General features: G+C 43.3%; 1 protein-coding gene across 2 annotated transcripts; it reads right to left on the reverse strand.

The window, feature by feature from the left end:
- Window positions 1-22,655: 22,655 nt before the first annotated feature.
- Window positions 22,656-156,695, reverse strand: CNNM2 (cyclin and CBS domain divalent metal cation transport mediator 2). Of its 2 annotated transcripts, XM_069753708.1 has the most exons (8): window positions 155,057-156,695; window positions 49,732-49,875; window positions 47,523-47,660; window positions 44,747-44,916; window positions 42,581-42,674; window positions 39,064-39,126; window positions 30,207-30,391; window positions 22,656-23,123 (listed from the first exon to the last, which is right to left on the reverse strand). In XM_069753708.1, the coding sequence occupies exons 1-8, from the start codon at window positions 156,528-156,530 to the stop codon at window positions 22,914-22,916; spliced, it is 2,478 nt and encodes an 825-aa protein (XP_069609809.1). In that variant the 5' UTR covers window positions 156,531-156,695; the 3' UTR covers window positions 22,656-22,913. The 2 variants fall into 2 exon arrangements, with proteins under 2 accessions (XP_069609809.1, XP_069609810.1); XM_069753709.1 differs by lacking the exon at window positions 39,064-39,126.
- Between the last annotated feature and the right edge of the window lie 99,362 nt (window positions 156,696-256,057).

Here is a 256,057-nt window from a genome sequence, read left to right on the forward strand (position 1 = left end):
GTAATTTTTTTAATCAGTTCTTGAGTGTTTTTCCAATGGTTTTGACCATCATCTTTTTTTTGGAGGGTTTTCCCGTGTTTTTTTTTTTTTTTTTCTCTAACTGTCAATTTCGAGATATTTTAAGCAAAACACTCCGGGCATCTTTTATCTTTTTGCATTGGCTTGTAAACTGTAGAGCATCTTCTGAGCGGAAAATTCCAAAAGAATGGAAATGTCACTTCTTTAAGCCACTTGGTATCTTTGAAAACCTGAAGAGGTTAAAAAGAAATTCAAAAGCCTGAACATCTGCCGAGCAAGTCGTTTTTACATAAAAATACATTTGTTCATTTTATTTAGTGTTTTTTGTTTTTTAAATACGTTTTTCAGGCGGTTTCTGTCTTTAAAAAGACATTGTGTGCACGTATCCTAAAAGAGTTTGTCATTAAAATCAATAGGGCCCAAGGCTTTTGTCTGAATGAGCCACCTAGCCTCCATTTGCAACAGTACCCTGCGCATATCGCCACCTTGTGGCAGGTTGGGAACACTTTCTATCCATGCACAATTCATCTCATATTACTGGATTTCGTCCAATTAATACAGGAATGGTTTCTAATGTATGAACAGAAGTGTTCGATTAATCTGTTAAGGCACATGCAGACGTCTGTGTAAATCGGTCCAAACACGAACCGCAAAGCACAGACTGCCCATGGCTCTCTCGGCCCGAGCGTCACAGCCTCATAGACATATACACTGCTCCAAAAAAATAAAGGGAACACTAAAATACCACATCCTAGATATCTCTGAATGAAATATTTCAGTTGCAAATTTTTATTCATTGCATAGTGAAGTGTTCATAACAAAACATAACAATTATCAATGTAAATCAAAATTAATATCCCACGGAGGTCTGGATTTGGAATGATACTCAGAATCAAAGTGGGAAATCAAATTACAGGCTGATCCAACTTCAGTGGAAATGCCCCATGACAAGTATTGTTTGTGGCCTCCACGTGCCTGTATGTCCTCCCTAGAATGCCTGGGCATGCTCCTGATGATGCGGCGGATGGTCTCCTGAGGGATATCCTCCCAGACTTGGACTAAAGCTTCCACCAACTCCTGGACACTCTGTTGCTACGTGACGTTGATGGATTTAGCGAGACATCATGTCCCAGATGTGCTCAATTGTATTCAGGTCTGGGGAACGGGCAGGCCAGTTAATAGCTTCAATGCCTTCATCTTGCAGGAACTGTAGACACACTCCAGCCACATGAGGTCTGGCATTGTCCTGCATTAGGAGGAACCCAGGGCCAACCGCACCAACATATGGTCTCACAAGGGGTCTGAAGATCTCATCTCGGTACCTAATGGCAGCCAGGCTACCTCTGGCGAGCACATGGAGGGCTCTGTGGCCCTCCAAAGAAATGCCACCCCACACCATTACTGACCCACTGCCAAACCGGTCATGCTGAAGGATGTTGCAAGCAGATCGCTCTCCACGGTGTCTCCAGACTCTGTCACATGAGTTCAGTGTGAACCTGCTTTCATCTGTGAAGAGCACAGGGCGCCAGTGGCGAACTTGCCAATCCTGGTGTTCTGTGGCAAATGCCAAGCGTCCTGCATGGTGTTGGGCTGTGAGCACCACCCCATCTGTGAAAATTGGGCCATCGGACCATCCTCATGGAGTCGGTTTCTACCTGGGCAGACACATGCACATTTGTGGCCTGCTGGAGGTAATTTTGTAGGGCTATAGTAGTGCTCCTCCTGTTCTTCCTTGCACAAAGGCAGTGGTAACGGTTCTGCTGCTTGGTTGTTGCCCTCCTACGGCCCCCTCCACATCTCGGTGTACTGGCCTATCTCCTGGTAGCGCCTCCAGCCGCTGGACACTACGCTGACAGACACAGCAAACCTTGCCACAGCTCACATTGATGTGCCATCCTGAATGAGCTGCACTACCTGAGCCACTTGTGTGGGTTGTAGAGTCCGTCTCATGCTACTACGAGTGTGAAAGCACAACCAACATTCAAAAGTGACCAAAATATCAGCCAGAAAATACTGAGATGTGGTCTGTGGTCCCCACCCGCAGAATCACTCCTTTGAGGGAGTCTTGATAATTGAAAAACAAAAGAACCACTCAAAGCAAATAGTATCAGGATCCTAGAGAACAACCGAAAAACCAAAACGCAACAAGGATCCTTAAAATATAACTTTTAATATTTAAAGCTAAAAAAGTTTGTTCCAATATATGCAACAAAGGTATTACAAGTTATAACCCATGAAAGTCAGATACAAACTACCTTACCCTGTCTGGTAGCCTATTCTCAATCACTACCTGACAGCGGAGGTTGGCACCCTAAGTTTCTGCAGTAGGCGCCCCCGCTCCTCGACGACTGGCCCTAATAGCCCTAAATAGACCCTATATTCCCTAAAAAAGACGTGTCAAATCTATCCACCCCAGAAAAAATGAAAGAAATATAAAAAATTGATCCATGTCCCCTGATGAACCCCCAGGATTTTCACGGGGGGGAAACGCGTCGGTCAGAATAGGGAGGACATCCCGGCAGAAGTCTTAACGGAGCTGGATGATCGCATCACCACCCACAACGCCTCTGGGACGCAGATGAGTAGAAGCGTTGGATACAGTATTGAACTATGGGGTGTCTTTGGGACAACTTTTTCAACCGGCTTTGATGGTCCTCTGTTTTTTCTTTTTGCTGGGATGTCTCTGGTATGAGGTGGGCCACTGTCCTCTTGTGAAATCCATTTATTTGGGAGTCATTGGACTGATTTTGGATTTATTTTTTGGATTATACTTATTATTATTTTTTTCTTGCAAAAATATACGGGATGGAGTGGCTCGCTGATATTTTATGGATAAACGAGACATTGGTATTTGTACTTATTGGGATGTGATTTTGGACTATTTCCCTTTAAGGGACTTTTTTCCTCTGGCAGACAACAATTTTGTGTTTTTTTGCTGTGTTTATTTTTTTCATTTTTTATTTTTTTTTATATTTCTTTCATTCTTTGGGGGGTATTTATACTGGATATGTCCCTTTTTGGGAAACATCATTGAATGTACAGAAGCACATGATCACCCTGAAGTATATATATGTGATGGTGTGGCCCGCTGATATCTTTCTGGATTAAAGAGACATGGGTGTTATTTCTACCCCTTTGGCAGTGACATTTCTAAATATCCCTATTTAAGGGACTCTCTGATTCGACGGATCAAGAAAAAATTTTTATTTTTTTTTTCTGTTTTTCTGCTATATATATATATTTTTTTTTATTTTTTTCTACTTTCATTTGTGTAGTGTTTTGATTTTTTATATTTCTTTCATTTTTTCTGGGGTGGATAGATTTGACACGTCTTTTTTAGGGAATATAGGGGCTATTAGGGCCAGTCGTCGAGGAGCGGGGGCGCCTACCGCAGAAACTTAGGGTGCCAACCTCCGCTGTCAGGTAGTGATTGAGAATAGGCTACCAGACAGGGTAAGGTAGTTTGTATCTGACTTTCATGGGTTATAACTTGTAATACCTTTGTTGCATATATTGGAACAAACTTTTTTAGCTTTAAATATTAAAAGTTATATTTTAAGGATCCTTGTTGCGTTTTGGTTTTTTGGTTAGTCTTGATAATTGCCAAGAAAAATATTTAGAATTGAGAGTCCTGAGGATTCTCAATTCTAAATATTTTTCTATCTACTGTCTAACACGGTACCAAGATATATCCTTCCTGTCTTGATAATTGCCAATAATTTCCACCTGTTGTCTATTCTATTTGCACAAGAGCACATGAAATTGATTGTCAAACATTGTTGTTTCCTAAGTGAACAGTTTGATTTCACAGAAGCTTGATTTACTTGGAGTTAGATTCTGTTTAAGTTCCCTTTACTTTTTTGAGCAGCGTATATGGCTGTGCTGCTTTGGCAGGATCTTGATCAATCACAGCACAGCTCCTTGCCTGAGCTGTGCTGTGAGGTCATACATAGAATACTACTGCTGATTAGGCTGAATTGCAGCCTATCGCCGTTTCCACTGCTGTCCAGGGCTTTGTGGAAGAGAGGATCCGAGAGACGCAGCACAGGAAACAGGTGACTGTGAGGGTTGGCACGCAGGCGCACACACCGCTCTCTTGGCAGAGTAATAGCAGCTGGCATCAACAGCAGGTGGATTTGAGGGCGCTGCCTCTGCACTTCCCATCACACCACCTGTGCAGCCTGCCAGCTGGTGCCGGCTATACAATAAAGTGTGTACCGCTCGGAGCAGGCTATGAGCATGCAGGGCAGGCACGAATTAAGGAGGCAGGGGCTGAGGGACATGTTCAATATTTGTTCTGCATTTTTCCCCCACTCCTGTATTTTTAAGACAAAACCAGAAAGAAGAGTGACGTGTTTGTATTCTACTTTTCCTCTACTTGTTCCACTCCTGCTTTTGGCTTACAAATATGGAGGTAAAATACTGACCAAATACTGAACGTGTGCAGGTGGCCTTATACTTACCTACGGCGCCATTCCAGCGGTGTCAGCACTAGCTCTCCCAGTGATTGCACAACATTATGTAATGCGATCCGTGGGGTCAATAAATACTGACTTTACTCTCCTCGCCTTTGGATGAATCACATACATCCGTAGGAAGTCAGAGCTGCTCTCTCCCTCTGGGTGACTTGATTTATCTGAAGGCTGGGAGTGTGAAACTAGTATAACACCCCAGGTTCCTGGTTGTTACAGTGGTATTGATTTCCTCACGGGGAGAGTGATATCACGCTTGGAAGCGACGAAGGATCTCTTTTATCAGGTAATCACAAACATGCAATATGTTCTTACTCCAGGCCAGAAGGGGGAGCTCTGATCCAGTTTGTGGATGTCTCCCCTATATATATTCTGGCTAGAGGGAAAGTAGTTTGTGCCAGACAGCAGACTGGAGCAGTCTGAGGCAGAGAGTCTGAGAGAAGTGAGGGGCCGTGCAGCTATGTGAGGTGCTACAGCTCCTGGAAAGAGAGAAGGGAAAGCAGAACAGATTGTAGAGAGAGTGAAGGAGGAAAAAGCAAAGGAGAGTAAGGAGTTGGGGGTTGGCTGCGACTGGGCTACCTCTAAGCTGAAGCGCAGATACCGGTAGCTGGAAGATGGAGGTTGTGGGGGTAACTCTATGCCTCACGGCAGGACAGTTGGATTGCAAGTCACCTGTCCACCATACAGCTGAAGACAGTAACGTATAGAGCCCGGGTTGTGATAGAGATCCTGTAAAAAGGCTCGAGTTACCTGCCATGTGGATTAGTGTCCTACTTAAAGGGGCAGAGAGAACATGAGGACCTTGTGTGAGGCCTAAGGCAACAAGGGACTACAACACAGTGCTAGAAGGAAGGCTTCCAACCCCACCTGGTTAGGGGGATTCCAGATTCGCTTTCAAGCTTGCCAGATCATACCAGTACCTGTGATACGGTACCCTGGACTGTGGATGCCTGAACCCTTCAGTAAAGAGACTGTAACCCTGTGTCCTCCGTTTCTTTCTACACCACCTACCACCTGTCCCTACTACACCGGGAGCCCTGGGGACCCAAATTCACCTGAGGGAAGTCATACTATCCTAGCTGCCATAACATCACCCCAGTGGACCCCTTTAAACTGTGTCGGTCATCCCTGACCGAATACCACAGGTGGTGTCACGAACAAACTTTATTCAAAACCCCTTTAAAGACCATCCCTTATACATGGGCGCCACGGGCCAGGTCGCCGCCGCCGTGACACATCCTTTTAAGTACCGAACTAGCGTACTCCACAGCCCTACCGGGCATTCCACGAGCGCTGATTGACCGCATGGATCATGTGACATAACACTGTCACACAATCCCCAGAATAGCCAGTACTGATATTACTGGAACAGAACCAGCACGGGAGCAGAGTTCAGGTCTCATTCTTTGACAACCCTTTCTGAATCCCTATGTTTCTCCTATGTAAGAGTAATGAAAAATAATTCACAACCTTAAAGGGAGTTATTCATTAGTGATGAGCGAGTATACTTGTTGCTCAGGTGGTCTGAGTATTTTGGGGTGCTCGGAAATTTAGTTTTTGTTGCTGCAGCTGCATGATTTGCAGAATTCACTAACAAACAGGCAACCCCCACATGTATTCAAGCTGTCTAGCAGTTGCAAATCATGCAGCTGCGGCGCCGAAAATGAAATCTCCGAGCATGCCAAAATACTCGGTGACCACCTGAGCAAGCTCCGGGAAACCCAAGTAATGAGTATACTCGCTCATCCCTATTTTTCATTTATTAAAGCACCACTGCAGCGTTTTTTTATTTTACCACTGGAGTGGTGCCACTAATCTAAGTTCCCTGTCGCTAGCATCATAGTTACCAGCCACTCCGGTCCGTCTCATGCAGACTGAGACCTGCCTGATCCTTCCAGTGTTTGCTGGGCATGTCAAGTCCATACTCAATATCCCAGGCTGATGCAGCAGGTTCGGCAGTGCTCTGTCGTGCGGGGAGCTCAGTCAGTCTCGTCCCAAGATTTCGGGAGACGAGATCTCGGCACCTGAGATATCGGGATGAGATTTCGTTGCCGAGATCTCAATCTGATCATGTGCCGCCCCTATTGGCCATTTTCCAGAAGGCCACTGCATCGCAATAATGGATGTGCGGGGGACTCCAGGCTTTCACAAAATGCCAGCAGAGCCTCAAACAAGCGCCCCCCCCCCCCCCCGCACGACAGAGCACCGCAAACCTAATGCACCAGCCTGGGAGGAGAGTGTGATCATCACCCTGCACCATCGGACTGCCGCAGAATCGCCCAACTCCTGCTGCCACACTACTTGTAAGTATATTATGACTATAAGACGCACCCCCATTTCCCCAAAAAGTTTATTTTGAAAAAAGTTTGTCTTATAGTCCGAAAAATACGGTAAAAGTTCAAATCACCCCTTCCCCCATTTGCCCCATTCAAAATAAAACAAAAAGAATCACATATTTGGTATCACCGCGTTGAGAATCACCCGATCTGTCAGTATAAGAAATTAATCTGATCGCTAAACTTCGTAACAAGAAAAAGTCAAAATTACGTTTTTTTGGTTGCCACAACATTGCAATAAAATGCAATAACGGGCGATCAAAAGATCGTATCTGCACGAAAATGGTATCAATAAAAATGTCAGCTCAGTGCGCAAAAAATAAGCCCTCACCCGACCCCAGATCAAGAAAAATGGAAATGCTACGGGTCTCTGAAAACAATGCTTTTTTTTTTTTTTTTTTTTAACTTTGGAATTTTTTTTCACCACTTAGATATAAAAGGACCTAGTCACGTTTAGTATCTATGAACTCGTAATGACCTGGAAAATCATAATGGCAGGTCAGTTTCAGTATTTAGTGAACATCTTAAAAAAGCAAAACGTAACAAAAAGTGCAATTCCAAAATTGATTTTAATTTCACCGCACTTGGAATTTATTTCCTGTTTTCTAGTACTCGATATGTTAAAACCAATGGTGTCATTCAAAAGTACAACTCGTCACACAAACAAAACAAGCCCTCACATTGCCATATTGACCAAAAAATAAAAAAGTTATGGCTCTGGGAAGAAGGGAGCAATAAACGAAAATCCCACTGGTCATGAAATTGTTAAGAGTTGAAGACAAAGAAAACCGTAAAAGAAATGGATTTCCTTGTGAAATAATTTCAAATGTTTATCCATTGCGTTTATTGGTGCTTAACCTTGACCATCTTCTCAAAAATCTAGATAAAAAATATATAGTGATGATTAAATAAAAAAAAGTTCTAAAAAAGAAAAGTAACCATAAGGTGCAAATCTGATCATGAGACGATCAAATTGAATGAACCAATAAAATCAATAAATAAAATGAGTCAGAAATTTAAATAAATAAAAAAAATATATATATATATCGCTTTTATTTCATTTTTTTGCAAAGCCATGCTGTGGTGATGGATGCAGTATGTGGTTTAGCATTGTCTTGCTGAAATATGCAAGGCCTTCCCTGAAATAGCCATTGTCTGGATGGTGCATACAGTGTTCTAAAACCCCTATATACTGCTCAGCATTGATAGTGACTTTCAATATGTGTAAGCTGCCCATGCCATAGGCACGAATACAGGCAGATACCATGAGAGATACAGACTTCTGAACTGTGTGCTGATAACAAGCTGGATGGTCCCTTTCCTCTCTGCTGTCCATGGCATCTGTGGTTAATATATTTTGACATTTTGATTCTTTTGAACACAGAACAGTTTTCCATTTTTCTTCAGTCCGTTTTACATGAGCTTTGGCCCAGAGAAGATGGCAGAGTTTCTGGATTGTCTTGCGATAAGACTTCTTCTTTCTATGATAATTTGTTATGAAGAGTTTCTCCAGAATCTCAATCCTTTGATTTTATATACTAAAAGATGCGGGATATTCACAGTCTTTGCTATTTTATGTTGAGGAACATTTTTCTTTAATTGTTCAACAGTTTTTAGACTCATTTGTTCAGATTAGTGAACCTCTGACCATCTTTGCTTTTTAGAGACTCTGCCTTCTAACATGCTCTTTTTAGAAATAGTTTTCTTTAGTACCACTTACTTTTCCAGCCTTTTGTGGTCCCTGTCCTAACTTTTTTTTTTTTTACTTACTGCTCAATTTGTAAATATTGTACTTCATTTGATAAAAATAACTCAATGTCTAACTTTCCATTTCTGATCTGTGTTCTATGGTAAATAAAATATGGCTATAAGATTTTCAAATCATTGATGTGTAAAATGTAAAGAAAACAAGAGTACAATCGCTTTTTAGGAATTGGAAGTTACTACATATAAATAAAAAATTGAAGTTTTTAGTCATCCAGCAGGTTAAAATCTGTAATGGTACATTCACACGGAGCAGAAATTTGACGTTTCTCTGTCTGATTTCCCCAGTTTTCCGATGGCAAATTCAAAGCCTGCAGCAAATTACAACTGCTGCTGATTTTTCAATAATAATGATAAAAAAAAAAAAAAAAAAAACCTCCATCTTTCCTATTGATTTTCTGTCCAAAACAAAAAAAACAATGCATAGATCAAGTAGGCGGTTTTGAAAAAATTTTGTCTTTTTAGCTTTAAAAAATATATATGAGCCACTTTTAAAACAGTAATTCTATTTTTTCCCCTGCCATAAAGGGACTTTCATTTTTTAGTTACAGGATCAGGTGTCTCCTTGTCTGAAGTAGGCATTGTATGGAAAGAAGCGCTGGTCAGTTTTTGAGGAAAGCCTCAACAAGAAAAAAGTGGATAACGCCTTTTAAGTACTTGATAGCGTCGTGTGGCAAAATTCGGCAGCCTGCTAAAGCACCACTTAACTGACTTATTTCAGGAGTCCTGGCTGGATAATTGTAAGCATGAAGGAGGTAAGACAGCAAGAGGCCAAAAAAGCACCAAGGTCCTGGCACAATTTACATACAGGCAAGTTTGCACGTGTCAACTGCTGCAGAAATATTCGATATGTAAAGTCATATCTGTAAAAGAGGATGATGTCAAGGATAGGAAGATTTAATGGCAGCTTACAATCCTCCTGAAAACATAGGTAACTGTCACAGGACACCTGGCTCAGCAGGTGGACTAGCCTTCTCAGCTTCAAAGAAGAAAACTCCTGCAGGAAGACCTTCTGCGGAGCCCATGTGGTGTAACTGCTTTGTTCAGACAGTTAGGATTTCATAAGGAGAATATAGACTTATCGTACATCCTAGCCACACACCAGTTACATTTTTGAGATCTCTGGAATGAGCAGAACACCTTCCAGGGTCTCGGTCCGTACTAGCACCCCAGGGTGGGGGAGATATGTAGAATATGCTGAGAAAAAATGGACAGCACCTCCAAAAATCATACATTGTTCTAATGCCGCTATGCAAAAATATATATAATTGAACATGAGATTCTTAGTTTAACATTATGATCAGACTGTATGAAGCCCACTGCCACCCCACGGTCACCACTAGCGTGGTTAGGTGCTGGCCACCGGCGACCGCCAGGTGCCATTCCCGGGGGTTGGTATGAGTCTTGTCGCAAACCTTTGCAGCATGTATAACCAGACAATACAAATCCAGGCTAACTCCAGCCTAGCTCCTCACACACACAGATTTCCCCACTAACTGGCTTATGCAGGCGATTGCTGTAGCCGAGTATGTCAGGCGCTGACCATGTGCTGAGTTCTGCTGCTGCACTTTAATGTCTTGCTCACACTGGCTTTGATTCTCCTGTAAGTGACTTGGGACGATTATACTAGTAATCGCAGATCTGCCTTCCCCCATGGTATAACATTGGGCTGTGTGCTATCCAATAAAACATCGGATAGCATTCGGCTGTGACTATTATATTTAAAAAAAAAAAGAAAAAAAAAGAATACCAAACAGCACCCAAGGACAAAGTAACTGAAAGGCAACAACCTTTTTAAAGGTAACAGATTCAATATTTATAGTTTTAGGGATTTTATGTAGATTAGCCTGCCCTACAAGAAAATGGGAAACATAACAAAAACACAAAAGGATACCAATCATTGTTTATCTAAAAAGAATAAAAGAATACCAAAACAAAAAAAAATACATTAAAAATGAAAATCACAACATACACAAATGATACAAAATAAATAGGATAGATTGCAAATCTACAACACAATTTGATAAATTACTATCTCAATTTGGATAACAATTAGCCCACGAAAATGTATACACTTCATTTGTAATTTTTTTTGTGCTTAAATTAAAATGTATGTACAACACAGTTTTTGGATACCACAGTGAGAATATATGAAACTGCTTGATAGGAAATATTATACATATACTACATGATACTGTAACACATAACACTTGGATAATACAGAACGTTGGTAAATCACAGTTTCTGATTGGAGAGCACGTTCCAGGGCCAAATATTCGGAAACAAAATTTGCAGATGATTTGAGCCTTTTTTTTTTTAAATATATGCTGTATATTTTTACAAAACACATCTGCTTAACCCAAAAAGCATTTTAAATAGAGGAAAAATTAGTGAATTTTACATAAACGTTATTGTTATTCTAGGATCCATCCTTACAACTAAAATTTTGCAACGCATCAATGAAAAAAAAAATCACTGTTTAAGGAAGTATTCGGATTATACCTTTATATTGCATAATTTTTCTTTTATATACATATATATTACATGGTAAAAAAAAGAAAACCTCCCTCATCTACCTCAGTGGTCTTTAAAGACGCACAAAATTGCATATTAAATTGCTACGAAGCTAGAAAAGCTCTTAAAGGCACATACATTCACAGTAGCTCTAATTAAAAGAGGAACACCTGGAGAAAAAAATAAAAATATTCCAGTGGAGAACAGAATTATCATTAATGCCAGGAGCATTAATGATGAGGAAACTTTCAGGGTTTTATTGAATTCAAAATAATATTTTAAAGGGAAAAAAATAAATACAATTTACCTCTGCCTTTTCGGATGGTGGCACTAAGGCCTGTCCCAGAAGTCCAGATAATTCCGGCACTGGAATTATCCGTGTCCGTGTGCTCACGTGGCACATCAGTGTGGCACACGTGCGGCATCCGTGTGCCGACTGGGTACCACACGCACCGTGCAGGAGACAGAGCTACAGTTAAGCGCTGTCCCCTGCATCTGGTGCTGAAGCCGCCATTCATTTCTTCTCTCCAGCAGCGTTCGCTGGAGAGAAGATATGAAAATTTTTTTATTTTTTTTTTGGTGTTTAAAAAAAGACCCCTATGGGAGGTGGAGCCGCATATTCATCACTGTAATGGGCGGCACCACGTGACCGCTCATACAGGAGAAGCTGCGGCGAGGAGAGGAAGCAGCGAGGGAGCCGGGTAAGTATTTTATTAACAGCGGGGGGCGCACAGGGGGTGGGAGGGGGTTGGGGACAGGGATCTTTTTTTAAACACCAAAAAAAAAAAACATAAAACTAAAAAAAAAAATTTTTCATATCTTCTCTCCAGCGAACGCTGCTGGAGAGAAGAAATGATTGGCGGCTTCAGCACCACGCTGGGGGGACAGCGCTTACTGTAGCGCTGTCTCCTGCACGGCACACGGACAGCATCCGTGTGCGGTACGTGTTTTACACGGACCCATTGACTTTAATGGGTCCCTGTGATATGTGCGCTCCCACGAACACTGACATGTCTCCGTGTTTTTCAAACGGACACACGGTCCGTGAAAACACGCTGACATGTGCAGAGACACATTGATTTTAATGTGTCTACGTGAGTCAGTGTCTCCGGTACGTGAGGAAACAGTCACCAAACGTACTGGAGCCACTGACGTGTGAAACCGGCCTAACAGGGAGGTGAACTAAACTTCAATCATACCATGAATTCTCAAAGGAATTAAATCAACAAGCAAGGCCCACCCCACCTTAAAATATATTTTTTGAAATATTTGAATTTTTGAGATGACCAATTTCTGGTTTTTATGTCTGAAATGTGATTTTTAGGAGTTTGAAAACAAATATATACATATCCTATGAATATTTACATAAGGCAATTAGTAACATCTCTCACATGAAATCTATTTTTCATTATTTTAAAGAGGACCTGTCACCAGGTTGAGAATGTTAAACTGGCCTCATCATGGGACAGATAAAACTTCTTCGTTTTTAATTCCTCTTCTCCATTGCGGAGCTTTGGAATTTCAGGTTATTGTTTATGATAGGTCCAAGTGGGTGTTACCAGAGATTCTTCTCTGGAGGGCCATGTAATTCATCCCTGATATCAGCGCCCGTCTTGGCAGTTCCACTTCATGCTTGCGTTGAAAACAGGAGAGAGTTGGAAGATCACTCATAGTGCGAGAAGGAGAATGTCTAGTTGGCTCATTTTAATAGCTAAGCCAGCCCCCTTCTCAGTCTATACATAGGAGGTGAAAGAAACAGGACTGGATATCTGGCTTATTTCAATAGCTAACCTAGCCCCCATCAGGTCACTTAAGTATAGAATGAGGAGGATGGCTTAGCTATTGAAAGGAGTCATATCTAACCCCCTTTCCTATTACCTATGCATAGACTGAGAATGGGGCTGGCTTAGCAATTGAAATGAGCCAGTCTATACATAGGAGATTAAAAGGAAAGTGGTCTGGATATCTGGCTCTTTTCAAAAGCTAAGCCAGACCCCTTTCCGGTCACTTTATACACTGAAAAGGGTGATGGCATAGCAATTAATAGTAGTCTAAACATAGGAGGTTACAAGAAAGGGGTCTGGATATCTGGCTAATTTTCAGTTTAAACATAGCCAGATATCCTGACCCCTTTCCTGTCACCTCCTATACTTAGACTGGAAAGGGGGCTGGCTTAGCTACTGAAATGAGCCAGATATCCAGAGCCCTTTCTTGTCACCTCTTATGTATAGACTGACTCATTTTAAGTGCTACGCCACTCCTCTTCTTAGTCTATACATAGGCAGTAACAGGAAACCGGGCTGGCTTAGCTACTGAAATGCGCCAGCTAAATACAAAGATGTGATGACTTGCTGACACAAGAAATGCTCTCCTGTGTCCAATACAGGGCCGGAAGTAGAGCTTCATAACTGGGGACAGACGCAGATAGCCAAGTAAGGTGGACAACTCTATTAACCTTATTTTTCTTATTTTACATAGTCACAAAGGCTTCTACTCTTATATGCTGTACTACAGCAGATTTATTGCTTTGGTTGGTTTACAATATTTTACACGATTGTTCAAAACTCTCTCATTCAACGCAACAGCAGAACCAGACAAGAAAAAAAAAAGCTAACAGAAGCATCAGACGTGAGAAAGTCAACTTTATCATAATGGATATAATACAAAGGTAACTTTATTAAAATAATACTCCTTCATTGTTACGTATATTACAATGCTTGAATCAGAAGCAAAAAAAAACAAACAAGAAAATAGAAACCTTTGCATAATAAAATGAGCTCCTGCTACATACTGCGTATTATACACCGTTTGCCCAACAAACAAGGATTTGATCGTTAGAGTGAGATTAGACAAGGAGTCTGGGGTAAATACCGGGGTCCCATTAAGATTTTTCATTTCAGGTTATGACAAACCTTCGGAGGGGCTTTCCAGCAAGTCCTTCTTGTCCACCTCGCGTTATCCTAGACACAAAGAGCATTAAAGCTCCATAAACTACACTTACTTACAGAAATGCTGCTTGTGTACAGTCGATAAATACTTTGGCAATGCCCAAGTTCTCAGTAACTAGCAATAATTGAGGCCCTCCCGAAATGGAGAGCGAGGAGCAGGCGTAGGTGGTCTTCACAGTGGTCACTAAGACATAGCGTCTAGAAATGTATTGTGCAAATAACATAAGGAAAAAACATTATAAATACAAAGCAGTTCTAAGGGGTAACGGCAGCAAGTCAGTACCATATTAAATAATGGGTATATCACGGTTTCGTGCTCATGGCTTCATATACAGAATTCCAAGAAGACAATGAAGAGTACCAAGTCTGACAAGACCCCAGTACAGACTACTCATGAATCTGTTGTGTGAAAAAACATTATTGACCTGCATGTTAATAGCGCTCTAAAGGCGTGGGACTGCCGCATTGAAAGGCCAGCTACTGGGAAAAAAATGAACTTCATTCTTTCCGGCTTTCAGTCATAGAGGTGGGATTTCAGTCACCGCTCAGTACAGCTGAGCTTTCAGTGCGTGCACCGGGCAGCTTCAGCAATTAATAGCATTGTTTTTTACATGATAGGTTCCCTTTAAAGGTGGTGTCATTAAATAACATTCATTGTGCAGATCATAAAAAAAAAAAAAAATAGCGTTTGTCACTTACATGCGTTTAAAAAATTAGGACAGATCCTTACATAGTCGTCATCTGGTGAGCAACGTGTGTAGCTACATGCATGTCCACCTGATGAGCGGAGTGCTGCTGGATGCTCAGTCACTATCCCCATAGGTCTGTGCAGAGCAGCCAACAGAAAACACTTTCTGTCCTGTTAGTCGTGGAAGAAGCAGAACCTCCGTAGCAGAATGGCAACGTAGGTGAGAAGATGCCTTCTACAGGAGAAACCACCATCAATCATGTTTGGGAGCCTCCCGAGTCTCTCCGAAAGAAGAGGTTGGGTTATCAGATTAGCATCAGGCATGTTGAATTGTAATGCCTTATCTTCTTGTTCCCACAGGTGATACACAAGACCGAAAACGCATTAATGCTCAGCCGAGTGTGCATGCTTATGGGTGGGGTGGTCAAGAGAGGTGGCTATTGGCGGAACAAGCATTCAGCCCACCATTATCTAAGCATTAGATAAGAAAGGGTCATCGAGGGCCATAAACAGCCCGGGGCCTGAGGTTCACCACCGATGATCTGGGGGTTTAAGCTATCAGCTGCCAGGAGAGAAGGGGGGGGGGGGGGGGACAACAAGTCCAGTATATATAAAAAGGTATATTTAGGCTAGAAATACTGCAAATTACTCAAAAGCCGTTATTAAAGAGCTTTAGATTTGAAAATGAATCATGCTAACTTTTTGAAAACATATAAAAGTAAAGCAGATTCCAAAGACATGTCTAAAATTCATCTTTTAAAGTAGATTTCCACCCTCATACTTCAATTTTAACCTGTTTTTTACGGCATAGGTGTCTCGATGAACTTTGGTTGGGAAGGTAAAATTCTATCAAAACCGGTGAAGATAACATCAGCTGTCAATCTTGGGGTAGGGATAGGCCAGTTCTACAGGTTGTCCAGTAGGAGAACATTCAATCAAGGGTTCTTCTAAGGTCGGAATTTACTACTCAACTCAACACTGTTAACACTCCGCACAACCTGGACCACAATGATTAATCCTGAAGACACTGCCCTGCATCATCCTACCTTTTGACATACAAGGAGGAAGAACGGTGAAAGTTTTTTTTTTGTTTGTTTTTTTGTTTTGTTTTTTCAATTCGTTCTGCAAAGGTTGTAAGATTCCACCAACACCTCTATTTTTGGTAAAGGACCCAGCTTAAGTACAAATGTGGTAAAGATATTAAATAATTTCCTTCAGTTCTATGTAGTTTTGCCGCTGTACACAGAAAGGAGCTTCCATCTTGCCTGTGCAGTTTATAATGGAACATATGAAGCTTTGGTTCAGATTCTGAACTCTTAGCACCGGTGACGATACAGAAACATTCATTTCATTAGAAAACATTTGATCAAGAATAGGTAAGCGTTAAACATGTAAGAAAATGATGTAATTTAAGTAGCAATGAAACATCTTGGATTTTAGCTGCCTTTCTACTTTCAAACTAATTAGTAATAATCCACACCAACTCTACAATTATCAAACCGTAGAATCTCAATGTCCTTTTTACTTATTTTTCAGTTTGCCTTTATCATATATAGAAACAAATACTTCTTTGGAAACTGAACAAGTGGCTGTTGACAGTTATATTACTTTTAGGGTATGTGCACACGTTGAGGATTTACTGCGGATCCGCAGCGTTTTTTTACCGTGCAGAAACGCTGCAGATCCGCAAGTGATTTACAGTACAATGTAAATCAATGGATAAAAAAATGCTGTGCCAATGGTGCGGAAAACTCTGCACGGAAAAGCTGCGGATTAAAAGAAGGAGCATGTCACTTCTTTTGTGCGGATCTGCAGCGTTTTTGTACCCATTCCATTATAGAAATCCGCAGGGGTAAAAACGCAAGAAATCCGCACAAAATCCGCATTAAAAAACGCATCAAATCCGCACCTGCGTTTTCTGACAAAAGAAGCAGAATCCGCACAAAAAATTCTAGAAAAATGGGATTTGTCAGCAGGTACTGACCTGCATGATGACAGTTTCCAGGGAGAAACATTGTTTTATAGACGGCAAAGAGCAAAAATGAACGAATACTAATCCTTCACAACAACAAATGTCAATGTGTTAAAAGGGAGCAAAACCGAAATGCCACAGACAAGCCACATAAAGAGTGGAATTTAGGTTTCGGGACAAATTACTAAGATTTCTAAATCTATAAAAGCACCCCCGATGATCATGATATAATAGGATACCCCATCTATATGCCTTAACACTTTAGGATGGGAATTCCACATTAAATTTAATAGAGAAGACCATTTTAAGGAAGAAATGAAAGGCATCGTCGTCATAAATGATTTTTACTGCTGGCTAAAATGCAAGAGCTTTTCCTGATGGCAACATGAAATGACTTCAGAAAATAGACCCAAAAACAAACGACGTATAGACGTTAGGATGCGGTTGTAGAAGCATTCATATATTTTTTTTTCTCTACATTTTATAGCTAAGGCCATGGGAAAAAAAAACATTTGAAAAAAAAAAATCCATGCCAAAGAATGCTGATAAAAGAGAACCTGTCACCAGGTGAAAAGTCACCTTTTTTTTGTTTGTTTTATTTCTGATGGTTTTTTTGGATGTCCACCATACATTTCCAGAGATACAGTGGTATAAAAAAAAAAATAAAAAAAGTCTACACAACCCTGCCAATACGCCAGGTTTTTGTCATTGAACAAAAAAAGAAAAAACAAAAACATACCAGGAAGAATCATTTCAGAATCGTTTCCACCTTTAATGCAGGGTTGTAGAGTCAGAGACCATTTTGGTTGAGTCGGTATAAAATGGCCTGACTCCTAAAATATATAATACATTGGGTACAGTAGTATAAAAAAATGCAGGATGTGCTTTAACTTTTTTCATAATTTGGGAGAGTTATAAAATGTCCTATAAATGTCTGTTCTGTTCCTGATCTAAGACTCTCGGCTTTTAGTGGAGATGAATCTGTGCTGCACTTTATGTACATGCTCAGTAGTGATTGTGGAGTCGGTGTCGGGAAAATTGAGGAATCGTAGTAGGAGTCGGAGGCTTGGCTTACAGACTCCACAACCCTTCTTTAATGTCACCCAAAATCTGGACAAATCCATTAAGAATAAAACTGAAATCATTTTGAGGGGAGGGAAATAAGAACAAAACTAAAACAATGTGTTTGCATAATTGTGAACACCCTTTTATCTTTGGGATGTAGTTGTATTCAGAATAGGTCACATTACATAGTAGTCAGTACACAGCTGCCATCATTTACAGTGATTCTGATTACCCCATATAAAGTTTAGCTGTTCTTGAAGAATGTTCCTGACATTTCCTTAGTTGCATTTTACAGCATAAGCCATTCTCATAAATAGCTTACAACACAGCAAAGGGATCTCATTGTTGAAAGTTATACTATTAAAAAAAAGGGTACAAAAAATTCCAAAGCATTATATATGCCATTAGTCACTGAAGACTATCATTAAGAAATGTCTTACGTTTGGCACAAGAGTGACATTACCTGGGACTGGACGTTACTAAAAATTTGATGTAAAGACAAGAAGAAAATTGTCCCGGGAGGCTGACAAGAGGCCTACAGCAATATTAAAGGAGTTGCAGGAATTTCTGGCAAGTACTGGTTGCCTACTGCAGGTGACAACAATCTTCCATATTCTTTATATGGCTGGCATGTGTAGTAGGGTAGCAAGTCAAAAGCCTTTTTTTACTAAGAAAAACATTCAAGCCCGGATATGTTATAAAATCTGCCAAAACGTGTTATTGTCTGATGATACCAAGTTTGAACTTTTAGGTCAAAATTACAAAAGGCATGTTTGGGGCAAAAACCAACATTACACATCACCAAAAACATCATACCCACAGTGAAGCACTTTGGAGGCAGCATTATGCTTCGGAGCGGTTTTTAAGCAGCTGGAACTGGGGCTTTAATCAAGGCGGAGAGAATTAACAGTTCCAAATATCAGTCAATTCTCCAACAAAACTTTCAAGCCTCTGCTGAAAAGCTGAAGATGAATTTCACCTTAAAGTTCAACAACAAACCTAAGTGACCTCAAAAATCACCAAAATAATGGCTTCTCCAGTAGAAAAATCAAAGTTTTGGAGCGGCCCAGCCAGAGCTCTGACCTGAATCCCATTGAAAATCTGTGGGTTGACGTGAGAGGGCGCTGTACACAGGAGATGCCCTCGCAATGTGACAGACCTGGAGCGCTACAGATGAATTCTAGATGTGACATGCTGGTAGACTGCTACTCAAAATGACTCAATGCTGTCACAAATTCAAAAGGTACTTCAACAAAGTACTAGTTTAAGGGCGTGCATATTTATGCAACCACATTAATTTTCGTTCATTATTTTTATCCACCCCAGTTAGTTATTTTTCAATTGAATTGTACACATTATGTGTAAACATTAAAGGGGTTTTTTTGACGTGAGGTTCTCTTTACTCCCTTGGGGATTTTAAAGTAGTATCTAGCTGCAGCATCACTGACTGACCATACCAACGAGCTCCACCACCAAGACCCAAATCCCTGCTAATAGGAACAGAGGTCTTGTGTCCCCCATTTGAACGCCGAGCTAGTCACACAGGCTCACTACCGCACCATATAAAGTCTATGGGTCTGACCAAGAGACTGATCGGCCATTTCAGTCATTCCCAATGATAGGAGCAGCAGCATGTACGTGTGACCACTGTGCCATTCAAAAGGGGGATGCAGGACCCTAGCCTCATGATTGGAGAGGGTCCCAATAGTGTTACCCCAGATATCATACGTTTATTACCTATCCTGTAGGTAATTAACAGTCTTAAGTAGAGCTATGCACCAAAAGTACATAAAAAAAAAATGTTGAAAATACACTAAAATAATCAATGACCATGTGAAATAATCCCATCATCAGGCACGGTCTAATAGATACATAGCTTAGAAGGGAGGGTGGTCCATTCAATTACAAGCTCAATATAGTACAGAAAAGTAGCGATCTAGGCACACATTAGCTTTACCTCTTATATAGCAGCATTACTTCTCCGGTATAACATATTTCAATGGCACCCAAGAGGAAAATATGGAGCAGAGCAACAAGGATTAGCGTTTTCTCATCATTGTACACAGTAAGCAGTTTAAAAAAGGCAAAAACGAACACGTTATCAGTCCTAAAAATCAATGGGACTTGCTTATAGCCATGATCTAAAAATCTTGCATTGGTTTTGCTGTACAATTTGGTAATTTCTAAAAATATAATTCTAAGGGTTTTTTTTTTTATATTTTTTTTCCTTTAAAAACAGATTCATGCAGTTTACAAGCACGGAGTTGTGTAATAAATAAATATAAATATATATATATATATATATATATATATATATATATATATATATTTATTTTTATTATTATTATTATTATTATATTAACAGCCAATACCATAAGGTCAAGGTGCAGAAAGCGTCAATATCTAATGGAATTGAGTAAATCCGTAAACCAGCAGCCGGACTCCTCACCGGTGAGCACTGGTCCCTTGTGAACCGTCAGGCAAAGAAGAATTGGCAACTTCAGAGGTGGGATTGGCCAAATCAAATTGTGGCCAACCATTATCCCAAGTGTATGAAAGGCTAACCGCCTACAACTGGTGACGTTGGAGATTTAGCCAATGGAAAATTGTTGTTTGATTGGTAAAATATTCAGTGACTCTTAACACTGTGATGTAATGGCATTGTGATAGGGTTCTTGCAATTGCTTATTACCATGACTCAAAATTAGAGTTAAGCGAATAGGTTCGGAAATGATCACCGAATCCGAATTTGCCATATTCGTGCCATGTTGGTACCCTACTCATGCCAAATTTAAGTTTGACAATAGCTTCCGAACTTATTCGCTCAACTCTACTCCCAACACAATATTTGCCGGTGATTGTAACCCGAACAGAATATTGAAAAATTTGCTCAATTCTATTCAAAATTTTAAGATAGTGAAGGCCAACATTTTGATATTGCCAACATTGATGTGCTCACACATCAATCACAGAAATCTGGGCCTGAGATCACTAAAGAGCTATCACAATCCTATGATATTCCTCCCGAAGGTAAAAAACATGGAAATTCAACATGCTCAACATCACTCATTGGGTTGGTAGAGCCTAATACACATAAGAGCTTAGGCTGATGCTCCCAAAATTAGTGAGCTAAATCCACTTTTATCTCACACGTATGGCCAACCGAGGAGCAGGGCAAGGGCACTGATTGACATGACAAAAAAGAATGGGGAAGATGGGCAACAAAGTCATTTTGTTCTTTTAGAACACATCAGAAGGCTCCCTCCATTTCTTTCGGATACTCAAAACCGATATTTAAGAGAAAGCGGATCACCGATTATGCTACAGAGTTGTCACGGGTTCTTACAGAAGTCAATATCTTCATTGAAATCGATGGATTGTCAGCAAACATTGGAGAGACCAATTTTGACAGCTGGCCCAGTATGTACCGTATTCATGTTCTTGGAACCACAGTAGATGGTTATGATCTGTGAGGTGAAGCTGGTTTCACACATCTGGATTTCACAGTGAGTATGGACCGCAATGTCTGGTCCAGCCATTGATCACATATACAAGACTGTGTGGTTCAGGTCAGGAGACCCACAGACCGACATGACATTGTTGTCCGTACTCTGACCGTCAAAATCAGATGTGCAGAACCAACCTTAGTAATGAGAACCTATGAATTTCAGAAGATGCACTTGATCTTACTGAACAGCCTATGTTCTCACGAACATTAATTTGGCCAACAACATGTATAAGTATTTTAACACATCCACCATAATATATGAATCACCAGTCATCAATGTACAGGACAGAGAGAAAGAAAAAAAATGTCCAAAAACAATTATTCATATACGTGGCAACATGGGCCAATTGCCAGTAGCTAATGTAGATAGTTTAGATGTGGCTCAGACCCCTATAATCATGAATAATTCCCTTAGAGTAGTCTTTAGGGATTTTTTTTTGCCCTAAATAGCGCCACTCTTGTCCAATGGCTCTGCGTGGCATAGCACCCAAGCATTAGTCACAAGATTAGACCGGAGTTGCAATACTAGCAGAGGCCAATGAAAAGAGTAGTACTATTTCAGGAAAAGTATATCTGCTTTTCCAATCAATGAAATACATATTACTAGACATAGCCTACTATAGTTTAAGAATGTAGAAAAAAATATTACAATTTGTAGAATTGGGGGGGTAGTGAGGTTCTCATTTTGGAGCACCGTTTGGCAAGCTAGCGTGACAGCTTATGGGCTTTATATCTGGCCACTTTGTGGCAGGTCGGACAAAATGGCTCAGTTGAATGAAATAAGTTTACAATTTATTTTTACAAAGGGTCATCCACACTTATTCTGCTTCTATAATCAGCACCATTCTCAGGGTTGTGACCCAAAGCTCATCATGGGCTGGACTCCATTAGGTTGCGCCTGGAACCCCAGCAGTTTTCCTTTGAGTGGCAAATGCTGCCTTATTTAATAGAAAAAAATAATAATTACATATTATCTAAAAATATATATATTAACTTTTGAGCACTTTAATGTTTGTATTGTTCGCTTTGCTTTTGTACATTTTTTACGTTTCATTTCTGAAATGTCTGTATCTTGGTAATAGCTTTTCAGTTATTTGCTTCCAAAACTATTAGACCCCGAATTGTCAATGTACCCAGATGTCAGCAGGGAATTCCCACGCATGACCCCTACTAGGCATTCAGACTACATGTTTATAACAGTTTTTTTTTTTTAAGTAATACATTTATGGAACAAAAAACTGCAATAAAACTGAATTGAAATTCCAACAATGAGACAAGAAAAAAATAAAAAAATATATATATATATATATATATATATATATATATATATATATATATATATATATATATATATATATATATATAATTCTTTCCAAATTTCTCTCTTTTTTTTGGTCTCAATCATCAATCCTTATCTGATTATGTGTTTGCTCCTAAGAAGCGTGTCTCCCCACGCCTACGTTGCTGCAAGCTCATCAGATCCTGCCGCTACCGGGCTCGAAATCTTTGGTCTCAGGATGCTGGATGATACGTGGCAGGTGCACGTGTTCAGAGACAGGAATCCAGGAATGGAGCTGGAGTATGGAGTGGAGATAGTCCTGAAGTTTAGCAAGCTGCGTGACACTGGCTCAGATGGGCCCTTCATTGTGCATACTGTGATTGGACTTGTTGTGTGAAACACAGTTCTGTTCATTTAGCAGGTTCGCCGTTTCATCGGCTAACCCGTCATGCAGCTCTGTTAGAGTCATTTCAATTTTAGTGGTTTCACTGTCTGAGGATTGTGGGGTTTTGTCCATTCGTGATGCCATTAGGGCATTTTGGTACTGCTGTCTTGTAATCTAGTGTGCATGTGGAAAAAAAAAAAAACACAAGAGAAAAAAAATGAGTAAAAGCAAAGACAAAGGAAAATCACACAATCATAAAAAGCTTTACTTGCAACTTTAAGAAAGCAAATATTATATGGCAATATACTGATATTGAGACTATTGTATATACAGTACAGACCAAAAGTTTGGACACCTCATTTAAAAATTTTTCTGTATTTTTAGGACTATGAAATTTGTACATTCACACTGAAGGCATCAAAAATATGAATTAACACGTGTGGAATTATATACTTAACAAAAGTGTGAAACAACTGAAAATATGTCTTATATTCTAGGTTCTTCAAAGTAGCCACCTTTTGCTTTGATGACTGCTTTGCACACTCTTGGCATTCTCTTAAAGGGACTCTGTCACCTGAATTTGGCGGGACTGGTTTTGGGTCATATGGGCGGAGTTTTTGGGTGTTTGATTCACCCTTTCCTTACCCGCTGGCTGCATGCTGGCTGCAATATTGGATTGAAGTTCATTCTCTGTCCTCCATAGTACACGCCTGCGCAAGGCAATCTTGCCTTGTGCAGGCGTGTACTATGGAGGACAGAGAATGAACTTCAATCCAATATTGCAGCCAGCGGGTAAGGAAAGGGTGAATCAAACACCCGAAAACTCCGCCCATATGACCCAAAACCAGTCCCGCCAAATTCAGGTGACAGGTTCCCTTTAATGAGCTTCAAGAGGCAGTCACCGGGAATGGTTTTCACTTCACAGGTGTGCCCTGTCAGGTTTAATAAGTGGGATTTCTTGCCTTATAAATGGGGTGTGGACCATCAGTTGGGTTGTGCAGAAGTCTGGTGGATACACAGCTGATAGTCCTACTGAATAGACAGTTAGAATTTGTATTATGGCAAGAAAAAAGCAGCTTAGTAAAGAAAAACAAGTGGCCATCATTACTTTAAGAAATGAGGGTCAGTCAGTCCGAAAAATTGAAACTTTGAAAGTGTCCCCAAGTCCAGTGGCAAAAACCATCAAGCGCTACAAAGAAACTGGCTCACATGAGGACCACCCCAGGAAAGGAAGACCAAGAGTCACCTCTGCTTCTGAGGATAAGTTTATCCGAGTCACCAGCCTCAGAAATCGCATGTTAACAGCAGCTCAGATTAGAGACCAGGTCAATGCCACACAGAGTTCTAGCAGCAGACACATCTCTACAACAACTGTTAAGAGGAGACTTTGTGCAGCAGGCCTTCATGGTAAAATAGCTGCTGGGAAACCACTGCTAAGGACAGGCAACAAGCAGAAGAGACTTGTTTGGGCTAAAGAACACAAGGAATGGACATTAGACCAGTGGAAATCTGTGCTTTGGTCTGAGGAGTCCAAATTTGAGATCTTTGGTTCCAACCACTGTGTCTTTGTGCGACGCAGAAAAGGTGAACGGATGGGCTCTATATGCCTGGTTCCCACTGTGAAGCATGGAGGAGGAGGTGTGATGTGTGGGGGTCTTTGCTGGTGACACGGTTGGGGATTTATTCAAAACTGAAGGCCTACTGAACCAGCATGGCTACCACAGCATCTTGCAGCGGCATGCTATTCTATCCTGTTTGCGTTTAGTTGGACCATCATTTATTTTTCAACAGGAGAATGACCCCAAACACACCTCCAGGCTGTGTAAGGCCTATTTGACCAAGAAGGAGAGTGATGGGGTGCTACGCCAGATGACCTGGCCTCCACAGTCACCAGACCAGAACCCAATCGAGATGGTTTGCGTTGAGCTGGACCGCAGAGTGAAGGCAAAAGGGCCAAAAAGTGCTAAGCATCTCTGGGAACTCCTTCAAGATTATTGGAAGACCATTCCCGGTGACTACCTCTTGAAGCTCATCAAGAGAATGCCAAGAATGTGCAAAGCAGTCATCAAAGCAAAAGGTGGCTACTTTGAAGAACCTAGAATATAAGACATAATTTCAGATGTTTCACACTTTTTTGTTATGTATATAATTCCACGGGTGTTAATTCATATTTTTGATGCCTTCAGTGTGAATGTACAATTTTCATAGTCATGAAAATACAGGAAAATCTAAAAATGAGAAGAGGTGTCCAAACTTTTGGTCTGTACTGTACACATTAAATAGGAGGCACAGACTGTGTGTAGATACATCACATAGTATACACAGACTGCTGTATACATCACAGACAGAGACTGCAGTATATACATCATACAGAAGACACCGACTGCTGTGTATACATCATGCAGAAGACACTGACTGCTGTGTATACATCAAATATTATACGCTGATGCTACCGTATACATCACATAGTATGGATATCCTTAAGGACAGAAATTTAGAAAAATGAGATTCTCAAAGCACAATCGTTAACAATCCCTAAAAGAAGGAATAATAGGAAGCATTTAAAAAAACCAGGATGGATGAACACAGAACACATGCTAAAAAGGAAGAAATACATGTTTATCAAATGGAAAGAGGGAGGCAAATCTAAAGAAGAATATGATAATGTCTTTAGAACCTGCAGGGTACTCATCAGATTAGCTAAAGCTGATAATGAATTAAGGCTTGCAAGAGACGTTGAAAGCAATAAAAGAGGATGTTGGGGATATGTCAAATGTAAAAGAAAAGTCAAAGATGCTATAGGATTTTTACAGGATGAAAATGGTGAAGTGGTAAAAAATGATGTTGAGAAGGCCGAACTTTTAAATTCCTATCTTGCATCTATTTTCTCTCAGAAAGAAAATGTAATATCGACTGATTGTCACTGTACTATTGATGGAATAGAAGAATCCACACTATCTATACACAGAGATGGTGAGGGAACACTTAGCCAACATACATGAATTCAAGTTTCCAGGTCCAGATGAATTAAGATATTTAGCAGTGTGATTTTTGCCATACAATTCTTTAGATTGATGCAATTTTCACTTTACTTAAATGTAATTCTATCTGAATAGATAATCTTCACAATCCTTAAATGTATACAGAACCTTTAATCTATTCTTATGACTGACGCAGGGCTGAATCTTGTTTGATACAGTTATCTTACCATTGCCTGAATCTACCCTGCATCACCTGATATTTTATATAATATTTTGGGTATTCATTATTTCTGGCTTGCATTATTACCTTGTTGTTTGAATCCTTTTTGCTGCTAGCACTTTGCACTTTTATTGGGTCTTATTTATCTTTATGAATTTTTGGTAGATGCATGCTTTTTTTTTTTTTTTTTAAATCATCACATGATATGTTATTTATAACAACTGAATTTTTGTGGGCACCCTCTGTACCACCATATGCCCTATGTTTTTGCAATAAAGACATTTTTATTAAATTAATGGTTCTTCGATCCAAAGATTTTTTTTTTACCTCCTTCCTGGCATATTTTCTTTGGTTTGTTCTGTTTAATCTAAGTGGTTTACACTTTTGTCTACAGGCACAATCAGATACAGAATATATGAGTATTGATTTAGCTTGTACCATAACCATTTATAGATATTTGTTTATATCTGCATGTGTCATTTCTTGCAGGCATTGCAGGACCTTAGGTATCCATGGTTACGACCACTGAGAGTGACAGTTAGCTAGTTGCTAGTGGTCATAACCATGGACACCTAAGGTCCTGCAATGCCTGCACATGGGAAACGAGACAGAGCAAATAAAAAAACAAAACACTATACTACATTTCTAATTGGAGGTATTTGCTAATATTAGTACACCTACTGCATATTGGGATAGGATCTCTGAGATGGTAATACCCCTTTAATAGCGGTCTACAAGTATCTCAAGGGCTGTCACAGTGTAGAGGGATCAGCTTTATTCTCATTTACACATGGAACAACTAGAAGCAATGGAATGAAACTGAAAGGGAGGAGACACAGATTAAATATTAGAAAAAAACTTTTTCACAGTGAGGGTGATCAATGAGTGGAACAGGCTGCCACGAGAGGTAGTGAGTTCTCCTTCAAAGGAAGTCTTCAAACAGAGGCTGGACAGACATCTGAATGAGATGGTTTAGTGAATCCTGGATTGAGCAGGGGGTTGGACACAGTGATTTTGGAGGTCCCTTCCAACTCCAACATTCCAGGATTCTATTATCACATGGGGGACACAGACTGCTCTATACATTGTATAGGATACATTGAGACAGCTGTACACGACACAAACACGGAGACTGCTGTGTATAGATCACACAAAATACAGACTGCTGTATGTATATCACATAGGATACAAAAACTGCTGTATGCATTGCATAACATATACAGACTGCAGTATATATCACAATATACACTGACTGCTGTAAACACCTCATAGGACACACAACTAAATACATTGCATAGCAGACACAAACTCTACTGTATATTTTAGGATATAGTAGGTGTGTGTGACTGATCTTTCATTGGCTGCCATTAGATAGGAGCAAGGGCAAAGCGATGAAACTCTGGCACTAGGTGTAATGTAGTCTGCATGAGATGAACAATATTAAAGAGGAAGAAAGAATCAAAACCGCAGACAACCCAGGCATGGCCCAACAACTAAAACTAGTACAAAATACATGCAGAGAAGCTTCTACATTATATTTTAATAATATCCTACAAGCTATAGTATGTAGGCAAAAAGAAATGGTGCCTTGACTTGTAAAGATGCCTCTATCCTTTACCCATTCTCCTACCCAGCCTTCATCCCATTCTAGTAGTCCCTATGCCCATTCCCTCACCTAAAATGTCTTTACCTATGCCCACAACTAGAAGCTGCTACTCGTTACCTTACTAGTAGTGATCCTACCCATTCTCACCATCTACAAGTCACTCTATACCCATTTCCTTCCCAAAAAGTTCCTCTAATCATACTCCACTCAGTAACGGCACTATCCATTCCTCCACCCAGACACTCTACCCATTCCCCCAACTAGTAGTCGCTCTATTACCCAAACTCACATCTATAATATAACGCTGGGAGCGTCACTCTGTCCGAAGCCTTAATAGACTGCGCAAGCGCCGGCGCAGTCTGGGCTTCACAGAGTGACGCTCCCAGGAGATCGCGGAATGTGTTAACACTGAACGCACACCGCGATCTCCAACAGAGAAGCAGGGACCGTGGACGCGCCAGGAGGGTATCGGCTATATTCACCTGTCCTCCGTTCCACCGCTGCGCGCCGCCATCTTCCCGGTCCTCGGCCTGTGACCTTCAGTTCAGAGGGTGCGATGAAGCGCTTAATGCGCGCCGGCACCGCCCTCTGACCAGTCACAGCCAGAGGACCGGGAAGATGGCGGCGCGCAGCGGTGGAACGGAGGACAGGTGAATATAGTAAGTGCTGGGGGGCCTGAGCTGGCGGCGATACCGGCACCTGACCCCCACAGCGCGCCGGTGTCCCCGCCTGCTCAGGCCCCCCAGCACTCGGCGCCCAGCGACGATAGGCGAGTATGTTTTTTTTTTTTTTTTTGTTTTTTTTTGTTTTTATATATTGCAGCAGCATACGGGGGCATATAGAATGGAGCATGTTAAGGGGGCCATCAACCATAATGGAGCAGTGTACGGGGGCATAGAGTATGGAGCATCTTATGGGGGCCATAAACCTTTATGGAGCAGTGTACGGGGCATATACTATGGAGCATTTTATGGGGGCCATCAACCTTTATGGAGCAGTGTACGGGGGCATAGAGTATGGAGCATCTTATGGGGGCCATAAACCTTTATGGAGCAGTGTACGGGGCATATACTATGGAGCATTTTATGGGGGCCATCAACCATAATGGAGCAGTGTACGGGGGCATAGAGTATGGAGCATCTTATGGGGGTCATAAACCTTTATGGAGCAGTGTACGGGGCATATACTATGGAGCATTTTATGGGGGCCATCAACCTTTATGGAGCAGCGTATGGGGCATATGGATGGGAGCAGCAAATTAAAGAACGGGGGCGCAGGATGGGAGCAGCACATGACAGAACGGGGGCGCAGGATGGGAGCAGCACATGACAGAACGGGGGCGCAGGATGGAAGCAGCACATGACAGAACGGGGGCGCAGGATGGGAGCAGCAAATGACAGGATGGGGACGCAGGATGGGAGCAGCAAATGACAGGATGGGGACGCAGGATGGGTGCAGCACATGACAGGATGGGGATGCAGGATGGGTGCAGCACATGACAGGATGGGGACGCAGGATGGGTGCAGCACATGACAGGATGGGGACGCAGGATGGAGCAGCACATACCAGGATGGAGACCATATACCAATATAAAAGCTCGCCACCCGGGCGTAGAACGGGGTCAATAGCTAGTACATTTATACTTTTCTCTAACCACGTAGTTATCTACATGCCTCACCTAGTATACCCTTTACATATTACCACACCCAGTAGTCGTTGTAGCCAAACCCCTAAGTAGTCTCCATATTCTTCCCCCTACCAAGTGGCCAAATCACCACACTATCAGTTTATGATTCCTCATCTAACTATCCTTCAACCTTCAGACCACATCCTTTTCTACACCCAACTATACCTCTATCCATTCCTCCAATACCCTTCTTCTTCTGTCCATTAATGTTCCAATTAATTATTAACCATATGTTGAAAAATATTTAGAATTGAGAGTCCTCAGTGGTTGATACCTTTTAATGGCTAGCTGAAAAGATGGTAACAAATTGCATGCTTTCGAGACTACACAGGTCTCTTCATCAGGCAAAGACTAAAACAAATTCTGAAGAATCACATTTATGCACAACATCGCACAGTAAAAAAAAAGGGAAAAACCATGGATTCCCTTTTTTTTTTCTTTCTATGTCATGTTGTGCATAAATATGTGATTCTTCAGAATTTGTTTTAGTCTTTGCCTGATAAAGAGACCTGTGTAGTCTCGAAAGCTTGCAATTTGTTACCATCTTTTCAGTTAGCCATTAAAAAGTATCAACCACTGAGGACTCTCAATTCTAAATATTTTTCCATCTACTGGCTAACACGGTACAAAGATATATTTCTTTCCTGCAATCATATGTTGATAATTTAGTGTAACAATGACTTGTGCGTGATCATCCAATGCATGCAACAATATATATCAAAGATCAATTTGTGAATGTAAAGAACAGGAAAAGATATCATACCTTGACAAACTGCATGTCGGTTATGGCTCTCACAGAATAATCGGGAATATATACTTGCAAAAACGAAGCATTTAGCTGGTTGTTACTATTCCCCAATGTTGGTGTGACAGCATCGATTCGATCACTTCTATTTAGAGAGTCTGAATGATTTAGTCCACAGGGGCGAGGGGGCGACTTATTCTCCGCTATCAGAGAGTAAAGAAAATGATCATTTAAATATTGCAGTTAAAAAAAACAAGTTTTGACTTTGCAGTAAGTAATAAAAATTTCCTAAACATTCTCCCTCTCATTATTCTGGCATTTAGTAAATATTAATAATTATGGTAATCCTAACTGAAAGGTTTATTCTGATTTCATGTCAGATATTAAGAAAAACCATGCATGTGTCTTTTTATATAGTGTCTGTAAACTTCTGGTTTCAACTGTAGATCTTGTGCACTTACTTTTGAGAATCCACATTAGATTAGCCATATAATCCGTTGGAAAAGTTTAACCTCGATCTCTGCTCACCTAGCCAGATTTACAGCTCCTCACTGCACTTCCTCCCTGCTGAGATCTCACACTGCTCTGTACAAGATGCCGTTGTCAAGTCAGGATGGGTGGGTAGAGATTTAATAGACTTGGACTCATGAACTCACTATTTAGCTCGAGTCATAAAATGCTCAATTTAAAATCTGGACTATGTAGTAATGGAGAAAAAATACACCAGTCTCACCAGGTTTAAGATCTCTATTTAGTAATGTATGCAGAATACATTTGGGAAATCTGGTAACAGATCCGCTTTAAGAAATGTCACCCAACACAAATATATTTAAAAAAAATACAACAACTTATATTCTACTACAAACAACATTGAGCTTTACATTTTCTAACAAACATCCAAATATTTATAAGGCTTTTATAAGGTTTTTTTTTGACAGTTTTATAAACGTTTTATTAGGAAAACTATGAAAAACAATTAAATAAAAGTTCATAAAAAAAGGTGATTGATCCAAAGGTTTTTACAGCGCTACTGCCTAGTTGTTGCAGGTCATAGTCGGCCAAGATGTGCAAATAGTTCAGACTTTATTAGTCCCACAGTAACAGAATGAGTAAAGAGGTTAGGACAAGGGTGGAGGACACCGCATAGTGACCATTGCAATACATCCGCAACAACCAAATTAGAGGGTGAAGGCTGAATATAAGGCGATGCTCATACTAATTTTTTTTTTTTTTTTTTTTTTTCAGTGGATCCTCTCAAAAATCTTCCTAAAAAAACAATTCATAACTCCTTGAACTCTTCCAATTCATTTTAGTGGTAATCCACTATATAAGGCGGTTTTTCTCCTTTATTTGTTTTAGGGAGATCTGAAATGAAACCTCTCCAAACCAGGCATCAACCAATCAAAAAGGTTGTAAAAAAAAAAAACTCAAGGAAAAAAAAGATTCTGCAAAAGTGCTTCAGGAAACACTACGGAAAACTCTTCCAAAACTGTACAATTTACTGATGTAAGTTCAGTTTGCAAAAGTCACTCAAGAGTACTTGGTTCCTCTAAAAATGTAGGTGCCAAAACATATTACTTTTGCTGCATTGTGACTGAAATCCATACAACTCATCAAGTCAAATGTAAACAGTTAAATGTCCCAATGGCTTTATAGATGGGTATGTCCAAGGTTGTGCCCTTGCCTTTGATACGGGCTCCAGCATGGAGTCTGCATCCTTCCATGCACATGACAGCTGATCTGATCATCTGTCATGTGCCTCTAACAGCCGCGGGTGGATTTGCAATCCACCCGCGACTGTTAACCAGTTAAACCCCCCCGTCGTTCACAGACCACAGCAATTAACATGAGTCTGCTGGAAGCACGTCATAAGACGGGCCCGTCAAGTGATTGCGGGTCACGGATGGGTTGTCATGACAGCCAGGGGTCTGCAGAAGACCACCGTGCCCATCACTGTAAATCTCCTATGAATGCTGGCTCATGTTCATAGCAGATCGAGATTTCTGCTACACGTGATCGGATGATCACAGCTTCAAGTTTTCTTAGGCGACTACTGAAGTCAGTAAAAATTAAAAAAAAAAAAAAAAAAAAAGTTTTAAAAATATATAAAAAAAAAACAAACAAAACAAGTTCAAATCACCCCGTTTTGCCCATTCAAAATAAAACTATTAAAACAAAAATGCACATATCAAAATATAAATTAAATTCGGCCAATCAGTAAACGAAATTAACAATAGAAAAAAAAATCAAAATGTCAAATGTTACGTTTTTCCGGCCGTCGCAACATTGCAATAACAGGCGATCAAAAATACAAAAATATTGTATTTACCCCCAAAATGGTATGAATAAAAACATCAGCCTGGGAAGCAAAAAATAAGCCCAATATCCTGAAAAATTGAGACACTACTGGTCTCAGAAAATGAAGACATAAGCAATTTTTTTTCCTTACAAATTTCAGATTTTTTTCACCACTTAAATAAAAAAAAATATATATATATATACACATGTTTGATATCTGCAAACTCATAAAGACCTGAATATTCATATTGCCAGGTCAGTTTTAGCATAGTGGACACAGTAAATAAAAAAACAATTGTGGAACTACCCTTTTTTTTTTTTGCAATTTCACCGTACTTGGAATTTTTTTCTAGTTTTCCAGAACACTATATGGTAAACATCAATGGTGTAATTCAAATGTTCAACCCGCCCTGCAAAAAACAAGCCTTTACACAGCCATATTGACAGACACAAACGTTACGGATTTCGGAAGAAGGGGAGGAAAAAACGAAAGCAAAAATTTAAAATCGCAAGGTGTTGCAGGGGTTTAATCCATGTAGGGACTATGTCAGATGAGCAAAAGTTGCCACATTTAGAAGATCTGTAGCTTTAGTTGAACCCAATTACATCACCATAGAGTTACATACTGATCCAAATATGCAGTGGACACCTTGTTTAGGATCTGCCATATGAATAACAGCAAAATTAGCAGATCACCGGTAGATTTAAAATGAACCTGTCAGCGGGATTGTGCACAGTAACCTATACACAGTGTCAGGTCGGCACAGTTATACTGATTATCATGATACCTGGTGATGAAATCCGTCTTGTGGTTGTTGTTTAATCTTTATTTTCAGTTTTCAGTTAATGATCTGCTCATGCTCCGGGGCGGCCTGTGGGGGTCTTCATGTGGTGCTCTCATTAGGTGTAATATATATATATACACACATACATACATATACACATATATATATATATATATATATATATATATATATATATATATATGTATACACATATACACATATACACACATACACACACTAGATGGAGGCCCAATTCCACATAGTATATTGCCCAGCCACGTAATATAATGCCCAGCCACGTAATATATTGCCCAGCCACGTAATATATTGCCCAGCCACGTAATATATTGCCCAGCCACGTAATATTTTGCCCAGCCACGTAATATATTGCCCAGCCACGTAATATATTGCCCAGCCACGTAATATTTTGCCCAGCCACGTAATATATTGCCCAGCCACGTAATATATTGCCCAGCCACGTAGTATATTGCCCAGCCACGTAGTATATTGCCCAGCCACGTAGTATATTGCCCAGCCACGTAGTATATTGCCCAGCCACGTAGTATATTGCCCAGCCACGTAGTATATTGCCCAGCCACGCAGTGTATTGCACAGTGACGTAGTATATTGCCCACCAACGTAGTATACAGCACAGACACGTAGTATACTGCCCAGTCACGTTGCCCAGTCACGTAGTATATTGACCAGCTACGTAGTATATTGCCCAGCCACGTATGTAACAGGTTAAAAAATAAAAAATAAACATATACTCGCTTTCCGAGGGAGGCCTTGTAGTTCTGTCGCCTGTGTGCGGTGCACACGGCAGCTTCCGGTCCCAGGGTTGGTATGAGCGCAGGACTTGTGATGATGTCGCGGTCACATGACCATGACGTCATGGAAGGTCCTTCTCGCATACCATCCTTGGCCCCGAAACCTGCAGCTTGCACTGCCGATGACAGGACAAACGTCGGAGGGTGAGAATAACCTTTTTTTATTATTATTATTTTTAACATTAGATCGTTTTACTATTGATGCTGCATACGCAGCATCAATAGTAAAAAGTTGGTCACACAGGGTTAATAGCTGCGTAACTGGAGTTACACCGCGCTCCGGTAACGCTGGCATTAACCCTGTGTGAGGGCTGACTGGAGGGGAGTATGGAGCGGGCACTAACTGCGGGGAGGAGAGAGCGGCCATATTGCCGCCGGACTGTGGCCGTCGCTGATTGGTCGCGGCAAAACAGCCACGACCAATCAGCGACTTGGATTTCCATGACAGACAGAGGCCGCGACCAATGAATATCTGTGACAGACAGACAGAAAGACGGAAGTGACCCTTAGACAATTACCGTATATAGTAGATATATATACAGTACAGACCAAAAGTTTGGACACACCTTCTCATTTAAAGAAATTTCAGCATTTTCATGACTATGAAAATTGTAAATTCACACAGAAGGCATCAAAACTATGAATTAACAAGTGTGAAACAACTGAAATCATGTCTTATATTCTAGGTTCTTCAAAGTAGCCACCTTTTGCTTTGATGACTGCTTTGAACACTTTTGGCATTCTCTTGATGAGCTTCAAGAGGTAGTCACCGGAAATGGTCTTGCAACAATCTTGAAGGAGTTCCCAGAGATGTTTAACACTTGTTGGCCCTTTTGCCTTCACTCTGCGGTCCAGCTCACCCCAAACCATCTCGATTGGGTTCAGGTCTGGTGACTGTGGAGGTCAGGTCATCTTGCGTAGCACCCCATCACTCTCCTTCTTGGTCAAATAGCCCTTATACAGCCTGGAGGTGTGTTTGGGGTCATTGTCCTGTTGAAAAATAAATGATGGTCCAACTAAACGCAAAGTGGATGGAATAGCATGCCGCTGCAAGATGCTGTGATAGCCATGCTGGTTAAGTATGCCTTCAATTTTGAATAAATCCCCAACAGTGTCACCAGCAAAGCACGACCACACCATCACACCTCTTCCTCCATGCTTCATGGTGGGAACCAGGCATATAGAGTCCATCCGTTCACCTTTTCTGCGTCGCACAAAGACACGGTGGTTGGAATCAAAGATCTCAAATATGGACTCATCAGACCAAAGCACAGATTTCCACTAGTCTAATGTCCATTCCTTGTGTTCTTTAGCCCAAACAAGTCTCTTCTGCTTGTTGCCTGTCCTTAGCAGTGGTTTCCTAGCAGCTATTTTACCATGAAGACCTGCTGCACAAAGTCTCCTCTTAACAGTTGTTGTAGAGATGTGTCTGCTGCTAGAACTCTGTGTGGCATTGACCTGGTCTCTAATCTGAGCTGCTGTTAACATGCGATTTCTGAGGCTGGTGACTCGGATAAACTTATCCTCAGAAGCAGAGGTGACTCTTTGTCTTCCTTTCCTGGGGCGGTCCTCATGTGAGCCAGTTTCTTTGTAGCGCTTGATGGTTTTTGCAACTGCACTTGGGGACACTTTCAAAGTTTTCCCAATTTTTCGGACTGACTGACCTTCATTTCTTAAAGTAATGATGGCCACTCGTTTTTCTTTACTTAGCTGCTTTTTTCTTGCCATAATACAAATTCTAACAGTCTATTCAGTAAGACTATCAGATGTGTATCCACCAGACTTCTGCACAACACAACTGATGGTCCCAACCCCATTTATAAGGCAAGAAATCCCACTTATTAAACCTGACAGGGCACACCTGTGAAGTGAAAACCATTCCCAGTGACTACCTCTTGAAGCTCATCAAGAGAATTACAAGAGTGTGCAAAGCAGTCATCAAAGCAAAAGGTGGCTACTTTGAAGAACCTAGAATATAAGACTTATTTTCAGTTGTTTCACACTTTTTTGTTAAGTATATAATTCCACATGTGTTAATTCATAGTTTTGATGCCTTCAGTGTGAATTTACAATTTTCATAGTCCTGAAAATACAGAAAAATCTTTAAATGAGAAGGTGTGTCCAAACTTTTGGTCTGTACTACCATTATGACATCTACGTCGATACTGTGCCCGTCGCTGATTGGTCGAGGCGAATTTGCGGCAGACTGTGCCCGTCGCTGATTGGTCGAGGCAACCTTTAGGACATCATCGTCGCCATGCTGTGCCCGTCGTTGATTGGTCGAGGCCTGGCATATTCTAGAATATGCATGTCCCCGTAGTATATGGACAATGATGATTCCAGAATTCGCGGCAGATTGTGCCCGTCGCTGATTGGTCGAGGCAACCTATATGACAATCGTCGCCATGGCAACCATTATGACATCTACGTCGATACTGTGCCCGTCGCTGAATCAGAAACGTGGGATGTCTACGTCCTTTATGACATCATCGTCGCTGTGCCCGTCGCTGATTGATTGGTCGAGGCCGCCAGGCCTCGACCAATCAGAGACGTGGGATTTCCAGGACAGACAGATAGACAGACAGACAGAAAAACCCTTAGGCAATTATAGATAGACTAGATTGTGGCCCGATTCTAACGCATCGGGTATTCTAGAATATGCATGTCCTCGTAGTATATGGACAATGATGATTCCAGAATTCGCGGCAGACTGTGTCCGTCGCTGATTGATCGAGGCAACCTTTATGACATCATCGTCGCCATGGCAACCATTATGACATCTACGTCGATACTGTGCCCGTCGCTGAATCAGAAACGTGGGATTTCTACGTCCTTTATGACATCATCGTCGCTGATTGATTGGTCGAGGCCGCCAGGCCTCGACCAGAGACGCGGGATTTCTACGTCGATGCTGTGCCCGTCGCTGATTGGTAGAGGCCTGGCGGCCTCGACCAATCAGAGAGGCGGGATTTCCAGGACAGACAGACAGACAGAAAGACAGACAGACGGAAAAACCATTAGACAATTATATATATAGATAGATATAGAGATAGAGATATATATATAGATAGATAGATAGATAGATAGATAGATATATACACACACACACACACACACATATATGCATACATCCATACTTGATACGATCTATAATATCCATATTTTCCATTTGATTTTGTGATATAAATTTCTTGAGGGGAAAAAAAAATCATCTTAAAGTGGCGCCGGCAGATATGCCGTAGCATAATTCAGAATGCGAAAGATGCTACTGCGCTATTTTGCTAGAGAAAAAATTGACTCCATCAAAATGGCGCCGTCAGTGGCACCTGTGAAGTAGCATCTATCTGCAATCTGATAGATTCTACTGCACAGGCACCGCCATCTTGATGGAGCTTATTTTTTTTCTCTAGCAAAAATGGCACCAGCGGCGCCCTGCGCAGTAGCATCTATCGCGTTCCAAATGCACGGCCGCCTGCATGATGAACGTAAATTTTTTTCCCCCAAACAAGAAGTTATACAGTATGTAAAATAGAGGGCAGGTCATGGAGGGATCAGTGACCAGTCATAAGCCCATACTGATGAATATGTAAGGAGAGAATCACAAAGATCCCGCCAACAGGCCGCCCAAAAGTATGAGAATCTGTAACTGAAAGCTATAAGTAAAAGATTAAACAACAACCACAAGACGGATTTCATCACCAGGTATCATAGTAATCAGTATAACGGCGCCGACCTGACTGTCTGTAGGTTACTGTGCACAATCCTGCTGACAGGTTCCCTTTAAAGTGTCTATGTGTTCTTACAAGATCAGCTGTTCATGTAATTCTACATTTTCCCAGCAGAAGTCACTGTAGAGGAAATATATGGCCAAATGTGTTCGGGAGGAGTGATCGCTTCAGTGATCACCAGCTTCGGTTTAGAAAATAGGTTGTCTTTTTGGGAGAGCCCAGTCTTAATCGACCTGTATCCCAAGTAATAATATATCTACATATCTGAATATACTTTGAAGGTCAGATCTTGAAAGGCATTTTGCAATTATAGTAATTTAAAGTTAACGTTTGATCACTTTTACGTAAACTGAAAGAAACCAGCTGCAGATTATTCCTCCATTTTTAATTAAAGAGAGATTATTGCACGGTTAGGAAAAAAAAATTTGGAAAATTGTCAAAATCCCTGGGGGGCAATAACTTTCAGTGCCAGGAATGTGACAATTTTGTGTCGTCCAGGAGAAAGAGACCAGAAATGTCACCTGTGTGTTCACAGGGTCACTATACCCAAAACTTGGAATTGCTTTTGTAGGCAACATTTGTAAATTAATTTTTAACAAAGGAAACTAGAGGCATTTTCTATTAAAGGAGCAAACAAATCTAACGTATCTTGAGTTAGATACCTTGTAAAAGAAGAATAAAAAATAAAAAAACAAACAAAAAAAAACACAAGTTCCCTTGATTCTGCCGCTATTTTCAATTTCTGGGGGAGTGCATTTTCACCCTTCCCTCCTAGATACCGTAAGTTGTCGAGCTGCGATAGGCAGAGTCTGGGAGGGAGGGGTGAAAGCACACAACCCCAGAGATAACTGCAAAGAAATGCCTTGTTGGTCTACAAAGCAGAGATTTCACATATTGCGCTCCAAGAGCAACAAATGTGAATATCTCTGCAAAGGAGTGGCACAATGAAAAATGGAAAAGAGCGACAGAATCAGGGGAGCTCAGGGGGTTTGTCAAGATATTTAACTCAGTTTTTTGAGCAAGCGACAGGTGCTTAATTAAGTTGTGATCATACATTGTTGGGTCCCAATAAACATTCCATTACCAGCTCCTATACCTTAGAAAATGATAAAATACCATTTCAGAAGAGCCGTCATTTTTAGAAAAAAGGGAAGGGGATGGAAAGTCCACGGAAAATGCGCAAGCAAAGAGTGTACAGACAAAGAATAAGTGAAGAGAAGCATGCATGATTTACCTGGAGAACCAGCTAACGATTCTGTCCTGCTGACAACAAAGGTACGAGACAGGGACAAGGGAACTGTAATCAAGGAAAGAAGAGATAAGGAACCATAAGGAGAGAACAAGAGGGAAACGGTCTACACCAGGACCTCAAATGAAAAGCAACCTTCACAAGGAAGCCAAAATATAGAGGCAATGAGGAAGGTCTGTGTTACAGGAGCCCGATCTGCCACTATACACAAGGGGCCATCGTCTTGTGAGTGATGGTGCAACTGGTGTAGAAGGCTCCACACAGGAGGAGGAAAATTGCCAAATTACCAAACATGCAATCATTTATCCGACATCACATTTACGGTCTCATCATCCCTATTACTACATTTATTTAGTTTGAACAATATGCCAGTTTTGTGCAGATATAGCAATGAGCGAACGTGCTGGGATAAGGTATTATCTGAGCATGCTCAGGTGCTAACAGAGTGACTTCAGCGTGCTCGAATAATATGTTCGAGTCCCCGCGACTGCATGTCTCATGGCTGTTCGACAGACCCAACACACGCAGGGATTGCCTGTTTGTTGAACCCATTAATTAATTTGGAAATGTATATAAAAAAAAATACTTTAAAATTAAATGACAATAACAGAACAGTCTGATAAGTCAACATTTTCCTAAACTTGTATTATAATATGTACAAATGAACAAATCATGAAGTTAGGAAGGTGCTGCTTCTAATAAGTGAGATATAGTTAGACACACAATAGAGAAGGGACAACGGTCCATATCCAGGACTAGCGGGTGAGAGGGAAAAGGCCGAGCTCGGAGAAGCCTATTCATTTAGGGTCCACGTTTTGTGATCTCCATCCTTCTGTAGAATGTCTATCTTTTAGAGAAGACCTGTTAGCACCGCTGACTTTCCTGTTGTAGGAAGGCCACGTGTAATAACTATATCGATCTTTTCTTTCATACATTGTCTTGTGCAATCTCTCTTATTCCTCCTGGAAAGACAATTAAACTGACAACAGAGCATCAGGATTCCCTCGCCAAGGAGATGGGGTCATAGAAGGAAGAGTGTCTCCTCAATGAGACCATCATGTTGGAGTAAGGAAATATATAGGCCATGCAATGCTTCCTGGGAAATAATATGCAAATAACCTTTTTACAGAGGAAGAGAACAGGAGCGTTCATGCCATTTATTGGATATAGAAATCCAATAATGCACGTCAACCCTTTAAAGGGAACCGGTCACTTGATGCCCAAACTACAGGAGCATGAATAAGGGCAATGATGCACAATGGCAGCAAGGTATAGATTTCACAAAAACACATCAGCTAGAAGTGACTGACTGGTCTCTTCCATCCCGAAAGACCTGTCAATCACCGGCGAGCCACCAACTAGGACTTTAACTATATTTTCCCTGATATGCCCTCCTGTTTCAAGAAAAAAATAAATCTTGCTGCAATTGTGCAGCCCCGGCTCTGATTCACGTTGCCAGTCATTTGGACAGCATGAATCTAATCACAGGTTACCTTTAAAGTGTGTAACCACATGACATCTAATATAAAGCCAAACCACGGCCTCGATTTGCATTCAGCTGTTTCAGGGTTTTGCCCCTCATCAGTGCACTATGACTAGCACTGGCTGTCTGAACATGGCAGGAGCTGTAGATTTTCAACAGCTGGTTGAGAGCCATAGATTGGCGATCAACTGATTCCTTATCTATAAATGGAAGATGTTCTTACATCTTGTAAAACCCACTTAGTTGTAGTCTAATAGATTGATTATTTTTTCTGGTGGGCTTTCATATATATTATATACTATATTTCATATATATATACACACACACACACCGTATTTTCCGGCGTAGAAGACGACCCCCAACTTTTCCAGTTAAAACATAAAATCTTCTCAAAAGTCGGGGGTTGTCTTATATGCCGGGTGTCGTCTTATAGGGTGGGTGCGGAGCAATTTGCGGTCGACGTATATAGTGGGGGGGAGTGGTCCCGATGACGAGGTGAGGGAGCGCCTCACCAGGAAGGTGTAAGTGAAGCAAACTGTCAGCGTCTGGGATGCCAGGGGTATGCAAATAAGAGAGCGCGGTGCTGTGCCTAGAAAAACACTCCTCTTTCACTCATCTGGCTCGCCCTTGTATCCTATTATCTCCTTCTCTGCCTCTGCTTCACTTACACCTTCCCGGTGAGGCGCCCCCTCATCTCGTCATTGGGGCCGCTCCCCCCACAATATGCGGCGACCGCAGATTACTCCGCATTTGCCCTACAAGACGACACCTGGCGTATAAGACGATACCCGACTTTTGAGAAGATCTTCAGGGGTTAAAAAGTAGTCTTATACGCCAGAAAATACAGTGTGTGTATATATATATATATATATATATATATATATATATATATATATATATATATATATATATATATATATATATATATAAATTTCTTTTTTTTTTACACGCATACAAACACTTGCTTTATACAAGGCAGTCTCCATTCACAAAAGCCTCTAACAATAAAAAGGAAATTAAAAAATAAATACCCGGCTAATCAACTAGACTACAGAGTACTTTGTTAGCCATTCATTTGCTTGTCCACCTTCTCAAGCTTTTGTAATCAAGATCATCATGGCAGGCAGTATTATTAGACCGTTTGATGTTACGAATTCATTTATATGACTGGAATGAATGTGTGTGCAATGTTCACCACAAGATGGCGCTACGTCCCTCTCCGAAAGAGCCCTACCAACTTTACCTCTAGGCACAGAAAATAACACGGTAATTGTCGCATTGTTCATGGTAAACGAGGTGTGCATGATCTGCCTGAAATGATGTTTAGCTTGCTTTTTATGCCTTAAGAATTTCATGATTTCAAGAAGAAGTACCATATGTCCCCAGGCTTTTCCACTACTTCGGTAAAGACAAGGACTTTCTGGGAAGTTCTGCGCTGTACATACCTTATTGTCAAGCTTCAGGAAACTTACTTAATATATATATATTTTTTTTTTACTTTTTTATTAGTTCCCCTGTGAACCCTGAATCTGTGAAGGCTTTTACAATGCATTGTAATACTACATACAACATGGCAGACATGAAGTCCTTCATCAGGTTCCCGGCCGATGGACGCCAGAAAGAACATCTACCCTCAACTTCCAACCTCTTCCAATGCCGCTGTTATGATTAACAGTTGCATTTAAGGGGTTAACCAACTACAGCTAGGGTTGATCAGAAGACTCCGTGCCGGCTATACAATATACCTGGTACCCGTGGTGCATAGAGCGGATTCACCTCCTGAGCACTTATTCCATCACTTACTAAGAAAGCATAGGTACATTTCAGAATAAAGTGACATTTTAGCACGCCGCTTTCTTGCAGAGTAATCACCGCCTGGATTTTGCAGAGAACTTGACGCGTTTTTGCAGCAGGATAACAAATAGTGATGCAGTCAGCACTTCCCCAATAAGTACAATTCATCTGGAAATGGCAGAAAAGCGAACACTTATAGTATTAACTGTAGTGAAAAGAAGATACCTGGTGATGCAGTGAGAGACATCACTCCGTAGTAAGAAAAGGCACCGGCTTCGAATTTCATCCCTTCCTTCCCGGCTTCCACTTCCACCTTCCCCTGTAGATAAACATTCGTTACATGTCTTATGACACTCCATATTGATTCGCACAACATCATGGAGACACTGACATAGAGGGGTTATCCAGCTAACACCACCCACAGGATAGGTGATAGATACATAATGGTTGGGGTCCAACAGCTGGGACCCCCACAGCCCCCATGTCAGTAAGTGGAGAGATAGTCACACTTGTGTACTAACCCTCCGTTCACATGGGGGATACGGGACCTCGGTCCCCAAGAGCAGTGGGGAGGTCACAGCTGTTAGATCCTAATTCATAAATGTGGATGGCGAAACAAACACTTCTATTTTGCTTATTGTAAGTGTAAGCAAGTGTATTAATCACAACCTCATAAATTAGCTCCATTACAGTAGTGGTTGTCTGGGCACAGGATATTAATGTGATCAATGTGTAGCAGCCGCAGCCAGGTCCAGCAGATCAGTTCCTAAGCAGAATTACACTGCCGGCAGAACCCGCTGCATAATGAATGGAGTTGTCCTGTCCCATGCCATCAGAGACTGGAGCAGGTAACAGCGAATATGTGGGAGTGTCACATGTCGGATCCCCACAATGCGATTTCGATGACCAATCCTAAGTATCAAAATCATAAGCCCATAGGTCCTGCCTGACACCCCACTGCCAGACGCTACAGGACAGTTCATAATAAAACAAAGAGCAGGACCAGTTCTGTAGCACTCAGCAGCAGGTAGTACACATTTATCCCCGTCACGACCTATGACGTATTAGGTACGTCGTAGGTCATGTGTTCCCGTTTGATGCGGGCTGCGGCACTGAGCCAGCATCTTTTCCAGCACATGACAACTGTGACCGGCGTTCATAGCAGATGATGATTTTTGCAGACGCCGGCTGAAGTTCTGCTACATGTATCACAAGCAATCAGAAGCTCGCAGCTTCAAGTTTCCCTAGGGGACTATTAAAACCAGTAAAAAGCAGAATAAAAAGGTTTTTAAAAATAGTAAAAAAAAAATAAATAAATAAAAAAAATACACATATTTGGTATCACTGCGATTTATCGAAATACAAAAAAGAATGAATTAGATTGGTAAACAGCGTAACAAGAAAAAAAATCAATACGCCAGAATAACGTTTTTTGCTTTTTTTTGTTGTTGTTGCCGCAACAATGAAATAAGATGCAACAACAGGTGATGAAAACATCGAATCTATCCCAAAATGGTATAAAAAAAATGTCAGCTCAGCACGCAAAAAATAAGCCTCATTCAGCCCCAGATCCTGAAAAATCAAGACACTATGGATCTCAGAAAATTGCCCCTTTTTTATTATTTTTTTAATTTATTTATTATTATATTATTATTATTTTTTTTTTTACAAACTTTGGATTTTTTTTCACCGCATAAATCAAGGAGAACCTATACATTTTTTTTTTATATTTGAACTTGTAATGTCCTGCAGAATCTTAATAATCAGTCAGTTTTACCATATAGTGAACACGTTAAAAAAACAAAAAAAAAAAAACAAGCTATTGTGAAATTGCACTTTCTTTTTGCAATTTCCTCACACTTGGATTTTTTTCCCCGTTTTCCAGTACACTATATGGTAAAATCAGTGGTGTCTATCAAAAGTACGACTCGTCCCGCAATAAACAAGCCCTCACATGGCCATATTGATTGGAAAAAATAAAAAATAAAAAAAATAAAGTTACGGCTCTGGGAAGAAGGGGAGCGAAAAAACTGAAATGCAAAAACAGAAAATCCGAAGGTGGTGAAGGGGGGTAAAGGAAATGGAATTTGCAACTCTGACCCGGCAGCCATTGGATCGGAATACAATCTTTATATAGCAACATCTTGCCGTTGTCTTCGGTGCGGAGATCTTTGCTACAGTGGTGCTGCCAGATGTCAGACCCCCATTAATTTGTCTGATATGTCGTCCTCCCTGGACAATAACACAAACCATCCCGGGGGGCCTCCAGCTACTTGACCGACCAATGGATGTTTAGGCTTCGTACAACGGTAATAAATCACAGAATGGCTAGAAGGTGCGGAGCTTCTGCAATACTTCACATAATATGCGGATCGTAGCAACAAGTCTGACCTGTAAAACCAGCACAAAGTAATCCACCGGCTTATTCCGCTGGTAGAGGTAGTACTCAGGAGATCTCTTGTTCCGGTCATCGAACTTTAGCTCCTGGATGACATTGGGATGTTTGAGCAGCCTCAGAAGAATCTTCTCTGACATCTGAGAGGGGCTGAACGCGTCCACTTCTACAGGGGAAACAATGCATGATTAATTCCTGCCCACCGGAGAACAGACAGAGGACATCACAGTCACAGGGACCGGCTGATCACCGCCATCAGCTTTCCTGACCGCTCTGTCTTATTAAACGACCACAGAAAACAAGCATTCCGGAGCAGCTCATTTATATTTCGTTTTTTAAACCGTTCTTCACTTACCCCTCCTGGCAATTTATTAGTAAAAAGCTTGGGGTTAATGTCGCCCTTGCCCATAAAGTGTAGTCCCACACTGTCAGCGGTGATTGCGGAGTATCAGTGCGCCTGGATGCTTTCCAGGGAAATGGTAACACCCAATTGGCAATATAGCAAGGCATTTCCAGGAGGAATAACAGGGGAAAAACACAGCACAACATTCTAGAGCTACAAGCATCAGAATTACCAAGAGGAAAGCAAACACAGGTAGATCATACACACAGGCCTGTTCTGGATGCCATAAAGGGGCACCTGCTACTCATCGGGGGTCCCAGTGTGACACGTGCCGGCTGCAGCCACGGAGCGGCCGCTCGTCAGTATTGTCAGCGTGGATGTCAGTTCTGACAAAACAGTAGAGGCTGCAGCCAAACAATGGCCGCCCATCGGCTGCAGCCAAACAATGGCCGCCCATCGGCTGCAGCCAAACAATGGCCGCCCATCGGCTGCAGCCAAACAATGGCCGCCCATCGGCTGCAGCCAAACAATGGCCGCCCATCGGCTGCAGCCAAACAATGGCCGCCCATCGGCTGCAGCCAAACAATGGCCGCCCATCGGCTGCAGCCAAACAATGGCCGCCCATCGGCTGCAGCCAAACAATGGCCGCCCATCGGCTGCAGCCAAACAATGGCCGCCCATCAGCTGCAGCCAAACAATGGCCGCCCATCGGCTGCAGCCAAACAATGGCCGCCCATCGGCTGCAGCCAAACAATGGCCGCCCATCGGCTGCAGCCAAACAATGGCCGCCCATCGGCTGCAGCCAAACAATGGCCGCCCATCGGCTGCAACCTGCACATGACTAGTCACTGTCCGGGACCAGCATTGCTGGGACAGCACCGCTGTGGGAGGAGAGTTTCAATTGCTTTTTTTTTTTTTTTTATTACGGTCCTGAATTGGTTGACCAGTAGTGGACAACCCCTTTAAGATTATAGGCCCAGACAACTCCTTTAAATGAATTTGTTACGCTGTACGCGCACTTTGATCTGTGGACAGCATGATATAGAGAAGGAAAAGCTGAGCAGAATGTCAGATTAGAAAAGTTTCAGTAAAACTTGCAATTTGGTAATTGAAATCCTTGATGTTTATATGTATAAGAGTCCAGTGGGCGGTGCCATTAGTGACTGACATCTAGTTCTGCAAGTGAAGGCATACAGAGGTCACCAATCACCGAGAAGGGCCGCCCACTGGACTCATACATATAAACACCATGGATTTAAATTATTAAAATATAAGTGTCAAGTGGGCGGTCCTACTAGTGATTGATATCCATATGGAAAACTACCAATCACAGAGTAGGGTCACCCACATGACTCCTATACATACAAACACAATGCATTTAATAAAATATGCAAGAGTCCAGTGGGCGGTCCTACTAGTTATTGATAGTCTTCCCTGTATGACTGGGCATATAGAGATGGGTATTAATCACTAGTATCACCCACTGTAATAATTTTCTTTAATTCCATGGTGTTTGTATGTATAGGAGTCATGTGGGCGGCCCTACTCAGTGATTGATATCCGTATGCACAGAGAAAACTACCAATCACTGAGTAAGGCCACCCACATGACTCCTATACATACAAACACCATGAATTTAAATAAAAATGAGTCCAATGGGAGGTCCTACTTACGACGGATATCCGTATGTGCAGGGAAAACTACCAATCGTTAGAAGGAACACCCGCTAGACTGATACATACAAACACCATGGATTTAAATGACTAAAATATTAAAGAGTCCAGTGGGCGGTCCTACTAGCGATTGATATCCATCTCTATATGCAGGGAAAAGCACCAAGTTACTGAGTAGGGCCACCCACGACTCCTATACAAACACCATTGATTCAAATAAATAAAATAGGAGTCCAGTGGGCGGTCTTACTAGCGATTTACATCCATCTCTGTATGCGCAGTCACACAGTGAAGACTACCAATCACTAGTAGGACCGCCCACTGGACTCCCATACATATAAACACTAGAGATTTCAATGAACAACATGTTCCTGATTCTTTTCCCATAAAACATTTATCGGTCTGAGCAGCTCGGTAACGTCCTGCCCGCAGATCGGAGGCCAGCCTCAGCAGGACAGGTTACTTTAAAGGTATATGATGCAAACTTCCCAGTCACCAATGGTCAACACATGCTAAACAATGTGAAAGATGCCAAAAATGTCCTAGACACTAATGCTATTCATTGTTCTCATCACCCCCTGCTCTTTTGTTTTTTCTTCCTCCCTATTATGGCAAAGTGTGACCCTGCGGCCGGCCCTGCCTCGGGCAGAGTCGTGCGTGCACAGAGGTGAGGGTGGGCACGGCTCCAGCCTCGGTGGCATCGGGGGGCCGCTGTGGAGCTGGTTCGTGGTCTCACGCTGCGATAAGCCCACTCGCCTGTTGCTAGGAAACGGTGCATAGCCAGGAGAAGCTGAGGGGAGATTTTAACCTTCATCTCGTTGTCCGTTTGCTTAAAGGCCGAGAAATCTTGTTTTCTCTCTCGATGTGTGATTTTCTTTTTTGTTCTGTTGTCGGCTATTACAATAAAAAAAAAAAAAAAAATGTGTTATCCAGGAGGTGCAGCGACACATTATACATGATCATAAATGGACAGAAGACAAAAACATAAAACACGACGTGCTGTGTAATGTAGGTACAAGCGAGCAACAATCACGTCACATAGCGGGCACGGATCCAGGATACGAAAAAGTGCACCATCAAGGCCGTGTTCACATTACGGCATCCATCATACATTACTAGGGGCAGAGTTCCCAGGACCTGAGCAGAACACACGGCGAAATCAAAGAGAAAAAAAAAAAAATGGAGAAACCAGATGTTAAAGGGATCCAGTCAGCACAGAATGACTGTTCAAACAAAGCCCAGGGTGCGCCTTTGGCTGGGCTGAGCCATTCAGTGCTACCACCATGCTACTTGGTTTCTTTCACTGACCTTTTTAGGTTTACAGGATCCAAAAGAGGTCAAAGATGGTGGACAAATAAGTAAGGGGAAAAAGGAGCACTGTGCTGCTCGGCCACACCAAGGGTGCACAAGGGTTTGAAGAGTCATTTTGGGCAGACAGATTTCCTCTGACCCATCCACACCCTTAAAAACCATCACTGCAGCAAGCAAACTCCTCCACTAAACCCAAGACCCTCAGGGAAGCATACCCCATAACCCTTCCAAATCATTGACCACCAAGAAAGCAGACAAACCTTCCCACTATACTCTAGACCAGGGGTCCCCAACTCCAGTCCTCAAGGCCCACCAACATGTCATGTTTTCAGGATTTCCTTAGTCTTGCCCAGGTAATAATTGCATCACCTGTGCAATGCAAAGGAAATCCTGAAAACATGACCTGTTGGTGGGCCTTGAGGACTGGAGTTGGGGACCCCTGGTCAAGACCACTAGGGATGCGAACATTGACTTCATGTCCTTGAATCAAGTAGGAAACCGACGCTTAACCCCTCCGTAATCTCAAACCACTCTATTACCCTTCGACTACAAGTAAAGCAAGAAATAACTAGATAATAAATTCCCCTAAAAATATAGAAAGGCAATCAACCACACTAGACCACCAGGGAAGTGTAAAGCCAAGCCATGGCTTCCTTTATTACTGCCATGCTAACCTGAATCCATCATACAGTCTGGTGTGTCATAGTGTAATACAAACCGCATACATGATTAAACGGCTTTTCAAAATAAATACACCAGTCTCATCAGGTCAAATCTATCGGTCAGAAAGGCTACCTAATCTTGATACAATATTAAAATGAGCATGTTATGAGTCCCAGATATAGAGTGAGGACTCATGGGTCCTGGTGTATTTAAAGGGGTTGTCCACTACTAGGAGGAACCCCTCTCACACTCCACGCTTGGCCCAGATAAATTAATAAAGCTTTTCCCCTCCCCCGATGCCGGAACTTGCTCTTGTGCGGTGTTGGGACACGTGGCGCCCAATCAGAGCTGGTGTCACTGTCCCCGCCTACAAACGGATTGATGGGCTGCAGCTGATCTCTCATTTCCTCTTCAATTTGTCCAGTGGCGCCAGCGCTGATTGGGTGCCAGGGTCAGGTGTCATACAGCCGCACACGGGAGCCTGGGGAGAGCGAGTATCGATGCTGCGAGATCGGTGCCGGCATAGGAGGCGAGTCTAGGCTTTATTATTTTATTAAAAATCACTACTGAGAGTAGCAGAAGGGGAGTATATATTAATACACTAGCACTACATTACATGTACATATACACACAGTTAATGAATACAAAACTTTATGGGAATGCTTCTTTAATCGCCTCCCAATCCAGTCTGACCGACAGCTGCAGCTTGTACAGAGTAGTGCGAGATCTCCGCAGCAGCAGGGAGGAGGGACGCTGAAGAGTTGTCAATCAGGCTCGGTAGGGAGAGATTAAATGTAACATTTCTAAAAGCATTATACGGCCATTCTAATGCGGCTAGTCAAAGTAAGTACACCAGCCTCATCACGTCTAAAAATCTATTTAATAATGTGTGTAGTCTTTATTATGATATCTGGTGACAGATCAGCTTAATAAAAACACAAACAAACAACAAACACATAGCCAATGTGCTGAACACATTGTTTAAACTCACTGTATAAATCCGTTTCATCCAGGATTTCAGATTTGATAATTTCTTCTATAACATCTTCCAAGGTAACAATTCCAAGGACTTCATAAAATGGGTCCCCTTCTCCTTCATTGTTCACCCGCTGTACTATGGCCAGGTGGGATTTGCCTAGAGAAATACAAAGACTGATAAGGATCTCTCAGATTTTGAAGTAAGAAATAAGCAAAAGAATTCAGAAATAATAATAATAATAATAATAATAAAGATGATGATGATAAAAACAAAAAAACAAAACAAGAATAAAAGACAGCATTGCTTGTAAAAGCTTACACTCTAAAATGACAGCATATTGCATTACAAGGAAATGAGAAAAGTAAGTAATACAAAGGAAGTCTTATAAAAATAAGTAAAACAAAATCTAATTTGAGAGGCCAGAGGTCACTATGAGATCTTGTATTCTTGGGTGTGAGTGCAGCACTGGAGAAGTCGGTGGATGGCTAAGGATCAGCGATCTTCACACTCTCCCACTAATAGCAGGCAGTGTTAGCTAGGCATCCAGCATGTAAAATGTCTGATACATGCAGGTCTCACAGCTAGGACCCCTTTAAACGGTACTTCGTATTTGAGTTTGAGCTTTTCAGTTGTAAATATTTAGGGCCCCGATTCAAAGCAAGTATGCTAAAATTCTGGCTTCAAGTCGTTTTGAAAAGTCTCAATGTTAACGCATCATGGAGTTGTGCAAAAGTGTTGTGACTTTGGCTGTTTCACGTCGGTTTTGCCCTGCTCTGTCAAAATGGGCAGAGATATAATGGGATGAAGGTGTGATGCCACAAAAAAAAAAAAAAAAATCTGCCTCATCAACAACTCACTAAAAACTCATCATGGGAAAGTAAAAGTTTGAATTCTGCAGTGGGAATCTGTAATAATAAAGAGGAAAAAAAAAAGGATTGGAATTTAACGTTTGTGCTAATTTTTTTTTATAGATGGGGTCTTCAAAAGGTACCGTCACAGGCTTCGTTTTGTATAAAACATCAAAGGATTTCCCATTAATAATATGCACCAACAATTTTACTTTATTGTTTTACATACCATGTTCGAGAATTCGGAGTATATAAAGCAGATCTGGCATTCGGGCACCTCCTCTACTTATATCACGATTATTCAGAGTAGAGAAGACAACTTTTGAACTGGAGGACCCAATATGTTAATGCCTCATTTCTCCTCTAGAGGTGCTGCAGGAGAATATAAACACCTGCTATAAGCTTCCCTCACTGATTACAGCTGATTACTGGGGGTGGACAATCCGCGGTCGTGTTCTTGTTAGGAAATTTATAGGAGACTGATGTTAAATTAAAGGGGTTTTCTACTTTGGACAAAATGTCAAGTCATAATTCAGCAATAGGAAGCCTAAAGCGGCATATAGGATAGCGGTCTTACTGTTGTCAGATATTTCCTTTCCAAGTCTTATCTTTCTACGCAAGATGGACATCGGGGCTTCTACTCATCTCCATGAAACTCACTTATCTGGTCAAGAAGAACGTGGTCACCAAGTGGAAAAAAACAAAACAAAAAAAAAAAAAAAAGAAAGTTGACGAGAAATCCTTCGCCAACCTTTGTATTACTTCTATGAAAAGTTATCACAGCCTCATAAATACTGGACACAAAGGCTAAAGACGTTCCCGCGCCATGCCAAGAAAGTAAAGCCTTGCATCCCGCCTGTGAAGGCCTGCCATGTACGGCATTCCACCAAAATAGCAGGAAATTTTCCAACATGGAAGGAAAACTGAAAAAAACGCGTGCGCCCTGCGCCAAAGATATACTGTACAAGGCTAAAATAGCCCCCCCATGTAAAACCATTCCGGGACCAAAGATTTCTCTGTCCAGCCGATATAAACAATGAGGGTAACGCAATAAATACAATTTTCCCATGGTCTGTCGTAAGTGGTTAAAAATTCTTGGTGAACGCTGTTTGCTGAAATTCTTTAGCTATTCTCAGCTTGTGATCATTTAAAAGGAATTTTCCAAAGCAGGGTCTAATATTAGACTTAAAATGAAGTTTCCATTTCGCTCCAGTTATATTCTCACCAAAGTAACTGCTATGTAATCAGATTGTCTTGGAGCCACTCATTTATATGCAGATAGGCATACTTTACATACCGGCCGAACACCAAAACACCAGAAATTAGAGGGGCAAGTGTTTAATCATCGAGGCAAGAAATACAACAGCAGCACACATATATAGAAAAAAAAAATAAAAAAAAAAAAGTTTCACATATTTTAATAATTTAGCTTTCAAAAAATTAAATAAATAAAAAAATAAAATAAAAATGGTAAAACTTACTGTGGAAATTGCAGAGTCTCTACTATTGCTAAACTCGGTTATTTGGTTTTAGAAGAGTAACGATATCCTGTTACTGTGGCGGACGCTTACTACCGAAATCCTTAGTCCGTCATGCTAGAACATCCCAAAATATCGGCTGACCGATCCGGGCACGTGACATCATTATGGAGGACATGCTATTACAGGTTGTAACGCTGTTCTTTAATTAAAGGGCTTCTATGGGGGAGGGCTTACTATGTTTGAAAGACCACCTTAAAGAAAAATGTGTTTAATAATCCCAAGAACAGACTTCCTATGTGGTAAGAGCGGCGGCCTTTTAGTAATGGGGCTGGGAGGTTGAGTATACGTGGACATTGGAGTATATAGTTTTGAGAAGTAGTGGTACAGAAGGAGCTGACGGTGGCTTAGTGGTTAGCACCGCAGCCTTGCAGCGCTGGAGTCCTGGGTTCTAATCCCACCTTGGACAACATCTGCAAAGAGTTTGTATGTTCTCTCCGTGTTTGCGTGGGTTTCCTCCGGGCACTCCGGTTTCCTCCCACATTCCAAAGACATACTGATAGGGAATTTAGATTGTGAGCCCCAACGGGGACAGCGATGATAATGTGTGCAACCTGTAAAGCGCTGCGTAATATGTTAGCGCTATATAAAAAAAATAAAGATTATTCATCGAGATGGAAACGATATTGTAAGACGCCCCCCGTCAGGCCAATATACAGTATGAGGAGCACATTACCGGCTCATCGCCAGCCTAGTCGCTTGTGATCAGTGGAGGTCCTAGCGGTCAGATCTCCAGTGATCAGATACTTACTGATACTCTGGATAGGTCAAATCAGTTCTGATTATGCGAAAGCCCCTTTAAGGCTTAAGGCCGTAGTAACGCTTTTTTTTTTTCTTCAATTAACGGTAATTCTAAGCAGGCCGGCAAAATGCTTGTTCCTTGATGTAATAATTTTTAGCCGCTTGCAGACCTCCCCCCAAAAAAACATCATGGTGGTCCGCATATAAACTCTGCAACGATATTTTAGGAGAGTTAGCAGCTGAATGGAGTTTGTGCAGCTGTAGGGAACCTGTTGTCAGACAGCCAGCCTTCCCATAAAATAGGCAGAGATGGTTTACTACCACCTCTGCCTTCCTGGTCCTTGTATACACAGGGGTCAGAGACACAAAAATTATTTAAATATCCTAACGAGAAAAACATTTCTAGAGCAGTGTGAAAAAACCTGAAAAGGTGCCTGGCCATGAACAGACACAAATGACCCAGGCTTACACTGGTTAAGGAAGCTTAATTCATTGTTTGCACAGGACTGTGTGCTGCCGATAACGTGAGGTTTGAGACTACGGCTACACGTTGACTTGGTCCGCGACGCATCATGCGACCAGACTATGCCAAATAAGTCGCAGCCAAGGTCGCCGTGTAGCCCTGGCCTTAAGCGCACATACGGATCGTATAACAATCATTGTGTGTGTACAGAACGTTCATCCCATCTAAATGGCGTGCAGCACAACGGTGGTCATTTAAAGGGATTCTGTCAGCAGATTTTTGTTATTTAATAAGATAACAGCACAATGTAGGGGCAAATGGCCTACAACCAGGGATGTGTTACTTATTACGTGGTTTGCTGTAGTTTCAATACAATCAGTGTTTTAACAGCAGGAGATTATCACTGCCTGACTAGGTCTCATGTGCAGACTAGTCAGGCTAATCTGTGTGACCCCGCCCCCAGCACTTATTGGTAGCTTGCTGACAATGTACAGTGTAATCAGGAAGCTGCCAATCAGTAGTGTGGGTGGGGTTATACAGAGCTCAGCATTCATAGCTCGGCTACGTCTATAGCAGAAAACGGGATTATATCAAAACTACACCGAGCAGCCCAGTAAGTGACACATAGCTAGAATCATGCTGCTCTCAGATTATATAGCAAAAAACAGGCAGACTTATTCCCTTTAATGGCTGCGGTCACCATGTCTCAATGTGCTCCTTGCATCTATACTGTCAATCCCCTTTCACTGGTCTGTATATGCTGAATAATGAACAGCCGACTACACATGTGCCATGGAATATTACATTTTAAGTACTATATAAGCAATTTTAGCAGCACAATTGCTCAACTCTTGTGGGTTTTAAGAAAATATAGATAAATCAAATGTTCCCAACAGAGGAATAAGAATACATTAGTGTGTATTTCTTCCCACCCAACATCCCATTTAAAATAATGCTACAATGCAAATTGTGAGAGAATTGAAAAATCAACCTTCCCAAGGCAAGTATAACAAGCTGTGGAATTTTAGGGTGTGAATCACTGTATCATTTTATAGTATTACAAGTTATCTCCATAGACCCAAGTCATAATAAAATTCTTACAAGGCATTTAAATTGAAAACCTGCCATGTTACAAAATCAAATTAGGTCTCAAAGTATTAGGTTACGAAAAGACCCTGAAGAAAGGAAACTGCAGATGACATTTCTGCGCTATTAAAGCAATGAACGAAGCGTCAGATATCTGTATAAAATCCTCCGTTCCAGAACGGCAGTATACGACTACATACAGTGTGTGTGTATATGGTATATGTTTAAATAAACACACCGTATATATATTTTTATTTATTTTTTTCCTCTTCATTTAACACTCTTTCATATACAAATTATTTTAAGCAAATATCTAATAATTATTACTTACAAATTACCCATTTTAATTTCATAAATCAATAGTGCTTATGACATTTAAAAAAAAAAAAAAAAAAAAAAAAAAACACAACTTTGTAATAAATCTTAATAAAGAAAAGCTATTACCGTATTTCTCCTGGATTGATTTTTCACTCCCCAAAATGAATCATTGGCTGAAATCTGTCCTCAGTGAATACAGATTTTCCCACTTCTTGAGAAAGGAGATGACGGTTGGAGCTCATAAAGTTCTATGGAGAATTGTAAAGGTTGTTTCCGGAGAACTTGCAGCTGAATGTCTTTCTCAAGGGCCTCCCTCCTCAAATGAATTCTATTTACCGTAATCTCCTATCTCAGTAATAGGAAAATCTGTCTTCACTGAATACAGATTTTACTCATAAAGAGAGTAAAATATCAGAATACCAGGAGAAATATTGTATCAGAGAAATCTGATTCTATTACAGAGCTGCTTATTTTCCTGAACTATTGATTTAATGAAATTAAAAAAAAAATAAAATGACGCATACGCTAAGATTTATACTTATTGACGGAAACCATTATTTGGGGTAAACTGTACCGATTACTCCATGTCCATTTACAGAATTGAACGTGACTAAGACCAGTTGTTAATTCAGAGAGATAGGTGCTAAAGTGAGTACCGTAATTACAATCTGTATATGATGGTGGAAAGTTTGAGCACCACAAAAGCAACAATAAATATTTTGCCCACAGAACTTTTCTACTAACATTCCAATCATTTTTCATTCGGCCAAATTCACACATCCATCGCATGACCCAAACACGACTTTCTCATAGGCATATATTCAGCTGTAGAGTTCAGATCAGGAGACCGAAGTCTGGTCTGTATATCGCAGACTGTACTCGAAAAACAGACGTGCTTTACAATAAGTGGTCTCCCAATGAGCATTTTTTTCACGACCTGCTAGCTGATCGTCATGCGCCTGGCTTTTCTCATCCCCAGGTGAACATCTGGTATCAGCCTCATCAAGGCATTTAAAGGAACTACAGCATTACCATGACAGCTATAAATGATCGTCCATGCAACGCGTACACCTCGAGTCTGAAAGTCGAAGCGACCCCTAACAAGTGGCTCAACAATCGACGCCATTGCAGGGGGTCCTGAGTGGGGGGGCACCCATCTCGACTAAGTCCATATGTACTAACAGGGCATGTGATCAGTGGTTGTCTTCGTAAAAGGGATACATAACCTTTTCTGGTCCTGGGCCACTATTCGACAAAAGCATCAATAAAATGGGGATCTTTAGTCTACCTTTGCGGGGGCATCAAAGTAAAGACCATCTAATGAGTAATCCACTAAAAGATTAAGTGAAGGGCGAAAAGGATCTGACCTGTTTAACTTCAATGGCCAATCCTTTTATCACAAACCCCGAGATAATCGGCAACAAGAGAAGTCCAATAGTGGCTCTCTCGTAGACAACACAGGGAACGCTCAGCTCCTCAAACGTCCTTTCTATTGGGGAGATGGAAGCTGTCAGCTGAACAGATTATTGATACCAAGGTCACAGAGATTGTTAACCAGTCCTAGGTCATGTTTGCCGTGATTTTTTTTTTTTAAACCAAAGTAAGCACACAATTTTGGCTTCAATTTTTGGGAAAACTAGCACACAAAAAATAAAAATGTACTGCATCTGAACTGAAACTACAAAATGTGGACGTAAATTTAAGGTCTGATTATGGTCCCGTGGATTTGATTGATGGCACAAAAACAACCATTATGAATTTTGGTTCATCATATAAATCGAGGTGCTACATACTCTGGGCTTCTAGAACTAGGACTTACAATTCTGGGCATTTAGTAAATCACATCGTAAAATCATTATGCACTAAGTACAAAGCTTTCCAAGAGAGACTCCGGTGAATTAATATACACAGCTTAGGAGATGAAAGGGGGCTTGTGATGGAAACATTTAAGTAACGGTACATTAAGAGTTTCAAGAGTCCCGAGGAAGCATTTTTCTAAATAAAGGACGTTAAAGCGTCACATTTGGTTTTCTCACTATCAGATTGCCCATGTTATGTCTTGTTTGATGCATGAAAGGAGCGAAGCTAGAAAATTAAGTCCACTTTCGAAGCACCCACCATTGGGCATTACATTAGTTAAACCTTCAGAAAAATATCAGAACATTTGAGGAGCATTGACGGCCTATGTAATGGCATGGCTTCTCACTTTTCATCTGATGTGTCTTCATCTAATATCATGTGGTAGTGTTATCTTACAAGTTGGCGTGGTGGGCCACCATTGGATCATGCTGTTCTTACTGCCTGTAAGAAGCTAAATCATCATACGACTTATCCTCTCGATCAATACAGCTGAAGATGGACCCTAAGGTCTACCATAAAATGTACAGTACTTCTAAAAGTTACCATGACCCATATAAAAGGAGGCAATGACAAGACCGCAAGCTCAAAAGTTTCGATACTTTGTCAAAACTGAAAAAAATAAGATAAAATTGTGTTAAGACATATATTATATAATATATATATATATATATATATATATATATATATATGTGTGTATGTATGTGTGTATGTATGTATGTATGTATGTATGTATGTATGTATGTATGTATGTATGTATGTATGTATATATATATATATATATATATATATATATATACACAGTGGGGCAAAAAAGTATTTAGTCAGTGAGCAATAGTGCAAGTTCCACCACTTAAAAAGATGAGAGGCGTCTGTAATTTACATCATAGGTAGACCTCAACTATGGGAGACAAACTGAGAAAAAAAAATCCAGAAAATCACATTGTCTGTTTTTTTATCATTTTTTTTGCATATTATGGTGGAAAATAAGTATTTGGTCAGAAACAAACAATCAAGATTTCTGGCTCTCACAGACCTGTAACTTCTTCTTAAAGAGTCTCCTCTTTCCTCCACTCATTACCTGTAGTAATGGCACCTGTTTAAACTTGTTATCAGTATAAAAAGACACCTGTGCACACCCTCAAACAGTCTGACTCCAAACTCCACTATGGTGAAGACCAAAGAGCTGTCAAAGGACACCAGAAACAAAATTGTAGCCCTGCACCAGGCTGGGAAGACAATCTGCAATAGCCAACCAGCTTGGAGTGAAGAAATCAACAGTGGGAGCAATAATTAGAAAATGGAAGACATACAAGACCACTGATAATCTCCCTCAATCTGGGGCTCCACGCAAAATCCCACCCCGTGGGTTCAGAATGATCACAAGAACGGTGAGCAAAAATCCCAGAACCACGCGGGGGGACCTAGTGAATGAACTGCAGAGAGCTGGGACCAATGTAACAAGGCCTACCATAAGTAACACACTACGCCACCATGGACTCAGATCCTGCAGTGCCAGACGTGTTCCACTGCTTAAGCCAGTACATGTCCGGGCCCGTCTGAAGTTTGCTAGAGAGCATTTGGATGATCCAGAGGAGTTTTGGGAGAATGTCCTATGGTCTGATGAAACCAAACTGGAACTGTTTGGTAGAAACACAACTTGTCGTGTTTGGAGGAAAAAGAATACCGAGTTGCATCCATCAAACACCATACCTACTGTAAAGCATGGTGGTGGAAACATCATGCTTTGGGGCTGTTTCTCTGCAAAGGGGCCAGGACGACTGATCCGGGTACATGAAAGAATGAATGGGGCCATGTATCGTGAGATTTTGAGTGCAAACCTCCTTCCATCAGCAAGGGCATTGAAGATGAAACGTGGCTGGGTCTTTCAACATGACAATGATCCAAAGCACACCGCCAGGGCAACGAAGGAGTGGCTTCGTAAGAAGCATTTCAAGGTCCTGGAGTGGCCTAGCCAGTCTCCAGATCTCAACCCTATAGAAAACCTTTGGAGGGAGTTGAAAGTCCGTGTTGCCAAGCGAAAAGCCAAAAACATCACTGCTCTAGAGGAGATCTGCATGGAGGAATGGGCCAACATACCAACAACAGTGTGTGGCAACCTTGTGAAGACTTACAGAAAACGTTTGACCTCTGTCATTGCCAACAAAGGATATATTACAAAGTATTGAGATGAAATTTTGTTTCTGACCAAATACTTATTTTCCACCATAATATGCAAATAAAATGTTAAAAAAACAGACAATGTGATTTTCTGGATTTTTTTTTCTCAGTTTGTCTCCCATAGTTGAGGTCTACCTACGATGTAAATTACAGACGCCTCTCATCTTTTTAAGTGGTGGAACTTGCACTATTGCTGACTGACTAAATACTTTTTTGCCCCACTGTGTATATATATATATATATATATATATATATATATATATATATATATATATATATATATATATATATATATATATATATATATATAAATATAATTTATTTTTTTAAATGTGATAAAATGCAATAATACACAAAAAAATGTGGCCATGAATGCTATTTAAAGGGTTATTTGTGAAATAGCAAGTTATTTTCTTGTCCATGGGATGGGACATTATTCTCTGACCACTGGGACCTCCAGTGATCCTCAATACTGGGCTCTGCAACCTTGTCTTGAGTGACTCGGAGGTGCACCTGCTGAACTTCCGCTATGGTCATGATCTGTGGTACTACTGCAGATAGCGAAGCACTTTGCTGGACTTGCTGTAGCAGTCCCATAGACAATGAATGGAGCAGAAGGTGAGCAAGTGTTCCAGCTCTGCAAAATATAAATAAGGAATAAACTTCTTATTTTTTAAGAGAACATTAAAGAGCGCATCTTGTACAGTTTATCACTTTTTTTTCACCCGGTGTCCTATTAATCTGTCTTTAGGGTCATTTCCAAGAGTCTAAAAATACCGTCAACACCAAGGAGCTCATGCTGACCATAGCCTATCGTGTATGGGGTTTCTCAAAAGATGATGTCCGGGGAGATAAGGATCCAGCAGCTCACAGAACAGAGGTTTTACTATCTCCGTCATTGAATGTCACATTATATTGCAATCAGTGGTTGATACGTAAAGGATGTTGCCAAAATTAGTACTTAAATACTCACATGGATGGACAGCGTCTATGAATATTAGGGAATGGCCATTTTAAAATAAGGATCAACCTCAGACTGTACAGTATATATATAGTATCTCTTTATAGTCACTTATATAGCGCCATTAATTCCACCATGCTTCATAGGCATCATCACTGTCGCAATCTAAAATTCCTATCAATATGTCTTTGAAGTGTGGAAGAAAACCGGAGAACCGGGAGGAAACCCACACACATACGGGGAGGAAATGCAAACTCCTTGAAGATGTTGTCCTTGGTGGGATTTGAATCAAGGATCTGAGCGCTGCCATGCTACAGTGCTAACCACTGAGCCACCACTTTTAGCAGTTTTTGCAAAAAGCATTTTAAAAATGTAGAAGTGTAATTACGAGCTCCGCATTAGGTTAGTGACACTCACCCATTAGAATAAATACCAAACAAAAAACCTAAAAAGGACAGAATGGAGTGAGGACCATAACGATACTAGAAATAATCCAGTTCTGGCAATAAGAAGATACCACTCATCATAAGGATGGGAAAACATTTGAGAGATAAAAAGTAGCACACAAAAGTAGCTGCTAAAAGAAGTAGAAGCTGCATATTTTCGATGGTAATATTTGTTTGTTCTCATCCTGCACTTGGGTGGGTGGATAGTTTATTGCGCACTACAACCCGTAGTTTATGTCCAACAGAATATCTGTACGAAGTACAATTTAAAAAAAAAGGACAAGCTCTCAGTGAAAAACTGCAATCAAATTCCTGAGTGATGTAAGGGGTCTAAAGAAACACGTTAACAAAACAACATTTTTCCCGGAAACACATGAGAAAAACTTTCAAAATTAAATTGACGTAAGTGCTTAAATACGATGAGGCGGAATCCAAGGGGATGGCTCAAGAGTGCAAACCCTTCACAGTCAAAACCCTAAATAGATTGGAAGGTCTAATTTGCATTTCCTCTTAAAGTTTTCCATTAAAAACAAAAAAAACATGAAGAAATTGAAAAAAAAAAAACAGGCCTATATATTAAAATAAAATTAAAAACAAAACACCTTATTATTACACACTGGCAATCCAATCTGGTGTCTCGAATATTTTTAAAAACTTATGGTATGATTACATGCTTCCACAATACCATGAGGCCAAGTTTCCACGTTGAGCTTTTGATGAAATTATCTTACTTGATGGGTGCAGAAAAGATACAGAAAATCTGCAACTTCAAAAATTCTGCAAAAAGGTCATTGTATAGCCTAAGAGATAGCACTGGTCGTACCAATCAGAAATAACACGTTAGGGACGATTTGAGAAGTCCTAGCTCCAATTTAGGGGTTTCTAGCATTCAGTTTCAGAAATACACAGGTTTGTGATTCCCAACGATCTCCAAGGATTTCTTGAGTGTCTGTTTAATTTATACCAGTCATAAATATAGACATTATGTACATAAAAGTAGGCGGATCATACATAATCGCAAGCTGCAGAATTCATACTTGATCAATAAGAGACACACCTTTTGTTCTTCCAGCTTAATAACATCCCTTCACAGTTCTTTGTCTCAGTGTGTTCTTGTGAGAGCTTCCAAAACTTTTCAGATTTGGAAGGCATTAACTCATTCCTTACTTTAACACGGAAATTTGGCTTAGGAGTTGTAAGTGGTAAAAAGCCCTAATGGCTCTTTATAGAAAATGGATAACTTTGGGTGAAGGGGAGACATTTTTTTGGCTTAAAAATCATTCTTACAATTGAATTTCTTGAAAAATCTTAAATTATTTGTCTATTAAGCTATGTGCGCACACGCTGCGGATTGCTCTGCAGATTTTTCCGGACTGATTTTGGTAAATCCGCATTGCGGATTACCGCGGTTTTTGTGCAGATTTCACCTGCGGTTTTACACCTGCGGATTCCGATTATGGAGCAGGTGTAAACCGCTGCGGAATCCGCACAAAGAATTAACATGCTGCGGAATAAACAACGCAGCATTTCCACGTGTTTTTTTCCGCAGCATGTGCACTGCGGATTTTGTTTTCCATAGGTTTACATAGTACTGTAAACGCATGGAAAACTTCTGCGAATCTGCAGTGGCCAATCCGCTGTGGATCCGCAAAAAAATCCACAGCGTGTGCACATAGCCTTATAGCCACTGTGCTGTGGTCTACTGCTGGCTGCAGAAATAATTAGCTCTTTCTGATGGGAGAGTGTATAAACTTATCTTCCTTCTTCTGAGCTCTTCTCAGCTGATTTATGAGCACATGAAAGTGGATATTCGGGTGCAGCCAAACGTGTTTACAAAAGTTTTGTTCGGTTACCAGAACGGTACTCGAACCCCATTCAAATGAATGGGGGTACCCGAATATCCAGTGTTTCCCACGCTGTCATGTGTGTGACAGCGCAAGAAACACTGGCTCTGATCAAAGGTAAACTTTCAAGTTACCGCCGGGTAAGAGCGCTGCGGTTCCCACACTGTCATTTAGATGGCAACGTGTGAGCCAGCAGCTGTGACCGGCAACAAAAAGGTTACCGCTGGTCATAGCCGTCGACTGATGAGAGTACTACTCTCATCATTGTACCCCTACTCTCACAGCAAGAGAAGGTGCACAACGATGAGGGTATTCAGCCAGTGCCTGTGCAATAAATACAACAGAAAAAAAAAAATACTAGCGTGGGATCCCCTCTATTTTTGCCGCTTTTTAAAATTATTTACACTACTGTTAAAAAGTTTAGGGTCACTTAGAAATTTCCTTATTTTAAAAGAAAAGCAGTTTTTTTTCCAATGAAGCTAACATTAAATGATTCAGAAATACACTCTATACATTGTTAATGTGGTAAATGACTATTCTAGCTGCAAACGTCTGGTTTGTAATGCAATATCATCATAGGTGTATATAGGCCCATTTCCAACAACCATCACTCCAGTGTTCTTTTGGTACTTTCAGTTTGCTAACTGTGTAAGAAGGCTAATGGATGGTTAGAATACCCTTGAAAACGCTTGTGCAAGTATGTTAGCACAGCTAAAAACAGTTTGGCTGATTAGAGAACCTATAAACCGGACCTTCCTTTGAGTCAGTTGAAAATCTGGAGCATTACATTTGTTGGTTCCATTAAACTCTCAAAATGGCCAGAAAAAAAGAACTTTCATGTGAAACTCGACAGTCTAGTGTTGTTCTTAGAAATGAAGGCTATTCCATGTGAGTAATTGCCAAGAAACTGAAGATTTCCTACAACAGTGTGTACTACTCCCTTCAGAGGAGAGCGCAAACAGGCTCTAACCAGAGTAGAAAGAGAAGTGGGAGCCCCGCTGCACAACTGAGCAACAAGACAAGTACATTAGAGTCTGTAGTTTGAGAAATCAACGCCTCACAGGTCCTCAACTGGCAGCTTCATTAAATAGTACACGCAAAACACCACTGTCAACATCTACAGTGAAGAGGCGACTCCAGGATGCTGGCCTTCAGGGCAGAGTGGCAAAGAAAAAGCCATATCTGAGACTGGCTAATAAAAGGAATAGATTAATATGGGCAAAAGAACACAGACATTGGACAGAGGAAGATTGGAACAAGTGTTATGGACAGACGAATACAAGATTGAGGTGTTTGGATTGCACAGAAGAACATTTGAGAGTTGCAGAACAACTGAAAAGATGCTGGAAGAGTGCCTGACGCCATCTGTCAAGCATGGTGGAGGTAATGTGATGGTCTGGGGTTGCTTTGATGCTGGTAAAGTGGGAGATTTGTACTAGGTAAAAAGGATATTGAATTAGGAAGGCTATCACTCCATTTCGCAAAGCCATGCCATACCCCGAGCACAGCGCTTGATTGGTGCCAATTTCATCCTACAACAGGATAATGACCCAATGCACACCTACAAATTACGCAAGAACTATTTAGGGAAGAAGCAGGCAGCCTGTATTCTATCTATAATGGAGTGGCCAGTGCAGTCAACAGATCTCAGCCCCATGGAGCTGTTGTGGGAGCAGCTTGACCGTATGCTATGCAAAAAGTGCCCATCAAGCCAAACCAACTTGTGGGAGGGGCTTCTGGAAGCATGGGGGGAAATTTCTCCAGATTACCTCAGCAAATTAACTGCTAGAATGCCAAAGGTCTGCAATGCTGTAATTGCTGCAAAGGGAGCATTCTTTGACGAAAGCAAAGTTTGAAGGAGAAAATTATTATTTCAAATATAAAATCTTTTTTTCAAACCTTGTCAATGTCTGGACTAGATTTTCATTTAATTTGGCAACTCATTTGATTAATAAAAGTATGAGTTTTCATGGAAAACACAAAATTGCCTGGGTGACCCTAAACTTTTGAACGGTAATGTAAATAATTTAAAAAAAACAGTGCATTTTTGGCAACCAGCTGAGGGCTTATATTCTCAGATTTAGAAGGGGCCATGGATATTTTAACAAATAAAAAAAAAAAAATGAATAAATCCCGTAAGTTTCATAACTAGCTGACGGAAAAATGACATCTGGGGCTGATGTTAATATTCTGGGAGCTGGCCAATAGCCCTAAAGGTCCTCCCCCCAAAAGAATGATGTGGGGTCCCCCCTATAATTGATAACCAGCAAAGGCTAAACAGATAGCTGCGGGCTGATATTAATAGCCTAGGAAGGGGCCATGGATATTGACCCCCTCCCAAACTAACCACATCAGCTCTCAGCCATCCCAGCAATTGTGCATCTTTAAGACCAATGCACCAATTCTGATGCTTAGCATTGCTCTTCCCACTTGCCCTGATGCGGTGGCAAATGGGATACCATTTGTGGGGTTGATGTCAGCTTTGTATTATCAGCTGACATCAAGCCAGGGGTTAGTAATGGAAAGGCACCTACAAGACACTCCTATTAACACACCCGTCATAATGGAATAAAGAAAACAAATCTAGAATAAAGTCCTATATTTGTAATAAAAGGGACAATATACATGGCCCATTTACTGTTGGAGAATAACAGCCCCCAGCCATCTGCTTTATCTTGGCTGGTTGTCATAAATAAGGGGTACCCCCACGGCATTTTTTTATTATTATTTTAAATCATTTTATAAAATGGCATTGGGACCCCTCTATTTTTTATAACCAGCCAAGATGACGCTAACAGCTGTCGATTTTGCCTCCACTGGTTTGCAAAAAGAGAAGAAAAAAAAGAGGGGACCCCATGCTTTTTTTTTTTTAATTACTTATTTATTGCACATGTACTGGCTGATGAATACTCATCATCGTACGCCTGCTGTTGCTGCTATCTGTGAGACCGGCTGTACAATGATGAGAGTAGTACTTTTATTAGCCGACGCCTGTGATCAGCGGTAACCTTTTTACAGCCAGTCACAGCTGCTGGCATACACACTGTCATTTACATCACAGCACGGGAACGGCAGTGCTCTGACCAGCGCTAATGAACTTACTGCCGATCAGAGATGGCGTTTCTCTGCTGTCAGATGACAGCATGGGAAACGCCAGATGTACAGGCTGCTGAACCTGAACAGTAACACGGACTTCAGGGAGAAATCCATGTTTGGGGTCTTTGCACGGACACTAGGTGCCCAGTACGGACTTTGAATTTTACCGCTCTGGTTCCCGCATACCTAATTCACAGTTAACAATTTCTGAAGCAAGCAATGGACAGTGCAGCAGAGGCTACAAAAGCAAATATTTTTAATGAAGGGAAAAATATATCAAAAATTATTTTTAGCCAAAACTACATGTATTAAACAAAATAAAATAAAAAATGACCACCAAAATGTGTCCACATCCTTAAAGGTAATGAATAAGGACACCCAGAGAATCTATAGGTTCATAATGTAGGTCCATTTGACTTTGTGAGAATCTGCTAGAAAAAAGAAAACCCTGTGTTGTGGCTTATTGCATGCCATGTGGGTCACAGATAAGGAACCATAGGACCTGAAGCTACACAGGTTTCATGTGTACAACTTTGTGGTGCGCATGGGGCCAAAGCAAAAATTCACTGGAATTAATTCATAAAATATATATTCCTGCCAAAATAAATCAATCAATCTAGTCTGGTTTAACCCCTTTACCCCCAAGGGTGGTTTGCACGTTAATGACCGGGCCAATTTTTACAATTCTGACCACTGTCCCTTTATGAGGTTATAACTCTGGAACGCTTCAATGGATCCTGGTGATTCTGACAATGTTTTCTCGTGACATATTGTACTTCATGACAATGGTAAAAATTATTTGATAGTACCTGCGTTTATTTGTGAAAAAAACGGAAATTTGGCGAAAATTATGAAAATTTCGCAATTTTCCAACTTTGAATTTTTATGCAATTAAATCACAGAGATATGTCACACAAAATACTTAATAAGTAACATTTCCCACATGTCTACTTTACATCAGCACAATTTTGGAACCAAAATTTTTTTTTGTTAGGGAGTTATAAGGGTTAAAAGTTGACCAGCAATTTCTCATTTCTACAACACCATTTTATTTTAGGGACCACATCTCATTTGAAGTCATTTTGAGGGGTCTATATGATAGAAAATACCCAAGTGTGACACCATTCTAAAAACTACACCCCTCAAGGTGCTCAAAACCATATTCAAGAAGTTTATTAACCCTTCTGGTGCTTCACAGGAATTTTTTGAATGTTTAAATAAAAATGAACATTTAACTTTTTTTCACAAAAAATGTAATTCAGCTCCAATTTGTTTTATTTTACCAAGGGTAACAGGAGAAAATGGACCCCAAACATTGTTGTACAATTTGTCCTGAGTATGCCAATACCCCACATGTGGGGGTAAACCACTGTTTGGGCGCATGGCAGAGCTCGGAAGCGAAGGAGTGCCATTTGACTTTTCAATGCAAAATTGACTGGAATTGAGATGGGACGCCATGTTTCGTTTGGAGAGCCCCTGATGTGGCTAAACATTGAAACCCCCCACAAGTGACACCATTTTGGAAAGTAGACCCCCTAAGGAACTTATCTAGAGGTGTGGTGAGCACTTTGACCCAACAAGTGCTTCACAGAAGTTTATAATGTAGAACCGTAAAAATAAAAAATCATATTTTTTCACAAAAATTATCTTTTCGCCCCCAATTTTTTATTTTCCCAAGGGTAAGAGAAGAAATTGGACCCCAAAAGTTGTTGTACAATTTGTCCTGAGTACGCGGATACCCCATATGTGGGGGTAAACCACTGTTTGGGTGGATGGGAGAGCTCGGAAGGGAAGGAGCGCCGTTTGACTTTTCAAAGCAAAATTGACAGGAATTGAGATGGGACGCCATGTTGCGTTTGAAGAGCCACTGATGTGCCTAAACATTGAAACCCCCCACAAATGACACCATTTTGGAAAGTAGACCCCCTAAGGAACTTATCTAGAGGTGTGGTGAGCACTTTGACCCACCAAGTGCTTCACAGAAGTTTATAATGCAGAGCCGTAAAAATAAAACAAAATTTTTTTCCCACAAAAATTATTTTTTTAGCCCCCAGTTTTGTATTTTCCTGAGGGTAACAGGAGAAATTGGACCCCAAAATTTGTTGCCCAATTTGTCCTGAGTGCGATGATACACCATATGTGGGGGGAACCACTGTTTGGGCACATGGGAGGGCTCAGAAGGGAAGGAGCTCCATTTGGAATGAGGACTTAGATGGAATGGTCTGCAGGTGTCACATTGCATTTGCAGAGCCCCTAATGTACCTAAACAGTAGAAACCTCCCACAAGTGACACCATTTTGGAAACTAGACCCCCTAAGGAACTCATCTAGATGTGTTGTGATAGCTTTGAACCCCCAAGTGTTTCACTACAGTTTGTAACGCAGAGCCGTGAAAATTAAAAAAAAAAATCTTTCCCCCCAAAATTATTTTTTAGCCCCCAGTTTTGTATTTTCCCGAGGGTAAGAGGAGAAATTCGACCCCAAAAGTTGTTGTCCAATTTGTCCTGAGTACGCTGATACCCCGTATGTTGGGGGAAACCAACGTTTGAGCGCATGGCAGAGCTCGGAAGGGAAGGAGCGCCATTTGGAATGCAGACTTAGATGGAATGGTCTGCAGACGTCACATTGCGTTTGCAGAACCCCTAATGTACCTAAACAGTAGAAACCCCCCACAAGTGACCCCATATTGGAAACTAGACCCCCCAGGGAACTAATCTAGATGTGTTGTGAGAACTTTGAACCCCCAAGTGTTTCACTACAGTTTATAACGCAGAGCCGTGAAAATAAAAAATCTTTTTTTTTCCCACAAAAAATATGTTTTAGCCCCGAGTTTTGTATTTTCCCAAGGGTAACAGGAGAAATTGGACCCCAAAAGTTGTTGTCCTATTTGTCCTGAGTACGCTGATACCCCATATGTTGGGGTAAACCCCTGTTTGGGCACACGGGAGAGCTCGGAAGGGAAGAAGCACTGTTTTACTTTTTCAACGCAGAATTGGCTGGAATTGAGATCGGACGCCATGTCGCGTTTGGAGAGCCCCTGATGTGCCTAAACAGTGGAAACCCCCCAATTATAACTGAAACCCTAATCCAAACACATCCCTAACCCTAATCCCAACAGTAACCCTAACCACACCTCTAACCCTGACACACCCCTAACCCTAATCCCAACCCTATTCCCAACCGTAAATGTAATCTAAACCCTAACTGTAACTTTAGCCCCAACCCAAACTGTAGCCCTAGCCCTAACCCTAGCCCTAACCCTAACCCTAGCCCTAACCCTAGCCCTAACCCTAACCCTAACCCTAGCCCTAACCCTAGCCCTAACCCTAGCCCTAACCCTAGCCCTAACCCTAGCCCTAACTCTAATCCTAGCCCTAATGGGAAAATGGAAATAAATACATTTTTTTAATTTTTCCCTAACTAAGGGGGTGATGAAGGGGGGTTTGATTTACTTTTATAGCGGGTTTTTTAGCGGATTTTTATGATTGGCAGCCGTCACACACTGAAAGACGCTTTTTATTGCAAAAAATATTTTTTGCGTTACCACATTTTGAGAGCTATAATTTTTCTATATTCTGGTCCACAGAGTCATGTGAGGTCTTGGTTTTTGCGGGACGAGTTGATGTTTTTATTGGTAACATTTTCGGGCACGTGACATTTTTTGATCGCTTTTTATTCCGATTTTTGTGAGGCAGAATGACCAAAAACCAGCTATTCATGAATTTCTTTTGGGGGAGGCGTTTATACCGTTCCGCGTTTGGTAAAATTGATGAAGCAGTTTTATTCTTCGGGTCAGTACGATTACAGCGACACCTCATTTATATCATTTTTTTATGTTTTGGCGCTTTTATACGATAAAAACTATTTTATAGAAAAAATAATTATTTTTGCATCGCTTTATTCTCAGGACTATAACTTTTTTATTTTTTTGCTGATGATGCTGTATGGCGGCTCGTTTTTTGCGGGACAAGATGACGTTTTCAGCGGTACCATGGTTAGTTATATCTGTCTTTTTGATCGCGTGTTATTCCACTTTTTGTTCGGCGGTATGATTATCAAGCGTTGTTTTTTGCCTCGTTTTTTTTTTTTTTTTTTTTCTTACGGTGTTTACTGAAGGGGTTAACTAGTGGGCCAGTTTTATAGGTCGGGCCGTTACGGACGCGGCGATACTAAATATGTGTACTTTTATTGTTTGTTTTTTTTATTTAGATAAAGAAATGTATTTATGGGAATAATATTTTTATTTTTTTTTTCATTATTTTGGAATATTTTTTTTTATTTTTTTTTTACACATTTGAAATTTTTTTTTTTTACTTTTTTACTTTGTCCCAGGGGGGGACATCACAGATCAGTGATCTGACAGTTTGCACAGCACTCTGTCAGATCACTGATCTGATAGGAGTGCAGGCTGCTTCACAGTGCCTGCTCTGAGCAGGCTCTGTGAAGCCACCTCCCTCCCTGCAGGACCCGGATCCGCGGCCATCTTGGATCCGGGGCTGGAGGGAGCAGGGAGGGAGGTGAGACCCTCGCAGCAACGCGATCACATCGCGTTGCTGCGGGGGGCTCAGGGAAGCCCGCAGGGAGCCCCCTCCCTGCGCGGTGCTTCCCTGTACCGCCGGCACATCGCGATCATCTTTGATCGCGGTGTGCCGGGGGTTAATGTGCCGGGGGCGGTCCGTGACCGCTCCTGGCACATAGTGCCGGATGTCAGCTGCTATAAACAGCTGACACCCGGCCGCGATCGGCGGCGCTCCCCCCGTGAGCGCTGCCGATCGCATATGACGTACTATTGCGTCCTTGGGAAGTAAAGCCCACCCCACATGGACGCAATAGTACGTCTAATGGCAGAAAGGGGTTAAAGGACTTACCGTAGGTCCAAATTCTGCAGAAAACTTCCAAACTGAGTTTGCTCTAGGGCCACGTTCACACATTGAGTACTTTACCTCAGCATTTTACCTCAGTATTTGTAAGCCAAAACCAGGAGTGGAACAACCAGAGGAAATGTATAATAAACACCGAAGTGATGTGTTTCTATCACCCACTCCTGGTTTTTTGGCTTACAAATACTGAGGTAAAAAACTCACCAAATGCTAAACGTCAGCCAAAGTCTGCATCAAATCCAAGGACAAGCCACATGATATACCTGTGGATGAGGTTTTTGTAACTCTGTAGACATGCAGCTAAGAAAACAATAAAACTGCAGATTAAATCATGGGTCTGTATATCCACACAGAAAAAAATGACAAGAATAGGATTTATACTCATGACGCAGTACCACAAGCATAAATCAGTGTATCTCCCCCAGATTTCCATCACGGAAATACATGTCGGGTTCCCTGCTGACACGTGGACAGACCCTTATAGTGGAAGGGTCAATGAGAAAAACAGCCCCTTCTTTACAGTAACAGCACAAAGGATGACAAGAAACGTCCATCTATCTTTTGTAGGCCAAAAAACGAACAACGGTAATGGGATCTACCCAAACTAAAGAATGTTCTGGTGTATTTTATGACTTGTTTTAGTCATTTTTCGTTTTACAAAGTCGCTGTCTCCATGTTATAATGATGATAATAATCCGGCTTCTCAGGAGCTGAACTTTGTTTTACCTGATATTGTGAGACCGAATGGCCAACTACAGAACATCGATAGGGCAGAACGCCTCCGCCGGAGCCGGTAAGCTTGGCTCAAATTCCAGTGTCGGGTCTCACTAGGATCTCACCAAGTAATTTTATCTACTTCATCCTCTTGTTCCAAAGCATAATATCACTGACATGCAAAATTGCCGATAGACAGCTTCATTTTATATTTTTTGTGAGAATGACATGTGCCAATTTTGTAAAAACAATTAGTGAAGAAGAAAACTCATCTGTAGCTTCTTATGGCATCAGATTTTTTATGTATGCACCCAAAAAAAAAAAATGGATTGACAAATCTCATCCGATTTACGAAAGCAACTCATGCATGCTGCCTTTTCTTTTTTTTTTTTTTCAACACGTAGATTCGGTCAGTGAAAATAAAAAAAAGGCTCATCTGCAAGGCCCCATTGAATAACACTAATACGAGTGACATCAGTTTTATTCAAGGATCGCACTCTGACAAGAAAATACGGCTGTGTGAACGAGCCCTTAATGCAAGTCTATGGAGTCTCAAAGGCTTACATATACAAGCCAGTATATGCACTGCGGGCCAGTAAAATTAGCAGAACGATCACATGGGACAGTTATATCATATGCTTTGCAATTATATCAAGGGATATCTCAGCAATTGCCTGTTTCTTAGGTAATCCCAGCATGTGTTACAGCTTTCTAAAATGTTATTTACCTGCAAACTACCACTTTACTTATCCTAATGTAATCTAATCCATCATTTGAGACTTTTCAAAAACTTTGCTAATTTTTGGGTCCAAATGTACAGTCATTCTATAGTGGAGTACAAAATTAATGTAATTAATTTGTGCAGTTGAAGAGTAAGATGCAACATTTTAAGGCTTATCGAAAGGGTCGAGTGACTTACTAAAAAAAAAAAGTGCAAATAATCAAATAATGGAAAAGTTGTTTTTTTTAAAAGACAAATGATGAATCGGGGAAAAAGATTTTTGAATTCAGTTGAGAAAACGATGCAGAATGGAGACGATTCTCAAGGCGAGATAAAATAAAACCAATGGTCAACCACACGACTTAAAAACGAGGGTGATATTATGAGAAAAGTGAAATGGCAGAGGACAATGAGAAAGGCCCATTTTCCACGAGTGTAGGGTTATTTTGGGATCACATTTTTGGTATGTATGTTCCCATAATTAGCACTGAATGTTCTCTGGGCATGTCTTCATGTTTCGGGTGGTCTGTCAAGAATGGGATGTTTGCATAAGGAGTAAGCAGTGGAAACTGTCATAACCCAATACTTGAAGGACATTGAAGAGATAAAACAAATGGAAAAACTGTTCTCTCCCATGAGACAGGTACCAGGGAAAATTATTATACACTGTTCACAGACGGTCCCTCCATCCTAAATAAAGTTCAGCTCCAGACTGCACTCTCAGAAGGTCAATGTGCCCATTCTTTCCATTCATACTACATCAGTTTTCTATATTATCATTCTGTATCCTCTTAGCGGAATATGCCTTAATAAGGATATATGGAAAGAAGCCATTTGAAATAATTGGGGCTATCAAATAGCTTGGGATAAAAAAAACAAAAAGGGAAAAATATCTAGAGATAAAAGGCAAAAAAAAAAAAAAAAAACACAAAACACCTTTAAAAAGAACTACAATCAAGGCTAAAGAAATACTCAAAGAAATTGTTGATACCGCTAGAAAAGACTTGCGATATCTACTTTTTTTTAATGTAGATACAACTTTAGATAACTCCTTCACTCATTGACTTCTGAGCTACAGATTGCGCATATAAGAACAAAACTTGGCCAAAATCTGTTCATAACGAGACAGAACTCTAAAGTTCGTCTGTTCTCCCTTCGCTCCTGTAAATTTTCTTTAGGTACTCTAGTTTCCGCCCGAAAAAGACAAGTTCATTTCGAATTTTGATTATAAGCTACAATAGGATTGATGGGGTCAGGGGGAAACGTGTGTAAGTGATGGGAAATTATGGACAACACTGCAAAACACACAAACCCTAGACAGATTACCAATAATTAGAACACCTACATCCAAAAAAGGGTTGGATTCCAACAGGATCCTTCTGGAAATCTCAAGGAATTAAAAATCGAAACTAAGAATTAGGATCTAGAAAAGTTTATTTAGTGTGCCATCTGAAGTGGTTGCAAAACTACATACATAAGACAAGGACATTTCTTTCTTGGATCATTTTTCCTTAACTTTCCAGGTCCCCAAAAGCTCCGACTTAAACCTCATTCAGATGTCCAATTTTTCCACATGAGAAAAACAAATCGAATTCATCAGTGATTTTTGACCAGAGTTTCAACAGAGTTTGGTCCGAGTGTCATCAGTTTTTCTCATACATGGGAGAAGAGAGGAGAAAAAAAAATAAATTTGATATTCTTTTCCTATTTAACAGTAGAGTTGAACAAATTTTTCAAAGTTCAGTTGCGATTGTGATCGGCCCCGAATACGGTTTTCTCAATATTCATCAAACGTCAATGGAAGTAGAAAAACAAATATGTTCGGAGCCGATAATCAAACAAATTCGTAACGAACAGGGTACCAATATGGTATGGCAAATTCAAATTCGGCGACCAAGTCTGAACATATTCGCTCAAGTCTATTTAGCAGTCAGTGGAAATCAAACCAAACTCGGATGGTATCCAAGTGCTGTCCGATTTTGTCATGGACCCAGAGTCTTGCATTGCCGATTTTGATCCGATGTGCAGATCAAGACCGGACATGTCTCCAATGTTTTCTGCTGACCACTTGGTCTGAGTGGGGGGGAAGGAATAAGACATGTGAACAGCCCCATAAGATATCATAGGTATGCATGCCATCAGAGAAGAATATAGATAGATAGAACTCAGTGGAAAAACGGAGGTCTGAATGAGCCCTTAGGCCGGGTGCCAACGATACGGAATTAGCAGCGCTTTGGAGGCAGTGCATGTTCGCTGCGTCCAAAGGGCTGCCTTTTATATGTTCACTGAACCAAGCAGATTTACCAAGTTCAATACATTGTATTGATGTAATTTATCTTGTGGAGATGCTAGAAATTGACATGCTGCAGTGTGGAAAGACGCGCCGCATGTCAGTCTCCGCGGGTGACTCGTGGACAAAATCCCATCCACTATGCTGTAACATCTGGCCGCTGCGGGTTTGATGCTGCATAAATATGCAGTATCAGACCCACGGTAGTTCCTGATAATGGGCACATACCCTTAGGGTAGTATGTGGGATCATGTTCACCTATAATCAATTTTGGATTTTCACAAATGTGTAAATAAAATTCAAAAAAGGAACAATATACATATTGTCTTGTATATATATATATTTTTAATAGTTTGTGTACACAATGCAAGTGAATTAGATCACTGAATGGGTATTTGCATCACAGAGACAGATGGCAAACTGCTGGGATACGGATACATCATCATGGTCGCTGGGTCTCCAACCTCAGGATCTGAGATAGAAGGAACGCAGTGCTAGCTCTTTGTGTTGCCTCTTCATTGTTTTGATTGGTGCCAAGGCCACCCAGGGGAACAGGAGCGCGGCTCTTTTCAAGTGAATAGGACCCTATACCGTTGGGTGGTCACCTGTCTCCTGTGTGCGAAAGTGAATGGGCCGCATCACTGACTCAACCCTGCTGCCCCATCATTCCCATGTCTGATGAGGGTCTCAGAAGTCAGAAATAAGTCAAGAAGAGAGTGGTTAAATACTTGTGTATAGTCTGTGTCTAAATAGGGCCAAGCTGGAGATCCAGACAGCAAGCATGGACAAGAGTAAGCCATTTTCAGAAGAGAGCAGTCATGTTTTTTCTAAATTCAAAAATTCCCAGAGGGTAATTTGATTTTATCTGATGTAAGCGGCTCCTTGCAGTTTGTGTGGCTCGATCAGCCCATTTATGACCAGACTACAAATATTGCTCTTTTTTTCCTATTTTCTTTGTAGGAGTCAAGTATTTTATCTGAACTCTATAAATGTTATTGCAAAATAATTCCTCTACAAAGCAGGACTGATGTGTTTTTTTTGCTCGTCAGTCTAAAAACTAAATTCACGTAATGTTGGAAGAATTTCCTAATTACAGGATGCTAAACTTAATCCTCTCGGTAGCCTTGATTTAGCTAATGAGATTTACCAGTTATACTAAAGGAATGCCAACTCCTTAGCGGCCACTAAAACTAAACACGACTCCATAGAATGGTCTGTAGTGTAAATTGTAATACCGGACAAGATACAGTATCACTTGTCAAGCAGAACAGCCTAGGAAGCTGCCCACTAACGGGGACCCACAATATAGATGTATGTACAGTACATGATACAGTACAGCCTAGGAAGCTGCCCACTAACGGGGACCCACAATATAGATGTGTGTACAGTACATGATCGGTTTTGTAGATTAGCAAGTCACCATTTCCAAGGTTAATGACGTGTAGATTGGCCTGTGCAACACTGGAGTGGCCAGCGATGGCCAGTGACCCTGCACCTATGATGACGCCACGTCAGTAATTTGTTCCATGACATGTCATTGTGTTCACTTCGTAAATAGAAAAAACTTTTACTGATGGGGAGTAGAAAAAAAAAAGTATAAAAAAATAAGCAAGCAATATAAGTGTCTACTAAACATTGCAAAGTTTTATTCTTTTATGTCCAAATCACACTTTTTTATTCACCTGGACAATAACTATATAATAATGTAAGTTAATTTTACTGACCGATTCCCTTTGAATAGGTTGTCCACTACATGGACAACCCCTTCTGAATCCCTTCCTACATTTCCCCTCTTGAAATTACCGTACTAACACATGCTCACCTCTAATGCCGTTCCAGCAATGTTGGTTGTGGCTCTCCCTGGGATAGCATGACATTATGTCACACAATCACTGTAACCAATCAGAACCGACTTAATTCTCTTATTCTACTGAAAAAAACTAACATCGGAAGGAACGTAGTAGCATAATGAAGCTGCGGAGGCTCTCTCACTTCCTCCGGATGTATTGATTTATCTGAAGGATGGGAGAGTGAAGCCAGCGCTGATTAGCAGCAGGGATCAGGTGACATAAAAATGTTACGCTATTCCTGGGAGAGACAGTGATGGCAACACAGGTGTTATTTTACTGGGGAAGAGGGTGCGGTGGGGCATGGGAATTTTTAAGAAGTAGTAAACATCCGACTTTAAGGATAGAACATTCATGATTTTTTCAAAAACTCTAAAAGTTACTTTCTACTTCACCTCAATATCAAGTACGGTATTCCATTTCTTCCAAACAAAGCAGGGGAACATAATCAAAAATAAAAAAAACAAAAAAAAGGTGCTTTAATGAGCAGAAATATTGTATCAAAGGTGGCGGTCATGAGCCATACCCTAGAGCGATGTGGTGCCAGTTGCTTCTATTTAGCGGGCCAAATTAGTAGCAGATGGTAATGGCATAAAAGCTTGGAGAAGCACATTCAAAAAGACTAAGAACCCTTATACAAAATACATCATCCAAAAAAATCATAAAATAGACAGTTTAAAAAAAAACAACAAAAAAAAAACCCTCAAACCTACCTGCGGACTTTCCGCATGAAAAGCAGCACTTAAAGGGAACCTGTCCCCCCGTTTTTTCAGATTGAGATATAAATACTGTTAAATAGGGCCTGCGCTGTGCGCTACTATAGTGTATGTAGTGTACCCCGATTCCCCACCTATGCTGAGAAATACATTACCAAAGTCGCCATTTTCGCCTGTCAATCAGGCTGGTCAGGTCGAGTGGGCGTGGTGACATCGCTCTTTTCTTCCCCAGCTTTCCGTTGGTGGCGTAGTGGTGTGCGCATGTCGCAATGACGAATCCACTGCGCGCACGTGAAGAAGCAGCGCGTGATCTGCGCTATTACCCCCTGTCATCGGTGGGGGCGGCCATCTTCCTGGGGCCGCGCGTGCGCAGATGGAGTGCTCTGCTGCACGGGGCTTCAGGAAAATGGCCGCGGGATGCCGCGCGTGCGCATTAGAGATCGCGGCGGCCATTTTCCCAAAGCCGAGTTTGCATCTCGGCTTTGGGAAAATGGCCGCCGCGATCTCTTCTGCGCACGCGCGGCATCCCGTGACCATTTTCCTGAAGCCCCGTGCAGCAGAGCACTCCATCTGCGCACGCGCAGCCCCAGGAAGATGGCCGCCCCCACCGATGACAGGGGGTAATAGCGCAGATCGCGCGCTGCTTCTTCACGTGCGCGCAGTGGATTCGTCACTGCGACATGCGCACACCACTACGCCACCAACGGAAAGCTGGGGAAGAAAAGAGCGATGTCACCACGCCCACCCGACTAGCCTGATTGACAGGCGAAAACGGCGACTTTGGTAATGTATTTCTCAGCATAGGTGGGGAATCAGGGTACACTACATACACTATAGTAACGCACAGCGCAGGCCCTATTTAACAGTATTTATAGCTCAATCTCAAAAAACGGGGTGACAGGTTCCCTTTAAGCCTCAACTAAACTTAAAAGAGACCTGACGAGGATTCAGACGTCCCTTCTTCATTTTTGGGTGATTTATTTGGATTGTAAAAGTGCTTAAAATGACTTATGGTCGTACAGAGATGGGACGTCTAATGCACTCATATTACAGATCACCGAGTGCAGAAACCATGCAATGAATGACATTTATCATGACGATGAATGAGAAGCATGACTTCCCTTGGAGAAGGTAAAGGTGTGTCCTTCAGCCACGTGTTCTGGAGCCACAAGCGCAGTTACTGCAGCATTATGTGTTCCTTCCAGTTCTAGGGATTAAAACTAATCCCTTCACTATTAGAAAATGACATTAACCCTTCTCGGACTTGTACATGATGCCTAGAAGCAGCAATACCACATTTTCCCAATGAAAAGCTTTCTTTTGCCAGGTATTCTGCCATTATTATGAAGCCTACTAAAACAAATTAGCATATTATTATTATTATTTATTATTATAGCGCCATTTATTCCATGGCGCTTTACATGTGAGGAGGGGTATACAAAATAAAAACAAGTACAATAATCTTGAACAATACAAGTCACAGCTGGTACAGGAGGAGAGGGGACCCTGCCCGAGAGCTCACAATCTACATGAGGGCAGTAGGTGAGGGCAGAGCTGGTTGAGCAGCAGTTTGGTCGATTGGTGGTAATTTTGTATACGCATATCAAATATTGTGTAACTTTTCATTTAATTTCTACTTTCATGTTAATAAAAAGAAAGTGAAAATTTGCTTACAAAATACCTTAAAGGGAATCTGTCATCAGGATTCTGCCACCTAATCTGAGCCCAGCATAATGTAGAGACAGAAACCGTAATTCCAGCGATGTATCACTTACAGGGCTGCTTTCTGTACATTTGATAAACATCACTGTTTTATCAGCTGGAGATGATCACTAGAGGACTAGTAAACCCGCTGCTAGGTAGTCGTCCATATTCATGAGCTCTGTATAAACCCGCTCCTCACCACTGATTGGCAGCTTTCTTTGTAAACTGTGCATAGGCAAAAAGCTGGCAATCAGTGGTGTAGGCCGGGCGATACATGCTCGGCATTCAGAGAACTGATAGATCTACACTAGGTAAAACAAGGATTTTATCAAAACTACATCAAGCAGCCCAGTAAGTAACACATCGCTGGAATCATGGTCCCTGCTGCTACATCTTGCTGGTCTCAGTTGCGGTACCAAAAACCAGTTGACAGATTCCTTTTACAGGTTCCATTTGGTTACCATACTTGCTTGAAAATCCAAGCAGTGAGAGGCCCAGTGACTAATCGTCAATGCACCTTCCTAACCTGAAGATACGATCTAAGCCACTACCTGGACAACTTCTTCATAAAAGAAGCAGTCTCACCAAATTTTTGATTGCTTAAACCCGTCTAAACATATGTGTATTGTAGTGCAAGTGCAGTACTGTAATTTACTAATCAATCTTCGTCTTCCACAGTTTCCAGCACCGCTCCGGTTCTCTTGGTCATGTGACTGACATTCCAACTTGCTGGATCACACAGGGGTTTATTTGGGGGTGGGAAATCACAATTATAATTAAAAAGTCGCAGCATTTCAAGATCAAGCATAGCTGGCTGAAATCATGCAGCACGTGAATCGGGCAGCATGGATCAGATGTCAGGTTGTCTTTATATCAACTTAGATTTATAATCCTTACATTCTGAAGAATCCACCGATTTCTCAGCTTCCCCCAACGTTCATGTCATCATAACTTAGGTTACATACATTGGCAAACCGAAGAGCACATTATATGAAGTACACGTGAGCAGTTAACAATTGTGCTCCTGATAGTCAAACAGCCACAGAGGTGACGGCGTTGGTTGCCACCATGGCAGATTGTCAGGTGTCAACCAGGTAGGAAGAGAAGAAGACAACCAAAGGGGGACCTGACCGGAGGAACACTGAAGCAGTGGGGGATCCATAGAAAAATGAGAGGTTTTAGGTTTTTGTTTTTTTTTTTAAGTAATGACACACTGGGCCCTAGGAGAATTAAATTTAGCGTGAGGTCTTCAAAAAAAAAACAAAAAAAAAACGACAACCATTTGATAAACCATTGTCGTTTTTCATGAGGAAAATCCCCATTAACAATCATGTAGTGAAATTAATTAGTGAAATCGCCAACTTTACACAGGCGATTAGTATAAAATAAGAATAAATAATTGCTCTGGCCATAGATTCTTGAAGAGGTTGTACCATAAAGATTTCTAGACCATAGAGTCCGATAGCCATATTATGTTATCACTATTAAGGGAAAAGTAGTGAAAGCCTTCAATGGAGCCACGTGAGATGTGAAGGTATAGTCTGATAGAGGAGAAAAGGATTCTCGGAACGAGCCGCAAAAGTCACATCTGTGCAGCAGAGTGAAATCTCTGCCCACTATAAAACCTCTGGTTTAATTTTGTCATTGAACTAATTTTACATTCTTGATTGTCTCGCTGACCTATATTGTGAGTAAATCTCCTAAAATTAAAACTGTTGGCATTAATATCGAACAACTGCCTTGATTGTTTGCAGCGATTAAGGAGGCTTTAGGTTGCCTGAGGGATTGCTACTAAAACTGTCCTGCTCGTTGGAAACTAATCCTCATTCCCAGAACCCCACTGAAATGTGATCCTCGGCTGTGTCCAAAATGAAGAGGATGGACATGAGCATCCCTAGTTCTCAATCGGGACAATTCTCAAAACAAAACACCTCTAGGAATGACGACGTACATTCACAAGCATATATATAGAACAAGAACCAGTCCGGTATACCACGAAGAGTCTAAAGACTCCACTACAACCACATTCTAAGATTATCTCAGCACAGGAACATTTCTTTCCAACACATTGAGTTTTGGATCTTATTTTTATTTCAAGATCTATTGATTAAAATGGACTTTGTTCGCGGGACAATGTTTTTCAATCCTAAAACATTCTGTGTCATCCTGATAAGATTTTGCAGTCTGCTATAAGAAATCGGACATTGGTGCGTTCATACACATTGATTACTCAACTGGGAGAGGGATTGGGCATGTCCTTTTCAAAATGGATGGAATAATAGGATGGGAGTGGAGATATTAACTTCCCGTTGAAGCAGGAGACCGCAAGATGGTCTTCATCTGGGGTTTCACAAGGGGTTTTAGGCTATGTTCACACTTTGCGGATTTTGCTGCGGATCCGCAGCGGATTTGACCGCTGCGGATCGGCAGCAGTTTCCCATGAGTTTACAGTACAATGTAAACCTATGGGAAACAAAAACCGCTGTGCACATGCTGCGGAAAAAAACGCGCGGAAACGCAGCGGATTACATTCCGCAGCATGTCACTTCTTTTCTGCGGATTTTCACCTGCTCCAATAGGAAACTGCAGATGAAAATCCGCAGAAGAAACCGCAGAAGAAACCGCAGTAAAAACCGCGACGGGTTTTCACTGCGGATTTTGGAATTCTGCTGTGGAAAAATCCTCAGTGGAATCTGCAAAGTGTGAACATAGCCTTAATGTGAGGATAATCTGAGAGTGGGTAGCCTGTTTTTAAAGAGGTTGATGATCACTTGTACTCGATATCATAAAGTTTGTGTAGATCTTAAAGTGGAAGAGAAAAGGATCAAGCTCACCCGCATGCAGAGTTTCCGTGGCTCGGAGCAGTGATGGCATTTAAGCCTTGACGCAGAAAAGTAAAAAAGAAAGAGGAAAACAATCCAGCTCCATGATCATGAAGATTTCTTCATTTCAGGGTCAAGGGTATCATGTACTCACAAATGTGTAGATGTTTTTATTTGCCTCTATCATAATATTTTAACTGCACTGACTTTTTGTACTCATTCACACTGACATAAAGCATATTGTCTCTTCAGAGAGGAAGAGGACTAAAACTCTAGTGCCACCTATTGGAAGTAGCAATCCTAACAGTCAATGTCGACTCTTTAACGAGCCTTGTCACATGACTTAGGATAATAGCCAAACCAGAATCTCAATTTGCAGACACTGTGTTTCGGGGTACTGCCCCTCGTCAGTGCAAAGTGGAGCTTATCATGTCACTCTCCGCAAGGAGAAACGATACTTCTTGGATCCCGGTCAGACGCCTCTCAATCAGCCAAACCAGATCTCCACTTTGCACTGACGAGGGGCAGTACCCCGAAACACAGTGTCTGCAAATTGAGATTCTGGTTTGGCTATTATCCTAAGTCATGTGACAAGGCTCGTTAAAGAGTCAACATTGACTGTTAGGATTGCCACTTCCAATAGGTGGCACTAGAGTTCTAGTCCTCTTCCTCTCTGAAGAGACAATTTGCATATTTCCCAGAGGAGCATTGCGGCTTTAAGTCTCCTCACCTTGACATGCTTATCATGTCACTCTCCGCAAGGAGAAACGATACTTCTTGGAACACTGACAAAGAAATCTTCATGATTGTGGAGCTCAAGTGCTTTCCTCTTAAGATCTTAAAGCCTCATCATTGTGGAAATGAGACCGTGGAAATTTCTTTCCCAATACTCAATTTTGGAATGGACCATTTTCTATTCCAGGGAGGAACAATAGGGATTATCAGACGTAATTATAGGATTTAAATCTATGTATGTGTAGTTGCTTTGGGGCACTGTATGAGTGAAAAAAAAAAAAAAAGAAAAAAAAAAAAAAAAAAAGAGGACAACCAGAAGAAAAGGTATATTAAAGGGCATTGTCTGGATAAAAAAAAAAGTGATTGGCTGCAGCACTCACATGTATGTTCATGACATCATTACCGTAGAAAAGTAAAAGTACCCGAAAAAGAAAAAAAATAATAAAAAAAAACAAAACACAAACTTCTGGTCATTAAAAAGTCAAAACCAAAATGTAAAAGTAAAAAACTTTTATTAACAAACAATGGGTTATATGGTGGCACTATAGAAGACGTTGCCCACAATAATAAAAACAATAGTAAGTATACATACACTGCTCAAAAATATAAAGGGAGCACTAAAATCCCACATCCTAGATATCACTGAATTAAATATTCCAGTTGTAAATCTTTATTCATTTCATAGTGGAATGTGTTTAGAACAATAAAACCTAAAAATGATCAACGTAAATCACAACTAATATCCCACGGAGGTCTGGAGTTGAAATGATGCTCAAAATCAAAGTGGAAAATGAAGTTACAGGCTGTACTAACTTCAATGGAAATGCCTCAAGACAAGGAAATGATGCTCAGTAGTGTGTGTGGCCTCTACGTGCCTGTATGATCTCCCTACAATGTCTGGGCATGCTCCTGATGAGGCAGCAGATGGTCTCCTGAGGGATCTCCTCCCAAACCTGGACTAAAGCATCCGCCAACTCCTGGACAGTCTGTGGTGCAACGTGACGTTATTGGATGGTGCGAGACATGATGTCCCAGACGTGTTCAATCGGGTTCAGGTCTGGGGAACGGGCGGGCCAGTCCATAGCTTCAATGCCTTCATCTTGCAGGAACAGCTGACACACCCCAGCCACATGAGGTTTGGCATTGTCCTGCATTAGGAGGAACCCAGGGCCAACCACACCAGCATATGGTCTCACAAGGGGTCTGAGGATCTCATCTCGTTACCTAAGGGCAGTCAGGCTACCTCTGGCGAGCACAAGGAGGGCTCTGGGGCCTTCCAAAGAAATGCCACCCCACACCATTACTAACCCACTGACAAACCGGTCATGCTGAAGGATGTTGCAGGCAGCAGATCGCTCTCCACGGCATCTCCAGACTCTGTCACCTGTGCTCAATGTAAACCTGCTTTCATCTGTGAAGAGCACAGGGCACCAGTGGCGAATTTGCCAATCCTGGTGATCTGTAGCAAATGCGAAGCATCCTGCACGGTGTTGGGCTGTGAGCACAACCCCCATCTGTGGACGTCAGGCACTCAGACCATCCTCATGGAGTCGGTTTCTAACCGTTTGTGCAGATGTGCACAGTTGGGGCCTGCTGGAGGTCATTTTCCAGGACTCTGGCAGTGCTCCTCCTGTTCCTCTTTGCACAAAAGCCAAGGTAGTGGTCCTGCTGCTGGGTTGTTGCCCTCCTACGCCACCCTCCACATCTCCTGATAGCGCCTCCAGCCTCTGGACACTACGCTGACAGACACAGCAAACCTTCTTGCCACTGCTCGCATTGATGTGCCATCCTGGATGAGCTTCACTACTGAGCCACTTGTGTGGGTTGTAGAGTCCGTCTCATGTTACCACGAGTGTGAAAGCACAACGAACATTCAAAAGTGACCAAAACATCAGCCAGAAAGCATTGGTACCGAGATGTGGTCTGTGATCCCCACCTGCAGAACCACTCCTTTATTGAGGGTGTCTTGATAATTGCCAATAATTTCCATCTGTTGTCTATTCCATTTGCACAACAGCATGTGAAATTGATTGTCAAACAGTGTTGCTTCCTAAGTGGACAGTTTGATCTCACAGAAGTTTGATTTACTTGGAGTTATATTCTTTTGTTTAAGTGTTCACTTTATTTTTTTGAGCAGTGTATATAAATACAAGGGAACATGATAAGATTAAAAAACAACAACAACACAGGACAGGAGTATATGCCAAAGAACAGAGGGAGAAGGGGAAACCGTTATAAAATATTGGCTTGGTAAAAAAGCTACATAATCAAATCAAAACCATATACAATTAATGAACTTTAACATATGAGGATGATAGTAGAAGGCTCTTTATCCCAAGTACATGAATAGGCTAAATATTGAAAAACAGTATGATGCTCGGTCAGAATGAACCAAAAATGGAAAAAAATGGTGAAAAAATTAAAATGTATAAAAGATCGTGCTGACAAGATCTACAAAGTGGAGCTATGTGCAAAATATAGTTTGAATACAATAAAAATTAATAATAAAAAAAATTAATGAGAAGCTATTCGTATTGGAATATTGTGAAAAAAAACGTGTTCATGCTAGTAAGGATTATAGTGTCAAAAAGCTATTAAAGGGAAGGTGCCACCAGTTTTCTCGTATTTTTTTTTTTGTGAAATTAAGCTTAAAATAGCAATTAAAATGTATTAATGCAATGTTTGCACGGTTTGCAAACATTTCTATATGAAAAATATTATATATTTTTCTACAAATATACATATTTACCACTAGGGGGAGCATTTTCCGTTTTAGACCTCAAGCAGCTATAGTAAGATTTAGCAGCTCTGCCCCAGGGATATTAGACCACCCAAAAGGGGAGGGAAATGGTGATGTCAGCAGTTACTGCCCCAACAGTAAGAATGAAGAGCAGCATCACAGGGCAGCACTATTTTGTGTGTGACTGCCCTGTGATCTGCTATCACCAGCAGTTACTGCATCAGAGGCACAGCTTGTTTACAGAGGAGCAGAACACAGTGGGCTCAGCAGCATCTGGACCCAAGAAGAGTGAAGACATGTGGTGTGCATGGAGCAGCATTAGGAGCTGTGTGGGAGCTCCAGCTCTGCAGTGAATAGCCAGGCATTATGGAGGGAGGGGTGAGATGCATTGTATGGCTAAGGCCGGGGTCACACTAGACCGCAATACGGACGAGTGCAATGCGATAAAAAAAAAAAAAAAAAAAATCGCATAGCACTCGTCCCAATGTTAATCTATGGGGCAGCTCCCATCATCCGATATTCTCTCGGCCGTATTCAGGATCCGAGTGAAATCGCAGCATGCTGTGATTGTCAGCGTATCTCGGCCGAGAATCGCCAATGAAAGTCTATGGGGGTGAGGGAAAAAAAAAAAAAAAAAAAAAAAAAAAAAAAAATCGCACAGCACACGGACCATCAGTGTGACGTGCGAGAAATTCTCAGGCATTGGGCAGGTGACAGGAAAGGTTCAGCCATTATTTGCTCATTTTGCAAGTGTGAGAAAATCTCACCATACGGACGCCATACGGATGTCACACGGATGTCACACGGATCATTGGATGCGAGAAAATCGCATCCTCGCACTGCACACGGATCACTGTTTTGGTAACATTTGTGCGATTCTCGTCCATCAAAAACGGACCTTTTTTTATACGTTGTGTGTGTCCCCCGCCTAAGAGTGACTGATAGAAGAGAAAGAGACGTGAAGTATGATGAGTGAGACACATATGGAGTATGATGGGGAGATACACCTTGAGGCTGTGTGCACACGTTCAGGATTTTTCGCATTTTTTTTGCGTTTGTTCGCTATAAAAATGTGATAAAAACAATTTAAAAATGCATACATATGCATCCCATCATTTATAATGCATTCCGCAATTTTTGTGCATATGTTGCGTTTTTTCTGGGGGAAAAACGCATCGCAGTAAAAAACGCAACATGTTCTGCGCATGTCGTGTCTCCTCCTTTGATGTGGGCTCCGGCGCTGAGCCCACATCAAAGTCACGACATGTCGGCTGTTTTGTACAGCTGACATGTGCGCGCAATAGCGGCAGGTGAAATCGCAATTCACCCGCCGCTATTAACCTGTTAAATGCCGCTGTCAAATGCTGACAGCGGCATTTAACTACCGCTTCCAGCCGCGCGGCCAGAAATTAGCGCATCGTCCACCCCCGTCACATGATCAGGGGTTGGCGATGCGTCAGGATGGTAACCATAGAGGTCCTTGAGACCTCTATAGCTACTGATGCCGGCCTGCTGTGAGCGCCTCCCTGTGGTCGGCGCTCATAGCAAGCCTGTAATTCAGCTACGGAGCAGCAATCTGATGATCGCTGCTATGTAGCTGAGCCGATCGAGTTGTGCCAGCTTCTAGTTTCCCATGGAGGCTATTGAAGCATGGCAAATGTAAAAAAAAATGTTTTTAAAAATATGAAAAAAAAAATAAAAATTAAAGTTTAAATCACCCCCCTTTTGCCCCATCAAAAATAAAACAATAAAAAAATCAAACCTACACATATTTAGTATCGCCGCGTTCAGAATCGCCCAATCTGTCAATAGAAAAAAAACATGACTGACATGTGCCCGCAATAGCGGCAGGTGAGATCGCGATTCAACCGTTCCTCTGTATGTGTTATCCGTCCGGCGGAAACAGCTGTTTTGACAGATCCTGCAAAAAACGGATGAAACGTGTGGCCATCCGGCGCTAATACAACTCAATGAGAAAATAACGGATCCGGCGAAAAAAAACTGATCTGGCAGAAAAAAAGTAAATTGTGGAAAAAAACGGATCTGGCGTGAAAAAACGGATCCGGCGGAAAAAACTGATCTGGCAGAAAAAAAAGGAACTTGTGGGAAAAAAACGGATCCGGCGGAAAAAAAACGGATTAGGCGGGAAAAAAAGGATCCGATGGAAAAAAAACTGATCTGGCAGAAAAAAAAGGAAATTGTGGAAAAAAACTGATCCGGCGGGAAAAAACTGATCCGGCGGGAAAAGACGGATCAGGCGGGAAAAAAAGGATCCGATGGAAAAAAAACCTGATCTGGCAGAAAAAAAAAGGAAATTGTGGAAAAAACCGGATCCGGCGGGAAAAAACGGATCCGGCGGGAATTAACGGATCCAGCAGGAAAAAATGGATCCAGCGGAAAAAAAGGATCCGGCGGAAAAAAACGGGTCCGGCGGGAAAAAAATGGATCCGGTGGAAAAAACGGATCTGGCGGAAAAAAAACGGATTCTGCAAATGTGCTCGCAGGATGCGTTTTTTTCCCATAAACTTGTATTAGCGACAGATCGTGACGGATGGCCACACGTCGCGTGGTCGCGTCCGTCGTGCAACGGATCCGTCGTGTTTTGGCGGACCGTCGGCACGAAAAAACGTTCAAGTGAACTTTTTTTGTCCAGCGCGTCCGCCATTTTCTACCGCGCATGCGCTGCCAAAACTCCGCCCCCTCCTAGACTTCAGAATGGGCAGTGGATGTGTTGAAAAACTGCATCCGCTGCCCACGTCGGGCACAAATTTCACAACGTGCGTCGGTACATCGGCCCGACGCATAGCGACGGACTCGTACCGACGCAAGTGTGAAAGAGGCCTTTGTGAGGGTTGAATTAAAAAAAAACAAAAAAAAACGCGTGGGCGCCCGTGCAATTTTCTGCGCCAGAGGGGGAAAGTGATCGCCCGGGGGCCAATATTTGTAGCCTGCTATGAATATCAGCCCGCAGCTGTCTGCGTAGTCTTTACTGGCTATTAAAATAAGGGGACCCCAAAAAAAAAAATTGCGTGGGGCCCCCCTATATTTTATAGCCAGAAAGGCTACGCAGACAGCTGCAGGCTGATATTCATAGCCTAGAGAGGGGCCATGGATATTGCCCTTCCCCAGGCTACAAATACCAGTCCGCAGCCGCCCCAGAAATGGCGCATCTGTAAGATGCGCCAATTCCGGCACTTAGCCCCTCTCTTCCCACTCCCGTGTAGCGGTGGGATATGGGGTAATAAGGGGTTAATGTCACCTTGCTATTGTAAGATGACATTAAGCCGGGTTAATAACGGAGAGGCGTCAATAAGACGCCTATCCGTTATTAATCCAATAGTAAGAAAGGGTTAAAAAAAACACGCACACATTAGGAAAAAAGTATTTTAATATTCTTCATTTCACCATACTTACCATACTTCAGCACCTGCAAAAAACGTAAAATAATAAACCGTATACTCCCTGTCCGACGCAGTCCAATTAATAACGAGTGTCCCACGACGATCTCCCCTATAGAACAGTGACATCGGGTGATGTCACTGCTCTATAGGACCCTCAGTGACACACTGACAGGAGACAATGGCTCCTACAGTGCATCACTGAGAGGTTACCTTAGGACAAGGTCTCACTTTATGGCAATTGCTGCCTGGGAAAATTTCTCATACACCAATGGCATAAAGTGAGACTAGGGACTTTTTTTTTACAGCGGCGGAGGAATACAGTGGTGGAAGGATACCTTCCTGCTGTCATTGTGTTCCTGGAGCCCCTGGAGAGCAGTCGCATTATCTGATGCTGCTGCTCTCCACGGGAGATCGTCGTGGGACACTCGTGGATTTCTGCGGACAGGGAGTATATTGGTTGTTTGTTTTTTTAATATTTTTTTTACAGATGACACTGGCTTCGGGGAACAAAGTGACAAGTAATGGTGAGTATGAAATCTATGTTTAATGTACTGTATGTCTATATGTATGTAATGTATGAATGTATTGTATGTAGCATGTATGTAGCATGTATGTATGGAGTATTTTTTTTTTTTCATTCAACACATTAGCCGGATGATGGGACTATTAGGGTATGTGCACACGTCCGGATTTTTAGCGTTTTTTTTGCGGAATTTCGCTATAAAAACGCTATAATTCCTCATCAAAAACGCTAAAAATATGCATCCTATCATTTAGAATGCATTCCGGATTTTTTGTTCAGATGGATGCGTTTTTTTCCGCAAAAAAAACGCATTCCGCAAAAAAAATAGACATGCTCATTCTTTTTGCGGATTTCTAAGCCAAAATGACTTTCAGGAAAAAAAAAAAAAAAAACGCAAAAAATCCGCAAAAAATCCACGCAAAAACCGCGAAAAATCCGCGCGGAAAAAAACGCGAATTTCTGGCAGAATTCTCCGGGTTTTGTCAGGAAAAAAACCTGACGTGTGCACATACCCTTACTGTCCCATAATTGGCTAATGTGTCAATCACTGTCATTGTAGCAGGCATCGTCCGATGGGACTTGTAGTCCCATCGGACGATGCTTGCATACACGCATAGAGACCCCCCCACGCTGCACAGAGACCCCCCACGCGGCAGAGATCCCCCGACGCCGCCCAGAGACCCCCCCACGCCGCCCAGAAACCCCCCCACGCCGCACAGAGACCCCCCCACACCGCACAGAGACCTCCCCACGCCGAAGAGATCCCCGACGCCGCACAGAGACCCCCCCACGCCGCACAGAGAGCCCCCCACGCCGCACAGAGAGCCCCCCACGCCGCACAGAGACCCCCCACGCCGCACAGAGACCCCCCCACGCCGCACAGAGATCCCCCGACGCAGCACAGAGATCCCCCGACGCCGCAGAGATCCCCCACGCCGCACAGAGACCCCCCCACGCCGCACAGAGAGAGAGAGCGACACAGGGGGAGAGTGCAGTTTACCGGAGATCACTGGGACTCTGTGCAAGTGGGGAGGCGGAGACAGAAGATAAATGCTTGTATATCAGGTTGTGGGCAGATATGCAGCATTATGGAATGCTGTATATAAGCCCTGAAAGGCGATGGCTGTATCTTATATCGGCCAAAATTGCTGACGGCTGCACTTTAAGCTAATTCTGGACGGCCCACATTTTACTTTGCAGTGACGTTCTAACACATCAATGCAGTTGTAAGAAGCTTGCACAAGAATGTGCAGCTCTGGGAGTGAGGAGTCTAGCTGTCAGACACAGCCGGATTCCCCACAGATAAGATAAACATGATTTACTACCATGTTTACCTGCTCAATCTTTGTGTACAGGTTAGGAAGTGCACATTCCTCCAAGGTCCTGTGATCCCTTGGTGTAAAGGAGGAAACGAGCTGTTGAGTCCTGGGAGACCCAGTCAGCTCTGCTATGCAGCAAGAAGGCAAAACTTCCCCTGTAACTGAGACAAATAAACCAGCACCAGTTACAGGGGAAATCAGTAATATAATATATAAATATGTAAGGATGGATGGATGGATGCATCCATCCCATTTAACACAAAAAAAAGAAAGGAGGGAAAAATTATTGGACTATCTGAATGAAGATGTTTTTTTAGAACCATTAAAAGAGCATGCATGATAGAATGTGTCTGGTCAATAATGCAGGAAAATGGCCCAGTCAACTGTCAATCCAATTAAGTTTGCATAAATTTAAAATTACAAACCCCGTCCCCTCACTTTCTGAATTCATCAGTCACTTTGAAAAACAGAAAACAAAAGTCTCACTGAGGTATCATATTACAGCTGCCTGTTTTATTCTATGTGGATGGGAAAGAGGAAAAGAGAGAAAGAGAGGGCAAGGGAGATAAGGAAAGAACTGGAAGATGCTTTTACAATGTTAATCTATGGGCGTCAGAATTACATTATATATAACACACATTTAGGCAGGTTTGTGAAATAAACAAAGTTTCTTGGGACACCTTTGGTAAAGAGCCAAAGTCAAATAATGTCTGGAAACACTCATCACTCACATATAGGACATCTTACACAGAAAAGTCAAAAAGTCACCTGCAAATGTAAAAGGGTCTTCGTTAAATTGCGGCATTAAAAATCTCCAATGCAAAACGAAAGTCTGGCAAATCTTAGACTTTGTATTCAAACACATTTTTTTTTTACTGAATGAAATAGTCTACGGTAATTACATTTTTTTTTTTACATTAATGCAAATTTAGATGATCAGATCTTTTACACACATTTTTTCCATTTTCTGCAGCTCGTACATACGTACTCCTAGAGTACATCAAAATAGTCATGTGAGATTTCGTAATGGGATTTTATTGCAGAATTTAACCTCTGATGGTGAAAGAAAGAACTAGCACAAGAAGATGAGTAAAATAGGAGGCAACAGAAGGCACAGCCATGAGTGATTCTATCGGATCACAGGGACTAAAAGCAGATGAGCAAAAGATACAGAACATCACATGTTCTCCGTTTACTTTTACACAAGGAGAAAGGAGTATCACAAAGTCACCAGCTGCCAGCACGCACCACTGCTAATCTCCCATAGATCCTCTGGGTACTAGAAGTTTGGCAAGGAACATTCTGTGCTCATTCAGATCAACAATATTGCAACTGCTCCATTAGCAATCTTCCTTCGGTAACATTTCTGGATCTGCAAGAAATCTGCTAGTTATCACAATGAAAACTGGGACGCACATAGCTGAGGAGATCTGGAGAACCCTCGTCCTGGGTAGTTTTAGGTTATCCATTAACCCCTTCAAGACCCAGCCTATTTTGACCTTAAAGACCTTGCCGTTTTTTGCAATTCTGACCAGTGTCCCTTTATGAGGTAATAACTCAGGAACGCTTCAACGGATCCTAGCGGTTCTGAGATTGTTTTTTCGTGACATATTGGGCTTCATGTTAGTGGTAAATTTAGGTCAATAAATTCTGCATTTATTTGTGATAAACACGGAAATTTGGCGAAAATTTTGAAAATTTCGCAATTTTCACATTTTGAATTTTTATTCTGTTAAACCAGAGAGATATGTGACACAAAATAGTTAATAAATAACATTTCCCACATGTTTACTTTACATCAGCACAATTTTGGAAACAAAATTTTTTTTTGTTAGGAAGTTATAAGGGTTAAAATTCGACCAGCGATTTGTCATTTTTACAACGAAATTTACAAAACCATTTTTTTTAGGGACCACCTCACATTTGAAGTCAGTTTGAGGGGTCTATATGGCTGAAAATACCCAAAAGTGACACCATTCTAAAAACTGCACCCCTCAAGGTACTCAAAACCACATTCAAGAAGTTTATTAACCCTTCAGGTGCTTCACAGCAGCAGAAGCAACATGGAAGGAAAAAATGAACATTTAACTTTTTAGTCACAAAAATTATCTTTTAGCAACAATTTTTTTATTTTCCCAATGGTAAAAGGAGAAACTGAACCACGAAAGTTGTTGTCCAATTTGTCCTGAGTACGCTGATACCTCATATGTGGGGGTAAACCACCGTTTTGGCGCACGGCAGGGCTTGGAAGGGAAGGAGCGCCATTTGACTTTTTGAATCAAAAATTGGCTCCACTCTTTAGCGGACACCATGTCACGTTTGGAGAGCCCCCGTGTGCCTAAAAATTGGAGCTCCCCCACAAGTGACCCCATTTTGGAAACTAGACGCCCCAAGGAACTTATCTAGATGCATAGTGAGCACTTTGAACCCCCAGGTGCTTCACAAATTGATCCGTAAAAATGAAAAAGTACTTTTTTTTCACAAAAAAATTCTTTTAGCCTCAATTTTTTCATTTTCACATGGGCAACAGGATAAAATGGATCCTAAAATGTGTTGGGCAATTTCTCCTGAGTACACCAATACCTCACATGTGGAGGTAAACCACTGTTTGGGCACATGGTAAGGCTCGGAAGGGAAGGAGCGCCATTTGACTTTTTGAATGAAAAATTATTTCCATCGTTAGCGGACACCATGTCGCGTTTGGATAGCTCCTGTGTGCCTAAACATTGGCGCTCCCCCACAAGTGACCCCATTTTGGAAACTAGACCCCCCAAGGAACTAATTTAGATGCCTAGTGAGCACTTTAAACCCTCAGGTGCTTCACAAATTGATCTGTAAAAATGAAAAAGTACTTTTTTTTCACAAAAAAATTCTTTTCGCCTCAATTTTTTCATTTTCACATGGGCAGTAGGATAAAATGGATCATAAAATTTGTTGGGCAATTTCTCCCGAGTACGCCGATACCTCATATGTGGGGGTAAACCACTGTTTGGGCACTCGGCAGGGCTCGGAAGAGAAGGCGCGCCATTTGACTTTTTGAATGGAAAATTAGCTCCAATTGTTAGCGGACACCATGTCGCGTTTGGAGAGCCCCTGTGTGCCTAAACATTGGAGCTCCCGCACAAGTGACCCCATTTTGGAAACTAGACCCCCCAAGGAACTTATCTAGATGCATATTGAGCACTTTAAACCCCCAGGTGCTTCACAGAAGTTTATAACGCAGAGCCATGAAAATAAAAAATAATTTTTCTTTCCTCAAAAATGATTTTTTAGCCTGGAATTTCCTATTTTGCCAAGGATAATAGGAGAAATTGGACCCCAAATATTGTTGTCCAGTTTGTCCTGAGTACGCTGATACCCCATATGTGGGGGTAAACCACTGTTTGGGCGCACGGCAGGGCTCGGAAGGGATGGCACGCCATTTGGCTTTTTAAATGGAAAATTAGCTCCAATCATTAGCGGACACCATGTCACGTTTGGAGAGCCCCTGTGTGCCTAAACATTGGAGATCCCCCAGAAATGACACCATTTTAGAAACTAGACCCCCAAAGGAACTAATCTAGATGTGTGGTGAGGACTTTGAACCCCCAAGTGCTTCACAGAAGTTTATAACGCAGAGCCATGAAAAAAAAAAAAAAAATTATTTTCTCAAAAATGATCTTTTAGCCTGCAATTTTTTATTTTCCCAAGGGTAACAGGAGAAATTTGACCCCAAAAGTTGTTGTCCAGTTTCTCCTGAGTACGCTGATACCCCATATGTGGGGGTAAATCACTGTTTGGGCACATGCCGGGGCTCGGAAGTGAAGTAGTGACGTTTTGAAATGCAGACTTTGATGGAATGCTCTGTGGGCGTCACGTTGCGTTTGCAGAGCCCCTGATGTGGCTTAACAGTAGAAACCCCCCACAAGTGACCCCATTTTGGAAACTAGACCCCCAAAGGAACTTATCTAGATGTGTGGTGAGCACTTTGAACCCCCAAGTGCTTCATAGAAGTTTATAATGCAGAGCCGTGAAAATAATAAATACGTTTTCTTTCCTCAAAAATAATTATTTAGCCCAGAGTTTTTTATTTTTCCCAAGGGTAACAGGAGAAATTTGACCCCAATATTTGTTGTCCAGTTTCTCCTGAGTACGGTGATACCCCATATGTGGGGGTAAACTACTGTTTGGGCACATGCCGGGGCTTGGAATTGAAGTAGTGACGTTTTGAAATGCAGACTTTGATGGAATGCTCTGCGGGCGTCACGTTGCGTTTGCAGAGCCCCTGATGTGCCTAAACAGTAGAAACCCCCCACAAGTGACCCCATTTTGGAAACTAGACCCTGAAAGGAACTTATCTAGATGTGTGGTGAGCACTTTGAACCCCCAAGTGCTTCATAGAAGTTTATAATGCAGAGCCGTGAAAATAATAAATACGTTTTCTTTCCTCAAAAATAATTATTTAGCCCAGAATTTTTTATTTTCCCAAGGGTTACAGGAGAAATTGGACCCCAAAAGTTGTTGTCCAGTTTCTCCTGAGTACGCTGATACCCCATATGTGGGGGTAAACCACTGTTTGGGCACACGTCGGGGCTCAGAAGGGAAGTAGTGACTTTTGAAATGCAGACTTTGATGGAATGGTCTGCGGGTGTCACGTTGCGTTTGCAGAGCCCCTGGTGTGCCTAAACAGTAGAAACCCCCCACAAGTGACCCCATTTTAGAAACTAGACCCCCCAAGGAACTTATCTAGATATGTGGTGAGCACTTTGAACCCCCAAGTGCTTCACAGACGTTTACAACACAGATCCGTGAAAATAAAAAATCATTTTTCTTTCCTCAAAAATTATGTTTTAGCAAGCATTTTTTTAGATTCACAAGGGTAACAGGAGAAATTGGACCCCAGTAATTGTTGCGCAGTTTGTCCTGAGTATGCTGGTACCCCATATGTGGGGGTAAACCACTGTTTGGGCACACGTCAGGGCTCGGAAGTGAGGGAGCACCATTTGACTTTTTGAATACGAGATTGGCTGGAATCAATGGTGGCGCCATGTTGCGTTTGGAGACCCCTGATGTGCCTAAACAGTGGTAACCCCTCAATTCTAACTCCAACACTAACCCCAACACACCCCTAACCCTAATCCCAACTGTAGCCATAATCCTAATCACAACCCTAACCCCAACACACCCCTAACCACAACACTAATTCCAACCCTAACCCTAAGGCTATGTGCCCACGTTGCGGATTCGTGTGAGATATTTCCGCACCATTTTTGAAAAATCTGCGGGTAAAAGGCACTGTGTTTTACCTGCGGATTTTCCGCGGATTTCCAGTGTTTTTTGTGCGGATTTCACCTGCGGATTCCTATTGAGGAACAGGTGTAAAACGCTGCGGAATCCGCACAAAGAATTCACATGCTGCGGAAAATACAACGCAGCGTTCCCGCGCGGTATTTTCCGCATCACGGGCACAGCGGATTTGGTTTTTCATATGTTTACATGGTACTGTAAACCTGATGGAACACTGCTGCGAATCCGCAGCCAAATCCGCACCGTGTGCACATAGCCTAATTCTAAAGGTATGTGCACACGCTGCGGAAAACGCTGCGGATCCGCAGCAGTTTCCCATGAGTGTACAGTTCAATGTAAACCTATGGGAAACAAAAATCGCTGTACACATGCTGCGGAAAAACTGCACGGAAACGCAGCGGTTTACATTCCGCAGCATGTCACTTCTTTGTGCGGATTCCGCAGCGGTTTTACAACTGCTCCAATAGAAAATCGCAATTGTAAAACCGCAGTGAAATGCGCAGAAAAAAACGCGGTAAATCCGCCATAAATCCGCAGCGGTTTAGCACTGCAGATTTATCAAATCCGCAGCGGAAAAATCCGCAGAGGACCAGAATACGTGTGCACATTCCTAACCCTAACCCTAGCCCTAACCCTACCCCTAACCCTACCCCTACCCCTAACCCTACCCCTACCCCTAACCCTAACCCTACCCCTAACCCTACCCCTAACCCTAACCCTACCCCTAACCCTAACCCTATTCTAACATTAGTGGAAAAAAAAAAATTTCTTTATTTTTTTATTGTCCCTACCTATGGGGGTGACAAAGGGGGGGGGTCATTTATTATTTTTTTTATTTTGATCACTGAGATAGATTATATCTCAGTGATCAAAATGCACTTTGGAACGAATCTGCCGGCCGGCAGATTCGGCGGGCGCACTGCACATGCGCCCGCCATTTTGGAAGATGGCGGCGCCCGGGAGAAGACGGACGGGACCACGGCTGGATCGGTAAGTATGATAGGGTGGGGGGGACCACGGGGGGGGGGATCGGAGCACGGGGGGGGGGATCGGAGCACGGGGGGGGAATCGGAGCGCGGGAGGGGTGGAACGGAGCGCGGGGGGCGTGGAACGGAGCACGGGGGGGCTGGAATGGAGCACGGGGGGGTGGAACGGAGCACGGGGGGGGGTGGATCGGAGTGCAGGGGGGGTGATTGGAGCACGGGGGGGTGATTGGAGCACGGGGGGAGCGGACACGAGCACGGGGGGGAGCGGAGCACAGGGCGGAGGGGAGCCGGAGCAGTGTACCGGCCAGATCGGGGGGGTGGGGGGGCGATCGGAGGGGTGGGGTGGGGGCACACTAGTATTTCCAGCCATGGCCGATGATATTTCAGCATCGGCCATGGCTGGATTGTAATATTTCACCCGTTATAATGGGTGAAATATTACAAATCGCTCTGATTGGCAGTTTCACTTTCAACAGCCAATCAGAGCGATCGTAGCCACGAGGGGGTGAAGCCACCCCCCCTGGGCTAAACTACCACTCCCCCTGTCCCTGCAGATCGGGTGAAATGGGAGTTAACCCTTTCACCCGATCTGCAGGGACGCGATCTTTCCATGACGCCGCATAGGCGTCATGGGTCGGATTGGCACCGACTTTCATGACGCCTACGTGGCGTCAAAGGTCGGGAAGGGGTTAAGAACTGCAGCTGTCATGATTACTTATTCTAATTTTTAATGTAGTGATCATCATTCCTCTAGCCTGCACACATGAAATGGGGCTTTCTAAGTCTGTAGAGAATTTCTTCTTCTGTTAATAGACCATGTTTGAGATCTGAAGAACTTCTCCCAAAATCTCAGCCAAATGGGGAATCCATGCATGTGTTCTGGTCCTGGATAGTGGTTGTACTGGCCAGGATAGGTACCACAGTAGGGAACAACAGTCCCTATACAGGTAGCCTGATGGGTCATGAAAATTACTGCCTGGGAACTGAAATTATAGGGGGTCCCTAAAACTATATAGTTCATCAAACAAGGCAATTATTTACTCTCTATAGCTCAAAAGACTACTCTACAATCAGCAATTCCCCAAACTACGACTTACTTTGGACACATCACACAAAGAGAGAAATCATTGGAGAAGGACTTCATGGTCGGAAGAATAGAAGGAACAAGGTGAAGAGGAAGATCAGCAACCAGAAAGATTGATACGATCATCTGTCTGACATGGTTTAGTGAATCCAGAACTGAATTGAGCAGGAGGTTAAACACGATGACCCTTGAGGTCTCTTTCAACTCTAACACTCTTTGATAATGGCAGAGAAGAACCTGGTGGACCTATCCAGCATTGCACAATACCGATCTTCCTACAGATTGTTCATCTATTAAGTCACCATGGCTTGAGATCGAACCGAAAGCCGTTGGGAAATAAAGAATATATATTTATTAAACACACACCTGTCTCACATCGTTGGCCGGTCATGAGTTACGATCGCATCACTCATCGCTTAAACGATTTTGGCTCGTGTTATCCAACCCTTCGGGATTATCCCCCTATCAGCAGACATGCTGGGATGGATTACAGGGAGTGAGAGTCAGTCTTTATCTCTGATTCTGATCTTGTGTCTGTCAAACAGGCAGAACAGTATGAGAGGCCGTGGCGGGCCGTCGATTTGGGTTAGGCAAGCTATTGGACAATGGCAGGCAGGGTGTACATTGAAAAATTAAGGAAAAGAGCTTCCACTTCCTACAATTCTGATTGGTGAAGATGATCCACCAACTGAAGAGTATACGGTAAGTTGCAAATCAGGATAATCAGAACAGTCCCAGGTCATACTAGATGCATGCGTGCACCAGAAGCAGATTTGTCCGGTTGTCGGGAATGATGACACCAAGACCAGGATATTCTATAGGTTGTGTGCAAAAAGGTCAGTTATGCTCTAATGATTACATTTACAAAGGGCCCTTCCTGTACCATCCTATTTCAATTCCAACTACAATTTATACATAGTAACGCATGGAACAAGCGATGGATGGGTCTGGATCTACACATGCGATGGCTTCAATTCATGTCTAAGACAGAGATCCATGACATTTCTGGTCAACACTCGTAGCTAGAAGACACTGGTGTTATGTAGGGGGAAGCATCTCTCCAAACAAAAGTGCAAAATAACATGGCACTCACAAAAATATACAATTTAAAGCTTATTGATAAGTCAGCAGCTGGAAATAAGAAGTATGGAAAATGTTTTGGTCTCATGTATTGTTTGTATGGGGGTCATATTACATGTATTGATCACATTATGGTTATATTTATCACTGTGATACCTGATCTGGGACAGACCGAAACTTTTCCAGTCCTTTCCATTTCATGCTGCCCTGTCAAGCTTAATTTGCGAGTGCCGTAACTTAGGTTTTCCCATGGTTTGACGACTGACGATTTGAGAACATTCAGTGATCGCCAATGTGGAGTTTAAGTAATAATCTAGCAGCTGAATACGAGCGTCCTAGCAGCAAACGTAATTACGACTCTAATTGAGTTTTGGAAGATCTTGCAGCAATTGATTTCCCAGAATTTCAGGAATGGTCTGAAGTTCACAGTTTATTAGAAGAATTTCAAATTAATTAAACGGCTAAAAAAAAAAAAAAGCAGAAAAATCAATGTTCACGTAAAAGCAAAAGCACATGTACAGCAAGTCACCTTCTGTGCAGGACTTGCATTAAACAAATAATATTCACCAAGGAATATTGCAGGCTCCATAATGAATCCGTACCAAACATTAACATTTTCTCAGCAGCAGTTTAAATCATATGAACAATCATATGAACACCTTGGGGGCAATTTTTTTTTATCCTTGCTTGCATGCAGGGAGAGACCTGTCACTCAAGGGCAGCAGGCAGAGAGAAGCCACCGGGGACCTGCCTGTCCAACTAGTCTCTTGCAGCTCAATCCCCGGCAGTGACTAAACTACGTTTTTCTCTGAAACATTTCAGAGATAGACATATGGTTGGAATCATACAGCCACTGTCTGCTACATGCTGCCCCTGAGGATCGGAGATCATGCATCAGATGTCAGGTTCCCTCAAAAACAACGTTTTTTTTTGCATCAAATTTGGAGTGTTGTAGACTTTTTTTCTTAATGGATTTTTCTGAGGGACATGACATTGCTTTGCACACTGACATTATGTAGCTGATGAATAGGGTTGATGTCTACTGAAAACTTGGTTGTAGAATGAAATATCCAAGTATCCATCATTGAGCCAGTTCTGACCGGTGTTACTCTCTTAATGGTCTTCTTTTTGAAGCTCACCTGTGCCGATTTATGACCAAAGTTGAGCTGAACTTTGTGGTAATCAGCTGAGAGGAGCTCCAGAAACACAAGACAAAATGAGGTATAAACTCTACTGTTAGTCGCAGCTAACTGATAGATTCTCAATTAACTTGTTCAGCAGCCCACAGTGTGCAGAGAAACAAAGAGTCTCTAAATAAAACTAAAAGTGTGCAACAATTTTTTAGTGAACCCCAAAATTGCGCAAATCATTTTTAGCGCAAAATAAATGCATTTCAGAAAAAAAATTCTCCAAAGTGGGTGTAAAATATATATACACACACACAGTCATGGCTAAAAGTATTGACACCCCTGCAATTCTGTCAGATAATAATCATTTTCTTCCTGAAAATGATTGCAAACACAAATTCTTTGTTATTATTATCTTCATTTAATTCGTCTTAAATGAAAAAACACAAAAAGAATTGTTCTAAAGCCAAATTGGATATAATTCCACACCAAACATAAAAAGGGGGTGGACAAAAGTATTGGCACTGTTGGAAAAATCATGTGATGCTTCTCTAATTTGTGTAATTAACAGCACCTGTAACTTACCTGTGACACCTAACAGGTGTTGGCAATAACTAAATCACACTTGCAGCCAGTTGACATGGATTAAAGTTCACTCAACCTCTGTCCTGTGTCCTTGTGTGTACCACATTGAGCATGGAGAAAAGAAAGAAGACCAAAGAACTGTCTGAGGACTTGAGAAACCAAATTGTGAGGCAGCATGACCAATCTCAAGGCTACAAGTCCATCTCCAAAGACCTGAATGTTCCTGTGCCTACCGTGCGCAGTGTCATCAAGAAGTTTAAAGCCCATGGCACTGTGGCTAACCTCCCTAAATGTGGATGGAAAAGAAAAATTGACAAGAGATTTCAACGCAAGATTGTGCGGATGTTGGATAAAGAACCTCGACTAACATCCAAACAAGTTCAAGCTGCCCTGCAGTCCGAGGGTACAACAGTGTCAACACGTACTATCCATCGGCGTCTGAATGAAAAGGGACTGTATGGTAGGAGACCCAGGAAGACCCCACTTCTTACCCTGAGACATAAAAAAGCCAGGCTGGAGTTTGCCAAAACTTAGCTGAAAAAGCCTAAAACGTTTTGGAAGAATGTTCTCTGGTCAGATGAGACAAAAGTAGAGCTTTTTGGGCAAAGGCATCAACATAGAGTTTACAGGAGAAAAAAGAGGCATTCAAAGAAAAGAACACGGTCCCTACAGTCAAACATGGCAGAGGTACCCTGATGTTTTGGGGTTGCTTTGCTGCCTCTGGCACTGGACTGCTTGACCGTGTGCATGGCATTATGAAGTCTGAAGACTACCAACAAATTTAGCAGCATAATGTAGGGCCCAGTGTGAGAAAGATGGGTCTCCCTCAGAGGTCATGGGTCTTCCAGCAGGAAAATGACCAAAAACACACTTCAAACAGCACTAGAAAATGGTTTGAGAGAAAGCACTGGAGACTTCTAATGCGGCCAGCAATGAGTTCAGACCTGAATCCCATAGAACACCTGTGGAGAGATCTAAAAATGGCAGTTTGGAGAAGGCACCTTTCAAATATCAGGGACCTGGAGCAGTTTGCCAAAGAAGAATGGTCTAAACTTCCAGCAGAGCATTGTAAGAAACTCATTAATGGTTACCGGAAGCAGTTGGTCGCAGTTATTTTGGCTAAAGGTTGTGCAACCAATCATTAGGCTGAGGGTGCCAATACTTTTGTCTGGCCCATTTTTGGAGTTTTGTGTGAAATGATCAATGTTTTGCTTTTTGCTTCATTCTCTTTTGTGTTTTTTCATTTAAGACAAATTAAATGAAGATAATAATACCAAATAATTTGTGTTTGCAATCATCTTCAGGTAGAAAATGAGTATTATCTGACAGAATTGCAAGGGTGTCAATACTTTTGGACATGATTGTGTCACACGCATACATACATATACACGCACACGCATACATACACACACACGGTATATAAATTCATATCAATACAGTTACAAAGTCTCACTGCTGTTACAGTAAGGCTGTGTTCACACGTTGCGTTTTTTTCGCGGTTTTTTCCCGTTTTTTCCCGATAAAAACACTATAAAACCGCAAAAAAACCGCATACAATAAGCATCCCATCATTTAGAATGAATTCCGCATGTTTTGTGCACATGATGCGTTTTTTTCCCGCGAAAAAAAACGCATCGCGGCAAAAAACGCAGCATGTTCATTAATTTTCCATTTTTTTTTGCGGATTTCCCACTCAAAAATGCATGGGGAAGTGTCCGGAAAAAACTGCAGCAAAAACGCGTCAAGAACGCATGCGGTTTTCTTGCGGATTTCTTGCAGAAAATGTCCGGAATTCTCAGGAATTTTCTGCAAGAAATCCTGAACGTGTGCACATAGCCTAAGGCTATGTGCACACGTTCAGGAATTCATGCAGAAAATTCCTGTGAAAATCCAGACATTTCTGGGAGATTTCCGCATGAAATCCGCATGCGTTTTTTTGCGCGTTTTTTGCACGGTTTTGACGCGGTTTTTGCGTGTTTTTTTCCGGACATTTCCCAATGCATTAGACAGTGGGAAATCTGCGAAAAAACCGCAAAATTATAGAACAGGTTCATTATTTTTCCGCAATGCGTTTTTCATGCGGAAAAACGCACATCATGTGCACAGAAATTGCGGATTTCATTAAAAATGATAGGATGCTTAATGTAAGCAGATTATTTGCGGTTTTATAGCGCAAAATCGCTAGAAAACCGCAAATAATCTGCAACGTGTGCACATAGCCTGTAAATAATCTCCTAAATTGTTGTAGAGTCTCTTTCCTCTAAACAGAGTATTCCCCTTTATAAGGCCACGTCCACACGTATTTTATTACTAATAGGCCACGTTCACATGCTCAGTATTTTACATCAGCATATGTTAGGGTACCGTCACACTATACGATTTACCTACGATCACGACCAGCGATACGACCTGGCTGTGATCGTAGGTAAATCGTAGTGTGGTCGCTGGGGAGCTGTCACACAGACAGCTCTCCAGCGACCAACGATGCCGAGGTCCCCGGGTAACCCGGGTAAACATCGGGTTACTAAGCGCAGGGCCGCGCTTAGTAACCCGATGTTTACACTGGTTACTAGCGTAAAAAAAAACAAACAGCACATACTTACATTCCGGTGTCCGTCAGGTCCCTTGCCGTCTGCTTCCCGCACTGTGACTGCCGGCCGTAAAGTGAAAGCACAGCACAGCTTTTGCTTTGATTAACCGGCCTACCGCCACATCATCATTGCAGAACTGAAGGTGTCGTCAGGGCAAGAGGCCGTTTTTAGGCTCCCGTCTGGTGGTCATAGATTACAGACATGGCCGATTGCCCAACTACTGTGAACTGATTCCCGCCAATTCTAGTGTGTTGCAATAGAATTATTTTTGTAGGTATAATGGCTACTTGGGTTTATTCCCACATAGGAGCAAAGACATAATCCTGAGAATGAAAAGTTGTTGGGGCACCTTTGAGCACGGTCTGACAGTTCCAGTCTCTCCATTATATCACAACGTACGTTCCGGCATACAAATAGATTAGGAATTGTGATTCTTCTTTCAATAATCAAAATGCCTTTAGAATGTATTTGTACCTAGTATTAAGCTTTCTTTTGGTGAGGTTTACGGGAAGATGGACAATAACACGATAAGGTAGGCATAAACTTCCCGATTGCTGCACTCCCACACCGAACTGTCAAAGGCTTCGTTGTGCGCTATCAGCAGAATATTTCAGATACAAGTCCAGACGGCTGGTGAAATAAGGATGTTATGTCTCAGCTTTTATCAAAAACTAAAAATTCAGACTCATCCTCCCTCCGCCATCTTCACAGCTGTCTGCCACAACTATGACTGCCTCCTCAATGCCAAATCAGCTCCACAACTTCATGTTCCCTAAATACAATTATTTGTAAGTTGCATGGATCAGTTGCTGCTGAATTACATTTACCGGTCCCAGATTATAGGATTTTTGCTTATTGGACTGACATCAAAAGAATTTAGAATATTCCCCAACGTTTGAGACAAGGCCTTAAGGACAACTTGTAGAACGTAACATAAGAGCATGAAACACTGCATTAGTAAATGGGGGATGGTGAAGCATGCCCATTGTGCATGCCACGTATTCCTGCAGAAAAGAAAGCAGATTAGTACAACCTGGATTAAAAAAAAAACAGAATAAAAAAAAAAAAAAAAAAAAATGATTTCTGTTGATGATCCATCAATAAAATAAGTGTCCAATAACGAGCAATCCTCCGTAAACCTGGTGTAACATACAACCATGCTGCAGATTTGCAATTCCTTTACATTCTAAGGACCCATTCAGATGTCAGTGTTTTTCAAGTACGCAAAAAATAAGATACACAACAGTCTCTCTGAATCCTGCTCATACAGGTATTATTCATATGACCAGGTTTTTAAATACATCAGATAGGGATTACATACATTAGTTAGGACTGCTCTAATACGAGTATACCTTGACATTTGGTAGAGCGGCTTAATATAGATTTTTTGCAAAAAAACATATTAACCAAATACCCTGTGTTTTTCCATCCTTTTTTTAGCACTTGCTGTTTACTTTTATTGTTTTGCAACAGAGTATTTTTTTGTTTTACTGTGCCTTTTTTTGTGTGGTTTCAGTCTTCTGGTGGTGTGAACAATGTCCCTACAGGCTTGTTCACTTTGTGCACAGCTGATGTCTTTCAGTGGTTTTTTTTATGTACGGATCAATAAACTACAAAACTTGTGTTTTGCAATGTTAAAATGGATACCACCCTTGTGCTGTCCACTTGTTTTAAAGGGAACATGTCACCACCAAAATCGATGGTGAGGTAAGCTCACTGTCATCAGGGGCTTATCTACAGCATTCTGTAATGCTGTAGATAAGCGCCCCCCCCCCCCCCCCCCCCAATGCAGAGGGGTGAGGTGTCTTTCGGGTCCCTACCCCTGCCAGCTCCATCGACTGATCCAAGTTCTATGTGACATATTTTCTTACATAAGGGAAGATTTTTGCAAGTGGATATGAAGTGTTTATGTAGAATTTGGAGCGGAATCCAGAGACAAAAAAAAAAAAAAAAAAAATCAGTGTGAACATACTTTTATATTCACGTAAGCAGATCCATTACCTTGCCAAAATTTCAGTTTTGTTGGAAAATCATCAACATGGCTGGTAGTGGAATCTGCTGCGGATATTCTTTGCGCAAATCTGCGGCATTTCTATCCCGTGTGAATGTAGACCAATAGTTATGGGGAATACAAGCAGAGGAACTGCACAAAAGTTATAACTCTACTGCACAAGCAATTCAGAAATATCTATGAAAACTTCTGATACCCTGGATTAACTCTCCGGCACATTTGACAGCCTGTGCTAGCTCTCCGCCACATTATTTTGCCCACCCATAAACAGGGTAAAGATATCCAGGAAGAAGTGTTATTAAAAACATTTACCGAAACATTTTCTACACCCATGAAACTGACAAAATAAAAAACACCCAACCCACAAAGACTAAAAACATGTTTTTCTCCACTTTCTGTGAAATAACAATGAGGCAGTGTCCGCGCTGCCCAGAGCTGTAAGATCTGCAGACGTGCACATTCTTAGGGTCTCTTGTTTACAAGTGTGAATCATAATTTAATATCTCAATGAAAACAATTGCTTATGTCCGGAAGCCCTAAAGCTACAGCGCGCTAATTACCAACACAAGCTCCATGGTCAGCCGGGAAACTGTGGGAATGTCACCAGGCAAAATAAAAACAGTGTAGAGGAAGTGCCCGTGGCCTGCCGGGAACTACAGATTACACCGGAGAAGGTCAAAACTTCAGCAGGTGATTTTTTTTCCCCCAAATTAACGGTAAACTTAAAGTCTTCTTCCAGTACCAAATAAATAAAAGGGGATTTCAATCTCAAAGATCCTATCCAAAATATGTAGTAGGTGTAATATTAACACTTACCTCCAACTTGAAGTGTGGTAGATAGAGTTCTTTTGCGAAGCTATGTCACTTACCCCATGTGCAGGGCATTGCAGTAGCCCGCATCAAAGTTGGGAACACGACATATGACGTAAACATACGTCATATGTCGCGAAGGGGATAAAAAAAAAAAAAACAAGAAACATAAAACAAAGTAAGTAGTTAGCTATGCAGTTTCTAGTCTATAGATCCAGACGACATACCTTGACATTAGGGTGCTCATACTATATATCGAGACCCTCCAAAGTAGGCTATGGGTTGAACTAGATGGACTTAAAGTCTTCCTTCAACCTTAATAACTATGTTACTAATATTTAGGAGTAGAAGTAAAACCTGACGCGTAATGTATAGAAATTAGCATAAGTTGCAGATGTATGGCTTCCTAGCACAGAGTCGCACAGCCTTCATGCATTAAGTACTGACTCCATTGGGTGCTGTACGTCTTATCGACAGGGAAGAGTTAATGGCTTTCTAGATAAAGGCGCTTCCCATACTTCAGACCTCAACATCTTGATAAAAATGGATCTTCATCCTCTAGCGATTATAACACCACAAGCTCTTGCAGTTTACCCTGACTCCGTACACTTGTAGGGTCACACAACCGTTCAAAGAAGTCTCCAATTTTTTTCCGTGGACCACTCAGACCAAGGAAAAATATCGAAAATGTGCACTCCCCATAGAATATCATAGGAACAATGCTAGTGGTGAAGGTTCATAGTAGAAATTAAAAATCCTGTTCTTCTTCAGTCTGCTTACACCAAGATGTCATTCTTTCTGCGGTGGCCATGATCCCAGCGTGCTGTTGGAACGATTGACAGGAGTCCTGGACTAGTCTTGGTACAAGAACGCCGACTTTTTTTTTTCTTCTCTAACATACTACAGCATCATTTAGGGATGATACAGAGATCATTAAAAATTGTACTAGGAGGCTGATAAAGTGCCACCTTCACGGGGTAAACCTTTCTTTCGGTATCTTAAACACCACCTGTTGTACTGACTGTGACTTCACATGGGGCAATGGTCAGTGAGCAATCATTCACACCGACGTTCGTTTCTGATCACTGCTCGGTGTAAATGAACGGATCGCTGATAATCTGGTCGTTTGCCATTGACATCAAAGCCAGGCATTTGCTGCCGATACTCTAAACTGCTTTAGAGGACAGAGGTGACGAGAATCATCATTTGTACAAAACCCTTACAATAATTGCATCACGCAAATACTAGAAAACAAGCGCCAAGGAACTTGCCTCATTTCTGACTATGTATTTGCGGATATAAAAATTCCTAAATATATCAGTAGAAGTTTGGAACGCACAGAACACAACAAGCCAGAGATAAATGTTTACGAGGCCTCGGGGAAGAGTTTCGAAAGAACACAAATCAGATTATGGTGTTAACCAAAGTACATGGCATCGTTTTATGGCACGTTACCACCATCAAGTGCTCTCTAGTGACTCATGAAACCGTTCCCGACTGTCTCTTTACAAATGACTGAAATATACCAGTAACACTGTATTATTAATCAAACCATTAAAAATTGCTGAATCCAAATGTAGCTAGAGTCTCTATGCTATCCAATATAATATACAATCTAGAAGGAAAATTGACATTTCAAATCATCCAATAAGTACGGACTATAAAAGGCACATTCATAAAAGCCATAAAAATCGTAAATGCACAAGAAGCAAATCTATAGGCATGTGCCTCCTGGGGAATTGTCCAGCCTTTGTCTTTGTCCAAAGGAAGGTTCCAGCCCAAATATGTGCTTTCAAAATTTGCCAACAGATTCAAAAAAAAAAAACTCTCTTAAAAAAACCCTGCCATTTTAGGTAACGTTTTACAAAAAGCTGTCATGCATGTAAGTGAGGCATAACATTATTTCTGGCCATTTTTCACCAGTTTCCCAAGGAATCTAATTTTCAGTTGCCTCTGAGCTGGTGGGTTGAAACTAGCCACTATGATGTCTTCCATACACTGGGGATTTCGGATCTCATGTCTCTAACTAGCACATGTTGAAAGCTGAGGAGCATGGAGGATACTATACTGCAATACTGAGCATTGTAATTGTGAATTCTGCACCAAGGCAAGAAAGAAAACAGCAACACTATCATTGTGCCGCTCTCTTTCAGTCTGCTCCTCCCACCTCAGTATGATCTCTGAGTAAATGAGGAGAAGTAGCGACTCAGAAGTTTAAGTTTAATTCCACTATTATTTATATAAAGTTTGGTGAAATGACAGTAACCATTAACCCTTGAATCACATGTTTCTGGTACAAGCAGTTTGGCAATGGTGATCACGACAAGCAAGTGAACAGAAAGAAAAAAATTGTAGTCAAAAGTTTTGTAGGACTCTTACGTTTTGGGATGTTTCCGATTGGTGGTAGTTATTTCTAATATACAGAGGCTCATGTCTTAATCAAAAAATCGTTAATGGAATTTATCAGTAGACTGGACAGATAGATCATAGAGAGCATTTCAAACAATATTCTGTAATGCGATCATCTATTGCAATGGCGTTGATAACCACTTGGCTTTGTATCGAATGGGAAAACACAAGAGAAAAGTGAAATTTCTTGTAACACGTCTGTCTCAAATTATTCAGGTCTTTATATGAAGACTGAATTGGCAATGGACAATGGGCATGGGAAGCGTAGGGGTGCACAACTGGGGCACTCATGGGGACCATATGATGCCCACACCATTGGCGAGACATGGTATTCAGCTACATTTTGCAATTTATTGAAGAATTGTGATATTTGGGCACAGAGCAGTATTCCTATTTACAGTGCCTTGCGAAGGTATTCGGCCCCCTTGAAGTTTTCAACCTTTTCCCACATATCATGCTGCAAACATAAAGATACCAAATGCAAATTTTTGGTGAAAAATCAACAACAAGTGGAACACAATTGTGAAGTTGAACGAAATTTATCGGTTATTTTTATTTTATACATAGGAAAAGGTTGAAAAGTTCAAGGGGGCTGAATACTTTCGCATGGCACTGTATATATACTCACTATAAGGTACACCATAGGGGGGGGTCTAATAGAATTTACTGCACAGGGCACCATCCATTCTAAAGTTGGTCTTAAGAAAGGTAAAAACTTGGCACAACTCAACCTACATTTTTATCCGTCTCTTACTTTCACGTCAGTCAAAATTTATTGAAGACAAATTTTCGATGGAGAACTTCTCAACTAATATTAGGAGTTCACACACAATATGCACATTCCCTACTAACAGGATCTTGTTGTTTGCCAAAAGCAAAAATCTCTATTTCGTACACGAAACTATGTGCAGTCACTTGAGATGACCACATTTGTGAACGTTGCAGAACACAAGATTTTGTTTGCTTGGTGAGAATACTTACAGGCGAAAACCACCAAGAGGAATGTGCTCAGCTAAGGTGGAGTGAAGCATCTTCGTACCAAGGACACAACAGTGATATATTGCTACAACCACACAGGAAAACATCCTAATCTACAAAGTCTGTACTATGGAGAAATTCTGTCTTCTACTCAGCATTTTCTCTATCAAACTGTTTTACAATTACATTCTGAAGACCCTGAAAGACTAAGAGGCAGCAAACTAGATTACGATGACGGTTTACCAGGAAAACAGCAAAAACTAAAGAAGAACTCCAGCATTTTGGGGTTTTATTGCAGCGCTGGAGTGGTGCTTCTAAACCAAGTTTCCTACCCATAGTCTTAACTTACCCAACGTGGTCTTCACCTTCTATCTCCGCCACTCCACTTGGTTTCCAGCAGTTTGTAACCTGCCGGATCGCTTCAGTGTTTGCCGGAGCGAGCCGGTGGTCACTTTCCAACGTAAGTCTATGAAAGCCTCATTCTGGCTCTTGGACTTAAATTGAGAACTTGTTGTGACCGTTACTTCTGGCTTCCTGCCAGTAAGAACTGGTGGTCACAAGATGGCAGCGCAAATAAAAAGGTGAAAATGGCAGATACCATTAAAGACTACGGGCATGGAACTTAGATTAGAAGCACCACTCCAGCGCTGAAAAACAAGAAAAAAAAATGCTGAAGTGGTGCTTTAGAGAAATTCCTCCCAAAGTGCTGCATCTGTATTACTGGACTATCCGGGGCTGCAAGGGAAGAATTACATTCACAATACTCCCACGGTAATATGTAGAGGAATTCTGCTGTGTACTTGCTCATTACACATGTACCCTTAGGGTCCATACTACCACATAAAAATTTCCGAATGGTGCGGATTTCGCTGCCAATTTTACACACATTTTACAATCTGCAATGAATATCAGTTGCCTAAATTGGTGGAAAATCTGTAAGTTTTATTCTATATACACACACACACACACACACACATCGTATTTGTGTATTTTACTAATTGTCTACAATATAGTGCTACACAATATCAATACGAAGGCAAAATTACAGTCTAGTGTACCACGAACAGCCGTACATAGAAGCGGAATTTTACTTGTCATTGGCACCTTGTGAATTATAAAAAGTCCACCTCAATAAAAGTACGCTTCCTAAATACCGGTACACTGTGCAAAATAAATTATTAACACCGCTGTATCGTGTGAACATTTCCTATTGGCACCAGGATACATTTATATAGTTACAAAGCAACTGTGTCAGCCACACAATAAACTTGAGAACTTTGGAAAAGAAGGCTTTATCAGACAGTAAAGTAAAATATGCACCTGGGGACAAAGAGGTCCCAATAAGATCTTGGGGTGAGAGATCCAATTTGGGAGATTTAACTAAAATATCGGAGTTTTTCAGGCAATGCTCCATGTAAAAGGAGCATACAAATTACTTGTAGGCCAGAATTCTCCTTTAATTACTGGACACAAAGGTTACACGCCTGTACAACCAGAACAAGGTGTACAGAACACTTCTCAAAAGTGACAAACTGATGCTAGTCCCTGCTGGAAGGGAAAACTCAATCAGTGAAGGATCAGTCGGTGTGAAAAAAAATATTCCTTTTATGCGCACGAGGCCAAAATACTAGACTAGCAGAACTGCTGCACACGTGCAAGCTCCAGATTTAATAGTAATCCCCAATACTTATATAGTGATCCATACGCACTACCCTCAATATGATATTCGACTTCTGCTTTACATTTCTCTGATTGAGTATTGGAGATCATTTCAGTCATTAGATCCACTGCACATAAGAAAATAAAGTTTAGAAGAAAATAAAGTTTAGAGGAAAAAAGCAAGTAAACCCTCCTGACGTTGTGGAGGAGCGGAGCGGCCCGACCGGCAGCTTTCACTTGGCAAAACTGTTCTTGAACTCCAAACTAGAGTTTCACGTACAGCGATGCGTGACGTCAGGTTATACAGATCAGGACATGGACAAAAATACAATCCTACAATTTTTGGAAAACACATTTTTCTTATGCAACATTATGGTATACCCTGTGGTGGTCTCACCCCCAATGACCACTATGATCACTGACGTTCCATACAAGCACCTCGGCCTCATTTCTTGGCTGATCGGAGATATCACTGACGTGGGACACCAACAATTATACATCCTAATGGTAGGTCATCAGCATAGAGTCCAGGAAAACCAATTTAATTTATAGCTTGGAATGTTCTAATTAAACACGCTCTTCTCTACAGTATTTATACAAGAAAATCCTATGACAGATGACAGGATAAGGAATACGATAAATTCTCGATTAAAGGGTCTCCTGCTGAACCAAGCAGGAAGATCGGCACCACCTCAAACATTAAAGGAGACAAATCTCCAGACCCGGATGGCATATGCCCCCTTTTACTTCAGGAACTAAGGTACCATGACAGACAGACCTTTAATTTCTAATATTCAAAGACTCCATAATAACAGGGTCTGAGGCATAGTTCAAGGGGTGTCAATATTGAAAAAGGGGACAAAATCTGAGCCAGGGAACAAGCCGGTAAGGTTAACCCCTACAATGGGTTAAATCCTTGAAGTTTTTTTTTTTTTGTTTTTTTTTTTAAAGATGCTATCCGGGAGTATCTAAAAAAAAACCTCAAAACCCATCATCAACATGGGTGAAGGAGAGATTATAAAATAGTTATGCACAATGAAGTTTTCAGTTATTGTCAGATTTGCTTCAAAATATACACAAAACCAAATGTTCACAGTTGTAGGCATGTTCTTTACATGAACTGATGCAAGCCCTCAAAAAAAAAAAAAAAAAAGTGAAATTCCAGGTTGTGAATTCGCCAAACAAAAAAAAAAGCCAAAGCATTGGCAAAAATCAAAGTTCACCTCCTAATAACTAACACAAGAAGTACGTTTGCATCTGAGCAAATTAAACATTGACAAATCCCTTGGCCCAGATGGCATTCATCCACAGATACTAAGGGAATTGAGATCAGTAATTGACAGACCGCTGTATTTTATATTCTTATACGCTCTTGTAACATGGGTGGTGTCACAGGATTGGAGGATGGGATGTGATACCAATATTCAAGAAAGGTAAGAAGGTTTGATCCAGGTAACTATGTCCAGTAAGCCTGACATCAGTAGAGTGCATAAGAGATGACCTGCAGAAATATAGTGCAAATAATATAATAACTGACAACCAGCATGGATTCATGAAGAATAAGTTGAGTCTGACTAACATGTTGGGTTTCTATAAGGGGGTAAGTAGTGATGAGCGAGTATACTCGTAGCTCAGGTGGTCGAGTATTTTGGCGTGATTGGAGATTTCGTTTTTGTCGATGCAGCTGCATGATTTACGTCTGCTAGCCAGTCTGAGTACATTTGGGGGTTGCCTGGTTGCTAGGGAATCCCCACATGTATTCAGGCTGTCTAGTAGTCGAAATCATGCAGCTGCGTCAACAAAAACTAAATCTCCGAGCACGCCAAAATACTTGGAGACCACCCGAGCAACAAGTACACCCACTCATCACGAGAGGCAAGTGTAAATCTGGATGTAGCTAATGCGGCTGATATGATTTATCGGGACTTTGCAAAGGCATTTGATACTGCTCCACATAAGTGTCTTAGACTGAAGCTCCAGAAGCAGGGATTGGGGGCAAACTATATGTAGATGGGTAAGGAACTGGCTAAATGACAGAAAACTAAAAGTAGTCATAAATGGTACATTCTCTAAATGGAATATACAGTAGTCAGAGTGGGGACCGCAGGGATCTGTGCTAGGACCGATTCTTTTTAACCTCTTTATTAATGAACTTGTGGATGGGATTGAGAGTAAAGTGTCAGTCTTTGCTGACGACACCAAACTATGTGGGATATTAAAATCGGACCTTAACATTACAATATTGAAAAACGATCTGAATAAGATGTCTGAATGGACAAACACTTGGCGAATGAGGTTAATGTAGATAAGTAGGAGTATACTCGTGACTACAGAACAGGAGACCGACTTGGGTATTCTGGTTACAAGTAAGCTGAGCAGCAGTACTCCACGTCAGACAGCAGCCGTAAATGCAAACAAGGTTTTAGGGTGTATTAAAAAGATAAAATCCTGCAATCCCAACGTATTGCTACCTTTTATAAATCACTTGTGAGGTCAACATCTAGAATAAGATCCAGTTTGGGGCTCCACATTTAAAAAAAGGATATTCAGAAAAATTAGGCAGTTCAAAGACGGACAACTAGATTACTACAAGGCATGGAAGGATTGGAAAAGTTGGGCTTGTTTAGCTTAGAAAAAAAGACATCTTAGAGGAGATCTCATTTACATGTTTAAATATATGTGTGGTCAGTACACAGGACTGGAGCATGACTTATTCCTTCCTAGGACCATACTAAGGACCAGGGGGCACTCATTACGGGTGGAAGAAAAGAGATTCTGACAAATTAATAGGAAAGGGTTCTTTACAGTTAGAGCAGTTAGACTGACTGTGGGATGCGGCCCACAGCCGGTAGAAATGGCAGGCACTATAACAGATTTCAAAAAAGGGCTGAATGATTACCTCAATACACATAAAATCGTGTGTTCTAGTTAATTTAGTGACAAAATGAACAAGTGGTGGAGAAAGGTTGAACTTTATGGACCTGGGTCTTTTTTCAACCTATGGAACTATGTAAATATTGATCTAAAAAGTCACACCATGAACTGGCTTCAGTGGATATTACTGATTCTAATAGTTAGTATTGTTAATCCTTTCATTGTGAAAAAAATATGGAAAAAGCCTTTAAAAGAAAACACCCACATTAACAGTGGGGTATTCCATAAGTCAGTATTGGGCCTTCTTCTTTTCAACATATTTATTAATGACCTTGTAGAGCTGAGGTGGAGAACCTTTTTTCTTCCAGGGGCCATTTGTATATTTACACTATCACTCTTGGGCCATACAAAACTATCTTAAAAACGTAGCCAGTGCCAGCATCAGGACGTAATCCTTGGTTGTGTGTGCTGCAGCATTCAGTAGTGAACGCTGCTGGCACTTGCTCACAGTCTAGGAAGCAATTAAAGGGCCAAAAAAGACAAAAAAAAACACACGAGCCGGCAGCCCAAACACTGCGGTCCTCGGCACTCTGCATAGTTTTGCCTAAATACAAGCCACTCATGCGTCCACACTTAGAATACTGGGTACAATTTTGAGCTGCAGTGTATAAAAAGAGCATATCTAAACAATATCGGGTGCAAAGAAGAGCAACTAAAGTTATTAAAGGGAACCTGTCACCCCGAAAATCGCGGGTGAGGTAAGCCCACCGGCATCAGGGGCCTATCTACAGCATTCTGTAATGCTGTAGATAAGCCCCCGATGTTACCTGAAAAAGGAGAAAAAGACGTTATATTATACTCACCCAGGGGCGGTCCCGCTGCTGGTCAGGTCAGATGGGCGTCTCTGGTCCGCTACGGCGCCTCCTATCTTCATTACAAGACGTCCTCTTCTGATCTTCAGCCACGGCTCCGGCGCAGGCGTACTTTGCTCTGCCCTGTCGAGGGCAAAGTACTGCAGTGCGCAGGCGCCGGGCCTCTGACCTTTCCGGCGCCTGCGCACTGCAGTACTATCCTATCCTCTGTTACCGAAGTATCCGTTTGTCTGTGTTTGTCACTGTCAATAAAGTTGTTTTTTTTTTTTTCCTTTGGTCATCGTCGGGTGTGGGTGCAGACTCATTCTCCATTTTGAAAGCATTGAGTGAACTTCTGCTAGCAAGAGGTTTGTGTCTGAGCTCGTTAGATTTCGCTTGATGCGGTTGCGACTTCGGCAGAGAAAGCGTAGTTCGCAAAGGAGATATTGGATCCACGAAGTGAATTTCTTGCGGAATACATATGGTGCCTTTCACACCCTGTATGTTCAGCTTCAGGATCATCCCTTTCCTGTCACATGACCACATGTGACCACCCTCAAACGCTATTAAAACGTGTGGTTCTATTTGGAAATTTTTCATGATTTGCGCCTGACTGCGTTTGCCATAGCCTTCTATGGCAGAATGAACGCTTCCGTTAGCTTGGCCGGACCGGAAAACGCTGCAAGCCGCGTTCCAAGGTCTGTCAGAAAAAAACATAATGTGACAAACGCATACCAATTTTGGCATGCGTCACACAATGCAAGTCTATGGGCGCGTTAGTGTGTGCGTTATATTGCGTTTTCAGTACTTAAAAAAGTGTCCGTTAGACGGACTCACCTAGCGCAATGTGAACCTAGCCTTAAACTTCACTGTTGTTTCTGACAGAGCGGTCGACACACTGCAGACTCCTGTACTCATGTACAAGTCCAATAAAATGACAAGTTCAGCGACTTTACAAGACGCGGTCCCATTCCTGCCAGGAGCACGTAGAACATGTTGTAATTTTTATGCTACAACAATAAAAATACATGGAAGCTAAAGATAATATCTTACTGGCATGTTTTTATTGAAAATGATCAGTAGTAAGTAGTAAAAATATACAATGTACACCTTCAGCACATTAAAGAGAATCTGTAAGTGTCGTCTTATACTGGAGATAAATCATTTATATAAAAGAGGGAAATCAAAACATACCAAGTCCGCCATAGCACGGCCCTAGCGCACTGGACAAGCAGTGGACACTGCGTCCATTCCACCTCCTACGTCTTCTGACCTGGTATCACTGCGGCATTACCGGTCACCCCACTAGTATTGGGAATTCTAATCTATGACCCTGAGACTTATAAATAGTTATATGAGATACATTGATCAAGGTCAAAACTGACCGAAACGTCTACTGTATGTACTTTTTACCTCATTAAATTTCACCGCATCTACGTTTCGTGTGTGCCAAGTTTATCTATCTAAGAAGTACAATGCAAGACGTAATCTGGTATATTTGCCACGTGTTCATTAAAGTCTTGACATTAGCAAATGGTCCATACTCATCAGATCATGAAAGTAGCTTTCCCAGCGGGGAGTTAAAGCGGTTGTCCGGTGAAAACAAAATAGCACCTATCCGTGGGATAGATAACTTATTGATTGGTGGGCATCTGATAGCTGGGATCCCCACAAATTGGTAGAACGAAGAGCTTTCATCTCTGCTCCAATATTATGTTGTAGAGCGGATGCCCAAATGGCTCCATTAATTCTATATATATATGCACTGCGGCTCCATTCTAATGGGGTAAAAAAACAAAACAAACGTTCCACGTTCTGTTGATTGCTGGGTATCTGACAGCTGGGACCCTCAACAATCAATAAGTTATCATCTATCCATTGGATAGGTGATCGTTTTCTTCAGACAACCCTTTTACCACGGTCACATGCCAACTCTTGACACCCTTCGGGGGATCACCTCCTTTCTCGCAGGTTAAATGGTCAGTGTTGTTTCAAACTAATATAATACATGCAAATATAGGACACTTATTTAACATATCTTAGAAGAGAAACACACTTCTCCACTTTAAGCTACTCGTTTCCCTTCTCTTGGTTTTCTGAAATCATCCTAACAGATTAAATCCAAGTTGGTCTAGGCAGGTGGAGTGCCAGCACGCCGAATTATCAGGTTACACCTCTTATTAAAGTCTATTCGGACGATGGGAAGGAGGAAGGAGAGGCACAGGGACGTAAATGTAAATTGTGCTGCATCTGCTAACAAGCGATTTTATAATCTCACCAGAGCTGGATTCACAGATACACTGCTGTATATCCTCCTACATGTTCAGAAGCGTCAGCAACATGTGCTGATGGTAAACAGACAAAAGAAAGAAACCTTCTGGTCTCGGTCTTCTGTGTATAGGTGACATGATAACTAGACAAGTGACAATTACAGATACTCCCTGTACAGGGGAAACAAACAAAAATGCAGAATACAAGTTCATGTGCTGTAATGATGCATCCATATCAACATCATGATGTGACATAACTATGCATCCGGTGACACCGAGCAATTGGGATTATAGAATTTTATAAGAATCCCCCCCATGATCCCATCCCAAGTTAGTGATAGGCTTCATTGGAGGGTTATTAAATTATGGGCACGTGAAAAAAAAAAAAAAAAAATCATATATTACATAAAAGAAAAAAAAAGTCTTAAGTATAAGCGCCACCTGATTATTAATCACAGAGTCTGGGACCCACGGCTAAAGTATACGAAATATATAAACTGTACGACGGCAGACATGATAGGAAAATATATTATTTATAGCAACTGTGAAATGAATCCTGGCTCCGGCATCACCATGTTCCTCTATATATGCCAAAACTTCAGTAGCCAGCGCCCTTTGTGCCCATTACTCTTCAGTGTTCCTATAGCCTCCAGCAATGAAGGATGTGTAAAATATTCGGATGGCCAGTATGTAAAAAGCCTGAAGCCCTGCAGTTTAATAACATTCTTGCAGTACAGGTTCTTAAAACAGAAGGTGTTTGACCATATGGTAGCTGAGAACAAGCTCATCCAGACACTTACATAAACTAGAATAATCAGGCTAGTGAGACAATGAGCATATAAAGAGATTGTGGCCGGGGCTATAGTGCAACTTGTGTGTCATTACACAGTAACATCATAGCCCAGGCATTGCAATGCGGGTCATTCCATATCAAGGGATCCAAATATGACTATTTTTTTTACCTGACATCTTTAGATTTTTTTTTATTTTTTGTTTTTATGAAGTACAACTTTAGTCAATTACAAATTAAAAAGTTTAGAATTTTTTTCTTCATCAGTTAAATTTTTTACAGATTTTTAAAGTCTTGAAAAAGTGCGGATTTTGGCCTGGTATGGCTTTACATTCTTTATCATATCTCGGGTTAGAATTCAGATAAAGAGGTGGGAGAGGCATCATTTTTCGCAGAACGGGACCGGCTTTCATTTGATATGTCACAAGACTATGTTTCTTGATATTTTGTTTTGGAGAAATCAAATTCAAAATTCTGATGCGCAATTGTGAAAAAAAACGTATGTTTTAAAATTGTGAAAACATGCATGTGTGTTACTTGTGTTCTTGTTTATATTTGTACAGGGATTCAGCTTGGGACCTGTCACATTTGTATTTTTTTTTAAGCCTTGAATCGTCTGATTTTAGGTTTGTGCGAGTTTCTTCCCTTTTTCTTTTCAAATTACAACTTATTGAATTCAACATTTATATGCAACAATAAAGAAACACAAAAAACAAATCCCGAAGTGCCAGAATAAATACATCTTAATCATCATAACACAACTTGCTCAGCATTTTCAACCTGAATTCATTGAACAAGCCAAAAGAAAAAAAGGTCATCATAGCCTCAAGTGTGATTTTCCAAATACAGTCTTATCCTAAATATAATTCCCACCTGGTATGCTGCTGTCCATCTACTCTGCCTTTCCTGCAATGTGTGTTTATGTGAACTGCATATAATTCCCACCTGGTATGCTGCTGTCCATCTACTCTGCCTTTCCTGCAATGTGTGTTTATGTGAACTGCATATAATTCCCACCTGGTATGCTTTGCTTACCCATTGTTTTTCCATCCATTCGTATTTCACTTCCCTTGCTTCTTGCTTGCATACCTGAGTGGCCATCTACCCCACCCCCTCTTTATGACCTGGCTTAACTGTGAACATGTGCTCTAGACACACACGCCCACATCCTCCCTCTCAGCTGTGAGCCCTTAGGTGCCCATAAATTCATAGCCATGAGTCTGACCAGACGTGTCTGACCATCTTAGAAATTGCATTTTTAAATTGCAGTTTTTTAATTGCTATAAATTAGACTAGAATTGGACTGGAATTGACTGGAAGGTAAAGGAATAGAAAACCACTATAATGTTTCGGTTTCTTTTCACATTCACCCCCATACTACTCTATTTCTTCCTATCTCCTGTAGTCCCTCCACCCAGTAAAGAACTAGTCATTTCTCCCTCCATCCTCCCCAGTCATCTCACCTCCTCCACAGAACTATTCCTCCACATACAATCCTTTCTCGCCAGGCACACACGGCCACATCACGACCTATCCAGCTCACACCTTCTAACGCTCTGTCTGCTGCTCCTCATTGCTGGCGACATATCCCCAAATCCTGGCCCTCCTCATCACATCCCCACATTCATTTCTAATCCCCTGCCACGATCCTCTACACGTCCTCGCAACCACAGTAACCTCATACCCATTCATCCTGCCCCCACTCCCCCAATTTCCCTATCTGGAGCACTATGGAACGCACGCTCTGTCTGCAATAAACTTCCATTTATCCATGACCTCTTTATCAATAACAAACTCTCCTTCCTCGGCATCACTGAAACCTGGCTCACCCCTTCTGACACAGCCTCCCCTGCGGCACTCTCTTACGGTGGCTTCCACCTTTCTCACACACCCCGCCCCAGCAGCAAGCATGGCGGAGGAGTTGGTTTTCTCCTGTCAGATAACTGCTCCTTCACCCCAATCCCACTGCCACCCTCTGTTACCCTCCCTTCCTTTGAGGTGCACTCTGTGCGCATCTACTCCCCCTCCAACCTCCAACTGGCTGTCATCTACCGTCCCCCAGGGCCAGCCACCACCTTCTTCGACCACTTCACCACCTGGCTACTCCACTTCCTCGCCGCTGACATCCCCACTATCATCATGGGCGACTTCAACATCCCCATTGACACTTCCCTCTCAGCTGCCACTAAACTTCTATCTCTCACTTCCTCCTTTGGCCTCACTCAATGGTCTTCTACAGCCACCCACAAAGATGGTCACACACTGGACCTCATTCTCACCCGCCTCTGCTCCCTATCTAACCTCTCAAACTCACCTCTTCCTCTTTCTGACCACAACCTACTTACATTCTCTTCCCTTTCCACTCCTTGTCTACAACCCCCACCCCACAAACTCTCACACCCTCGCAGAAATCTTAAACACCTTGATCTTCACTCACTCTCTGAATCCCTCCTCCCTAAAACAGACATAAGCTCCCTACACAATGCGGATGATGCTGCCGCTCTATATAACACCACAATAGCTGCAGCTTTGGAATCTCTTGCCCCTCTCACACATACCAAAGCTCGCAAAATCAACAGACAACCCTGGCACACCAGCATGACAAAAGAACTGAGGCGAGCTTCCAGAGCTGCTGAGCGCAGATGGAAAAGATCCCACTCCATCGAGCACTTCATCGCATTCAAACAGTCCCTCACTGCTTTCAAAACCATGCTCGCCACAGCAAAACAAACCTACTTCTCATCTCTCATATCCTCCCTGTCTCACAACCCCAAACAGTTATTCAACACCTTCAACTCTCTCCTCCGTCCCCCAGCACCTCCTCCCTCCCCACTCATCTCAGCTGAAGACTTCGCCTCATTTTTCAAGCAGAAAATTGAGAACATCAGAGACAATTTTAGTAAACAACCCCCAGAACCCTTCCTCCCAACTACCCAGCCCTCCACCTCCAAAACCAACTTCTCCACCATTACAGAAGACGGACTCTCCACTCTACTCTCAAGATCGCATCTCACCACCTGTGCACTTGACCCACTCCCATCCCACTTCATCCCAAACCTCACCACAGTCTTCATCCCAACCCTAACCCATCTCTTTAACCTATCACTAACAACTGGCATTTTCCCCTCAAGCTTTAAACATGCCACAATCACACCTATCCTCAAAAAGCCCTCTCTTGACCCATCCTCTGTATCTAGCTATCGCCCTATATCACTTCTCCCCTTTGCCTCAAAACTACTGGAACAACATGTCCATATTGAACTGTCCTCCCATCTATCTTCCTGCTCCTTCTTCGACCGCTTTCAATCAGGCTTCCGGTCACACCACTCCACTGAAACTGCCCTAACTAAGGTCACCAATGACCTATTAACCGCCAAGAGCAAGCGACACTACTCTGTCCTCCTCCTCCTGGACCTGTCCTCTGCCTTTGACACAGTGGACCATTCCCTGCTGCTGCAGACCCTCTCATCCCTTGGCATCACAGAATTGGCCCTATCCTGGATCTCATCATACCTAACTGACCGTACATTCAGCGTCTCCCACTCACACACCACCTCCTCACCTCGCCCCCTATCTGTCAGAGTCCCGCAAGGTTCAGTTCTAGGGCCCCTGCTCTTCTCCATCTACACCTTTGGCCTGGGACAGCTCATAGAATCTCACGGCTTTCAGTATCATCTCTATGCTGACGACACACAGATCTACATCTCTGGACCAGATATCACCTCCCTACTAACCAGAATCCCTCAATGTCTGTCTGCTATTTCATCCTTCTTCTCCACTAGATTTCTAAAACTTAACATGGACAAAACAGAATTCATCATCTTTCCCCCATCTCACGCGATCTCCCCAACGAACCTATCCATTACAGTAAACGGCTGCCCACTCTCCCCAGTCCCACAAGCCCGCTGTCTTGGGGTAATCCTTGACACTGATCTCTCCTTTAAACCACATATCCAAACCCTTTCCACTTCCTGCCGCCTCCAACTCAAAAATATTTCACGGATCCGCACATTCCTAAACCAAGAATCTGCAAAAACCCTAGTCCATGCCCTCATCATCTCCCGCCTTGACTACTGTAACCTCCTGCTCTGTGGCCTCCCCTCTAACACTCTTGCACCCCTCCAATCTATTCTAAACTCTGCTGCCCGACTAATCCACCTGTCCCCCCGCTATTCCCCGGCCTCTCCCCTCTGTCAATCCCTGCACTGGCTCCCCATCACCCAGAGACTCCAGTACAAAAGCCTAACCATGACATATAAAGCCATCCACAACCTGTCTCCTCCATACATCTGTGACCTCGTCTCCCGGTACTTTCCTGCACGCAACCTCCGATCCTCACAAGATCTCCTTCTCTACTCCCCTATTATCTCCTCTTCCCACAATCGCATACAAGATTTCTCTCGTGCATCCCCCCTACTCTGGAATGCTCTACCACAACATATCAGACTCTCGCCTACCATCGAAACCTTCAAAAAGAACCTGAAGACCCACCTCTTCCGACAAGCCTACAACCTGCAGTAACCACCGATTGACCAAACCGCTGTACGGCCAGCTCTACCCTCACCTACTGTATCCTCACCCATCCTTTGTAGATTGTGAGCCCTCGCGGGCAGGGTCCTCTCTCCTCCTGTACCAGTTGTGACTTGTATTTTTCAAGATTATTGTACTTGTTTTATTATGTATACCCCTCCTCACATGTAAAGCGCCATGGAATAAATGGCGCTATAATAATAAATAATAATAATAAATAATAATAATAAAATATGTTAAAGGGAACCTGTCACCCTGTTTTTTCAGATTGAGATAAAAATACTGTTAAATAGGGCCTGCGCTGTGCGTTACTATAGTGTATGTAGTGTACCCTGATTCCCCACCTATGCTGGGAAATACATTACCAAAGTCGCCATTTTCGCCTGTCAATCAGGCTGGTCAGGTCAGGTGGGCGTGGTGACATCGCTCTTTTCTTCCCCAGCTTTCCGTTGGTAGCATAGTGGTGTGCGCATGTCCAAGTTCCGAATTCCCTGCGCGCACGTGAAGAAACAGCGCGCGATCTGCGCTGTTATCCCTTTCATCGGTGGGGCGGCCATCTTCCTGGGGCCGTGCGTGCGCAGATGGAGTGCTCTGCTGCACGGGGCTTCAGGAAAATGGCCGTGGGATGCCGCGCGTGCGCAGAAGAGATCGCGGCGGCCATTTTCCCAAAGCCGAGTTTGCATCTATGGTATGGTAATGGTAATGTATTTCTCAGCATAGGTGGGGAATCGGGGTACACTACATACACTATAGTAACGCACAGCGCAGGCCCTATTTAACAGTATTTATATCTCAATCTGAAAAAACGGGGCGACAGGTTCCCTTTAAAAACAAGATTAAAAGAACCAATATTTTTTACCACCTATTTATACATGTAACATTTTTTTTTCTATTATATCACTAAACATGTCATTTATGAAGTGTTTAAGAAGAATAGAACAGTAGTTAAATCCTCGTTTTATAAAATATGAACTAATCAAACAATTAATGGTAGGTTTTTACACTGGCCTGTTATCATCAATATGTCCCTTCTAGTGGGTGAAATGTCATCTTGTCCATAAGCACTTACTAGCAATGGCTATTTTCTTGTGTCACAGTATGTGGGGCCGGTCATGGTGTTCGGCTCCACCTGAGTTATATCTGATTTTTGTTCACTTTTACAATGTCTGGTTTTCTTTGATACACAAAGGACGGTGCTGGACCAGAAGCTGCAGAAAAGTCATTTCTACGTCTTCATTTTCACAATCTTTGGAGAGTCCAGTAGCCGCCACCAGCGCCGATCATATTCACAGGTCACATCACCAGTTGTGTCATCCATTGCCGATCTTGTGCCGCCTTCTACCACTTCATGGACGTCGCTCTCTTTGCTGAATGAAAAAACCCTTGTTTTTATTTCTGTGTCACTACATGTGATGACAGTGGGTATTGCAGAGTCCCCTTTCTGCTTCCTGTAACCGAGGTTTTCACAAACTCTCCTCCTCTTCATAGTCCTGGTTTGTACAATACATGAACTGGGTGTTGGGAATATTTTTCTCCCTCCATTTGAGGAGTTTCCTGGGTGATAAGATTTGGTGTGAATACGGTCTGTGGAGGCTGGAGCTGCCGGCCGGTCATCTGCTCTGCAGTCACTGTCTACCCCTGCTCATTCTCAGTCCTAACAAAGCTTTCTCCTCCGTCCTCTCCTGCTTCTAAGCTGTAACATAATAATACAGTAATATCTAAAAACTAGATGGTGGCCCGATTCTAACGCATCGGGTATTCTAGAATATGCATGTAGACGTAGTATATTGCACAGCCCACGTAGTATATTGCCCAATTACGTAGACTATTGCCCAGTTACGTAGACTATTGCCCAGTTACGTAGACTATTGTCCAGCCACGTAGACTATTGCCCAGCCACGTAGACTATTGCCCAGCCACGTAGACTATTGCCCAGCCACATAGACTATTGCCCAGCCACATAGACTATTGCCCAGCCACATAGACTATTGCCCAGCCACATAGACTATTGCCCAGCCACATAGACTATTGCCCAGCCACATAGACTATTGCCCAGCCACATAGACTATTGCCCAGCCACATAGACTATTGCCCAGCCACATAGACTATTGCCCAGCCACATAGACTATTGCCCAGCCACATAGACTATTGCCCAGCCACATAGACTATTGCCCAGCCACATAGACTATTGCCCAGCCACATAGACTATTGCCCAGCCACATAGACTATTGCCCAGCCACATAGACTATTGCCCAGCCACATAGACTATTGCCCAGCCACATAGACTATTGCCCAGCCACATAGACTATTGCCCAGCCACATAGACTATTGCCCAGCCACATAGACTATTGCCCAGCCACATAGACTATTGCCCAGCCACATAGACTATTGCCCAGCCACATAGACTATTGCCCAGCCACATAGACTATTGCCCAGCCACATAGACTATTGCCCAGCCACATAGACTATTGCCCAGCCACATAGACTATTGCCCAGCCACATAGACTATTGCCCAGCCACATAGACTATTGCCCAGCCACATAGACTATTGCCCAGCCACATAGACTATTGCCCAGCCACATAGACTATTGCCCAGCCACATAGACTATTGCCCAGCCACATAGACTATTGCCCAGCCACATAGACTATTGCCCAGCCACATAGACTATTGCCCAGCCACATAGACTATTGCCCAGCCACATAGTATATTGCCCAGCCACATAGTATATTGCCCAGCCACATAGTATATTGCCCAGCCACATAGTATATTGCCCAGCCACATAGTATATTGCCCAGCCACATAGTATATTGCCCAGCCACATAGTATATTGCCCAGCCACATAGTATATTGCCCAGCCACATAGTATATTGCCCAGCCACATAGTATATTGCCCAGCCACATAGTATATTGCCCAGCCACATAGTATATTGCCCAGCCACATAGTATATTGCCCAGCCACATAGTATATTGCCCAGCCACATAGTATATTGCCCAGCCACATAGTATATTGCCCAGCCACATAGTATATTGCCCAGCCACATAGTATATTGCCCAGCCACATAGTATATTGCCCAGCCACATAGTATATTGCCCAGCCACATAGTATATTGCCCAGCCACATAGTATATTGCCCAGCCACATAGTATATTGCCCAGCCACATAGTATATTGCCCAGCCACATAGTATATTGCCCAGCCACATAGTATATTGCCCAGCCACATAGTATATTGCCCAGCCACATAGTATATTGCCCAGCCACATAGTATATTGCCCAGCCACATAGTATATTGCCCAGCCACATAGTATATTGCCCAGCCACATAGTATATTGCCCAGCCACATAGTATATTGCCCAGCCACATAGTATATTGCCCAGCCACATAGTATATTGCCCAGCCACGTAGTATACAGCACAGAGCCACGTAGTTTATTGCCCAGTCACGTAGTATACAGCACAGACACGTAGTATATTGCCCAGCCACGTAGTATACAGCACAGAGCCACGTAGTTTATTGCCCAGTCACGTAGTATACAGCACAGACACGTAGTATATTGGCCAGTCACGTAGTATATTGCCCAGCTACGTAGTATATTGCCCAGCCACGTAGTATACAGCACAGACACGTAGTATATTGGCCAGTCACGTAGTATATTGGCCAGTCACGTAGTATATTGCCCAGCCACGTAGTATATTGCCCAGCGACGTATGTAACAGGTTAAAAAATAAAAAATAAACATATACTCACCTTCTGAAGGGCCCCTTGTAGTCCTGTCGCCTGTGTGTGGTGCACGCGGCAGCTTCCGGTCCCAGGTTTGGTATGAGCGCAGGACCTGTGAGGACGTCGCGGTCACATGACCGTGACGTCATGGCAGGTCCTTCTCGCATAGCATCCTTAGCACCGGAACCTGCCGCTTGCACTGCCGAGGAGAGGACGACACGTCAGATGGTGAGAATAACGTTTTTTTTTTAATTATCATTTGTAACAGTAGATCTTTTTACTATTGGTGCTGCATACGCATCAAAAGTAAAACGTTGGTCACACAGGGTTAATAGCTGCGTAACCGGAGTGCTTTACACTGCGCTCCGGTAACGCTGGCATTAACCCTGTGTGAGCGGTGACTGGAGGGGAGTACGGAGCGGACACTGACTGCGGGGAGGAAGGAGCGGCCATGTTGCCGCCGGACTGCGCCCGTCACTGATTGGTCGTGGGCATTTTGCCACGACCAATCAACGACTTGGATTCCATGACAGACAGAGGCCGCGACCAATGAATATCTGTGACAGAAGGACAGACAGAAGGACAGACAGAAAGACAGAAGTGACCCTTAGACAATTATATAGTAGATCATGGATTATTTGGTGAATGTAGACCCCACACTGTTAGACCACAGGCTGAACAGATCTGAATGCGAGATTTTCGAATTGACACTAATAGTTTTATTTTTTAAAATATGATCCCATCACGATCCCAGCTTGTATTTTGGTACAGATGTGGCTAGGATCATAGTAGGCACATGTGCAGTTTTTGAAATTTTTTTAATTAAACGTTTTTTTCGGAAATGCGTTTTAAAGTTTTGCGCTTGCGTTCGCATAGGTAAAATATTATCAAGGATACTATTGTGACATATCTGGTGAAAGCCTGTACAGTTCTGAGTAGTATGGTGTTTATTTTGTTTCTCTATCTTTTTTCTAGCCTGAGTTATGGGGAGAAATGTAAAGACAGGCAACACCAAAATTCACACTTTTTACGAACTTTGAAAACCAATAATAAAAAAAAAAATATCTAGAATTTTTTTTCTTCACATTTTGCATTTTCTGACACACCGTTACCAAATAACAAAATCTCAAAAGAATTAAAAATATAGAGGTAAAAATCATTGGTTCACTTGACATGGAATGACCGATGCACCACTGTCAACATGGGATGGAATCTGATCAAAGTTCCTAGAATATGAATATATAAAAAAAAAAAACACTAAGTGAAAATAGCTGCATCCATAAAAGGTGTTAATCCAGTAATGGCCAAGTCAACGTTAACACTTCAAGTAATAATGTTGGAGTGGGAACGCCCATCTACCATCATATGGTCTACATGGCGGGCGTTTTCAGAAGACGATGTCCTTACAAGATTATGACATGTGGATGTAGACAAAGATCTACGAGCTATGGAGCCGCATCTAGCACAGTCTGACGTGTAACTCAAAGATTCTCTAAAGTTTGAGGTCAGAAACAAATTTCCCTTTTTGATATATCAAATTGACTTTCGGGATACGGTCCTTTAAAGAGCACCAGTTTTATTGATCTGATAAAATTTGTAATATATATCTTATTATAGATATTTGCTTCTTTCTCTGTCAGTACTGATCATTCATTCTCAAAATTCTAAAAATCTGTCTCCAATGATCACAGATTTATAAGCTACTGAGATAGAATCTTACTAGTAGCAACTGTCGTCTATGTAGCGGGAGTGGGGAGGAGCTAGGAGCAGTGCTCCTCCCACATCCTGCCCCTCCCGTCATCACTGACTCAGTAATATAACACTTTATCTTCACTGACAGGGAATCGATAGTTTTTGAGAATTGAAAGATAAGTCCTGGCGGAGAATGAAGCAGATTTCTCCAATAAGAAATATTACAAAAGTTTCTTATTTTTACTTGTACTGTTGTTGACTTCTAAAATTAAAAGAACAGTTACTCTTTAAAACCACCATGAAAATGTAGGAAAATAAAGAGGTTCTAATTGGTGAAAAACTATTCTTGAATTGCAAGATCTTAATTTTGCTATTGAAAACCACCATAAACTATATTGCAGAAATAAAAAGGAGCAGAATCCACTTTTCTCAGTTAAAGAGTTGCAGAGGTTGTCTAGCACTTGTCACTTCTGTATCGGGAATTTCCGCCGATGCAGAGACATTGCAGGTATAGTGCATGGGCAGCGGGTATCATGCACCTTTCCTAGAAATTAGAATAGGACATGTGCATGATACTCCACCATAGCCATCAATGCAACATCAGCAAAGCCTTTCACCTACCATTTTGGAAGTGAGAAGTACCAAATACTCCCCTTAAAAAAAGGTATCCACATATCTTCAATAGATGCGAGCCCAAAACTCATTTGGACAACTCAATCCCCATTGATCCCCCCCCACCAAACATATGCATGCACAGTTCGACTTGAAAATTATTTCAATTGGGAGAGGGGAGTAAGCCGCTACCAGATACCAACGTTTCTCATCTTTCTTTCCTAGGAAAAAAGATTATTATAGCTCCATTTATTCCATGGCACTTTACTTGTAAGGAGGGGTATGCATAATAAAAACCGGTACAATAATCTTGAACAATACAAGTCACAACTGGTACAGGAGGAGAGAGGACCCTGCCCGCGAGGGCTCACAATCTACAAGTTAAATTTTAACATGCTCAATCCCTCCCCAGAACCTCTACTAAACGAAAACTGGTAAAACACCGATAGACAATGTTCATTAGTTCTTTTTAACTGCATTTTTCAGGATCCCAAAGTTCAGATTCCACCATACAAGCATGAACAATGCGAGGTGTTAGGCCACCAACGCAAGACATACGTGATACCATAACACATCTTTTGAAAAAAAAAAAAAAAAGGCAATTTGATCAAATTATTTAGCGGAAAAAGTTTTGTATCTCCGAAAAAAGTGACTATTGTGAACAACAAAGTTCAAGAAAAAATGCACAATTACAAATATAACAGCGGGCAGATTTGAATTAGTCTAGCATGGTCTACCTAAAACATTGGCAAAGAATTGAGATGGTCGGGCATTGTTCACTTTCTCACCTTGGCAGGGCATTGAGGTGGTAGGATATTGTTCAATTTTATACATTGGTGGGGCATGGAGATGCTCAGGCTTAATTTACTTTATAGTACAATTTCATTAAATTGGTGATCTAATACTAACACCGACGCTCATGTGGTGACACCAAGACATTTTGGTTCAGACTTAGGAAAATCACAAATGTAAATGTACTTCACATTTCCTCTAGTTCTTGATTAAGTTTGCACACAATGAAGAAGGGATTTTGGCCCACTTCTCCATACAAATCTTCTCCAGATCTTGCAGGTTTCTGGGCTGTCGCTGGGCAACATGGAGTTTCAGCTTCCTCCAAAGATTTTCTATTGGGGTCAGGTCTGAAGACTGGCTTGGCCACTCCAGTAGCTTTGAAATGTATCTTATGGAGTCATGCCTTAGTTGCCATTGCTGTGTTTCATTGGGTGGGTTATTATCATCCTGGAAGACCCAGCCACAACCCATCTTCAATACCCTTACTGAGGGAAGGGTGTTGTTGACCAAAATCTCATAAATACTGAACCCTATTCATCCTCTAATATAGAGCAGTCGTCCTGTCCCCTTTGCAGAAAAGCACCCCCAAAGTATAATGCTTCTCCCACCATGCTTCACGGTTGGGATGCTGTTCTTGGGATTGCACTCATCCTTCCTTCTTGAAACACGGCAAATGTAGTTGATAACAAAAAGTTCTATTTTGGTCTCATCTGACCTTCTCCTATACCTCTGCTGGATCATCCAGAAGGTCATTGGCGAGCTTTAAATGGGCCTAGAAATGTGCTGTCATGAGCAGGGGAACCTTGTGTGCTCTGTGGGATTTTAATTCATGATGGTGCAGTGTGTTACTAACTGTAATGTTTGAGACTGTGGTCCCAGCTGTCTTCTGGTCATTGACCAGGTACTCCCATGTAGTTCCTTGCCGATTCCTGACCTTTCTCAGAATCATCCTTACCCCATGAGGCAAAATCTTGCATGGAGCCCCAGACCGAGGAAGAATGATAGAAAATGGAAGAAACACAAGGTGACTAACAATTGTGCCAGCAGTAGCTGCCTTCTCACCAAGCTGCTTGTCTATTGTCCTGTAACCCATTCCACCATTCCAGCCTTGTTCAGGTCTACAATTTGTCCCTGATGTCCTTAGGCGGCTCTTTGGTTTTGGCCATTGTGGAAAGGTTGAAGTGTGATTGATTTAGTGTGTGGACAGATGTTATTTTTATACAGGTAAAGAGTTTAAACAGGTGCAATTAATACAGGTAATGAGTGCAGAATACGAGGGTTTCTGTTGTGAATTCTGCTTTTGGGCTCCCTCCGGTGGTTGTAGGTGGTAATGCTGTTGTCTCAGGGCTGCAGTCATGGTCAGGTGTTTCTGCTGATTGCAATTCTGACTGAGGTATTTAGGTTTGCAGGATTCATTAGTCCTCGCCAGTTGTTAATGTTTCTTGGGAAGTGTTGGATCTTTGTCTGGCTTCTCCTGCTTAGCTGCCAATTCAGCAAAGATAAGTGTCTGTTTCTTTTTCTGTGGCACACAAGCTGTGTGCTTATATTCTGTGCTATTCATTTGTTTTCTCTTGTCCAGCTTAGACTGTGTCAGTGTTTTCTCAGTCTTGTTGGATTCTCTGGAGTTGCAGATATACGCCCCACATCTTTAGTTAGATGGTGGAGTTTTTGTATTTTCTGCTGTGAATATTTTTGGAAGGATTTTAATACTGACCGCTTAGTATCCTGTCCTATCCTTTCCTATTTTAGCTAGAGTGACCTCTTTTGCTAAATCCTGTTTCCTGCCTGCGTGTGTCTTTTCCTCTACTACTCACAGTCAATATTTGTGGGGGGCTGCCTATCCTTTGGGGTTCTGCTCTGAGGCAAGGTAGAATTTCTATTTCCATCTATAGGGGTATTTAGTCTTCCGGCTGTGTCGAGGTGTCTAGGATTTGTTAGGTACACCCCACGGCTACTTCTAGTTGCGGTGTTAAGATCAGGATTTGCGGTCAGTATAGTTACCAACTACTCCAGTGAAAGTTTTCATGCTGCTCCAAGGTCACCTGATCATAACAGGTTTCTTAAAGAAAAACTAACAGGTATGCGAGAGCCAGAATTCTTGCTGGTTGGTAGGTGATCAAATTACTTATTTAATGCAAAAAATAAAAAATAAAATGCAATTTAATTATCATACAATGTGATTTTTCTGGTTTTTATTTTTTGGCAACAAAACTATTTAAAAGCCTAAGAAATTATTTGTAAAGATAAAAAAAAAAAAAACATAGAAAGTTAGAAAATTTGTACAACAGGAATGCTGCTAAAAGGGTTAAATAAAGAGGGACATAAGGTTTGTTTCTGGATACTCCCTAAATGAAAAGGGTCTCTGTAGGTGTCATGCTCATTACCGATCGGTACGGCTGCTAAAATGTCACACATTAAATATTGATCATGTTAATCTGAGATCTGTCACTTTTAGTCGCTAAGCTTATTAAAAATGTATAAAAGGGATAAGATATTTTATAAAGTTCACACTCTGCCTGTAATTAATGGGGTATCGTTTTGGAGCATTTTATACAACAAAATGCAGAAAAGTGGAATAAAAAAAATTATCTAATCATTTCCTGAATGCAATAACCAAGCAAGAGACACAATAGGAAGATATGCAATATTTCCGATGAGACAAGGCGAAACTTCCCCAGTGTCTCGGTACACCGTCACTGATGTCTATATACAAGACGACAAGTATCTTAGTTACGGGTTTGGAATTTTCACCTGACGTTGCACAATCCTGTAAACCTTTGCACATGTGTCTTGCCTGAAGCGAGCACGGTAGTCAGAGAATGCTTAGGCAAGCAAACTGATGCTGTCAATCACTAGTGAGGAAGGCGGGGACATGCAAAATCAGGCGGTGTAAGTGCACTGAGCCTCTTGGCCACACCCAGGTTGCACCAAACACTTCAGTTTCTGCAGAACGGACAGCCAGCTTTCATTTGTGCTTGGCAGCTCTAATTAGAAATGTAGGTCTCATAACTTTTAGAAGAGCAGACTTAAAGGGAACTTGTCAAAATCCCCTCCCCCCTAAGCATTAATATGAAACATACACCAGTCAATTCCATTATGATCCTGAAGTGCTGCTTTAAACAGCTGGCAATCGAGTCCAGTGTTGAAATGAATTGGGATGAGAAGATGCACTTACAGCTGCCCAGCCCCCAACATGTTTCTGAACTAGGTTTCTTGGTGGTGTGTGAACATGATCATACAGACTTGTTCACTGTGCAAGTAGCCCATGTGTTCCTGTTTCCATAATTGTTCTCTTGTGTCTACAAGACTGGGGAGTTCCACCACTCCTCTTGGGCTATCTGCACAAAAGCTGTTCTACCCTGTATGCACACATGGATTTTTCCTCTCTGAACCCTGTTCACACAGGTTATATACAGATGATCAGGTTTTTAAATACATCAGATAGGGATTGCATACATTAGTTAGGACTGCTCTGATAAGGGTATACCGTGAAGATTGGTAGAGCAGCTTAGTATACATTTTTTGCAAAAAACGTATCAACCAAATACCCTGTTTTTTACATCTTTTACTAGCACTTGCGGATTACTGCAACATTTTTTCAAACTGAGTGTTTTTGGTTTTACTATTCTCTTTTGTGTCTTCAGGTTTCTTGGTGGTGTGTGAACATGATCATACAGACTTGTTCACTGTGCAAGTAGCCCATGTGTTCATGTTTCTGAACTAGCAGCACCCTTCCCTGGATGACTGACAGCTCAGTGGTCAGTGTGCCAGAGCAAACGACCTGTGACTCTGCCAGGGAAGGGCGTTGCAAGTTCAGGAATACAATGAAGACTGAGAAGCTGTAAGTGACTCATCTCACCCCAATAGTGAAATTCAAAACGTGAGTTCCCACCACCATTGGGGACATAAAGGGACCGACTAACAGACTACATAGTCATTAATTGGGTGAAAAAGAGGAAAGGTAACAGTTTCAGACAGGTTCCCTTTAACAACAGCGTATAAGAGGTTTCAAAACTTGGAACTCACTTAAGTGTCTTTGCCGGTGGGGAAAAAAAAACCATCAATTGAAGTGAACAAGTGAAAGCCTGAACCACAAGCATCACTGCAGTGCTTGAGCGGAAAGAGAAACTGATCCATATTTAATCTCCATTTGTTTTCCCTTCAGTACATAGACGGCATATAAAATACTTAAAAGAAATTGCCTCACACAGAAAAAAAAAAAACGAAAAAAAAAAAACAAAACTCTCCAGTAATCTGAGGTTTTATAGAAATCTACCATACAGCTGCCATTTATGTTCGGGTATATTCAGTTCCATGCTTCCAATTTGGGTCGCTTTGGAAATAAGTGCTTGTATTGCTGCAAACCAGCTTCTGATAATTGGAAGTTGACAAATTTCTGCAACAACTCTGCTGCGTGCAAAATCACCCCCATAGAGGAGAACACCAAGCGGTAGATAGCTCTGTAGGGTTATTATCTGACCTAATATAACAACCTTTAAAATCTTACCCGACCAGCAAATAAAACCAATACCTTGTAGTAATAGAGTCACTCTTTACTGGGTTCACCTTGATGCTGGTGGGATGGCTTTTACGTGCTTTTTTTTTTTAATCCAAAATGGTGTTTATGAAGTATTGTACATTGTTTCAAATGCACTTTTTACTCATCTACTTACAGCAGGGTATATATTCATTTTGTCTCTTAGGTTTGGTTTAATGGTCAGTGTGAACATGCTCCTTTTTTGCATGCACACCATCTTATACTTCAGTTAGTTTTTTTTGGTTTAGTGATTCCTAGAAGAAGAGTTGCTGCTGTTTTCTGACTTTCTCCGCATGTCAGTTACATCTGAAGGAAGTGAGAGTGAAGTGACGGCTGGTTGGTCATAGGGCTCTCGTGTCATAACATCATGTGCGCCTCGGAGACCCGGCGTGTTGGCATCGGAGTAAGTACAAGCTATAGTAATTTTACACAGGGGAATATAGACATTGAGAAGGTGTTGACCAAGTAGTGGACAACACTTCACTCCCCTCCCTGCCGGCTTCATGTTCCTTCTTAAATATTGAGAGTTAAGATCAGCGGCATAGTTTCATCTCTGGTCCAAACCGCTCTCTCTAAGGCCGCGTTCACATGTTCAGTATTTCACATCAGTATTTGTAAGTCAACATCAGGAGAGGAACAGAGAAATATACCATATTTTGCGGATTATAAGACGCATCGGATTATAAGACGCACCCCAAACTTTGAGGAGAAAAATAGGAAAAAAAAACACCATTTTTGTAATAAAATGTTGGTGCATCTTCTAATCCATGCGTCTTATTGCTTACTGGGGGTGGTGGTTGCGGTGAAGCCTGGTCCCAGGGTCGCTGCTGGAGGAAGCAAGAGTGGAGTGTTGCTGCAGTCTGGGATGAGGGGGTGTTCAGATGTGCGCCGCTGCGGGTGTTCGGTGGTGCAGGGGCTCTGCTGACATTTTGTCAAAGCCCAAAGCACCCGCACTTGCATGGTTTACTATGCGGTGGACTCCGAGAAAATGGCTGCTGGGGGGCGGCGCATGCACAGATGGAGATCTCGGCACCAAGATCTCGGGATAAGAGATCTCCGTGCTGAGAGCAGGCTGTAAAGCATTGAGTCTACAAGTAGTGTATCTAGGTAGCTGGTCACTCTCAGACTGCAGAATGGGCTGGTAACTTGGTACACTACAAGGACATGTGCATGCGTTCAGTTTTTGTAGCAAAAAAAAAAAAAAAAAATCAGCAAATGCTGTTTTTCCAATTCATTAATATGGGTGAAATCTGCAGCAAAAAAAAGCTCTGACAGAATTGACATGCTGCAGATTTAAATCTGCAAGGAACAAAAGTACAACATGTGCCGGAGACTTCAGGAATCTCATCCACTAAGAAATCCTCCACGTTTTATGAAAAATCTGCTCATAAATAGCGCGAGAAAAATACAACATGTGCACAAACCCCAAGATTTAAAAGTCCCTCCGTTCTTGAGACTAGGGAGGACTTTTAATTGGAAATGGGAAAATTGCTTGTTTTTACAATTACCGCTACTTTGCAATTAAATACTTGAGACAAATGGGGTTGTATTCTTTTGGAAAGTGTATTGGGTGTCTGCAAAGAGCATCCCCCAGTCTGCTGGATTTGTCCTGCAGGAAATTCATTGCTTAAAGGGAACCTGTCACCCCCAAAATTGAAGGTGAGCTAAGCCCACCAGCATCAGGGGCTTATCTACAGCATTCTAGAATCCTGTAGATAAGCCCCCAATGTATCCTGCAAGATGAGAAAAAGAGGTTAGATTATGCTCACCCAGGGGCGGTCCCGCTGCGGTCCGGACCGATGGGCGTCGCAGTCCGGTCCAAGGCCTCCTATCTTCTTACAATGACGTCCTCTTCTGATCTTCACGCTGCGGCTCTGGCGCAGGCGTACTTTGTCTGCCCTGTTGAGGCAGAGCAAAGTACTGCAGTGCGCAGGTGCCGGGAAAGGTCAGAGAGGCCCAGCGCCTGCGCACTGCAGTACTTTGCTCTGTCCTCAACAGGGCAGACAAATTACGCCTGCGCCAGAGCCGCAGCGTGAATACAAGAAGAGGACGTCGTTGTAAGAAGATGGCGCCGGAGCGGATCGTGATGCCCACCAGATCGGACCGCCCGCATCAGTATAATCTAACCTCTTTTTCTCATCTTTGAGGATACATCAGGGGCTTATCTACAGCATTCCAGAATGCTGTAGATAAGCCCCTGATGCTGATGGGCTTAGCTCACCTTCCATTTTGGGGGTGACAGGTTCCCTTTAATACAAGGTTTTCACAGATAACAGAAGATTACTGCAGGTCCGAGCAGGGAGCCACTTTGTGCACAATTTACTGTTAAAGGGCCGTTCTGGGATTGCTCAGAGAGGGGTACTTCTTTTAAGCTTAACCTCTACTGTGGGTAAAATCCTGGAGGGCATTCTAAGGGATGCTATACTGGAGTATCTGAAGAGGAATAACCTCATGACCCAGTATCAGCACGGGTTTACTAGGGACCGTTCATGTCAGACTAATCTGATCAATTTCTATGAAGAGGTAAGTTCCGGACATGACCAAGGGAACTCAGTGGATGTAGTGTATATGGACTTTCAAAAGCTTTTGATATGGTGCCACACAAAAGGTTGATACATAAAATGAGAATAATGGGGATAGGGAAAAATATGTGTAAGTGGGTTAAGAGCTGGCACAGGGATAGGAAACAAAGGGTGGTTATTAATGGAGCACACTCGGACTGGGTTGTGGTTAGCAGTGGGGTACCATAGGGGTCAGTACTGGGCCCTCTTCTTTTTAGCATATTTATTAATTAATGACCTTGTAGGGGGCATACAGAGCAGAATTTCAAAATTTGCAGAGGACACTAAACTCTGCAGTGTAATCAATACAGAGGAGGACAATTTTATATTACAAGATGATTTATGTAAAGTAGAAGCTTGGGCTGATAAAAAGCAAATGAGCTTTAATGGGGATAAATGTTAAGTCATGCACTTGGGTAGAAGTAATAAGATGTATAACTATGTGCTTAATTCTAAAACTCTGGGCAAAACCGTCAATAAAAAAGACCTGGGTGTATGACAAACTCACATTTAGTGGCCAGTGTCAGGCAGCTGCTACAAAGGCAAATAAAATAATGGGATGCATTAAAAGAGGCATAGATGCTCATGAGGAGAACATAATTTTACCTCTATACAAGTCACTAGTTCGACCACACTTAGAATACTGTGCACAGTTCTGGTCTCCGGTGTATAAGAAAGACATAGCTGAACTGGAGCGGGTGCAGAGAAGAGCGACCAAGGTTATTAGAGGACTGGGGGGTCTGCAATACCAAGATAGGTTATTACACTTGGGGCTATTTAGTTTGGAAAAAGGTTAAGGGGTGATCTTATTTTAATGTATAAATATATGAGCGGACAGTACAATGACCTTTCTGATGATCTTTTTACTCATAGACCTGAGACAGGGACAAGGGGGCATCCTCTACGTCTGGAGGAAAGAAGGTTTAAGCATAATAACAGACGCGGATTCTTTACTGTAAGAGCAGTGAGACTATGGAACTCTCTGCCGTATGATGTTGTAATGAGTGATTCATTACTTAAATTTAAGAGGGGACTGGATGCCTTTCTTGAAAAGTATAATGTTAGGGGGTATATACACTAGATTCCTTGAAAGGGTGTTGATCAAGGGAACTAGTCTGATAGCCGTATGTGGAGTCGGGAAGGAATTTTTTTCCCCAATGTGGAGCTTACTCTTTGCCACATGGGTTTTTTTTTGCCTTCCTCTGGATCAACATGTTAGGGCATGTTAGGTTAGGCTATGGGTTGAACTAGATGGACTTAAAGTCTTCCTTCAACCTTAATAACTATGTTACTATGATTTGGGTACACCGTGATGCTGCTGGGATGGCCTTCATGCTGTTTTTAATTATAAATGTCATTTTTTAAGTATCCCTTGTTATTTATATGCACTTTTTTGCCTTTACTTATAGCAGGGTACATGTTCATTTTGTCTCAGTCTTAGGTTTTGTTCTTCCAGGTGTCCGTAAACATCTGAAAGGAGAGTGAAGCGACCGCTGATTTGCCGCGTGAGCACCGGGATATCAGGCGCAGACGTTGCTGGAACAGTTCTGGAACAGGGTGAGAGCACAGACTGTAAGGGTAAGAACCAGCTGCAGACATTGCTGCAAGCACTCGGTGGTAGTCACCCATGCATGAAGTCAAGGGTTGCTATATTAACCTGAAATGTGGAGATCATGAAAAGGCATTTGTGATTAATTAAACTATGGTCTCAGTTATTGCAAAAGAGGGAAAAAAAATACAAAAAAGGCTGGCTGTTGCAAAAACCTTAGAAGCGACCGGCATAAATCTACCAACTTATGTATACTTCTGGCCAAGACCGGGTGAATGGAGTCAAGGAACGGAGGAATGCTGGCCTCCTGCTTTCATGCCACTACAAGAAGATTGAGGGTAGTAGGACTTTGATCTGACAAATGCTCGGGCTTGCTGCTTTACAGATTAGAACAGCTGAGTTTGCTATGGAAAGTATTTTTTTCCATCACTTTCCTAGGAAATGAGCTCACAACTTTCGCTACTCAGCATTTAACTGGTATTAGTATCTGCAGAGCTCGCGCACTGCCCAACGTAGGAGCGGCTAGTCGAAAATGGATGGTACAGAGAAAGCCTTTGTTTCGCCATCGTTTCCTTAAGCATTTGGAAAAGCTTAGATTTAAGTATCTGTGTACGAGTACAAACGAATTAGTGTAATTGACTGAGCCAGTATTTATCCCACTGGTGCTCAGACAGGAATATCATTAAAACCTGGCACACGGCTCAAGCGTTCCCATTATATGTATGCAGCATACACTGGTATGCTAATATCACCGAACCAAGTGGTGTAAGCTGGGAAATCTGCATTCAGACAATTATTCGTACATTCCTTCTTGCATTAACATTTTAGATTTTTTTTTTTATACAATGCCATAGTATTATTGTAAATGTACGGTAATTAGAACACTAAAATGTAATGGGTCTACTGTTCTTCCCGTACAGCAGATCAATCAGGGCAGATGGCCAGTGATGATCAATAATCCAAGTATCAGCCTGCACATTCATTTCTATAAACCACACATGTAAGAAAAATCTCTATGGTTCCTCCTTGGAAAATAATAAGGCCGGGGTCACACTTGTGAGTACAATGCGAGAAACTCGTACGAGTCTCTCGCATCAATACCCGGCACTGCCGCCGGCACTTGGGACTGGAGTGTGCGGCTGCATGTATTTCTATGCAGCTGAACGCTCCGGTCCCGAGTGCTGGCGGCAGCGTCGGGTATTGAAGCAAGTTTCTCACATTGCACTCGCAAGTGTGACACCGGCATAACACCAATTCTCACCTCTGCTGCCGACTCTGCTGCTCGCTCGCTTCCTCCGGATGTATAGGATGTGTCAGTAGGACAGGAGAGTGAAGCCAGCGCTGACTGGCAGCAGGGATTGCATGGCATTATGTCAGGAGAGCCAGTGCAGACACGGCTGGAATAGCGCCGGCACCGAAAGGGAGTATAAGTGCTGTTATTTTACTGGGGGAAACAGGGATTGAGAAGGGGTTGCCAAGCAGCGAACAACCCCTCTAACCATGCATGGTCTTCATAATCGCAGTATTTGAGGTCAGAATGGAGTCACTTCCCATCAATATGTAACTTAATTTTTAGAAATATTTTGGCAAGTGTAGACTGAAAAATCAAAGAGGCAGGAGTGTTCAGCCCAGCGCTGCTATCCGGAAATTCAGAAGACGGGCTCAACAGGCCGTCTATAAACCCAACTTCTAGAGTCTGAGAGCTTCTGCGCCTTTTATTTTAGTGATCAGTAAGGGTGCTTTCACATTGCGTTCTTGGGTCCCATCGGGGCATATGTCCGAACCTCTACCCCATCCTGGCAAAACAGGGTTCTGACGTATGCGTCGACGGGACGCAAGAACGCAATGTGAAAGCACCCTTACCGATCACTAAAATAAAAGGTGAAGCTCTCAGCAATGAAGTCAGGCTTGGGCAGATGGAGGTTTATTTATTTTTTTTAAATAGAAAAGGTTCATTTGTTTTTGTTCAAGTTTCTCTTTGTGAAGCATTTTGGAAGAGTTTGATTTGCTAGTGCCTAACCTAAAGCAAGTTCCATCAGAAGCCACTGCAAAGATGTAAAAAAAAAAAAAAAAAAAAAAAGATATATATATATATATATATATATATATATATATATATATAAATATAAAAATCTTTTTTTTTTTTTTTTTTTTTTTTTTAAACCTGGCATTTTTCAATGCCTGCAGTGGGAAATAGTAAAAAAAATCTATGCAAATGCACAGAATTAAAATGAACAGAAGAAGCCTTAGGCGATTTGTTTGGCCTTTTTTAGTGGATACACTACAAAAAAACAAAAACACTCCGCCAGAACACATCTCAAGGATCTCAAACTGCATTAGTAAGTTTGAAATGCCACCGATTTGTGGGGTAGATAAAACTTTTCAGAAATGCAATTAGCACTCGAAATACTAAAAATGACAACAATACAACAAGTTAAACAATTAACTAATAGTGTGATAAGATCTAGTAATCTAAGTTAACAAAATCTGAAAATATCTACAAGGGCAAATCATTTTAAGCAATGCTTTAATTTCTCCTACCTACCATATTACACAGCACATTCCCATTTATTTATTTTTATTAACTAACTAGATGGAGGTCCGATGCTATTGCATCAGGGTGGTATTGTCACGATGGGGGCAGGTATGTGGCGCGGTTGTTGCCTAATGGCATCCTGTGACAATCTAATGACTTTTGCATCAGGGGACTCATGTGCTTGACGCCTACTCTTATATGCATTATTTTTGTGCCAGCGATGCTGTTGCTCTTCAAGAGTCATTTGTCCGTTGTTGTCTTCGACATTGTGCCTTTGCTGCTTTCCTTTCATTGTCATTGGCGTACTTTTTAGGAGGATCCATGTTGGCGTTGATATTTGCTTTTTAAAGGGGTTTTCCCACGAACGAAAGTTCATTTTAAAAATTGTCTGTGTCTGACCGTGTACAGAACATTCCACAGCTCCTGGGCAGGGGAGGGAGCAAAAGACAATACTGACATTACAGTGGAAGATCGCAGAGGATACATTTTGTGAGGTAAAATATTTTTTTAAAAACAGTCAGTGAAATATTGTACCTCACAAAATGAATCCTCTGTGATCCCCTGCTGTAATGTCCGTATTATCTTTTGCTTCCTCCCCTGCCCAGGAGATGCTCCGTATATAGTCAGACACAATTTTTAAAATGAACTTTCGTTTGTGGGAAAACCTCATTAATGTGACCAGCTTCCTCTGCCTGTAGACACGTCGAACATCTGCCGCCGGGATCAGCTGAATTTTTCACTGCACCTGTGCGTCATTCACGCAGGCGCAGTAAATCAGACCGCCGCCATCTTTGTGCAGTCAGATAGTGGCGGTCACATTAAAACTGTGCATGCGCTCCTCCTGTACAAAGATGGCAGCAGTCAATGAATCATTCGGCTGATCCCGGCGTCGTGTTCGCGACAGTGTTTCGCTGGGGGGGTGTTTGTGTGTGTGTGTGTGTGTGTGTGTGTGTGTGTGTGTGTGTGTGTGTGTGTGTGTTATGTCCCAATATGGCAGTCAGTGAATTTCCTCCGCTTGGAATTCTGGGATACGGTGACATCTGGACAGAACAGGAAATGAAAACATTACGAGGCAATTATATAAATAGATGCAAACCCTTACATTTTTTTCCTTTACCCTGTGATTCATCCATTCCAATCTCATTTTCTACTTTGACAGCACGCAGGCCATGCTACAAGTGTATCCTTCCTTACGTCCCCTCTCGCCTCAAAATATTCCGAGATGAGCAAACGTGCTCGGATAAGGTGTTATTCGAGCATGCTCATTGTCCTAACTGAGTGACTTCAGCGTGCTTGAAACATATGTTCGAGTCCCCGAGGCTGCATGTTTCACAGCTGTTAGGCAATCCCTAAATGTGTTGTGGATGTCGAACAGTCACGGGGACTCGAGAATATTTTTCGTGCACGACGAAGACACTCGGTTAGGACACGAGCATGCTCAAATAACACCTTATCTGAGCACCTTCGCTCATCACTAGAGATGACCAATTTAAAATGAGAGAAGTTAAAAAAATAAAATCCAAGAACCCTTTGTATGACTCCTATGGCCATTTTCTTCCGCCAATTATCGTGCAGCATCATCTCAGGATATCTGGGGCCAAGATGAAATGTAATGGACTCTTCTACAAGCTTTGATGCCATTTGGCGACTTTTTTTTCTTTTTGTTGCCTCATTAAAAACATTTTGAGAAAGCAAGAATAAAAGTAAGGCTTCTTTCACACTAGCGTCGGAATCTCCCCGTCGCAATGCGTCGGGGAGAGATTCCGACGCTAGCGTTTGCTGCATTGCACAATGGAGGCAGCGGATGCATTTTTCCGGCGCATCCGCTGCCCCATTGTAAGGTGCGGGGAGGTGGGGGCGGAGTTCCAGCTGCACATGCGCGGTCGGAAAAAGCGGTCCGTCAGAAGAAAACGTTACATGTAGCGTTTTTTTTCTCCCGACGGTCCGCCAAAGCATGACGCATCCGTCGCAAAACGGATGCGAAGTGTGGCAATCCGTCGCAAATGCGTCGTCAATAGAAGTCTATGGGGAAAAAACGCATCCTGTAAGCACTTTTGCAGGATGCGTTTTTTCTGCAAAACGACGCATTGTGACGGATTTAAAAAAACGCTAGTGTGAAAGTACCCTAAGACACCGCTCTCCAATCTAAAAGAAGCCGACACACCCGGTTCCAGGAATCCATATTCGATATGATACACAGATGGAAACTCATGGACCAACAAGTGTAGAGGACACAAATCTTTTTCTGAATGTAAGACTCAGCATCAAAAGGTTAAAAAAAAAAAAAAAAATACATTTTATTCAGTATATTTAAAAAAAAAAAAAAAAACAATACACATGTGCCAAAATGACACGAACGCATTTCGGGTGTGTGTGCCCTGTGTTATGGCTCAAGACTGGCACAGATTTATTGGTGTTTTTAAAAGGAACTAAATACAATTTTGGAACTGTTTAACAGTATGGTGCTGAATTTTAGGAATATTATTCTAAATATCTTGATGCAAAGCCAGTCTTTCACATTCTTCAGAGAATATCTTGACCAAGTTTTGAGGTACAACTGGGTTTGGGTCGGACAAATGTTGCAGTCGAGCCGGACTGTGCAGTTCCTCGGACAAAATACCATTGGGAGATGAAGTCATCCGTCCCATAGTGGGTATTGGCATGAAGCCCTTAGGCTGGCCTTACACATTATAGGGCAGTCAGCCCAACTATGCTTTGGCCGATCATTCTGCCGATATCCATACACAAGAGTGTCCTCATGGGCGAGCGTTAATGAGCAAACTTCCGGTGGACATGTCAGCCGGCAGCTTATCTTAGGGAGAACATTGCAATCAGCAATCGAAAGTACGCGTTCGACAACTCTCGTAACCATCAGTCGGCTGGCATACGCAAGACCATCAACCGAATCAGTCGATATTGGTGGGTTCCGCTGTCATTAGTGTAATGTGTATAGGGGGCTTAACGCCAACATGGCACAGAGAAATTCTAGTCTACGGTGGTCTTGTTTACAATGGGAGCAATCAAAATAAAAAGTTTGGGCGATTCCTCATACTTGGTGCTGTCAGCAGAATGTAGTTATTTCTACAAAGAGTATCAGCAGAGTACAGACTGCCGTAAACAGCAGTAACATCAGTTCAATTATTTATACAATTTCCAAAATTGGCAACAAAGTACAGTACAACTAAACATTGACCTCCAAAGTACAGGCATTAAAATATATGTTGTAATTTATGTCACATTGAGTTTTTATTTTCTTGATACTGTATGTAAAGGCTATGTGAAGACCATGGCACACCCTTTACCAACGCTGGAATAAGTCTAGCATCAGACCGTAAAACTATTTGCCCCACATTTGCAACCGTGCGTGCTACAACCCAACAGGCCAGTAAGCCTCTTAATTACATAACCAGCAAAAACCATGCAGGCTTTGTTTGTGCCTTTCTTACAAAAATCCTCCCGTTAGTGCCAGCTCTATTACAGGTAAACAGTCTTACCCCCGAGTTCAGAGATATTCAGAGGAATATTCCTTATCAGCAACTGATATAGACTGGATCAAAGGGAAGTATGCAGCAGGTCTACAACAGCGCCACATTGATAAAGATCCAAGATGAGCCCAGGTATAAACTTTGAACAAACCAGAGTCCTTGAAAAAGTTGTAAGTTCTGACACAGAATAGGTAAGGAATGATCAGCGAGCGCCAAGCGTGAAAAATACAGCTGGAACTGGTAACGGTTATGTGAGAACCTTAAAAAAAAGTGCAGAAAGAAAGAAGGTTACTAATACCAACTGTACCATAGGTTTCTACGCACCATCTCCCTAAGGATCTATTAATACGGGCCAATTTGGACCCATTAAGGACTGCTTGCCTATATACGAATCCCCTGGCAGATGCTCACTTGCCTATTTATGTGGCCTGCAAATGATGACTACAGAACCACCTTCAACACATTCGCTCCATCATACAGTATTTCATTGTCGGCAGCACATTCCCTGTTTACAAAGAGCGGTGTGCTGCCGAGATCTAGAATAAATAATGGCCGCATAAAAGATCTGAATAGTTTTGCTTGGTTCATCGAGTGATTGCCAGCATGCTTAAAGGAGACTGATAGTCAGCAATGAGCACTCGTTTGCCGATTCTCACCCCCTTTAAATGCACCTTAAAAAGAGGTTGCCCGCTATTCTTTCTTTGATGACCTATGCTTAGGATTCGATCAGTCGTGGTTCGAAACCCGGCAACCCCACCATCAGCAGCTCTCGGTGATTGTTTCTTCACGCAGGGTCCAGAGATAAATTAAGCAGCAGCGACAATGCGCAACCAATGCTCCATTCAAGCACATCCAGTATCTTGTAAATCGGTAAATGTCCCAGCTCGACGAACCCCAGAAATCAGAAAATGGTCACCTATCCCATGGATAAGTAATAAAGAGAACTTCCTACAATTGCAACTTAACTACAACGCCTAGCAGTTACTGTACTGGAACAAGGGTTTAAAAAGGACTAAAAAGATGCCAAATGTGACACTTGTAATTTGTTAGCCTGGCACTGTGGTCTAAAAGGTGCATTTACAAAAGGACGATTCTGCATTTCACATGCAGTGTAAAAAGGCTGACTATAGCAACAAACAATCAAAATGATTCATTGTTTGGGTAAAATGATCTTTTAAGCTTGAAAAAAAAAAAAAGGGAGAATTTCAATCTACTCAGAAGCATATGATTTCAAATGCAAATGCCACACCTGGAATGTGCTCCAGACCTTTTACCTGCTTGATGATGGATTAATGAGGGATTAGCTCAGGCAGCCCATTAAAGAGCTTGAGAGTTGTCCAATTACTTTTGGATCCTTTAAAAATAGCTGCAATTCCTGAACACTTTCTCCAGTTATGATGTGAATACCCTCAAATTAAGGCCACATTAACACATTCAGTATTTGGTCAGTATTTTACATCAATATTTGTAAGCCAAAATCAGGAGTGGAACAATCAAAGGAAAAGTATAATAGAAACATGTCACCACTTCTGGATTTATCACCCACTCCTGGTGTTGGTGGCCAACAATGGGCTTACTTTGTATTGAGAAATCATATAACAGATCCTAGTTAAAGGGAAGATGTCACTTTGTAGTGATGCAATCTAATCTGTGGATAGCACGATATATAGAAGACAGAAGACAAGCAGAGCAGAATAAACCAAAAGGTATGTTGGAAAAAATAAAAAAATAAAAGTTACCGGTATATTGAATAACTATTTTATACATTGAAATCCCTGGTGTTTGTAGGTAGATGAATCCAGCGGGGTGGTCCTATTCAGTGATTGACAACCACGTCTGCATCAATTGTCCCACAGGGCAGTCTGTCAATCACCGTATAGGCCGCCCACGGGACTCCTATTGCATACAAACACCAGGAATTTCATTGAATAAAATGCAAATTTTACTAAAACTTTTCCCATAAAAATGAACATTAGACTGATCGGCTCCTCCGACTCTAGAACATCCTGCCTGCAGATCAAATTGCATATCCAATAGGACATGTTCCCTTTCATTACTTAAGATGAGGAAGGACTCATCTCATCTGTGCGGCTACGATTTTGAGATATAATGGAGTGTTGCAAGATGTAGCATTGATAGGAAAAAGAAAGGAAAAAAGAAAAGTAAAAAAAATTTGATGGCTAAAGACAATTCAAGCTAGTTTCATGCAGAGGCAAATGTGGCTAGTCATACCGAGGACACCAATTACCACTGGAGGATAGGAGAATTCCAAGTATTGAACATCACTTAAAAACTTTCGAAAAGAAGATGCTAAAAGAGAAGTCTGTTCTTCAAACTTCTAGGAAGTATTCCAACTTCTAAAGACGAGATCCTAACAGGCCTGAGCAGAAGGTCTTCAGAGGCCCATTGGGTAGAACAACATTAAGACTTATAGAAGGACATTCGCACACACCTGACTTGCTTTCTAGGTCTGCCAGAAAAGCTAACCTCTCTGCTTTTCACTGAAGACAAGCTAGTCTTATGGCCGTCTTACTACCAGCAGACATGCTCCTTCATCGGGCGTCACTGATCAGACTGGTATTTCGTGATTTGTTACAGCTGTTACAGGAGAACGAGTCGGACAGTGGTAAGAGTTCTTTCCCTTTTAAAAATAAATCTAATGTGACACCTCCGTTCTCCCTTGTTCCTGCCATTAGGGTCTTTTTTGAACTTACCAAGAGGGACATCATGGCCCTGCGTCCACGTCCTTCCATCATGGGCAATCTTAATAGTGAGGAGAAACGGGCCCTTTATGGGCTCAGATCCAACACTGCCTTCCTTGTGAAGGAGGCGGATAAGGGTGGCAATGTTGTGCTGTGGCCCCATGCACTCTATCTGGAAGAGGCCCAACGCCAACTTGGTAACAACTGTTTCTATAAGAGGCTCCCTTCAGATCCTACAGGGGTTTTTGCTGTTAAGTTTAGGCGTCTTCTGGAGAGAGCGAGGGACTTGAATATTATTGGTCATCAGGAGTTCAAGTTTCTCTGGGTGGAGGTTCCTATCACGGCAACATTTTATATGTTGCCGAAAATCCACAAGTGCCTGCATAAGCCACCAGGACGTCCTATTGTGGCAAGTATAGGAAGCTTGTGTGAGAAAGCTGGTGTTTATGTTGATCATTTTCTCCAACCAATGGTTAAGGGCTTACCTTCATTCGTTCAAGACTCGTCGCATTTTATCCGTATTTGTCGTGAGGTTTCGCTGCCATCTCAGTTTTTGTTGGTGACATGCGATGTTGAGTCTCTGTACTCGAACATAAGTCATGAAGATGGTGTTACGGCTGCCTTATACTTTTTTGATCAACTTGGACAATCAGATCGCATGCACGATTCCTGGGTGATAGATCTCATGGAATTCATTATGAGGCACAATCATTTTTTGTTTGACCGCACCTACTATCTTCAAACCTCGGGGGTGGCCATGGGCGCGAGATGTGCCCCGGCCATTGCTAATCTTTTTTTAGGCTGGTGGGAGGCTACCATGGTCTACCCCCTTGAGGACTTTAAGGAACACGTCTGTTGTTGGAGTCGTTATATCGACGACGTGTTCTTTATTTGGAAAGGAGATGAACAGGGGTGCAGCAAATTTATTGATGCTTTAAATGATAATGCACACAATATCATTCTAACGTATTCTTTCTCCTCTACGACAGTCTCCTTTTTGGATTTACAGGTCTTGGTCAGTGGCAATGAATTATCGACAAGGCTGTTTCGCAAGTCCACCGCGACCAACAGTCTATTAGACTATAGAAGTTTTCATCCTAAGCACACTAAAGATGGCGTTCCTATGGGGCAGTTTCTGAGGATTCGAAGGAACTGTACCTCTGATGAAGATTTCCGGATGGAGGCCCGTGGGCTGACGGACCGATTTAAACAGCGACACTATCCTAAGAAGAGTATCTCTAAGGCTTTCCAACGTGCGGCAACCTATACACAAGAATCGTTATTGGAGCCACGGAACAAGGTACGAGATGGCAAATCAAGGTTTATTACCAATTATAACGATAATTGGCCACAGATTCGATGTATCCTCCAAAAGCATTGGGATATTCTGGCCACTGATTTGCATACGTCTTTGGTGGTGGGAGATCGACCCCTTCTTACAGCCAGGAGGGCCCCAAATTTTCGGGACCTTCTGACTAACAGTCATTATAGGAGACAGACGACTCGACTACATCGGGGTGTGGTGCTGCATGGGTCCTTTGCCTGTGGTGATTGTAACATCTGCCCACATATGGCTCCGACCAGGGATTTTTTCATCAGCCCTAAAGATGGTAGTAAGCATAGACTACGCTCTTATATCAACTGTAAAACGGCGTATGTCATTTATGCCTTGATCTGCCCTTGTCAATACATCTATGTGGGCCAGACTTCCCAGGAGTTACGCCGCAGGACCCAAAAACATTTCTCTACCATAAATTTGGCGGCTATGGATTCCGCTAAAGGGAAGGTGCTAATTCCGGTGGCTGCACATTATCTAGTCCATCATGGTGGCCGGGTGTTGAACACCAAGGTTATAGGTCTGGAAAGGCTCCAACCATTCAATAGTGGGGGAGCATATAAACGGTCCCTCTTGCAAAAGGAGGCTCGCTGGATTTTTAATTTGGGTTCTGTTGCTCCCGCAGGGTTAAACGAAGAATTGCTTTTCACTGGATTCCTGGGCTAAATGTGTTGCCGGACGTCTACCTTTGGTTATCGGGAATTGGATACGGAGGATGTCTGCCTTGTATCGCCTTGACATCTGGATTGGTACCCTTGAGCACTCATGGATTATGGACTGCCCTGTGAGATTGTTCCTTCAGCGGCCTGTGTATATTTACTATATTGTTCTGGTTGATTCTTTCCTTGTTGTTAGGTTATTCTTGGTTTAGGTATGCTTCGTATACTGTTTTATGTAGGCTTATTATGGCCTCTTTTATAGGTTATTACAGATATTTAGATGCTTGGGTCCTATTATTATATAGGTTCTTAGGACTGGCTCATTAGGTAGGTGGATAGGCCGCTTCGGCTTTTGGATATTGTTAGCCTTTAGTACTGGCTCATTAGGCAGGTCAATGGTTTTCTATTCCATGCTGTCGTTATTTTTATTATTCCTTTATACTACATTTATACGTCCTGGGCCTGCTCCACCTCCTTTTCGTCTTGGGTTTATATCGTCTTTATAGGGACTATTTATTGCTGTGGGTTATTATGCCTTACTGTACATGTTTTATTTATTCATGGAAATTGTAATAGCACTTTATATTAACATATAGGCTTTGATATTATGGGATGTCGTAAGATATAATAAAGTTGGTTTGAATCATTCTAGACTCATGCTCAATATATTTATATTTGTGTGTTTTGTGTATGTGGTTGTTTGTGGTGAACTCTCCGGAGAGTGCTCGATGTATGATTGGATATACATGGTGTATGATCTATTAACCCCCTCCCCCTCCTTTCCCCCGTGTCTATCGGGGTTATGCCTGCTCGCCCTTGCCTTTTGGCTCACATCTTATACACGCTATATGAGGTCTTAACCTATGTGTGCTATCTGAAGACCATTAGGCAATCCGCCTGTGCGTCCGTCATGGTCCTTATGGCGGCCTATCTGTATTCAGATTTAGGCCGTTTGCTGTGGATCTTTTACATAGGCTATTGTTTGGCTATATACACCTATGGTGGTTTGAGCCGTGCATCCCCTATATGTTTTCTTTGGGGGCTGGGCGATTTTTGCGGTGTTATTGTTATTTTTGTCACCGCTTCATCCATGTCTCTTTATATTTCTACATGGGCGCATTTTTCCTCCGTGTCCCGATTGGGGGCGGAGTTTGGCTGGTACGCCGGCTCCATGGATACGCCCAGCTTTGGTTTCCATGGCGCCGGCTTCAGCGTCTGTGCGGCTTGCTATTAGATGTCCGCGCAAGCGCCTGCTCTCCTGTTCTCTGGCTGGGAGGTGGAGCTTTATTTATGTGCGCTGTTTCAACCCCATGTTTCACTAGCGCTCTCTGTGTCATGCGGCTGCGCGAGTCTCCTGCTCCTTCCGGTTGGCCGTGCTCTGCACACCGGTACGCTGTTTTTTATTATTATGTCATATGTATATAAGCTCTACATCTGTGCCTCTCTACACACTCCCTGAGGAAGCCCGGTTCGCCGGGCGATACGCGTGGGACATCTGTTTACACCAGGTTGTATGCACATTTGGATCTCACTATGAGTCTTTATTTGTGCTGCTCATATGGCTGATTGTTTCTCCTTTGTCCTGCTTACTTTAGGACTTTGGTTACCAATCTAGCCAAGGCCATGTATTTGTGGGGGTATATTTATTTTCCCCTGCTGGATCCATATTAGTGGCTTCTACTCTGTTATAGCCGCATGGGATATCATCATATGAGCCAGTTAGGTTAGGTTTTGGTGGTTGCCTTATTTTGTATACTATTCAACCTGTGATGTTTTGCTTTTGGTTTTTAAGTATGTTTTATTTATTCTTTGGTGTGTTTTAGGTGCATTAATAAATTGTATTTTTCTTCATACATTTGTCATTATTTGGATGGTGTGCATGTTATGCAGTGATGCTTTTTCTACATGTTTTTTCTGATCAGACTGGGCATTCTTCAGGGTTCTAGCAGTACATAAATCTTTATACTCTGCAAATTTAGGGAAGCGTAACACTACTAGGCAAATATTGGCATCCAAACACAACAAAAATAACCTATCCCAACAACCCAGACTGCGCAAACGGAACAAGATCGGGCAGAAGAACCAGATCATCATGTCATGGCCGGCTGCAAGGAACAAGACATTTAACTAGGGATAAGTTACAATGACTTATTAACCTGTTGGCATCCTAATCGGGATAATGCCAACACCAACTACCCTTACCCAGCATGAGCATACACCGACACATGCCTGGAGTTGGAAAGTCTGGTTCCATCTTAAAATTACTGTAAAAACCACAAAGTGAAGAAACCCGCACAGAACAAGCACTTCCACATTGTCTTCCAAACTGCTGAAGTTGGATCTAAGTAATTAATATTCCAAGCTCGTAAAGATTTATAGCGTCCTTATGTCTTTACTTGTCAAGCACCAGATAGAAGATTAAATTGGCAGCAAAAGTGTGCACCCCGCTTAACGTATGCATCTCAATGCTACAGCGATACTGGTTCTTCCGATCCGGTGGATTTTGACAATCTACGTTTATTTTAAAAGGGACATTTTACATATGATGGAAACAAAAGAACCCGTTTGGCGCTGTAACTAACCGCCAGCATGAACTTGTTCCCGTGGTTCTCTCTTAGGTTGGGATCAGACGCTGGCATTTCACAGTCCATTTATGAACCGCAAGGACCAGACTGACCACGGGTCTTATGTCCTTATGCCTATGAGGCTGCAAGATTGGGTCAGGCCTGTATATGGACCGCTAATTATGGCCGTCTGAACCCAGCCTTTTCAGAAATGGCACACCAGTCAGTAGTTTCGACCAGTCATATTTGGGCTTAACACGTAGCGTTTTTTTTAATGCATTTTTCCGGGCAGAAAAACAAAGCAGGGAAAAATGAATGAGATGTCTAAAATCTCATTCACACAGTGTGTTTTTCCTGTTTTTTTTTTGTTTGTTTGTTTTATTTGTGATGTCTTTTTTTTTTTTTTTTAAATAATAATGTCAACTCTTTCAGAATTTTTACTGCAGACCTTCCCTATTGAGATCAAAATGGTTTAGCAAAAAAAGAAAAAAAAAAACCAACATGGAATACTCAGGGGTGCAGAGGGAATGACATAAGGGCAAAACCTGACCACTTGTCTTGATGACAGGTTTTCTTTAAAAGGCTACTCGAAACTCTGGTATGGCAAGTGCTAGGTACCTTTCTAGAGGTCGGAGATCTCCAGCACGGTCAATGTTCGGTCACTGTAAAAACGGCTCAAATAAATGTTGATACTGATCTCCATAATCCAGAGCGACAGAACAACAGAATTTATGAAGAACACAAGGATTGGAAATGTAGAAATGTAACATTAGACCAATTTGTGATTTAGGCACCCAACTTTCCCAGAGAGTTTTCATAAAAAGTTATGGAAGACTCCAGGACTGATCTATGAAGAAAAATTCATGAACGTAATTGGAAATGGTCTTTGGTTTTTAACTACAAACCTTTTGTGAAGTGAAGAGTAAGAAGTTCTGAAATTTCATCCGCCCTCCACTTACTGGCCTATTCTAAGTAGTGTTTCATGTGTGCAGACGGCGCTGTGTGAGGACGGCTTGTCTGTGGTTCACAGACCATAGAGATGCCAGCGCCACGTTAGCCGGTCTCACCACTATCAGCGGATCACGTTACCCATGTCATGCCCACACTCAGATGCTTCACCTTTTAGATTTACGGCAAATTCGTCCATTTGGCCATGATCAGTGGACCTGGATATATGCACAGTCGTTTTCTACAATTTGGAAATGTTTATCATGAACAAGTCATTATAAAAAGGAACCAAAAAAAAAAAAAAAAAAAATATTTACAAAATAACTCCCGACATCTACAGTGTAAAGAGACATATCAGTAACTTTTGCTGTAGAAGTAAATGTTAATTGCTCCTCATCAGCAACTGCAGCTCAGGGAGACGATCGTATCAGAAACTTTGAGGCCGTATTTTCGGAGTGCAATCCAAAAAAAAATATCGGATCAGACTAGGACCAGTTATTTTATGGGGCTGTGCACATTCCTTATTTTTTCCCCCCTTGGACTGAGCCATTCCAAGGAAAGGGGTAGAAAAGGAAAAAAATAAATAAATAAATCGCTACATGCCCGAGTTTGATCCGATATTCAGATAACATTCAACCATGCAACTGCGCAAGAAACATTGGACTGCATTCGCATGACATCTGAGTGCAGTCCGATTTCCACTGCTTCACAGAATGGAGACTTTTTTTAATCCATCTTCCGATTCGTCACGAAAAAGATCAAACTCTGAGTGTGATTTGCCCGATTCTCTCAGATGAGAAAATATACACTTGTGTGACCCTAGCCTTAGATGGATAAAAAAAAAAAAAAAAACTCATCCCTATGACCTCTAGTTTACCTTGCATTGGTTGCTAATAGTGATAAGTCCAAAACATTAAAGTTTGTGATCCACATAGCAACCAAGTATAAATGACGACTGCTTATGTGTAAGAATTTCTTCCATAAAATAGAATCATTCTTGCAACGAAAAATACATGATAAGAGGGGAAACGACTGCTGGGACCCCCATAGCTTATGATAACAGGGTACCCAAAATTCGCTGGGCGAATGAGTGAGCATGTGCGGCCACGGTTACATTTATTTTTTGGCCGCACATGCTCACTACATTCACGTAAGAGACCAATTAGTAGCGGTCTTCCCAGCATTTATAATGTATAAGATGGACTGGCAACTACTAGAATCAGACAATTTGCAGGACCCTGGACCACGGACCGCACCTTGGCCACCTTTTCTGATTAGTTAGCCACCAGTGACAGTCTTGGCTACGCAGGCGCCTATCAAAAGAGTCAACCAGAATGCTAAAGAGTAGACACTTCACAGTTTCTGGTCCAGCTGCATGGACCGCGGACATGGTCACTGGACCAGGGGGTCCTGGGAATATTTTTGATGCACGCGAGCGTCTACTGTTTATGGCACAACCCCTTTAGTTTCAGAATTTGGTGCCATTATTTGCAAGAAACATAAGACGGGTATAGAATAAGTAATGAAAAATTATTAAGGGTTAAATTAGCGACAAGAAAGTTAAGCATCTATGCAGTGAAATACTAGAGGAAACCATACTGCTCAGCTATAATGGCTCCCATCAATCCTAGGAGATCCAGTAGTGATGCCACATAGGCCGGGAGCAGATCTTCCCTCTGGCCGGGGTCACACTAGACCGTAATACGGACGAGTGCAATGCGATAAAAAAAAAAAAAAAAAAAAAAAAAAAATCGCATAGCACTCGTCCCAATGTTAATCTATGGGGCAGCTCCCATCATCCGATATTTTCTCGGCCGTATTCAGGATCCGAGTGAAATCGCAGCATGCTGCGATTGTCAGCGTTTCTCGGCCGAGAATCGCCAATGAAAGTCTATGGGGGTGAGAAAAAAATAGCACAGCACACGGACCATCAGTGTGACTTGCGAGAAATTCTCAGGCATTGGGCAGGTGACAGGAATAGCTCAGCCATTATTTGCTCATTTTGCAAGTGTGTGAGAAAATCTCACCATACGGATGCCATACGGATGTCACACGGATGTCACACGGATCATTTGATGCGAGAAAATCGCATCCTCGCACTGCACACGGATCACTGTTTTGGGAACATTTGTGCGACTCTCGTCCGTCAAAAACGGACCGTATTTTTATACGTTGTGTGTGTCCCCGGCCTTACAGCTCAGCTTTACCTTCACATGTGAAAACGAACAGCAGCTTATTTCAGAAAATGCACTTTTTTCTTGCGGATTTTCATTTTAGTGTCCCTTTAAGAATGTCTACCAACAATACAGAAGGTGCTGGAGGTCAAATAGCAGAAAATCAATCAACTGACTGACTGCAGTTTTGCAACTTGATACATTAAAACCTTCCGAGACGCTACAATGTGAAACACAAACTTCCTAGATTTCCCAACCAAGTAGCAAAAAAGTGAAAATGCACCTTTTATATAATACTAAGATCTTCAGGATCTCAATGAAGGAAGAGGGTCAGCGGTGTCTACGGAGCTACCTACAGATCAGCCTAATGCTGGGGAAGCATCCTGACTACTGAGCCGTGCTGGACAGCGCTCAACAGTTTCTGCAGAAGACAACTTCACAGACAAGCCAATGACAGTCTATTCATTCCCTGTAAGAAGCGTTTGGAAACTTACTAACTAGTGATGAGCGAACGTGGCCGGATGAGGTGTTATCTGAGCATGCTCGGGTGCTAACTGAGTCTTCGGCGTGCTCGAAAAATATGTTCGGGGATCCCGCAGCTGCATGTCTCGCAGCTGTTAGACAATCCCTGCGTGTGTGGGGGCTGTCAAACAGCTGCGGGGACTCAGATTTTTTTCTGCACGCTGAGGACACTTTGTTAGCATCAGAGCATGCCCAGATAACACCTTATCCGAGCACATTCTCTCATCACTATTACTAACCCCAAATAGCAACAGTTTCACGTCTAAAGATGGAGTAGACCGAACTACCTATACTGAGTCCAGCTAGTTAATAGGTGTCTGATGAAAACAACATATTGGTGATCAATAGGATAAGTAGTGACATATTGACTGGTGGGGGTCTGACTGCTAAGCACCGCACAGATCAGCAGAATGGGGCACTTGTATCCACATGAGGGTAACGGTCCTATTATTCTGAAAACCGCATATAGCACTCTTATGAGAAAATTAGTCGTGTGCATGAGCCCTTAGCAAAGAGTAGCAGTGCACTCGCTCCATTCATCCCTATAGGACTGCCGATTGCTGCGCTTGGCTTTTTCCAGCAGCCTCGTAGGGAATGAATGGAGCGGTGTTCGGGCAACCAACCAATCAGTAGAGCCATTTTGCATCAGAGCCAAAAGTTCCCCATTAGGGATAATTATTTTCTATTTTAACCAGACCCCCTAACCATCAGCGCGTGATCACCTACCCTAGAATAGGTCACAACTTGTTTTCACCAGACAACCACTTTTATTTAGTTATAGATCGCTCAATTACCTATAGAACTTCAGACCTTCTACTGAAAATCCATGGCCAGTAGGAACAATCTGACAGCGATTTATCACGAAGGCTTCTAATTTCAGCCCAAAATTACTTTTGGTGTCATTTGAGTTGATCATTATAGGACCATAGAAGTTCTGGAGAACATTATATGGGGTCATCATAGGTCAGAAGATCAGTTGTTGGCCTTTATAGTCACCTGGCTCGGACCCCTGCTGAAGGAGAGGATGGGGGAGGGGAGGGGGGTTCTTTACGTCCTAATGAGTCTACAGTCCTGCTGACCATATTTCTACCTTAAAACTAGTAGGAAAACAAACATTTATGGGAATTCGTATTGATCAGACAAAGGCGAGTATTTCAGGCTGAAAAATATGGGACGGGTGTCCGCTCTAATCTTCCCCCTACCACCGCCCCACGAGCCGCAAATGGCAAGGTGCCCACCTTTTTTGAATTCTTCCAGCATGGCATCCAGCTTGGTGTCATTGAAGACAAAGTGTAGAGGGTGATTGTAGAACTTGGTGATCGTCTTTAAAGGCGTGCAGTCATCGGGGTCCACGAAGGCCAAGTCTTTTACAAAGAGGAGGTCCACAATGTTCGATCTTTCCCCTTCATAGACCGGGATGCGGGTATACCCGCTTTCCATGATCTCTGACATGGTGTTGAAGTCTAGGATGGCATCTCCGGCCATCATAAAACAATCTCTTAAAGGGGTCATGACATCTTCCACCGTTTTGGTCCTGAGCTCCAAAGCCCCCTGGATAATATTGAGCTCTTCTTTGACCAGATCATTATATGGGTCGGTGACCCTCAACATCTCCAGCAACTTCTCCCTGTTATAGACCGTCCCTATTTCCTGTCCCAGGACGCAGTCCAACAACTTACTGACCGGGTAAGAAGCCGGGAAGGTCATCATCATGAAAAACTTGGTCAAGAAGATGGTGTTAGCTCCCACAGCCAAGCCATGCCTAGAACAGATGGCCTGGGGCACGATCTCCCCGAAGATGACTATGCCGATGGTGGAGACCACTACGGCCACCAACCCAGACCCTGCGATGTCGTCCAGCAGGATGGTGAGGGTGGTGTTGACCAAGACGTTGCCCAACAGTAAGGAGCACAGTAAGTAGTTGCCCTGGCGACGCACCGGCTCGATCCTCTTGGCGTAGTTCTTCTCTTTGTCGGTGCCGCAGTTCTGGACGATCCGCAGCTCCATGGGGTCCAGGGCCATGAGCCCCAGATTGAGGCCGCTGAACATACCGGACAGGCACAAGAGGAGGGCGATGAAGATCACTTGAAGCCAGAAGGGCAGCAGAAACTTTTTCTCCTCCACCACGATGACCCTGGTGTCATCCCCAGCATGGTAGACCCAGGTGGTCTCAGTCCAGGGCTGGTGGGCACCGGGGCTGGGAGGGGGGCTGGACACGGAGGTGCACAGGAAATAAGCCTTGCTCTTCTCCGTCTTCCTCAGGGGCTTGATCTCGATCTCCACGATGCCGGAGCTGCTGCGGCTCAGCTCGATGTGCGGCCGGATCAGGATGTCGGAGGTGCGGATCCCGCAGGGGTAGAAGCCCTCCTGGCCGCCGCCGCCGCCGGGCTCCGGCCCCCCTCCGGTCAGCCAGGGCGGCAGGTGCTCGGTGAAGGCGATCTTGGACCACGTCTCGTTGTTGATGTTCTGCCCGTACACCCGCAGCTTCACCCGGGTCCTCTCGCTCACCCGCAGCGCCCCGCCGTCCATGAACGACACGTCGTCAGTATCCTCCAGCCGCAGCCCGATGATAACAGTCTCCGCGGCGTCCTCCTCTCCGGCAGCCAGGCAACTGCTCAGCGCCAGCAACATCATCATCACCAGACATAGGACCCGGCCGTGACTGCGCGCCGCCATGTTGACAGTGGGCAGAGTGATGGAGCCGCCCGCCATCTTTGGTTCGGGAGGGAGGAGGAGGGGGGGAGAAAGAGCGGGGAAGAGGGGCTTACATCCAGCCTACTAGCGCCTTCATTCCCGGACCGGCGGCAAAGCACCCCCTGCCTAGTCCGACACCCATCCGGGTTCTGACAGGAGGCAGCAAGCGCGTCCCGAGGTGAACTAGCCGATTTTGAGCGACATATTAGGAGACCAATCAGGGGGCGAGTTTATGTGTGAGAGGCGGAGATTATTGACAGGTAAGGGGGCGGGGAGCTGTTGCTGAATTCCATTGGACAGTGAGGGCGTGGTTATAGTTTGGGGGTGTGGCCAGCGTGCGGTAGTGTGACTGTTCCTCCGCAGATGAGTGCAGTCTTGCTCCGCGCTGCTCTGCGGCTCTGTGCGGACCGTCACCCGTAGGCTCTGTGCGGACCGTCACCCGTAGGCGCTGCGCTGACCGTCACCCGTAGGCTCTGAGCAGACCGTCACCCGTAGGCTCTGAGCAGACCGTCACCCGTAGGCTCTGAGCAGACCGTCACCCGTAGGCTCTGAGCAGACCGTCACCCGTAGGCTCTGAGCAGACCGTCACCCGTAGGCTCTGCGCGGACCGTCACCCGTAGGCTCTGAGCGGACCGTCACCCATAGGCTCTGCGCGGACCGTCACCCGTAGGCTCTGTGCGGACCGTCACCCGTAGGCTCTGAGCAGACCGTCACCCGTAGGCTCTGCGCGGACCGTCACCCGTAGGCTCTGTGCGGACCGTCACCCGTAGGCTCTGAGCAGACCGTCACCCGTAGGCTCTGCGCGGACCGTCACCCGTAGGCTCTGAGCAGACCGTCACCCGTAGGCTCTGTGCGGACCGTCACCCGTAGGCTCTGAGCAGACCGTCACCCGTAGGCTCTGCGCGGACCGTCACCCGTAGGCTCTGTGCAGACCGTCACCCGTAGGCTCTGCTCTTTCCTTTCTTTTCTCCTATTCCTTTCGTCAGAAATCCATTAGCAATCACTCAACAAGACAGATTTTTAAAGGGCAAATGAAGAGATGGACAGCACCACAGCAAATGTGAAAAAACAGCTCACGTGTTTATTCTGCCTCCTGCAACGTTTCGGTCCGAGGACCTTTATCCAGCATATAAAGCATATAAAGCTTGATAAAGGTCCTCGGACCGAAACGTTGCAGGAGGCAGAATAAAGACGTGAGCTGTTTTTTCACATTTGCTGTGGTGCTATCCTCTTCATTTGCATATGGATTCGTACACTGGGATGGATCCCCTGGTGAGGACGTGCGCCCTGATGTCCATAGAGACGTTGTTACTTTAGGGTGCGGCTTTACTACTATTTTTTGATACTTAGATTTTTAAAGGGGTCGTCCAGGACTACGACATTGATGCCACTGGGATGAGTTATGGATATTAGGTTGGCGCAGAACAGCTCTTACTCTATTAAGGGTCAGGTGCTGGACCCACACCGATCTTATGAGGCTAAGTCATCACTAGCTGGTGACCAGACAACCCCTTTAAGGCTCAGTTCACATTTCCACTTTTTTAAAACCACCTTTCTGGTTAATGGGTCACGTTATCAGATTGCACCAATCACAAGAGCCATTATAAAACTTAAAGGTTTTTTGTTTTTGTTTTTGGAAGACCTCTGTCTCAGGCTGCAGTTTGTTTTCAGACTAAGCTTTTCTCACCCTCCCCAGTTTCAGCGATGAGACACATTAACGGCACTGCCGCCAATCGCTGAGCTCAGAGGCTACGGGCAGCTTATGCTGCCAGCTGGGGCAGAGCTGCTGTGCACAGTGATTGGCTGTAGTGCTGTCAACATGACGTCAGTATAGCAGAGACTCAGCTCTGGACCCGATGAGGGTGAGTAAAGCGCAGATTGGTTTGTAGAAAACAAACTGCAGCTGGGGGATAGAGGTTTTTCTGAAACTGGAAAATCCCTTTAAGCTTATTAAATGTATATGTGTGTCTAGTAATGTGCCTGCTACATTTCCAGCCGTCAGGATAACGGGGGTCCCCATTCTTCTCCGTCAGAGAAAGGCAAAGACTGTGCATCCTGCTCCCTCCATTGTCTTGTACGTAAGTTATCAAACAGATGAGTGATTCACTATTCCCACAGTATTACAGTGAAGATGACCACACACAGGCATGGCCAACCCATCTGCCCCTCTTAGGAGACCCCCAGTCTGCTAATAAGTGGGGTTCCAGAGAGCACCGCCATCAGTACATACTCATCCTCACTATGTGCCCTTCCTCTTATCGCTGACATGGAAACTCCACGTCTATGACCAGTTGGCTGAGACTGCAAAGAATGGTGTCACACAAGGGCGCACGGATCATTGGTGCAGCCTGTGCAGGAACACATGAGCCCGAAAGGTACCGTAAAGGGGGCCACGTCTACCCCCAAACAAGATAGAATCATGCATTATGAGGAGCATTTGGACTGCAAAGGACACATGTACTGTTCTTCCACAGGCTCCACCTTCTGTCTGTGTCCGCCATTAGTATGGCAGTTTTTGCACCCATGCTTTATAGGAAAAAGATAACAGAATTCTTTGCAAAACTGATCCGTGGCATTACTGACGCAAAGAAACCTCATTGATTATTGTGTCCATCTAGGTTCAATTTTGTGTCAGTTTTTAGAACAGAAGAAAAAGTTCTGCATGTACTAATGCAGCAGATCTGTTTGCTTATCAATTCCGTGTGTATTTTCCTTTAAATGGAAATGTGAATCTAGTCCTAGAGAGCATTCATCACTATTATCTTTTGTTTGTAAAATGGAAAAATGATCCAAAACTGAAGAACTTTGTAGTAAAATTATTATCATAGGTGAAGATATTGCTGGTTTTACAGACTCCTGCCAGCAGAGAGCCCCAGGACTCTGCGCACAATGGAAGATGGTTCATTTTCCCTGTGGGAGCAAGAAAAGTTAAGTAGTGGATGATCTGGACATTGTGCACTATTTGTCACCGAGTGCCCAGGGAGTGATACACTTGGTTTAGCTTTAGCAGATATTGGTCTGCTTTGCCAGGCTTGACCCTCTCTGGGCACTGTTTGATAATGCAATACGTGGTCACAATCGGACGGCATATGGAGCACGAATTTTTACCCACACATCTCAAATGAAACACAATATTTCATCAGCCAAGTACAGTAAATTCACAGCCCGAACGGTCAGAATAGAATAGATATTAATATGTCCGTATAATTAGTGCTTTGCGTGTGCAGTTATTTGGACTTGAATTTAGCTAATAGGTACATAAATGAAAAAAATGCTGTGGGGGTCTCCCCCTACTTTTAATAACCAGCTGAGGGAAAGCAGACAGCTGAGGACTGGTGTTATTATTCTAGGAAGGGGCCAATATCCATGGATCTTCCCAGCCTATTAATATCAGCTCACAGCTATCTGCATAGCATTTGCTGGTTATTAAAAAGGGGGAATAAAAAAAATGTTGTTGGGTCCCCCCTATTTTTAATAGCCAGCAAAGGCTAAACAAACAGGCTGATTATAATAGGCTGGAAAGGGACCATGGATATTGGCCCCTTTCCAGAATAATAGCACCAGCCCTCAGCTGCCCAGAAACGGCGCATCCATTAGATGCACTTAACTCACATTGTACTTGCATGACACTCATCCTGCTTTTTTTTTTTAATCAACATCGGAATGATTTTTTATATTCTAGTGTGACTCCAGCCTTATATAAGATACTGGAAGTGGTTGCTTCCAGCAACAATCCAAAGTTGTGCCCATTCACCTTCTGAAGTCCCATATTCTATATTCCAGACACAAAAATTCTGATTGGTTACTATGTGCAAGAGAGACAGTTTTAACTCTCTAAAGACCTGCATGTCCTTTGTTTTTGCACTTTCATTTTTCTCCTCCCCTAGTTCCAAGAGCCATATCTTTTTTATTTTTCCACTTACATAGTCATATAGGGGAGTGATTTTTGCTTTGCAAGTTCTGGTTATGAATTACATCATTCATTTTACAATATAATATTTAAAAAAAAAACAGGAAAAAATTCCAAGTAAGGTGAAATGTAAAAAAAAAACACTAATTCCAATATTGCTTTTGGTGTGTGTTCCTACAGCTTTCATTGTGTGGTAAAAATTACCTGGCAGCATTTGTTCTGGTGATTCTCCAGGTCAGTTCAATTAATGCAATACTATTTTCTTTTCATATATTTTAGTGGTTAATCAAATTTTAGAACTTTGTATAAAAAAGTTTTGTCATCATTTTTTTAGACCTTTAATTTATATGTTTTTTTTCGGCCATGGAACTGGATAAGAGCTTGTTTTTTTTCTTGCCCATTCAGCAAATGTTTTTATAAATACCATCTATTTTAGGAAACATGAAATTTTGTACGACATTGAGGCTCCTGGAAACAGCAATATAGGTGTTTGTTTTTTTTTCAGTTTAACGTACAGTTTAACTGCTTTTATAATTTGATAAATCAGAATTTTTGAGATACAACTAATCAAAATATGTTTGTTTATTTTTGAATAGAAAAAAATATGAGATTTAAATGTTTCTATATTTTTAATTTTTTTAATTTTGTAAAACTTTTTTTTATTGTTTAGATATCGGTCGGATGCCTCGCACACAGCCAATCCAGATCTCACACTTTACAGTGACAAAGGGGAAGTACCCTGAAACACAGTGTCTGCAAATTGAGATTCTGGTTTGGCTATTATCCTAAGTCATGTGACAAGGCTCGTTAAAGGGTCGACATTGACTTGTAGGTTTGCTACTTCCAATAGGTGGCACTAGAGTTCTGGTCCTCTTCCTCTCTGAAGAGACAATTTGCATAATTAGTTTATTTTTAGTACAAAAATTTAATAACTTTTAATATATACCTCAATACCATAATGCTGCAGTTTATAGTGTAATTGCAGTTCTCCCATGAAGCCCAGCCTGTGGCTGAGCTTCGCAGGAGTACTAATATATGGGAACCATGGGGGCAGCCTCCCGGTTGGATCTGAGCAGGTAAACCAGATTGTTTCAGAGCATTTCCAAAATGACAGGTCTTGTGGACTGTTCCTGAGATAGATAGTACTTTCCAAAAGTGGTCCAGGAAGGCATGGGCTACAAAGATTTATTGAGGCAAGTGAGGAGCGATAAAAAAAGGTGTCAGAACACACGGAGCATGGCAGCATGTGGCACACAAGCCTGTGTGCCCTCAGACTGACTCAAGAACCCATTCTGATCAATATCCACTTCTGGAAGAGCCTACAATAAGCTTCAAAACTGGACAATGAAAAATGGTGACCTGGTCTGATGAATTATGTTTTCTTTTTCATCATGGGGAAAGCAGAGTGGCCAGGCTTAACTCTTCTGGGGATAAGATGGCACCAGGATGCACTATTGGAAGAAATCAAGGTGGTGGAGGCAGTGACATGGTCTTGGAAATGTTCTGCAGGGTAACCTTGGGTCCGAATTCATTAAGAGACGCCCACCGCTTAATTCCGCGCATCTTATCAGTGGCATGCACTGGAACTGGAGTAGCCTTTCTAATTTAAGGAATTCCGCCACATTTGATGACTTTGGTGGAGCTGTTTAAAACTGGCATGAACACTTCAAAATGCCGGCATTTCTTAAAGCATCTTCACTAGCTTTTTTTTCTTTGTCACTTCCTGAGTGCTTTAATGTTTTTGTCCACTGGTTTCTTTAAGCGTTTTTGTTGCGCCTTTTTTTACTGATGCGTTCTGGATCCATTTTAACTCTGTTCAATGATGAAGAAACCTCAATTTTTTTAAAGAAAAAACACTGACAAATCGATCAATTGGATGCCCAAGCATCTTCCAGTTGTGTTTTGAGCTCCCTCATTGACTTGTAATGTAAGGGTGAAGTAGAAAGCAGAAAACGCCTGAAAAATGGTCAGCTCCCTTCTTTTAAGGCATTTTTGGAAAGATATGAATGCAAGTTGTTTTTACATATAGCAATGCATATGTTCATTCTTTTAAAGCAGTTGTCCTATACTTTTATATCCATGGGAAAGGTCATCAATGTCTGATCGTCCGGGTCCGACGCTTGGCACCCCCGCCGATGATCAGCTGATTTTGGTGGCAGCGGCTAGAAGTACTCTCTTGCCGACCTGCTCTATCTACATGTAGTGGACACCGCAGAGTAATATACATCGGCCTCCTAGTACCAAGCCCTGGACACTACAAATGGACAGAGCAGCTCGGAAAGTGAGTACTTCCGGCTGGCCGTCTCCACCGAAATCAGCTGATTAGTGGGGGTGCCGGGTGTTGGACACCAGCCAGTCAGGCTCTGATGACCTTTCCCATGGATAGGTTGTCAATGTAAAAGTAGTCGACTACCTCTTTAAGATTTTTCTTGGCACATTTGGTTTTTGGAGGGGACCCACTTCAAATCTGCCGGGGAAAAAAAAAACATTGTGTGAGCATACCCTAAGTATATGCCTTCATGGCAGCATTATTTCCTAATGGTATTAAATAGGACTGGATTTCTTCTGAGGCAAGTGTCCCCACCATCCCATGATAAGTTCTGATCCTGTTTACACTCCTTTCATATAATCTTCTGAATCAGTGTTTGTTGTCTGTTTTTTTATGTAGAGCATAGGACACATTATACTCTATGGGGCATATCACTGATGGTTCGCATAAAACATATGTCGTACTCTGCTCCGCTTTATGGACAGAATATGCCCATTCAATTAATGGGTCAGAGAAAAGAATGGGCAGCACACAAATAGCATCCATGTTTGTCTTCACAGATGGACCTTAGGAGAATCCTTGAAATCTTGGAATACTTCCATCCCCCATTTTTTGCATACAAGTTCAATTCATGTCCCACAAATGGTCAAAATGGCCACTCGGACCAAATTAGGATGAAACACTATCATTATTTTTATATATCTACTATATAAAGCTGAATGTGTGTGTGTGTGTGTGTATATATGTATGTATGTATGTCCGGGATTGGCATCTGCACCGTCGCAGCTACAGCCACAAAATTTTGCACAGTCACACGTCTGGACCCCGAGAGCATCATAGGCTATGTTGTGAGGCGAAATTTTAACCCCGCGCGTTCCAATTCACCAAACAATTTTGCCCCTATCTACATAATGGGGAAAAAAGTGAAAGGAAAAGTGTTGGAGGCGTCGTAGCTACAGCCACAAAATTTTGCACAGTCACACGTCTGGACCCTGAGAGCGTCATAGGCTATGTTGTGAGGCAAAATTTTAACCCCGCGCTTTCCAATTCACCAAACAATTTTGCCCCTATCTACATAATGGGGAAAAAGTGAAAGGAAAAGTGTTGGAGGCAAATTGACAGCTGCCAGATGTGAACAAGGGGGACTTAAAGAATGAGAGCGATGGCGCCAAAGAGTATATACCGTACAGTTGCTAAGGTGGGGCCCCGACATGGGATACTCACCACACACGGGGATATGGACACACACAAAATGCGCCACACACTACCACGTGCTTGAACACATATACCACCCTCAGCACACATTTCACCACACATACACCAACCTCGCCACATAAAAGTCGAAACACAAAAGTCGCCGCTCAAAACTCGCCACGCGCAAAACTCGCCACATGCAAAAACTAGGCTCACGCAAAACTCGCCACAAGTACAAAACTCACCTCATGGAAAACTTGCCACACGCAAAACTTGCACACGCGGAAAAATTGCCACATGTACAAAAGTTGCAGCACATGCAAAAGTTGCCTCACACACAACTTGCACATACTCAAAAGGCACCACACATAAAACTCGCCATACGCAAAACTCGCCATGCGCAAAACTTGCTGCACACAACTTGCTACACTAACCTGTCACATGTAACTCGACACACAAAAAGTTGCTACACGCATGTTGCTACACAAAACTCATCTCACAAAAGTCGCTACATGCATGTCGCCACACGCAACTCAACACACAACTTGACAAACGAAACTCGCCCTAAAACACACACAATTCTGGTATTATCCTTCAAAAATAAAAATCTGATTAATAAGCAGACAAACTACAACAATTGCACCATATAGGAAATACGGCAGCTGTCAGTCACATGACCTGTCTATTATGTGTATGTGTGAGCTAATATATACTGCCAGGGGGAGGGCTTCCTGTTGGCTGGGGATTTATCAGGCTGCCAATTTAGCTTACAAATACTGAGGTAAAAATACTGACCAAATAATGTGTGAACGAGGTCTAATACAGGAGGAGATGACACACAGGTATATACTATATACAGGGGAGATGACACACAGATATATACTATATACAGGAGAGATGACACACAGGTATATACTATATAGAGGAGGAGATGACATAGGTACATATATATACAGGAGGAGATGACACACAGGTATATACTATATACAGGAGCAGATGACCTACAGGTATATACTATATACAGGAGGAGATGACATACAGGTATATGCTATATATAGAAGATGACATACAGGTATATACTATATACAGGAGGAGATGACACACAGATATATACTATATACAGGGGAGATGACACACAGGTATATACTATATACAGGAGGAGATGACATACAGGTATATGCTATATATAGAAGGAGATGACATACAGGTATATACTATATATAGGAGGAGATGACATACAGGTATATACTATATACAGGGAAGATGACACACAGCAGGTATATTATATATACAGGGGAGATGACATACAGGTATATGCTATATATAGAAGATGACATGCAGGTATATACTATATGCAGGAGGAGATGACACTCAGATATATACTATATACAGGAGGAGATGACATACAGGTATATACTATATATAGAAGGAGATGACATTCAGGTATATACTATATATAGGGGAGATGACACACAGCAGGTATATACTATATACAGGGGAGATGACATACAGGTATATACTATATACAGGAGATGACATACAGATGTATACTATATATAAGGGAGATGACAAACATGTATATACTGAGGTGATGAGGTGAAAATGAGAGGTGTGAGGTGAAAATGAAAAGGTGTGAGTGCAAAATGAGAGAAGTGAGGAAAAATAGTGGAGTGATCGGAAAATCACAGATGTGAGGTTGAAATGACAAGTGTTAGGGGGGAATGAGAGGAGTGAGGGAGAAAATGAGAGGTGTGAGGGAGAAAATGAGAGATGTGAGGGGGAAAATGAAAGATGTGATTGGGAAAATGAGAGGCGTGATGGGAAAATAAGAGAAGTGAGGTGCTATAACTAACCACAGATATTTACTATGCCCAGGCAACGCCGGGCTCTTCAGCTAGTATATATATATATATATATATATATATATATATATAAATCTTAAGCCTAAGGGTGTTTTCACATTGTGTTTCTGCACCCATTCAGTCGAAGGTTACGTCCCAACCCCCTCACAAAATAAGGGTATGTGCCAACGGGGCCTGAGACTGTAATGGTGATGGCAGAGCGAAGGTGCACTACGACATGCACCATTTTTTAGAAGTACACCTACAGGACGCAGGTACTTAGACTCAGTCTACTATTTCTGAGTGTCCGCCTCCTATAGATGTACACTCCCAAAAATGGTGCACGTCAGAGCGCACATTCTATTACCGTCACCATTATAGTCTATGGCAGGGGTGTCAAACTGCATTCCTCAAGGGCTGCAAACAGGTCATGTTTTCAGGATTTCCTTGTACTGCACAGGTGATAATTTAACCACCAACTCATTATTTGTGTAGGTGATTAAATTATCACCTGTGCAGTACAAGGAAATCCTGAAACATGACCTGTTTGCAGCCCTTGAGGAATGCAGTTTGACACCCCTGGTCTATGGCCTTGTCGAAGCATACGTCCAGATCCCATTTTCATGGGGGTTCAGACGTCTGCCAGGTTATCCTGCCCTGACATGCTCTTTGATACCGTGGATAAGCCCAGTACAGATGAATTGTGGCTGATCTAAATTCTATACATGCTATACCACTGGTGGACACAGAGAGAAATGGGCCCTTGTGCAGGAACAATACATGGGCCCTTGGCAGTCCTGTGGCTTATTATAATGCACAGTTACACCTCTTTTGGAGGTGGTAGTGGCCCCCTTTACCTCTTGGGTCCCTGTGCGGCCGCACTGGTTAGACCCTTGTTTTATACATTTAGATACTGTATGAAAACTACAGATTAAACCCATGAACTCGGAGACTTCAGACTGCGGAGGGAATGTGCTCTGCTTTACGCTTTTTTGACCTTTGTTTGCACTTAGGAATTTTATAGCTAGCCGGTAGCACAGTGCCGGGTTACCTCCCCGCAATAAGGCTTTGACTAGTTTTCCACTGGAATAAGAGTGAGGGTAAATGCTCCTGGGTTTTATTTAACTAATTGTCAGTATGCAGCCAAAATGATGACCTCTAGAAGATAAAACCAATAGGGAGAAGATGCAGCCACACACCTAGAATAACATCTTAAGGCCGGCTTCACACTTGCGAGTTTTACGGACGTAAGAGCGCAGAAACTACGTCCGTAAAACTCACAAAAAAATACGGCACAATTATTCTCTATGCCTCTGCTCCTATCTGCCGTATTTTACTGATCAGTATTATACGGCTTTCTACGGCCATACAAAATCGCAGCATGCTGCGTTTGTCACCGTACTGCGCAAGAAATACGCCAATGAAAGTCTATGGAAGCGTGAAAAATACGGATTACACACGGACAAGCAGTGTGACTTGCGAGAAATACGCAGCGCTGTTAGAGAGAAAAGCCGGCAATTCAGTGCGGTGTACAGTAAAATCACACTGACAGCTTACAGTAGAATAGGTAGAATAAATGTGTACACATAGAATAGGTATATATATATATATATATATGTCAGTGAGACACATATATGTATATATATTAATATTTTTTCCAGCGCTATACAGCTTGAAAGCCGGTAATTCAATTACCGGCTTTTTCTTTCTCCTTCCTAAAACCCGACATGATTTGAGACATGGTTTACATACAGTAAACCATGTCTTCTCTCCATTTTTTTTGCAGATTCCACACTACTAATGTCAGTAGTGTGTATCTGCAAAATTTGGCCGTTCTAGCTCTTAAAATAAAGGGTTAAATGGCGGAAAAAACTGGCGTGGGCTCCCGCGCAATTTTCTCCGCCAGAGTAGTAAAGCCAGTGACTGAGGGCAGATATTAATAGCCTGGAGAGGGTCCATGGTTATTGGCCCCCCCCTGGCTAAAAACACCTGCCCCCAGCCACACCAGAACAGGCACATCTGGAAGATGCGCCTATTCTGGCACTTGGCCACTCTTTAGTGGCACTTGGCCACTAAATAGCTATTTAGACTCATTCCCCGGGGTTTTGCAGCGAGGAGTAGCATTGCATTAGCAAAGCTCCTTGCTGCAAAATGTTTTAACCCCTTCAGAAGGATTTACATCGTTGGACGTTACAGATCTGCGGAGGGTAAGTATATTGTTGGTTTATTATGTTTTTTCGTTCACAGAACGAGGGTCTTCAGTGACTGGATTGGGCGTAGAATAAAATACTCCAACAACCATTGTTTTTATTTCATTAAAATAATTTTAAATAATGTGTTTGTCTTTTATTTAACCCTTTACTACAATTGGATTAATAATGGATAGGTGTCAAAATTGACGCCTCTCCATTATTAATTAGGCTTAATGTCACCTTACAATAGCAAGGTGACATTAACCCTTCATTACCCCATATCCCACCGCTACACGGGAATGGGAAGAGAGTGGCCAAGTGCCAGAATAGGCGCATCTTCCAGATGTGCCTTTTCTGGGGTGGCTGGGGGCAGATATTTGTAGCCAGGGGGGGGCCAATAACCATGGACCCTCTCCAGGCTATTAATATCTGCCCTCAGTCACTGGCTTTACTACTCTGGCGGAGAAAATTGCGCGGGAGCCCACGCCAATTTTTTCTGCCATTTAACCCTTTATTTTAAGAGCTAGAACGGCCAAATTTTGCAGATACACACTACTGACATTAGTAGTGTGGAATCTGCAAAAAAAATGGAGAGAAGACATGGTTTACTGTATGTAAACCATGTCTCAAATCATGTCGGGTTTTAGGAAGGAGAAAGAAAAAGCCGGTAATTGAATTACCGGCTTTCAAGCTGTATAGCGCTGGAATAAATATTAATATATATACATATATGTGTCTACTGACATATATATATATATATATATATATATATATATATATATATATATATATATAGTATATATTTTTTTTTTTTTTTTTTTTTCGGGACACATGGATCATTTCTATAGCGGTATGTTGGTTTTGCAAGCCTGCGAGAAAACCACGCAGTACGGATGCCATACGGATTACATACGGAGGATGCCATGCGCAAAAAACGCTGACACACCCTGCCTACGGAGGAGCTACGGACCACTATTTTCGGGACATTTCAGCGTATTACGGCCGTAATATACGGACCGTATTTTCATACGCTGAGTGTGAAGCCGGCCTAACACTTATCAGTAATTATATCAATTACTTGTCCATTTCTCACAGGTTTATCAGTCTCCAGAAAGACTCTATTAAGGCAGGTGCAGGCGACCGTACTATCGGTCCGAGTGCGACCCAACAAAACACTGGATCACTCACAGCCCAATGTTAGTGTATTGGGCACATATCTGATTTTTACTTTGGATAGAGACTATCCAAGGAGAAAAATCACTGCATGACCAAGTTTGATCTGATATTCAGATCGGCCATACAAGTCAGTGAGTCTGTGGAAACCATGGGACTGCACTTTGATGACATCTGAGTGCAGCCCGATTTCAACCACAATGGAGAAGATGGAGAATTGTTTTTCTCCATCTTCTCCTCATCCGAGAGACTTGGTCTCAGGTGTATACTGCTCCATTGCCTCCCCTACTTAGTGGCTGGTGAGGGCAGTGAGCTCCTGAAGATATGGTTGCATTGCTGGTCTGAACTGACCACATGTAGACTAAAGCTGGCCAGATTGTGTGCTCCAGTGATCTGGCCAGCTGTAGATCAGTGCTTACAAGCTCTATTAGGCCTGATTCACATATCAGTGTTGCATGCATGTGTTGTATCTGTTTTTTCACGGATAGAACACGTACCTATTATAAGCTATGGTGCTGTTCTCCATGCAAAATACACAGAGACATGTCCGTATTTTTACAGCAGCATGGATGACAAGGGCCAATACAAATTAATGGATCTGTGAAAAACACGTACAGCCCACGGATGGCATTCATGTGCCATCTTTGTTTAACATTGCAAAGTATGGGAGAAGTTTTGTCATTTAGTTATTTTTTTAGGCACTGATCACATACTGAGAGTAGCAAACAGACACCCTGATGACACACTCATGCACAATATTGATGACACACGGTCTCCAATCTGCAAGCTTGCAGCTGTTGCAAAGTTCCAATTCTTGGCATGTCAGCCCCTGATGCAGAGCATGCTTGGAATTGTAGTTTTGCGAAGGCTAAAGACCCAAAGGTTGGAAGCCACTGCAACAGACCTTTATTCCATTGACATAAAGAAGCACTCCTGAGATTTTTTTCTTATTAGCTAGACATGTGTAAATGTGTATGTAATGTAGTGTAGGTACAATAATACACTTGCAGATGGCCGTCTTCCCCGGTTTTCAGCACCACTCTGATCTCACGCAGCTGAAATGCCAACTCACCAGATCACACTGGAGTTTATGTCTGAAAATGCTCTCAGATAGGACAGCAGAAATCTGGTGACGGGTTCTCTGTAAGGCCACTTTCACATGGCAGCAGTTTTCTTAAAATTTGTAAGACAAAACTAAGAGTGGAACATAAAGAAAGAAAAAGTATAATGGAAAGATTTGCATCTCTTTATTTTTTTGGATCTATACCTGGTTTTAGTTTACAAATAGAGTGGCCTAATTGCATTGACACTTCCCCTTGACAAAACTGCAGCTGAAACGCGCGCCGGGGCTGTGTTGTCCGGGCCCCACTGAGTATTTTCTCCTCCCCTCACTATGGGTAAGCTTTACAAACTGTAAAGTTATTTTTTGCTTCATTCTGATTTCCTTAAGTTTTCTACATGGTGACTGGGTGCAGAGGCCTTGTATATATTATATATTTCTTATTATGCTGGACTGACTAGGTGGATCTCTGTATAATATTGTAGTATTACTTTTTATTATCTTTTAATGATTTTTTTTTCACATAAACATTCTTGTTTTAAAAACTATTGGTGGTTTATGGCTACTACATTTCTCCTCTCTTATATACATGCATTGTGTGCAGCAAAATCTCCATTACAAATTCTTATATGTTTGTTAATTACTCAGCATTATTGCTTGGCGATGGCTTTTGCAGCAATAAGTCAATTACCAACTGTGCGGCCTATAACAGTCATTTTTGCAATGTCACAATCAATGAAGAACGACTGTAAACATCAGTTAATTATATTTACACTGGCTCTAAATGAGAGCAGTGTGACCGGTGTAAATGGGTCATGTACACAATCAAAGCCAATACATTTTGTTTTTCAGTCAATAAAAAAAATGAATAACCATTGTAAACAGTCTTAACTTGAAACTTTCCTTTTTTTTGCCTACATCTTGTATACAGACCTATGGGTTTTAGTGATTTCAATACACAACAGAAGATCCTGCAATTGCACTCTTCCATCTGTAATCTACCTAACAAAGTCTAGTAATAATTACGGGACTCATGGAAAGTAATATGACTGCTTATTCCGACTACATTGGGTTTATTGTTACTATGTCTGTGTAAACACAAAACAATAGAACATTTTTTAATTTGAAAGTTTATTTTTTGTGATAGTACACTGTGAGCAGTGGCTCTACTCTCACCCCAGCATTTTGATTGACAGCCAGCACTGCACATATGCACTGCAGACCTAGCTGTCAATCAAAGTGCTGGGGAAGTATTTTGCACACAATATAATTAGCAATGATTGTAATTGCTCTGTGGATGCACCGATGACAGAAAGCGTTCACGTTCTCCTGGTACTTGCATTCTCAGTAAGGCAGCTAGGCAGCCTTTTAATGCTATTTACCTGCAGATTATCCCTATATTTACAGCAAAAGGGTGTTTTTGCACATGCGAGGTTCACCTTAAGTAAAATGTGTTGCTATGACAGATATAGTCATTTAAGAGTGATGATGATAAGTGTATGATCAGGGTGGTCCAGCTGATGAGACCTCCATTGATTCAGAGAATAGGCTGTGTGCACACGTTGCGTTTTTTTTGCGTTTTTTTTGCGGTTTTTTCCCGATAAAAACGCTATAAAACCGCAAAAAAACGCATACAATAAGCATCCCATCATTTAGAATGAATTCCGCATGTTTTGTGCGGAAAAAAACGCATCGCGGCAAAAAACGCAGCATGTTCATTAATTTTCCGTTTTTTTGCGGATTTCCCACTCCAAAATGCATTGGGAAGTGTCCAGAAAAAAACGCGGCAAAAACGCATGCGGTTTTCTTGCGGATTTCTTGCAGAAAATGTCCGGAATTCTCAGGAATTTTCTGCGAGAAATCCTGAACGTGTGCACATAGCCTAAGGATCCCAAAGTCCCCCCGGTTGAATGGAGTGATTATGTGCATGTGCATTCCTATACACAGTGAATGAATCAGTGGTCGCTCTCACTACTGTGGTTGGATCTCCAGCGATCATATATTTATTAACTATCCTGGATAGGTGATACTTGTTGTTTATGAAAAAAGTTCTTTAGCCCGAATTTAAAGGAGTTGTAAAATCAAGGTATCACATATCCAAAATCCAAAATAAAAGTGATAACTTATTGATCAGTGGGGTCCGACTACTGGGACACAAGCTGATCTGCAGAACGTGGAATTTTTATCCCTCACAATGCAGTTTTATTCCAATTACAAAATGGAGCCGCAGGTCTGACGTCCAACTGTCATTAATTTTCTATTGGGTTGCCTGAAAACATCGAGATTCCCATAGTGAATACATGGCGCACAGGTCACCCGGCATGGATGGAGACCAGCATAACAATGTGGTTAGTGAGGGGTGAATGAGGGGATATATAATGCAGGAAGGGGAGGGGTTTGTCATTATCCCACTCTCAGGGACTGTTGACAGTAGCCCTGTGATCTCCTAGATCCTACCTCAAGATGTCTTCCATTTACCTACTGCTGGAACACTTGAGGTCTGCAGCCGACTCCTATCCACCCTGCTGGCTGGAGGCCCAAGTGTCCGGCATTGTCATCATTGGTGCCTGAAGTCAAAGTAATCACTGCACTCGTATAGTTTCAAGTTGCATATATCAAAAGTTTATTTGGCTTGGGTCAGTAGATAAATGCTTGGCGAATTTAACGTTTCGGCCAGCCCGTGGCCTTGCTCACAAAATCGCCTAATGGAAATCTGTTGTTTAAAGTAAGGATACCGTATGGCTGATGAGTCAGATAGGAGGACCCAAATGTGTAACCAAACTGATGTGGTATAAACGCTTGCCCGTGCACTACAGCTGTAATTCCAGCCGGAGGGTAAACAATTGCTGTCGTATATATACACTCAGGAGTACAGATCAGGCTGTGTAGATCATGTGCCTTCTGGACTATCCCAGGAAAAGCCGGGGAAGATAGTGCTGTCTCACATATGGAATCAGGGGCACAGATCAGGTGGTATAATCCCTGTATGGTTTGGTATGTCCCAGATGAAGTCAATGGTAATATCAATCTGTTCTCCTCGTTCCTGTGTGCAGAGCAAGCGTTGGTGGCCAGGTGGAGGGTGCCGACACAGACCTGTGTCAAGGCAGTGGGTAGGCTCCCTCCACCTGGCCACCAACGCTTGCTCTGCACACAGGAACGAGGAGAACAGATTGATATTACCATTGACTTCATCTGGGACATACCAAACCATACAGGGATTATACCACCTGATCTGTGCCCCTGATTCCATATGTGAGACAGCACTATCTTCCCCGGCTTTTCCTGGGATAGTCCAGAAGGCACATGATCTACACAGCCTGATCTGTACTCCTGAGTGTATATATACGACAGCAATTGTTTACCCTCCGGCTGGAATTACAGCTGTAGTGCACGGGCAAGCGTTTATACCACATCAGTTTGGTTACACATTTGGGTCCTCCTATCTGACTCATCAGCCATACGGTATCCTTACTTTAAACAACAGATTTCCATTAGGCGATTTTGTGAGCAAGGCCACGGGCTGGCCGAAACGTTAAATTCGCCAAGCATTTATCTACTGACCCAAGCCAAATAAACTTTTGATATATGCAACTTGAAACTATACGAGTGCAGTGATTACTTTGACTTTATGACTTGTGGGATTTAGTGTCCCGTTCACTGGCACCGTGAACTATATTGATTGAGTGCTAGCTTTCCAGATTCTCTACAAATCATTGGTGCCTGAGCGGTATCGTAGCCTCCAACCAGACTGTCTCCTGAAATGGCTCCCCAGACTCAGCGTCGGTACAGGAGTCCCTCCGTGCACCCTCTAAGCTGGGTGCAGCACAGCAAACGTGCTACCAATAATACCAATGGGAGTGACGCAGGTGAAGCTAACCACAATACTCCCTTATCTAGGTAGGTTCTCCTGATAAGGCTGATTTGATGACCACAGGTTTTGAGGAAAGTTTAAGGGTACCGTCACACAGTGGCACTTTGATCGCTAGGACGGCACGATCCGTGACGTTCCAGCGATATCGTTACGATCTCGCTGTGTCTGACACGCTACTGCGATCAGGGACCCCGCTGAGAATCGTACGTCGTAGCAGATCGTCTGAAACTTTATTTCGTTGCTGGATCTCCTGCTGACATCGCTGAATCCGCCTGTGTGACGCCGATTCAGCGATGTCTTCACTGGTAACCAGGGTAAACATCGGGTTACTAAGCGCAGGGCCGCGCTTAGTAACCCGATGTTTACCCTGGTTACCAGCGTAAACGTAAAAAAAACAAACACTACATACTTACCTTCAGCTGTCTGTCCCTGGCGCTGTACTTCTCTGCACTCCTCCTGCATCCTGTGTCAGCGCCGGCCAGCCGGAAAGCACAGCGGTGACGTCACCGCTCTGCTTTCCGGCTGACCGGCGCTGACAGTGCAGAGGAAAGCAGAACGCCGGAGGACAGACAGCTGAAGGTAAGTATGTAGTGTTTGTTTTTTTAACGTTTACGCTGGTAACCAGGGTAAACATCGGGTTACTAAGCGCGGCCCTGCACTTAGTAACCTGATGTTTACCCTGGTTACCAGGGAACCAGCATCGTTGGTCGCTGGAGAGCTGTCTGTGTGACAGCTCTCCAGCGACCAAACATCATAGTTGTCGTATCGCTGCAGCGTCGTTTCAGTGTGACGGTACCCTTAGGGTTCCCACTCCTTCATTTAAAATTCCATGTGTTCTTAAGAACCTTAAATCTTCGGCATTCAGCATTGATGGCCGAAACTGATGTTGAATCTGCCTTTAGGCTGTTGCCTGTTCACCTGAGTAGTGTCTGGTTGTTGGGTTGTTGTTGTTTTTTCTTGGGGGGGGGGATTTTTTGTTGATAGATGTTTGCCCATGTTCTGTTCCTTTTCATTCGCACTACTTCAGACATTTAGTTCTTTTTGTTTGTGATCTTTCAAGCTTGGACTCACACATCCACTACTTATGTGTGTTTTTTATATAACAGCCCTAGCAATTCTGTTTGTTGAGAGACCATCCTTAGGGCTATTGAAAGCAGAGCTGGAGCCGTGGGTCATTAGCATATCGCATCGGATGCTATACGCTAGTGTGACTCTTGCCTAATGCTAAGAATGGTATACAACACTGCCCATGAATTGATACTGTGAATGGAATGCAGTTATCTGTTGGTTTATTGGGTTAATGAATGGCGTAGATCTACTTGATTAAGGATAATAGAACTAGGGATGAATGAATAGCTTTGGATTACTGCTTATCCGAATAGCTATAGCGCTTCCCAAATAGCTTCCTCGAGAACCCGGATACCTGACGATAATTAGCTGTTCGGCGCCGCAGCAGCATATGTCGCGGCTGTTTCACTGTCATAACTCATGTATAGAGAGCTTGTGTGTTGTGACAGTGAAACAGCCGCGACATACATATGCAGCTGCCGCGCCGAAGAGCTGATTATCGGGAGCGCTGCAGGTATCCAGGTTCCCAGTACAGCTATTTGGATAAGGACTTATCCAAAGCTATTCTATCAACCCTAAACACAACCCATTATTAATATGAGTTATGCCAGACCATCTCCACAATAGGAGGGTGCTCTCTGGATATTGATCTATTGAGGAGCTCTGGTTATACTGGTATTCCATATCTTTAACTTGTGGGTCCATTTATGCACATTGCACTTTGATTTCTATTTGTTCTATTGATGTTTAGATTTTCGCTAGCCATATCATGAGTGTATCCAAACTGCCTGACCTTTTTTGTTACCTGTTTTTAATATGAAGAAATAAATAGATGTTTTAAGAAACGTTAGATTTCCTGGGATCATTCATCCAAAGAGGCGCTGGATGTTAACTATTTAATGCATATCAACCTTCACCCAGTGGATCCGTGCAGCCTGGAGGACATAATAACCAGAGGAAGAGGTGAGCTGACAATCTCACTTTATATATATAATCTGTGTTTTTTTACTGGTACATTGCGGTAGCGGTCGGTGTTTAGGGTGGGGAATAACAGGCACTGATGAGGCAGACAACTCCCCGGAGGATCGACAATACTGGAGTCATGGAAATAAGGACCAATGAACTTTCATAGAGATGAATCCACTGCTGAAAATTGCTGATATAAACAAAGTGTAGTAAACTTTACAACTTAGAAGTAAACTACCATGAAATCATTCTGGGCACCTCTCTACTACTGGGTACCCCAGCTCTAATTACACGATATTTGTTAAACATTAAAGAGATGACATGCTGATGGGAAAGATAAGACTATACTATCAAAGCCAATATCTGTGTTTATCTGTGATCATTCCGGAATGAACCAGAGATGAATAACCGGGAACACTCAGGTTAAAGACCTCGGGATCCATTTATCTGTTTTATATGCCATAAAAAGTTAATGATGTTCTCTACTGCAAAATCTCTTTGTAAATTGGATCCACTAAACCTTCACCTTTACTTTGCATAAACTTGGGTCAATGATATTAAAAACACACCTAACCTTTACAGAAGATACAGTTATTAATATTTTGGCTTTATAGCGCCTCCTTCTGGTTCTAAGCTCATTTGAGTGCTATAAAAGTTTTTTGCTTCTAGTTCCTGACTGTTTATAGGCAGCTATTAAACTTTACTACAGCGAATCATCAAAGTAACTTCTCAGTAATTTATCCAAATCTAAGTTACTTTTCACTTTTTTGTCTTGTAGTATCCATTGATGTTTTTCAAAATGATGCACACGGTTTTTAGTGTAGAAAGTTGCATGTTCCACTAAAATATCGCAAACTTTGCAAAAACAGTTATACAGCCATACATGCATTTTTTTTTGCAGTGGGGACTGGTGTAGCCTTGCACCAAGATTTAGCAACTTTTTAAAAAGTTGCAATTGATGACCAGCAGAATCTAGAAACCCCAAACCCCGTCGATCAGTGGTTAGCACCGTTGCCTTGCAGCATTGGGTCTTAGCAGAGACATAGCTAGGGTTTTGGCTCAGGGGGGGGCGAAGCTTCTGAGTGGGCCCCTAACCAGGTAACCTTGATTACAACTGGGTGATGCACCCTAATAGTGGAGGAGAACCTCAGCAGATAACCACGCTATTACTGAAGATAATCTCTATACAAAGACCAACATGGATATTACTGCAATATGGTCAGTGGTAGATACCAGCCCTACAGAGCATATAAGAGATCACAGCACAGTTATAGATGGTGACTTACCGCTGACGTTCTTTCTGATGGAATCGTTCACTTTTCCCTTCTTTTCCATCTGGCCCAGACCAACATGACAACTTCTTCCACCCAGGACTCGGCTGCAGAGATTAGAACAAAGACACGTTTCACTTCTCACATTTTCAGCTCCATCAGCATCTATTCCCAACCTGCACAAACTCCTCATCCTACTGGTACCCTAATATTGAGCCGCTGCTGCCGTATGTGTCCCTATTACTGCCCGATACCCCAATACTGAGCCACTGCTGCCGTATGTGTCCCTATTTCTGCCCCTGATACCCCAATACTGAGCCACTGCTGCCATATGTGTCCCTATTTCTGCCTCTGATACCCCAATACTGAGCCGCTGCTGCCGTATGTGTCCCTATTACTGCACCTGATACCCCTATACTGAGCCGCTGCTGCCGTATGTGTCCCTATTACTGCCCCTGATACCCCAATACTGAGCCACTGCTGCCGTATGTGTCCCTATTACTGCACCTGATACCCCTATACTGAGCCGCTGCTGCCGTATGTGTCCCTATTACTGCACCTGATACCCCAATACTGAGCCACTGCTGCCGTATGTGTCCCTATTACTGCCCCTGATACCCCAATACTGAGCCACTGCTGCCGTATGTGTCCCTATTACTGCCCCTGATACCCCAATACTGAGCCACTGCTGCCGTATGTGTCCCTATTACTGCCCCTGATACCCCAATACTGAGCCACTGCTGCCGTATGTGTCCCTATTACTGCCCCTGATACCCCAATACTGAGCCACTGCTGCCGTATGTGTCCCTATTACTGCACCTGATACCCCAATACTGAGCCACTGCTGCCGTATGTGTCCCTATTACTGCCCCTGATACCCCAATACTGAGCCACTGCTGCCGTATGTGTCCCTATTACTGCACCTGATACCCCAATACTGAGCCACTGCTGCCGTATGTGTCCCTATTACTGCACCTGATACCCCAATACTGAGCCGCTGCTGCCGTATGTGTCCCTATTATTGCACCTGATACCCCTATACTGAGCCGCTGCTGCCGTATGTGTCCCTATTACTGCCCCTGATACCCCAATACTGAGCCGCTGCTGCCATATGTGTCCCTATTACTGCACCTGATACCCTAATACTGAGCCGCTACTGCCGTATGTGTCCTTAAACTGTAAAGCGCTGCGGAATATGTTGGCACTATATAAATAAAGATTATTATTATACAAATAAAGATTATTATTATTATTATTACTGCCCCTGATACCCCAATACTGAGCCACTGCTGCCGTGTGTGACCCTATTACTGCACCTGATACCCCAATACTGAGCCGCTGCTGCCGTATGTGTCCCTATTACTGCACCTGATACCCCAATACTGAGCCACTGCTGCCATATGTGTTCTTATTACTGCACCTAATACCCCAATACTGAGCCACTGCTGCCGTATGTGTCCCTATTACTGCACCTGATACCCCAATACTGAGCCGCTGCTGCCATATGTGTCCCTATTACTGCCCCTGATACCCCAATACTGAGCCGCTGCTGCCGTATGTGTCCCTATTACTGCCCCTGATACCCCAATACTGAGCCGCTGCTGCCGTATGTGTCCCTATTACTGCACCTGCTGTGTGGTTCTCTTTGCCCTTTAAATTCTAAAGCACCCCTCTATAATATAGTAATGCCGGGTACAAGTGCCCTAGAAAACAGTGCCCACATTTTGCTCCCTAGAAAGTAATAATTTCCTGTGTGCCCCTTTGATAGTCACAGTAAACTGAACTCCCCTATAACAATAAGTGCCCATTTTACACTGAATAATGTCCTGAGTCTCCCCCTGTACAGCTCCCCTATACATAGTATGATGCTCTCTTATACATAACATGATGCCTCCTCACTGTAATGCACCCCCACACAGTATACTGACCCCTTAGTAGCCTCCAAACTGCTTGATGGCCCCAACACTGTGTGATGGCCCCTTCACTGTAATCCCCACACTGTATGATGGCCCCTAGATAGCCTCCATATAGTATAATGTGCCAGATAGTCCTCAATATAGTATAATACATTCCCCATAGGTCTGTATAGTATAATGCACTCCCCATAGGCCTGTATAGTATAATGCATTCCCATAGGCCTGTATAGTATAATGTATTCCCCATAAGCCTGTATAGTATAATGCACTCCCCATAGGCCTGTATAGTATAATGCATTCCCATAGGCCTGTATAGTATAATGCATTCCCCATAAGCCTGTATAGCATAATGCACTCCCCATTGGCCTGTATAGTATAATGCACCCCCATAGGCAGCCAGTACAGTATAATGCACCCCCATTAGGCAGCCAGTACAGTATAGTGAAACCCCATAGGCAGCCAGTACAATATAATGCACCCCCATAGGCCGCCTGCATAGTATAATGCACCCCATTAGGCAGCCAGTACAGTATAATGCACCCCCATTAGGCAGCCAGTACAATATAACGCACTCCCATTAGGCAGCCAGTAGAGTACAGTGCACCCCTATAGGCAGCCAGTACAGTATAATGCACCCCAATTAGGCAGCCAGTACAGTATAATGCACCCCCATTAGGCAGTCTGTATATCATAATGCACCCCCATTAGGCAGTCAGTACAGTATAATGCACCCGATTAAAAAAAAAAAAAAATACTCACCTTTCTTCCTCCTTGTTCACGCAGTCCTCTGAGTGCCCGCTCACCTGCAGGCAGTGGGCGCCGAGTACTGACGTCATCGTAACCCCCTGTCAGTGTCGGCATTGGTGACATCAGATGCTGACAGGGGGATGATGGGAGAGTCAGCATAACGCTCCCTCTCTCATCATTGCGGTCAGCTATATCGGCATGTAGCCGATACAGCTGACCCTGCGATGATGGCGGGGGGCCCACTGCTGGCACAGGGCCCCCCACTGCCTCCTCAGGGGCCGCACAGCGGCCGGGCGGCAGAGAAGGGAGATGGTGTCTCCTTGCTTTGCCGCAGGATGCAACTGTACATAGCGTAGCTCCGGGTGGGCCCCTCAGAGTGCGAGGCACTGGCCACCGCCCCCTCTGCCCCCCGGTAGGTTAAAGTCCCACAAAGCACAAAATCTAAAAAGGAGTTTGTATGTTCTCCCCGTATTTGTATGGGTTTCCTTCAGGTTTTCTCACACACTCCAAAGACATACTGATAGAGAATGTAAATTGTGAGCCACAGTGGGGAAAGTGATGATGCCTATAAAGCGCTGTGGAATACGATGGTGCTATATACGGTAAGTGAGTAAAATAGATAAACCCCACCCACAATGGTAAGCTTAATAAAACTAAAAAACACATATAATAGACATTAAAAAGCATGCATTAAAAAAATAAGGTCCAAATGAAAAATAGGCAAAAAAAACCCTAGAACTAGAAAAAAGGTGCAAACGCAATAATGAATTGGATCCATAGATCATTAATTATTTTCTTTGCTTAAAGGGAACCTGTCACCCCGTTTTTTGAGATATAAATACTGTTAAATAGGGCCTGTGCTGTGTGTTACTATAGTGTATGTAGTGTACCCCGATTCCCCACCTATGCTGAGAAATAACTTACCAAAGTCGCCGTTTTCGCCTGTCAATCAGGCTGGTCAGGTCGGGAGGGCGTGTTCACAGCGCTGGTTCTTCCTCAGCTTTACGTTGGTGGCGTAGTGGTGTGCGCCTGTTGAAGTGACTAATCCACTGTGGGCACGTGAACAAGCAGCGCGCGATCTGCGCTGTCATCCCTTTCGTCGGTGGGGGTGGCCATCTTCCTGGGGCCGCGCGTGCGCAGATCGAGTGCTCTGCTGCACGGGGCTTCAGGAAAATGGCCGCGGGATGCCGCGCGTGCGCATTAGAGTTTGCATCTCGGCTTTGGGAAAATGGCCGCCGCGATCTCTTGTGCGCACGCGCGGCATCCCGCGGCCATTTTCCTGAAGCCCCGTGCAGCAGAGCACTCGATCTGCGCACGCGCGGCACCAGGAAGATGGCCGCCCCCACCGACGAAAGGGATGACAGCGCAGATCGCGCGCTGCTTGTTCACGTGCCCACAGTGGATTAGTCACCTCAACAGGCGCACACCACTACGCCACCAACGTAAAGCTGAGGAAGAACCAGCGCTGTGAACACGCCCTCCCGACCTGACCAGCCTGATTGACAGGCGAAAACGGCGACTTTGGTAAGTTATTTCTCAGCATAGGTGGGGAATCGGGGTACACTACATACACTATAGTAACACACAGCGCAGGCCCTATTTAACAGTATTTATATCTCAATCTCAAAAAACGGGGTGACAGGTTCCCTTTAAGGGCTCGCGCACATGGCCATATATTAGTTTGAAGTGTAATCCAATAAAACACTGGATCACATTCAGACGAATGTTTTTCTATGGGGTGGTGCACATGTCCACTTTTTTTCTCGGGCCGGCAGGGTCCAAGGAAAAAATTGCAGCATGCCCGAGTTTAATGTGATTATCAGATCACACTCAGCTATGCAAGTCAATGAGTCTGTGGAAACCATCAGACTGCACTCGGATGACATGGCAATGCAGTATGATTTTCACAAACTGACAGAATGGAGAAGACCAGGATTGTTTTTCTTGATCTCCTTAATGCCGGTGTCACACTTGCGAGAGTCTCTCGCATCAATTCCCGGCACTGCCGCCAACACTCGGGACCGGAGCGTGCGGCTACATGTATTTCTGTGCAGCTGAACGCTCCAGTCCGAACCGCCGGCAGCAGTGCCAGGAATTGATGCGAGAGACTTGTGCAAGTTTCTCACATTGCATTCACAAGTGTGACACCGGCCTTACTGAGAAATTCAAATAATACTATGCGCACACTCTGATTAGAATTTGATCATCATATGATTTGGATAATTAGACCCGATTCTCTGAAATGAGAGAATACACGCTTGTGTGACCTGAGCCTGCAGTGTAATCTTCCCCAGGATTCATGTCCTCCTGCATAGCAGGAAGAAACTTTAGCATATACAGTGGCATGTAAAATTTTGGACACCCCTGATCAAAATTACTGTTATTGTGAACAGTTAGGGCCGGGTTCACATAAGCGTATCTGTGCGCAGCGTATGATCTGCATAGATCCACATGCGTCATGCATATATATCTTTAACATGGTGAACGCAGGGAAATGCATTTGCATGCGTTCGCTTGCGGATGTTTACGCATGCAACATTTCCGATGTCCGACAAACGCAACATGTTGCATTTTTTGAGACGTCAAATATTGTGCAATCATGCGGATGCGGATGATTGCGGATGAGTGCGTCAAAAAACTGTCTATGGGAACGCATTGGTATGCAAGGACATGCGTACGCATGCGTTCGATACACATGCGTACTTCAGACTGCGCATGTCCAGGAAATGATGTCTCCACCTCCACCATGCACGTAAAAAATGCAAATGCATGCCAACATGCATTTAAACCCATGCACAAGCAGCTTTTTATTGGCGTCATGCGAAAGATGATGCCGAGGTGTAAGCATGCGTTTGCATACATTTTGGCATGCGTTTGCGTATGCAAATGATACGCTGCGCACAGAAACGCTAATTTTCTAGCCTTAGCAAGTAGGAGATGAAATGATTTCTAAAAAGCATAAAGTTAAATATGACACATTTCCTTTGTATTTTAGAGAATATATATTTATACTCATCTTTTACATATTAAAAATTACAAAAAGAACATAGGCTAATGCAAATGTTTTGGAACTCTGCATGGTTAGTACCTAGTAGCACCCCCTTTTGAAAGTATCACAGCTTGTAAACGCTTTTTATAGCCAGACAAGAGTCTTTGAATTCTTGTTTGAGGGATTTTCATCCGTTCTTCTTTGGAAAAATTCTTCCAGTTCTGTGAGATTCCTGGGTCGTCTTGCATGCTCTACTATTTTGAGATCTAGCCACAGATTTTCAATGATGTTCAGATCAGGGGACTGTGAGGGCCATTGTAAAACCTTGAGCTTGCACCTTTTGAGGTAGTCTATTGTGGATTTTGTCGTCTATTTAGGATCATTATCATTATCTGCAGAAGCCATCATCTTTTCAACTTCAGGTTTTTTTTACAGATGCTGTTATGTTTGCATCAAGAATTTGTTGGAATTTCATTGAATCCATTCTTCCCTCTACCCGTGAAAGGTTACTCCTGCCATTGGTTGCAGCACAATCACAAAGCATGATTGATCCATCCCCGATGCTTAATGGTTGGCGAGATTTTATTTTTCTGAAATTCTGTGCCCTTTTTTCTCCACACATACCTTTCATGATTGTGGCCAAAGAGTTCTATTTTAACCTAATTGGTCCACAGGACTTGTTTCCAAAATGCATCAGGCTTGTTAATTTGTTCTTTTGCATACTTCTGATGCTGAATTTTATGGTGAGGACGCAAAAGTGATTTTCTTCTGATGACTCTTCAATGAAGACCATATTTTGCAGGTGTCTCTGAACAGTAGAACAATGTGCCACAACTCCAGAGTCTGCCAAATCTTTCTGAAGGTCTTTTGCTGTCAAGCGGGGGTTCTGATTTGCCTCTCTAGCAATCCTACGAGCAGCTCTCACTGAAATTTTGCTTGGTTTTCCAGATCTTATCTTGACCTCCACTGTTCACGTTAAGGCTACGTTCACATTAGCGTTTTGCGTGTTTGCGTCGGGCGCCGCAGCGGCGACACATGCGTCATGCGCCCCTATATTTAACATGGGGGGCGCATGGATATGCGTTGTGCTGCGTTGTGCGATGCATGCGGTTTTTTTGCCGCAAGCGTTGGGCGCAGAAAACGCAACAAGTTGCATTTTTTTTGCGTACAAATTTCGGCAAAAAAGGACGCATGCCTTGCAAAACGCAGCATTTTAGCGTGCGTTTTGGTGCGTTTTTATTTGCGTTGTGCGTTGCGTCGCCGACGCAGCGGCGCACAACGCAAATGTGAACGTAGCCTAACTGCCATTTCTTAATTACGTTTCGAACTGAGGAAAGGGCAACTTGAAAACGCTTTGCTATCTTCTTATAGTCTTCTCCTGCTTTGTGGGCCTCCACTGGTTTCAGAGTGCTAGGCAGCTGCTTAGAAGAACCCATGGCTGCTGTTTTTTTGGCACAAGGTTAGAGAAGGCTGGGTTTTTATAAAGCTGGAAAATTTGCATCACCTGGCCTTTCCTAACAATGATAGTGAACAAGCCATAACCCTAACAGTCTAAAACCTCGGTCAAACTTATCTAAGCACACAAATCTCCAAAGGTGTTCAAACTTTTGCATTGGCCAATTTTCCTTTGTGTCAATTTTAAAATGTATATATATATATTTATATATATATAATATATATATCCTCTAAAATACGAAGGAAATGTGTCATCTTTACCTTTAAGCCTTTTAGGGATAATTTCATCTTCAACTTCCTTAACTTATCACAATAAAAGTAATTTTGACCAGGGGGGCCCAAACTTTTACATGCCACTATATACCTGTATATTAGGGGTAAAATAAAAGTTAGAGGTTTTTGTTCCTATAAAATTGTGCAAAAAATAATGAAAAACCATTGCAATCATCACGTTTAAACACTTTTTGAAGTTAAATGTCACAAAAACCAATATATTACATGGACATATTTGGTAACTCTGTAATCGTAATAACCCATACATAACCCATTGCTAAATTTTGTGATTGTACTTTTTTCCTCCTCTAAAACCATAAAATAAGTTATATAAATGAGACCTACATACAGTTTTTGGCAAAATGGTACTTAAAAAAAAAATACAGTTCATCAGCACAAAAAATAAGACTTCACTTAGTGATGCTTACGTAAAAATAAAAATGAACTAAGGGACATCAAAGAAAGCCAAGTCGTCTATACATATATGTGTGCCTAATGTGAATAAGTGTGTAAATGTTAGAAATGTACGTGTCTATATGCAGGTAGTCCTACACAGGGGCTCTTCAGTGTCAGAGTCCACCCCTGGTGTATGGGGAGCTATAATTATAAGCTACAGCTCCTTAAGGTACCTTCACACTGAACAACTTAACAACGATATCGCTAGCGATCCGTGACGTTGCAGCGTCCTGGCTAGCGATATCGTTGTGTTTGACACGCAGCAGCGATCAGGATCCTGCTGTGACATCGTTGGTCGCTGCAGAAAGTCCAGCACTTTATTTAGTCGCTGGATCTCCCACAGACATCGCTGAATCGGCGTGTGTGACGCCGATTCAGCGATGTCTTCACTGGTAACCAGGGTAAACATCGGGTTACTAAGCGCAGGGCCGCGCTTAATAACCCGATGTTTACCCTGGTTACCAGTGTAAATGTAAAAAAAAACAAACACTACGTACTTACATTCCGTGTCTGTCGCATCCCTCGGCGTTCTGCTTCCCTGCACTGACTGAGCACCGGCTGGCCGTAAAGCACAGCTGTGACGTCACCGCTCTGCTTTACGGCTGGCGAATACACAGTGCAGGGAAGCAGAACGCCGGGGGACGCGACAGACACCGGAATGTAAGTATGTAGTGTTTTTTTTTTTTTTACATTTACACTGGTAACCAGGGTAAACATCGGGTTACTAAGCGCGGCCCTGCGCTTAGTAACCCGATGTTTACCCTGGTTACCTGGGGACTTCGGCATCGTTGGTCGCTGGAGAGCTGTCTGTGTGACAGCTCTCCAGCGACCACACAGCGACGCTGCAGCGATCGGCATCGTTGTCTAGATCGCTGCAGCGTCGCTAAATGTGATGGTACCTTTACTCTTGACTCTTTTGACTCCTTCGTAGATTAGACTTTACCAGTAACATGGTGGCCCTGAATAATAATTACAGAGTTTCTTTGATTTCTAAATGCTTCCACTTTACAGTAATACCACCCAAAGTTGATGGTAGAATATTTAGGAGGGGAGCATTTGTTAATTGTGAATTGTTTAATTGATGACGTCCTATTACTGAAATTTAGTTCTTTTTTTGGAACGAGCCATTTTTTCACAAATGTGTATAAAGGCAGATTTCATGGCAAGGGGCTGGATTTTATATTCCTGAGGCAATGAGACTGAACGAAAACCCTGAATCCAGTGATGAGTGGTGTGTCCCAATATGTGAGTCTATATAATTTGGATACTCAGGCTTGTACGCTACCAAAGGATCATTGTAAACTTGGGTCAGAGAAGCGCGTAAGTGATTACAGTGACATTTTTAGCCGCTTATTTTATAGTTCCGGTTGCAAGGCAGTTGTAAAAGGATATTGTAACAGATCTCACAAGAAACTCAACCCCATCTCAAGTATGGTGTCTTGGGAATATATTGCGCTCTTTATATCAGTGACTTGGGGCTGCACTAAAAATGCAAAATCTTGAAACAGACTTGTACATTGTCTCACTGGAAGAGAAATATCTAATAATTGCATTCAAAAGCAATCAAATGTTGCCATTTATTATTACAATATTCATTTTACTGTTAGCTCATTCTCTTGTGTTCTGGCTCCTCTTAATGTGTAAAGTCCAAAAGTCACAGCTTGCAGGAAAGTAACCGCACTGAAGAATCATTATTCCTAATGGCTCCACTATAGTAATATGTTAAATCCGCAGTGAAACAAACTGAGATTAATCGAAATGTTATTTCTTTATTGGTTCTTGGTTTTGGACAACAAATTAAAAGTGATCCAATTATTACAGGGAATCTGTCAGCAGGTTTTTGTTATGCAATCTGAGGACAGTATGAGGTAGGGCTCGACGATGTATCACATGTCCGAAGATCAAGATGAGAGTGTGCAGAAACATTGCAAACAGAAAATATGGGATCTGTGAAGAGTGACGGTGTAAGTCTATCCTATTCTCTGGAAAAGAACAGGGATTTAGGACCCTTGTGCTTGGGAACATTGTAGGTCACAAATTTGGAACCTGATCGTTATGCACTTTTATTCAATGGTCATAAAATTTAAAAAAAAAGTGATTGAACCATGATAAAATTATTTTAATATCTTTGTAGACGATGATTATTCTGTATTTGCTGGTATTTTTTGTTATTATTTTTACTGATAATAAACTAGTTAAATATGTATGGCTCAATATATCACACCTTATATACAGAATTCTGCAAGTAAAGTCACTGGCAGACAAAAAGAAGGAAAATGAAATGGAAAAGTAACAGGTTTCCGGAGCTGACATTTAAACCTTTTCCACTGCGGTCACACAAAGAAGGAGCGTTGGACTGAACAGCAGGACAGGAAATAGAGCGTTGCCTAAGTGAACTCATTAAAACTGAAGATGCAGTGAGGACCCGCTGTGCTAAGATTAACGGTTGCAATTTGACATTTTGCCTTCCTTCTCAGCAGATGTAATAATGTAATATTAATAGGATATTCTAAACACATGGCTTCGCAGGGTGTCATTGTATGTCAGTGTATGAATATCATGCTCAGCCGGCCTGATGAGCAAATGAATGACTGGTCTGCTGAAGAAAAGTCTGTTTTGCATTGAAGGAAAAATCACAGCAAGAATTAAATATATTAAGAGAGTTGTCTACTGTCATTTGCTACTATTACAACACTGCATACAATACTAAATCCATTTGTAAAAATTGTCAAGATTCATTTTTATCTTTTATGGCTAGTTTGTTTTGGATTTCACTTGTTGGACAGAGATTAAAAGACAATAGAATGTAATGTATATATCAATGTTATTCAATAGAAGAATAGATTCTGCTTGGCTACCAAGGGCATGAAGATCCTCGACACCCATGTTCACCTTGTACTATCCAAGTGCTGTTATTTACACATTGCGGATAACTTGTTGTTTCCAATTTTTAGTGCAAGTGTTTAGCATAGTCTTTTTTTTTTCTTCCAAAGGTGAGGTTTAGTGATAGTGGCTGGCAAATACTTATTTCAGTAAGCTTTTTGTTCCAGGCTTTTCAAAGTTTTGTCTTCTGGTCTTAAAGAGGACTTGTCAACAGGTCAAGATTGGCCAGGTTTTGTACTTATTTTTTTGTTGCTTTTTTTTATGTATTACTTTGACAAATGGCTACAGAGGTAATGGTCTTATTATTTAGTTTTAATTGTTTTGGTCTTTACAAAGGGATTGTGGCTCACAGGACACTTTATGGGCATTTCTTCAGCGTTCTCTGCCTCTATTACCCTGTGGGAGACATCCCCTTGTTAGTACCATAAAAAGTAGCACTAAATGTTAATGTGCATATTTAGAGGAAAAAAATGGCATACCTTGAAGATCAGTATGAATAAAACAAGAACAAAACTGATCTCTTTCGACCTGTGATAGGTAATCTATAAAGAGGTGATTAAATATTCAAACTCTGCTCCCCATGGTAGATGACAACCATGATTACCACCACTTCTGCCATCTACCATCCATGGATCAGTATTGTAAATTATTGATGGTATGGGCCACAATGGCTGCAACACTCAAGATGGCAGTGGTCATGTCGATAATCATGTGACCACTTCCAAAATTTGGTGCACTGCTACTCTAGTTCCCATTGAGATGTTTTTACACCACGTATTTAGGAGCATTTTTTGTGACATGGCGTGGAACATGCCATTTTTGGAAAAACCCCTCTATATTAGTCACATTATCATACTGCATTATCGGACACATTACATCTACAGGAGCTTTTATAACCTCCCAATTTTAGCCTAAATGCAATAAATGAGTTATATAATCTTGTTAAATGGGTAAAATTACAAACAAGAAATTTTAATTAAATTCTTATTAAAAATCTTCTCCCTTCGCAATAATAATGGCATTTTTAGTTCTATAGTGTACAGCTCCTTGCCTAAATTACTGGCCTCGTCTGCAGTCAGTCAGAGGTTGGTGGTTTCCTAGGCAAAGAGTGTGCACTTGTAAGCTCTTTGCTCCACAGTCCAAAAGTTCTGCTATGAAGCCAGTTGGATTGCTCAATCCGACCATCTTCATTGTCTCATGCAGACACAAAGCTTCAGCTGATGGCAGGACATCAGTCTTCAATCCTGCACACAGCCATTTCGACAGGGCACCCCTAAAGAAAGAAAGAAGATGAAACAACCCTTTAAAGATGGCGTTTGTGCCCCTTTTGAGGTTAAAATAGCTTTCACTTGTCTCTGAAGGCTTTCAACATCATTTTGGAGTGTGGATGTGGAACTTTGTTCTCAAAAATACAGTACTCTTCTGGATGTATAGGAGGCAAGACAATGATGTAGGACGAATTGCACGGGCTCACAGTCTCCATTCTAGCGCAACCCAAATGGGGTTGGATAGGGTTGAGGTTCAGGCTCTAAGGGGGTTGAGGTCAGTCAAGTTCCTCCATGCCAAACTCTTCCCATCATGCCTTTATAGACATTACATTGTGCCCTGGGGACACATATCTTGGAACAGAAAAAAGCCTTCCTCAAACTGCTCCCACAAAGATGGAAGTTACAATTGTCCAAAATGCCCCTCGAAGAAGCAGCAGCGAAACGTGCGTTGGGGTATCTTTGCAGTGTTCCTGGCATGCTATGGGTAGGAAGTACCTATCTTCGATATATATGCACTTTTGGCATTTTATTGTTGGCTCTTAAGGTGTGTGGCGATTTTTGCCATACTATATATTCACCAGGGAGCATGTCTATTGATATTATAATTTCTTTTACCCATATATATACACGATTTTCATGATGGTACTCCATTATACACACATGTGTATCTGTATGATTCAATCATTTAAATTTGGTATATGTATTGTCTATTTTGAGTGTTCTCATGTTGCGGATTGCCTGCCCCTTCTAGTTTGCATCATTGCTCATCTGATCTATCCAGTATTTTTGGGTGTTTTATTATGTGCACTTGTTTGCCTGTTTTGTATTGAATTATTATTATTTGTTATGAATATCTATTTTTGGGAATATTAAGCTCTTACTTTTTGTTTTCATGCATTTCGTATAGCTCTTTTAAGAGTATTCCTTATGAACATGGTCGTTATATATCATCAGTTCTGGTATGTTTATATATATCTTGTATGCTGAAGTATTAAGATTTCCCATTACTGAAACTAAGAAGCTGATCCCTGAGAAACACCCCCATAGCATTATCCCTCCTCCACGAAACAGTTGTGGTTGGCCCAAGGCATTCAGGGAGATAGGGCTCTCCTGGCATTTGCCAAACCCAGACTTTTACATCAGACTACTAGATAGAAAAGTCTGACTAATCACTCCAGAGGATGCATTACCACCGCTCCAGAGGACTCGAATTGGCAGCTTTACGCCATTCCATGAGACGCTTGGCATTGTGCTTTGTGATGTAAGTCTTACACACAGTTTTTGTGCAGATGTCAATGGCAGAGGAGTCAGAAAAACATGGATGACTTATGCACTCTGCTCCTCCTCCGTCACCCTGCTCTGTAACTTTAGATGGTCTCTACTTTGTGGCCACTCAAGGTTGATGGTGGAATACTTAGAATGGAAGAAATGTCATAGAGTGACTTGTTACAACAGCGGTGTCCTATTGCAATACCACGTTCAAATTGAAATGGGGGATAGAGCTGGAGTGACAGAGGTTTCAGATCTACAAATAGCTCTTCAGCCTCATTTGTAATACAATTTAAATAATTCTCAGTAATGGGGGAAGGAACTGGTTCTGTAAAGGTATTTATGGACTCCATGCACATATATAAATAGTTTGGGGTATGACATCAAGCTGACAGATTCCCTTTAATGTTTATGAAGGCATACTACATGGCGAGGGGACTGGATTGAATAGACCTGTGGAAATGGAACTTAATTTTATTGTTCTGTTTTTGCCGTTTCTTTGTTACATTGTGTACAGAAATTGTAATAAATCAGGACCCAATTTAATGTTAAAGTTTATATATCCGTAAAGCGTTTGTTTTCATCCTGTTAAATAATTTGCACAACTCAGAGCAATGTCATCCTGTGACCTTTTAAATGACTAGCATTTATTAACCTGCTACAAATTAAAATGCAAGTGGTCAGGAGGTGCCATTGTCGGGATTGTTAGCACGGAATTGTTTACACTGACATTCTTCTGCTTTACGTGTGCGAAAAAAAAAAAAAAAAACTAATAGTTTCTCTTATCAATTGCCTGAAATGTTTAACAAACCTGATTCAGTCTCTGGTTTAAACTAGTAATTCTACTAGTAAATAGCTGGGGGTGGGAGGTAAACTAGTGAACTTTTGACATGTACAGTATGCGAGACTCTATAGGTAATTGGGATCTGACAATCATCTCCCAATCTCTAAAGTGTGAAATACAATGTTGCACCTGATACACTTCCTTCTTGATCACTTGCCTTGGAGGTCAAAATAAACTAGAGAAAGTTGGTCTCAATTTCACAAATTTGTAGTTTTTACTGAACGGTAGAGGATTAGCTTGAAAATGTTGGGTCTTAGCGCAAATGCTACATCAGAAGATTGTCTGACCCTTCAAATCTACTGCCAGTGCTAATATTAAGGATGAGGAGAGCATTATAAACATATGCGGGGCGATGGTCTAGATCAGGGGTCCCCAACTCCAGTCCTCAAGGCCCACCAACATGTCATGTTTTCAGGATTTCCTTAGTCTTGCCCAGGTAATAATTGCATCACCTGTGCAATGCAAAGGAAATCCTGAAAACATGACCTGTTGGTGGGCCTTGAGGACTGGAGTTGGGGACCCCTGGTCTAGATGGTCTACATGACCAAGAAATCCTTGTTTTATTGGCATTTGTGCCATAATCACAAGTTCTCAGGCAGGAGCCCCCCTTATGCTGTATCCAGGTATCTTTAGACCCTCCCTTTGCTTTGATACAGGTCTCCAGTGGGTACCTGATCGAACACTCCATCACTCCGAACAGAAGGAATCAGTGCAAAACCCCAACGCATTACATGTGAAAGGGAATGCTTCCAGGGCATTTGCAATGGCAATGCCAAGAGTATTAAAGAATATCTATCAGAATACAAACTGCCGGTATTATTAAATAAATCAATTGGACCTGATGAGGCTGGTCTACTTACTCTGAAAATCCATGTCAGAATGACTGTATGATATTGAAAATTAAACAAGCAGTTTATGAGTCTAGTTCCAAGAGTAATCCTAAAAGGATCAATTAAATATTGGGTATGAAAACTTTTAAAAAGGATTATACAGCTATTCTAGCAAAGTATGTACACCAGCCTCATCAGATTTATGGGTTTCATTAAATAACATATGCAGGAAATCTGCCGACGGATTCACGTTAGAAGATGAATTTCTCAGTCATGTGTCCCCTAAGGCTTTTTTTTACACTTGCCGTGTTTTTTGCGGCCCATTTTTGCGGGCCTTTTTGCAGGCCGTATTGCCATAATCTTTACGGTCTGCCACAAGAATCTTGCGGATTGCAGTTTTTCTGGTTTCGAATAGTAGGGAAAAAGTAGGGGGAAAAAAATGGCATCCGCAAATACGGGATTCACAGTGCACCGCAAAAACATGATTTTCACGGCCGTAAGTACGGCCCTCACGGCCATACGGCGTACCGATGAATTTTTGCTGCCCGCTTTTGCGACCCCATAGAAATCTATTGGGGCTGCAAAAACACGGCAAGTGCAAAAGAAGCCTAAGATTATTGCCCCAAGTATTTTACTGCTGACAGACTCTGTTTTCTTAATCGGATGAAAAATAAAGGAATACACTGAGGGATTTGTTGCATGGTGAGAACGGTAGGTAATTTTGAAGTAAAGCAAATTGCGAAAGTGATTATGTTTTAAAAATTGACACTAAAACATTACGTTTTCAGTATCGGACAACCTCTTAGTTACGCCAATGGCTGTGTTTCTGATATATGTTGCCATGTAACAATCTCACATTTTTTAATGGTTACATAAACTACATATCCAAAAACAATTATGCTAAAAGAATTCTAAACAGTCACATGAATAAAAAAAAAGGAGTGCAAATACAACCAATAAGTCAAAATATTCCGCAGGCGCCTGAAACATAGAATCTGGCAGAGAAGGGCCCTTTCATTCTTTGGTTTTCATGTTTGGCTGGTGACGGTGAGTGAAAAGGAATGAGACTTCTTTAAAAGAACGTGGATGAGGTTTATCTTTGCTTTCAGTAAATCGCAATTACAGAAGGTTTCTACTACTATTATTTTCTAGACAGAGTAACACTGGGCTACATATCAGGGGCCGGCCTATCATTGGTGCAATCTGGCCCGAGAGGAGAAGGGGCCCCTTTCTACCTCCAAAGCAGGTGGAATTGTGCATTGTGATAAACTGTTGGGCTGCAAAGGACCCTAATTCTGTTTTTGCACAGGGGTCTATTTCTCTCTATGTCAGCTAGTGCCACATATATATAGCCGATTGTGCAGTTTATTTTATCATACTTTGAAGCCAATTATGCACCAAAAAAAGAACCTATGAGCCACGTTGGCCATTTTTTGTTGGAGTATGCCACAGTGATAAATCGGGGGCATCTTCTGACTGCCTTGACTGTACCTCAATAGAATGGAAGAACAGCCAACAGCTATTCAGGAGACAGCGATCCCTTCTAATTGTGAGTACTCGATCCTCACTTGGGAAAAGTCGCTGCCAGATACCTCTGGCAGCAGCTTATCTCCCACAAAAGCAATCAGCCATGGGAATTCTGTCTACCTGGTCCTTCTCTTTCCCAATATCACCAGTTGGGGGAAAGTCAGGAGGACCCTATATACATTAGTTGGTTGCCCGCTCTTGACATAATCAACAGATTCATATTTAATCTAATATGTAAATATTAGCTCTGGTTATCGCTTTACTATACCAATTAGTCACATAGGCTCAGAAATATGGAGGAGGAGGGTGAGGTAAAAATAACAGGAAACTAAAGAATAAATAATGGCCAAAGTTTGTTCCGCTTACCAGTGAAAATCGTACATTTTTCTTCTTTGAGTGAAGAGGTGATGGAGGTTACTGCTTCGTAAATAAGCTTCATTTTCTGCAATCCTCAGCAATGCGGATGGCAGAAAATGATCCCATTGACCAGTAATATTACAGCTAACTGTTTAGGAATAGCTGAACTATTTAACAAAGAAAATTGATGCTTTGGCTTCTTGAAGTACTGATATGTTAGTGGTGTAGACATTTTTTGCTGATGGTAACAAACTGAAAATAGTCTTGAACATATTTTGACAAAAGTTGAACAATGACATTTACTGGTCTGCAAAAAATATGAATCGGTTCATAATAAGTTGTTACAGCTGAAACTACATTATGCAATTAGTTTGCACTTTTTGCATAAATGTTAATACTATATTATACGGAACTGCCCATATCCAGGATTACAACTTCATATGTCAAGATATGATAAGCATTATCTTTCTATGATACAACGGGTGAAATAAGTATTGAACATGTCACTAATTTTCTAGGTAAATATATTTCTAAAGGTGCCATCGACATGAAATTCTCATCAGATGTCAGTAACAACCAGTCCAATCCACACAGGCAAATAGATCAAACCACAGAGGTCCATAAATTAAGTTATGTATAATAATAAGAAATGACGTAGGGAAAAAGTACTGAACACGCTTACTGAAATTTAATTAATGATTTGTACAAAAGCCTTTCTCGGAGATGACGGCTTCAAAACGCTGGAGAAACTAGTCGCAGGCATTGCTTAGATGTGATTTTGGCCCATTCTTCCACACAAACACTCTTCAAATCCTGAAGAATATATATATATATATATATATACAGTATATACTAGCTATTGAACCCGTTCTACGCCCGGGTGGCGAGCATTTATATTGGTATATGGTCTCCATCCTGGTATGTGCTGCTCCATCCTGCGTCCCCATCCTGTCATGTGCTGCAATCATCCTGCGTCCCCATCCTGTCATGTGCTGCACCCATCCTGCGTCCCCATCCTGTCATGTGCTGCACCCATCCTGCGTCCCCATCCTGTCATGTGCTGCACCCATCCTGCGTCCCCATCCTGTCATGTGCTGCACCCATCCTGCGTCCCCATCCTGTCATTTGCTGCTCCCATCCTGCGCCCCCATCCTGTCATGTGTTGCTCCCACCCTGCGCCCCCGTTCTGTCATGTGCTGCTTCCATCCTGTGCCCCCATTCTGTCATGTGCTGCTGCCATCCTGCACCCTTGTTCTGTCATGTGCTGCTCCCATCCTGCACCCCCGTTCTGTCATGTGCTGCTCCCATACTGCGCCCGCGTTCTGTCATGTGCTGCTCCCATCCTGCACCCCCGTTCTGTCATGTGCTGCACCCATCCTGCACCCCCGTTTTGTCATGTGCTGCTCCCATCCTGCACCCCCGTTCTGTCATGTGCTGCCCTATTCTGTCATGTGCTGCTCCCATCCTGCGCCCCCGTTGTTATGATCTGGTGGTTTAAGAACAACATGAGACAAGCTCTGAAGGAGGTGGTATCTGTACTGACCGCAAACCCTGAACCTAGCAGCGCAACTAAAAATAGCCGTGGGGCGTACCTGACGCTCCCTAGACCCCTCGGCACAGCCTAAGATCTAACTTCCCCTAAAGATGGAAACAGGAAACCTATCTTGCCTCAGAGAAAATCCCCAAAGGAAAGATAGCCCCCCACAAATATTGACGGTGAGAGGAGGGGACAATAACATACGCAGAAATGAAATCAGATTTTAGCATAGGAGGCCAGTCTAGCTTGATAGATAGGACAGGAAAGGATACTGTGCGGTCAGTATAAAAACTACAAAACAATCCACACAGAGTTTACAAAATCTCCACACCTGACTAAAGGTGTGGAGGGTAAATCTGCTTCCCAGAGCTTCCAGCTAACAGAAAAAATCCATACTGACAAGCTGGACAAATATAGAATGCACAGAACAATAAGTCCACAACATGTGGACTGAAATGAGCAAAGCCAGAACTTATCTTTGCAGAACTGGTCAGGAAACCAGGAGAATCCAAGCAGAGATGTGAATCCAGCCAGGAAACATTGACAAGTGGTACAGGCTGAAGAAAGAGCCAGACTTAAATAGCGGACGATAAGTGGAGGCAGCTGATGACAGCTAACTCCAAGGAGCAGCCATACCACTAGAAACCACAAGAGGGAGACCAAGAGCAGAACTCACAAAAGTGCCACTTACAACCACCGGAGGGAGCCCAAGAGCGGAATTCACAACACCCCGTTCTGTCATGTGCTGCTCCCATCCTGCGCCACCGTTCTTTAATTTGCTGCTCCCATCCATATGGGAACGCAGCTAGGGCGTATAAATAGAATAGGCCGTGTCTATATCCTCTGGATTAGAAATGGAAATAGCTGTGGAGGATATCCACTTAATAAAACGTAACTTTTAATATATATAAATAAATAAAAAACTCGGATCCTAACCAACACATATATAGACATTAAACAATGTGCTCAAGTGAATCAGTGCTCAAGATAAAAAATTGGAGCGGTCTTACCAATTAGACGGACATAGAGGTACTCCCTCACGCTTCTGTCAGGGGAGTGGTATCAAAAATAAGCATTGGACTGGAGGGTAGGGGAAAGATGTGTCACTGCTATCTTCCCTGTAAACCCCCCCTAAGAGCTCCTGCCCTGACAAGGACAGGCCCCAAATAAGTCCTACTATGGACACCCACCAACCAACGAAAATGCAACATAAATGCAATGTCTCTATATCTCCCAACGCGTTTCAACTCCAATGAGGGAGAATCATCAGGGGAGTTGTATTCAATGCGATGCAAAAACCAGTGGGTCTGTTCAAATAGTCCAAGAAAAAGGTTCAGTCACATGGAATCCATATAGGTCCATGAAAATCCGTGTCCTCAAGGGATCCGCAGTGGCAAGGAGTCCCAATACACAGTCCCCAGGTATCGGCTGTGTCCGCAACTTGGAGAAAGTCCCTTCACACTGGCCAAAATGCTCCCCCTATATAGCCCCCAAAAACCAAAACAGCTGTATAAAATTGTACCTTAATTATAAGTTCGGCGTTGTATACCAGGTTCTCTCATCGTGTGGTGGAATAGCTCCGGGCACCATAGCGCTTGTCACCGGAAGTGCCAGGGTCAGGTACATTGATGATATTTTTGTTATCTGGAGGGGAACTAGAGACGAGTTCAGTCAACTCATTGGGCTACTTAATCATAATGATGTGGGTCTTAGATTTACTTTTGACATACAGGATCACCAGATACCTTTCTTGGATGTATTGATATCTAAATCACAAGGAGGGGACCGGCTAGAGAGCACGATATACAGGAAACCCACTGCAACTAATTCGTTACTAAGATGGGACAGTAACCACCCATACTCCCTAAAGAAAGCATTCCAAAAGGCCAATATTTGCGACTACGGCGTAATTGTTCTAGTAAGAAAGATTTTAAAATCATGGCCGACGATTTAAGACAGAGGTTTCGGACTAGAGGATACCCAGATCGGATCCTACGGGAAGCATTCCAACATGCCAATAAGCAAGATAGGGAGAACCTCTTAACACCCCGAAGGGAGGAGACTGAACCAACAAAGGTGACGAGAATTATTTGCACATATGACAATGGAGCATCATCAGTTAAAAATATCGTAAGAAAACACTGGGACATCCTCAAGATGGATGAGGACTTGAGGGACACCCTGGGGAACGAACCAATCATTACATACCGTAGAGCTAAACACTAGGTGACAGATTGGTACATAGTCACTTCAGTGCACCTAAGGAAACAACTTGGCTCCCACAGAGACCAGCGGGATGCTTTAGGTGTAGTGGGTGTATAGCGTGTGACTCGATATGCACGGGCAAAGAGTTTTTTAACAAGAACACACAGGAGACCTTCAAACTTAAGCAATTTGTTAATTGTAGGAGTACAGGAGTCATATATAGGGCTCAATGTCAGTGTGGCATTACCTATGTTGGGAAAACAACAAGAGCGTTTAGGAGGAGGGTGGGGGAACATTTAGGTGACATTCGAAACCATAGAGATACCCCGGTTGCTAAACATGTCAACAGTATGCATGAGGGAAATGTCAGAGCCATACGATTTATGGGTATCGACAGGATTGACATGCCGGTGAGAGGCGGGGACTTTGACAGATTGTTGCTTCAGAGGGAGGCAAATTGGATATTTACTTTGGACACTTGTTACCCTAGAGGCCTGAACGATCAGATAAATTTTGGATGCTTTCTATAATTTTCCTATATGCGGCTCTCTTCCTAAGATAGTTCTTTCTCATCCTTCCCCTTCCTCCTCTCCCTTCTCCCCCTTCCCTCCCCCCTTCTCCCCCTTTTCCCCCTCCCCCCTTCTTCTCCTTTTGGTTGGTTTAATTCATGTCACTCCTCGCTTTGTAGACATGGGCCTCGAGTGTATGGTACCTACATCACATCTTGGGCTCATATATTTGATTGATCACCTTTGATATTCGTATATTTCATGCTCTGTTTCGGGCCTGTTGCTTTTAGGGAACAGCCAAAAAAAACAAATATGTCATATTTGAAGTTTATTATATAGGTATGGGACTAATGTCCCTTCCTATTAGAAACCCTATGGCTATATAGATTGGGGCCCTATTTGGGGATTTTCTTTCCAATCAAACCTTTGAGGGGTTTCACTTTGAGGACCTAACTTTTATCCTACTTGGGGTGTTTCTTATCTTATACCCTTCTCTGTATGGCTGCCCCCTCCTCCCCCCCTCCCCCCCCAACTACAATGAGACGGATCGCTGTACTACAGGTTCATGACCAATAGGTATATATAAGATGATACGTATTTACATTTTCCACGAATATGTGTGGATTGAATAGGCGTAGGGGTATTTAGATACATCTTTACCCAATATCTATGATGTTAGTAATATCAATCTTTATTATTATATATACGCTGGTGACCTCCAGCGAATGGGAGCGCTGGGTTCCAATCACTTGGTGAGCATAAGGGACGCCTTTAATATGGCGTTGCCGCTATTAACATGTGGGAACACTGGACGCCATTTGCATGGTAGGTAGAGGCGACGCTTTTTGGAAACAAGGCTTACATTGCCGCAGTTATCCCACCCAGCCTCCACTTTTGGGAATACCGGGCTTCACTAACATGGTGACCGGATATGACGCTCTCATAATGGCGCCAATACTTCCGGTCATAGGCGCGACAGTAGCCGAAACTGTTCCGCCATACGAGGAGAAAACCGGCTGATGGGAGCGCTGTGTTCCACCAATATGATGGACGGATATGACGTTTTCAAAATGGCGCCGGCACTTCCGGCGACAAGCGCTGCGTTCCACCAATATGGTGGACGGATATGACGTTTTCAAAATGGCGCCGGCACTTCCGGTGACAAGCGCTATGGCGCCCGGAGCTATTCCACCACGCGATGAGAGAACCTGGTATACAACGCCGAACTTATAATTAAGGTACAATTTTATACAGCTGTTTTGGTTTTTGGGGGCTATATAGGGGGAGCATTTTGGCCAGTGTGAAGGGACTTTCTCCAAGTTGCGGACACAGCCGATACCTGGGGACTGTGTACTGGGACTCCTTGCCACTGCGGATCCCTTGAGGACACGGATTTTCATGGACCTATATGGATTCCATGTGACTGAACCTTTTTCTTGGACTATTTGAACAGACCCACTGGTTTTTGCATCGCATTGAATACAACTCCCCTGATGATTCTCCCTCATTGGAGTTGAAACGCGTTGGGAGATATAGAGACATTGCATTTATTTTGCATTTTCGTTGGTTGGTGGGTGTCCATAGTAGGACTTATTTGGGGCCTGTCCTTGTCAGGGCAGGAGCTCTTAGGGGGGTTTTACAGGGAAGATAGCAGTGACACATCTTTCCCCTACCCTCCAGTCCAATGCTTATTTTTGATACCACTCCCCTGACAGAAGCGTGAGGGAGTACCTCTATGTCCGTCTAATTGGTAAGACCGCTCCAATTTTTTATCTTGAGCACTGATTCACTTGAGCACATTGTTTAATGTCTATATATGTGTTGGTTAGGATCCGAGTTTTTTATTTATTTATATATATTAAAAGTTACGTTTTATTAAGTGGATATCCTCCACAGCTATTTCCATCCCATCCAGATGCCCCATACGCTGCTCCATAAAGGTTTATGGCCCCCATAAAATGCTCCATAGTATATGCCCCGTACACTGCTCCATAAAGGTTGATGGCCCCCATAAGATGCTCCATAGTATATGCCCCCGTACATTGCTCCATAAAGGTTTATGGCCCCCATAAGATGCTCCATAGTGTATGCCCCGTACGCTGTTCCACAAAGGTTTATGGCCCTCATAAGATGCTCCATGGTATATGACCCCGTACACTGCTCCATTATGATTTATGGCCCCCATAAGATGCTCCATAGTATATGCCCCGTACACTGCTCCATTATGGTTTATGGCCCCCATAAGATGCTCCATAGTATATGCCCCGTATGCTGTTCCATAAAGGTTTATGGCCCCCATAAGATGCTCCATGGTATATGCCCCCGTACACTGCTCCATTATGGTTTATGGCCCCATAAGATGCTCCATTGTATATGCCCCCGTACACTGCTCCATTATGGTTTATGGCCCCCATAAGATGCTCCATAGTGTATGCCCCGTACGCTGTTCCATAAAGGTTTATGGCCCCCATAAGATGCTCCATAGTATATGCCCCGTACGCTGTTCCATAAAGGTTTATGGCCCCCATAAGATGCTCCATGGTATATGCCCCCATACACTGCTCCATTATGGTTTATGGCCCCATAATATGCTCCATTCTATATGCCCCCGTACACTGCTCCATTATGGTTGATGGCCCCCTTAACATGCTCCATTCTATATGCCCCCGTATGCTGCTGCAATATATATATATATATAAAAATACCATGCTCACCTATAGTAAGTGCGGGGGGGCCTGAGCAGGCGGGGACACCGGCGCGCTGTGGGGGTCAGGTGCCGGTATCGCCGCCAGCTCAGGCCCCCCCGCACTTACTATATTCACCTGTCCTCCGTTCCACCACTGCGTGCCACCATCTTCCCGGTCCTCTGGCTGTGACTGGTCAGTCAGAGGGCGGCGCCAGCGCGCATTAAGCGCGTCATCGCGCCCTCTGAACTGAAGGTCACAGGCCGAGGACCGGGAAGATGGCGGCGTGCAGCGGTGGAACGGAGGACAGGTGAATATAGCCAATACTCACCCTCCTGGCGATCCCTGCTTCTCTGTTGGAGATCACGGTGTGCGTTCAGTGTTAACGCATACCGCGATCTCCCGGGAGCGTCACTCTGTGAGGCCCAGACTGCGCCGGCGCTTGCGCTTGCGCAGTCTATAAAGGCTTCGGACAGAGTGACGCTCCCAGCGTTATATTATAGATATATCTATATATATAATTGCCTAAGGGTTTTTCCATCTGTCTGTCTGTCTGTCTTTCTGTCTGTCTGTCTGTCTGTCCTGGAAATCCCGCGTCTCTGATTGGTCAAGGCCGCCAGGCATTATGACATCATCATCGCCATGGCAACCATTATGACATCATCATCACCATGGCAACCATTATGACATCATCAACACAATGGCAACCTATTATGACATCTTCATCGCCATGGCAACCTTTATGACATAACCGCTACCATTGCAACCGTCAAGATGGCAACCATTATGACATCATCGCCATGGCAACAACTTTGACATCATCATCGCCATGGCAACAACTATGACATCATCATCGCCATGGCAACCATTATGACATCATCATCACCATGGCAACCTATTATGACACCATCGCCATGGCATCCATTATGACATCATCACCATGGCAACCGATATGACATCATCATCACCATGGCAACCATTATGACATCAGCATCACAATGGCAACCTTTATGACATCATCACCATGGCAACCATTATGACATCATCATCGCCATGGCAACCATTATGACATCATCACAATTGCAATCATAATGACATCATCATCACCATGGCAACCATTATGACATCATTATCACGTCCAACTATTATGACATCATCATCTCCATGGCAACCTATTATGACACCATCACCATGGCAACCATTGTGACATCACCTTCATCACCATTGCAACCTATCTATCTATCTATATACAGTATATAATTGTCTAAGGGTTTTTCCGTCTGTCTGTCTTTCTGTCTGTCTGTTTGTCTGTCTTTCTGTCTGTCTGTCTGTCCTGGAAATCCCGCATCTCTGATTGGTCGAGGACGCCAGGCCTCGACCAATCAGAGACCGGCACAGCATCGACGTAGAAATCCCGCGTCTCTGGCGGCCTCGACCAATCAGCAACGGGCACAGCGACGATGATGTCATAAAGGACGTAGACATCCCGCGTCTCTGATTCAGCGACGGGCACAGTATCGACGTAGATGTCATAATGGTTGCCATGGCGACGATGATGTCATAAAGGTTGCCTCGACCAATCAGCGACGATGCACAGGGCACAGCGACGATGATGTCATAAAGGACGTAGCCATCTCACGTTTCTGATTCAGCGACGGGCACAGTATCGACGTAGATGTCATAATGGTTGCCATGGCGACGATGATGTCATAAAGGTTGCCTCGACCAATCAGCGACGGGCACAGTCTGCCGCAAATTCTGGAATCATCATTGTCATTATACTACGGGCACATGCATATTCTAGAATACCCGATGCGTTAGAATCGGGCCACAATCTAGTATATATATATACAGTATACACACATTGCTCAAAAAAAATAAAGTGAATACTTAAACAACAGAATATAATTCCAAGTAAATCAAACTTATGTGAAATCAAACTGTCCACAACAAGCAACACTGTTTGACAATCAATTTCACATGCTGTTGTGCAAATGGAATAGACAACAGATGGAAATTATTGGCAATTATCAAGACACACTCAATAAAGGAGTGGTTCTGCAGGTGGGGACCACAGACCACATCTCAGTACCAATGTTTTCTGGCTGATGTTTTGGTCACTTTTGAATGTTGGTTGTGCTTTCACACTCGTGGTTGCATGAGACGGACTCTACAACCCACACGAGAGGCTCAGGTAGTGCAGCTCATCCAGGATGGCACATCAATGCAATCTGTGGCAAGAAGGTTTGCTGTGTCTGTCAGGGTAGTGTCCAGAGGCTGGAGGCGCTACCAGGAGACAGGCCAGTACACCAGGAAACGTCGAGGGGGCTGTAGGAGGGCAACAACCCAGCAGCAGGACCACTACCTCAGCCTTTGTGCAAGGAGAAACAGGAGGAGCACGCCAGGGCCCTGCAAAATGGCCTCCAGCAGGCCACAAATGTGCATGTGTCTGCACAAATGACAAATTAGAAACCGACGCCATGAGGATGGTCTGAGTGCCCGACGTCCACAGATGGGGTTGTGCTCACAGCCCAACACAATGCAGGACGCTTGGCATTTGCCACAGAACAGCAGGATTGGCAAATTCACCACTGGCGCCCTGTGCTCTTCACAGATGAAAGCAGGTTCACACTAAGCACATGTGACAGAGTCTGGAGACGCCGTGGAGAGCGATCTGCTGCCTGCAACAACCTTCAGCATGACCGGTTTGGCAGTAGGTCAGTAATGGTGTGGGGTGTCATTTCTTTGGAGAGCCACACAGCCCTCCATGTGCTCGCCAGAGGAAGCCTGACTGCCATTAGGTACCGAGATGAGATCCTCAGACCCTTTGTGAGACCATATGCTGGTGCGGTTGGCACTGGGTTCCTCCTAATGCAGGACAATGACAGACCTCATGTGGCTGGAGTGTGTCAGCAGTTCCTGCAAGATGAAGGCATTGAAGCTATGGACTAGCCCACCCGTTCTCATGAGACATCATGTCTCGCATCATCCACCAACGTCATGTTGCACCACAGACTGTCCATGAGTTGGCAGATGCTTTAGTCCAGGTCTGGGAAAAGATCCCTCAGGAGACCATCCGCCGCCTCATCAGGAGCATGCCCATGGGTTGTAGGGAGGTCATACAGGCACATGGAGGCCACACACATTACTGAGTATCATTTCCTTGTCTTGAGGCATTTCCACTGAAGTTGGATCAGCCTGAAGCTTCATTTTCCACTTTGATTTTGAGCATCATTCCAACTCCAGACCTCCGTGGGATATTAGTGCGATTTACGTTGATCATTTTTTGTTTTGATTGTTCTCAACACATTCCACTATGTAATGAATAAAGATTTACAACTGGAATATTTTAGTCAGTGATATCTAGGATGTGGGATTTTAGTGTTCACTTTATTTTTTTGAGCAGTGTATATACTGGCCCCCTCCTCTGTATACAAGGGACTGATGCTAGTCCTCTAGAGATAAGATACTGCTAATAAAACACTGATTGCATTGAAACTATAGCAAACTACTGAGCAAGTGACACATTCCCAGAATCAGGGTATCTGCCCCTACATTATACGGTTCTAGATCAGCAGAATTTTTCTTTACTGTACAGAATTTCTACACTACTTGCTGTTCCAGCATCATGGAGAAAATTCTGTAAACTAACAAGAAGGTAAATTGTTAATTATAATAATAATAATAATAATAATAATTATTATTATTATATTATATATATTATATATTATATTATTATTATTATTATTATAAATTGTTAATTTATTTTTAATATAAACAATATCTTGTAGTTTAGTGTTTGCTATAACAAGTGTATCTAATCTTCCAGGTACATCATATTTGTCCGCATTACTAAAGGTACCGTCACACTCAGTGACGCTGCAGCGATATAGACAACGATCCGACCTAAACTAGATCGCTGGAGCGTCGCTGTTTAGGTCGCTGTAGAGACGTCAAACACAGCAGCTCCAGAACGATGCAGGAGCGATCCAGTGACATAACGGTCACTTATCGTTCTCGCCGGTTGTTAGCTCCATGTAAAATGTTGCTGGCGTCGTTGCTTTTGATGTCAAACATGACGATACACGCCGACCTGACGACGAAATAAAGTTCTGGACTTCTAGCTCCGACCAGCGATGGCACAGCGGGATCCAGATCGCTGCTGCGTGTCAAACACAACGAGATCGCTATCCAGGACGCTGCAACGTCACGGATCGTTGTCGTTCTCGTTGCAAAGTTGTTGAGTGTGACGGTACCTTTAGACTGTTAATCTGATCAGTAAGATTCTGCTTCTGAAAAGGAACAAAAAACAAACAAACGATGTAAGAATCCTAATGGGAACCCAGCTCAACAGAAAAGTTATTGCCACTTTCTTAGCCTAATCAGCTAAAAGCAATCGCTGTAAAAACACAAGGGGTTGGGAAGAAGCTGTAGTGGTGTCATTTTCATTCATCGATGCACAGAATAAAGGCACCAAAAATACTATTACTGACAGTAACAAGGAACTTGTCTTGATTTCTAAACACTCTTACTTTTAGGCCGGGTTCAGATGGGCGTATGAGAAATGAACAGTTAAAGAATGGATTATTTTAGTCCGTATATTCGGTTTTTTATGTGACATGCATACAGTATGTTTTTATACGTAAAAAAACCCAAACATTATACAGGAAAGAAATATATCTTGGTACCGTGTTAGCCAGTGGATAGAAAAATATTTAGAATTGAGAGTCCTCAGTGGTTGATACCTTTTAATGGCTAACTGATAGAATTGAGAGTCCTCAGTGGTTGATACCTTTTAATGGCTAACTGATAGAATTGAGAGTCCTCAGTGGTTGATACCTTTTAATGGCTAACTGATAGAATTGAGAGTCCTCAGTGGTTGATACCTTTTAATGGCTAACTGATAGAATTGAGAGTCCTCAGTGGTTGATACCTTTTAATGGCTAACTGATAGAATTGAGAGTCCTCAGTGGTTGATACCTTTTAATGGCTAACATTATAAACATTATAGTTTCCTAAGAAAGAAAAAAGGATGAAATACAGATTTTATTTAGTGTGCACCCATAGACCTACAATAAAAGGGAATGTTTCAGGAATGATTTTCTCTCCTACCCTTTGCAATGTTAAAAATGGGAACCATGCATATGGCATCTGTCTGTGATTATGGACCTATAGACTTGTATGGGTTATTTTGATACATGACTTGGATTAAAACCATTCATGTTTGATTTTTTTTCATGGATATGTGAACAGCATGATAGACTAAGGGTATGTGTCCATGTTCAGGATTGCATCAGGATTTGGTCAGGATTTTATGTCAGTATTTGTAAGCCAAAACCAGGAGTGGGTGATAAATGCAGAAGTGGTGCATATGTTTCTATTATACTTTTCCTCTAATTGTTCCACTCCTGGTTTTGGCTTACAAATACTGACATAAAATCCTGACCAAATCCTGATGCAATCCTGAACGTGGACACATACCCTAAGGCCGGGTTCACGTTAGCGTTTCTGTGCGCAGCGTATGATCCGCATATGTAGCACCCCAGGTGACCGGTTGCTACAGTGATGTTGCCTTCCCTTCGGGGAGAGTAATATCATGCTCAGAGGCAATGGAATTATCTTTACCAGGTAAGGCACTCAAACACAACACATTCCAAATCCAGGCCAGGAGGAGAAGCTCAGGACACGGATTCAGGGGAGCTTTCCTAAGCTATAGGAATCATGATCTGGAGGAGGAGCTAGTTAGTTGTTCAGAGACACTGAAGGAGAATGAAGTCTGGAACTGAGAGCAGACAGAGAGGCCTAGCAGCCACGAGGGAGCTGCAGCCTCTGGAAGGAGTGAGAGAACCTGAAGGGTTGTATGTGGTGGAGTAACAGAGGGAAGGAGCAAAGGAGAGAACAAGGGCTTAGAAGGGAACAGCAGAAGGACACCCTCAGAGCCAGAGCGCAGCAGCCGGGTACCGGGAGCCCGAGGCTTTTGTGGGACTTTAAGACACAAAGCAGAAAAGGAGGGCCCAGAACTTTATGTAATTGGCCCACACCACACCTGAGATGCAGCAGCACCTGAAGAGCCCGGGGCATGATAGAGTCCCTGTAAAACGACTCAAGCTGCCCGTCATGCAGGTGCCTGTCTCAGGATAGGGGGAATAGAGGACTCTGCAGAAAGCTTCAGGCAGCAGGGACTTCATATACAGCAAGCGCTAGTTGGAAAGGCTCACGGATCTCGACTGGAAAAGGGAACCCTCCATTGTCTCTGGGCCGGCCGGGCCATACCATAATCCATGCCTGGCACCCTGTACTGTGGCCTGCCAACTACAGCAAACCAGGTAAAGACTTACAACTTGTGTCCTTTACTCATTTCCGGCAACCGTCATCACCGCCATACACCTTAGGACCCCTGGGGACCCCGCTTCACCTGTGGGAAGTGTACCATCAGTGCTGCAATAACATCCCCCAGAGGACCCCCTTAATGCAGCATCGGTCCAACTAATGACCGAACACCACAGGTGGCGTCACAACAGACTTTATCACAATTCCCCTTAAAAGACCTTTCCCCTTTAATTGGATGCCCAGGGCCGCGGACCGGGTCGCAGCCACTGTGACATCCCCTTTAATAGCCGACCAGACCCGGTACCGAGTACCCCACGGCCCAGGCGGGGCACTCCACATACATCCGCATGCCTCATGCATACATATATTTAACATGGTGTACGCAGGGACATGCTTTTGCATGCGTACACATGCGTCGTTTCACGGTGTGCAGTGGTTTCCCGCGAACACAACATTTTGCATTTTTTGAGGTGTCAAATATTGCGCAATCATGTGCATGCGGATGAGTGCGTCAAAAAACGCATTACTATCTATGGAAACACATTGGTAAGCAAGAACATGTGTATGCATGCGTTCGATGCGCATGCGTACTTTAGACTTCATATGTTCAGAAAATTATGTCACCAACTCCACCATGCGCCTAAAAAATACAAATGCATGCCATGTGTGTTAGGAGTCGAGTTTCCTCTGCTGCACAGGGGGAATCTCGATCCATGTCTGCTGCGGTCTCCCATGCGGTATCGGCCGCAGTGGGCTCTGCTCAGCGGAGACGTCGCTCCCAGCGTCTCGCTGGGGATGATTCGGTGCATAGGGTCACTACTGCCTTTTCTGGCTTTCCTATGGTACCCTGCACTGATCTGCGGCGAGCGAGCCTCTCTGGGACTAAGTCCTTGTTTACTCACACTGAGCATGCCCAGGGCAGGGTCTCCCATTGGAGGTCGAGGGCCACATGTTCGGTCACATGCTCAGGTGCTGCAGTACATTCCATTGGTCCTTCTGGAAGGTCCTGAAAGGGCAAAACATGCTCAGGTACTGCAGCACTTTCCATTGGTCCTTTTGGAAGGTCCTGAAAGGGCAAAAACTTCAGTAGCAGCTTCCTGTGCTGCAACTATATAAACTGCGCATGACCGCACGGCCATGCGCTAGTATTGTCTTATGTTATGTGCTTTGCGCCAGTGTGGTCACATGTATGTGTGTTCAGGGACCCGGCTGAAATAAGCCCCTAGAATGCTGGCTCCTCCAGCGAGGAGATTGAGTCTGAGTGTATTCAGGGACCCGGCTGAAATAAGCCCCTAGAATGCTGGCTCCTCCGGCGAGGAGTTTTGTGTGTTTGTGTGACCACTGACTGCTCTCTGTTTGGGCAGTTAGCCTGTGCCTCTGTGGAGTCTAACAGGGCACAGTGCTTTCCTTTCACGGCTACTCAGTGAATTAACTGAGTTAGTCTATACCGCCATATAGCTCCGCCGTTTGCTAGCAGCAGGTACTCCTGCACGGTGGACCCCGGGCTGCGAACGCACCAATATCAATAAACATCTCTATTTACTCGGTATGTTCCGCTAGCCCTAAAAGAATACTAGCGCCAGGGTCTGGCTAGTAAATGGCGGACATTCAGCAATCTTTGCGGTATATCCAGCAGCTGGAGGGTAGGTTGGCGGCTCTCAAGAGCTCATCCTCAGCTGTGGATGTTACCGCAGTTGCTGTACAGGCTGCTAGCGTGGCTGCAGCAACCTTGTCCACTGCCACCCCTGTTCCGACGTTATCTCGCCTCCCGCTGCCAGAAAAATTTTCTGGAAATAGCAAAAGCTGTAGGGGATTCGTGAGTCAGTGCTCTATTCACCTCGAGCTCCTGGCTGCACGTTTTCCTAAAGAGCGGGCTAAGGTGGGATTTATTGTGTCTCTTTTGTCGGACAGGGCGTTGGAGTGGGCTACGCCGCTGTGGGAGCGTGGTGATCATGTGGTGCAGAGTGCTCCGTTGTTCCTGAGCACTCTGAAAAAGGTCTTTTTAGGACCTCAAGTCACCCATGACACAGCGCTCCAACTACTGGCATTAACTCAGGGTGAGTCCTTGGTCAGCCATTTTTCCGTCCGCTTCCGTACTTTAGCTTCCGAGCTGGAGTGGTCGGATAAAGCCCTTATCCCCATATTTTGGAGGGGCCTGGCTGACCACATTAAGGACGCTCTGGCCACTAGGGAGATTCCTGCCACACTGGAGGAGTTAATAACTGTCTTTACTCGTATTGACCTCCGTTTTAACGAGCGGAGGTTGGAGCGAGCCCAGTGTAGGCAGAGGTTTCGGCTGGCTCCCACCTACGCCAAACCTTTGGAATCCCCAGTCCAGGCATCCGAGTCACATGAGGCCTTAGAGGTGACACGAGCGGGATCCAAGTCTCAGTCTGCCCGTGCACATAAGGTCCGTCATGTTTGCCAGCAGTCAGGACACCTTGCCTCCAAGGGTCCTCAGCGGTTGGGGAAACGTCAGTGTCTAGTGGCAGTTGGAGGAGGTACACTAGACACGGCGACGTTTGCCTCAAAGTTGTCCTTCAAGGGGACAATTACCATAGGCCCATCCACTCTTATGGTCGAGCTATGCGTGGATTCTGGGGCAGAGAGTAACTTTATGTCTTCCGCTTTTGCCCAGCGTCACGCAATACCCTTGGTGATGCTCGCCAAGCCGGTAACCGTTCGAGTGGTAAATGGGTCAACACTACCTTCACAGATTACCCACCAAACCATTCCTTTCACGCTATCTGTGTCTCCATCACATCAGGAGATAATCTCCCTATTAGTCATTCCTGAGGGAATTGATGAGGTCCTGTTGGGGATACCATGGCTTCGCTACCATTCTCCTCATATTGAGTGGTCCTCTGGGAGAATTTTGGGATGGAGTAAATCTTGCGAGGGTAGATATCTGAGGGAGTGCGTTCAGGTTGCTACTACACAGGTACCCGCAGATCTTTCCTCTCTCCCCAAGCACTATTGGCCCTATGCAGACGTGTTCTCCAAAAGCGCTGCGGAGACCCTTCCGCCTCACCGCCCCTATGACTGTCCTATTGACCTCTTGCCTGGTGCTGAGCCTCCCCGGGGTCGAGTCTATCCGTTATCTCTCCCGGAGACGGAGGCAATGTCCCAGTACATCCAGGAGAATCTGGCAAGAGGATTCATTAGAAAGTCAGTGTCACCGGCAGGGGCAGGGTTCTTCTTCGTACAGAAGAAGACTGGAGACTTACGTCCATGCATAGACTACAGGGGTCTTAACGCCATCACCGTTAAGAACAAGTACTCACTACCCCTGATATCTGAGCTGTTTGATAGGCTACGGGGAGCGAGGGTATTTACAAAGTTAGATCTGCGGGGTGCTTACAACCTGATTCGCATCCGTGAGTGGGATGAATGGAAGACGGCTTTCAACACCAGGGATGGGCACTATGAATATCTGGTGATGCCCTTCGGGCTCTGTAATGCCCCAGCCGTTTTCCAAGACTTTGTGAACGACATCTTCCGGGATATGCTCACCACCTCGGTCGTAGTCTATCTGGATGATATTCTCATCTTCTCTCCAGATATTGACTCCCATCGGAGAGATGTTCGCAAAGTCTTCGACCTCTTACGGGCAAACTCCCTCTACGCCAAGTTGGAGAAGTGTGTGTTTGAGCAGGAGTCCTTGCCTTTCCTTGGTTATATCATCTCTGCCCAGGGTTTGGCTATGGATCCTGCCAAGCTACAGGCTGTAATGGACTGGCAGGAACCCCATTCTCTTAAAGCGGTGCAGCGCTTTATGGGGTTCATTAATTACTATCGCCAGTTCATTCCACACTTCTCAACTTTGGTAGCTCCCTTGGTTGCCCTCACCAAGAAGGGAGCAAATCCCAAGTTGTGGTCAGAGGAGGTCTCCAAAGCCTTTCTCTCGATCAAGTCACACTTCGCTAGCGCTCCCATCCTACATCGCCCTGATGTTGATAAGCCATTTATCTTGGAGGTGGATGCCTCATCCGTTGGTGCTGGAGCAGTCCTTTTCCAAAAGGATGCTCAAGGTCGGAAGCATCCTTGCTTCTTCTTCTCCAAGACCTTCTCACCAGCGGAGAGGAATTATTCCATCGGGGACAGGGAGTTGCTGGCCATGAAGTTGGCTTTTTCGGAGTGGAGACATCTCTTGGAGGGAGCTCGCTTTCCCTTCCAAGTCTTCACTGACCACAAGAACTTGGTGTATCTGCAAACGGCCCAGCGGCTGAATTCTCGCCAGGCTAGATGGTCCCTGTTCTTCTCCCGGTTCCATTTTACTCTCCATTTCCTCTCCGGGGAGAAGAACGTTCGTGCTGACGCTCTCTCCCGCTCCGTGGTGTCATCGGAGGAGGAGGAGGAGCCTCGGCTTATTGTCCCTTCTGAGAGCCTGAGAACTGTAGCTCCAGTTTCGCTAGAGTCTGTGCCCCCGGGCAAGACTTTCATACCAGCTAACTTGCGACCGGAGGTTCTCTCTTGGGCTCACTCCTCCAGAGTGGGTGGGCATTTTGGGACCAAGAGGACATCTGAGCTTCTGGCGAGAACATACTGGTGGCCGCATATGGCCCGAGATGTCAAGGACTATATTCAGGCGTGCGTTTCTTGCGCCCAGAATCGGTCTCCTTGGCAACGGCCTGCTGGGTTGCTTTACCCTCTACCGGTGGCAGACAGGCCCTGGGAGATGGTCGGGATGGACTTTGTGGTGGGTCTACCCAAGTCGCGTGGCTGTTCCATTATTTGGGTTGTCACCGACCATTTCTCCAAGATGGTGCATTTGGTGCCGCTTCCTCGGTTACCCTCAGCACGGGCCTTGGCGGTGTTGTTCATTAAACACGTTTTCCGTTTGCATGGTATGCCTGATAAGATTGTCAGCGATCGGGGTCCCCAGTTCGCATCTCGGTTTTCGAGAGAGCTCTGCCGTTTACTCAGCATAGAGTTAAACCTCTCCTCTGCATACCATCCCGAGACGAATGGGTTGGTGGAGAGAACCAACCAGACTCTGGTGACATATTTGCGACATTTCGTCTCTGCTAGGCAGGATGACTGGGCATCTTTGCTACCTTGGGCGGAATTTGCCCTGAACAACGCTGTAGCCGATTCCACTGGTCAAACTCCTTTTCTCCTTAATTACGGCCAGCATCCGCGTGTCCCTGTGCCCATGCCCGTGTCATCCACCGATTCTAGGGTGGCAGACTGGGCGGTGGAGGCACGTGACATCTGGGACCGCACACAGGATGCCATCCGGGCCTCCAAGGAGAGAATGAGAGTTTCGGCTGATACACACCGGCGCCCCGCTCCGGTCTTTGCTCCTGGCGACTTAGTGTGGCTCTCCGCCCGTAACATCAGGCTGCGAGTTGAGTCCACTAAGTTTGCTCCTCGCTACATTGGCCCGTTTAAGGTTCTGGAACAGGTCAACCCTGTGGTCTACCGTTTGGCTATTCCTCCACGACTTGGTATCACCGATACTTTCCACGTTTCCCTCTTAAAGCCCGTTCATTTGTCCCGGTTTTCCTAGTCATCTGCTGGGACATCGGGTTCATCCACGGATGAGTTTGAGGTGAATGCTATTGTGGGGTGCAAGGTGGTACGTGGCAAGAAATTTTATCTGGTGGACTGGAAGGGTCACGGCCCAGAGGATAGAACCTGGGAGCCTGTGGAGCACATTCGGGCTCCGCTGCTTATCGCAGCTTTTGAGCGTAGTGAGGCTCAAGGAGGGGGGGGGGGCCCTAGGAGGGGGGGTAATGTTAGGAGTCGAGTTTCCTCTGCTGCACAGGGGGAATCTTGATCCGTGTCTGCTGCGGTCTCCCATTTGGTATCGGCCGCAGTGGGCTCTGCTCAGCGGAGACGTCGCTCCCAGCGTCTCGCTGGGGCTGATTCAGTGCATAGGGTCACTACTGCCTTTTCTGGCTTTCCTATGGTACCCTGCACTGATCTGCGGCGAGCGAGCCTCTCTGGGACTAAGTCCTTGTTTACTCACACTGAGCATGCCCAGGGCAGGGTCTCCCATTGGAGGTCGAGGGCCACATGTTCGGTCACATGCTCAGGTGCTGCAGTACATTCCATTGGTCCTTCTGGAAGGTCCTGAAAGGGCAAAACATGCTCAGGTACTGCAGCACTTTCCATTGGTCCTTCTGGAAGGTCCTGAAAGGGCAAAAACTTCAGTAGCAGCTTCCTGTGCTGCAACTATATAAACTGCGCATGACCGCACGGCCATGCGCTAGTATTGTCTTATGTTATGTGCTTTGCGCCAGTGTGGTCACATGTATGTGTGTTCAGGGACCCGGCTGAAATAAGCCCCTAGAATGCTGGCTCCTCCAGCGAGGAGATTGAGTCTGAGTGTATTCAGGGACCCGGCTGAAATAAGCCCCTAGAATGCTGGCTCCTCCGGCGAGGAGTTTTGTGTGTTTGTGTGACCACTGACTGCTCTCTGTTTGGGCAGTTAGCCTGTGCCTCTGTGGAGTCTAACAGGGCACAGTGCTTTCCTTTCACGGCTACTCAGTGAATTAACTGAGTTAGTCTATACCGCCATATAGCTCCGCCGTTTGCTAGCAGCAGGTACTCCTGCACGGTGGACCCCGGGCTGCGAGCGCACCAATATCAATAAACATCTCTATTTACTCGGTGCGTTCCGCTAGCCCTAACAATGTGTGGAGGCGTAAGCATGTGTTTGCATGCGTTTTGGCATGCGTTTCCGTATGCAGATGATATGCTACGCACAGAAACGCTAATGAGAACCTAGCCTAAGACTGTGTGCCCATTATGAGTTTTTGATGCTGTGTATTTTTTCTCTGCCATAAATTTATAGTTCCAACAACGTGGATAGGATTTATAGAAAACTGCTTTTTTTTAATTTTCTTACTCCACGTAAACTTTCCTGCGGTGCTTGCTTCAAATCCACAATATGTCAATGTTTCTTGCTGGTACACTGAGTTTTATGAGCAGATTTTTCCCAGAGATTTGTATTAGATGCCGCAGATAAAAAAAGAAATGCGCATTTTTAAAGGGAACCAGTCACCCCCAAAATCGACGATGAGCTAAGCCCACCAGCATCAGGGGCTTATCTACAGCATTCTGGAATGCTGTAGATAAGACCCCAATGTAACCTGAAAGATGAGAAAAAGGTTAGATTATACTCACCCGGGGCGGTCCGGTCTGATGGGCGTCGGGGTCCGGTCCGGGGCCTCCAATCTTCTTACGATGACGTCCTCTTCTTGTCTTCACGCTGCGGCTCCGGCACAGGCGTACTTTGCCCTGTTGAGGGCAGAGCAAAGTACTGCAGTGCACAGGCGCTGGACCTCTCTGACTTATCCCGGCACCTCCGCACTGCAGTACTTTGCTCTGCCCTCAACAGGGCAAAGTACGCCGGAGCCGCAGCGTGAAGACAAGAAGAGGACGTCATCCTAAGAAGATAGGAGGCCCCGGACCGGACCGTGACGCCCATCGGACCAGACCGCAGCGGGACCACCCCTGGGTGAGTATAATCTAACCTCTTTTTCTCATCTTTCAGATGAGGGGGCTTATCTATAGCATTACAGAATGCTGTAGATAAGCCTCTGATGCTGGTGGGCTTAGCTCATTGTCGATTTTGGGGGTGACAGGTTCCCTTTAATACATTTCTGCGCCAGAAGCTTATCAAAAACGCATGTAATCCGGACATGACTGTATCAATACCATTTTGTTAAAGCCAGATAGCAAAAAATATATTTAAAAAAGCAGCTTTATTTAAAATATGATATAGCAACAACAGACAAAAAACCACAGTGTCAAAAACGCAATGAAAAAAGCAAGTAAACTACGGTAATTTACTTAAGGCCAGTGAGTTTTTGGTGAATTTTTTGCACTACATATTTTCCAAAAAATGCAAATAACCTATTTTACCTAATAGGTGCAGAAATGGTGCAGAAAAGCTGCAACATCAAAAACGTACCAAAAGCTCATCATGGGAATGTAGCTTACTGGGTACATGTTCTACCAGTGAAAAATTCTGAATACAACACGTACGTGAAAATTGGACCAGACATCCTTGATGAGTAATTATATGCAGAAAGAAAATGCTATACCAAAAAAAAAATTTGTATGTTAATGATAAAAAAGCCGCAAAAACTGATTGTAAAAAAAAAGGATGAAATCATGGCATTTTATACAAGCCAGGAGGAAGGAAGCCTGATGTGTTTTCTGCTTTCACTTCTATTGACCTGTGCCTGCTGCCCTTTAACTTTCACTCCACACATTGGGCAGTCTGAACCAGTACAGGGTACATTATATTCTGGAACAGGAACACAAGCCTGTTGGGACACACAAGCTGCTAGACAACACCAGTTTGTACCTGGTATTTATCATCACTTTTCTAACACATTATTCATGATTTTTATTTCCAGTTAGGGCTCATTTAGACGTCAGTTTATCACGTATGACTTCTTTCCATGGATAGAACTTATCCATATTATAGTCTATGGAGGTGTTCACATGTCTGTGAATCTTTGCAGAGCAAGTAGTTGGCACCAAATCATGGAGCCTTGTCCAATTTTCACCCGCACCACGTATCAAACTCACCACTGCATGTATTTGGGTCCATATAAAAAACAAGATGGTGGCCCGATTCTAACGCATCGGGTATTCTAGAATATGTATAGTAGTATATAGCACAGCCCACGCAGTATATAACACAGCCCACGTAGTATATAGCACAGCTCATGTAGTATATAACACAACCCACGCAGTATATAATACAGTCCACGTAGTATATAGCACAGCCCACGTAGTATATAGCACAGAGACGTAGTATACAACACAGGCCATGCAGTATATAACACAGGCCATGCAGTATCTAACACAGCCCACGTAGTATCTAACACAGCCCACGTAGTATCTAACACAGCCCACGTAGTATATAGCAATGTGGGCACCATATTCCTGTTAAAAAAAGAATTAAAATTAAAAATAGTTATATACTCACCTTCAGGCGGCCCCCGGATCCAGTCCAGGCATTTAGCGATGCTCCTCGCGACGCTCCGGTCCCAAGAATGCATTGCAGCAATAAAACGTGATGATGTAGCGGTCTCGCGAGACGGCTACGTCATCTCCGGTCATTGCCGCAATGGATTCTTGGGACCGAAGCGTCGCGAGGAGCGGGAAAGGCACCGGAAGGTGAGAATATAATGATTTTTTTTATTATTATTATTATTTTTAACATTAGATCTTTTTACTATTGATGCTGCATAGGCAGCATCAATAGTAAAGAGTTGGTCACACAGTGTTAATAGCAGCGTTAACGTTATGCCGCGGTGTAACAATCTACCTAAAAAAAGAAAAAAGATCATGCCCACCCATATGGGAGCACCTCAACATATAGAAAAACGCATAATTTTATTGATAAGCATACAAAATATATATATATGTATATATATATATATATATATATACATATACGAAAAACATGTACAAAAACATTTCACACAGAAAAGAAGATTAAAAACATTTAAACGTGCAACATGCAGCACAAGCCTATACATAAGTCATATCCTAATATGGGGAAAATGACAACCCACATCCCTATCCCCACCGAAATAGTCATATAATGCAGTAACTCTGCATGAACTGATGAAGCAAAGATGGTAAAATCTGATAAACCAACCAAACGCTGATGAAAATCATATACAAAATACTAGTAATAATTGGTCAATTTTTTTTGCGTATGACAGAAATCACTGACGTCTGAATGAGTCTTTAGAAATATTAGGTGAATTTTTTTATTTTTGTTTAGGGGAATAACATCCAAGGGCAGTGTGAGCTGTGACCATTTTGATGTTATTATTTGTATTCTCCTCTTTTGTATACTATTAGGTATGAAGTGTGAAAATATATAGATGGACAAAGCACATTAGAGAGCTGATTTAAGGGGTTGTCCATGTTTGGAACTCTGTGACTGCAGACTTCTGGATCCTCACAACGCGTACTTTGCACACTGCCAGGATTCTTCGGTGTAGGACTGCAGAGTGACTTTTTGTGCCAGACCTGGACAATCCCCCTTTTAATTTGCATTTACACTGCAAGATTATCATGAACAAGCTTTCCAAGGCATGCTTGTCTCACATTAATCTTACAGTCTAAACAGGCTGCCAATCATCCCATGAATGCAAAATGTTCTTTCATTGGGTTAATTGATCCTTTCTATAGTACAAAAGATCATCGTCATCAGCAGCGCATTGTTCTGCCTAAACAAGACCTGTGCTGCCGAGAACAGTGTCAGCCTATGTGCACTGAACGATCATTAAGTGCAATCTACTGTACCTCTGTAAAAAGGCTATTAAAACACCTGCCGATCAGTAAAGGCTTACCCATTGGTGGTCATTTAGTTCCACCGGTCAGTCTGTGTAAATGGACCTTCAGAATTTCCTAACCATATGCAAAAGACATGATTCATACCACAAACTTGCTGCCCAAGCTTGGTCTCCCTCAGTAAAATTATCCACAGATCAAAAAGACCTTTCCTTTGTCTGGGCCCTTATTTAACACAATGAGTTTACCTATTGGCTTCTCTCCGTATTCATAGCCCACAGTTAAAAAAGCCCACACTGCCTACATACAGTGGTATTGCCAATTATCCGATTCCTTACTAACTTCTAATATTTAATACTATATATCCACATTTTAAAGCAGGTTCACAAAATGCGACCATGTTGCTTTTTCTTTGTCCGTTTGTCCAAATAATTATAAAAAAAATTTTTTGCTACAAAATTAATGCAATTTTGAAAAATTGCAGCACAAAACTACAGCGTAATCACATGTTGTGAACATACCCTTTGATGAGACCACCGGTGACCTGCCCACCATGGTGCCCAATTTTCCCACTCTCTTCTCTTTCTTTGCCTCCCAAAAAAGGTGTCATACGCTACGCTTTTAATGTCTGTGGGGAGAATGACAAAGATGTTTTCATTCGAATTAGCACATAGTTAACCTCACGGTTCCCACACTCCCAAAAAAGTAAGTGCTTCATTTCTTTGTGTGACCGGCCATGATGCTTTGACTGACAACTGTTTTTTTCTACCCCTTAGGTTGAATTCAGATGTCCGTATGGAAGCAGGTTCGCAAATGCAGTAACTCAGGGATTGCAGAACAATTCTGTATAACAATATTATTTAATTTTCAACAAAAGGATGAAGCTGATCTCCTTCCAGGGAGTTAATCAACAATAACAAAGAATCAAGGGGGTTAAAGAGTTAAAGCGACAGTCTAATAATTAAATAGGACTTATCGTAGTCTTCTCTGATCCTCATCCACATACAGTCTGATGGGAGTTGAAGTACCGGCAACGGTCGGCGTGGTGTCATCAAATGGATCCCAAACAAAATCACGGTCCAGCTTCAACGGGCGGTCACCAGTTTTGCCCACTGAGCCCCTAGTCCATAAATCTGTGCAGCTGAAGTGGGGATCACTACAAGAGTCTTTGTCAAAAACGTGTGCTGCTGCACATCTATCAGATATGTGGAACGCACCTCAGGGTCCTGCACCTGGCCCCCGCTCCTCCGCGCGAGCACTGCACTCTGCGGCATTCTGCGCACCCACTGTCTCACCGGACTGTTCGTGCAAGTTCTGCCGGGGCACATCTCTGCACTGCCTCTGTAACTGCGGAGCGCGCCGCACACCTCTCACCGCTGGCGGGAAACTGAGAGCTCTTTCCCGCGCTTCCTGCTCACTGCCCGGGCTTAGCCACGCCCCTCTCCCCAGGTCATGGGACCTGTCCGGTCTCTCATTCTTTCCCCCTGGCAACACTGGAGGCATCCTCGGCAGTTCCTGACCTGGCACAATGCAGGCACCCGCAGCCCAGTCGTCCTCCTTACACGTACATCAGGGTCCAAGTATGCACTGGGCTGGCAGCAAGTCTCAGAACCTAAATGTGACAGCTTTATAGATATACATGAGGCTGGTGAGTTCAGGTCAGGAGACCTCTGACCAGTGCATACATTGCAGTCTGTACTCAGACCATGATACAGGGACACCTGAATTTGGCCATAGGCCACATCTACAAGTCCATATTTGAAATGGACAGCACACAGATGCAACATGTATGGCATCTATATGGTCTCTTTCACATTATGCACCCAGTCATTGACATCAGTGAGTTTGGACATTTTTTTTCTGTATCCCGATGGACTTTGTTCAATCGGCCATAGACTGTTCATTAAAAAAAAACAGCATACGTACGTGCCAAACCGAGTATCCCTTATAGCCCAGTTATCGTTGTTCCTGGACTGTGTATTGTACAAGTTGTATTGAACTGTTTATCCTCAATCAACTATAATTAGAGCAATCTCCCCCGGAGTGTCTGAGTCAACATTATGCCAGTCCTCGTATTATGACTGCACAGGTGTAATACACATAGTATTGTAATACAAGGACAATGTGCACAGTAAATAGTGCGGGGATTATAAAGTGTGATGTCATAGTACACAGAATAAATACTGGTATTCAGTGCTAGCGTGGTTATTGGTGTCCATCAAAACCTAAAACCCTGGTGAGACTGTCACCTCTGTCCACTCTATGGTCACGTGTCTGGACAATACCCACAAGAAAATTTAATACCGCTTTTTTATATCAGTTCTGTATTTCTAAAGAAGCACATAGTGAAGACAGTGAAGCATTTCCTTTATTTGACAAGTGCTGACAATGTTTTACTCTGGTTAACTGAGTAGTCTAATGAGTTGGGTGGTCTTCAGCACTGGTATGTTTGCACATCATATCAGTAAAATTCCAGTTTGACAGCATTAAAGGAATATTGTCACCAGGTTTCTGCTATCCCATCTGAGAGCAGCATGATCCATTAACGGGATTATATCGGGCCAGAAACCAGCCCCGGTAGCATGAAAAGATGTGTGGATTCTTGGAGCCAGATAAAAGAACAGCCTAAGGATAAATTATATATTTAATCGGCTTAAGGGCACATTAGACAATACACTATATACACGATGGTTAGACATATACAACGGTCAGATATGCAAAAACAGATAGTGGTACGACAAAAGATATATTGTATTTTTCGCTTTATTTCCCCCAAATGTGGGGGGGAAAAGGGGGTGCGTCTTACAAAGCAGATATACCACTTACCGGTACCATTGCAGGCTGGGATGAGGGGGTGTCCGCCGCCGCTGCCCAGGGTGTCCGCAGCTGCCCAGGGTGACGCTTGAGTCTCCAGTGCTGCGGGGGTCTCTGCCGACAATATGTGAAAGGACAGAGCCCCCCGGTAGTTTGTCCATGCTTTCCTGTGTGACGGACTTCGGGAAAATGGCCGCCGGGAGGTGGCGCATGCGCAGATAGAGTTCTCGGGAGCCAAGATCTTGGGAGATGAGATTTCAGTGCTGAGATCTCATCTCCCGAGATCTTGGTCTCGAGATCTCTATCTGCACATGCGCCGCCTCCTGGCGGCCATTTTCACAAAGTCCGTTGCACAGGAAAGCATGGACGAACTGCTGGGAGGCTCTGGCCTTTCTCAAAATGTTGGCAGAGCCCCCCCCCCGCAGCACCGGAGATGCAAGCATCACCGGAGACACCCCCTGCAGCACAGGAGGCCCCCGCAGCACAGGAGCCCCCTGCAGCGCAGGACACCTGCACACCCCTTATCCCAGCCTGCAGCAACGCTCCACTCCTGCCTCCTCCAGCAGCGACCCTGGGACCCCCCTTCACCACGGCCACCACCCCCCGTTAAGCAATAAGACGCATGGATTATAAGAAGCACCTCAAAATTTGGGATCCGTCTTATAATCCGGAGCGTCTTACAAAGCGAAAAATACGGTATCTAAATAGAATCTCCTAGAAGAGGTAGAAGAGGAGGAGGGCAGAGCTCTGCATCTAACTCCTCCCTCCTTCCATTTACACAGTATTGTATCAGTAGCCGCCACCATCTCCTATTTCACTACTGCAAAAGTCTTCACTGAATACAGATTTTACCTCTCAATTGAGAATTTTGATAATTACTTATCAATTCTGACCGAGAAAGAAGCAGATCTCTCTAATAAAATATATTACAAAGTTGCTTATTTTCATGTGCACTATTGATTTATTAAATACTAGATGGCAGCCCGATTCTAAAGAATCGGGAGTCTAGAATCCATATATACTTTATTTATTCAAATGTAAGAATAATACAATTAATAAATAATAGTAAGAAAGAACAAAAATAATAGGCAGTATATGGAGAAAACACCAAACAAAAGTTCAAAATTGGTGTGAAAATGTCACTGAACCACTTCACAACTAAATATATATAGTTTTGGTAAATGGTATTATCATTTTTTTGACGAAATTCGGCAGGAGCTTGAAGAGCAACGTCACTGGGCCCGCCTCCACGCAGTAGAAACTTGCTGTGAGGTAAAAATTCAAAAATCACACCAAAATGGCGGGCGGAGTGTGTCACAGTACGGCACGTTTCTGATTGGTCGCTCGCAGCAGGCGGCAACCAATCAGACACTGGACACTGTTGACGTCACTTATCTCCGGACATTAGCTCCGGACATTAGCTCCGGACATTAGCTCCGGACATTAGCTCCGGACAAAGCCACGGAAGTTGGCACAAATTGCAGGAAGTAGTATTCTAGGCAATTATATATTAGAAAAACGAAAATTACAGTAAGGCCATTTTTATATGTTCAGTATTTGTAAGCCAAAACCAGGAGTGGGTAATAAATAAAGAAGTGGAGACTTGTTGCTATTATACTTTTCCTCTGATTGTCCCACTCCTGGTTTTTGCTTACAAATACTGATGTAAAATACTGACCAAATACTGACCATGTGGGTGTGGTCTTTCTCTAACTCCAAAGCTGCTGCAGCATTATCATGACTCAGCATTCTTCGCATGAGAGGCTCATTTTAATGCCTGACATCTAGGAAGCTGACACTCACACACTGTTTGCCCAGTCTTCAACAGACAGAGGTTACAGCTTCCCTTCATTCTGGGTCAGTTGCAGAAGGCATATGTGGAGAGCAGGAGTCATGAGTACTGGCCATCAGATAGGCAGTGGAAACATCTTGAAGTGTGTGCTGCACCCAGTTAGAAAGGGTAAATTGCCTCTTTGACCATCCCAGGTTTACTAGACTGTCTGTGTGCAAAGGTGAAGATAGACCTGATAAAGAGAGAGTGTCCACTTTAGAGCATCTAAAAGAGACCGAAGGCAACGCACAGGAGGCACAAGGCGGGAACAGTCAAGGAGCGATTTATTTCTATCCAATAATTGGGAACAGTTAATATTATGAAACAGTTTAAACAGTAGTGAACTGTATGACAATGAACACACAATGAATTTGAAAATATAATTAGAGTAACGGAAAAGTCTCTCAAAATTGTACTTGAGTCCTTCCTACAAGGGTGGACACCCATTCCTTTGGAGCTACTACGTTAGCTCTTCCTGCGAGTGACTGGGTTTTCCCGCTAGGACCCAAGTCCTTCTGACAAAGTCTATCAGGTAAGTTGAGCTTCCTGTGTACTAACCGGCCCACACCCCACATGTTGTCCTAACCCAGGCCAACCTCTGTACCATACGTTATGGCTGGAAGTGATGACCCGGCTCACTCGTGTCGTCTTTTGATTATCACAGGCATCCTGCTCTGGTCAATGTCTACTATCTTTGGTGCTTGACTGACAGTAGTTGTCTCCCAAGCGTGAGGAAGAGAGGGCTGGATCCTGGCTCTCAACGGGCATCATCTGAGCTCTGGATCTTGACCACCATAGTGAGAAGGTTCTGATCTTGACAGGCGCAGGCTGGGCTCTGGGTCTTAACCAGCGCAGGTCTGGTCTTCGGATCTTGACCAGCATAGTCAAGTCTTTAGATTTCACATGGCATTGTTTGGGCCTTGTCTGGTGGCAGAGAGCGCCCTGCTGGCGCACGCCCTCCACTGAAATGAGTCGCCCGCCAGGGCCAGGCGGTACTCGGTACTGGTACATTCGTTGTTAAAGGGGAGGTCATGGTGGCGGCGACCCGGTCCGTGGCCCTGGGCGCCCAAGTAAAAGGGTGAAGGCCTTTATAGGGGTTTGAATAAAGTTTGTGTTTGTGACGCCACCTGTGGTTCTCGGTCAGAGGTGACTGACGCTGCTTAAAGGGGTCCTCTGGGGGCGATGGTGCTGGAGCAAGGATGGTGTTGCTTCCCACAGGTGAAGAGGGGTCCCCAGGGCTCCCGGTGTGTTTGGCCAGAGTGGTGTGGTGCCATAATAAATGAAAGACATGGGGTTGCAATGTCTTTACCTGGCTTACTGTTGGCAGTCAGTTTCAGTACAGGGTACTGGCAACACGTGACAGTGGAGTCCAGGCAGCCGGGAAAGAGATTGAACTCCCTTGGTCAGGTCAGATTGAGAGCCTTCCACTATGAACTGAATATTAGTCCCTTGCTGCATGCGGCTTTCTGGCAAGGTCCTGCTTCTCTCCTGTCCTGGGACAGTACCTGAATGGTAGGCAACTTGAGCCGTTTCTTTGGGATCTCTATACACGGTGATACTGCTGTACCTCAGGTGTAATGTGGGCAATGCCCTCCGGTTCTGCCGTGGGACTTATAGTTCTCACAGCCTCAGGCTCCCGGTGCCCGGTTTCTGTGCTTTAGCTTAGAGGGAGCCCACTTGCAGCTCTCCTCTAGCTCCTGACGTCTCCTGAGCTCCTTCTCTGTTCCTTGTCTGCTCCAGACTAACTCCTCCAGACCAGAATGTATATAGGGAAGTTCCCCTTAAACCAGGTTTAGAGCTCCCCCTTCTGGCCTGGAGTCATAATGTGTTGAATGAACAGCTTACCTGCCAAAGGGATTCTCCTTGTCTCCAGGCATGGTATCACCTGTTATCATCCGGTGACCTTGGAGCAGCATGAAAACTTTCACTGGAGTAGGTGGTAACTATACTGACCGCAAATCCTGATCTTAACACCGCAACTAGAAGTAGCCGTGGGGTGTACCTAACAAGCCCTAGACACCTCGGAGGACTAAATACCCCTAAAGATGGAAATAGGAATACTACCTTGCCTCAGAGCGGAACTCCAAAGGATAGGCAGCCCCCCACAAATATTGGCTGTGAGTAGGAGAGGAAAGACACACACAGTCAGAAAACAGGATTTAGCACAAGAGGCCACTCTAGCTAAAATAGGAAAGGATAGGACAGAGTTCTGTGCGGTCAGTATTAAAACCCTTCCAAAAATATCCACAGCAGATTATAAAAAAAATTCCTCCATCTAACTAAAGACGTGGAACATGTATCTGCAACTCCAGAGACTACTAAACTCAGAGCAGGAATACAATCAAAAAACAAGCACACAGCTTGTGTGCCATAGAAAAAGAAACAGACACTTATCTTTGCTGAATTAGCAGCTAAGCAGGAGAAGCCAGACAGGGATCCAACACCTCCCAAGAAACATTCACAACTGGCAAGGACTAATGAGTCCTGCAAACCTAAATACCCCAGTCAGAACTGCAATCAGCAGATATACATGTCCAGGACTGCAGCCCAGAGACAACAGCATTACCACCTACAACCACCGGAGGAAGCCCAAAAGCAGAATTCACAACAATCACCCTCCCCGAGAGGAAGGCAATACCACTGTGGTACCTGGACTCCTGGGGTGCCACATTCTCCCCCCCCTCCCCCCCCCCCGTTAAATCCAGTACTCCCGGACTGGGAAAAGAAAGCATAAACAGCACAGGTTAGGAAAGATGCAAACATTTTTGGAGAAGGCATTTAAACAGGTACCAACTTTTTCTTCCCTTACGGGAGGCAATTTCTTTAAACATTGCAAAACTGAATTTATATAAATACAACTGGTCTTATACCAGGGTCCTGTCATAAACCCCCAGCGTAGGATTTTTGCAGGCTACAAGGTGTATCATCCAGACCTGGTCTTCAGCCACACCAGATGGTTTTTCTTCAATCTTTGAGCAAACAAGGCCCTATCCACGCTTGCAATGTGGGTAGAACCAAAGGTGCACCTTGAAGGTGCCAACTATTTACAGTAAAGTTTTGGGGCAATTCACCGTCCATTACACTATTGTCCATTTAAGAATTGCAATAAATACAGTATGAGCACACATTTTTACACAGGTAACGCTAATTATTGACATTTCACATGTTTAGTCCGTGTAACGGGCTGGGATCTGACCTCTGGTACTACGGGTGGATCTACACAGTACAGGGATTGATAGTGACCTGACAGGATTCACTATTCTCGCCACCACTGGTGTAGTGCACTCTCTTATGGCTACACTTATGGTGATTCTATGTAGCACAGTATACTTGATCTCCTGGAACTACTTCTACTCACTGTGGGCATGACAGATTCATCGATAGCAGGGGGTGGATTCTCTGGTTTCACTGCTGGTGTGACGTCTGCTGCTTGAGCCCGCTGGTGTATAGTATCTTCGGCTTCATGACGGTTTTGAGTGACATCTTTCTCTGGTATTTCCAACTGGGGAAAAGTCAAAACAGGCACGACTATGGCTTGAATTACTTGAGTCCATGACTGGGGAAAATCTCCAAGAACGTTATGGATTCTCTTTTCCTCCTCTTCTGGGGGTTGAAGGTTATCTTGGCCTTTCTCTTTGTCTCTCAATTGGTCAGGGCATACCTTAAAGTGATCTCTAGATACTGCAGTCGATGTTTCTCCTCCATCTTTGCTCATGAGACACACTTTACTATTATCGAAGTTTGATGGTAAGATTGTATATGGTTCTGCTTCCCACTCGTCATCAAGTTTGTGCATTCTTCTTTTCCGCTTTAGCACTTGGTCACCTGGTGACAAGGGAATGTTGATTATAGTTTCTTTCTCATCTCTGTCCTGCCTGGGACAAACTTTTTTCCACACATTCTTGTACTTGGCAGTATTTCTGCTGTCGCTCAGTATCCCAATCTGAATCTGGTGAGGTTACTTCTGGTGTTAGGACTCCCATATCAGGGTCAACAGGTAATTTGCTAGGTCTTCCTCTCATTAAGTAAGCTGGAGTGCAGTTGGTGAAATTCATTGGGATATGGTTGTACAGATCTATCAAATCTGGCAACTTCTCTGGCCATAAGTTTCTCTCTTCCAAAGGCAAGGTTTTCAGTAAGTCAATTACCACCTGATTCATCTTCTCACACTTACCGTTGGTCTGTGGATGGTACGGCGTTGTTCTTATTTTCTTACATCCGTAAAGGTTGCAGAACTCCTGGAACACTTCCGCTTCAAAGGCTGGGCCTTGTTCGGTGAGTACCTTCTCAGGGTAACCATATGGTCGACAAAAGTGTTGTTGGAAGGCCTTGGCTGCTGTCTTCGCTGTCTGGTCCTTGACAGGCACGACTACCAGGAATCTGGAGTAATGGTCCACTATGGTAAGAGCATAGACATAGCCTGAACGGCTTGGGGATAGCTTCACGTGGTCTAAGGCTACCAGTTCAAGTCGCTGTTTGGCGACTATGGGCTGTAGGGGAGCCCTCTGGCTGTCACGGTCCTTTCTGCACAGGTTGTATGGGCCACACTCTCAGCACCACTTTTCGATGGTTCTTCTCATGCCAATCCAATAGAATCTCCCACGAAGTAGGACTTCCAACTTCTTACATCCAAAGTGTCCTGCTCCATCGTGGTACACTTCCAGAACCATTGGCGCATCTTGTCTCGGGACTACCACCTGCCAGACCAGCTCGTGAGTGCGTTAGTTGATATTCCTCCGACACAGCTTGCCGTCGTATATAAACAATTTGCCCTTCTCCTTCCACAACTGCTGAGTCTCTTGTGGAGAATCTGGACCAGAGTGTGAATCTGCTTGTGTTAGCAGCTCTTTTACCAGACGGTCTGCTTGGTCACTCTCCTGCATCTCTGCTCATCCATGGTTGGGCAATGGGTTCAGTGTGGCTTCTCACCTGTCATTTTGCTTGTTCTTCACATAATGGGAGTACTGGGTCACTCCGGGGCGATGGAAGGCTGGTAACTCAATCTCTCCGAGTGCTTCTGGATCTTCTCCCACCTCTGGTAAATGGGGCATCCGGGACAGCGCATTTGCGTTCTTGTGCCCTGCATGGTACTTGATGGTTAATTCATAGTTGAACAACTGGGCCATCCATCGCTGCTTCAACGCACCTAGTTTTGCCATCTCTAGGTGTGTCAGCGGGTTGTTGTCCGTGAAAATGGTGCTTTGCTGAAGCCAGGAAGTGCTTGAATCGCTCTGTTACCGTCCTAACTATGGTGAGGAACTCCAGCTTGAAGGAACTGTAGTTTTCGGGGTTCCTTTCAGTGGGACAAAGCTTCCTGCTGGTGTAGGCAATTACTCTTTCTTTGCTTTTCTGCACCTAGGACAGCACTGCTCCCAATCCCACGTTGCTGGCGTCCGTGTAAAGCACAAATGGTTGGTCATAGTCAGGGTAGGCCAGTACCACATCTCCCGTGAGAGCCAACTTCAACCGAGTGAAGGATCCTTCCAGCCCGTTGATCCACTCTAACGGAGGACCCGTGCTCTTGGTCTTCTTAGATTGGCCCACTAACAGGTTTTGCAGGGGTGTGGCTATCTTAGTAAAGTCCTTAATGAACCTTCGGTAGTAGCCGGACTTTGTGGATGTTGCTGGGTTTCGGCCAGTCCCTGATCACGGTGACCTTGTCAGGGTCTGGTGCCACACCTTTGGCCTTTGTGTTTCAACAGGTGGCACTTTGATGGTTTTACCATGAGGCCAAAGTTAGACAGAGCTTCAAACACCTTGGCCAGGTGCTTCAGGTGGCCTTCATAAGTCTTAGAGAAGACAATGACATCATCCAGCTACAAAAGGACGGTTTCAAAATTCTTGTGCCCGGGACTGCACTCCATCATCCTCTGGAATGTTCCTGGTGAGTTGCACAGTCCGAACGGCATGTAGTTGAATTCAGAGAGGCCCATCGTTGTCGTGAAGGCAGTCTTTTCCTTATCCGCCTCTGCCACGGGAACCTGCCAGTACCCACTAGTGAGATCTAAGGCAGAGAAATAGTTAGCAGATTTTAAAGCAGCTAATGACTCTTCGATTCAGGGCAACAGGTATGCATCCTTGTGTGTAATGCAGTTTATCCGCCTGTAATCAACACACATCCTCCTTGTACCATCTTTTTTCCTGACGATGACTAATGGAGCAGCCCAGGGGCTACAACTATCTCTGATCACCCCAGCCTCCTTCATCTCTCGTAACACACATACTCTTGGCACTTTGATAGTGAGCTGGAGGTACAGGCCGGTACTACTCTTTAATGGGCGGATGACATCCAGTGGGGATATGATGTTGAACCCCCTTTACCTGCCCCAAATCTAGTGGGTGTTTGCTGAATACCCGCGCATACTCATGGACCACCTGGTAAGCCCCATGTTTTTGGTGTGATGGGATAGAGTCAGTGCCCACGTGTAACTTCTAACACCAATCCTCCAACTGTCCTGCAGAGCCATTGTCCTCCCCCTGGTCGGACATGACCAAGGGTTCTGTTGCCCGTATTGCATTATCATTAGCAATGAACAGTTTAGCAAGTGTGGCATATCTGGGTAAGAGGACCTCTTTCTCTACACAATTAAGGAAACATACTGGTACCCTCCCCTTGCGGACATCAACCACCCCTCTGGCTGTCAGGATTGTGGGCCTACTATCTGAATACACAGATTCTACCAGGGCCTGGTAGTCTTTACCTCTGAGGCCTATTGCTGCCCGACAACAAATTAACATTTCAATCCCGGGGCGTATTGCAATGGGGATCGGATAACTAGCTGTGACACGGCCAACTTCTCCACCAGACAATTCTATCTGTTGTCTCTGCATCAGGCCTCTGATTTCCTTTTGCAGGGCACGCTGCTCACTGGAACCTGCAGTTTCAGCCACCTGTTGTAACAAGACAATAACCTTGGCAAGACAGTTTTCTATGACATTAGTACATCATGGGGTTACAGTCTTGACGGTCAATATCAACAATCACAAGTCCTTTTCAATTCTACCCGCCCCACCTTATTGGCTACCTCCTTGTACCCCACCTGTGGCAAAGGCTGACAATTACTGGCTACTATCGTCAAATTGATATCTGGGCCACGGGTAATGTCTGAATCAGCCCAATACCGTTTGCAGAGAATGTAAGGCATAGTCGTCACCTGAGAGCTGGTGTCCAGTAAAGCGTTCATCGGGATGCCGTCGATCACAATGTGGAGGATCGGTCGTCCTCCGACATACTTGGCTCACTAGTTTTGTGGGCCTGGTCGTCCTACTCCTGGGGGTTGGCCCTCTACCCCAGGGGTTGCTCGTTTAAATGGCAGAACCTTGCGATGTGTCCCGCCTGGTTACAGCAGCGACAAATGGGTCATCCATCCTGATGATAGCGGTCATTGTCTCTTCCTCTGATAGGTGGGATCCTCTTCTGTCGTCGCCAGGGGACGTCATCTGGACTGTAAGCCAGCTGGATCTTCTCCTTTGGGGATTCTTGCAGGGACTGCACGGTTTTGGCTAGTGCAGCTACGCTTTTAGTCAGTTCCTGGAGGCGCAGTCCTGCGGAGGGGTCATCATCCAGGATCTGTGTGTCGGCCTCAACGGGTGCCTGATGAAAGGATGCCACCTCCTGGTGGTACGTGATTGCTGGACACCTAGGGGGCACTGTGCGGCTGGGCTGTGGTTCATGCAACACCCAGATGGCCCTGTCCTTAAAATGTGCAAAGTTCAGGTCAGGGTTTTGCAAGGCCAGGATGCACAGCTGCGTCCAGTGGGTGCTGGACAGGAGTCCCTCAATAAACTGCTCCTTTAATAATTTGTCCCCATCCTGCACACTGTTAGGGTCAACCTGTTTAATGGTCCGCAGTGCCTCCTGGAGATTAAGGGCATAGTCCCATATGCTATCCTGTGCTCTTTGTTTTGCACCCGGTGTCAAAAGTGGTTTTAAGTTTGGCAAATATCTGCTTAACAGTTCTTTTTTCGATATTAGGCCAGGATTTCACTTCTCTTTGTGCTGCGCCAATTAATTGACCAGTAAGAATGTTGACCTTTTGATATTCTGCCAAGGGATATACTTCAAATAGGCTGCATAGCCTTTCTTTAAAGTCACTCAGCGTATGGGACTCCCTGAATATTGTGGCAGCCAGGCCGCTCCTGATATATAGAGCATGGATAGCAGCATTATAGAAGCTGTTACTGCGGCGAGGTCTGGCCAGTTTGCAGGAGCTGTGAGCACCACGGGGCCTGGTGGCATCATGAGGCCTGCGGCTGCGTCCACTGTGGGGCCTGGGGGCATCATGGGGCCTGTGGCTGCGACCGCCGCCAGATCTCCTCCCGGGTCAGACATGTCCCTTCCCCCGTGCTTTCCTCAAGCTGGGCTGACATCTCGCCACCGGGGTCTGCAGCAGCTCCTCCGGCACTCAGTAAGGTGCTCCTCCAGGTCCTCCTTCCAGGGCTTCCTGCGTCCTCACTTGCGGCTCTCCTGCACGACTCCCGCTTCCTTTTTGCGCTTTTATCAGCTCCGCCCACGAAGGTACGCCTCCTTCTTCCCCTCGCGCTCCACACGGTGCGGCAATGGTGGCTTCCACACAGTTTAACACAGTCTATGGCACACAGTACCTGGTGATGCCAGGGCACGAATCCTGTTAGTGACGCCAAGTTGAGTCGCCTGCCAGTACCGTTGGGTACTCGGTACCAGGTCCGGTCATTGTTAAAGGGGAGGTCACGATGACAGCAACCTGGTCTGTTGCCCTGGATGGCCAAGTAAAAGGGGAAGGCCTTTAAAGGGGTTTGAATAAAGTTTGTGTTTGTGATGCCACCTGTGGTTCTCGGTCAGAGGTGAACAACGCTGCTTAAAGGAGTCCTCTGGGGGCGATGCTGCTGCAGCAAGGATGGTGTCGCTTCCCACAGGTGAAGCAGGGTCCCCAGGGCTCCCGGTGTGTTTGACCAGAGTGGTATGGTGCCAGAATAAATTAAAGAAATGGGGTTGCAATGTCTTTACCTGGTTTACTGTTGGCAGTCAATTTCAGTCTAGGGTACTGACAACAGGTGACGGTGGAGTTCTCACAGCCTCAGGCTCCCGGTGCCTGGTTTTGCTTTAGCTTAGAGGGAGCCCACTCGCAGCTCTCCTCTAGCTCCTGACTTCTCCTGAGCTCCTTCTCTGTTCCTTGTCTGCTCCAGACTAACTCCTCCTCCAGACCAGAATGTATAAAGGGAAGTTCCCCTTAAAACGGGTTTAGAGCTCCCCCTTCTGTCCAGGAGACAGAATGTGTTGAATGAACAGCTTACCTGCCAAAGGGATTCTCCTCGTCTCCAGGCATGGCATCACCCTCCCCGAGAGGAATGCAATACCACTGTGGTACCTGAACCTTTGGGGTGCCACATATACATGCCTGATATAACCCAATAAGCAAGTAAAGTGCTTGATCGTCTGCTGATTGGATCTTTTAGGCTGAATAGATATATCTATACATCTATCTATAGATCTATCTATCTTTAGATCTATCTATCTATAGATATATCTGTCTGTGTAAACATTATTCTTCAATGGAGTATGTAAATGAAGAGGTTGGACAAGAAATGACATCACAATTTTTTTTGTTCAATAATAGATCTTTATTTAGCTTTCAAAAACGTATACAAATCTGCATGAAGAAAACGCATAAAAAACGCATTAAAAAAGCATCAAATCCAAACCTGCGTTTTCTGGCAAGAGAGGAAGAATCTGCACAGAAAATTCCACAGGCAAATCTGCAACGTGTGCACATACCCTTAGGATACAATTATTTGTTGTTAGCGTGTTTTATTGTTTTCTAGTTATATAGTGTGATTTTAATTAGTATAGATTCTAATCTACTTATTTTTGTTTTTAATTTTTCCAGCCTTTTCAGTATTAATAATCCTGTGATGGCTTCACCTACATATTGCACTCAACAACAAGAATATTTCCTATGAAGTAACAAAGAATATGAAAAGGACAAGATCCTATCTCTCTTTTTTCCACAGTGAGTTCTAACAGATATATGGACCGTTTCATGAAATTTCCATCATTATATCCATTTGTTGTTTTCTCCACAATGTCACATACAGTAATACAATATTTGTTTTATGTCTATTTTATATAGCATGTATCACAGCCATTTTTTCATTATTGCTATTTATTAATTTTTTTAAATTATTTTAATGTTAATTTTTTCAATACTTATTTTCTTTATTTTTCTTTGTATTATTTTGTTTAATGACATTTTATATATTATTATTATTATTTATTATACACATATTTATTATATTTTTATCTATTTTACACATCATTATTTATATTATTTAATATTTATCCATGTATTATCTATCACTTTTGACACATACTTAAGGAACTATGTATAAATTAATCTTTCATATATACTTCACTCATATTAAGTTTGAACACACACACACACGCATGCACGCACGTGCGCGCACGCACAAGTATTCAGACCGTTTTGCTCAGACACTCATATTTAACTCACATGCTGTCCATTTCTTTGTGATCCTCCTTGAGACGGTTCTACTCCTTCATCAGAGTCCAGCTGTGTTTAATTAAACTGATAGGACTTGATTTGGAAAGGCGCACACCTGTCTATATAAGACCTCACAGCTCACAGTGCATGTCAGACCAAATGAGAATCATTATTATTATTATTATTATTTATTTATATAGCACCATTGAACCATGGTGCTGTACATGAGAAGGGGTTACATACAAATTATAGATATCACTTACAGTAAACAAACTAACAATGACAGACTGATACAGAGGGGCGAGGACCCTGCCCTTGCGGGCTTACATTCTACAGGATGGTGGTGATGGAGACAATAGGTTGAGGGTTGCAGGAGTACAGGTATTGGTGCGGCAGTATCTCCAGTAGTGATGAGGAGGCAGCGGGGTCAGTGCAGGCTGTAGGCTTTCCTGAAGAGGTGGGTTTTCAGGTTCCGTCTGAAGGATCCGAATATGGTTGATAGTCAGACCTGTTGGGGCAAAGAATTCCAGAGGATGGGGGATATTTGAGAGAAGTCTTGGAATCATGAGGTCAAAGGAACTGGCCAAGGAGATCAGAGACAGAATTGTGGCAAGGCACAAATCTGGCCAAGGTTACAAAAGAATTTCTGCAGTACTTAAGGTTCCTAAGAGCTCAGTGGCCTCCATAATCCTTAAATGGAAGACGCTTGGGACCTGAAGTCTTCCTAGACCGGGCCGTCCAGCCAATCTGAGCAATCATGGGAGAAGAGCCTTGGTGAGAGATTGTGGCAGCATCATGCTATGGGGTTGTTTTTCAGCTGCAGGGACAGGACTACTGGTTGTCGTTGAAGGAAACATGAATGCGGCCAAGTACAGAGATATCCTGGATCAAAACCTCTTCCAGAGTGCTCTGGACCTCAGACTTCGCCGAAGGTTCACCTTCCAACAAGACAATGGCCCTAAGCACACAGCTAAAATAACAAAGGAGTGGCTTCAGAACAACTCTGTGACCATGTGTAATAGAGTACAGGGTTGAGTATGTCACCATGGAACAGACAGGCCAACTGTTGATGAGAATTTATTAACAGGAGTAAGATTCTCCTCGCAGGGAGTAAACAGGGGGTTAATAGAGATGAAGCAAACAGTAAACAGTTAAGCGGAATCGAAAGGGTTCACAAGTGTTTTTGTAACTTATCAGTCCAGGGCGGTCCTGACTGGAGGGTCCTTATTCCAACGTGGGTACAGTCACCAGCAGCACTTGAGATCCTGAAGTCTCTCCTCTGTCTCCTGGGAAACTGGAGACTCCGGGATTAAGTCTTTGCAGTCTTTTCTCCCAGTAGAGCTGGAAGCAGAAAGTAACACAGCCACTCTGCTGCAAGTCTCTGTATGTTAGGCTGGCAGTCTCTCTCTCTGCAGCAGCAATGCTACACACACACTGAGCAGTTGACTTGTCACACTCAGGGGTCCTAACTTGTCACTGCGGTCACCGGGGCTCAAAGGGCTCAGGACCCTCAAAGAGGTGAGCGGATCTCTGCCACCTCTGTTCTCGGGTAGGGCAATTTCTGGACATGTGTCCCACCCTTCTGCACAACCAGCACTCACGTCTGCGTCTGTCTGGAGGGTGCTTCAGTCTGGATCGTCGACCTCGGCAGGTCTCTCATCTCTCATCTGCGGTTGCTCTTCACTCCAGGATATGGAGTTACCCTCTGGGGCCACCACTGAAGCCTTCTTTACGCTACGCACCTCTCCGCTATCTCTTTCTGGCTGCTTCCGCACGTTACCTTGGGGTATGCCGCTGGTCCCCAAAATGGCAGTCAGGGCTTTCCCCAGACTCTCAATCTCTTCCCAGATTCTTCTTATCTTCAACCAGGAATCCCGGGTCCATGTCATCTCCTCTTCATTCTGACTGGGTGCTCCACAATTGTAGCATGTCGGCAGTCTTCTTCGCCGTGTGGCACTGGTCTCACTTTGGGGGGTGGTCTCTCTTTCTCGCACCGGAGGGCTGTACTCTGCAGCAGGGGTCTTCTTATATTCAGCCACTTCATCACGGACCCGCTTAACCTCCTTCTTCAAATCTTCTACTCATTGAGGGGCAGTTACCTCCCCGCTGCAGACCTTCCCCACTGGCACTATCACCCCTCGCTCTTGCTCGCGCGTGCGTGCCTCACTCCCGACCTCAGAGAAAGTCATACCTGGCTTTACGCGCATGCGCTCTCGCAGGGCCTGTTTCATCAACACATCTCGCAAGCCTGTCACCAGTTGGTCTCAGCAAAACGTCAATTGACCCCACACCTACGCCGTCCTTCCGTATAATGGCAGTATGAAACTCCTGCAGTGCGTTCATATATTGCGTCACGGTCTCCCCTTCTCTTTGTACCCGGCGAAACAGTCGCATGCGCAGCTCCCCTACGTCAGTGGAGTCACAATGCGTCTCCTCAAGAATACGTAATACTTTGTCCAGGGTATCTCTTGCCTGGGGGGGGGGGGCTGAGCATAACAGAGTCCCGTGCATCCCCCTCTAGGGCCATCACAGCTATTTCCACCTGCAGAGCTGTCGTCATAGGATGCATCCGCATCATCCCTCGGATGCGCTCTGTCCAACTGCACAACATGACATCACTCCCCGAGAATTTTAGCAGGTTAACTAACATGGCTCCCAGGGAGATGCTAGACCTGGGGCCTCCCCCAACTGCTTGGTCTGCCCTTTCCACGCTACCGTGTGACATCGTGCCAACTACGCCAAGTGTAATAGAGTGCAGGGTTGAGTATGTCACCACGGAACAGACAGACCAACTTTTGGGGGGAATTTATTAACAGGAGTAAGATTCTCCTCGCAGGGAGTAAACAGGGGGTTAATAGAGATGAAGCAAACAGTAAATAGTTAAGCAGAATCGAAAGGGTCAATGAGTGTTCTTGTAACTTATCAGTCCAGGGTGGTCCTGACTGGAGGGTCCTTATTCCAACGTGGGTACAGTCATCAGCAGCGCTTGAGATCCTGAAGTCTCTCCTGGGAACTGGAGACTCCGGGGTTAAGTCTTTGCAGTCTTTTCTCCCAATGAAGCTGGAAGCAGGAAGTAACACAGCCACTCTGCTGCAATTCTCTGTATATTAGGCTGGCAGTCTCTCTCTCTGCAGCAGCAATGCTACACACACACTGAGTAGTTTACTTGTCACACTCAGGGGTCCTGGATTGTCACTGCGGTCACCGGGGCTGCGTGCTCAGGTCACTGCCAGGGGATACATCTTCTCTGATTACGGAGGCTTCCAAGTCCACACTCTCACACCCAGCCTTCACTACGGCTGGTATCTCAGCCTCAGTGCCCTCATGGGGAGCACTCTCTCTCGGGGAGCGCGGCGCTGCAGACTGCTTTCTCCAGGTGCGATGTCCCCTCTGTCTCGCGCGCTCTGCTCTCCCTCTCTTTTCTGACCACACCCCTCTCTCTTCCTCTCTGCCCCCAGCAGTCACATGGTCCCTTTTGTCCAGGGCAGAAAGTCATCTGTTACGTCCGCTGCACATACTTACCCGGCTTCTCCCATCCCTCGGCGCACTCGCGATCCTGTCCCTCGCCACTCTGCTTCCTCCTTCGCCGGCTCACGGCGTCCGGTCTCTCTGCGCATGCGCGGTCGCGTCTCCTCCGTCGCAGAGCCTTCTGGGAGGTCGCGACCCGGTGGCTCCGCCCCAACATGGCTCCCCTGTATCTGTATCTTTTTCCTGCTTAGTGTTCGCTTTGTCTTAGTGTTGTGTCCTGCCAAGTTCCGTGTTCCTGCTGTGTCCTGCCAAGTTCCGTGTTCCTGCTGTGTCCTGCCAAGTTCCGTGTTCCTGCTGTGTCCTGCCAAGTTCCGTGTTCCTGCTGTGTTCTGCCAAGTTCCGTGTTCCTGCTGTGTCCAGCCAAGTTCCATGTTCCTGCTGTGTCCTGCCAAGTTCCGTGTTCCTGCTGTGTCCTGCCAAGTTCCGTGTTCCTGCTGTGTCCTGCCAAGTTCCGTGTTCCTGCTGTGTCCTACCAAGTTCCGTATACCTGCCGTCTCCTGCCAAGTCCTGTGTTCCTGCCGTGTCCTACATCGTCTCGTGTTCCTGTCATTATCAGTTAAGTCCTGTTTTCCTATTATTCCCCGCCATTCTAATAATTCTGTGGTCTCCTTCTTTATCTTGGGTCGTCCCTTTGGCTCTAGCTGTTGTGTCTCCATTCCCCCGAGGTCCTGCTCCTAACACTCCCTGTATAGGGGGTGATTCCATCTGGTCCGCTCGACCCCGGGGGCTCTAGAGTCACGACCCAGAGGGTCCACTCTCGGATTTCTGTCCGAATCCCTACAGTAAGCAAAGGCCATGGACCCCGCTGGGGCCTCTGCTGCGCAAAAAGAGCTACTCTTTTTGCGGGAGAATCAGTCCCGTATTATGTCCTTTATGAAGGCTATGGATTCTCGCCTGTCTACGCTCCTGCCCTCTGATCCTGGCAACGCCGCTCTACTCGTTGGCTTACAGCAAGAGTTAGCTCAGCAGCGTGACACCCAGGCTCATATCCTCAGTTATATGTCTTCGATAGACGATCGGCTGCTTTCTATCCAGACAACCGCTTCTACCTCTGCTTCTGCTTCCCACCCTCCACCCCGCTTGGCTAAACCACCTCGGTACAATGGGGATCCTAAATTCTGCCGAGGATTTTTAAACCAATGCCGTCTTCACTTTGAGCTTCTGCCCCAGCATTACCCAACGGATCGGTCCAAGGTTGCTTTTTTGATTTCCCATCTGGAGGGTGACGCCTTGGCATGGGTAAATCCACTCTGGGAGCGAGACGATCCCCTAGTCTCCCGGTTGTCTGAATTTTTGCAGACCTTCCGTCTTGTTTTTGACGAACCTGGTCGTCTGGCCTCCACTACGGAGGCTCTATTGTCTCTCCATCAGGGATCTTTATCCGTGGGCCAGTATGCTATTCAGTTCCGCACCCTCTCCTCTGACTTAGGCTGGAACAATGAGGCGTTAGTGGGTGCTTTCTGGCGGGGTCTCTCTGGGCGCATAAAAGATAAGTTAACTGGTCGGGACACCCCTACGGTTTTGGAGGATTTAATTTCTTTAGCTACCCGTATCCGGGAGCGGAGATCTCTTCGTCCTTCTCCTGCCACCCGTAAGCCGCTCAGCCCACAGCCTAGAACTTCCTCTCTGGCGTCCGCACCTGAGCCTATGCAAGTGGACCGTCTAAAGATGTCCGAACAGCGACGTAAAGAGAGGCGTACTCAGGGGTTATGTTTTTACTGCAGGAGTGCTGCTCATTTGTTGCGGTCTTGCCCTGAACGTCCGGAAAACTTCTCCGCCTAGGTCAGGTAAGAGAGGCCTCCCTAGGCGTGTGTGATCCCTCTCAACCCCTCACTTTGTCCGTCCTTTTGCATGTAGCTGGCAGGGGCATTTCTTTGGATGCTTATGTGGATTCTGGCGCAGCAGGGAATTTTATCATGTTGGAAGAGGTTTCGAAATTCTCCGTTCCAGTCAAAACCTTAGAGGCTCCTGTGATTCTTGCATCTGTGGATGGTAGTCCGTTACAGGAGACCATTACTCAAGTAACACTTGAGGTGGAACTTCAAGTTGGGGCTCTGCATAAGGAGAAAATTGCATTTTATGTTTTAGCGGGTCTGTCTCATCCTATGCTTTTAGGTCTTCCTTGGTTACGGAGTCACGAGCCCACTTTGGATTGGCGCAATGGCAATATTTTGCGCTGGGGAGAGCTTTGTCGGGAACGTTGTCTGCTGCCGCTGCGTCCTGTGGGTTCTTCTTCTTCTTCTCCTTCCTCTTCTTTTCCCTCCTTACCCTGTGTCTACAGCGCTTTCTCTGATGTCTTCAACAAAAAGGAGGCTGAGGGTCTTCCGCCTCACCGTCTCTATGATTGTCCCATAGATCGCGTGCCTGCAACTACCCCGCCCAGGGGAAGAATCTACCCTCTCTCTCCTGCTAAGACACAAGCTATGTCAGAGTATATACAAGAAAATCTTGCTAAAGGATTCATTCGCAAGTCTTCTTCTCCCGCCGGAGCAGGGTTTTTTTTCGTAAAGAAGAAGGATGGTTCTCTTCGTCCCTGCATTGATTATCGAGGCCTAAACAACATCACGGTGAAGAACAAATATCCTCTGCCACTCATTCCGGAACTCTTCGATCGTCTTCGAGGAGCGCAAATTTTTACCAAATTGGATTTACGTGGCACGTACAATCTGGTTCGAATTCGTGCAGGCGTTGAGTGGAACACCGCCTTCAATACTCGTGACGGTCACTATGAATACTTGGTTATGCCGTTTGGTCTCTGCAACGCCCCTGCGGTTTTCCAGGAATTTGTGAACGATGTATTTCGGGATCTTCTCTACTCCTCTGTCGTAGTTTACCTTGACGACATTCTCATCTTTTCTCCGGATCTCTCCACTCATAGACGAGATGTCCGCCGTGTTCTGCAACGGCTAAGGGAGAATCATCTGTTCGCTAAGATTGAGAAGTGCGTCTTTGAGCAATCCTCGCTTCCCTTCCTTGGATATATTGTCTCAAGATCTGGCTTAGAGATGGATCCAGAGAAGGTTTCTGCTGTCCTGAATTGGCCTCGTCCTCTTGGAACAAAAGCAATCCAACGTTTTCTTGGTTTTGCCAACTACTATAGACAATTTATTCCTCATTTTTCTTCCATTACCAAGCCTATCTCTGCCCTAGTTCACAAGGGAGTCAACTCCAGTCTTTGGACCCCTGAGGCTGAAGAGGCCTTTCAGTCCCTTAAACAAAGTTTCGCTACGGCCCCTGTGCTTCATCGTCCTGATGCTAATAGACCGTTTGTCCTTGAAGTCGACGCATCCTCTGTTGGAGCCGGAGCAGTACTTTTGCAAAGATCTTCGTCCGGACATTTGGTGACCTGTGGTTTTTTTTCTAAAGCCTTTTCTGCTCCTGAGCATAACTACTCCATTGGGGATAAAGAACTGTTGGCTATCAAGCTAGCCTTAGAAGAGTGGCGCTATCTCCTTGAGGGGTCTCTTCATCCATTCACCATTTACACAGACCACAAGAATCTGGCCTATGTTCAGTCTGCCCAAAGACTAAATCCACGACAAGCCAGATGGTCTTTATTCTTCGGACGATTTGAATTTGAACTCCATTTCCGACCCGGAAATAAGAATGTCAAAGCGGATGCTCTTTCAAGATCCTTTCAGCCTCAGGACATTGAGGACTCTCCGGCTCACATCATTGATCCTGCGAAGATCGTCACTCTTGCTCCTCTTAGAGTGATTTCAACTCCTGGCAAGACTCTTGTGTCTAATCAAGACAAGGAGAGAGTGTTACGCTGGGGTCATTCCTCCAAGATTGCAGGACATGTAGGAGTCAAGAAGACACTTTCCCTTATCTCTCGGCACTACTGGTGGCCATCTCTCCGACAAGACGTCACCGAATTTATTGCTTCTTGTTCTTCTTGTGCCAAGAATAAGGTCCCTAGGCAGCTTCCTTCCGGTCTCCTGCATCCTCTGCCTGTGCCTTCCGTCCCTTGGAGTCATATCGCTATGGACTTCATCACTGATCTACCTTGTTCCTCGAGTTGCTCTGTCATCCTAGTTGTTGTGGATCGCTTCTCTAAGATGGCTCACTTCATCGCGTTGCCTAGTCTGCCTTCTGCTCCTGAGTTGGCAAAAATCTTTTTACACCAAGTCTTCCGTCTTCATGGTTTTCCACATCATATTGTCTCAGACCGCGGAGTACAATTTAACGCACGTTTTTGGAGAGCTCTCTGCAGTCTATTGAAAATTAACCTGGACTTCTCTTCCGCTTATCACCCTCAGTCCAATGGTCAAGTGGAGCGAGTTAATCAAGTCCTGACTACATACTTGCGACATTTTTCCAATGCACATCAAGATGACTGGGTCTCCCTTCTCCCCTGGGCTGAGTTCTCATATAACAATCTTCCCAGTGAGTCTTCCTCCAAATCTCCCTTTTTTGTAGTCTATGGTCAACATCCGAGCATTCCTCTTCCCATTTCTCTCTCCTCGGGGGTACCGGCAGCGAATTTCTTGTCCCGGGAATTCTCTAAGATTTGGAGTGAGACTAAAGAGGCTCTTGAGAGAGCTAGCCTTAATATGAAAAAATTTGCTGATAAGAGGCGTTTGGATGCTCCTCCATATTCTCCGGGTGATAAAGTTTGGCTCTCCTCTCGCTATATCAAGCTCAAAATCCCCTCTTACAAACTAGGCCCTCGTTATATTGGTCCTTTTCCTATCTTGGATCGTATTAATGATGTTTCCTACAAATTGAAACTACCTGCCTCTTTACGCATTCCCAATGCCTTCCATGTATCTCTTCTCAAGCCCGCAGTCTTTAATCGTTTTCACTCCGCTACCTCTCCCTCTCCTCAGCTCTGTACTTCTGACGGAATCTTTAATGTTAAAGATATTCTTGCCAAATAGGTAGTTAGGGGTAAAACCTATTTTTTGATTGATTGGGAGGGATTTGGCCCTGAGGAGAGGTCCTGGGAGCCTCGAGAGAACATCAATGCTCCTCTTATCATGAAAAGATTCCTTTCTAGCCTTAAAAAGAGGGGGACTAAGGAGGGGGGTACTGTTACGTCCGCTGCACATACTTACCCGGCTTCTCCCATCCCTCGGTGCACTCGCGATCCTGTCCCTCGCCGCTCTGCTTCCTCCTTCGCCGGCTCATGGCGTCCCGTCTCTCTGCGCATGCGCGGTCGCGTCTCCTCCGTCGCAGAGCCTTCTGGGAGGTCGCGACCCGGTGGCTCCGCCCCAACATGGCAGCGCCCATCGGGTATTTCTTCCCGGCGTCTTTCCAGGCAAGACGCCTTTGCTTTGTAGGTGCACTGTCTGCCGTCAGTGTCCCTATGCCCTAGGCTCCCCTGTATCTGTATCTTTTTCCTGCTTAGTGTTCGCTTTGTCTTAGTGTTGTGTCCTGCCAAGTTCCGTGTTCCTGCTGTGTCCTGCCAAGTTCCGTGTTCCTGCTGTGTCCTGCCAAGTTCCGTGTTCCTGCTGTGTTCTGCCAAGTTCCGTGTTCCTGCTGTGTCCAGCCAAGTTCCATGTTCCTGCTGTGTCCTGCCAAGTTCCGTGATCCTGCTGTGTCCTGCCAAGTTCCGTGTTCCTGCTGTGTCCTGCCAAGTTCCGTGTTCCTGCTGTGTCCTGCCAAGTTCCGTGTTCCTGCTGTGTCCTACCAAGTTCCGTATACCTGCTGTCTCCTGCCAAGTCCTGTGTTCCTGCCGTGTCCTACATCGTCTCGTGTTCCTGTCATTATCAGTTAAGTCCTGTTTTCCTATTATTCCCCGCCATTCCAATAACTCTGTGGTCTCCTTCTTTATCTTGGGTCGTCCCTTTGGCTCTAGCTGTTGTGTCTCCATTCCCCCGAGGTCCTGCTCCTAACACTCCCTGTATAGGGGGTGATTCCATCTGGTCCGCTCAACCCCGGGGGCTCTAGAGTCACGACCCAGAGGGTCCACTCTCGGATTTCTGTCCGAATCCCTACATCATCCCTCAACAACCCAGCTGTCTGACTAAGTGGTTCCAGGTAAGGAGCAGGGAAAGCAACCTCCTTACACATTCTTGACTGGCCCAGCCAGAGCCCTGACCTAAACCCAATTGAGCATCTCTGGAGAGACCTGAAAATGGCTGTCCACCAATGTTCACCATCCAACCTGACGGAACTGGAGAGAATCTGCAAGGAAGAATGGCAGAGGATCCCCAAATCCAGGTGTGAAAAACTTGTAGCATCACTCCCAAGAAGACTCATGGCTGTACTAGTTCAAAAGGTGCTTCTACTCAATACTGAGCAAAGGGGCTGAATACTTATGACCATGTGATATTTCAGTTTTTCTTTTTTAATAAATTAGCAAAAATTTCTGCATTTGTTTTTTTTTCAGTCAAGATGGGGTGCAAAGTGTACATTAATGAGAAAAAAATTAACTTCTGAATACTTTCCGCACCCACTATATGTATATATATATATATATATATATATATATATATATATATATATATACTATATAATTGTCTAAGGGTCACTTCCGTCTTTCTGTCTGCCCTTCTGTCTGTCTGTCACGGATATTCATTGGTTGCGGGCTCTCTCTGTCATGAAATCCAAGTCGCTGATTGGTCGTGGCAAAACGCCCACGACCATTGCCACGACCAATCAGCGCCGGGCGCAGTCCGGCGGCAACATGGCCGCTCCTTCCTCCCCGCAGTCAGTGCCCGGTCCATACTCCCCTCCAGTCAGCGCTCACACAGGGTTAATTTCAAAAACCTGACCTGCACATCCAAACATAGACTGAGTGTGAACAGGTGCTGAACCCAGAGTCGCCAACTCGTATATAGTTAAGTAAATAGGGCAGCACACTGCAGCGCCAAAACATGCAAACTTGAAAACACGAAATTTGAACTGCATTACTGCACTAGAAATATGAAAAATGAGAGCTTTTAGCGCATAAAAATGGCCATATTTATGTGTACCTCGTAGCCACTTTACGGCATCTCTCTTATACGAGTCCAAGAAGAGGTTTCACATGTACCCATTCAGATGGAGACGTTTATTCTCAGCGAGGTAGGTCAAGAATAGGACCTCGTATAAGAGAGATGCCGTAAAGTGGCTACGAGGTACACATAAATATGGCCATTTTTATGCGCTAAAAGCTCTCATTTTTCATATTTCTAGTGCAGTAATGCAGTTCAAATTTCGTGTTTTCAAGTTTGCATGTTTTGGCGCTGCAGTGTGCTGCCCTATTTACTTAACTACACACAGGGTTAATGGCAGCGCTAATGGACCGCGTTATGCCGCGGTGTAACGCACTCCATTAACGCTGCTATTAACCCTGTGTGACCAACTTTTTTACTATTGATGCTGCCTATGCAGCATCAATAGTAAAAAGATCTGTTAAAAATAATAAAAAAATAAAAAATCATCATATACTCACCTTCCAGCGCCTTTCCCGCTCCTCACGATACTCCGGTGACCGGTCCATGCGTTGCGATCTCACGAGATGATGATGTAGCGGTCTCGCAAGACCGCTACATCATCATCTCGCAAGACCGCAGTGCACTCTTGAGGCCGGAGCGCGCGAGGAGCGTCGGTAAACGCTTCCTAGATCCAGGGGGCCAACGGAAGATGAGTATATAAATATTTTTTATTTTAATTATTTTTTGTAACAGGGATATGATGCCCACATTGCTATATACTACGTGGGCTGTGCAATATACTACGCGGGCTGTGCAATGTACTATGCGGGCTGGGCAATATACTACGCGGGCTGGGCAATATACTACGCGGGCTGGGCAATATACTACGTGGGCTGTGCAATATACTACGCGGGCTGGGCAATATACCACGCGGGCTGGGCAATATACTACGCGGGCTGGGCAATATACCACGCGGGCTGGGCAATATACCACGCGGGCTGGGCAATATACTACGCGGGCTGGGCAATATACCACGCGGGCTGGGCAATATACTACGCGGGCTGGGCAATATACCATGCGGGCTGGGCAATATACTACGCGGGCTGGGCAATATACTACGTGGGCTGTGCAATATACTATGTGACTGGACAATATACTACGTGACTGGGCAATATACTACGTGACTGAGCAATATACTACATGGCTGGGCAATATACTAAATCACTGGGCAATATACTACGTGACTGGGCAATATACTATGTGGCTGGGCAATATACTACGTGGCTGGGAAATATACTATGTGGCTGGGAAATATACTACGTCACTGGGCAATATACTATGTGGCTGGGCAATATAGTACGTGACTGGGCAATATACTATGTGGCTGGGCAATATAGTAAGTGACTGGGAAATATACTACGTGACTGGGCAATATACTATGTGGCTGGGCAATATAGTACGTGACTGGGCAATATATTATGTGGCTGGGCAATATACTACGTGACTGGGCAATATACTACGTGGCTGGGCAATATACTACGTGACTGGACAATATACTACGTGACTGGGCAATATACTACGTGGCTGGGCAATATACTATGTGGCTGGGCAATATACTATGTGGACATGCATATTCTAGAATACCCGATGCGTTAGAATCGGGCCACCATCTAGTATATGTATATATATATATATATATATATATATATATATATATATATATGCTATATACATGTGTATATGTTTTTAAATGAATATAATTCTGCTTTGCACTCAACACACTTGCAGTTTGCACCTTATTACTTTTTGCTTCTTTTCATATACATTCTTGTATTTTTTCATGTATATGATTTTATTTCCATTTTTTCAATTTGCACTTTATTACTTGTTGCTCTCTTTTTTTGCACAATGTGTGAATTTGCATTGTTATTAAATTTCATCATAATACCTAAAAAAATATTAAAATTCAAGTGTCCTCAGCGGTTGATACTTTTTACTGGCTATCTACTGACTAACCCGGTGCAAAGATATAACATAATACGTATTTATTTGCACATATCACTTTCGTCCATTACCTTTAGAAACACTATTATACTTACCTACATCGCCATCTTGTGGTATCCTTTCAAATTACAATACCACCATATACAGGATTTTACATAGCATCACACTCTCATCATCCAATGGATGAGGTGAGGTAATAGGTGTGTGCACACTATGCTCTGCTGGCTTCTGCATCTGGCGTCCTCCTTCTATCAGGCATCAAGGCCATCTGACCATGATGTTACGGGTCACGTGACGCAAATAACATGGGGCTTGAAGAACCTCCTATGGGTGCATGCGTTGATCCATGTCATACCTCTCCCATTGGCTAAGTTACATATATACAGTTGTGCTCAAAAGTTTACATACCCCGGCAGAATGTTTGCTTTCTTGGCCTTTTTTCAGGGAATATGAATGATAACACCAAAACTTTTTGTCAACTCATGGTTAATAGTTGGGTGAAGCCATTTATTGTCAAACTACTGTGTTTTCTCTTTTTAAATCATAACGACAACTCAAAACATCCAAATGACCCTGATCAAAAATTCACATACCCCATTTCTTAATACCATGTATTGCCCCCTCTAACATCAATGACAGCTTGAAGTCTTTTGTGGTAGTTGTGGATGAGGTTCTTTATTTTCTCAGACGGTAAAGCTGCCACTCTTCTTGGTAAAAAGCCTCCAGTTCCTGTAAATTCTTGGGCTGTCTAGCATGAACTGTGCACTTGAGATCTCCCCAGAGTGGCTCAATGATATTGAGGTCACGAGACTGAGATGGCCACTCCAGAACCTTCACCTTGTTCTGCTGTAGCCAATGACAGGTCAACTTGGCCTTGTGTTTTGGATCGTTGTCATGTTGGAACATCCAAGTACGTCCCATGTGCAGTTCCTGGGCTGATGAGTGCAAGTTTGCCTCCAATATTTGCTGATAACGTGCTACATTAATCTTTCCTTCAACTTTGACAAAGTCTCCTGTGCCTTTGTAGCTCACACATCCCCAAAACATCAGCGATCCACCTTCATGCTTTACAGTAGGAATGGTGTTCCCTTCATCATAGGCCTTGTTGACCTCTCCCCAAATGTAATGTTTATGGTTGTGGCCAAATTTTGTTCTCATCACTCCAAATTACCTTGTTCCAGTTCCAGAAGTTTTGAGGCTCATCTCTGTGCTGTTTTTTGCGTATTCTAGGCGAGCACTTTACTAATATTGATTATACCAAGTACATATACAGTACAGACCAAAAGTTTGGACACACCTTCTCATTTAAAGATTTCTCTGTATTTTCATGACTATGAAAATTGTACATTCACATTGAAGGCATCAAAACTGTGAATTAACACATGTGGAATTATATACTTAACAAAAAAGTGTGAAACAACTGAAAATATGTCTTATGTTCTAGATTCTTCAAAGTAGCCACCTTTTGCTTTGATGACTGTTTTGTACACTCTTGGCATTCTCTTAATGAGCTTCAAGAGGTAGTCACCATGGTCTTCCAACAATCTTGAAGGAGTTCCCAGAGATGCTTAGCCCTTGTTGGCCCTTTTGCCTTCACTCTGCGGTCCAGCTCACCCCAAACCATTTCGATTGGGTTCAGGTCTGGTGACTGTGGAGGCCAGGTCATCTGGCGTACCACCCCATCACTCTCCTTCTTGGGCAAATAGCCCTTACACAGCCTGGAGGTGTGTTTGGGGTCATTGTCCTGTTGAAAAATAAATGATGGTCCAACTAAACGCAAACCAGATGGAATAGCATGCCGCTGCAAGATGCTGTGGTAGCCATCCTGGTTCAGTATGCCTTCAATTTTGAATAAATCCCAACAGTGTCACCAGCAAAGCACCCCCACACCATCACACCTCCTCCTCCATGCTTCACTGTGGGAACCAGGCATGTAGAGTCCATCCGTTTACCTTTTCTGCATCGCACAAAGACACGGTGGTTGGAACCAAAGATCTCAAATTTGGACTCATCAGATCAAAGCACAGATTTCCACTGGTCTAATGTCCATTCCTTGTGTTCTTTAGCCCAAACAAGACTCTTCAGCTTGTTGCCTGGCCTTAGCAGTGGTTTCCTAGCAGCTATTTTACCATGAAGGCCTGCTGCACAAAGTCTCCTCTTAACAGTTGTTGTAGAGATGTGTCTGCTGCTAGAACTCTGTGTGGCATTGACCTGGTCTCTAATCTGAGCTGCTGTTAACCTGTGATTTCTGAGGCTGGTGACTCGGGTAAACTTATCCTCAGAAGCAGAGGTGACTCTTGGTCTTCCTTTCCTGGGGCGGTCCTCAGGTGAGACAGTTTCTTTGTAGCGCTTAATGGTTTTTGCCACTGCACTTGGGGACACTTTCAAAGTTTTTCCAATTTTTCGGACTGACTGACCTTCATTTCTTAAAGTAATGACGGCCACTAGTTTTTCTTTACTTAGCTGCTTTTTTCTTGCCATAATACAAATTCTAACAGTGTATTCAGTAGGACTACCAGCTGTGTATCCACCAGACTTCTGCTCAACACAACTGATGGTCCCAACCCATTTATAAGGCAAGAAATCCCACTTATTAAACCTGACAGGGCACACCTGTGAAGTGAAAACCATTCCCGGTGACTACCTCTTGAAGCTCATCAAGAGAATGCCAAGAGTGTGCAAAGCAGTCATGAAAGCAAAAGGTGGCTACTTTGAAGAATCTAGAATATAAGACATATTTTCAGTTGTTTCACACTTTTTTGTTAAGTATATAATTCCTCATGTCTTAATTCATAGTTTTGATGCCTTCAGTGTGAATGTACAATTTTCATAGTCATGAAAATACAGAGAAATCTTTAAATGAGGTGTGTCCAAACTTTTGGTCTGTACGGTATATTTATGTAATTTTGATACCTCTAACTTATAGATGTATACCACATCACAGACAGCTATTTTGCCATTTCTAAATAATTTTTTTCAGTCCAATATCTTTTAGGATTTTTGTGATTTAAACACAATTTTTGTCGTATTTTCATACAAATCATTTATATCACATGGTACACCCTTGTGGTTTGTCTGTATTTTGATTTTGTTTGCAGCAACATTATATACTGTTTTTATGTGCATTTTTTACAATACGGATTTTTGATATGCGCCTTCTGTTCAACAACCGTATATTTCTTCAATAAACGAATCTTTTTATTCACATCAGTGACCATAATGTTGGTTCTCCCCTCCTTTTCTTGGCATTATAGTGACAAAAACAGACAGCTGAGACTATTACAAGCAGGATTGGCCAGGAACGGTGTCCTGTATTAAAGAAACGAAGACGTGTGGTGTGCTGTTAGCTAATCTTTTGCAAGACATTCAGTCATTATAGGACATTATGTAATGTATATGGTTTAATTCCATCAATTGTGTTTGTTGTACTTTGCTGCCATCTACTCGCCGTTGTTATATTGTGTTGTTCATGAAATATTACTCTGCTTTACCCGTAATACCTTTCTTTCTGCAACTCTTCCTATGTTTATCTCACTTCCTTCTTCTTGTTCAGCGCCATCTTGTACAACACATGCTTCAGGACTGGAGAAAGGGATTCTCTTGTTACTCTAACTTCATGCTTCTAACCTGTAGTACTAACTTCTCCCTCATCTTCATCCCTTCATCATCCCTGATATCTTACCTCATCTCATCAGGGTACTGTAACTAAAACCTGCATCATCCTTCCGGACTAATCACGTGCAGCTCATCAGGAATATTAGCACAAGTTAGCGAGTTAACGCTATCTGCTATTGCTTATACAGAGAACAGTGTTCACATCCCTCAGACACATCTCACCCGCGTACATTGGTGGGAGAATAAATATCACTAAATAATAATTAAATAGATATTATAGCTGTGATCATGCTACAGCGCAGGCTCAGTGAAGTCCTGCAGAGTACAAGACTTGTGGTGGCATCAGGTCATTGTGATGGCACCGAAGGTCCTTGAGCAGTATCAGTATCAGAAATTGGATTGATATTAGCAATCTATTTTTTTTCTGGAGACACTGAGGCCCCTGTACAGTGGCCCTGTGGGGGCGATGGGAAAATTCCCAGTAACTCATCCCTAACGCTGGCCCTGCATATTCTTAATTAATCTACTGTGGATTACAGCTGTGTATGATCCCCAATAATGCAACTCTGCTGCTCTAATATCCACCACCACCAGTCGGAATTCATTGTAGCAGCAATGACGTGCCATATCAGCACAGGACCTTTTCGGAGCACTGGATGGGCACAGTGGTCAATGATTGTTTACATTGCAGCAGCAATGACTCCTGCAGCCAGACAGTGGTTGGGAACTGGATTCTGGGGGATTTCATACAATGAATATATGAGCATTCACTGTTTTGCTGTTTTTTTTTTAACATGTTTAACAGCCATATTAATGAAGGCGATTTTTTTTTTGGTAATGTTGGTGGCAGCAATGCCTATCAGTCTTCATTCTGAATTTATAAAAATGATGCAAAATCTGTTTTGCAGCATCAGAAAAACTCTGGATTATTTAAACACAGGTAAAGGTGTCTTCCACCCCAGGACAAACGTCCATCATTCAGTGTAGCTTGCCAAATAATAACAGTGTGTAATATAAACAATGTTAGGATTCGGCTCTGCTAGCCAGTTTGACAGGTCCTCACCGCGGTTTGCATAATTGCTGTCACATGTCAGCTAGCTTTTCATTCGCCTCCCTGGGTGAAGCTGTTCTGTAGACTATTACTCACTGCTACTATTTTTCTAGCCGCACTACTTGCTAATTGTTTGCCCTAGGGTGCAAAAAGCCATTAGAAGGTAGGACATCTGCTGCTAAAGTGCTATTATCCTGCCTGTGCATTTCCTTTCTTCAGAGTCCAGTACAAATGAGATCACACTTCACATCCATGTTACTGTCACACTTTGTACTGCCCAACATACTGACACGGGGAACTTGGGGGACTGGGCAGAGCGCTGGCAGATCTGCTCAACCCCAGTTGACCGAGCACCTCCACCAATCAGCTGGCGTTTACGGTGGGTACAGTCACCACTCACAATACTATGACTGGCGAATATAAGCATGCCCCGGAACTGTCACTGACTAAAGTTCATCTTCTCCCAAGTGCGGCACTTTCAGTATAGCAGCCGGGCACTTCCATAACACTAATAACCTGCAGAGTAACCATCCATCTGCAGGTTAATAGTGTTCTTCCACCTCACAGGTTTCCTTTCGGAGCTTCCCTGCTGCCTGCTTTCTCACTAGATAATAACATTACCGCTGCAGACAATCTAACTGATCCACATGGTTTGGGGTTTTTTTTATTACTCACTCAGGGACCTTTGCTGAACTTGCACTTTCTCAATCCTTCCCATAATCAATGACGTAACTTGAAGCTCATGGGCCACAATACAAAAACTCCAACAGGGCCCCAAGTTATGGCAAGTCTTAATAGTATTGGTCTTTTCATACAAACCAAAGGGACATTTTGGGCCATCTAGGCTCCAGAGCTTGGGTGCGACTGCAACTTCTGCACCTATTGTAGTTACGCCCCTGCCTATAATTGCTGACCCTTCCCCAATAAACCCCCTCCTGACAGTGCTTGCCTTTGCCAGAAATGAAATAAGCCCAGATTCATTATTGCCTTTTCTCCATTATTTCTGGAGCAACTATGTTCCCATACATAGCGAGGTCAAATATTCAGCGTATACTCAGGATGGATGTGAAGACAATGAGTTTAGTACATACTTGAGGTCATCACAGGAAGAGGGAGTATAACAATGCAGCGCCAACCAATAGGAGAGGGACGAGATGTGTAGTGACACAGGGCTGAACTGGTTAAGTCTGGGAGCTTGGCCTGACCTGCGTCACGTGACCGACCATGCCACAAACTGGGTTGTGTCACCGAAAGACAGACATGATACAGGATGAGGAGAGTTGGCTGGGCACCAGATCCGCATGTGTGCTGCCGGGCCGATCTGCTAGAGGAGCCGAGCATTCATAGTTGGGAGAAAACAACAATTTGCACAGTGGGAGTGTAATACTCAAAAATGGCCACAAGATGGTGCAAAGGAGCATCGTACTAACTGTATACAGCACAGTGGAGAGACCACATTATGTGATATTATGACATAAGGATATTAATATTGCCACAAATAAGACATATTAATGATAATAGGCATAGTGACAGATGCTGAAAAACAACATGAAATGGAAACTGATTGATGAATTAAATATAATAAAAATATAATATAAATAATGCATTGGATATAATAAAAAGTATGTATTCTATAAATGTATGTGATAAAAGGTGAAAAGAGAAAAAAAGTTTTATAACATCATTAATATTTGTATCTATGTATCATTGTGTATCTACACAATGTCCTGTTTGGATTTTAAACCTTGCTCCATTTATTCTGGTTTCAATTTATGTGAGACCCTTATACTCACTTATTTTCATATATACAGTTAGGGCCAGAAATATTTGGACAGTGACACAATTTTCGCGAGTTGGGCTCTGCATGCCACCACATTGGATTTGAAATGAAACCTCTACAACAGAATTCAAGTGCAGATTGTAACGTTTAATTTGAAGGGTTGAACAAAAATATCTGATAGAAAATGTAGGAATTGTACACATTTCTTTACAAACACTCCACATTTTAGGAGGTCAAAAGTAATTGGACAAATAAACATAACCCAAACAAAATATTTTTATTTTCAATATTTTGTTGCAAATCCTTTGGAGGCAATCACTGCCTTAAGTCTGGAACCCATGGACATCACCAAACGCTGGGTTTCCTCCTTCTTAATGCTTTGCCAGGCCTTTACAGCCGCAGCCTTCAGGTCTTGCTTGTTTGTGGGTCTTTCCGTCTTAAGTCTGGATTTGAGCAAGTGAAATGCATGCTCAATTGGGTTTAGATCTGGAGATTGACTTGGCCATTGCAGAATGTTCCACTTTTTGGCACTCATGAACTCCTGGGTAGCTTTGGATGTATGCTTGGGGTCATTGTCCATCTGTACTATGAAGCGCCGTCCAATCAACTTTGCAGCATTTGGCAGAATCTGGGCTGAAAGTATATCCCGGTACACTTCAGAATTCATCCGGCTACTCTTGTCTGCTCTTATGTCATCAATAAACACAAGTGACCCAGTGCCATTGAAAGCCATGCATGCCCATGCCATCACGTTGCCTCCACCATGTTTTACAGAGGATGTGGTGTGCCTTGGATCATGTGCCGTTCCCTTTCTTCTCCAAACTTTTTTCTTCCCATCATTCTGGTACAGGTTGATCTTTGTCTCATCTGTCCATAGAATACTTTTCCAGAACTGAGCTGGCTTCTTGAGGTGTTTTTCTGCAAATTTAACTCTGGCCTGTCTATTTTTGGTATTGATGAATGGTTTGCATCTTGATGTGAACCCTTTGTATTTACTGTCATGGAGTCTTCTCTTTACTGTTGACTTAGAGACAGATACACCTACTTCACTGAGAGTGTTCTGGACTTCAGTTGATGTTGTGAACGGGTTCTTCTTCACCAAATTAAGTATGCGGCGATCATCCACCACTGTTGTCATCCGTGGACGCCCAGGCCTTTTTGAGTTCCCAAGCTCACCAGTCAATTCCTTTTTTCTCAGAATGTACCCAACTGTTGATTTTGCTACTCCAAGCATGTCTGCTATCTCTCTGATGGATTTTTTTTTTTTTCAGCCTCAGGATGTTCTGCTTCACCTCAATTGAGAGTTCCTTTGACCGCATGTTGTCTGCTCACAGCAACAGCTTCCAAATGCAAAACCACACACCTGGAATCCACCCCTGACCTTTTAACTACTTCATTGATTACAGGTTAACGAGGGAGACGCCTTCAGAGTTAATTGCAGCCCTTAGAGTCCATTGTCCAATTACTTTTGGTCCCTTGAAAAAGAGGACGCTATGCATAACAGAGCTATGATTCCTAAACCCTTTCTCCGATTTGGATGTGGAAACTATCATATTGCAGCTGGGAGTGTGCACTTTCAGCCCATATTATATCTATAATTGTATTTCTGAACATGTTTTTGTAAACAGCTAGAATAACAAAACTTGTGTCACTGTCCAAATATTTCTGGCCCTAACTGTATGTTATATGTATACTTAGTTTTTCCTTTCCCACCCATCCATCCATCCCTCCTTCCCTTCCCTCTCTTTCCCACCTCCTTTACTCCCCCTTATTTATGTACACAGTTCACATTGTGGACTCCTATATTTAATCTAATGTAACGAAATCATTCCATTTTGAGGGGTATAAACATTGATTACCTTGGTCACTTATTCACATTCACTCATGATTGCTTTGTTTGGATATATACAAATGATATTCTTTTCTCTACATAGGTGGTAAAAATGCGATTATCAGATGGTTCAGAGGGGCAGTGAATTATGATGAGAATGATGTGACGATACATCACAGTCACTGCCAGAAACTAAGGACACAAAGTCACAGGCGGCCAAACCACATAAACACGTGGAGACACTAAAGTAACCTGAATGATGAGTGAATTGCATAATAAAACACATAAAAACATTGTATAAAAAATGAAAGAAAAATATACTAGGCTGCATGAAGAGAGGACAGGAGGGAGAAAACCTTAAATATACATAGCTAGATGGGAAAGGTGGTCAGAGGAAGGGGGCGAAACTAATGTTTTCATTGTGTCCAAGGGGGTGTACCAAACTCAGGGTTCACATCCATCTGGACCCCCTGTCCCAATATTTGGCCGATGTTTCTGCCTCTTATATTACAGATGATTCTATCAGTGCCCCTCACTTTGAATCCAGATGAATCCCAGTCATGGTGCACCTTGAAGTGTCTGGGAATGGTTAGGAGACGAGTTGGATCATCTTTATTATTTGTTGCATCGATCTCATGTATATGTTCTTGCGCACTTAATGGGGGGACCACTACTTGGACAACCTCTTCTCAATCTGTATGTTTGCCACCGTGTAAATAAAAATACTTATACTCATCTCCCGTGTCAGCGTCGTTCCAGCAACTTTGAAGAAAAAATGCAATAAGTGATCAAAACGTGATATCTACCCCAAAATGGTATCAATCAACACATCAGCTCCCACACCATAAACCAAGCGCTCACACAGGACTGTCGAGGAATTAATGAAACTAAAAGGTCTTGGAAAATGGCGACACGATCAGCATTTTGCTTTTTTACGAATTTAAAAAAAATGTTTTCATTAAATAAAAAATCATGCAAGTTTGTTTTTGCTGTAATTGTACTATCCATGAGAATCAGACTGCTCAGCCATTTCACTGCACAATGAATGACAAAAAAACAAAACCCAGAAATGAATTGCGTGTTTTTTTCTCAATGTTACCCACTTCTTGTACATTGCAAGGTAAAATAAATGGAGCCAATCAGAATTACAACTCATCCTGCAGAAAACACGACCTCATGTAGCTATGTATGTAGCTATGATGGCAGGAAAATTTAAAAAAAAGTTATGGCTCTTGCAAGAAAATTGGGGGAAAAAAAACAGTCACAAAAATGAACAGGAAACCCACTGGGCTGAATAACCGCCTTAACTGGTGTAAAATGCTGGGATAAGATGAGTAATAAATACGTCTTTGTCAGAAAGTGACCTAAGTCCGTACCTCTGACTTCATGGCGCAGGGGATATAGATGTGTTCGGCCGTCCTGTATATTGTACGTGTGTGGTCGGCGCTCAGATATTGGATTCTCTCTGGTATATTTATCACTCCGCACATTTCTAGTCTTGTGTTATGGTCTCACTTTTTACATTTATACCGGTGGCTCTGGAATATGACATACGAGGAAATCTATTTCTAGTCTGTGCCCAGGAGCAGCGATCTACAGATCCATCGCCTCCCGTAAAGCGATGGACAGCGACCCGGAGTTCGATGCCGAGGCCTATATGGATATGATCTCAGACCTGCTGTCAGTGCCAGGCTCTTTCCTCTATTACATTGCTGTGTACTGTATGTTTGATTTCATCCGTATCGGAGCCAATGTTTTTTACACTCATAGATTTAAATATACAAGCGTCATCTGACCTACAGAAGAAACTAATGCCACCAAGATGCTTTTTGCACGTAGATTCGATCCATGAAAATAAAAGACCGCTCCTATCAGCTAATCCAGTGGTCCCCAACTCCAGGCCTCGAGGGCCGCCAACAGTGCAGGTTTTCAGGATTTCCTTAGTATTGCACAGGGGTTGGAATCATCACCTGTGCAGATGATCACATTACCACCGATGCAATACTAAAGAAATCCTGAAAACCTGCACTGTTGGCGGCCCTCGAGGCCTGGAGTTGGGGACCCCTGAGCTAATCGAATCACATTGGTTCTTGTGCCGTCCAAGTGCTGTCAGTTTATTCATGGACATTACTGAGAGCAAAAATATAATTGTGTGAACTCGGTCTTACGCTCGGAGGCAGCGACTTGTGTCTCTGCAAGATAAATAGACATGCTGCGGTCTAGAAAGACACGCTGCATGCCCGTCTCCGCAAGGAAGTCGGAGGTGTCCCTGCATGCATAGTGAAGGGATTTCATAAATCTCATCCACTATGCTGTAACATCTGAGCCTCTCGGATTATTACACATAGGGATCGGCTCCCGGTCACAGCCTCTAATTCATCATTGCCTTTGTGCCTGTTTTTTTCCTAGTTTTGTGTGTTTAGCGCCTTTTTGTTTGCACATAATTCATTATTTTATTTGTGCCTTTTTGGAGCCTGTTCTGTATGTTGTTGCCTGTTTTTATTTTACTTTCCGTTTTCTGGATGGAGTCTAGTATTTCCAGGTATTTTATCCTGACTCATCAATTTCTAAATTT

The sequence above is a fragment of the Ranitomeya imitator genome, chromosome 2 (genome assembly GCF_032444005.1).
Source record: "Ranitomeya imitator isolate aRanImi1 chromosome 2, aRanImi1.pri, whole genome shotgun sequence".
Lineage (NCBI taxonomy): Eukaryota > Metazoa > Chordata > Amphibia > Anura > Dendrobatidae > Ranitomeya > Ranitomeya imitator.

What these genes read in the sequence shown, in the direction of transcription:
- CNNM2 (XM_069753708.1), bottom strand. Translation starts at nt 156,530, where the DNA reads ATGGCGGGCGGCTCCATCACTCTGCCCACTGTCAACATGGCGGCGCGC. An exon ending in GGATGAAACGGATTTATACA is followed by an intron (nt 47,661 to 49,731) that starts GTGAGTTTAAAC and finishes TTATTGTAATAG; the next exon opens with CCGACAACAGAACAAAAAAG. An exon ending in GTCTCTCACTGCATCACCAG is followed by an intron (nt 39,127 to 42,580) that starts GTATCTTCTTTT and finishes CCTTGATTACAG; the next exon opens with TTCCCTTGTCCCTGTCTCGT.